Raw genomic sequence first — 245507 nt, forward strand, 5'->3', positions numbered from 1 at the left:
TACATTTTCTTCATGTGCAACAATAAAATCCCATATTATCTTAAAATGGCTGAGTTTACCAACAAGTTTACAAACTTCATTGTTTTTCTGTTAAAGCGTCTACAGAAAACACAAAAGACCTGAAAGATATCATTTTGAAAATATATTTTTTGTTACCATTTGTCTTAGACGTCGAGTGTCTGTAAAATACAAAAGTGTTAAATATATCTGGATGATTAAATGTTGCAGTCTATTTAGACCACACACTATAACTCTAGGCCAACTTAGTAAAAAGACGCCACCTGTTGGAGTCGCTGTAGAACTGCATTGGCAAACCATTTTCATTAGAGATGCACCTATATGAAAATAATGGGCAGATATCGATAACCGATAAATCAAAAATAAAGCTTTATTCTGGTTGTCCTTCCTAGGTTCCAGCTACACATCCAGCAGATTCAAAGATTTCCTCCAATATAGATAAAAATGACCTATTTGGATGTATTTGCTGGAAAATGAGCCAAAATACAAGCTGGAACTATCAGCTTAATTAAAATCAGACTGTTTGAGGAAGAGTGGAAAAGTTTTCATTAATTACTTTTCTTCTGTGTTTTTGTTTGTTTGTTTTTGAATAAACTATTTTAAATCAAGCAAAAACAGACATTCTCTTGTTATTTCATTTTTTTGGATCGTTTATTTCGCAGAAAGCTGTTTAGGGAACAAAATGAGCAGAGAGACCATCAGTCTCACCTCAACATGTCTTCTTAATGCTCATCATCATCATCAGACAAAGAGGATGAGATGACGATGAAAAAGATCGACAACATTAACAAAACAATCAAAGAAGGAAAAGGAAAAAGAAACGACATAAAAAAATACAGGAACAGATTCCAAACAAAGAAATCCAAAAAACGGCTGGGATCAAAGACTGAGACGGAAATATGGAAACACTAAAGGAGACGAGAAACATTCATTGACTTGTGAACAATCAAAACTGACATCTTTGAGATCAGAAGACGTCGCCCCAACAGAAAAAACTAAAACCTAAACTGTTCCTCTCCACGGAGATTAAAGAGTTTCAGGCCAATTCTAAAAACCTTAACTGGAGTTTAACTTGAGATCTTTATTCTGTCGCTCTGTTAGCAGGTTACAGCAGAAGGAAAAATGAGAATTTCTGGATTTTCTCTGGGATTAAAAGGTCTGGAACTCTGTAACGCCTTGGCATCATGGATGGATATGAAGAGGGAGGATAAAATCTGCTCCAACATAACTGGGAATGATGGGAGGCGCAGTGAAGCGACTGGTGATGTGCAGTCTGTGCGGGTCTCATGTTCCCGTTCTCCTGTGATTTTCGGAAAAATCAAAGTCTGACACAGAATCAACATGAAGGTTTTACAGCTCTGAAAGAAACAGGCTGGCAGGAACAGTCATCCATTTGCTTTATTTCACTTGGATTACGTTTTACACAAGTCACTTCATTTTCTCACATTTAAAAATAGGAAAAGCATCAGTTCCTGGGACTCTGTGTGTGTGTGTGTGTGTGCGTGTGTGTGTGTGTGTGTGTGCGTGTTAAAAGACCCAGACAGGCTGCAGAATGTGGAATGGATGCAGTGGTGGAAAACCAGCTCTCCCAGTAACCGAGTCGGACACACAGGAGCTTCGTTATAAAAGGCCTTTTCAGACATCATTAACGGGAACAGCGCAGGACGAGAGTATTCACGCCAGGTTAGCCGCTAAGCTAACAGGTCAGAGGTCAAATCATACGCAAACAGATTAATCCACACCAATACATTAACATTTTGATCCTTTCAAGCCTGTAAACAAACCACTTAAAAATAATCTACTAAACTATGATTTATGCTTTTGTTTTGTAGAGAAGTATTTTCATAAATGATATTAAAGGTCAGAAGATCGCTCAGATTTGGTTTTGTTTTGATCGCAACGCCCATTTGGGTTGGCTGACTGCTATTACACAGGACAGACCGTGACCGCTGATCAAACCTCTGGTATGTAGTCTTTATTAGTCAGTTAATCACATTTTCATGCAGTTATTTATGAGCAGAGTGAAAAAATTAAAATAATCTGTTGGGCAGGTCAAACAGACAGTTCTGTTTGGTGCCAAAAACAAGAATTAATATGTTGTTTTATCTGTTATTTTCCAATATTTTTAATTAATTTTCCTTTCTTCATTACTATTTTTTGTTATTTCTCAAAAGGAAGCCAAGATCTCACATTCACTGATTTCTGATCCCCAGAGGGATCTCACTAGGAATCCTTTTAGGAAACCTGCAGCGTTTCTTGCTATTAAAATCAAAATAAATTAAAAAGGAGTTTAAGTTTTTCTTTCCAAGCTGCTGTTTCTGCTCAAACAGATAGCAGACAGTCAGGGTCATCAGTACGCAGGTTGCAGGTGTTTAAAATGAACAAATTTAGGAGCTACGAACGAATACTGCAGATTTTGATGTGGGAATGTGACCAACATTGCTGCATATTTCATACCTGAAATGGTTTTCATCAGATTTTGATCTGATTTTACATCCTTTAAATAAAAATGTGCTGTTGTTTTTTTTAATGCAAACAGCTTTAGTCGTTTATAAAGGCTGTCAGAATGTCTGAAAAGAGTTCAAACATATTCTATGTCCTTTCACTTCCTATAAAACCTGCAGCTAATGCTCTAAAGGTGGAGAAGCAAAAGCTGTTTGTAAACATCCGACCAGTCTGACAGCGCCCCCAGCAGGTCGGATGATGCGACTCAGACTCATCGCTGGTTTTCCAGTAACTCAAATGGAAGTGTGGCAGTGAGGCGATGAGTGATACAAGCTGATAAAAGGAAACAAGATGAGGTAAAAAAAAAAAAAAAGGAAAAGAAGAGAGGCAACAGATGGAGGATTTAAATTAAAAAAGGGGGAATGTGCAGCGAGAGTTTCTCCCTCCGAACGCCGAGACTCGACAAGTTGGACTGTATGAAGAGCGCTGTTCAGCTCTGAGGATTAAATTACCTGTTAAATGTGTGTGTGTGTGTGTGTGTGTGTGTGTGAGGAGGTGGGGGGTTCTCATGGCTGTTTCCTGCAGGAGAGCAGATCAGGGGTCAGAGGTCAGTGTCTCGGAGGGCGTCACAGTCGGAATGAGGTGAGGTCAAATCCGAGGCAAATACTTCTCAATAAATTCCCTTACAGCCAACATTTCCTAAAAGAGATCAGAGCAGATTAATAATTAGTTAATAAATAATAATCTCAGAGAAGTAAAATCTTCTAACGTTCGTTTCCATCCGATCATCACCAGCAGGGACGACAGATTCTTTTTGTTCTCCGCTTTTCCAGGGTGGAACGATCACAAAACAAACGTCTACAAAGATTTATAAGAACAAGAACTGAAAGCTCAAAATATCTGACTGACATAGAGCTTTATGTTTCATAATCACACCAAAGAGTCGCCTTCCTGATGATGACGACCGGATTACAGATGCACCGATCTGATATCAATATCTGTATCAGTCCTGATATTGAAGAAAATTCTAGATCAGGTATCAGTGACAATGAGTTTGATCCATAAGGGAAGATCTATTCAGTCTATTTCTATGCTTCCTGCTTTATTATTTATTTTACATTATATTTAGAATTCCTGATTTAACTTTCTGAAGCATTTGAGAAAAGTTTTGTTGTTTATTTTCACGTTTGACTAAGTTAGTCAATCTAATGTTTTTGTCACCTTATTATTTATTTTACATTGACTGTTTTCTCCTAATTTAACTGACTGAACAATTGAAAGTTGTTTCTCCATGTTTGACCAAGCTTGTGAAGCTCTTGGTGTATTTCAGTGTGCTGTACTACTGCAGAGTTATCAAATTCATTTGTAATTCAGTAAATTTATGTGTGTGTTTAAAATAAACACAGACATGTGTTCTTCTGTATCGGATCAGCCAATATCAAATCTTAGATATCGGTATCGGAGGTAAATCGGTGCGTCCCCAGACTGCAGTAAGAAGCAGACGTACCTCAGGACAGGAGGAGTGCTGGACGCCTGGGTAGGTTTTAAAGGTGACCATCTGAGGGTTAACTATGTATTTGAGCTTCTCTGCTGTCATGGCGCCGAACTGCGCAGGCACCATCATGTCCATCTCTCCGTGGCACTGCAGGATCGGGATGTTCTTGTTGCCGCTCGACGCCTGTGGGAACAGAAGACCCACAGTGGTTCCACCTGAGCAACAGAACCGGCGCAGAACGTGACGGGGCGGCTCCAGCCGGAGCCACGACGTACCGAAGGGAAACTCTTGTGAAGAGGGAGCCAGCAGCTGAGGGCCACCACGCCGGCCAGCTGGTGCTGGCAGGTCAGAGCGGTGTATAAGGACAAAGCGCCACCCTGAGGTGGGGAGGAGGAACGACAACAAAACGTTTACTACAACTGGTCTGGTTTAAGAACAAACAGAATCAATGTGAGCCGCTATCTGACCTGAGAGAATCCACCGATGATTATACGGTGAGGAGGAATCCCGTTTCTGGCCTCATGTTCAATTATGGCCTTAACTGGAGACAGAAACAAAATCATTCAGTGACGGGAGAAATGAAGGAGTCAAATTTGAACTAGTTAAAATAATACCAGAATAAAGTTGTAATAATACAAGAAAAAAAAATGAGAATAAAGCTGTACTAGAATAAAGTCATAATATTACCTGAAGAAAGTCGTAATAATATAAGTCGTACAAGAATAAAGTAATAATATAAAAATAAAGTCATAATATTACAAGACAAAAAGACATAGGAACATAAAGACATAATGGTCATAAAGCTTCCAAGCTAACGAGTTCAGAGCAGAGCAGCCCTCCGCCACCGCTCCCCCACTGAGCTCCTTCAGACTAGCCAGCAGCAATTAGCAAACACCTGGTGGAGCTGCTGAGCTCATGATAGGAGGTACTTCTCAGTGAGAAATCAGAGGAGCCATGTTGGTATGGCTTCCTGAGGCAGAGTTTTTAGAGACAGAGGCCCAATTTCAAGAAGTTAAATCAGGAAGTCAAATTTCTTTTAAGTCATATTTGATATATACATATATAAAAACTGAAAGTAACATAGTTTCTTAATTGAGGTATGAAAAGGCACTATGTGCCTGAGAAACACATAATACTTTGACTCAAGACCTTGTCTAAATCAATAAACAAGGTTTCTGACCCATTTCTAAAACACCATCTGTCATTTAAGGAAAGCTGCTCATTTCAACAAACTGGATCCATCAACACCACCCTGGACTCTGTGGTGATTCAGCCCATCACGTCATTATTATTATTATTATTATTATGATTGCTGCAGTGTTGTGGTGAGGTAATCCTCTTTCCACTGCTGACAGTTCCCCTTATTAAACTGCTGCAGTCGACCAATCAGAAGCGTGGCAGAAAGCGCCACTTTGCGAGCTATTTCAGGCTGGCTTTAGAGGTGAGGGTGGTTGTTTTGTTTCAAACGGCACGCTGCGTTCAAACTCACTGTTTTCTGCAGCCTTTTTGATTCCGACTTCGTCCTCTGGAGCGTCGGGGCTCAGACCCATGAGGTCGAACCTGCGCACACAAAACCGGAGTCAAGAAAAACAACAACAGATCAATACTCACAATCGCACTATTGTCAAGGGCAACATGGGAGCCTATTGTGGTTTCCAGGGAAACAAAGGCAGCCAGTTCTGAGCTGAGAGGCGGTGGCGTTCATCAGAGCTACTCACCACGCGGGCATCAGGGACCTCATGTTGAGAGTGACGGGGATTTTAGGCCTGTGGGGGGAAAAAGGCGTCAGGGGGGGCAGAACAGCAGTTCAGGTAAGATAAACGGCAGCAGGCTTACGCGTGAGGGCAGATAAACTTGACGTGAGGCAGCCGGATCCCCGTCAGAGAGTCGGCCCAGCCGTGCCTGATGGAAAACAGGAAGCAGATAAAAAATAAATACAACAACAAACAAATCTGGCTCATAAAAAAAGAAAAAGGATTTTTACACTTTTGTAAATTTGTACAGAGTTCTGACTGAGGAAAACACTGAATACATTTTAGACAAATGGACTCAAAGCCACAGTTAGGAGATTAAAATAATCCTCAAAGGACCTTAGATAATATTTAATTAATGTTTTTATATTGTCATATTTTTAATTTCTTTGCAGTATGACTTTGCATTTGTTGCCAATATCATGTTTTATTGTTTTATATTAATACAATTCCACTTCTTAATAGTTTTAGAAAGCTTTTAGTAAAACTCATTAAGGACAAGTGCTGCAAATTATATAATAAGTACCATGATGTACCATGATGCAGGCATGGGACGGCTGTGTTTGTCTCCATCAAATAAACCAAATAAATAAATAAATAAAATAAATGTGCTTTTCTTCCTATTTATAAATTCCAGCTAATTTTAATAATAATAAAAAAGAAGCATTAAAGAGTCACAATAAAAACTAATCGGATATTTTGCAATTTTTGGTTAAAGACCTTGTTTTTTTACTACAATTATTTAAAAAATGCTATCGATTTTTCTCTGAAAAGTCAATAATTATTGCAACAAAGTTGCAAAGCTTCAACAGTGGGGGTGGGCTGCTGTTAACGTCACATTGTTAACATTAATGAAGCAGATATAACCTGGTCAGTGAGTCTGTCTTTAAATGATTAAATCAATCAGCAAAAATTAAAGAGATACATTCAAATTCAGGGTTGCACAGTGGCGCAGTTGGTAGAGCTGTTGCCTTGCAGCAAGAAGGTTCTGGGTTCGATTCCCGGCCCCGGTCTTTCTGCATGGAGTTTGCATGTTCTCCCTGTGCATGGTGGGTTTTCTCCAGGTACTCCGGTTTCCTCCCACAGTCCAAAAACATGACTGTCAGGTTAATTGGTTTGTCTAAATTGTCCCTAGGTGTGTGTGTGTGTGTGTGTGTGTGTGTGTGTGTGTGTGTGTGTGTGTGTGTGTGTGTGTGTGTGTGTGTGTGTGTGCATGGTTGTTTGTCCTGTGTGTCTCTGTGTTGCCCTGCGACAGACTGGTGACCTGTCCAGGGTGACCCCACCTCTCGCCCGGAACGTCAGCTGGAGAGGCACCAGCAACCCTCCCAACCCCACTAAGGGACAAGGGTGTAAAGAAAATGGATGGATGGATGGATGGATGGATTCAAGTTCAAAAATATTAGATTTTTGAATTTGTAACAGCGTTACTCCAAGGTGCTGCCACCCTGAGTGGTTTCACAGCCTTTCTATGCCTGAAGGGACTTAAAATGGCTGAGTGGAAAGAAAATTCATGAGAGAATAAAAACATGTGAAGTGCTCACCCTGTGTCTCCTAATCCATGAAGGAAGATCACCTGCAGCACAGACAGAAAAACATCCTGAATCCCAAACTGTAACCTTTTAAGCTTCCCAGCAGATAAAACCATCAATGCACTGGATTGGACATCGCCTTGTAGCCTGCAGGTGCCATTACTATGCATTGAGTCATGTTCATCAATATCGCCATATTTATAACAATCATAAATCACGAGTAGTCCAGTTTTTGTCGCTTATTAAACTTATCGAAATTATACCACAACAAAGGGAAAATAACATAAAAAAGGGTACAAACAATTCAGAATCAGTCCTTTTCTCTCACTCGCTGCGTCGGCTTTACTACACGACGCGTCGTGGCAACTGAATGACAACAACCCCGCCAGCCGACCGAGCAGAGATAACGTTCAAGCTTAACAGGAACGCCAAGCCTAAAAACACACAAATGTTTCCCCCACACAAAAAAATTAACACAAACCCCCCAAAACGGAACATCTAGTCCGTTACAATGTTATGTTTTGAAACTTGGTGTTTATGTTGCAATTATTGATAAGTGTTTGAATGAACATGAGCAGTGGTTAATCAACTAGTTTAAACACCTGATCTGCTTTTTACCTGTCAGAAGAGAGTAGATGTGTGGGTCGCCTAACCGAAACACACCGAATTCCGCAGAGCGTGTTTATGTTACTGTAACCTGGTTGTAATTCTCTTTTATTATAATTACACAAAATGTCTTCTTTTGGTTATTTGTCTTGTTCCTTATCTTACTGAAACACCTCTGTCATTGTTTTAACCGTGTTATTTTAAGATCGGAAGCCCCTCCCTTTTATTTCTTCTTCTGTGGTATTGTCTTTAAATTGTTTGCGCCCCTTAGCCCCTCCCCTTTTGACATGTTGTCCTGCGGGAGAGGTGTGTGCTTTTCATTTTTCCATCTAAATACATTCAGTTTATTTATAGATCTATTAAGTTAATTTTTATTTTATACTTTTGTTTGGTGTAGGACTTGGAGCGGGCGGCCTATAACACGGTTGTTTTGTCTGCATTTTCGTCAGAAATAAACCGAGAATCATCCGCTTGAAAGAAACTGTGTCACGGTCCATTCACTCAAAAACCAGCACAACGCCGAAAAGGATCCGGTTACACTACGGCTGTCAAAGCTAAGCTAGCATGACTGACCTACTTTCCACTTTGTCCACATTTTTAATTAAAACGTTTTACTGACCAGTGAAATGCGACACTCTTGGCTCTTGAGGTGCTGACAATTAATAGTAAAACATGGCGTCTCTTTTTCAGATTATTTGCGTGATTGTATCATTTTTTCCGATAGTCCTGACTCATAGAATACCAAGGCGCATGCGTGGCGAACGACAGTCACGTGATGCCCAATTCAGTAATAACAATGGAGAAAATATGTCAATGTTTGATTTATCGGAGCTTCTAGCTGCTCCTTGGTATCGGTACTTGCCAGTCCAGCAGAAAAATGCTGAGTCAAGCAGAGTTCAGGAACATTAGGCTGGACTCACCGCCGCAGTCTCCTTCTGTGTCCCGGACACCGTCACAGCCTCGGCTAGCAGCGGCACAGACATGTTGTTGCCACACATACACTGTAGGGGGTGCTGTAAGCAGGAGATGACACAAAGATCAGCAGCCTGCGGGTCAAACACAGGATTTACGTGAAACATCAGGAATCGTCATGATATATCGGCATTAGCATCGATCGCTATTTGACGTTTTCTAATAAGTGAAACTGGTGGGCCAATATTAATAATCAATGTTTCTTTCCATCTTGTGCCGTTTGTGTCTCTGGAGGGGATTGGACATAAGACTTTTAAAGACTAAATGTAATTTTAATGACTAAATGTAATTTAAGGCTTGTATCATGACAGAAATGTACGAACTTTGTCCAGCTAACTGGGGATACATTTGCACTTACCCCATGATAGGCTCCAATCTATCCCCACAGCATGATGATACCACCACCATGTATCAAACAGCTAACCTCTTAGATCTTTATTAATACAAAAGTTCAAATTACAGGACTGCATTTCTTATTTAGATTGAATTTATTTAAAAGGAATCATGTAAAAGGGACTGAATATAAAAAACTTTTTACTTAATACATTATAATTTGATTAATGTTTATTTTTGCATTTGAAACGTGACAAAACAAGGAAGTTTCAGTAGCTATGAAGTGCTTGGAAGTCTGAGCAATCAGGAAGTTTTACAGTAAAAGCTCTAGGACGACATGAGGACAGGAAGGAAGGAAAACAGAAAGGTCAGACGGCGCGCTGCCTCATCAGTAAACAGACGAGGAGACGAAGGAATGTCGCAAACGCCAAGCTTAACGTTCAACCTTTTGCTGTTGAAATTCCATGGCTGCTCTGAAGCAGAACTGGAAACACGTGACTGGATAAATGAGTAATAGATGAGCAATACATGGAGAAAGAAAGAGGAAGTGTTGGGACATAAAAATCAAATGGCTTAGATTCTCAGTTAGCTTCAAATCACTTAATCTGGGGATAAAATGTCTTTAATTCTCAAGACTTAATTCTAGGTGAGTAGAGAAAACGCCTCAAGCAACTTTAGCTGACGAGAACAACATCCATCTATTTGAATATTTTCAGCTGCAGCAAAAATACTAAACTACATCAGCACACTAAAAAAACTATTCAACAAGTCTGTCGCAATAAAGCAATAAATCGGTTAGAACGAGCTCAATAAACTCCACTTTCAAGATTTATATATTTTTAACTGGATGATAAAGTCTCCAGTCTGGTGTTTGGCCTCAACTAACCTTTTTTAAGGACAACTTTGTTTACAGAGACTTCATAATTCATTTTATTTATTTTGGATATTTGAAAGTTCTAGTGTTAAACATTCGTTATAATTTAACATTTATTAATCTTTGAGAATAAGTTCTTGCATTTTTATGCCATTTCCATTATATCACTCAAAACAACATTATCTTTTATTGCAATAACTTCTGGGACAATTTATTAAAAATTGTTATTGCGACAGGCCTAATTATTACAGTATATTAATGTAAATCCAGTTTTTAATACATGTTTTAATACTTTTTAACTTTTGTGTTGACCTACATACTTTATGCTACCATTACATCTAAATTTACCCATTGTGGGAAAATTAACAATATTTTAAACTTAATGTTTAAATATTTTAAGCTGAATTTAATTCAAAAAGTGTGACTTTTTGATAAAATATTTCATTTTAATCTCACCTGACGTAAATCACGCCTACATAATATTAAATCAACCAGTTTTTTAGGCTTGAGATTATTAAAAAAACATCACATTTAAGCTTTGGAGAACAAATCCAGTCCGACTTAAACAGCAGAAAGTTCGGCTCTGCCTCCTAAAGAGGCAGCGTTCTGGTCCGACACTCAGACTGAATAAAAACAAATAGAAGTGAGTGACAGAGGAAAAATGAAATGGCTCTGAAAGTCTGAGGTTGTTAGCGCGAGGCGCGCTGGTCAGCAGATTCATGGCGTCTGTCGTCGCTGTGTGGGATTTCTCTAAGAAACATCGGATCGCTCTGAGCTTCTGGAGGAGGATGCTGGGTAAAAATAGCTTCAGCATCTGCTGGGATTCAGACTCTCAAACCGACCGGATCTGATGGACTTTCTGTTTGCTCCACAAAGTGCTTCATGTTTCAGCTGACATGTTTTTACCATCCTCTCGCTGGAAGGAAAATCTGGTTTTAAATATCATCTAGATTTCATATGAATCCCAGAGATAACTAAAAATAATAATATGTGGATTGATTCATAAACTAGACAGATGTTTTTCATGTTTTCATCCGAGTGTCAATGGCTTTTCTACGCAATTTTTCACTCCAAAATTCCAGATTTTTCCAGACTCATATTACTCAGTCTTTCATATTAATCATTTTAAAATATAAATTACTAAACTTAACTATAAATTTACTGCAGAAATTTCTACAAGACCCAAGTTTTAAATAATAATGACATATTTGGCAAAAATAGAAAAAACTGGAAGGGAGGAAAGAAATAAGCAAAGAATGCAAAAAAGAAAGTAAGGAAAGGAGACAAGAAAAGGAGACAGAAAAACAAATGAGACAAGAAGAACGAAAGGAAAAGAAGGAAAAGGCAAAAAAAGAGCAAAAGACAGATGGAAAGAGTGAAAGAAAGAATGAGAGAAAGAAAGAGCAACAAAAAAAGACAGGAAGAAAGAGTGAAAGAAAGGGTGAAAGAAAATAATTTATGGAAGAAAATGGATATTATTCCATTAATAATTAAGTAAGGAAAGAAAATGGATATTTGGATTTAGGTAATGGAAATGTATTAACACAGATTAACACAAACACAGATAATTTCCATTCTCTTATTTTCTGTTATCATATAAAAATTAACATAAAAAATTCACCGTTTTCTAGACTGAACAGTAACACTGAGTAAAACTATAGCATCGTGCAGAACAACCGGATAAAAACAGACTGTTGTGTTTATTTCTGGGTTAACTTCAGTCGCCGCTTATCGACCAGAGACCATTCCCAACACGCACCAGGAAATCTGTGCAACTCTGAACGAGGAAGAGAGAGAGCTGCACTAAAGCTGGTAGTGAAAGTGCAAAAATATGGAAAATATTCATCTAAATGGAGGAAAATGAGCCAAATTAAGAAGAAAACCAGTTTGGAGAACTGAATCTAAAACACAACAGGAAATTATGTAGAATTACGCATTAGTTGCTCATTCAATATTGTTTTTATTGGTTTTACTTTATCTTCTAAATGTGTTGATTATTTTTCACTGGTCTGATTTAATTCAATAAACGCAGCAGAGATCAGAAAACCACGAGGTCTCTCCTTCCTGCGTGACTTCAATTACACTGAACAGAAAAACACAGCAGAGGTGCTGCAGTCAGACACTGATCCCAGATCAGCAGCAGGATCATCGATATGCGGCACACAGCGACAGGTTCCCCCCCCATCCAGCTGCTGCTACGGGTCGGGGGGCCCCTGCGGCTCCTCCAGCAGCTGCTGGGGCCCCTGGCCTCACCATTAGCGAGTTAAAAGTGATTTTCATCTGATTTGAATGAGTTAGCATCGAAGGAGGAAACGGCTGTCGATGGGTAGCAGAAACAATGAATGGCCGCAGTTCGGCTTTAATTCTCGCTGGAGGTGGAACACAAAGCCCCAACTGCCCCAAAAATCCACTCGGAGCGACTCCCAGCCCCACTGCGGGCTTTAATCCCGCTTTATCCGCCGCACACACACATTGCTAAACCGGGTTAGCAAGAGGAAGATCCGCCACACACATACAATATCGAGTGTATTGTCCTCTGCCGGTGCCTTCTTCCATCCCCCCCTCCGTCCCCAGGACCGGAACCATATTTAATTTTTGACCTCTTTTTTTGACCAGCAGCCCAGAAAACCCCTTAAATGAAATATCTCGTCAGCTTCGTTTAGAACCAGAATAAAGCGTTTAAAAACACACCCGCGGCCCGCTAGCCCGCTCAGATTCACACACTCACCGCTTGCTGTCCCAGTTCACGACGGGGCGGAACTTCCGGTACTCTGCGCACTGTAAGAGGAGGCGGGGCCAGCAGCTGACGTCACACACAAACCACAGCCCACATTTACGTTTTAGGGTTTTAATGGTTTACTTTTTAAAAACTAAAAATCGATTTAAATAAATAAATTGAAACAAGCCAGAAGAAACGGCCCGGTTCAGTACATATTTTGGTCATTTGTCTTTATAAGAAACCAATAAAGAAAAACTAATATATATATATATATATATATATATATATATATATATATATATATATATATATATATATATATATTTTTTTTTTTTTTGTTTTGTCAATTTTTTTAACCACAAAATCGATAAAATAAATACATCTTGGTAATTTGTGTTTTTATTTGACAGTAACTAAAATATTTTGTTTTGTTGCATAATAAAAAAATATTGTATTTTTTCACAACATAGACATAGATGAGCAGGAACAACGAAAAAATATACAAATCTATCAAACTGTATTTTTGATTTATTTTTATGGGCGCTATTCTCAACAGTGACATCACGGAGCGAAGTTTTTTTTTATCTCTTTTGTCCCCAAACGAAGAGAAAAAAAAAAATCAAAATTTTTGGTTCACTTGTTTTTGACAAGTGAACTAAAAATGTTTTTTTGCGTTTAATTTTTTGTGGTCTAAAATAAAACATTTCTTGAACTGAAATATAACAGGATTATTTTATTTTTGTACGCATTTTTTTGCAGATCTAGTGCTTGTAGATCTATCAGGGCTTCACATTGTGAATCTTCACATTTTTGCCAGTTACACCGACCTGACTCACATTTACTGAAGACATAAACTCAGTACAAACGTCCAGCAGGTGGCAGCAGCCACTTCTGGGTGCAAAAAAAAAAAACCCCACAGAAAGGTCAAAGTTATTGTAGCAACTTATTTATTTTTTAAGCATCAGAAAATATGAAAAAAGGCTTCAGATCTTTATCGCCTTTCATGTATTGAAACACTGAATCAAGCAAAGCCGTTCATGATTTAAACCTGCGAATGATGAATCCAGGCCGTCGTCATGGCAACCAAGATGTTCACTTAACAAATAACTGACCCCGTCCTCCTCCCTTCCTCGCTTTATTTAACAGCACAATTCATCACAGAAGATTTTTTTTTTAAAAAAACAACCTTTCATGCATCTGTTGAGCATGTTGCCATGGAAACAATAGAAGTGCGCTGGTTTCCAAGATTACAGCGCTCGCTCCCACTTGTTGAACCCCTCCTCACTGCCCAAACGCAGCGCTGGACTTCCTGTTTGACATTTAGACCTTCAGCAAACGCCGCTAAAACTTCTTTCTCCTCCTCCAGTTCTCAGGAGATGAAGTTGGTCTGTGGGATGATGCTCTCCACTTTGTGATCCGCTGGGTTTGCTGCCGCCTCGTAGTTACAGATGGTCACTTCATGTCTGTGAGTCTTACAGAGAACAGAGCAGAAACACGTTAAATATGGGGTGTCCAAATTGCGGCCCAGGGGCCGTTTACAGCCCTCGGAAAGATTTCTGGCGGCCCTTGATCAGAATTCAAGAAGGCAGTGGATGCCGATACACATTTGAAAACGTTAGGGTGCAAATTTCACTGATGCCAGACCTTTCAAAAAAAAGATTCAAACAATTTGACATCTTACCACAGAAAATGTAAGGTTTTTGTTCTGAATTTAATGTATTTTAATAGCTAAAAAAAGGACAACAAACATCCAGTGACTGTTACTAAAATTTAGACCTGGGCATGGTAAAATTAAAAATGAGTGAGGCACATCCTGATTTTGTTGGTGAAAATGAAGAAAAAAGAAAAATACCCACTTATTTAATTCAAATGTTTAGTTTAGTTTTTCCAATTACAATAAAGAAGAAAAATACAAAGAATTCTGTAGCCCCCAGAATACTTTGGGCACCATGCATTAAATCTGCAAATTCAGCAGAATGATCTAAACTTTCTCCGATCAGAAGATGAGAACAGACAGATTTATGCCTGACAAACCTCTGAATATTCCCCTCTCAGGCCGATGTAGTACACCCGGGTGTTCTCGTCCCCAAAGTTTTTGGAGATGTGGATGGAGAGGTGATGGACGCTGGAGAAACGAGCAATCCTGCAAACGACAAGCGACAGAAGGAAAAGTCAAACGATGGCTTCCAGAAAGGAAAAGTAACTCCTGCCTGATCATTTCACAGCAAAATGTTCATCCCAAACGAAGACAAACAACTTAAAACATTTAATTTTTTAAAAGGCAACATGGACCTAACTGATAAGGATAAACTTAAATTTAGCTAAAATAGTTTAATTTCAGGCTGCAGGTCCTCTGATTTCTAATGTTTCTGCTCAAAGTGTCTGAAAACTGAAGCGTGACGCCTCACTTTGTGGGATACTCCAGCTCAGCCAGCGGGTCTCTGTTGAGTCTGAAGGCTTGGTCCGGTTCCCTGCCGGTGTCATCAAACGACATCTGAGGGATGTTTTTGTATCTGCAGACAACAATCAGACGCAGAATCACAATGCTGCCACCTAGAGGCAAAGGGAAGCAACAGACACACAGACTCACAGTCGTATTTCTGCTGGATGAGAGTCGTCGTTTTCTCCAGAGATGATGATGCCTTTCAGCTTCACGCTGCCGGTGAAACTGAAACAGACGAGATGGCGTCAGTCCGAGGACGCGGACAGACGAGAAGAGAGCACCGAATGAAATTACACCCAGCGGGACTTCAGGATGACGCTAGGGGCTTATATCCAGAACTTTAGCCTTTTCAAGTTTGCTGAGGAACAATATTTACAACTAAATACAGAAAAAAATGCTAAACGGATAAACTGCACACAGAAAGCAGGATAATGATGATTATTGTGAGAGCAGGACTTACGGGATGTTGAACAGTAGCTCTTCATCCACATCACTCTCCACATACTGAAGGAAAACAAAAACATGGTCAGATGCTTCTGTGTTTGGGATCTGCACTGTGAAGATTTTTACAGGCCCATTTTCAAATCCTCAGACTTCAATCCTTTTCTGGGTATTTCCATGGAGTCTCCTCAACAAAAAACCTCCAGAGGCGCAATGGAGGCACCTTAACCAGATACAATCAGACCTCCGACTCTCCCAACACTCAGACCAAAGAAGCTTACAGTATACTTCATGCATAGTAAGCAACCATCCTCCACTGCAAAGAGGAGGGTGTTCTCTGATTGGCCCGATAGAAAAACTACCAGAGGAATCGAAGTGAACGGAAGAAAGTTCAGATTAAACCTTACATGAGATTTGAAGTGAACGGAATAGAGCAGGCAATGGCCAGACTAAGAACTGTTCACGCCTGTCCAGAAATTAATACATTATTTTATTTTTATTAAACTCTTATGTCAGGTCTTAGTTATGCATAGTTTATTCTGTAAAAGGTGCTACTAGTCAAATATTTTGTCGCGGGGTCACAGCCTGACTGCCCCGGGAGGAGGCCCACTCTGCCCCGCACCTTGTCTCGCAGGTTCCGCTGGTCCCACGGCTTGAACACCAGCCGTCCGTCTCCGTCCCTGCTCTCGTTCAGACACTGGAGCCTCTCCAGGTCGATGCGTTGATACAGCCCGAACTCCACGCCTCTCTCTGCTGGCTCATGCTGCCCCTCCGACCCGCAGCTGTGGCTGTGTCCGTGTCCGTGACCGTGGCCGGACATGGTGGACTCAAGTGGCCGAACTTAGTGATTAACCTGCAAACAAAATAATGAAGCTTTCCGAGTAAAACGGGCTGCTTTATAAACGAGGACTCGGTCAGCAAGTTTCGTTTTTCAGCGTGAAGCGAACTAAGTTTAGCTAAAAGTGAGGCGAGGTTAATCCGACAGTTCCGATATGAGCTCTTCAAAATAAAAACAGCAGCTTTTTCGTTGCAGTAATCTAACGGAATAAATAAGATTTTCGAAGAACTATTAACATAGTATTAATTGGAGTCGATGCTCTTATGTTTCTATAGCTTTACTCAAAGCTTAACTCGGTTTTTGTATCTTAATTTGTAACGCTCTCGACATTTTATTTTAAAAAACCAAAAAAAAAAACAGGGTCACAGGGAAATGTCAACCGGTATACTGTCGGAAGCTTTTTAGGAGGAGCCAAAACTGAGCTCTGATTGGCTCCCATCGATTACCACCAAACGCTGCGACTGACGTAAAATGTTTACAAGCGTGTTGCAAAAATAAATAGGTTAAAACCTATAATATAAGAATAGACCCCGCATTGGCCGCTCCGGCGCAGGAAATACGGCGGCCATCTTGGAGCGGTATACCCTCCTACTTTGCTCAATCAAAACAGCAGAAGATGCCTCAGCACTGAGGCATATTGTTGTTCGGATCGATGAACTATTGATGTGAGGGCTCCACAGACAACATTTCACAAGTAAGATTGACATATTATTGTGTATATATTGTCATTAGAATATTACTTTACTGTATTTATGTCCACCGGCGAGATACCAGCTAATATTAGCTACAGTGCTTGGTGTAATACGGGGTTCAGCCCCGCTATGAAGGCTAACTGAGATTCTGTAAATCTAAAACAAATTATTATTCTCTAACATTGACTTAGATTATTTGACACAAGAGCCTACATTAGAAATTCAACAATGTAACATATTAAAACTTAATATAAAACTTATATTACATGTTATAACATTCACCAGCAAAGTTTACACAGGTGGTAAAGACTATTATTTATATGTAATTCTCTCACTCTGTCAAAAGTAAGATACATCCCAAATCTTCCGTTTTTGTTTTGATATGAGGAAGAAGAGGGAGATATCTATAGAGACAGACGGATTCACTGCAGCACGGATGAATCTCACATCGGATTTTAGACTCAATCTCAGCTGCTGAATCTCTGAAGCTAGAACTCGTCGGCTGGAAAACAGATATATATATATCTATATATGTATGGATTACATACATACATACATACATACATACATACATACATACATACATACATACATACATACATACATACATACATACATACATACATACAATATATATTATTCAGTATTAATCATTATTTATTTGTCATTATTAATCATTGTTTATTTGTGTTTGTATATATAAATATGTATTGATCTTACTAAATAAATTATGAACGGCTGTGTGCTTTGTAATAGGCTCAAAATACATCAATATCAGAATATTCCATTCCTATTCTATTGTTATTGCCACTAAGCATATTTAAATATGCTGAACTATGTATTACATAATACAATTGTTTATAAATGTAGCTTTGATAGATGTTTGAATATGGTTTCCAGTAACAAAAAAGCGTGTTATGATCGATTAAATGCGCTGATACGTCATTGTGCTGCTAAACACATAAACTGAGTGGAGTGGTGGACCACTCCAAGATGGCCGCCCTAAATCTCGTCAGCGACAATAGGGGAGAGCGGTCCATGAGGCGTGTATCCTTATATTATGTCTATGGTTAAAACCACACAGAGGTTCATAATTTATTTAATAAATTATTTAGTAATATCAATACATATTTATATAACTATATAAACACAAATAAATAATGATTAATACTGAATAATATATATTGGATACATGTTTATATGTATGTATGTACATGCATACATATATATAGGTATATATAGATGTATATGTTTTCCAGTGACGAGTTCTAGCTTCAGAGATTCAGCAGCTGAGATTGAGTCCAAAATCCGATGTGAAATTCATCCGTGCTGCAGTGAATCCGTCTCTCTTTATAGATTCTCCCTCTTCTTCCTCATATCGTCTTTATGAAACTTTCAAAACAAAAACGGAAGATTTGGGATGTATCTTACTTTTGACAGAGTGAAATAATTACATATAAATACTAGTATTTACCACCTGTGTAAACTTTGCTGGTGAATGTTATAGCACATAATATAAGTTTTACATTGTTTCCTTTCTAATGTAGGCTCTTGTGTCAGATAATCTAAGTCAATGTTAGAGAATAATAATTTGTTTTAGATTTACAGAATCTCAGTTAGCCTTCATAGCGGGGCTGAACCCCGTATTACACCAAGCACTGTAGCTAATATTAGCTGGAATCTCGCCGGTGGACATAAATAGAGTAAAGTAATATTCTAATCACAATATATACACAATAATATGTCCATCTTACTTGTGAAATGTTGTATGTGGAGCCCTCACATCAATGATCCATCGATCCGAACAACAATATCCCAAGTAGGAGGGTATACCGCTCCAAGATGGCCGCCGTATTTCCTGCGCCGGAGCAGCCAATGCGGGGTCTACTCTTATATTATGTCTATGGCATCTACTCTATGCGCCTTATATATGAAAAGTTTTAAAATAGGTCATTCATTGAAGATGCGCCTTATAATCCGGTGCACCTTATAGTGTGGAAAATACGGTACTTTAATTTTATAAAAACAAACTAGACAGTTTCTGAGAAACACAATTTTTCCTGGTAAGGTCTAGTAATGGTTTGGACTGCATGGAACCCTAATCAGACCATAAAAATTGAAAAAATATTGGCAGAATCTCTGAGAAGCCCTAATCTCATTCATCATTAAAGCTGACAGAACAGATCTCTGAAAAGTTTCCTTATTAATATCCATATCCCATATATTTCTACAATCAGACATTTTCATTCAAAAGAAGTTCCACACAGAGAGTTTGTCAGGGCAAAGTCAATTTTAATAAAAATGACCACATAACATTTATTAAAATCTAATAAAATTACAGTTTTCCATCTACTGGAGCCCGTGTTGCAGGGAGGGTACCAGGTCCCATTTCTGAAAATAAATACATCTCATGGTGATGGAGGGTTGAAGCCGCAGACGTCCTATGAACTTCCCTCATTAGAAACAGTTTGTCACAGTGAAGCAGACAGAAACAGACTTCCAGCAGGAGGAGAACAGGACCTGAAGCCACAGCAGAGGTAAAAATAAGACAGCAGGGTGTGTGTTTCTGCTTACAGTTCAGCCCTCCTCCCTATACACACACTGAAACATCACCAGGAATTACAGGATCACATCTGAACGGCTCGGTTTCCCAACGACGGCTCCTCCGGCGGCCAGGAAGTGACCAGCGGGTAGGTTTAGTGTCATTTGGTCAGAAAGGAAAAGAAACGAGAGCTCATTTAATCAAAAGTACCTTGAAAAGAAAAAGTTCACCTTGTTTTCTTTAAAGAGACAAAGCAGGTGTCTGATCCAATTGCCCTTTGTTAGCTTAGCTTAGCACAAAGACTGGAAACAGATGGAAACTGCTAGCCTGACACTTTTAAAATTCATCTTTCTCTTCTGTACGCAACATGACAGATGTTTCTCTGTGTGGCCAGAGGTTCGCTGTTACCCATGTATTTATAATAATGTTTGAATTCACAGTATTATTCTGGTAGATTGATGATCTAGAGCCAGGTTCATCTCAAGATGCTCAACGTTTCTCTCCTGAATGTTAAAATACTTAAAAAACATAAAAAATCCTGCTGATGAGTGAGCAGCAGAGAGCCAGGGAAATAAAGAAAATGCAGGATTTCCTGTCTGCAGGTGTGTTTTCCTAACATACAGCTGTCCAGGTGAATCAGGCAGCTGCAACCTTCATAAGGCTGATTTTTAAATCAAGGTTTTGTGCAGTCAATACTGGAAAGTTCAGCTGCTTCCAAACAGGAAACTGGTTTTCTTTAATGAGCCAATCCTCCAAGGAAACCAGTTTCTTAAACATAAGTTCTTCTAAGACCCTTTATGATCCAGTTCTTGTTCTTCATCTCTGGGAATATCATGAAAAGTGGTTAAAATCCTCAGATGGCAAGATGAAACCAAAGAAGAAGAGTTGGGCCAAGCAGCAGAGGAAGAGCTATTTCAGCAAACGGCTCTCTGGGAACCAGACGGTTTTCCTAAAGCATTTTTACTAATTAATGAAATATGACATAAATCCTGACAGGCTGCTGGTAACAGAGCTCTTTACCAAATCATCTGTCTTCAAATTATGATTAATAATAAGATTTTAAAAAAGGTTAAAACTGAAGTTTAAGATTAAAAAACCCTTAAAACGGGTCATTTTGCTCTTTAAGCATCTCATATCGTTCCAGTTTGTCCTTTTTAAAAAAGATGATTCCAGATATGAGACGGAGCGGAGCGGACCGGACCGGACCGGACCGCTGCAGGACGTTTGGCTCCACAGAGACGACTGGACTCCTGTTCTCCACAACCTCATTCAATTAATACCATCTACCAACAGGACATCGTTTTGGTTCTACCAGCCGCGCCAGCGGGTCCAAACAGAGATCCGGACCACAATTAATTCAAATAGGGAGTTGGGATAAAATAAATGAAATCCTGTTTCTCAGTATTAATCTGCGTAAATCATGATTTTTCTGCAGTGAAGCATGATTTTCTGAAAGTCACCCAGATCAAACCCAAAGAGCTGGTTCCAGCCGATGCTGATTCTGTTCATATCTACAAATCGACGCGTTCTCTGATTCCATGTTTGTTTCTAGTTTTTGTGCTCAGCTCAGAAAAGCAGAGCCATCTAACGTCTACAGTCCCCAAACGGTGAAAACGTTCCAGCGGTTAAAGATGTCCGCCTGTGTCTGTGTGCCGTCGGCGCCGGAGGGAAATACTGAAAAAGCTGCAGAAAGGAAGCCGTGTTTTCAGCAGTACCGTGAAGTTCATGCCGTGTGTGTCTGGAGGAAAAAAGCAGCTAAAATGAAATTAAAACCTTCCTTCGGATTCTGGCAGACTACCGGCGGGAGAATCGGTTCTTGAACGCTTTGATGGTTTTCGCCATCATGGGGGCGATTTCTGCAACAGAAACAAGTTCAGGAGAGTTAAACCCAAACTTAACCACACATAAACATCAACACACCCGATTAAAATCAGAACAAACTCACTTTTGACTTGTGGCTTTTCCCGGCCGGGATGAACAGTTCCTCCTCCTCCTCCTCCTCCTCCTCCAGGTGGCGCTGAAGAGCGAGACGAACTGGCTGGAGAGCTGAAATGTGAAGAAGAGGAGCGGCTGGAGTCACCAGCAAAGTCAGAGGATGCTGGTTTTATTCTGAAAGAGACAAAGAAAAGAGACTTAACTGAGCTGCAGTAGAAACAAAACCGTTGCATTTGCTCTCAATGTGGGACAATTTATCATCCAGCAGTATTGATTATTGTAACAGGACTAATCAGGACCTCGGAGAAAAGGCTCCCCCTGGTGGCCATTCAAATAAGAATTTCCTCTGACTAACATATCGACTTGATGAGAGGAAAACGCTCAAATCTGTCAGAAAATCTGTTAGCCATCAATGTAAAGTGATAAATCTGACGTCTGGTCATTGGAATCTCACTTGATGGGGGAAGCAGCTGCGGTGGAAGCAGATGACGAGCCGCTGGAGGTTCCAAACTTCTCCTGGCGGCGGCGGACGTCCCGCGGCGGCTTGGCCACCGAGTTCACGAACGCCATCTTAACCTGCCGTCCTGGAGGACACAGCGATCGGGATCTCAGTTCCCATCGGGAGCTCAGACATCACAGCGCGACTCGAGTGAAGCCCCGCCTGCCTACCTTTGGGTTTGTTGGCGTGGGCAGAGCTGATGTTCTGGGTGAGCAACCTGAGCCGCTCCTCGCGCTCGTCGTGCAGCCGCAGGTACATCTCCCTCCACGACTCGAACTCCTGGGGAGACTCGCGCTTGAAGTCCCGCCGGCAGTGACGCATCCAGAGCTCGTCTGAGTCCTCAGTGAAGCACTGAGCGAGGAGAGAGGAAAAACTCTCAGCCTCAGGAGGCAGAGCAACGCTGAAACTTTAAGCTTTAAAGAGGTCATTTTTGGCAATAACTAAAAGTTTTTGGGTGTCTGGAGAAGGAGTATTTCAAAAACCTCCGAAATGTAATGTCGCAAATGAGCAGGCACTCCCAGTTACCTAGCAACCCCAGTAGAGTTCTGCCCGTCAACCTAGCAACCAAAGCTGAGCCCCAACACTTGTGGTCAGCTGGTTTTAGCTCTATTTTCACTGTACAACGGCTGATGGAAAAAAAACTACAGTTTTGTTGTTGACTGCACAGTTTTGTAATAAGTACAACATAACGCTTGATTCAAAGACTAAAATTGCTAGTTGTTTTAGTTCTCACTGAACTAAAACAAGTTTTGCCTGATTTAACTTCAACAACAAATGGTGAGTCAACAGAAATGCAGAAAGCATTTGCTGCATTCTTGTTGGTTGTGCAGGAGACTCTACTAACGCTTTTCAAAGATGTATGGTTGTATAATTGCTTATGTGTTTGCAGCCATTTTTACGTGAGTTAGGGGGCGTGGCCAGCAGCAGCTTATTAGGATTTAAAGTGACAGAGGCCCTCAAACAGCTCAAAATACGCAGAACTCACCAAACTAAAGTCTTATTATTATGATTTTGTGCAAACAAAATATTTGATCACCCAGAGATCTGTCCTAAGCTGTTCAAGGAAGCATCATATTTCACCTTTGAGGTTCGAACTAACCTGGTTGCTCTGCTCGATCCGGTACAGCTGCTCAGGAGTGCATCTCTCCAGAACCGGCTCCAGGATCTCGAAGGGGACTCCGCCCACTTCGGCGATGGCTGGCAGGAGAGTTAGAAAGTTATGTCCTCAGGAAAACTAAATAAAAACCTGCAGCAGCCTCTAGTTCAGAACGGTGGGGGCAGAACTCACAGTCGATGTTGTTCTGCAGAACCCGGATGCACTGCTCATACAGGGTCATCATCCTGGGCAGGTAGGACGTCTTCGACCCTGAGTAGACCACCATCTTGGAGTTGAAGCGCTTCCCAGTGAAGCCTGCGTCCTCCTCATCGTTGCACACGGGAACTGGAAGTGAAAGCAGTGAAATCGGACCTGAATCAAAGCCTGAGCGAGAGAAACCCGAAACTACCGCAGGAGTTTCAACATGAGGTTCGGCTGCAACATTAAATCATTACAAACATCCAAACCGATGGAATCAGAACAGAAAGAGGCTGAATGCAGAGAAAAATCTGCAGCTGCTGCAAGCAGCGTTCAAAAGCTCCCCCAGTGAAGTACAAACCTTTCAAATCAAGTTTTCAACTTTTCCAGCACAAACGCTTTATAGATAAAAACTGTACACATAAACTAAAAAAAACTGTAATTTACATTCTGCAGCAGGTGTAAAGTAAACAAAAATATAACTTTTTTTTAAGTTTCTCTCACACACACCCTGTATTCCTGACAGGTCCAATTCCAATAACACTGTTTAACATGTAAAATATCCGCTAAGCTTTATTTCAAACACACAGATCAATAAGTCACCGATCCATTGGAAATATATCCATTATTACTAAACTGAACTAATCCAAACAAATTATGTAAAGTTAAATGACCTTCCTGCTCAAATTAAATGCTTAAACACAAAATACAAAAAAGTAAAAGAAATGTAAAAATAATTTAAAAACAAAAAGTTTCTCACTGTTTCCTGGCAGTTAGCAAATAAAGATCATTTTAATAATTCTCACTGAACTAAAACAAGTTTTGCCTGATTTAACTTCAGACAGAAAAAATATATCTATCTGTCTCTTATAAAAATATTTGATTTACAATCTAAGTAACAATTTTAGTCTTTGAATCAAGCGTTATGTTGTACTTATTACAAAACTGTGCAGTTTGAATATCAAACACTTTCAAGGACTTTAGACGGAAATCAAGCACTTTCCAAACCTTGAAAACACTGAACTGAAATTGAAGCATTTTCAAGGATTTCAATCTCTGTGCAAGTTAGGAAAACATGTTGCTTCAAGTGAGAGAAACTTAAAAAAAAGTTATATTTTGTTTACTTTACACCTGCTGCAGAATGCAAAATACAATAAAACCCAATAATAGTAACGCATTTTGTCATGAAACAGTTTTTTTAGTTTATGTGTACAGTTTTTATCTACAAAGCGTTTGTGCTGGAAAAGTTGAAAACTTGATTTGAAAGGTTTGTACTTTACTGGGGGAGTTTTTGAACGCTGCTTGCAGCAGCTGCAGATTTTTTATTCATACTAGATCAAACTGATTTAAAACATTATTGCATCTAATTACTGAAAATCAAAGTTTATAAAGTTTTGTAGGGTTTTAAGGTTGATTTTTATTGCGATTTTATGTCTGTGAGAAGCGCTTTATAAATAAACTTTACTTACTTACAAACACATCAAAATGACAAAAAATGTGTCTTAGAGTGAAAATATGTTTCATTCATTTTTAATTTTATTAAGATTTATTTAGTTTTCTGTATTGACTCTGATACTTCTACATATATTTTTCTTATTATTCTAAGAAAATGTTGGATTTTACCGAATAACTTTGCCTCTAATTGAAGTTTCTTCTACTTAAAATGTAATTTTTTATATTTCTGGAGTAGTTTTCCAGAATTATTTCCACTTTTGCTGTTTAAAATGAGATTTTTTAGCCTTTTCTCACAGTGAGGTCACAGCTCTGACCTTTGCGCCGCTGAGGGGACAGCGGCGTGTCGATGGAGGGCAGAGGTCTGTAGTTGGGCTGGATCGCTGGGAGCGGGATGTCTGGGAGCGTCGGAAGAGCCTCCACAACCTGAACGGAAAAAGTGAGAACTTCAAAAAAGGCTTAAAAATACAATTTATGTTTTTTTCATACTAGATTCGGTTTCCATTATTAATCTTTTTTTGCTCTCTTTCCTTTTTAAAAAAGAAATTACAGAAAATATTTTCACAAAGTGGCTTTTATTTCAATTATCTCTTCTGTGATTTGTATGATGGAGTATTAGAACCGGGCTTCTAGGATTTTATGAAAACAGTCGTAATTTTAATAGGAAAAAAATAATTTTTTCATAGGAAAAAAAGAATTTGTCAGGATTTGACATTTCCAGCTCAGTTCAATTGTTTTTTGCATGTTTGTTTCAAAGTCCTGCTACTGATGATAATCAGATGTGTCAAAAGTATTTTTATTAAGTATTAAGTCCGAAGTAGAACTTCACAAGATGCTCAACGTTTCTCATTGAATTTTTTATTATTTTTCATGTTGAGTTCTCATAACACTTTTTTCTCCTGATATTACCACTTCATTCTGGCGTAATTACAACTTTAAATTGGTAACATTATGACTTTTAATTGTGTTATTTCAATTCTTTTGACTTACGACAGTGTTTTTGTAATATTATGACTTTAGTGTCTTAAACAGAAGCTTTCATCCGACACGTGACATGAAGATTTCTCACCCGTTTGCGTTTCTCTGGTTTGGGTTCTGAAGACCTGGAGTCGGAGTGACTCCTCTTGGAGCTCTGAGATCCGTTCGCTTTATTCGCTTTAGAGGAAGAGGAGGAAGAGGAGGCCGTCGTTCGGTTCTGACGCGACGACGAACCGGAGGAGGACTGAGATGGTTTGCTGTGAGAAGAGGACGACGGTTGCTGCTTCTTCTTCTTCTTGACAGGAGTCGGCGCGTCGTACGTGAGGAACGACTCGAAGGACATGGTGGGCGCCTCGAAGTCATCGTCGTCTTCCTTGGAAGGGGAGTCCTTCGGTGGTCGAGGTCGACCTGGTGACGGAAAAACGTCAACAACAGCCAACAGTTTCAGAAAGCAAATTAAATAACGAGACAAAATGGAAGCAACGCAGTTTTAAGTTTTCAATTTAAGTCAGAAATAGCATGAATAAACTGAGCTGAGATGGCGGGACGCAATGGCTGCAGGGAACTTTAACGCTGCTTAGCGACACCTAGTGGTTCCGAGCAGAAACTGCACCTGGTTTCATCTGCTTTCCATAATAATTTAACAGAAAAGAGAGAATCATCAGGTAAAACCTGAACAGATATTCAAAATAATCAGGAATTTATTTTTATTTTTCCTTTACTTAAAAGTGATTACATTTATTTGGTTGTTGTTTAAACATATATTTGAACTTTCTGTACTTTACAAGTTAAATTATGTCCAAATTACTTTTCCCTTTGTATTTTTGTCCTTCCTAACTAAGCTGCTACCTTAATTGCCAAAATTTTAAGTAAATAAATAAAATTATAATTTGATTATGAAATAAAGTGCATAACTGCAACATATATTATAATGATTATAATAGTGTAATTATTGTGTTATATTTTATCCTTCAGTTAAATCAGTAAATAGAAATAAACATCAGTGAATCTCAATAAAACACATTTGAAATATATATAATATTATACATGTGTATAAAATATTAGTGCCACAAACTTGTGAAAGCCCACAATAATGACATAAGGATGTGTGGCTCAATAAATTAAAGACTATAACGACAAATGGAACAAAAATAATAAAAATTATTTAAATATTCAAATTTAGACATATATTTAGTCATATTTTCATCTTGTTTTAGGCAGCTTTGGCACTAAATATTGTTATTGTTGTTAATAATAATAATAATAATAATAATAATAATAATAATAATAATAATAATAATAATAATAATAATAATAGGAATTATTATTATTGTTATTTAATAAAACTAATTAACTCAATATGTCTAATAATTTTCATATTTTGGTACCAAATGATTAAAACTAAATAGATAAATGAATGAATGAATGAATTATTAATCACACTGATAGTGAAACATAAACATTGCCGGTTTATCTGTCACCGTAACCGCGGCGACGGCTCAGAGAACCGATGAGTCAGCAGTTCTCAGAAAACGGTTCAGGACTTCCTGTCGGAAAACCTGTTGATCGTCTGGAACAGGAAGTTCTCTGACACAAAGTGTTCCTGGATAATCATCTCTCTCAGGTTAAGCGTGTCGGGTCGGAACCAGCCCATACTCACCGTCCTCTCCTCCTTTCTTCTTCTCCTCCTTCTTGGTGTCGTGCGGCGTCGACTTCCTGCTGTGCTTCTTCTGCGGCGGCGGTGGCGGCGGACTGTTGGTCCTCTCCCGGTCAGCGCTCCGTTTCTTCCCTCCTCCTCCTCGGTCGCTGCCCGCCTGCCACCGCTCTTCGTCTCTGTGGTGATGGTTCTTGCTCGGTTTGCTGTGGCGGATCTCTTTACGGGCAGGAGGAAGAGGAGGAAGAGGAGGAGGGCTCGGCTCCGGCTCGTATTCGTCTGACTCGTAGCCGCCTCGCTGCGGGGGGCTGTACTGCTGCTGCTGAGACGGAGAGGGGGAGTAGTTTGACTGGTACACCATCTCCTCCTCCTCTTCCTCCACGTAGGAGCGCTCTTCCTCAGGAGACGGCTCTCTGTAGGACCTGTGGTGGGACTGGGGAGCTGGTTTGGGGTGACTGTTAGGTCTGAAGAGAAACCACAGAAAAAACGAACCTTAAACGCATCATCATTATTATTATTGATGTTATTATTTAACATCTAAATAATTTCTTTAAAAAAAATTTATTCTCAATATTTTTTATTGAATAATTTAAGTATTTTTGTACCATCTGATTATTAAAAATAAAAAATAAAATTATATATTTAGAAAATTAACTATATATTTTTAATGTATAAAAATAAACAAACATTGTTTTTGTTTATTTTGTATATATATATGTATATGTTTTTCTTTTTTACGAATGCACTGCTGCTATGAATCTTGTACTGTGATGTATAATAAATAAATAGAATAAAAAGACAAGTTATGAAATAAATAAATAATAAAGAGACAGTTTCAGAGAAACAGAGAAAATGAACCTTGAACGCATCACCACCGTGGTTCATATTAACCTGACATGAGAAAGTAAGTGCACCCTCAGGTCCTCTCTGGATTCTCATAATCAGCGTAAATAAAGACGTGCATTATAGATTTTACACATGATAATAACCTCAATCAGTTCCTGAATCGACTTTTCCTTTCACCTGACAGCTAATGATTTCATGCTGTTTGCGTGTTTAGGCACACGTGTGCAGATGCTACCTGTCTGCAGTCTGAGGAACCAGCTTCTTCCACTTGGCTACCAGGCTTTTGGCCAGCTCTCCTACGTCGTCATGTTTCCTGAAGGAGTTCACAGTTTTGCCCACTCCAGTTCTCTGTGGGACGACAGAAATATGGAGATTAGCAGGAAAACACGGCGCTGCGCTGGCGCTACACGTCACCGTTAGCAGCTGGAAGTCGTTTTATAGATTCCAACCCTGCAGGTGAACACGTTTTCCCTGAATAATCCTCCATAGAGAGCAGAACTTACCACCAGTATGTCCACAGTCATCTGCACTTCTCCCAGTCTCTTGAGAGTCTTCAGTAACTGGAAAACAAACAGTTTAAAGTTTAGAGATCTGATCTAATCAGGAGGAGCAGACGAATAAACTGACTCCTAGTCATGCTTGCTTTGAATTTACTTCCAGACAGAAACTTTTGATTTGTTAACTTTTTATTTAAAACCATAGAAACCTGAGAAATGGGTCAACAGTACGGGACAAAATGACGCCTGAACCTTCCCAAAGCTCTTCAATCCCAGAGCAACTTTAAGTGTTGGGATAAGAAATGATTGAATTAGAAATTAGAAAACATTTTCTGGAACATATCTGAGCTAAAAATGTAGGAATGTAAGGGAATTAAGTCATGGAATGAAGGTGATGACACCAAAAACTCAAATATGTTCGGTTTGTGTTGTATGAATGGGAACAAACATAGTTATACAATTATTATTGTGTTTTTTAACTGTAAGTAATAAATTCAGTTAAACTGTGTGAAATTATCTGGGTTTATTGATCATACAGGTCCTTAAACGCCCCTTCTGGTCCCTGAACGCATCTCTGCCGCCTTTGTTTTAACAAAGAGGGGCACAGTCAGCTTCAGCTTAGCTCTGCGGTTCTCGGCCTTCCTCCCGCAGAATGCGGTGTTTAACATGTAGCTGTGGCCCGGCTGCAGGGAACCAGGGCAGGGGGAAACATTCAGGCCTTCAGCCGGAGCTCGGTCTCCTCTGACTCCTCTGACCGGACTGACGGCGGCTAGCTAAGCGGCTAACAGCTTCTCTAACTGGAGCGTTCCGGTATTGGACCGGTTCCGGTTGATTTTGATCAGTTGGTTTTTCATCAGTGTCTCGCAGCGAAGCCACCAGCCACCGAACCAGGCTGACACGGTTCCGTCTGGGTGAAAACTGCAGTTAAATGGGCCAGTATGAACAAGTAGAAGCTCAGTAAATATAGTGACGTTTCTGCGATGCATTCACAGAATGTCGGAAATCTTCACGCTATTGACGGTAGATTTCGTATTGACGTGTAAGAAATACACAATAAGCTCGCTAAATTCTAATATTTAAAAAAAAAAAATTCAAGTTTTAACAACTATTTGAGTACTTGACAATAAAAATGACATGTTAATATAAAAATTAAAACGACATTTAATGCAAATTACAAAATCAAGATATACACATCTGACTTCGGATGGTTTAAGATAAAAAAAAAAAAAAAGACTAAACAGAAAAAAACTGTTTTGCTAATCTATAGTCCAAATAATATAAATAAAATAAATTTAATGAAGATTTGTTTTTATTTAGTACTCAATAAGAAAAATAAGACATTTAATTAACTTATTATTCAAAGAACTCTAAATGTGGATGATTTTATTGTAGTTTGATTGTTTTAGAATTGAATCTGTCTGTATTAAAAATGATTAAATTGTTTTTAATTATAAAGTAAAAGAGGAACGTGAACAGCTTGGGCTGATGAAGCTGAAACCATCATTAATCCTTACAGATGCTTCAGGTTTCATGTGGAAAAACATCCGTTCTGACTGATCAGTGGAGATTTCCTGCCTCATTCGGACAAACCATGACCCTCTCACTGAAACTGCAGGATTTCTCTGGGCGTTGTCACTCAGGAGCTGCTTACATACCGGTTTTGGTCACATGATTCACCTGTTAAACCCCCAACCCTCCAATTAACATCCCTGTGAAACCATAACACAGCCATTACCATGCATCCATCTAGATACCAGTATTTACTGAGACAAATACAGAAATAAATTGTTTAAATATCTCCTGTTCTGTTGTCAACTTGTCTGGAATTTACTCTACATGAAAAATCAGAGTAATCTTTAAAATATTCCTAATATTCCACTGCATTTAAAAGCCTCACAGTAGTAGCCTTCAGTTTTTCCATAAATTATCTAGAATATTCTGTAATTTCCCCAAAAAGGAACCATTTCTGATTAAAACATGTACTAAAAACCATTACATATACCTTTGTGATACTTTTTACAACTATAAACACAACTGTAAACCACGACTGTCAAATTTCATTTAAAGGAATCCTAAAGCCGGAGCCAGACTGCAGTCCGTGAACGCATCATTTAAGAAAACGGTTACGACTCTCGCTAAGCTGCCGTGTCCGAACGTCTGTGACGTTTCTCGGCTTAAGACGGTTCTCGGGACTCGGTGGTTCAGAAACATGGCGCCCGGTTCTCTCGGACCGGGTGAGTGGTTTACCTTTCGGGGCTCCGGGTTGTCCTGTATCCGGGACTGAAGTCGCTCCACTGTTTCCAGCAGCTGATCCGCCATGGCTGCTGCTGGTGGTTCTGCTGCTGTTGCTGCTGGTACCCTGTACCCCGGAAACTGTTTCAGGATCCGGGCTGAGCAGAGCGACACGGCCGGGGAGGAGTTCCGCTGCTTCAACACGCTGCCACTAAACATCCAATAGAAAGAAAAACATCAATAAACATGAAGTAAACGCAGCTTTTCTAAAATAAAACACAAATCTGTGCAGGGGGAAGATGGAGGATCGTTAACTTAGTAGAGCATATGGTATAAAACAGACCAGTTAATACAAAAACACTAAACCAAAACAAAAACCATCTTTAAAATAACTGCAGTTAATTAGTTATTATGATATTTATTAACATATTCATTCATTCATTCATTTATTACATGTGCTGTTACTGTGCTTGTTTTTCAATTTATTGAATATACAATAACATTTATAGTTTTTTTTCTAATAATCTATAGTTATTTTTTCTATTAATATATCTAGCAAAAAAAAGCAAAGTTATGTATTAATTTATTTACTTGTTTAATAATTTAGCCATAAAATTGGCCTTGACCTCTTTTTAAAATCTACACTATATTTTACATGACTCTTTTTTTGGTTCATTTACTTTATTTTTATTATTTTATCCATCATTTATTCATTTATTTATTTTTTGCTTATTAAATGTGCTTTAGTTTTTTAATTTATTCAAAACATTTGAATCCTTTGTGAAGTGACATGAACATTTACAGATTTTTAAAATAATGTAGGATATTTTTATGAAAACAGTAAAGGCTGTTTCAGAAAAGGTACTAATTTATTTACTTATTTATTTACTCATTAAATTTGCTGCGACTTCTGTGAAAGCTATTTTGGATTTTTTTTAATCCCTTTTTTGAGTTAGATTTATATTAATTTATTTTATTTTTTTATTATTTTACTTTTTTATCCATTATTTATTCATTTTTTTGTTTATTAAATGTGCTGTGATTTTTTTTCAAATAATGTTTTAAAAAAGTGACATTTTTTACTCATAAAGTTAAGTTGGAGCTCATTTATTATTAAATATTGACTTTACCAACAAATAGTGACATTTAGAAATAGAGAAGATGTTCATATATTTATAAGGAGATATTATAACGTCTCAACTTTAAAACTTAACTTATTCAGGTTCATTTTTATCGAAAATACAACAGAAACTAAAATCGACTGAAATTCCTCACAAATCTCTAATAATTTCTCCTGGTTGTTTGTAACATAAGCAGAAGGAAAAACTGACCTTGTTTTCATTTTGTGATGAGAAATCTGGCTGATGTTCAGCAGGGAACCGGATCCAGAACCAGAACCTGAAACCCAGCCGGAGGTTCTGGGCGGTGGGACAGCTGGGAAACTCGGGGCTATTTTGGGGCTGAAGGAGAGAGTCTCTATTTGGAGATGGAGGTGGAAAATGTGAGGGAGGTTCTGACGAAGGCGGAACCTGACGTCACATTGTTGGTGGGAGCCTGAAACCCCGAACCACACACACACACCCACACACACACACACACACACACACACACAGCCCTCCTGCGGACGGACTAAAGGACGAGACAAAGCGGAAAACAGCCGAGGAATTAAACACAAAGGAAGGAAACCGAGAGAAAAGAAAGGAACAAGAGAGAGGAAGGAGGAAAAGGTAAAACTTTTAATCTAATCAATTCCTGCTGGGTAATCTGATTTTCTTGGACCCCATTTAAGGTGGTACTGATGAGGATATTTAAAAGTTTTTAGATTCTTTTTCACCCATTTTCAGTTAAATACTCTGTTTGCTGCTCACATGTGACCTGCTGTCATTAAAAGACTGAAACGCAACACAAGAACTAATCAAAACTGAATCTACAGAAACTGTATTTTATTCACTGCTTGTCATAAATAACAAATACCGCCATTTTTGTGAAATAGTAAGTAAATAAATTCTTTATTGTCATTTTATATTTCCTTACATTACACAAAAAAATCAATAAAATCGGTGCTTAGTTCTCTTAGTGCAATAAATAACAGAAACAAAAACTGAAAATAACATGATATTGAAATACCAGCGTTGTTGCAAAAACTGTCCCTGAGTCGATTTGAATATCTAAAAAAATAAAATCATAATTTAGCTAAAAACAGATTTCATCAGTGATTCCTGAAGAGAGGAAATGATGATGCATCTGTGCAGGTTTCACGTTTTTTCACATTTCAGCACAAGACAGTTAAAAGTGTTTTACATCATAAAAACAAACAGTAACCAGGAAACAAGAAACAAACATTTCATATCATCAAATGCCGTCATCATTTCAGAGCGACGCTCGTCTGCAGTTTGGACAAGAAGAGGAATAAAAGCAGCCAAAGAAACTGCTGCATGCAAGAAATATTAAAATATTCATATTTCTGTAGGATGATAAACTGTCCCGGATTTTTTTGCAATTAATAATAATATTGTTATTTTGAGACCATTTTCTAGTAATATAGCAAAAACAATGTAAGAACACATTCATAAAGATCAATAAACTTTAACTTCTAATGAATTTTGTAGCGTTGGAAATGAAAAATAAATAAGCAAAACAGCAGAAACAACAAATAAAATGAATTATTAAGTTTCTGCAAACAAAATTATCCTTCAGAAAAGTTTTAGTTGAGACTAAAGAACCAGACTGAAAACTTTAGTCGTCCAGTTCTTGATAGAAACAGAGAAAAGAGAAAAACGATAAATCAATAAAATTACAATTATTGATCTTATTTAAATTTATTGTGCAATTAATTGATATATTGTGACAGGAATAGTTGTTTCACGCATATTTCTGTAGAGCAGAGGGTGTTTGTGTTAACAAGAGAAATACGACCAGATTACACACACACACACACACACACACACACACACACACACACACACACACACACACACACACACACACACACACACACACACACTATAAATACTCTGATGAGACAAGAAGATATTGAGCTGAACGGACTGAATGACGCATCGCTCTGTTTAGCTGCACAAAGCAGGAAGTCTGTGATCCATGTTTATTATTATTATTATTATTATTATTATTATTATTATTATTATTATTATTATTATTATTATTATTATTATTAATACAGGTAGACTGACCCAGATACACTGAAAAAAGAAAACAGGTGATCCAACTTAAACCAAAAGTTAATTTGTTACCAGGAATCATATTCAGTTTATCCAAATAAATATGTTAAGTTTATAAACAAATGTTAAACAAATGTAATCAAATTAAGTCTGACAAACTTAATTTGATTACATGTAACAAATTAGTTAAACTTTTTTAAGTTGAGGCTCTATTCTCTGTTTTCCAGTGAACCCAGCATAGTCAGCCAGTTTCTGGTCTTCAGGTTAACCATCAGGGCCGATCGTCCCTCCTTCCAGGCTTAGGGTCAGAAAAATGGCAGCTAGTATCTCTGTGGACCCCACACATGCTGGACACAAACAGTTTAGACTGTTTCACCTCCCAGTCTGAAAACGTTGCAGCCTGAAGAATCAGAAACTCTGCTGTTTTTACTCTGTCAATAACCTGCTTTGTTTATGCATTTCATTCCTGTTTCTATGTGTTAAACTCAAGTCTGATTTTTAGTTGTAAACACAAATGATACTAATTATTTTATTTACAATGACACCAAAAAAACAAATTGTTTCCTGTGAATCTAACTTGACTTCCCATCAAGAAAACAGCTCACATAAACTCTGGTTTGTGTTTCCTGAACTCCTGTCAAAAAAAATATATTTCTCAATGTTTGTCAGCAACATGGGAGAAATAACTAATTGATTTCAGATTCAATAACTTAATTCAGATGCAGAATTAGGACATTTATGGAAGCTTAATTATAAAACTTGGTAACAAATGCCTTAACCTCTGACATTTGTTGAAAACAAGACGTAATCATCAGCAAACTGGAGAACATTCATCCAAACTGACAGATTTTTCTTCCTTTGCTGTTATAATTTACAACATTTTGATTTGATTTGGACTGAAACTTCATCCTCAAGCTCTCTTGCAGCATTTATGCGTATATTTATTTGAATAAACTAAATATTTGTGTCTTGGAGTGAATGAGACGTGCAGCTGTAGCTGTAACGAAGTGCTCCAGAGTCTCTGCTGCTGGGTTGTTGCTGCTCTGCTTCAGCCAGGGTGTCTTTACTTTCTGTAGCAGTGAAGCCCCCCCCATCCCCTTCATGTGACACCAGCAACAGCTGCAGGTCCGTCCCACCCGGCCCGGCCCGAGTCCCAGCCAGCTCCGTCCATATCAGGGCCCAGCAGGCCAGAATGTGCTATTTATGGAGGACGGGACAGAGGCGTGAATCATGTTTACATCTGTGGCCGAGTCCGGCTGGCCGACCGGCCGGCCGGCTGCACGCCGTCGTTCCGTTTTACAGGTTTTCAGCCGAGACCATTTCAGTGTTTCAGTTTCAATGTTTGACGGTTTCAGGTTTCGGAGGATCTTGTTACTGCCAACAGAAATCCTGAAAGAGACATAGAAACAGAAAGATTTGCTTTAAACAGTGGCTTGAAAACACTGATCTTATTTTATTTTAGAGCCTAAAAACACACGTTAGTCAAAGTAAATTCTGAAAAACACTCAGAGATTGGATCTTATGTCCTGGTGTGGCTGAAATGTGGTCTGATTTGTTCCTGACGGGAACCTTCATGATGCTGGAAGCCACCAGGACATTTTCTGTTTAGCCGCCATTTTGAAACATGCTGTTGTTCTGTTCAACAACACAAAATAAAAAGTAAGACTGAGGATGAAAAACCCAACAGTTTTAACCATAATGACTGGAATATTCATATTTGATGATGGCACTTGACAAAATGCAATATATGTTACTGGTTTCATGGTTATCTTACTGGTAGCTCTGCCACAGCAAGCAATAAATCAATCGCACGATGAAACAATTGATGGTTTTTCTCTTTTTCTACAAAAACTGGCAGATAAAAGTCTTCAGTCTGATGCTTTGGTCTCAACTAAACCTTTTTACGAAGGGAAATTTTGTTAGCAGAGATTTCATAAGTCATTTTATTTCTTGTTTCTGTTGTTTTGTTCATTTATTATGAATATTTAAAATGTCTTTTGGTTCCAGTGTTAAATTTTATTAGAATTTCAAGTTCATTGATCTTTGAGAATACATTTTATATTACTTTAAAATGGTTGAAAATAACTTCTGGGACAGTTTATGAATGGCTGTGTGACGTGTTCATGATGATTTTACTGCCAACCAACCAAGATTGACTGTTAAACGCAGTTTGTTTTTTTAAGTAAAATATGGTGCTCTGTGATTTGTTTCTGACTTGGTTGGACATCACAGATGGATTAAAATAAAACTGCCTAAAATGAAACGATGCAATCTACAAAGATGATGGTGATGCTGAGGCGGATGGTCAGCCATCAGGGAGGTCTGAGCATCTGCAGCTTTTTCACTGAACATCCGGCATTTCTGCTGTTCCTAAGATCTGTATTCTTTATTGTTTTCCAGAAAGCACAATCAAATAATCCTCTCTGGGTTCTTCACAGAAAAAAAATCCAGGAAATCACACTATTAATGAAATAAATACCGTATTTTCCGGACTACAAGCCGCAACCCCAAAGTTTTTATTTAAAAACCGGTAAACATAACATTTTTGCAATTTATTTTTTTTACAAAAAATAAGCCGCAGGTATCTGCAGCTCCAGGTTTTCCGCAGCGACGCAGCAGCAGCAGAGGGGGGCGGACACCCAACACCTGAGTCATAACAGGTCGACTGAATATCACATTTATTACGGTTGAAAAAGAAAAAGTTGCCAAGTTTAGATTTAACTGAACTGATTACGGTAGTTTCCGAACTGTAACAGTAAACGTGCCGATCCTTCGTGTTGCTATTAGCATGTGCTAAATGAAAATAGGCGCTTCTTTCTTCTTCTTCTTTAGATTTCAATGGCAGCTTGCATCCATTATTGTTGCACTACCGCCATCTACTGGATCCTAATATCTATGCCTCAAATTCTCATAATGATCCCAGTATTATTTAAAAATCCAAAAAATCTTCTTTTTCCCCTCAATGCTATTTAACTGATGAACAACATTCTCAAATTTCAATTCCCTATTAAAACCTAATTCAGTTTTAATGGGCGCTTTCTTCTTTTATTTCCAATTTTAACTTCCAATGATTCACTTCCCCATATAAGTCGTACCAGGATATAAGCCGCATGGTTCAAGGCTTAGGAAAAAAGTAGTGGCTTATAGTCTGGAAAATACGACATATATACACTGCTCAAAAAAATAAAGGGAACACTTAAACAACACAATATAACTCCAAATAAATCAAACTTCTGTGAAATCAAACTGTCCACTTAGGAAGCAACACTGATTGACCCGACGAGGGTCCCCGTTGTCAATCAGTGTTGCTTCCTAAGTGGACAGTTTGATTTCACAGAAGTTTGATTTACTTGGAGTTATATTGTGTTGGTTAAGTGTTCCCTTTATTTTTTTTGAGCAGTGTATATAAAAAAAATCTAAATTCTCTCTGGTATTGTTCAGAGGGCCTGACCAAATGTGGAGGCGGGCCGGATGCGGCCCGCGGGCCTGTAGTTTGGGGACCACTGATTTAGAGCCTTCAGTTCAATCCTGAACAGATAATCTATGTAAAACAGGTTAGAGTCATTTCATAATTCTGCATTAATTCCCCGACCTCCATGAACAACTTCTCTGCTCGCAGATCTTCCCCGGTTGCTCTGTGTGTAGAGAAGCTGTAAAACACAAACTGCAGCCAATCACCTCCTGATGGACACACAGACTGTCCGGCAGCGACGGCTCCAGGAAAGCTGCTAACTGGTTTTCAGCAGCGTTTGCAGATGTTACTGGATCCATGTTCATGTCAAACCAACAAACATGTTTAGTCATGAGTTCATTATGATCAGTCACTTTTGTTTTAGTTTGGTTTTACAAGCCGCACCAAACGACCAGGCTACATGTTTTGATTTTGAGGAGAGTTGTAAAAATGCAAAAATAAAGACATAACAGAGTGGGAATAAAGTCATAGCATTAGCGCAATAAATTAATGATAATATGGAGATAAAGTCATAACAATATGGAGCTAGCGTTCTGATAATACGAGAATAAAGTTGCAATAATGTGGGAATAAAGTCATATTTCAAGAATAAAGTAGTAATAATACAAGAATAAAGCAAAAACATTCTAGAATAATTTTGTAGCAATTTTATGCAAAAAATTAATACAAATTTAAATGAGGATTCCTGAGCAGTTTTACTTGGAATAAGAAATTTTCTAGAAATTTCCTGAGATTCTTTGATGTAAATATCCTGTTTTCCCCTGAATAAATGAATCCATCCTGTGAAAACTGCTTTTCCTTATTCCGCTCAGTTTTACTGAGTTTTTCTCTCCGTGTCTCGTTGCCTCCTCTTCAGGTGCTGTGTGTTGTGTTGAAGCAAAACCACCAAAGAAACCAGGAACAATCCTGACAGCTTGATCAGTTCTGAACCTGAAATCAAACATGGCGCCTAAGAAGAAGGCCGTCCGTCAGAGGAAACCTGCTACAGACGCCATCATGGACCCCAGCTCCCTGCCGGTGAAGGTGGAGAGCCGGGGCGACGGCGTGGTGGTGGTGGAGACGGCGGTGAAGAAGATCGAGCAGATCGCGGCGCTGGACATCGCTCAGCTCAACAGCCTCAACCTGCCGCTGCCGCTGCCCGTCATCAAACCCGGGGAGCGCGGGCTCGGCCTGGGCAGCGAGCTCACGCGGCCTCTCCATGGCAACGCTCTGCTGGACGAGCTCAGCAAGATGCGGCAGGAGAAGTCAGTCTGCGCCGCAGCGTCTGGATCAGAACCAGGCTCTGAGAAAAGATGCTGAAATATTCTGATGCACATTAAAACTCAGTCAGAAAAGCCAGAGAGTTTATTACAGATGTGATTCAGTAACAATCATCCAGATGTGATTCAGTAACAATCATCCAGATGTGATTCAGCTGCTCAGATATAAACCATCAAACGTTACAGCTGCAGGGAAATATAGTTAAACTAAAAATGGATTAATGGATGGATGGATGGATGGATGGATGGATGGATGGATGGATGGATGGATGGATGGATGGATGGATGGATGGATGGATGGATGGATGGATGGATGGATGGATGGATGGACAGATGGATGGATGGATGGATGGATGGATGGATGGATAAGTGGACGGATGGATGTACGGATGGATGGATGGATGGATGGATGGATGGATGGATGGATGGATGGATGGATGGATGGATGGATGGATGGATGGATGGATGGACAGATGGATACATTGTCAGATGGACGGATGGACATTGTTGTCTTCAGGCCGGCTGCTGATTGGCTCCTGCTCCCTGCTTGCTCAGGTTTCTGACCGATCTGGAGTTGGCCTGTAAGACTAAAGCCTTCGACGTCCATAAGCTGGTCATCTCCTCGGTCAGCCAGTACTTCAGGGAGATTCTGGCCAAAGACCCCGGAATGAAGCGCCTGGAGCTCCCCTCCCTGTCACCGCTGGGTCCGTTCACTCATGCCACGTCACGTTTCTTTATAAGGAATTATAAAAGTCATTGATGAAAGTTTTCATGTGTCTGTCTCCAGGTCTCGCCAACGTCATCACCTTTGCCTACATGGGCCGGGTCCACATGTCCCTCTACACCATCGGCTGCACCGTCTCTGCTGCCGCCACCCTGCAGATCCCGCAGCTCCTGAAGATGTGCATGGACTTCCTGCTGGCTGAGCTCAACGTGCAAACCTGCGTCTACATCTGGAACATCGCCACAGCCTACGGACTGCTGCCCGTCTGCGCCGCCGCCCGCCGCTTCGTCCTGGAAAACTTTGTGCAGTTCGCCGAGACGCCGCTGTTCACGCAGCTGACCCTGGAGCAGATCTCCGCCTTCCTGCAGGACGACTCCCTGGTCCTGCCATCAGAGGTCACGGCTTTCCAGGTCAGGGGTCAAACTTTAGATGCTCCACCAGAATAACTCATATCCTCTTCTCAAATCTTTTCCAAGAAGATAACACTCCCAGTATTTACCGATCTTGGCTCATTCCTTCTATTTACAGCCGGGTCCAAAAACAGACCCCAGACCAGCTGCTCACCAGCCAGCACAGACCCACATTTCCAAACCAGACACCCACATGCCCACCGTGACCTGAAATCTCCAAACATAACTCACACTGTATGCTTTTTATTAATATACATGTTCACAACGGAAATAGACGAGCAGCTGAGACTTTAGTATTTATAATCTGGGCAGAACATGAGTCTGTCAGTAAGTTAACAGCTGCTCTGTTCTGTAGATGAACGTCTTCACGAATATCAAAGTCTCAGTCTGATTATGTTATTAGCTTTGCTGATGGATGATTATTATATTCATGGGTTCTGAGCCTCTGAATGGATTTATCACTTTTAGCTGAGTATCATCAGCATAACACATAATAAATAATTTTACAGAGTGGAAGTGAATAGCTACAAAAGAGAAAAGCCCCAAACACTGAGCCCTGTGGTACGCCACAAGGAAGATTTAAATATCTTTACCTGTCAAGCCTCGGCCCATGACCCTTACAGATCATTCACTACCATCAAAGTGCAGCATTAAGATCTAACAGGACAGATGTAAACACACAAGCCCACCATCTGAACTCACTATGCCTCACTTCCGCTGTGCGGTCCGGCAATAGTTGCTGCAGCGGCTAGTTGCTGAGACTCACGGCCCAAACAACTAATGCATATGGCACCATTCAACTGCAGGTACACAGGACAACGGCTCAGTACTGTTAGGGTGCAGCTACTGGAATCACTGAACGAGAATCACTTTATTTGGTCAATGTTTGCTTCGGTTCCACCCAAGTTGAGTGTGGGCGTGGTCAGGAACTACAGGCGCTGAAACGCCGATGATGTACAGTCAGTTTCCCAGAAGCTGTGGGTTGGCCTGTCCAGTTGACTCTGTATGCCTTCTTCTGCCTCAACTGATAAAAAGCTTGGACTTCAAGTTTAACTATGGCTTTGTCAAACTGCAGTTCACCTCCCAACTGCTGCAGCCAATCAATGAATGCAGTCTGCTGTCAGTCAAATCACTTGAGCGCAATACCCAGCGAGGTCCGGTGCTGGCAGGGGAAGAACCAGTTAAAGTTAAGGCTATGAAGAAGAGGCTACAGTGTATCTAAAAGTGCCTGGAGCTCAACCACTCAGTAGAAACGAGGAATTAGTGACTTCATGATGCATTTTTACAGCACACTGAAACTCTTCACTGACTCCTGCAGGTGGCCAACAAGTGGCTGGACTTCGACGCTTCCCGTCAGTCTCACGCTGCTGAGCTTCTGTCCCAAGTCCGTTTCGAGACTATTCCAGCCAGCGAGCTGGTGAGCCAGATCCAGCCGGTTCCCCGGATGATGCTGGACCCCCAGTGTCACCGCCTGCTGGTTGACGCCATGAACTACCATCTGCTGCCGCACCAGCAGAACACCCTGCAGTCCCGACGCACTCAGGTCCGAGGGGCCCAGCAGACTCTGCTCACCATCGGAGGACGTCCGTCACTCACTGAGAGGGCTCTGAGCCGCGAGGTCAGTGTCGACATGGCAACAGTAACACTAATTACCGACGTAACAATTTAAACTGCCTTTTTTAGTAACAAGCTTTTAAGATTGATCTCTTCCTAAAATGCAGGGTGTGACCCAAGTTCTTGTTGACCTTTGACCTTCCCATTCAGGTGCTGTGGAGGGACCCTCGTGAAGGAGGAGCCACCTGGCGCCACCTGACCCAGCTTCCGGCGAAGAGCTTTAACCAGTGCGTGGCCGTCATGGACGGCTTCCTGTACGTGGCCGGAGGAGAGGACCAGAACGACGCTCGCAATCAGGCCAAACATGCCGTCAGCACCCTCAGCAGGTAAACTGGCAGGTCTGAGCAAGAACACAACCCTGGTCCAATCCTCAGCTTGTGGCCTTTTCCTTTCAAGCATTCAGACTTTGCTGTAATCTCTCTTACATGAGCTTGATCAACAGTCCAAGGCTCTGCTCTGTTTTCCTGTTGATTATTTTCTTAATTCTGACCTCTAAACCACATCTGCCAGCTTCTGTAAAAGAATCAGAACTAATTGCTATTTTAGAAGACAATTGTGAAAGAAAATCCAAACGCTGACACCAACAAAGAAATGCCAGTCCAGTTACTTTGGTATTCCTGATATCGCTCTGCTTCAGCACACCTTGCTTTAATATGAGTCAATTAGCAGAGGTCTGCAGAGCTTGACTGCCTGCTACTGAGGCAGTTTGCCAGTTAGTTCAAATGTGGAAGACAAGGGACACATTTGTCCCTTGTCCTCCACAAGGACAAGGAGGACAAGGGACAAAGGTTGCAGGACAAGGTTGCAGGACAACCTTGCAGGACAAGGTTGTCCTGCAACCTTGTCCTGCAAGGTTGTCCTGCAAAGGACAAGGTTGTTGTCCTTTGCAGTGATCAAAGGACAACAACCTTTGATCACTGCAGTTTGACTCAACTGATCTAGAGCAAAGCTCTCAAAGAACAACCTTCAGAAACCCTAAGAGCCGTTGATCAGGCCAAGAAATGGAAATACTGTACTATAACTTTGAGAGCCACAGTTTCTTTCTCCACTTGTTTTGTGAATCAGATAAAGGTCGCTGTCTCTCTTCCAACCCATCAGGTACGACCCTCGCTTCAACACCTGGCTGCACCTGGCCAGCATGCGTCAGCGCCGCACTCACTTCTCCCTGTCCGCAAGCAATGGCCGCCTGTTCGCCATTGGCGGTCGCAATGTTGAGGGTCTTCTGGCCACCACTGAGAGCTACCTGCCGGCCTCCAACACCTGGCAGATGAAAGCCCCCATGGAGGTGCCCCGCTGCTGCCACTCCAGTGCCACTCTGCCCTCCGGAGACATCCTGGTGACCGGCGGCTACATCAGCTGCGCCTACTCCCGGTCAGTGGCCTGCTACAGCATGGAGAGCGACACCTGGACTGAGCAGGCCCCCATGGAGACGCCCCGTGGCTGGCACTGCTCCGCCACCCTTGGAGGGAAGGTTTATGTCGTGGGTGGAAGCCAGCTGGGGCCCGGAGGAGAGCGGGTGGATGTCCTGTCAGTGGAGGTGTTCTCCCCAGAGAGCGGGGCGTGGGGTCGGGTCGCCTCGCTCCCACTGGGCGTGAGCACCGCCGGCCTCTCCCCACTGGGCGACAAGCTGTACCTGCTGGGCGGCTGGAACGAGGCAGAGAAGCGCTACAAGGCGGCTGTGCAGAAGTACGATCCGGCTACCGACAGCTGGTCCAAAGCCGAAGACCTCCCGGAGCCCACCGTGGGAGTGTCCTGCTGCAGCCTGACCCTGCCGCCACGCAATGCGACGCGCCGGCAGCAACACCGCAACACGCCGGGCCACGAAGACCCGCAGCAGGCTGCCAAGAACCGCAGCAGGGAGAGTAGCGTGGCCCCTGCACAGAACGCCAAGGCGTAGCGCGACCCGGAGGGAAACCATGATCATGTCGGAGGACTTTTCTGTCTGCAGACATTTCACACCTGAATAATAGCTTTTCTAAAACCTGCAAAAGGAAGGAAGTTCTAAACTTGAAGCATAAAAAATATTCTCTATGTATCAATATGGGGAGCAGAAAAAACCAGAAGAGTTCCTTCTTTACTTATGATTAAAGCTGAGCTAATTTATCTGTGCTGATTGGCAGAAAACCAGAGGAAGCTGCAGGTGGAGGTTAGTTTAGAGAGAAAGCTGGAAGGGAAAGGAGGAGTGGAGCAGGTGGATGAGCAGGAAGATGGAGCAGATCACTGAGAATGAAGGAGTGAACCTGTTCATTTACTTAATGTGATGTAATGTGGAGTACCAAACATGAAAAGTGATCAAATTAGATCGTCTTAATGAGAGAAATCTAAAACACGCCCTTAATAAAAGCTTAAATTTTTACTGCAACTATGAGTGAACCAGAGACTCCAGTCCTTCGGTCTGTGAAGTAAACTACTGCAAAAACCAAACGCTGATGTAACTTATTTGATCAAATCTCTGGATTGTTTTGGTGGATTTTCACTGAATAAAGACAATCTGGTCCAGGCATTTTGCTTCTTCTGTTTTCTGTATTAAACAGCCGTTTGGAGATCCTGCTCCGCCGACATGAAGGTCAACATCTAAACGGTTTGTGTCCAGGATGTGTGGGGTCTGCAGATGTTACCTGCACGTTTTATGACCCTTGACCTTCACCGCCCAGTAACATCCCACAGAAGACGATGCATATGTTGAATTTAATGCTTTTTCTATTTTAAGACTTAAAATAGAAATAAGTTGTTTAAAAAGTGAGTTTTCAATGCACCTAAACTGTATTCTGGTGCCATATAGTTACTATAATATACTGAAATTAATGTGCAATACATAAAAACTTTTGTGCTTTGAAATGGTTCATAAGCAGAAAATCTATGAAAATTTTAATTATAAGTGATTTTGTATAGATTTTTACTATAAGTTGCTTTTTCTTCAAAGTTTGTGGAACATTTGCAGCTCTGAGGGCAAAAATCAGATTTTTAGAAATTGTAACGTTTATAAACCTTTTAACCTGAACTTTGACATCCGTTATACCCCAATAATCACCACCCTGAAAAAATGCTGCCACCTTGTGGCTGAACACCATATTTTTTAAACTTGCAGCACATTAATTTATTTGCTTCAGAAGTGAAGCTTTAAGTCATTTTAAATGCATTTCCTTAAAAAACAAAGAAAAAGAAACAGGACTTTATGCATCAGTTATAAAAAAAAGTTGATATCTCGGCTGCAGCTTTTATAGATCGGCCATTTTTGTTTTGTGGATCTTGTATAGTTGATCATAAATTAATAAAAATTCCATCAGGATGAACATCATTTCTGCAAATCTTAAAAAAAAAACTTGATTTTAAAAACATGAAACTAAACTGAAATAAACAAAATGTTATTAATATGGAAAAAAGCTTCAGTTTCTCTGTTGCTCCAATCGCTGCATGGGATTACATCACTTCCTCATTAAAAATAATTAAAAAATAATCACACAACACTTTGTGTTTGTTTATTTTTTTTACCATTTTATTATTTAGTTACAAACAAGACAGAGAGGATGAGCTCCTTTACTTGCCGGGGAGAATGATGCCATCATACTGGAAAAAAAGAAACAGAAAACAAAACCGTTTCAGTCAAAAGTGAAAAACTGATGATAAAAAAATCTGATCATTTATTACGTTAAACATTCAAACATGTCCAAAAATATAAATATACCCCATGGGAACCATGAGAAACATTTTATGCCTTCAACCTTTACATCATGTTGGATATTTCCTTACGAAGATTCACATTTTTTAAAGATTTAACTGAAACTTCAGGGAATGTTTTTGGTTTTCTGACGTCTTGAGTTTAAACATTAAGTTAAATAAACTCAAGATTCGCCACAGAGTTGAGCCAAAAACAAAAAACACAGCATGTGAAGATGAAATGAATCCCTGGAAGATTCAAGTAAATTCATACATCAAAGAAACTCAGTTTGACTTTGAGTCACGTTATGGTTCCTAAAAACTTCGGCTAAAAAGACACAGAACCAGCTCATGGTCAAAATATAACAAATGAAGGTTTAACAGTTTTTGCTGCAATATTTGCATTGAATTTCCACAAAAACTTTTAAAAACAGAAATTTGCTGTTGGAGCCGATTTTGTGACATCGAGTTGGATTAAATGTGCTTTTTTAAAATTTTATATCATTTCATATTCCCACAGAAAGAAAGAAAATCCATCTTTTAAAAATGTTATGTTTCTTTAGTTTAAAGATAAAACTGTGCTGTATGTTTTAATGTTTCCTAAAGAAGACATTTTACTACATTTATGTCTTTTAAAAAAAATAAATCATGACATTTGAGAGTCTAAAGTTATTTTTGGATGGAATGAGAGAAAAACGGTTCTTAGCAAAGGTCAGTGGTCTAGTCAAAGTCTAGGATTAAGACAACTATATTTAATCCCATATTTTGTAGCTTTTATCCAACAGGAAGTGGTTTGAACCACTTCCTGTTGACCTCTGAACTCACTTTCTGCTGGAACCAGCGCATGGCCTCCTCTTTGCGGATGCGGTGCTTGGCGCCGATGCGACCCGTTTTCCGCTTCTTGTCTGCGATGCTGAAGCCGGGTCTGCCCAGAACCTGGAGGAGGAGAGAGAGGCGAGTTAGAGCTGCACCGATCCGTATCAATATCTGATCGGTTCTGATGATGAAAGCGATTAGAAATCAGCCGTCAGTGACGACGGTTCACCACATAAACCCGTCAGAAACTAACGCATCAGTTCAGTTAAAGCTAAACTTTTTCAACCTTAATAAATGTGTTTACAAATTAATGTGATGTTGAATCGACTTTGGGTCGTCTGTCCTCCTCTGCTGCATCCAGAGTCACTTATTTACGTACGTTTACAGTTTTATTTTACATGTTTGATCAAACTTGTGAAGCTGTTCTGTACTGATGGTTATCTAACAAATGTGTACGTTAGTAGATTTGCGTTTTTAAAAAAGAAACATTTGAAGTGAATTCAGAAATGTTTTCTGTATCGAATCAGATCTGGGAAGTGAAGAAAGTGGATCGGTGAACCTTTGAGGCTCAACCCGCCGGTGAAGGTTGGATTGTTTCCATAGAAACGATAAATCCTGTAACATGTTCTGCTGTGAGACCAGGCCGTCCGAGCCTCACCACGTAGAAGTCGAGTCCGTAGATGCCGATGCTGGGGTCGTACTTGATGCCCAGGTCGATGTGCTCCTGGATGCCGAAGCCGAAGTTCCCGGTGTCGGAGAAGTTGTTCTTCCTCAACTCGTACTCGCGCACCTGGAGGCAGCAGGGGAGCGGAACGTCACCGTACGGCAAGCAGTCACAGTTTCTATCCGTTACTAAACTTTTCTCTGCAGATTCATGTTGTCATTATTACAATAGGAAGATGTGAAACATCAGAATGTTACCAGAGTAAAGTTATTTCAGGAGAACTACAGCACAAGAAATAAACTTAAAAGAATGTTGAGCATCTTGTGAAGTTAATACTCTTTAATAAAAGTTTTATGGATAATTTTAACACATCACATTATCATCATCAGGACTTTGAACCGATATCAGCTTCTCTCATTATAACAAGTTTTTTCTTGTAATTTTAATTTTCTGCTAGAGTTGTGTTGTTTACCTCACAGAAGGGATGACAAAGAGTAGCCACGTTTTGAAAACATTTATCGTTATTTATCATTAAAAAAAAACAACAACTACAATCAGAAATTAGATCTGCTATGACAAAAAAAATTATGAATAAATCTGATTAATTTTTAAGCCATTTGGCCCAGACTGTGTGAAATGTAACAAAACTAGATGATAGAGAAATGATGGCATCTAAAAAACAAAGTTCCACAACTGATGATCAGGATCTGAATCAGACAAAAACAAAGATTCAAAGTCTAAAGACAAACTTTAGATCAGGAGAGATTTAAACAAACTATCTGTTTAAAACTGTTTCCACGACATTTTCCAAACATATTTACAACAAACAGCTGGTCCATCGTTCCCAAAAAGGCTCAAACGTCATTTAATAGTTTAAACGTGGACAAACTTCAGTCTTTCATATAGAAATATTTAAACTAGACCTGGTCTGGTGTTAAAGATATACCAAGATGGAACCAGTACTACAGTTAGAACCAACCAGATTCTCCCCAACATGTTGCTGCTCACCATCAGCTGGCTGAAAAAAACTAACTATTTTCCCTCATAGTTGAAAAACTTGCATTTTTTATGTTAAATTTGTTTAACAACAGAAAATACAGCACTTTTAATTAGATTTAAAGCTCTGTTATTTTCCATTTAGGAGTTTGGACCCACAGCACCGAACAGAGCCTCACCTTCAGCCCTTTCTCCAGGATCTCCTCTGCTTTGGCCCCACGGACGGTGCAGTGGACAGCAATCTTTTCATTCCTGCGAATGCCGAAGGATCTCACAGTGTAGCGGGCTGCGGAGAGACAAACGGGCCCAGAATCAGAACACGCCTCAGACATTCAGTCCAACCGGCCGTCCGGACCCAAACACTGACCCTTGGAGAAGACGGGAGTCTGTCCGGTCAGCTGCTCCAGCACCTTGGCGGCTCTGGTCAGTCTGTCTCCGCTTTCACCCACGCAGATGTTCAGGCAGAGCTTCCTGATGCGCAGCTCTCTCATGGGGTTCTCCTTCTTCTCACCCTGGTCCTGCAGGGAAAAACACACACAGAGGATCATTTAGCAGCAAAACTCACCTGACAGCTGCTGTCAGGTCTAGTTAAAGCACCTAATTAGGCCAGGCTGCAGTTAACCTGCTAACGAAACCCATTTTAACACCTGGTTAGCTCTGTGGAGCTGGCTGTCAGAAACACACGCCGGCTGGAGAACATGTCCTAACATCTCCCCGGTAGCATTAGCATCAAAACAGATCACAGATCTGTCCGAAATTTAATGATCTCACACCTCAAATATTAACTGAATCCCGTCGAGAAACTACGCGACACGTTTCAACACCTTCAGCAGAATGTTTACCCGAACTACCTTCAGTGAAATAAGCAGTTTTCAGAGGCTAGTCTGTTAGCATGGGTTACCTTAGCTAATTAAACCGACATTTGTGGTGCTTATCTAACAAATACAGCGACAGATACAAAGTTCATCTTTGGGTCCGTGTGTCTGAACAGTGAATAGCCGATAAAACGGCTTTAACACCCCGATGATTGTAGATTTAAACCGTAACTTCGTGTGAGTTCAATGCGACATCACACTCACCGCCATATTGGATAGCTTGGAAAAGGACGACACATTTCCGGCAGGACAGCTTTATAGCCGAGTGTGCGCCCTCAAGTGATCCCCCCGGAATAAAAAGGAGCAAGGAGAGGGTTCCGCTTAAAGAGTAACGTTTAAATCCACACTACTCTCCTTTCTTCTAATTACTTTAAAATTATACTTATATTCTTCTTATATTTATTTAAGAGTACTACAATGCATAATAATAGCTTAATTAGCTTTAATATATTATTTTGTTATTAAATATAGTGATACGTAATGCAAACTATTATTTCTTAATACTAAGAAATATTTATTATTACTAAAGCCCAGTGTAAAAATAATTGCCAGATATAAATATTGCATTTATAGTTGAAGACAAAGTAAATCCATTGAAACGTTAACCCATTAATAGGAGTATAAATGTAATAAATATTATGTATACTTTAAAAAATAAAAACTGTAGTGGCAAATGAAGATTAATGAATGGATGATAATTATATTACGGTTTTTTAATCCTTACAGAAGGTCACAAAGCACTAAAATACAAAGATGACGATGACTTTTTATGCTAAATATATTATGACCAAGAAGAATTTTGCTGCAATCTGAAAAAGATTTCATTTTTATAAAAGGACACTTATCCTTGTTTCCCAAGGAAGCTTCATTTAATAACATGTTATTCTGAATCAAAAATAAACATATTTAAAATATTTTAAATATTTTCTGACACAAACTTTATCATGCATATTAGCCACAAACCTTCTGATTAAAATTTTTGCAGATGATGCAACCACTCTTTGTTCTGACCACGATTGAAAGCAGCTTTAGGAGGTTGTCAGAAATAAATTTATCAACTTAAATGATGAAATTATCCAAAAGCAAATTTATGTTGGTTGTAAATATTGAAGAAAATCATAGAATAACTTACTGATAGTGGATTCATTCATTAATTGGCGTCATGGTTTCTGCACACATGGATATGTGCATGTTTATAAATGCATGTATGCGTATCCATATACAGGATTACCATTTTGACTAAGAAATTGTATGTAAACTTGGAGCTAGCGCTGGCTAAGCCATTCCTTCTTCCTGCTTCCTTTCAAAGAAATGAAAACCACACTGGTCATAATATTATGCCATTATGACCATTACTGGCCATTACTGGCATAATATTATGACCAGTAATGGCAGCCTGACTAGTCAGCAACTCATCCAATCCTCAGGCTTGTCCCGTTTTTCCTGTAACATCAACTTTGAGGAAAACCTTTTCACAAGATGATTCGTCTTATTCACCTCTCGTAATATTATATCTGATTAGTGACTAAAACACACAGAAATTTAAGAAATTGAAATGAACATTTTGAAAAAATATTTTTTTTTTCTGTACTTCTGCCTAATTTCTATTATTTCATCCATGTTTTGGCCTAGTTCAAGGGTGACCAGCTCCAGTCCTCAAGGGTTGCTGCCACTAGCTGCGTTTCCATTAAAAATGTGCTTAAAACTTAGTTTACATTTTGCATTTGTGGTGTTTCCACTAAATAGGAAACACATTTAAAGTCACATGTGAATAAGTTTATTCACACAAGAATTTATTAAAAGGTCATCCCCACTACTTCCTGTTGTCTTCGTCGTTTCTGCCAGTAGTAACATCCTGTTGTTGATCACGTGATTCGTGTGGTCAGAAAAAAAAAAGCATTTCGACTAGTTTTGCGAAATATACAAATTTAAATGCTTAGTTGAGGTGAGGAACCACCTGAACCAAAAACCCATTTCAGTTTTTTGGAATTGACGTGTTTCCATTCAACAAATTCATTTTTGTAATTCCAATTTGCTCAATTTTATGATTAATGGAGATGCAGCTAGTTTTACATGTTTTTTCTGCTTCAGTACAGCTGATTGAAATGCTGAACCTCAGAGCGTCATACAGTTCAGCTGATGAACCGTCATTAGATTCAGGTGTGTTGAACCAGGATAGCGACCCTTGATGACTGACTTTGGACACCAGTGGCCTAGTTAAAAACAGAGGAACTTAAAGCCAAACACCACAGCTACAACAAACACCAGGATGAGCTTCAGCCAATCAGACGAAGTCAGTGGGTGGGATGTTTCAGGAAGTTCTTCTGGGTTCATTTCGGTTCCGACGGTGACGGGTTTCAGAGAAGGAAGAAGAGGCGGAGGCCTCAGCAGCGGCAGACCTTCCTTCATCTGCTCCTCCAGGACTTTGACTAGGAACTCCTGAGCTCTGCGAGGAAACACGGATGTCGCAAAGAGGTTGCTCTCAGGAACGAAGAAGTGAGGGAGCGAGCCTCTGCGGGCGTGGTCCTGTAGCGCAGCCACCAGCTGCAGGAAGCAGGCGGGAAGCTGCTGAGGAGCCCAGGAGGAATCATCATGCCTGACAGGAAATATTCAGAAATAAATAAATCACCTTACAAACATTTCTTCAGATTTCCCTCCAAACAGCTTGTTTACTGTAAATTGGTGTTTATTAATATTTCTTAAGCCTTTCATATAAATCTTTCACCATTCTTGTAAATTTGAATTTAATTTGTTAGGTCTGGTCAATACACATTCATTTCTGTAAATGCTCCAGAATTATCCAAAGGACTATTTTTCATCTGTTCCTGGACAATGAGTAATTTGTCTAGTTAAAAAAAATTAAAATGACTTAATACAATCAGTAAATACAAAACAAAGGAAATTATAAAAAGTATAAGAAAAATCTAAAACTAAATAAAATTAAGACGGTCACAGTGAATTTCTTTGACACATTTTTAAGACAAACTGAAAGTCTTGACTTGGGAGAACTTGAAAAAAAAATGCACACCACACTTTTCAGATTGTTTCATATACATTTGGTGTTATAACCCCCAAAAGCGTAATAATCAATGAGAATGAATGGTTTATCGAGCCGCAGTTTGTCGTTTTAACCCTGGAGTCAGATGTCCGGTCCGCACCTGGTGGACAGAGTGTGCAGGAAGGCCGTCTTGCCGTGGTACGAACACAGGTCCTCCAGCTCTTTGGGGTAGCGCCGCTTCAGACCCTCAATGAGAGACTTCAGCAGCATGAGGCACTGCTTGCTGGAAAATAATGGGGCAGATTAACACAGAAGACCGTAAGACAGAAATACCTACACTTAGACACACAAGTGGAGATTAAACTGAAACCTTAACAGTAGGTTGAATCATTAAAAAAAACTCCAGGCTCAGAATCTGGAGTAACATCATCTGTCTGTGCTGCTGTAATCATTTAAAAACTGCAAAAGAGATTCACTGAGATAAAGTCCTGCTTTGATTGATGAGTTTAAACTTTAAATGATGGCTGTAGTGGACGGCATGGCGGAGATTTGGAGCTCCTAACAGGGCTGGGTTTTCTCACTTTAATGAGAGGAGTCTGTGGGGAAACGTTCACATTTCATCTCATTTCTGAAACACAGAATTTCACTGCATGTTTTCACGTGTTTGTCATTTTAAAAAGCAGGTAAATGAGCAGAAATGTGCCAAAAATGTTAATGCAGTTTAATGCTTTTCGTATGGGATCTTTAAATGTTAAGAGATTTGTATAAAAATAATTTCCCAGAAAGTTGTGGGGCTGAGTTTGAGCCCACCGGCAGCATTTGGTGCCTCTGCTCTCACAGCAGGTCTTCTTGTTGCCGTGAGACGTGATGATTTTCTTCTCAATGTGGGAGAAAGAAATCCTCCAGCTTTCTGAAAAACAGCCAAAAGAAAAGCAGGATGACCAGATGGTGGAGATCAGGAAGCAGATTCATGTCACTTTACACGTTTAACCACCAACATTTTCAGTGAATCCAAATGTTTAGTCCAACACTGTATTTAACAAAGTTTAATAGAAGAATTAATGTGCTGTATTCCTTCTTTTTTAAATAAAAAGTCATTTTTAGACCTTCTTACTAAGATATTAAATTGAAAATACTTTCTTCCTAACACTTTTTATTATGCACTAAAGAATAATTAAATACGTAATTAAAATTCTCATGATAAAAAATGACTAAAGTTCCCTCTGGAGGGCCACATTTGTACCGTTTTTGAGCTGCAGTTGGGGGCCACAAACGGCCTGGTGCCACACTTTGGGAACCCTTGGTTTGATCCAAGCTAATTAAATTATTCTTTTAGTCAGGTTAAAATATGAAACATGAGGCCAGACACATGACCTTGTCCAAAAAGGTCAGGTGAATAAATTGTGTTTCCAGTTGAAACCACCAGGTGGTGCTAAAGCCAAACATCTGAACTTGTACTGACATAAAAAGTCTTCTTCTCACCTTTGGCGTCTTCACTCAGTTTCCGTCCTTTCTGTCTTTTTGGAACAAAGTAAATAGGAAAACTCTTGATTTCCTGCCGGAGCTTCGTTCCCAGCCACTTGTCCACATCTGGGCCGTTTCGCACCGCAGGGGGCCAGCTCTGGACCTCCGAGCAGAAACCGCAGCAAACATTTCAAACTCAGAGAAATTGTTACTCAAGTAACTCCTGACTGAGCAGCACAATCTGGTGTGTTTTAGTGTTGTTTTGAAACAGAATTGAAGTTAAATTCAGGTCTGGACTTTGACTAGGCCATTCTAACCCACAAATCTGCTTCAGTCTAAACTGAATTTAAAAGTGATTCTTGCTCTTTGAATGTTTTAAGACACATTGTCTCTTATTAGGATTTTGTTTGAGAAAGTATAGAAATTTGACACCAAATTATGAGCATTAACTCCTTTAATAAAGGAGTGAAGAGACAATCATCCACACTTTGGAAAGGTTTTACTAGTAAGTGAGCCTGTCTCAGTAATCAATAAATCACCTGATGAATTAAAGTGAACTTTCCGTTCTGAAATGTTTTGAAGGAGTAGATTTATTGATTACCTCCAGAGCCGGAACGACGTCCACAGAAATCAGCTCCTCCCCGCCGCTGTCTCTCCGGCACAGAGACAGAGTGACGGCGGGAGAGTTGGGTTTCTTCCTGTTCAACTCCCACCGGCAGCGATGATCCGGGACTGGACAGGAGAGAAACACAAACCAGAGTCAGAACCTTTCAGAAACGGTCAAACATCCGTCCATTCGACTGTCCAGACCTGAGAATCCATGCAGAGCCTGGACCCGACCAGCAGGCGCGAGGCGGCGCACACTCTGGACACACAACCCTACACACACCAGCTAATGGCGGCAAATATTTATCTTTGTTCTGCTAATATCAAAAAAACACAATCATGGTGTTTCCATTATTTTGTTTCCCAGCCACTTATAGCACAACCAACTAACTGGGTCATCGTCAGCTGGCATAAAAATGCTATAAATATCAAATATAACTTCAAAGAAATTTGATTTTGTAATTTAACGCCTTGAAATTGTGTCCGTTTCTTTAAAAGTTTCTGCTCTCTGAAGCTCCTCCTTCAGGAAATCATCACAACACGACTCCTCCTCACTCAGGCCTTTACTGAGAGGAGCTGCGTCTCGAAGCAAAGCTGCACATTGTCCAGACAAGACAAGACAATCCTCGTCCTCGTACTGCTTCCTGTCATCTTCTTCAACATTTCTGCCAGTAGTAAAAACCTGGTTGTTGATCATGTGACTCGTTTGATGTGGAAAAGGTGTTTTCATGGCAGTTCTCTGAATTAAATCTATTTTAATACGGCTGAACAAACACCACATGCCATAAACTTTTTATAGAAAAAAGAAAATTTTTTCTAAATCGCTGTGTTTCTGTGAAGAAAATTTATTTTCATACTTTCAATTTGCACCATTTTATGGTTAATAGAAACACAGCTACTGGGACGTAAAGTCAGTTTGGAGAACCCAAGCAGGAGGAGAACATGCAAACCCCATGCAGAAGGAAACCAAACAGAAACAACATTCTGACCCAGATCCTCAGACTTCAGCGGTAGAGCAGGGCAGAACCACAGACCTCTGTACGTCTTCAGGAACTTTCGGACGAGCCGGAACATCTCGGTCAGGACTTTACTGGAGGACAGGGTGAGTCTGTCGTCCAGCAGGAAGTCCTTGATGGGGGTTCGTGTGGGCCGGGTCAGGTCGATCCGGTAGAACAGGCCGGCGTCCAGCTTGGTGGTGTTGAAGCGAGAGGGAACCGGAAGCTTCAGCATCATGTCGAACTCATCAGGGATGTCGATCTGAGGGAGAAACAGAGTCCGACTCTGAACGGATTCACTTTCCAAACCTGACAACATCCATCCATCGTCTTTACACCCTTGTCCGCAGTGGGATCAGGAGGTGCTGCTGCCTCTCCAGCTAACGTTCCGGGCGAGAGGCGGGGTCACCTGGACAGGTCACCTGGACAGGTCACCAGTCTGTCGCAGGGCAACACAGAGACACACAACCATGCACACACACACTCACACCTAGGGGCAATTTGGAGAGGCCAATTAACCTGACAGTCATGTTTTTGTGCTGTAGGAGGAAACCGGAGTACCTGGGGAAAACCCACCATGCACAGGGAGAACATGGAGACTCCATGCAGAAAGACCGGGAATCGAACCCAGAACCTTCTTGCTGCAAGGCAACAGCTCTACCAACTGCGCCACTGTGCAGCCCACCTGACAACATCCAGATGATTTTATTCCTCCTATCAGTTATTCTGAAAAAAACACAAAATCCTACCAAGTATTTTAGTGGAAATATTAGAACATAAAACAAAACTAATTGACAAATGACTCTTCAGTGAGACGTAGGAGTCAATAAATCCTTAATGTTGTTGCAAAATTCTTAGTTCATTGGCAGATTATTTCACTCCCAACACGTTTTTACGCTTGTTGTAAGTTCCAGTCGGTGGAACCGGAGCGTCAAACTGCTGCAGGTTCTGGTCCGTTTCCCCCTGACCTCACCTTGACCTTCTCAAAGTAGCTCCCTGTGGTGAGGAAGTCGGCCGACTGGAACAGCGGCTGGTCGCTGCTGTTCTTCAGGAACCTCAGCAGGTTCTCCCTGAAGTCGTTGACCACCTCGGCGGCCCAGGACCGGTCCTTCTGCCGGATCTTCAGCTCCTTGGCCCGCAGCTTGATCCAGTGGGCCAGACGGGGAGGGATGGGAACCGGTTCCTCCACCGACAGGGAGCTTTCCACTGCAGGGCGACGGTGATGAGTGCGATGCCAAATTAAAGACATTGCAGGTAGAAAAAACGGAGTAAATTACTGCCAAAAATCTCAGAATTTTCTAGAAAACAAAAAAACAAGGAAATTTCTGAGTTTGAAAAGTCAAAGTGTTTTTCTAGAACAGGGGTGGGAAACTCCAGGCCTGGAGGGTCTCCTGCAACTTTTAGATGTGTCTCCACTTCAACACACCTGAGTCAAATAATGAGGTCGTTAGCAGGACTCTGGAGAACCTGACAGCACTGAGGATGTGATTAAGCTGTTGGATTCAAGTGTGTTGGACCAGGGAGACGTCCAAGAGCTGCAGGACACCGGCCCTCCAGGACCAGGACCGCCCACCCCTGTCCTAGAAAAATTTTGACCTTTAAAATTCAGAAAATGTCTATTTTTTATTTTAGATTTCTTAGATAAATCTCAAGATCTAGTTTTTTGTCTAAAGTTTACTCCTCATTTCTTTGGTTTCTGTCTACATCGGTCCAAAGTGCCATCTTGGAGCCGGAAAACGATTCCTCAGACCTGGGCTGATCATCCGTTTTACCTGAGTCTTGCTGCTGAACTCTCGGCCTTCGTCTCACAGGAGAGACGACCTCAGACTGATTGTCCTCTGTGTCCATCCTTCAGTCGTCTCAGCCTTAAACTGAATATTCAGAGAGAAAACTCTGCAGAGGAAGCAGAAAACGGGCAGCAGCAGTGAGATAGCGAGCAGCGGCGTTCTGGATCAGCTGCCTGATTGGTTTTTTTTTTTAGACAGACTTATGAAGACACTGTTGCAGTAATCAATGCGACTAAAGATTAACGATCCGGACCTCGCTGTGACGTTAGTCATTTAATCCCTTCAAGTGATAGAAGGCTGACTTTGTAACTGTCTTTATGTGTATTTGAAGGTTCGAACCCAGATTTCAGCTGATCTCTGGTTTCCAGCTGTAATCACTAAAGCTGTGTGTTGACTCTAGAGCTATAACTCTAGATTGTCCCTCTTCAGCTCCCAAGATAATAACTTCAGTTTAGTTTCTGATCAGCTGGAAAAAGTCGTGGCGCCTGCAGACATTGATTTGCTCTCAGCATCTGTTTGGTGCTCGAATGGGTGCAGAGTCACCTGGTGCAGAGTCACCTGGCACATCGTAACGTAGAGCTGCGTATCGATTTTGAGAGTTAGTCTGATTTCTTGCTGTAAACTGAGTGAATGACATCATTCAGATATTGGACATAAGGGGCCCGAGGATCGGACCCTGGGGTCCCCCACATGTGAGTTCTGTCAATGAAAAGTTACCTGTTGACACAGAGAGACCCCAGGTCGTCAGGTCAGACTTCAAACCAGTCTGGACCTGAGCCCGACCCAGCTCTCCATTCCAACAGAATCATTGAACACCAAGACTGCGGTTACCATGGAAACCAGAATGAAATCAGCAGTCCGCCATGTTTTAAATATTAAAAAGCCTGTCTTTAAGTGCCCCGTTTTAGTTGTTTTCTGTTTAATTTATATTTTATTTTCTTTCTGTTACCTCTGCTTGTTTATTTTTTTGTTATCTACTTTGTATCCATGTACTTATGGAATTAATTGCTAGATTTTTGTTTGTATGTGTCTTGTTCTATTTTTGTTTCTTGTCATTTATTAGTTTATGTTTATTCTACAAAGTACTGTCTAAAGTATGACTTGAATGTCTATGTATGATGCTCATTGTTTTGTTAAAAATCAGAAATAAAAAAATAAAAAATTAAAAAATTAAAAAAGCCTGTCTGAATAATAATAATAATAAAGTATTGAGCTTTGATTCAAATATTCTACTTTATTCAGTACTTTATTGCTTAATGCTTAATGTTGTTTTTAATTTAACTACAGATAAACCCCGGCAGTGAAAGGGTTAATGCACGTTTGCAGGAAGGATGGGACAAAATGAGACTTTGAGCTCTTCAGTCCCGGAACAATCCCTGAGTTCAAACATTCAAACATTCCCTGAGTTCAAACATTCAAACATTCCCTGAGTTGGGAGAAGGAAGTGACAAAAGTTTTCCTGAAATACTTTATTAATTTATTTCCTTTCAGACTGGAATGTGGAAATGGATGATGAACAAAACGGATGGGGATGAATATGTTCCTTTATTCCGGATCACATGCCGGGATGTTTTATGACTTTGCTTGTAAATGACCTGCTTTTTAAATAAATCCAATCACAACACGAATATTATTTCTAGATGATTAACTAAACAGCTAAACTACAGAACATCCAGCTATTCCAGTGGAACTTTATTAACCATCGGCTGATTTCCTTAAAAACCATTAAAATCATTTTTTTTTAAAACAAAAAAAAACATTAGTGTTGGATTCAACAGAAATAACGAATGAAAAAAGGCAGCATCTCACCTGGGCCGGGTTCTGCTGTGAAAATGTTGTTACCTGAACCGGACCTGGAACCGAACCGCGTCTCCTGCCCAGCAGAACCTGAGCTCTGTTGTGATTGGTTGGAAGCGCTGACTAGGTTTCACTTTCATCTACTAGGAAGCGTCATAAAGGAAACCATAAACTGTAACTATAGTGTACGGAAGCACTGAAATGCCAAAAATAAAAATCATTCTGGGGAGAATATGCCATCACTTTACTGTAATGTCATTAAAATAAAGATTCTTGTGGACAAGTTATGCCTCAAACTTGTTCCATTCACATTTATTTTAACATCCATTTAGGCTTTTCTTTCACTCTAAACAATGCATAATAATTGGTTACTTTATACAGTTTGCAAAATTCTTGGTTTCTTTCCTGACTTTTCTCAAATTTAGAAAAACCTTTTTGATTCAAATACTGTTTTATTTGATTGTTTTAAACTCAAAATTAAAATAAAATATAGAAATTTAAATTTTTCGTACACATGGGGTGCCATTTGTAAAGTTACACAATCAAAAGTGAACAGTAATAATTTGAGTTATTCAGCCAGAAATAGAGAAAAACGGTTCATTTCTCAAAGTCATATTTTCACCACATTATTAATTTGTTATGGAAGTTGTCATTTCAAATAAAATATTTTCATTAGCAAGCGTGATCTTTAGTTTACAAACTAAATATTTATCTTTGAACTGAATCTATGACTTAAAACAAACTAAATACTTCGCTCTAGTTAGCCAAAACTAAATATTTAAGTATAAACTAAACACAAAACTACATATTTAAATACAAAATATAGTCTTATATTTAAATTAAATATTTAAATCTTTAGCTTACAAATTAAATAATTAGCTCCAAAATAAACAGTTAGCTAAAAATTTAAATATTTTGTTTAAAACTAAATATTTAAACATTTAGTTTTATATTTAAATATAAATCATACATTTAAATATATAATCCAAATAGTACAATAAATGCTTAATTAGCAAACTAAATATTTAACTCTGAACTAAAGCTAGTTGGAAAGCTAAATATTTAGCTTCGAAATAAATATTTAACTCCAAATTAAATAGCTGTCTTGCAAGATTTATTTTATTTTGTAAACTGAGTATTTAGCTTTAAACCAAAGTTACGTTTGCTGGCTAAATATTTAAATATATAAACCGATTTAAGAGAAAAAGCACATAGAAACAGGAGAAGTGTGTTTGATTCTGTGATATTTTTATTGTTTTGGCTTCATCTGAGTTAACACCACAGCTTCCAGTCGAAGGCGGAGAATCTGCCTCCTTTCCTGCGGAAACTTTTGCGATGGGCTTTAATCAGCATAATCCAGTCCTTGAGTAGAGATCTGTGCCTGAGAGAAGAAGACGGCGCCGGGTGGTGAGGACGAGGAGGAGCCGCGGCTTTCTGCTGGACGTCCTGCATGAAGATTCATTTCTTCTTGTCGGCCTTCTGGGCAGACTTGGTGACCTTTCCGCCGGACGGAGCCTTCTTCTCCACCGTCTTGATGACGCCCACGGCCACCGTCTGCCTCATGTCGCGGACGGCGAAGCGACCTGAGAGGGAAAGGAAACGTCACCAGTGATGTGTGGATTGATACTGAGCTTTCGATTCTCAAGTCCAGGGATCAATACTTTCAATATCCAGTCATCTGAGATAATGAATCTTAACAAAAACATGTTAGAAAGTAACACAATTATTTAGATCTTTTCTGAAGGAGACGGGTTGAAGGGAACTACTTTTTCTTCCGCCTGGTGGTGACTGCGTAGGAACGTAACGCCCAAGCAAGACGAGCTGCTGCTGACACACTACACTGCAAAAACACAAAATCTAACCAACTACTGCTGGTCCAGTTTCCAGTGTAAATATCTTAGTACACTTTAAATAAGACAAAACTAACTTACAAATAACTTCTGAACAAGATATAGGAGCTTTTTTTAAAGTAAGTAATTATTTAATATTGGTGAAAAGTATTGGTGGCAGATTATCTAACTTATAACAAGGAAAATAAATTATTGTTATACGTAAAATTATCTGCCAGTGGACCTGTAATATCGGCCGAAAGGTGAAACTATATTTACATAGTGTTGGTAAATATTGGCAACAAAACAGAAATATTAACATCGCATATCGAAATTGGCCCAGACATGTTGGGTTCTTTATGGAACCAAAAGTTGAATTTCTCCACTGGTATCAGATCAGTGTCGCCGATTCCACCTGAATTTTTTTAACATCAGTAAAGTGACTTCACCAGTTTATGTGTCTGGAAACGTAAACAACGCGACCCCTGACTCACCCAGTGGGGGGTACTGGGAGAAGCTCTCGACACACATGGGTTTCCCAGGCACCATGGTGATGATGGCGGCGTCGCCGGACTTCAGGGCCTTGGGGTTGTCCTCCAGCTTCTTGCCGGAGCGACGGTCGATCTTCTCCTTCAGCTCGCTGAACTTGCAGGCGATGTGAGCGGTGTGGCAGTCCAGAACCGGGGCGTAGCCCTGGGCGATCTGGCCCGGGTGGTTCAGGATGATGACCTGCAAGAGGAGCGACTCGTCAGCTAAAGAAACAAACACCGACCTCCTAAATGAGCGAATCACTCAGTGTCAGAGTGATTCCCTCTGTGAGCCAAAAGTCCACCTACAGTTTTATATTATTGTTGTTATTGTTTATTTTCATTTTGGTCTCTAAATATTAAATGAGTGATAATTTGATCAGTTACTCAGTACTTGAGTCGACTTTTTACCAAATAGTTTTTTATTTAACAACCAAGCAGAGTGGCTGCATCTGATCCAGATAGAACAGTGGTGTCAAACTCATTTTTATTTTGGGCCGAATCAAAAATCTGAATGTTCTTAAAGGGCCGGTTGCACCAGAATCTATTGATAAAACCAATAAAACTGTTAAAATATTAATAAATAGCTGTTACTCCTGGATTTCTGATTATTTTAGTGTTTATTTTTGCAATCAAAATGACAGATTTTGTGGTGAATATTAAGAAATATTTGTAATTGTTATTTTTTTTTACAGTATTTACGTTAAATGTGATTCTGTCACTCGCTGTATCAGTAACGGATTCAATGTTTTTGACCAATTTTGAAAAAATTAGCAGTAAAATCAGGACAAAAATGTGGACATTTTTTGATTTTGTGTGATTTTTGCAGATTTATGAAAAACTGGACTGACCTATTGATGTAATTTGGAGTCCAGAGGGCCACATAAAAAGCTACGGCGGGCCAGATTTGGCCCCCGGGCCTTGAGTTTGACACCTGTGAGATAGAAGGTTCTGGTTCTGCTTTGCGTCAGTAAACGGGTTCTGCGGCTCACCTGAGCGGTGAAGTTCTCCGCAGCCTGAGGCGGGTCGTTCTTGCTGTCTCCAGCCACGTTGCCGCGGCGGATCTCCTTGACGGAGACGTTCTTGACGTTGAAGCCGACGTTGTCGCCGGGCAGAGCTTCGGGCAGAGACTCGTGGTGCATCTCCACGGACTTCACCTCAGTGGTCAGGTTGGGGGGGGCGAAGGTGACGACCATGCCGGGCTTCAGGATGCCGGTCTCAACGCGGCCCACGGGAACGGTTCCGATACCTGAGAGAGGAAAGTCACTGGGTGTGAGCTGTGTGCTTCAGGTTAGAAAACCCTCAAAATCTACAAAAATGGCTGAAAATGTTATTTTATCTTGACGTTATGGGCTGTTCATTATGTTTAGAATAATAATGGAACAGGGCGTGAATACTTTCTGACATATTATAGACACATATATACAGTGGTGAATATACTAACTAAAAAGTTAGTTGCACTATATGACCCTAAAGTGCTAATCATAAACATTAGTTTCGCTATCGCTAAGGCATTACACCAACAAGGTGTTTAGCTGAAGTTAAAGTTAGCGAAAGCGCTAAACAAAAACCATTAGCTCTGTTATTAGCGCGTTAGCTGCACCAGTTTTACTCACCGCCGATCTTGTAGACGTCCTGCAGCGGCAGCCGGAGCGGCTTGTCGGTGGGACGGGAAGGTGGCAGGATGGAGTCCAGGGCCTCCAGCAGGGTCACACCTGTAGCTCCGCCCTCTTTACGCTCGATCTTCCAACCTTTGAACCAGCTCATCTACAAGTAGAAAAAAAGGATTTGGTTCACATGATCGCAATGAGAATTAGTCTGATTTTGGACTCTGCGTCTCACCTTGTCGCTGGCCTCCAGCATGTTGTCTCCATGCCAACCAGAGATGGGGACGAAGGCGACGGTGGCGGGGTTGTAGCCGATCTTCTTGATGTAGGCGCTCACTTCCTTGGTGATCTCCTCGAATCTCTTCTGGCTGTAAGGGGGCTCAGTGGAGTCCATCTTGTTGACGCCGACGATGAGCTGCTTCACGCCCAGAGTGTAGGCCAGCAGGGCGTGCTCACGGGTCTGCCCGTTCTTGGAGATACCAGCCTCAAACTCACCGACACCAGCAGCAACGATCAGGACGGCGCAGTCAGCCTGGAAAGTTACAGTCACTCAATATGCCAAACAGCCGAAGCGACAGACAACACAGAACAGACTCCGCATGCATGGACGTGCCATACGGCGGCCATCTTGGACTCAGTGTTATCTGTTTGGCGGCGCAACGAATCATAGCTCGCTGAACACTAAACTGATTTTCACTCCTTTTGTTGCAGCAAACCTTATTCACACAGCAGCTACCATGGCTGCATGAATTGGATTAGTATTTGATTCCGTATATTTAGATATTTTAGTGGGGTTAACAGTGACAGAATAGAAAAATACAAGTAGAATATTCTAATTTGAAGTATGATAATTAATTTTCAAAGACCATTCATTCTCTCAAATATTTATATTGTGTGTTTATAAAGTAATATTTACCTGTATATAATACAAATGTATTGTACCGAAGCATGTGAGCCATCAGAGGTGTCTTACTTTTGATTATATATATATATATAAAATAAAAAAAATCCCTTCTCACCCTCCGCGGGTGGTCTGTTTCATCCTCTGAGCTCGGGTCCTCTACCAGAGGCCTGGGAGCTTCAGGTATCTCCTCCAGTATCTTGCATGTTCCTAGAACTGCACATTTCTGGACTGAGATGTCTGATGTTGTTCCTGGGATCTGTTTAAGCCACTGCTCCAGTTTGGGGGTGACTGTCTGCCCCGAGGGCCCCGATGACCACAGGCACCACTGTGGTCTTCACCTTCCAGGTCTTTTCCAGTTCCTCCCTGAGGCCCTGGTATTTCTCCAATTTCTCATGCTCCTTTTTCCTGATGTTGTAGTCACTTGGTATTGCTACATCCACCACAACGGCTTTCCTCTGTTCTTTATCCACCACCACAATATCCGGTTGGTTCTCCATTACCATCTTGTCTGTCTGGATCTGGAAGTCCCACAGGATCTTAGCTCGGTCGTTTTCCACCACTTTGGGGTGTTTCCCACTTTGATCTCGGGGCTTCCAGTCCATATTCTGCACAGATGTTCCTGTACACTATGCCTGCCACTTGGTTATGTCGTTCCATGTACGCTTTCCCTGCCAGCATCTTGCACCCTGCTATTATGTGCTGGACTGTCTCAGGGGCCTCCTTGCACAACCTTATATATATATATATATATATATATATATATATATATATATATATATTTTTTTTTTTTTTTTTTTTTTTTGTCTGTGAGATAATCTAAATCAAATTTATATAACTAAAATAACTTTTTAAGATTTGCTAAATCCCATCAAAGTTGTGGCTGAACCCCAGTATTACACCAAATAATATAGCTAATATTAGTTAGCATTTAGTTGGTGGAAATAAATACAGTACAGTAATATTACATTCACAAAATATAAACAACAATATGTTCGTTTTATCTGTGAAAAGTTATTCCCTAATCCCTGGTGCCAATAGTCCGTTGATTTAAACTAAAATGTCCAGCAGTGCTGCAGCATCTTCTACTGTTTTGGTTTAGCCAAATAGGCAGGACGACCTCACCAAGATGGCGGCTGTACTTCCTGCACCCGGGCTGTCTACTCTTCAGTATGTCTCAGCATGAAGCCAGTGGGTTTTACCTGGGAGGTACCAGTGATCATGTTCTTGATGAAGTCCCTGTGTCCAGGAGCATCAATGATGGTCACGTAGTACTTGCCGGTCTCAAACTTCCACAGAGCGATGTCGATGGTGATGCCGCGCTCACGCTCGGCCTTCAGTTTGTCCAACACCCAGGCGTACTTGAAGGAGCCTTTTCCCATCTGAGAACAGAACATCCCTTTAATGCAGCGTTTCTCAAACTTTAACCCATTTAACAATGAGAACGGTGATGCTGTTTTGTAAATCAGACGTTTTGAGTTATTTAAAGATTCTGAAAGTATGGATTGTTCTCAAACACCTGGCAATCAACAAACAAAGCAGTTATTTACTGCAAGTGCTGTGTGCATTAGCATTTCTGGGCTCTTAAAAACAGAGAAACATAATAAAAGAAAAATGGACTTGAGTTGTTTTGGCAGAAAGGAAAATCCTCTCCTGCAACGTAAAATATCAAAATAATCCACCCATTTCTATCAACTGTTTTTATCTAACTATCTAACATTTCATATTACTTAAGCCAAAAGTACTTTGTAGTAAAAATACTCCAAGAAGTAAAGATTTTTCCAAAACCTAATGTAAGTAACAGGTCAGCTCCCACCCCTAAAAACTTTAAGTCTCATTTTGAAGTTTAATGCGTTAAATCTTGGGCGCATTTTCATGACGGGCCGTTGTAGATAGACAAAAAAAGGGAATAATACATTTTTGTTCTATAAACGCTCTGATGGTTCAAAAAAAAAAAAAAAACAGTCTGAAAAGTCAAGCATTTACTGGAAAAACTCAGAAATTTTGAGAATAATCTCAGAATTTTTATTTTTTAAACTTTGAAACAAAAAAGTGTGAAAAGTTGAAAATTTGTTAGAAAAAACTTTTTTTTTTTTTTTTTATTAATCTCAGAAAAATTGGAAATTTCAGTTTTAAAAGTCAAAAATTTTCAGCTCTTGGAAAATAAATCTGCTTTTGAATCTCTGAAATTTCCATGTTTTGTCTAAAAACATTTACTGTGTTCATTCTAGCACATTTCTGACTTTTGGAGCTCAGAAACCACCTTTTTTAAAACTAAAAACAATCAGAGATGAATATCAAAATTTCTGGGGTTTTTTCCCCCTAGCAAATTTCTGACATTTTGAGCTCAGAAATGTGCTTGTTTTTTCTAAAAAAAGAGCTTTTAGTGGAAATTTACTGCTCCCTTTTCTTTTCTTACCCACAGTGGCCCTAAAACGTCATCACATATATTTATTTGCAAGTGAACAAAATGCATTTTTCTAATATTAAACGTTCTTGTGAGAATTTAACTTTATATATTTAGCCCATCTTAGTTGCAGTACACATTTCAGACACTAGATGGCAGCCTCCACCACAGAAGGTTGCTCCGCCACAGTGATAAGAATCCGAACAGAACCGAGTGCTGCTGCTGGAACCGACCTCGGCCGCCTCCTTCTCGAACTTCTCGATGGTTCTCTTGTCGATGCCGCCGCATTTGTAGATGAGGTGGCCGGTGGTGGTGGACTTGCCGGAGTCGACGTGGCCGATGACCACGATGTTGATGTGGATCTTTTCCTTTCCCATTTTACTCACCGGCTGCAAATGAACGAGGAGCAGCTTTAACATTTTTCAGACTTTTAAGTTCAAATTTTCCCTAAAAGCAGCGGCCATTTAATAATTCATTCAAAATTAAAACTATTTCAATGACCAGTTACTCATTTTTCAAAGAGTTTTACAAACTTAAAAGGGTTTTGCAGCTGAGCAACATGTATTACGTCATAGAGGACTTTTCTGTAATAAATATTAGCTTTATTAAGACAACTAAAGCAGGCCGTTTTAACATAAATCGCCCTTACCACGCTTATCTTTGAAATTGGTGTATGATTAGACTTTTTCTCTATATATTTTTGATTGGAAAAATACCTGTTTGAAATATCTTATTCTGTCTAGAATAAATTGCAGATTTACAGTCCAAGATATCCACAACATGTCAGGTAAATGTCTACAAAAGGCTTCAAATCTCTTTTATTCTGGCTAGTCATTTCAAAGATATGACACCATAATTCAAGGCCTTTTTTAGATATATAAACTCTTTCAAGTTACACTGCTGGTATTTGTCAAAATGTAAATTTTGAAAACCATTTTAAGCTTTATTTCAGACATCTTGAACATTGTGACTTGTCAGAATGATATTACTGTATTAAGTATTTTGACTGGAAAAAAATAGTGTAGCATTTTGAAATGTGAAGGGCTTTTGAGAAGGTCCCATTTTCAGCTTGGGAATAGTTTTAGTTTCTATGCTTGACAGCCATTGTGAACTGAAAATTACCGTTCAGGACAGTCAAAACAAGTTATGTGAAATGCATTTATCCAGTTGGAACCAATTTTATGTTAAAACGTCATGCCATAACCAGCCATTCTAGGGGGGGAAACGTGCTCGTTCCCGACACCGGAAAGTGACGCACCACGTGCTGTATTAGCGCCGGTCTCCGGCCTCCATGTTGCGCACAGCCCGCCGCCATGTTGTGTAATGTGAACGCGCGCCATTAGGCGTGTTCATGAACATAAAGACATTTCTCCCCTTCAGTCTACATTAAAAACTGATTCAGTCTTTTCTATGCTGATGGAAGAGCTTTAAATTCCCAGAACGAATCAAGTTTTCCTCCAAAACGAAGCACCTCCTAAACCATCCTGTCAAAGTTGATTTAAACTCCCACTTAACTTTAAGCCTCATTTTCACTCCAGCATGCAGTTAAAAACAGACTTTCACCAACCTTAGCCCAGCAACCAAAAGGTCCGAGTTAAAGAAGAGACAAAAAAAGGACCGAACCCGACCAGAGTTGAGCTTTTATACTGAACATGGAGGGAGGGCTGCGCTGCTTCTTGGTTGGTTCCTTCTCCCAAACCAAGGGGTGCCATTGGCTGGAAAGATGACGCGTCTCAGTGGACAGCATGGTCAGGAACAGCTGCACCCCACTTCAGACTTGACCATCCACCCCCAGCTAAAGGATGCCAGACAAGCCAATTGCAATTTTTTCAGAAACATTTATTTATTAGTTACCAGCAGCTTTCTTTCCAATTAATTTGTGGCATTTTTTAACATTGAGATACAGTTCTAAACCATTTCCAACTCAAACTGAACTGAGAAGAGGCACTGTCTTTTGACGTGGGTGACAATGCCAGAGTTCTTTTTTCCTGCGGAAACTTTTACGATGGGTTTTAATCAGCATAAGCCAGTCCTTGAGTAGAGAGCTGTGCCTCGGAGAAGATGACCCAGGGTGGTACGAGGAGATGGGGGAGGGGGCGGCCCGCAGCTGCCGGCACACGTCTTGTTGTTTGATGTCCTGCACGACCATTCATTTCTTCTTCTGGGCCTTCTCTGCAGCCTTGGTTGTCTTTCCGGAGACTTCCTTGGTGTCAACGGCCTTGATGACGCCGACAGCCACAGTCTGCCTCATGTCACGCACGGCGAAACGACCTGGAACGCAGGTTAGGTTGTGTTAGACAATACTGCAATATACCAATACTACATTAGCTGTAGAACCGGACAGAAGTCAGAGGCAGGCTCTTACCAAGGGGAGGGTAGTTGGAGAAGGGCTCCACCACCATGGGCTTCTGGGGGATCAGCTTGACGATGGCGGCGTCACCAGATTTGACGAACTTGGGGTTGTCCTCAAGCTTCTTGCCGGAACGACGGTCGATCTTCTCAATCAGCTCCTTGAACTTGCAGGCAATGTGAGCGGTGTGGCAGTCCAGAACGGGGGCATAACCCTCGTTGATCTGACCTGGGTGGTTCAGGATGATGACCTGTGGACGAGTCCAGAGTTAGAAACCTACAACACCAAAACAGAGTCTTGTTTATGCATCAGATGAGTAGCACCAACCTGAGCATTGAAGCTATCGGCGGCCTTGGGTGGGTCGTTCTTGCTGTCTCCAGCGACGTATCCACGACGGATTTCCTTGACGGAGACGTTCTTGACATTGAAGCCAACATTGTCACCGGGCACGGCTTCAGTTAGAGACTCGTGGTGCATCTCCACGGATTTCACCTCAGTGGTCAGGTTAGGGGGGGCGAAAGTGACAACCATGCCGGGCTTCAGGACACCAGTCTCAACACGACCGACTGGGACAGTTCCAATGCCTGGGATGAAGGGGGGAAGGACATTTAGACCATCGAATGCAGTGAAGTTCAAATTATGCAAAACAAACTTCGTTTAGGGATTCTTACCGCCAATCTTGTAGACGTCCTGCAGGGGCAGACGAAGGGGCTTGTCTGTGGGACGGGAAGGTGGCAGGATGGCATCCAAGGCGTCCAGGAGAGTGACTCCGTTGGCATTGCCTTCCTTGCGCTCAACCTTCCATCCTTTGAACCAGTTCATCTACAATCACCGACACAAAAGAGTTAGTTTTCTTCTTCAGTAACCCCCAAACAACATTCCCATTTGGTTCCGAGGTCTCACCTTGGTGCTGGCCTCCAGCATGTTGTCTCCGTGCCATCCAGAGATGGGGACGAAGGCAACAGCGGCAGGGTTGTAGCCGATCTTCTTGATGTAGGTGCTCACTTCCTTTTGGATTTCCTCAAAACGGGCTTGGCTGTAAGGGGGCTCAGTGGAGTCCATCTTGTTGACACCAACAATGAGCTGCTTCACACCCAGGGTGAAGGCCAGCAGGGCGTGCTCACGGGTCTGCCCGTTCTTGGAGATACCAGCCTCAAACTCACCAACACCAGCAGCAACGATCAGGACGGCGCAGTCAGCCTGGAAATTTGAGAGTCACTTTAGATTCAAACATTCCAAAATTAAACAAGTCAATCTAATATTGTGGGTTCTTACCTGGGAGGTACCAGTGATCATGTTCTTGATGAAGTCCCTGTGTCCAGGAGCATCAATGATGGTCACGTAGTACTTGCCGGTCTCAAACTTCCACAGAGCGATGTCGATGGTGATACCACGCTCACGCTCGGCCTTCAGTTTATCCAACACCCAGGCGTACTTGAAGGAGCCTTTTCCCATCTTACAAAAAAAGAAAAGTTGTGGTTTAACTTCAATTTTTGAGTAAATATTTGTCAGGGAAATTAAAATGCATTTAAAGGATTTAAGAAAACTTAATCCTTTAAAATACAGGTAAATTACTCGACCCATTATGGCATCAATAAGTTATGCGAAGTGTTATTTTTGCCTTGTTTAAATATTTAGGCTATATAAATAAAAACTATCTGAGCTGAATGGTAGCAGACAACTTTTCTAAATTCATCTCCAGGTAATCATTCAATTTGTATACAGTTGACATCTTGTAAATGTTTATGCAAGAGTACTTAACCATACATATACATTTTACTTTAGCTTCATTATTTTTAAGCTCTATTGGTACAGTATTAATTGATTCTGAACTATTTAAATACATTTTTAAACACTTGATAAATTAAAAATTTAAAGGTCATTCAGCTCATCTAACTGAAACCGTTTCACTGTTTATGCATGTAGGTTTTTAAAGAAGGGTTCTGAACTTCCACTAAAAATGCGTTTTTAAATGTTAAATTTGAACTGGAGCACTTTTGTATTTATAAATTCTAAGTTTCAGATCCATAATCTCCAGTTTCCGTTAAATGGTCTGCGGCCTACTCTGGATAAAATGCACAGTCACCACTAGCAGTTGCCGCCGGGAGGCCCCACCCCGCGTGCGCGCACACAGCTACATCTACACCCCTCGTGCCGGGCAGTTGGGCATGCCGACGCCGCCATCTTGGACGTGTCTAAGACGTCCTTAAAAGTTGGATTAAAATAAAATAAAAGCCTCTCTCACCTCAGCGGCTTCCTTCTCGAACTTCTCGATGGTTCTCTTGTCGATTCCTCCGCATTTGTAGATCAGGTGGCCGGTGGAGGTGGACTTGCCGGAGTCGACATGGCCAATGACCACGATGTTGATGTGGAGCTTTTCCTTTCCCATTGTCTTAGTTTCTGTTTAAAAGAAGCAAAAACCACATTAGCCATTTTAGCTTAAAGCGTTTAATACGGAAGCTAAGAGCTAAATGAGCCAACAGAGGCGTCGGTCGAAGCAAAACAGGCTTAAGCCGGTTTTAATCGGTCATTACTCAAGCGTATGTACTGTTATTAAAGTCTTTAAATCGGGTCAACATGAGAAATTTCGCGTTCAAAGCCCGCATTTCTACATTACGTTGATATTTTTCTTTAGCTGACTGCTTTGCTAAAAGGCGGAGGCTGCTAGGCCGCAGCGGGCCCCAGGCCAGCCTGAGACACGTGTTACTGCCTGGGCCACGTCGGATAAAGTTACAAAGACCTCCAAATATCCAGAGTCCATCCTGGTCCAGACACCCACACCTGTTCCTGGGAAACCCGTCCAGTTGTTCCCTGGAGGAGAGCGACCAGATGCCAACGAAGCATCCTCGGATGTGGGGTTTTCTCTGCCTCCTTTGTTCATTTTCTCTACATACTCTCCATTTTTAGCGCATTTTCTAATCCTAAACTATTGAACTCCACAAAAACAAAAATCCTTCCTCTCACATTTAACGCGGTTAAACATTTTCCATACGTTTAACATCCAATTTAAGTGAAAAACTTAACGGGTTACATAACAGTAAACGTAAAGTTCCGATATACTTAAGTTAGGAATAAACCGAAGACGTTTTCTCATTAGCGGGTAAAACACTGCATCGAGGCCTGCGCCGTGATTTCTGGTAAATGAATGAATCAGAGCTTAACTCACCGGTGTTTCTGGGTTTTCACGGCCAAAGCTGCTGCCCCTTAGCCAGGTAACAGAAAGAGGAAGACTGGAGTCGGACTGGGAGGTTTTATACTGCAGGGAGGCGGCCTGGAGGTTCCGTCATCCTCCCTCCGCGCAAAACTCCGCAAATCACGCGCATTCCTGTAAAAAACGTCACCACGCCAGCCGGATGCAGACTAAAACACGCATGGCGGTGTTTCCTCAGCTGGCATAGGAGTTCACACACAAAACAACACATCCACTTTACTCCTGACACGTAAAGATGAAAGTATGCGGTTAAAATATATCCACGCTTTCAGTATAAACAATATAAGCAGCATTTTTTTTATCTATATATTTTTAAATATCTACTAAAAAAAACAAAAAGCTGTAATCAATTTTTAGAAAATGACTAATAACAACCCATATAACTGTCAAATACTGATATGTCAATTTTGCTTGAAAATAGAACATGTTTTATATAAAGTTACACAAAGACGAAAAATGCATGTTTTTTCTTTTTAAAAAAGCATAAAAGTATTGATTTGTGTTTTGGAGGAAGCCCAAAGCTAATGGGGCAATATTTTATAAATTAAGTACAGAAAACATTTGTTTATTAAGTTTATTTTAAAAATAAATTTGTTGTTTTTTTTGTCCTGCAGGGACTCAGAACTGTTGGGAATAATTATCATCATGAGTCAGATATAAAAGTTGACTTGCTTTAAGTGCAACATTTCATATTTAACAGCTTTCAGACTGATTTACACCACACATCCCCCACTGGTATCACCGGGAGGAATGATTGAACCATCAGATTAATTCAGAGGACAGAGATTTGCATTCAAACAGTCTGAGAGGGAACAGAGTGTAAAAAGTGTTATTGTTCTTCAGTAAGAGCCAGCAGATGCATATTCAAGGTCTGATTGAATTAAAAGTGACTCTGCAGGAGGGAAGCTGGGCTGAAACCTGGACTGAACTCATCAGCATGCAAACCAGTTTAACTCTATCACTGCTGCTTTCAGCCCATTGAAGATCAAGTCCAGACAGGCTGCACTTGGGTGCACCAAACCTGTCAGGCTGGAAAGCTGAAAGGAAACGTAAGGAGTGACACCGCTAATCATGAGAACAAAACATTTCCGCCACGTTGAGCAACAGTCTTTTAAAATATAAAAATGCAGCCTGGCCTGATTCAGCAGGTTCTCCTGCTCTGTTCGCAGCAAACTAAAATAAACCTCCTGAACAAAACAGTCCAGCACCCAGAGGGCCAGGAAGGGGTTTCAGGCGGTAGCAGGAGCATCCAACAGTCATTCAGAACAATCTTTGTTCTAACTTTACAGGGTTTTCAGGTTGAAATGTTGTTTTTTACCATTATTGAACTTTGAATACTTGAAACTCATCTTAAAATCAGAATCAGGAAATGTTTCAGATATTCAAACATGTTTTAACATTAACCTGAGTAAAAACAAAAAAGCAGTTTTATTTACAGATGAAAGTTTTCTACGCAAAGAAAGGAATCCTCCACCTCCTGTTAACCGAACACAATAAAAATATTCTTTATTGTCCCATAGGGAGGAAATTCAGGTGTAGCTGTAAAGTAAATTACCTTGAGAAACAATGAGACTTAGTTAAATATATATAAACAGGCTTTAAATGCTGAAAAATGATCAAATGTTAAAGCCATACATGTCATGGATGAGATACAGAGTTACATTCACCGTCCAGCGCTCGGCGTCACTGAGCTCACCTTCTGGATGGAACCAGGTGAGGCAAAGACTGGAGAGTTTAGCTTTTAGCTGCAGCATGTGCATGTAAGCAGATAAACAATACCGTACAGTACAGTAAGTGCAACATTTTGACATAAAATTGGTGAAATTACTGTAAATAATGTAACCTGATGCAAAAGAATCAGGTTTCATGTCAGGATAGTTGTCAAAAATGTGTCCTCAGTTCAACGCTGGTAAAACGTTGTTAAAGGGTTAATAGAGGAGTCAAGTTGTGACGACTTCCTGAAGGCGGAGCTCCAGAAAAAGCAGGAGCTTCTTAAAGAGACAAGCGCGCAATTTCAAGGCGTCAAGTCAAAAAAAAATTTAAGTTATATTTGATCATAGGCGGTCCTATGATGGGGTCTCATGCCTCCCCTCTCAATATGCTGCCCTGGGTGGTTGCCCATGTTGCACATAGCAACTGAAGGTAACATCGATATTTGATTATGCTATAAATGTGTGCCTGGAAAGCACATAATCCTGCCCCTTTAAGGTTGAAAAATTACATCATCAGAAATACAAAGTTGTCAGAAGGAAAATGTCAGAAGTTTGTACCAAACTCTGACTGACACCAATAAAAGCCTGTTGAGGCCCAGCAGGGTGGAGCAGGAATCTGGGAGGGTCAGAGTGGAAACACAGCAGCACTTGACCCGGTTTCCCAGCAGAGCGGAGGAACGTTTTATCAGCTACCATGCAAAGGTCTCCCAGCCTTTGCTCCCATGATACACATGATTCACGCTCTGCTGAGGTCACGTTGGGTCACTGATCAGACCTGAACAGGTGTGAGCAGCATGCTTTATGCAAAAATCATAATTATAAATCAGTAATTATGATGGTCAAATTCTAAAAAATAGTTTAATTTTAAGACAAAAAAGTTTTTATTTTTCACATCAGGTCAAAGTTTTAGACAAATATCTAGATTACAACACTGACAACTGACATTAGATGGATTTTACTGTCTTTTGAGCTTTAAACTACCTTTAAATGTAGGTTTAGTCTCATTTGAAGACATTATAAACTCACCTGTTTATTCTGTCATGAACATAAGAAATTAAACAAATTATTTTCTGTCAATAATTGGTGATAAATTGTTCTCTCAGGGTTCTCCCCCCCCCCCAACCCCCACAGCTCAAAACCATCTCTACAGAAGGAATGTATGGATGTTGAGTATTTCCTCTGATTCCTGCCTGATTCTCTCCAGGTGAGGCGTGACCCCGGTGTGATGGCGGCTTCCCATCATGCCAACCTGCAGCCGTGAAAACTCTGCTGCTGTGAAGGAGGAGAACGCCGAGCGATCAGAGCAGAGACACGGAGGCGTTACGGTGTGAAAAGACGCAGCGGCACATCGGGGATGAGTCATGTTGGACGGTCGTCATGGTAACAGGGAGCTGGATTATCAGACTCATCCATTTTCATTTCAGGCTGCACAGCAAAGTCACAAAATCTCACCAAGAGTTTGTGGTCTAGTTTCCAAAGCAAATATCTCAGTGCTTGAAATAAGACGAATCTAAATTAAAAGTAACTTTTCAGCAAGTATAGCATTTTATTTTAAGTCAATAATTCCTTAGTATTGATGAAAACATACTAGTACTACTACTGTCAGATTATTTCTCTTATAAGAGGTTATTTTTCCCACACTGTAAGTGAAATAATCTGCCAGTGGAATAAGAACGTTTTCATCCATATCAATTAATTATGTACTTAAAATAAGCTGCTACATCTTCTTTTTGTCTTTTTTTCAACTGCTAAGATGTTTGAACTAGAAACTAGACCAAAATGTTTCATGTGTTTTTGCAGTTGTTTTTATTTTATTGTGGTTAAAAAAATGCACAAACTGCAACTTTACTGGATACCTCCTTCAAAATTTGCTGAACAATTTCTACAAATACCTGGTGAATCAACAAACTCTATAGTAACGATTGTTTTGAACAGAAAATGTTTCATTTGAACTTGAGCTTAATCATCACTATCTGCAACAACTCTAAAAATGTTAATTAGTATGAGCTACAACAACATTTAGTTCCCCTTTGGGATCAATAAAGTATTTTTGAATTGAATTTTTAATTCAGATAACTGCAAGAAAATGCAAAGCAAAGTTTTGAAGCAACCAACAAAAACAGGATGTTCTTGTAAACAGCTACTGCTGTTTACCTGAGTGGAGACTGGTTCTGGGTTCTGCCAGCGTTCAGAAACCCCGGCGTCATTCCTGTGCAGAGAGCTGCAGCGTCAGCAGCCTGCATGGTGACATGTGCAGAGCTGCAGGGGGGCAGTCGACGCAAATAATGCACATTAGCAACACACTGCAGGAGCCACTTCTCCTCTTTGCCTCAGATTTAACCTTTTACATGTCAAAGCCATGATCTGGATCGTCCTGTAAACAAGAGGAGTGCCACTGTAAAGCTCGACTGTTCGGAGCGTTAATGCCGGTTCTGGTCGGAATCACCTGGACTGAACTCCAGTTAAATGTTTCTTTTCAGCTGTGAATCAAAATGTGTTGAAAAGTTTCATCAAATAAAACACAAGATTCCTAAACTCCAAGTATTTCCACATTTTACTTGAAAAATCACAGCAAAAGATGATTATGGTGTTTCTTTTTTCTCTACTTTCCTTTCAGAGCCTAATTTTTATTTTTACTATTTAGTTATATTTGACTTTACAAAATTCAGAAAGAAAAAGTGGTTAAATTAGCTTCACGAGATCATCTCTAGTCATCAATGATGCTGAAACAGCCATTTAGATTTTCAGTGAATTCCAGCAGTTCTTCATTTATCAGATCCCAGAAGGTTTAAAAATAGTAAAAGTAAAATAAACACAAAGCAGATGAAAGAAATAACCTCAACTTGAAAAACTTAGGAGTGAAAAAAACAATTTAAAAGACAGTTTGCTTGCTTGACTAACTTCTTGTTCAGGTGTTTGTGATGTTATTTATCTCAACGAAGAGCTCTCAGTCAGTCTGGATAGGTTTGGAAATGTTTCCAGGCTTGGAAAAATAAAATAAAGTGAGGAGAAGAATTGATATTCCCTGATTCATATCATGATTCCACGTTAGATGATGTAAAATAAATGTTTTTAAATAATTGACAGGGAAATTTATTTTTATTTGTAGTTTTTAAGAGTTTTTGAAGACTTTTATAAGTTAAGCTTTTTAGTTTATCTGTGATTTTTTAAAAAAGTTAAATTTATGGATAAAAAAAAACTTTGTCTTAAGAGGGGGTAGAAGTATGGAGCAAAAATATCTCCAGTGACATCACAAAACTTAAATATTGAAATTACTGGAGTTGAATAAAGGTCAGATTTTAAAGCAAATTATTATTACTTTGCTCCAGTTACTACAGAAGAAGAACAAGGATAAAAACACCTGAACAAATCACACGGGAAAATTACAAAACGTGAAGATTAATCTCTTAAACTGGCGATAATTCTCACTACATTTGTGTGAATGTAGCAACATGCTACATTGATTCTTTCTTTTAACGAAATAAACACTGATAAAGTTAAATAAAAGCGTCAGTTAATAAATATTTAATTTTTAACGCAAATTTAGGAGCCAAAATTTAAATGTTTTTGTTAAAAAGCCTCCTTAAAGCATGCTAGGAACCGCTTTGTCTGTAGGACGGCATTTTATGTTGCACCGCTGTGTTCTCGTCAAACGACTGACGTCATCAACATCCGGGTGACCCCGTGAGGCGACTGATGCAAGTTCTAGCGGTGCACTGAAACCACCGAACACCTGGCGGTGACCCACAGGTCAAAGGGCTTTTATTGATCCCACTGCGAGCCCGGTGTCAGTCCAGGAAAATAAAATGATAAAAATTTACGTAAATGGGTTTAAAATTAGGTGTATTTAAAAGGAAATGTCGTAACTAGTAATAAAAAATGAATCTAGATACATTTTGCAAACTCTAAATTTTTCACCTAAGGTTTTAAATAATCTTTTACAAATGTCGTCTGTTGAAGCTGATGAGTTTAAAGGTAATATGTGTTTTCTGGAGGCACTCAAACAAAAATATGACATGTTGCTTTAAGCTGAAAACTCACAAGGTTCAGGTGATTCAATTTGAAGAGATAAGTGATAAGAAGAGATGACTCCTCTATTTTATTTTAAGCTGTATTGTTACTCCTTTAACTCATAAATTCATATATATTAAAATAATCTTCATGCTGAGACGAAGTTCCTTCATTAAGAAACAAAACATCCTGTTCATCCAGAATACTGTTTATTCGAATAAACAGTAAAAAAAAAAAATCTTTTTCTGATGCAAAGTTTTCAAGGTAAAAATTTAGATTAAAATCAAATTTATATTTAAATTATTTGTGTAGTAGTAGATAATTTGGGGTTTATTTTATGTTATTGCACCTTTTTTAAAACTTAAAACATAACAGTGAACTACTTAATCTGTAATACACGTACAATATTGAAGATCTTTAATAAAACTATCAAAATACTACTTATATGATGGAAACTGCCTTAATTTGTAAAATATGTCATTAAGAAATGTATTTCATGCCAAATAATAAAAATTAAAAAAGAAATACAAGGAGCTTCAAATAAGAATTATTGTTGCTATCAATTTGCACAAATAATGACAGAAACTGATGTTTATTGTATTATGCCACCTGGTGGTTGTTTACTGTAACTGCTCCCCTGAAGGACGTCTCTACAAACCGCACGTTTTAATATAAAAACAGGTTAATGTGATCATTTGCCTTCAAACTGTGTGAATTATTAAAATGTTACGACCAGAATTAAACAACTGGATCTGTTTCTGAAACGTAAGAGTATAAATGTCATGTTTAAATATGTACATAAAACATTTCAAAAGAAAAGTCCAGACACATTTTAGAGAATTTCTGCAGATCCTCAGCAATTTTAATCCTTCTTTTAATCCCATCTTTTAAAAAAACTAAATACATTTTACATATTTTTTTCAAATCACCGAAGTACATTTTACACCCATTTATAAACATCAACGTGCAACTTATTTCTCTGCAGCCATTTGCAGAGATTATGATATTTTTATCTTATAAAAACAAAACATTTGGATTTGTAATGTAAAAAACACATTACATTTATCCTGTTATTAAAATGTTGAAGTGAAAAGTGCCTCCAGTTTAAGTGCTGCTGCTGCTCAAACATGAGGCGCCTGGTGAAAGTGCTTCATCTGGTCCCGTCTGAGGAGTTTCACTCAGTTTTAAACGACTCTTTAAAATCCAGTTTTTACTTCACACATTTGGTCAAACTGAAGACTGAAAACTTCGTCTTGTTCTCAGTGACACTGAGACGTTTCTAAGCAGCTTATGTGCAGTTTGGGGTTAAACAACTAAACAAAAATAAAACGTACCAAGACCAAAAGCAATGTAACAAACAGATTGTGGATTAAATTAGAGAAACAACAACATGCTTTAAAAATGAATCACCATTAACTCTTAATAATAAGCAAACAGCATCTAAACAAACTAAATCCTGAACCGTTTTTGAGGTTAATTAAACTTTAAATCTGCAGCCAGTGGAGGATCTTTGCAGCTTCAGTGTGTCTGAAACCAAACCGACAGAAACGGTTCAGCAGCCATTTGACTGACGGTTCAGACGATCCGGTTACTGCCAGATTTCACCACAACTCCACTCAGCATCTGCATTTCCTCACATTAAGATGTTTTATTCTTTTCAGACGTTTTTAAAAATCTTATAAGTGCAACTGGATTTTTATTTGGCAACATGTTTTAACATAATCGTTGCTGTTGTGTCTGTGGAGTCAACAGTGGTAAAAACAGACTGTTACTTCACTGTAAACCTCTAGGAGGCGCTGTGGGACATTACCTCGAATTTTAATAATAATTTAAAATAAATTAAACCGGGATGAGAGAGATATTTTCCTCTGGAAAACAGGAGAAACTAAATAAGATAATAAAAAATTTGATGTGAAACGAGTATTTAAATATACAAAGGTTTTTTTTTTTTTTATCACTTTTTAGCCAATCAGATCTGAAGATAAACTTCTAAAAAATAAAAAACAAACAAAAAAAATAAAAACAATATTTCTGATAATAGCCTTAAAACACTAATCAAACTCAACTGGAACTTTTTTTGAAGGACAGTTTTGTTTACAGAGACTTTATAGTTCAGTTTATTTGTTGTTTCTGGTGTTTTATTTATTTATTTTGGATATTTAACGAGTTCCAGTGTCAAATGTTCATCAGATTTTAAAGCTTATTGATATTTAAGAATGTGTTCCTTCATTATTACCATTATATTACTTAAAAATGGTCTTAAAACAATATCACAATAACTTCTGGAACAATTTATCATCCTGCAAAATTTGGAATGGTTAAATCCATAGTTTGTTTTTCTGTAAAGTCGATGCCTGCAGTTTTACCAAAATGCTACAGATAAATGAAGCCGCTTCCAAATATCCGAGGTTTATCTCTCCAACTCCTCAATGACGCCTGAGATATTAATACATCTCAGGTAATAATAAAATTATTCACGTGTGATTTTAATTGTGTTTCTTACAGAATCAAAACACCAGAATTAAAAAATTTGTGCTTTTTCAACATTAGCAGAATATAAACAAAGTTTTGTGCATATTTGCAATGGAAACACAGCAACTGACTCTGATGCAGAACAGCAACATTAATATCAAATATCATCCCAGATTTTAAATAAGAAACTGGACAACAACAGTTTGAAGAACAATCCAGGAAATCTGACGCCAGACTGAAGCCATGAATCATCTTAAGTTTCACAGTTTATACAATAAACTGGATTAACTCTGATTTATTATAATTTAAAGTATTATTCAGGACCAAATTATTCAAAGCTTTTCCCGATATTGTTGCCCGTAGTTTGAAATCACCTAAAATCCTATTTTCTGTTGAATTTCTGGGGTTTTTCTGGGTTGACTGAAGGACGAAAGTTAGCCGATTTCCACTCTGAGCACAGCAACACGGTTTAACTTGTACTTGCTAAATAGTCTGTTGTGCGTCATGGTCGTGCTGATTCATCCATTTTTACTCCTGAATGATTCACATGTCGAAGCTACGAGGCTTAGCAACCAAAACTCGACTGATACGGAGTGAAAAATCAGCCAAAGTCAAAATACTGAGCAAGACCCCCTCCAATGACCACAGGAAAATCTGAATCACTAGAAGGCAAAAAAGTAAGAAATCAGAGATGAATTAAAGAGTTTTTAAAGCGATGTAAACTTCCAACAAGAAGAAAATGTTGCAAAAGATGTGAAAACTGTACGCTGAGGTCAGTCTGTGGATTAATTGCCCTGAATCCTTCACCAGGTTGAGCTTCGCTGCTTCTCTTTGGTTTTTCTTCAACTTGCCCTCTCCTCTTCCTCCTCTTCACCGTTTTCCTCCTCGACGGCCCACGCCTGGATCTTCCCGTTGCCAAATATCGTGTAGATGACGGCGCCGCCGATGTTGATCCCAGCGGCGACCCAGAACACCTTCCTCCAGCCTGCTATGGTGTGCTGCAGAAAGGTCAGAGGTCAGACTACATGGTATGCCACTGCAGACACCTCTGGAGTTAAAATATGATTAACAACAGTAAAAATGGAGGTTATACAATTATTTTTGCTGTTTTCATGACTCAGAAGCTAAACTTTCAAGAAAAAAAGTCTTATTTTTATGCGGGAGCCTCAATAAACCCAACAGAGGAAAAGAAAACATTAGGAATGAAAAAGTTTAGAGCAGAACAAACGGAAACCAAACCAGTCAGGAAAGAAAAGCTGGAGGTTTTTCAGCATCCTGATTTCTTGGAGACTCACATCTTCTGTAAAGTATCCCGTCACGATCGGCGCCACCACACCCGGGATCGTCCCGAACGTGTTGGTGATTCCCAGGAGGAACCCGGCGTACCTGCCAGGAAACGAAACAATAAATATGTAGATAAAAATCTAAAGTTTTCCTCCTGTGTTGGCTGTGACGCTTTCTGCTGCCATCAAATGATCCAGTTTTCTTCTCACACACAAACCGGATCAGGATTAGGCCTGCAACCAACTATTAATTTACTAATTTAATGTTTTAGCAATTATTCTGATGACTTATCAGTTATTCTACTAATTATTCTGATGATTAATTGATTAGCCTACTGATTATTCTACAGATTATTTCTACCACTTAAGCTGTTTTTATACGACATCAGGTGACACATTCAAAGAACCAGGCTAAAACTGCCTATTAAGGAGTTTTGAGTTCAACATATTCACAAAAAATGTTTTATTTTTTTTGTATCTTAAATACAAAATGTATATATTTTTATACATTTTTGGCTTAGTTTCTGCTCTGACTGTCGTTCTTTTTGTTTTTTAAGTCTGTATACTCCAGTTAACGATGAATCAATTCCTAAAGTAGTTGACGATCATTTTAATAATCGATTAATCACGATTAATCGTTAACTGTTGACTCCATAAAACTGATTCACCTCAGTAAACACCTTGGCTCCAGCCTGTCCCTGTCCTCTGCTGCCGATGCTAGCTACGCTCTGCTAGCTGCTTCTGTTGCACCGTCCTGATGAAGAGGCGGCTCTGCAGATTACTGGACCCTCTAGCTTCTTCCCTGCGGCTAAACCTGCTAACTTCAGCAGTGGGTAACCGTGGCAACACATCTGCTCCTCCTTTGGGCCTTTGGTTTGTGGTTCTTTTGGCCTCCTGAGGGCCAAAAGAACCACAAACCAATAGATGCTTAAACATCTGAGAGCTCAGCTGTAAACAAATGTGTCAATAATTGATCAAATACGCAATTATATAAATAAATGTGATCATTTTTAATTAAAACTCTCTTATTTCCTGTATAACTATATATTATTCATGACAAAATAACTTCAGCTGTGATTGGTTAGCCTGCAGACCAATCACATTTAACTATAACTGTTAGCCCCGCCCACTGACCACAATGGATTAGCCTGAAATGATGGCTCCACACGACATTAAGTATTTTATGCATAACTGCATTTTTTTAATTTATTGTAATAAAATTATCATATTTATTCTTTTAGGAATATTGTGGAAAGCAACATCTCCAGCTCAGACGCTAATCTGTTAGCTCGTGACTCCATGTTTGAGCTGAAGTGGTTGCCATGGCAACGGGCACCCACCGGGGAGCGATGTCGATCTGGTTGACGTAGACTCCGGCGGAGCTGCTCCCTCCTAGGCTGGTGGAGAGCGTGAGGAAGGTGACGGTGAGGACGTGGCTGCATCCGGCGTAGCAGACGGCGATGAGGAAGAGCGCCGGCAGCACCAGGCCTGCAGGGAGACGAGCATCTCCATGGCAACCCAGCAGCTCGACTGTTCAGGCTGAAAGAGTGACCTCACTGACCTGTGAAGGTGAAGATCTTGCGCACGTTGGTGATGCTGAACACCTGCCTCATGATGAGCCAATCAGCAGCCACGCCGGACAGCAGTGAGACCGGAACGCTGCAGAAGTACGGCAGCGCCGACAGGAAGCCGTTCTGACGCCCACAGAGACGCAAGTCACTCAATTATTAGCACAAAACTCAGAAACGGAATGAAATCTTCACAACTCATTATAAGATGAACGTTTTAAATGAAAATCTAATTATATTAGGTTAATTTTAAATGCTACAACACAGTAAATCCAATCTGTAAACCATAGCAAAATGCAGAGCAGAACGCAAAAGGCTAATTTATATTAATGTCACTGATCCTCTCATCAGAAAAAGCAGAAAAAGGAGCATGAACACTTTTAAAACATTTTTAAGATCTTCAATGGAAAATGTCTGGTCCTAATAAACTCAACGTATTTTTCTTTCATTCACTACGTTTATTAGTTTTATTTTGATATCATTCAAGTTGTGCCACAAACATTCAGAAACTTTCGCAGCCGAGCCGTTAAACTTGGCCGAAGACACCAAGGATTTTAGAAGAAAGTTCTCAATTTTTGTTCCTCAGATCAAACTAAAAACATTTTCTAGACCAAAAAAATAGAAAAAGCTAAACCATGGCGGTTCCAGCATGAATGTCGCCCTAAACCAATAAAAAGTTAAAAATAAAAAATCCGTATTTCTGTCTCTCATTTCAGAAAATGAAACTCAAATATTATATAGATTCATCACAAACAGAGTGAAATACTTAAAGAAATATTTAACGCCAAGATTCTTGAATGAATTCTGCCTCATAGTCTTGCCAAGGCTGCAGTTAGCCACATTGCTGGTAGATTTCTTCCTTCCACTCAACTTTCTGAGATACTGAATTGTGGGTTTTCATTCTCTGTGAGCCAGAATTACCAAAATTAAAAGAAATAAACATTTCCTCGTTCTGAAATGAGGGGCAAAACAAACCTTTTTTCACGATATTCATATTTTTTGAGTTTGGTTGAACAGGTAAGTTGTAGTTTTTTAATCTGAGTTTCTGCGACGGAGCAGCAGAAACTCACAGACTGCAGGTCAAAGTGCAGGATGTCGTTCATGTAGGTGGGCAGGGAGGTGAGCAGCGTGTAGAAGGACCAGTTGGAGCACATCTGGGTGACGATGATGGTCCACAGCGGGACGGAAAGCCCCATGGACACAAGAGGCAGCGACCAGCCGTGACCTTTGCCCTGAAGGGAAATGATAACAGACAAATTTAACTTGTATTTGGGAAACTGTGAGAAAAACAACACACAGCAGAAGTGTTTAGCACTGATGAAAAAATGAGTTTTACATGTAAACAATAAGATCTGAGAAGCAAAAAGCAGAAACAGGAACTGTAAAACTCCTCACTTCTCCTTTAAACCACAGGCCGAAAGTTTCTCCAACACTTAGATTGAAAAGCAGATTAGTAATCTATTAGATTAAACAATGGCCCATTCTGCAGACTTTTTATTTAACCTCTTCAGCTTATGTTTTAAACTACAAGATTTAAACAATTAATCTGATTAATTGTGATTAATCGATTACTCAAATAATCGTCAACAAATTTAGTAATCGATTAATCATTAACTGGATTATACAGACTCAAAACAAGTCATTTGCTGAAAGAACAACACACTCAGAGCAGTAAGTAAGCCAAAACTGTTAAACAATATATGTATATTTTGCATTTAAAATGCTTTATTGTTGCATAATAGGCAATAAAATGTTTTTTTATTTAAAAAAAGAACAGAATTGTTTGTCTGTTTGCATCTTTGACTATATTCCTAATTTTGTTTAAAAAGGTTTAACTGGTTGAATGAAAAATCTCCAGAATGTAACATTTTTACTCGATTAATCATCAAAATATTTGATTAGTCGTCAGAATAACAGACAGGTTAATTGATTACTGTACTGGTTAGTTGCAAACCTAATAAGATATTAAAAATCTATAAAAAAAAATACAAATAAACAAATAATCAAATTCATTTAAAAAAAATAAAAAATATACATTTTATTGCCTAAAATGCAATAATATAATTTCTTTAGTGAACATTTGATCATTTGTAGCAAAGGATAAATTATTTTTAGTATTTTTTGACAGTTCTGGCTTAATTACTGCATTGAGTACGATTTTCTTTCAGCACCTGACCTGCTTTTGAATCTGCATACTCCAGTTAACGATTAATCGATTACTTAATTACTTGACGATTAGTTGAACAACTAATTAATCACGATTGTTTCAAACACATACAGCTGAACAAAACAACCAGGATGTCGGTGCTCACCTGAGCTCCAATAGAGTTTATGATGTAATCTCTCTCCTGTTCGCTGATCCGACGGTGAGTTCGAGGGTCGTCGGACACGAGAATGCACCAGAAAATGAACCAGAGGCACCCGGCGCCTCCTGAGAGACGAGGACGGGAAGCGTTAATAAAAAAGGAGCTGAATGGTGGCGATTCCTGTGTGTTTCTGCCACGGACCGCAGAGGTAGAACACAGCGGGCCAGCCCAGTTGTTCACAGATGTAACCGGTGAGCGGCAGCGCCAGGCAGGCGCCGAAGCTTCCCCCAGAACCCGACAGGGAGATCAGGAAGGAGCGCTCGAGGGGCGGCGCCCACCGGGTCCACATCGCCATCATGGCTGGGAACGTCACGCCCTGAAGACAAATGATGAATTGCAAATATGTGTGGCAGTGGTAATGTAAGTTTTTAAATTTAAAAACAACAACAACAAAACACTTCTGTTTTCCAGCACCCACAGCGCATTCAGCGGTAAAATCAGCTGACCAAACGTGTTTGAGTTCTGTTTGCGTTGCTAGGTAACAGGATGGGTTTTGCTGGGGTTGCTAGGTAACGGCGCAGTGCCTTCTGATTTATGAAGTTACACTTTGAAACGGTTCATTTTCCAGACATCTAAAAACTTTAACTCAAAAGACATCTGAGTTAAAGTCTCTGTTTTTAGAAGCCGGAAAAACGCAAATGGAGGTACAAAGACCATGATATGTCCCCTTTAAATCATTGTTAAAGGGCCGGTATTTTGGAAAAAAATCACCTTTTTCAGCTTTATTTCATGTAATAATGAGGTAACAAACCAGATGTTTTTGTCTTGATTCTTTCAAGCCTATTTGAGAAATCCTTTAATCTCCATGGCAACCATTCAGATGCGCAAAACACCTGGGGGGATCTAGCCCCGCCTTTAAGGACACAGTTCCCCCTCGTTAGCAGTTTACGAGCTAACAAGCTTCCACCTCACAAAGCAGCTCCTTCAGAATAGCCAGCAGCAATTAGCAAACATCTGCTGAGCTCATTAAAGGGTTAACAGAGGAGCCATATTGTGATAACTTCCTGGAGGCGGAGTTTCAGCAACAGCAGAAGTTTTTAAAGAAACACATTTTCAAGGTGTTAAATTATGACGTAAACATTTTACTCATATTTGATATTTATAGAGTATAGCAACTGAAGGTACCATAGCTACTTGTGCTATAAAATGGTCCTATGTACCACCGCTCCTTTAAGAGACTAACACAGAACCAGGTGACCTACCTCACCGAAGCCCTCCAGGGCCCGCAGGGCAAACAGCCAGCGTGACCCCCACCCAGCAGCCAGCGGCGTGAGGACGGTGAGGACCGCCGTGCCTAACACGCCCATACCCATGAAGATCTTCCCCCCGTAGTGACCGGCCAGGTAGCCGCCTGGGATCTGAGTGCACAGGTACCCGAAGAAGAAGGCGCCCAGCAGCCAGCCCTGAGTCTTTGAGTCCCAGGGATACTGGGGTGTCTGTAGGGACACAATCAGCCGTCAACAGGGATAGAAACACCAGAGTCCATTCAAACGTCTCTCTAGAGCAGTGCCGACTTGAGAGCAGAGCATTATAAACAAGCCAAGTTGCAAAAATGAACAGTGGGAAAAGGTAGCAGCTCCATATGAGATTGTGACTGACAGCGCCAAGTCCCGCCTCCTGGCTCTGATTGGTTGTTTTTAGTTAGCACTGGGAGAAGGCAGAGGAGCTCGACTTTTTCAGTTTATCTGCCTCGTGCCAAACAAATATGTAAATAAATATATTCTATAAAAGTTACATACTTAATCTTTAAGCCACTTATTCATTGTTATTTTTAAACACAATCGTTTGGTAAGCTAACTGCGACCGTCGCAGTTTGAGCTGACGTCAAAGCAAATACACTGACGCGTACATGCAATACCTCGCGTACCACTAGGGGGAGCCGCAGTTTGAGGAACTCTAGAACTCACCCCGTCCGGATGCTGCAGGGCGCTGCTGCCGTTTTCTGGTCCCGACGGCAGCGGACACGCCGGCTCCGCCGTGGTGTTCCTGGTTCCGGCCGGGTCCGTGACGTTCACCATGGCCACCATGGCGACGCTGAGGTTGACACGGAGACCGTAGACCACGGAGATCCCCAGGAACAGGAGGACGGCGAGGCTGAGACGGGCCGAGCAGCACCGAGGGGGAACTGTGGACGGGAACGGATGTTATAAAAGTCCAAATGACTCCCGTTTGCTTTGTTCACCAGAGTTTTGGTAAAATTAAACCTTTCATCCTCTCTGTTGCAGAATCTGTGAAAATGTCTTTCTGTATAGTTTCTGCTGTGATGTTTGGACCTACCAGCTCTAAGCTAGTTGTGTCTTTAGGCACATTGTCCATCGGCCTAGTTGATGTCCTGAGATGTCCACGTCTCCAAAAATTAGGCTCTTTGTCCATTAGAAAACTGAAACAGGTTTTTTTTTGTGTGTGTCGCTTTCAAAGTAATGGCTTCGAAAATATTCACTTATTTAAATTAATATTAAATTACTAATTTAAATAATAATTTCAATTACTATTTAAATTAGTAATTTAATTTACTAAATATAATAATAAATATATGTATCATTTATATATATAAATATAAAATTTATTATTTTATTATATTAATAAAATAATAAATATAACATTTATTATGAAATATTATTATTTAATAATGTGTTATTATTAAATAATAAAAAATAATACTTATGTTTATACTATCTATACATTTCTTGTAGTTTTTTTTTAATTATTCAGTCATTTATTTTAAATTACTATTTAAATTAGTAATTTAATTTACTAAATATAATAATAAATATATGTATCATTTATATCTATAAATATAAAATTTATTATTTTATTATATTAATAAAATAATAAATATAACATTTATTATGAAATATTGTTATTTAATAATGTGTTATTATTAAATAATAAGAAATAATACTTATGTTTATACTATCTATACATTTCTTGTGAGTTTTTTTATTATTCAGTCATTTATTTGTATATATATTCTATTATCGTTGTTGTTTTATCTGAGCAAATTTCCAGTAAGAAAAAATAAAAAGGAAGATGTTATAATAATAATAATAATAATAATAATAATAATAATAATAATAATAATAATAATAAGCTCCATCTTCAGCTTCTCTTTTGGAGAAAAAAGCTGCTGTTTGCTTTAACACTAACATTAAAATGAAGATGCGACCAACTGACCGGCGTCCTTCCCCAGGAGAACCTCGGTGTCTCCGCTCTCGTCGGTGTTGATGGAGTGGCCATTGGGCAGCGGCATGGCAGGCGTCTGGGCCGGACTGGTTCGGTCGGTGGGTCGCTGTCACTGAGCCATGCTGAGCTGGAAACGAGTCATTAAAACGTCAACAAAGCAGAGAGGAAGCGAGATGAACGCGTGACGGAGTTTCAGCTGATCGGGATTATTGTTGAAACTCTGCAGAAATGTTGGGGCAGTTTGATGATTCACAGTACCACTTCCTGTTTCAGTAATCTGAACTCGTTCTGATAGACAACAAGTGGCATCCAGTGAAGCTCAGCTCACAGTTTAACAGCAGACTGCTGCTTTCAAAACCTGCATTTTCATCAGAAAATATAAAGATCTGCGGACATTTTCTCGGTCATGAAGACAGATGCATCAACCATTGATATGTAAAAAGCTTTTAAGACAAACCTAACTTTAATCCAGTAGCACAACATCACTGAAAAATGCAGAGAAATACAACTTTTAATTTTATTCAGTGGGGGGGGGAATAAAAAAAATAGTAGCTACTGGCAGAACGAGGAGCAAAGAGCATCTTCCATCACACACAAAAACATCTCCAAACATCACTGCATCAAAATATGAGAGCCACCAACAGGCCTGTGACAACAACAAACTGTCCAAAAAATTAGTTATTTTGAGACCATTCTAAATAATATATTAACGACATAATAATGCAAGTTTGTCTTTTCAAAGACTCATAAACTTTCATATTATAAGGAACACTTTACACCACGGGTGTCAAACTCCAGTCCTCTGCTGTCCTGCAGGTTTTAGATGTGCCACAGGTACAAAACGCTGGAATGAAACGGCTTCATTACCTCCTCTGTGTAGTTCAGCTCTCCAGAGTCCTGATAATGACCAAATTATTCTATTCTGGTGGTTCAGCAGAGGCACATCTAAAAGCTGCAGGACACCGGAGGACTGGAGTTTTACACCTGTCCTTTACACGAATGTATTTTTAATAAAATAAACAACAAAAACAGTAAATAAAACAGAAATAAAAGACACGCACAACCAAAAATATAAATAAAATGGATTATGAAGTCTGTAAACAAAACTGCCCTTTTAGATATATATGACCAGCTGATCTTGATTTATTATTCGACTAATTGTTTATTGTGAGAGGCCTGGCCACCAAGTCTCCATAGCAACCATCAGTTGTTATGTAAGACACTTACCACTGGTACTCTTCTGTCACAAACATGTGAAGTTTGCTCAACTCTCCAGGGATTTCACCTGAATCAGACTAAACTTTCCAACAACAAAAACTCCAGGTGAGTCAATGATGAGCACGGTGGAGGTTGGGTGATGCTGTGGGCCTGTTTCACTTTTAAAGCCTCATTATGTGCAACTGCAACATCAACAAAAACAAGCTGTTTTCTGCACATTTTTCAGCTTTTATGCAAAATCTACTGCAAATTAAACAAACATTCTGGGTCAGAACCGCCTTGACAACAGCCTGACATTTAGTTTAGCTTTGCTGTTACAAAGCGCCGCGACTTTGAGGAAGTTCCTAATTGAACTTTGCTGTAATTAGGAACTATTGAAATGTCTTGGAGCGAAACAGGAAGTAGATAAAGTCATGGTAAAGAAAGAAAGTACATCCTCTTTTTTGCTGTTTTTACACATCAGGGGAAAATGATTGGGTGTTTATGAGTTTGTAAAATGGTTCAAATTAAACCTCAAGTGTAAAACAGGTTCCTCACTGTTGTTTATTAAGAAGCAGGAAGGATTTACAGAAGAAGCAGAGAAGTTAAGAAATCCTCACAAAGAGCTTCAGAAAGACCCGGAATTACCTGCGAGAATTTTTATTTATGAAAAACAACATGTGCTTAACTCAACTGTGGACTCTACGAATGCTCACTGCGCAAGTCTCCACTGCTGAAGGAAAAGAAAGTTGGTTTGCTGGAAAACATTTGGACAAATTGTGGAAGAACGTAACAGATTCTTCAGGATGAGCTCTTCATAATTTACTGAAAAAACATTTTGAAAAATACATCCAAAAACCTTGAAAAACTGCTGACCAAGACGGCTTTGAAAGATTAGAAAAAGGTCCAACTTCTTGGAATCAGAGACATCAAACTGCAGCAATTTATATTTTAATCTAAAGAAACTTTTTGTGTAGTTTACTTAATTCACTATCAGATGTTTATGATTATCTATGCCTCTGTAAGCGGAGATAAAACATATATTTATCATTTTTCACATGACTAAAGCAAGTCCCGGCAAGTATGAGACCAATGCATCACGAGGATTCCTGCCAGGAGCAATCAATGAGTTTCTGAACCGAATCATTCTGTCTTTGACATTCAGATGAACTTCATGCGAAAAGGACAAATTAGCAAAAATAAGAGGAAACTGGGAGGACATAGCAAAATAAAGCTCTGACTTGGAAACATTTGGTTATCTGGTCTGTATTTTAAACTCGTGACGCTGTAAAGGGCCCAGAGAAACCCGACATGATGTTTTTAAATATACCAGGATTAAAGGTTCACTTCAGACCCGTCTGTAAAAATCAACCGACTCACTTCAGGTCACCTAAAAAACAACATTTAATTGTCAGTTTTTAGCTTTATTTTTCTATTTTGCTATTTCATCATGAAAAAATCTAACTTACCTAAAATAACCTTATTACTTCTGGTGACATCATAAGAACAACTTTGGCAGCAACAAAATACAAAACCTGAATGCTTCAGAGAAACCTGGTTAAAATATTAAAGTTCATTTCTTTAATATTTACTATTTCATGCCAACCGAATAACAGGATTAGTGTGAGTTTGGTCATGTCGTCAACCTAAACATGCACAAACTAGATTTATTTTAAATAAAAAACTATGTATTTTGTAAAATCACAGCATAAAAAAGCCTAAACTATACCGTATCACCCAACTGTGAGTTTTATCCTCAGTGTTTATGTGTTAGTGAAATGCAAAACTAATGTTAACACGTTAACTTTAAGCTTCTGTTCCTTAAATCAAAAAAACTCACAGAATACTGGGAAATGTTGGCCTAAAATAGATAACTTTAATATACATATTAAAGTAATGCATTTACAGAAAACTAAACTAAAAATTAGACATGAAGGGCGTCAGTTATCATCGCTGTCAGAGACACTAAAAACCGAAACCTGATCTGAGAAGAGTACAGGTAACCGCAGTATACAACTTCACTGTAACTGTATCAGGAAGTAACAACCTGTAACTGTATTTACAAACTTAAATCTTACCTTCTTAATTTTAATCAAGCGAATAAATATAAAGTTTCTCCCGGCAAGACAAAAGCTGAACAAAGCTGCTTGTTTTTCAACAAAGTCACATGAGGAACAACGATTCGGGGAAAACAGATCTACAAACCATCGAGAAGCGCTACGCCTTGTTTGAGACCCGGAAGTGAGTGCGGTAGGAATGATTTATCAATCTGTACGAAGGATTATGACGTTGACGCTTGTGATTGGCTCCTTGTGCTCATCTGTTTAACAGCTAGCGGTGGTTCTACAGATGTGAATAAACACTTTAAATAAATTAAATTACAAAAGCGGTTTTTTGTAGTTTTAATAATGTAGTATTTTGTCATATATTAAAAAAAAAAAAAAACGTCTTCAAATGATTCTTAAACTCTCTTTACAATCGTCACAATTTAAAGTTTTTGCTGCGTTTTAGTTAACTTTTTAAAGTGTATTTCAACACTTGAAAGTCTATAGCAAGCGAAATATAACAAGAAAATATTCGGCTTACATGATTTTTTAATACCCCAATATTTCTGAAAATATTCTAATATTATTGTTTTTTTTTAAATACACCAATCTAAAACACAATTATTATAAATATACTGAATATATTTTTTATTCTGTTTTTAATAGTATATCATGTTCTGTAGTTAGACCTAGAAAGCGTTATAGTATTATAAATGTAATTACCCTACACTGTCTTTTATGAATAAATTACTTAAAAATGCTTCCGTAATTTCAGTAACCCTGACAGCTCTTAGCCACTTTTCTCTTCCAGTTTTAATTTTATTTATATTTTCTATTTATTTATTTTCGAAAAATGTTTTTGTTTTCTGGTGTTGCTATGGCAACAGACCACTTGTTTGTAGGCGGAAGGGTAAGCACCACAGGCTAACGGTTGAGGCTCAGTTTGGAACTGTCTCATATTTGCCACCTTAAACCAAACAGTTTTAGCAGCATTCATGGCTAGCTTCAGGGTGAGTAAATCCCGGGGGTCTTGCTCTGTTTTATCGCTAATACGTATATGTATATATATATATTTTTTTACATTGTTACGTTTGCTGTATGTTTTCATTTTTATGCTAATGTAGCATTAGCTAACTGGTTAGCATCGTGTGTAGCTTGGCCGTGAACGCACCACGAGACCTCCCCTGCTTTATATTCAGCTTTTATGTCAACTTTAAAGCCTCTGGAGCCTCTGTAACCGAGGTTTCCGGGTATTTTAACGTTGAATTACAACAGCTTCTATTGATTTTTTGCTTTAGGCCCCAGAAACGAAGCGAGAACAGTTTCGAAGATACCTGGAGAAATCAGGAGTTCTGGACTCTTTAACCAGCGGTGAGTGGACAGGAAGTTCAGTCACTTGTTAGTTTAACTGCTTCAGTCATGCGCGAAAGTTGCTGCAAGAACACAGATGTTGTGATTTGTAACGTTAAAAATAATAGCATTTTGTTTTAACATTTTTCTCCCACAGCCTTGCCTGTGTTGATATGAATCCGTTTGGGCATAAATGGTTGAAAATGAATCTTTGTTCTAAATTCAATATTTCAAACAAATCTGTGCTATGAATTCATTTACACAGTTAACAAAATATAACGTGAACCTTTAACAAAATAAAACAAAGCGTTACAGTTTATTAAACACCACATTTGTGTAATTGCACAAACTTTCAGCCGTATTTAAATGTTATTACATGAAGGTTTCAGTACTGTGTTGATTTATCAGTTTCTATCTTGCAGTGCTTGTGGCTCTTTATGAAGAACCTGACAAACCAGACAATGCACTTGAGTATCCTTTTTTAAATTAAATAACATATTGTTTAAATGTTGTATTTATATTCTAATATCTCGACTGAGACTTGGTCTTGCTCCTGCCTGAACCGTGATGTTTATTTCTAATCAAACTTTAAGGAAAATATGATTTCCTGCCCAGAAAGTTTGGGGTTGTTGTTTTTATGTTCACTGTAAATCTTCAAAACATTTTGACTGTATTTAGTAACAGATTTGTTTGATTGGATCTTAAATTCTGTAATTTAAAGACATTTTTTTTTTGTTCTCACACAAATTGTGTTTAATTTGGGACACGATGCACCCTTGTCCCTCAGTGGGGTCAGGAGGTGCTGCTGCCTCTCCAGCTAAGGTTGACACCTTAGGGCAACACAGAGACACACAGGACAAACAACCATGCACACACACACTCACACCTAGGGGCAATTTGGAGAGGCCAATTAACCTGACAGTCATGTTTTTGGACTGTGGGAGGAAACCGGAGTACCTGGAGAAAACCCACCATGCACAGGGAGAACATGGAGACTCCATGCAGAAAGACCGGGAATCGAACCCAGAACCTTCTTACTGCAAGGCAACAGCTCTACCAACTGCACCACTGTGCAGCCATGTACCAGACATCTACCCAGCAATTCTAATCTCTCTATAACCCAATAGGGGGCGCTGTCACTCTGATGTTCAGGTTGTTTTAACTGTACTGAGAAATATTTAAGCTTAATTTCCTGTAAAGTTCCTGATTTAAATTAGTATTTAAAGGTCTGCCCTCTTATTTCCCTGTTGAAAAGTAATTTATCTAAATAAATTCAGCATAGCTGTAAGACAGGAGAGGCAGTGTGTCTCCTGTATATCAAGTTTAACTGGATTATTCTGCTAATATCTCTTTGGTTTATTATCACAGCATGCAGTGAGGAGCAAAAGACTGAAATAACATTTTTCTTTTAAGATAAAAAAAAATAAACCTACTTAAAAACATAAAAGTTCAACCAAAGTGTTTGTAGTTCTGTGAAGTACGTATTCAGTGGCTTGGCTGCAATAAACAGAAGTTTAATCAAAGTCAGTTTGTATAAAAAGACAAATGTCTGAAAATATCTGGAATTAATTTCAACCAAATACATAAAAATATCCAACAAATAAAGTTATTTTACATTAAATCACTGCTGGCCATTCATAAAAGTAAATCAGTTTTACTGATTGAATAAAATTTCTATTGATGAATATTTAATTTTTGGAAAATCATACACTCCTTGGGTTTATGTAGTTCAGAGTGACGTCAGCTCTCCCAGGGCGGCCATCTTGTTTTGCAGCTTGTATTTAGTTAAATTCAGGTCAGCTGCCAGAGTGGGAGGGTTGAAATAAAGTTTTTGAATATATATTCTTACAGTTGTAATTTAATTCTAGGAAAAGTAAATTGATTAAAATTGGAAATTGAATTTAATATGAAATAAATCTTTGATTTTTTTTTTTTAAGAAATATCGCCCAGCCTCGTCTGATTCGTCTGATTCCAGTTGCATTTAATTAACAAAAATATTGTTGCTTTGAGACGATTTTCTAGTAATATAATGGTAATGGCGTAATTCTCAAAGATCAATAAACTCTAAATGAACATTTAACTCTGGAACTTCAAAGCATTTTAAATATCTAAAGTAAACAAACAAAACAACAAATAAAATAAATGATGAAGTTTAAAAAATGGTAAGTTGAGACCAAATCACCAGACTGAAGACTTTTGTCATCCAGTTTTTGGTAGAAAAAGAAAAACAACAAAATAATGCAAATGAAATTATTGAGCACATTTTCACTTATCATGCGATGGATTGATTTATTGCAACATGATAATAGGAAAAACAAAATCTTCTTGTGACTCTTGAACTCTTAGTTTTTAACGTGGCTTATATTTCTAGAGAATTTAACTAATGTCAGACAAGTTCAGACAAATCGAATCTTTTACACTCTCAGGTCAGAAAGCTGCAAACTTTATGAGCTCAAATGTCTTTTTGCTCAAGTTTGTTTTTCATTTACACAGCAGCACACAGATAATAAAACATTATCTTTACCGTCTCTGATGATTTGCTGTTGAAACCATTCCCTACCACAAACCTTATTTATGCAGAACTGTTTCAACTTTTTGCACTACAGGGTCAATAAAAGGCATTTCTGATCTATTCTGCAGTTTCAATTGAGTTCAGATGTTTTTTTTAAGAGTCGTAAATCTCCTAAACCTCCTCAGCCTGCTGCGATTTGTAACTGGACCTTAACCAGCACCTCAGCTACATAAAGGTCCACCTGGGGGGGGTGGTGTGTGCAGATCCGACGGACACCGAGGTTCTGCACGCAGAGCTGGCCGATCTACAGCAGAAGTTCAATCTGCTGATGGAGGAGAACAAAGAGCTGAGGAACAAGGTGAGGCGCTCGGCTGTCGGTGTTTCTGTTTGTGTGTCCAGAGCTGAAAGCGTCATAACCTCCCGTTTCTCCTCGTCCTGCAGTTGCTGCAGTATGAGCCGTCGCCTGAAGAGGGAGCTCCACAGCAGCCGGAGGGCGTGGTATAAAAAGAACATTAAAGTTGTCTTTTCTTTGTATAGAATGTATTTGATTATTCGTTATTACAGTGAAGACAGACTGTTGATTTTTGTTAAATAAGAACCAGCTGCTACTCCCGAATAAAACTATTTTCTGCCATGTTTGCATCGTCTCAACTTTTTACATAAAACTAGATTATTTTAGATAACAGCTGTTTCTCTGAGCATTAAGTAGAAAAATAATATTTATTAAAAAAAAAAAAAATCAGACAAGATCTTAGTGTTGGAACCAGAGGCGGTCCTAGAATAAATGACACCCTGGGAAACTTAGCGTTACAGGAAAACCATTTATCCCATGTCATCAGTGGCTATGCTAACTAGCCTTAACATTTGCAGTATGCTTTGCTAACTGCAGTGTAACAGAGAGCAAAGGGGGGAGAAGGAGAGAGTTATGAGCAATATCAAACATAGGGTGACTGACGGCGCTAAGACCCTGTAACAAGACAGGGTCCGCTTCACATCGACTGCAAGAAAGCAACAGAAAACTTGTCCAGAGAAAAACAGACATCTTTTCTGTTTTTTATTTCTGAGCGTTTGAACCAAGTTTGGATAAATTCAGACCAGACCGCTGAACTGAAAGTGTCTGTTTGAATGATGGTGCCTGAAACATCACAGATCAATGAGTTGGTTTTCCATTCCCCTGTGGTCCGTCAGTCTGTGTTCAGCTGAAGTCGATCTGTTGGCCTGAAACTGACCTGGAAATGGTACAAAAAGAAAGTTCTGTGGTTGTGGTCTGAACTTTCCTCTGCCATCAAAACGGTAAACTGTCAGTGATGTGCAGCGATCGATTTTAAAGTGGTTGAGGACTAGTTGTGTTTGTTGAAACCTTCAGTCAAGACTTTACTTTAATCTTGAAAAACTTCTTAGTTAATCATCCACTGTGGTTTCCTGAAGGTCTTCCAGGGATCTCCTTTGGGTTTTGGATCCCTTAGTTTCAATCCCGTTCTGGTACCCAGACATTTTTTAGGCTCAGGGTGTTTTCACATATGTAGTTTGTTTACTTAACTTAAAAGTCTTGTTTGCTGTGTTCACATCGACACAAATGAACCAAACCAAGGTAGGAAACAAACAAGAGGACTAATCTGGTAAAGACCTGACTGAGGAAAGCATCATCCTTCAGTTGATCATTGACAGTATGCCAATGCTTTCATCAAGAGCTATTGGGAATTACCTAGTTGGTACTAAAATCTTGTCTTCTGTCTTTTAAACCTTGATATTTGAGTGATTTCTTTAGACTAAGCTGACAAATTGGAGCAACATCCTCAAAAAACAAGTCTAAGCCCAAACAACCCTTGTGTTTAAGAGTCTTGTTTATAGGTCAGAATTGCAGGCTTTAAAAATATTCCTCTGATGGTGGTCAGAAATCAAATCAACCTCCACAGAAAAACTCTAGAAGACCTTCAGAAATCCTGAAGAACTGTTGATCAAGACTGCTGTTGCATTCAGAAATCTAGGGGTGGATTATTCAGAGAGAAGTAACCTCAACAAACAAAAAGACATTCCTCTGAAACTGACAGAACAAGCAGCCAAAGTCCAAACACAATCCTGGAGAACAATTAAACAAGAACACTTTAAAGATTTTAGGGACTTCTGGAAGAAAAATATAAAGAAAGGACTGGATCAGGACTTTTAGCACATTTAAATTAAGTCCAATTTAAATTTGCAAGTCAGTCGGGGCTCGTCTGCTGCTCCCGCTGCTCGCCGCCGACACTCTTCGGTTCGGTGAAGAAGTGACAGGACTGTTACTCTCCCGGCTGTGTCGAGACACTGAGCTCAGTTCCCCCACAGAGTCTGGGCTCTGGGACCTGCTCGGCCTCTTCGAGTCCGACTTGGAGACAATCCTGGCTCTGGGGCCGGCGCAGCTGCTGCGGAGCTTCATGCTGCTGTTTCCATGGTAGGAATCTCCGCTGTCCGAACAGTTCCCCTCCACCACCGTCGAGCAGTTCCATGGTGGACTGAGCCGCCGTGTCTTCCTTGCTATGCCCGACAACGTGGTGGAGGAGGAGGTGTCTGCCACAGGCAGGGTGGGGTACTCTGAGCTCCCACACTCCAGGTCGTCATGGTGGGGTGAGGAGAGATCCTCTGGTTCGTCTTGTTTGTCCATAGGAGGCGAGCGTGTCTCACTGCTGGTGTTGTTGGAGTTGCTGTTCTGCTCCGTGGGGCTTGGCACTCCCTCCTTGACGTCCTTGTGGCTCTCTGGCTTTGCACCGGGATCCCCTTGAATTGGGACGAAGGCAGAGGAAGCACTGAGGAGGGGGTAGTTGGGTCCATTGCCCTGCTTCTCCAGCAGTAATGTATATCCACTGGGAGCAGTGGGAATCGTACTCTTGCGACCCACTGAAGTTCCAACGCACACCTGATGCACAACAGAGTTCTTTTTGGACTTGCTAACGTAGTAGTCATCCAGGTCGTCCTTGAGGTGAGGATAGTAGTTCAAGATGCCCTTCTTGATTTTCTTAAAGCCCAGATGCATGATCTCCAGTAGGCTGAGGAACAGTGAGATGCAAGCAATAGCTTGCATGAACATCATGAAGACGGTTTTCTCCGTGGGTCTGGAGACGAAGCAGTCCACCACATTGGGGCACGGCTCCCTCTCACACTTATACAGCGTGTTCAGGCGGTGTCCGTAGAGGATGTACTGACCTGTCATGAAGCTGACCTCCACCACTGAGCGAGTGACAATGTGAGCTACATAGGTGCACAGCAGCGAACCCCTCAGGGGGGCTTTGTTCAGCTTCCCCTGCTCCAGCTGCCTCATCTCCTTCTCAATCCTCCTCTTCACCTCCACCATCTCTGCATCCACAGCCTCCAGCTCCCGGCGCAGAGCCACCTTCTTGCAGTGTCGCTCCTTCTCCAGAGCACGCAGCTGGTAAATGGCATGGCCCATGTACACCAGGGAGGGCGAGGACACGAAGATCACCTGGAGCACCCAGAACCGGATCAGGGAGATGGGGAAGGCCTGATCGTAGCAGACGTTACGGCAGCCAGGCTGCTCCGTGTTGCAGATGAAGTCGGACTGTTCGTCGTTCCACACATCCTCAGCAGCCACACCCAGCACCAGCATCCGGAAGATGAATAGGATAGTAAGCCAGATCTTGCCTACCATGGTGGAGTGGATATGGACCTCCTCCAAGATCCCACCAAGGAAGTTCCAGTCTCCCATTGTTTTACATTAGCAGGGCTGGAATTGAAAGAGAAACACGCATTTAGAACTGTTAACACATAAGACTTGAAAAGATGCAGACTGTGAGCGTACATCAATTGCTCATATGGACAAGTTTAAAATATCACAATGTGGACCAGTCAATATGAACTCCACTAAGAGGCACAAATTGAATGATGCCTTTTGTGGACTCGGAGATGAACAGTTGTACATTGCTCAGCTCCTGCCTCTTAAAACTCACATACGTACTGTGTGTACTCTGAGTCGAGCGGACTCTGCTGTCCACATAGAGTTGGGAATTCATAGCCTAGCATGCCAATTGCCCACATTTCTTATGACACATAACTTAATTTCCCACAATCCAATTGGATAGTACAAAGTAGCAGACATGGCGGATGTCTGCCTCAAATACACATGGACCTCTGTGGAGTGAAGTACAGTTTGAAGTAAGGCTCTGTGAAGCTATCAGTCGGTTCCTTTACCTGTACTCGAAAGATGTTGCATCACTGTGAGCTGATTGGTGGCAGGTCAATAAATACTCAAAGATTAGTCTTCTATTGGTGGACCAAGAGAGGATCGATGGGTTGTAACTAATGGATACAGCCAACATGCTCAGCCATCATATGAAAAAGGACGTTTGGTTGGATAACACGGCACCAAACGTGACATTGCTCTCTTGTGAAAATGAAGATGATTACTGTCAACTAACAGCATTATATTTACTGATGCGAACATTTTTGCCAGAAATTAACAGAAATAATTTGAGTTGTTTAGTCTGTCGAAAGAGAAAAATGTTTCACAGTCACAATGTCACCATGTTATTCACTCATTTATAAATGTCAGATTCTAACTAAACATTTAGCTTCAAACTAACCACTTAGTTTCTGTGTAATTTGAAACTACTTATCTTAAAACTAACCAGTGTGCTAAATAATTAGTTCTGTTATACATTTCAAGTAGCAAGGGCCTTCTCAAACCTTTCGGTTCATAGCTAAATATGGAGCTAATATTCAAATTCACTTTCTAATAACTGGAAGTTGACTATCAAAATAAACGCTGTAGTAAACAACGATGAGTTTGAAATTAGCAATGCCAGACCCACCTTTTATTTTGGTAGTCCACTTTCGGTTATTGGCAAGTGAATTTGCATATTAGCTGTACATTTAGGTCAGAGCCAATACTCAGATTAAAACTAAATATTTAGCTCTAATTTTAGCATGCTAATTAGACATTTAGCTTGAAACTGACATTTATTAATGAATAAATAACATTGTGAAAACATGAAGGTTTTATTTCTTGTGACAGACTAAATAGTCGAAATTATTGCTTTCAAGTAGCAAGGGCTGCTTTATTTTGTTTCTAAAGTTGAACATTTCTGAGATTAATCTAAAAATGTCAGACTTTTGCATTTATAAAGAGTAACTTTACAAATGCCACCCAGAGCCGTTCGCTTCCAGCAGTTGGAGAATGTACTTCCGTTTTCAACAAGGTATTTTCGATACGACAGTGTTTCTACATGTAAATTACCACCGATAACTTCACAAAATATTCCTTCTAAAAAGTAATATTAATAATAAAAAATCCTGGGAAATCACAATATGTTCCCAGGACAGAGGGGATATTTAAAAATGATCTCACATTACAGTACAACTTAAAAAAAAATATTACTTATATGAACTTAATAATTTGAATGCATTCATGAACAACGCATTGATAAAACGATAATTGAAACGGATTCCTGTCAGCTCTGGTTATCTGAACTTTAATTAATGGAAAGACCAAAACAATCAATACTGTGGCGTTGCTCTGATTTTATTAGTATTGTGACAAAAACATAGAGCTTTAAACAAACGTAGAACATCAAGTCAAAGATATGCGAAGATCTAATAAGAATCGGCCTACAGAGTAAATAGTTTAATATAAAAGCAGATAGAAAATATCACCAGAAAAGCGTCTCTATAACTTAAACATTTCCAGCACACTTCAATTTTCAAATATGAAAAAATGCATTCAAATCTTTTCAAAAGTGTCAACTCTCACCTGAAACTCACCTCGACATAAAATAGAATTATCCCGCTGCTGCTGTGGGTCGGTGCTGGTTCAGAACCGGACTAAAACGGATCGATCCCTGCCGGCTCTGGTTGTTCAGGACCCAAACGATCGATACCGCGGCCCGGTTCTGCTGCCATTTCCCTCGCAGCTGTATGAACCGACCGCCTGCCGGTCACCAGAGGTGAAAATGTGCAGCCAGCTCCGCCATTTGCTGGCTGAACCCAGAAGACCCCGAACCGGGTTGATTCGTCTGAGATGAGGCGAATGGGTGGAAAAACCAGGACCCGACAGAACCTCCGACCTGGATTATAATCCAGACTCTAACATGGATTAAATTGAGCCCATTATGCAAAATTCACATTTGTTTTGTAATTTGGGTCTTAAAATCAAACAAACAAACAAAAAACACCCAAGCGCTTATTAAAAACACATCTGGCCATTATGCAGCAATAAATATGTTTTATGTCCCACAGATTAAAAATCAAGCAGGAATACCAAAGTTATTGGACCCGGTTCTGGTACCGTTAGTGGCGAGTCGGTACCAAGTCCTGCTAGGAAATAAAAGCACCATCTCCATAAATCCGTCAGCAGAAAGAAGCATGAAGAGCTCAGAAACTTCCTGCCAACTTTTCCCTACCATGCACACTTTTTTCTTCCACTTAACTTTATAATTAACCTTTTCACAATAATAAATTTTCTTTATGTTGGGGGCGGAGGTTGTCTGTAAACTACCGTATATACGACGAAGTATTTGGGCCACAAAGAAAAAAAATAAAATAGCATTTTTATTTAACCTTTATTTCACAAGGAAAATCCAATTTGTATTAAGAATTTATTTAGCAAGAAAATAACGAGAAAAGTAATATCTCGTATTATTAATACTTTACCGTAATATGACTTTTTTCGTATTACTCTGACTTAATTCTTGTAATATTAATTATTGTAGTGATTTTAATTTTTATTTTCTTAGCGTGGCCTTTGTAGCCATTATCAAATTGATCAATAAAAAAAAGATGTCATGGATCTATACGAGTTTTATTTTTAGAAATGAGAAACAAAATGCAACTTTTTCATCATATTCCAACTTGTGGAGATTCTTAAGCAACAGTTTTCTTTGTCGGGTCAAGTCGGTTATTCCGTGATTGTTTAAATCATTTCTAATTGGTCCAATCTCCACTTTTCTGATCAAAATATTTCTGCTTCACTGAGACGCGCCAGTCCAGCTGCAGGCGGGACGTAAAGAAATGTCAGGATTTCATTGGTTCCCGCCGAGGCGACGGGAAGTGACGCAGTACCTGCACGTTCATTCGTCAAGCAGCGGATCAATGAGACGCGTCCGATTTCACACATGGCCGCCTCTCTGCTGTGTTTTTAATTTCATTCCTCCTCCGGCTGCTGCTCCATTAACAGGAAATCGATTATTTTGTTCCAGACACGCGGTTTTCCTCCGAGGGGAGGATTTCACACACTGAGGCCAAACACAGGAGCTCTGGTATTGAATGTCGTCGATTTATTACTGAAAATAAAAGTTTCTTCCTAATAAAGACGCAGACGGGGAGAAAAAGACATGCAGGGACACTGGAGCAAACGAGGCACGACTCAGAACACAAACTAGAAGAAAACAGCATAAAAATAAAAATGTTTAACACTTTGAGCGTCTCGCCACAGAGCAGCAGGGCCTTCGGAAATCAAAAATGGAAAAAACAGGTACATTTCCAACAAAAAGGGCAAAAACATTGTTTTTTTTTAAACAAATCTGAGATGTTTTATTGTAAATGTACTTTTGTCGTTTCCTACCTGCGATGGCCCTGCTGCGCCGTCGAATCTCACATTAAACTGATGACTGAGCGTCAGCTGCATGACGAACAGGATTAAAACACCTGCTGGGTTTAGCAGCAATACTGAATGTTTTAGTTTAGCAAATAAAAGCTGCTGCAGAAAAATCAGAAACCGAGTAGAAACATTTGAACCGCGGCAGGTTTACCTCAAAACGCACCAACCAGTGTTTTGTATTCAACTGGGAGAAAACAAAACAAAAAGACAGAAATATTTTTATAAAACCAAAAGGATCAGCGGCCTGGAAAAACATGGAGCTTCCTACAAACGGCATCACATTCATATGAAAGGAGATCGGCCCGTCAGCGGCCGCCGGACTTCCGGCCGGCCCAGGAGCGGGAGCGGGAACGGGAGCGGGACATGGAGCGGGACTTGGAGTGGGACGGGGCGTGGCGTGGCGGCGGCGGCTCCTCTGTGTAGTGGGAGGCGGCCGCCGGGTTCATGGCCTCCCGCGGAGACCCGGAGCGGGACCGGGACCTCCGTCTGGACTCCTTACGGGGCCGCTGCCGGTACCTGCAGGCAGAGAGAGCAGCCAGCCGGTCCAAATAAATATCATCTGCAGATAAACATCCAATAATGGTGGGAAACCTGCCCTGGTTTATTATTGTTGATCTATTTTTTAATTCTACCCACAAAAACTCTAAAATTTTGAAGTTGACCTCAAATTTTCAGGAACGTGGACAATTCTGAGCTTGAAAAGTCAAATTTGATAAAAAGAAAAAATGACTGTGTATATATAAATGTATATATATTTGAAACTTGTTTCCAGAATAATTTCTGAACTTAAGAAGTCGAGAACTTGCGAGAAAAAAAATTAATCTGAAATATTTAAAACAAAAAAGAATTTTTTTTTAAATTTTTGTTTCTAAAGTTTGGAAATTTGAGATTAATCTAAAAATTTCAGACTTTCTACCAAGTCTACTTTTTTCTGGAATATTTCACAGAAACGTTTCTCAAATTTTTGATTTTTTGAGCTCAGACGTTTTATCAAAAACAGACTAATCTCAATATCTGTATTTTTGGTGGAAATTTATTCCTTTTTAAACATCTAAATTTTTAAATTAAAAAATGTTAAATTATTTGAAAGTCAAAATTTTCAAATAAATTTTGACTTTCAAAATTACAAATTTTTTGACTTTTGAAACTCAAATTTTGATGGTTAATATGAATCTCAAATTCCACGGCGGCGTAACGGGTTTTCATAAAACCGACAGAATCTAACCTGTCGTCTTCGCGGCTCCTGCTTCTTCCTCTTCCGTACATCCGTCCACGAGATCTTAAAAACAAAACAACGTCACTCTTTCACCCCGGAATATTCAGGATTTCTTCCCTGAAGGAGGGAAGAGACACAGTTTAAGGGGAAATATTAATTTTAAATAAACAACTATGTAAATGGACCTGTGGAAGACGGCGGCCTTTAAACGTTTTTGTTATTTTTTTGTGGCAGATGATTCATCTGAAGCTAAAAAACTAACGTCAGTAAAACGTAGATCTGAACAGGCGATTATTGATTAACTGGTTAATAATTAGTAGTTAAATGTACTTAATCGGATGTTTTTTTACAGAACGTTTCTGGTAGAACAGATTTACGAACAAATGACCAAAATGATGAGATTTATGACTTGATTCAAAGTTTAAATTCGTTAAGATTCCTGGGCCTTTAATTCCAGATGATCTGAAACGTAAAATGTTTATTTTTGTGCAGTTTTGGCTTCTTTGCTGCTCTGAATGCTTTCATGCTTCAGTTGGTGTTTAATTGATTACTGATTATTGTGATTAATGGCTCCAGCGCTGCAGTCGTCCTGCCGCGGAACTCGACTCACTCTCTGGGACTCTCGGACCGCCGGCGGCGCCGGTCGTACGACGGGCTGCGGGATCGGTATCTCTCGTAGCTGCGGCTGCGGGATCTCCTGCGCCAGCCGTCCCGGTCGTAGTCGTCGTAGCGAGAAGATCGTCCCGGGGAACGGCGCTCCTTCGACTTCATCTGGTTGGGAGCTGGAGAGGAAAACCAGGAAGCGCAACAAATAAAAAGCGGTTCCCTAAAAGCGGGACAGAAAGGAAAGGCGGACTCTCACTCTTGCGGTCTCCCTGGGCGAACTGGATCTCGATCTGGCGGCCGCAGACCCACTTCCTGTCCAGGCTGTGCAGAGCATCTTCAGCGTCTCTCACATCCTCAAATATGCTGAGCGGTTAAGGTTTCAGTTTGTCGTTTTGGATTGAAAAACAAACGGGAACATTTCCAGATCCCCTGGTTGGTTTGGGAACGTTAGAGTCAGGATATGAAGGCAGCACAGAACATGAACTTTAACTGACCAGGTCAAAAACGATGACACAGATAAAAGGAAGAGGCAAAGTGAGAAAACAAACACTTGATTGGTTGGGTTTGTTTGTTTTGTAGAGATAAAAGATGAAGCAAGCGTTTCAGGATCAGGACAATATAAAAAATAAAACATTTTCAGCAGATTGTTTAGACCAAAATTAAAAAGCATCTAACAGCTGATTTTTGGTGTCAGATTTACGGATTTGTTTTTTTTTTTTTTTTTTTTTTTTTTTGGGAGGATACAAAATAATTCGGACTTGTTACCTTTGGCCATGCTTGACTTTGATCTTGATCTTTACACTCTTTAATCGACTCCCAGAGAGACTTGGATTTCCTGCTTGCTCTTTCCTCTTAAACCTCTTTTCTTTTCCCGCCATTTCCAAGCTTTGTCTTGGTTCCCTTTTCCTCTTCATGCTTTACTTTCTGTTCAACCTTTTCCCTCCCTCTGGGCTCTGTGTCTTTACAGCTACTCTACACGGGTCTTTGTAACTCTGTGGCTGCTTCCACAACCGGATGCTTTTACATTTTCTGAAGCAATAACAGAAAAATATCAATGTTAGATATTCAGTCAGAATATTTAGCAGAAATAAAATCAGAAATACTCCAGAGAGCAGATGTTTCTGTGCAGAGAGAAGTGAGCGGTTAGCGTTGGGAAAGGATATTGAATGTATGCAAATCCTCTTGGCTGTCGTGTATAGAAGTCAAGTGGGATGTAGACATCTACTATCGGCCCATAGCGGCCAAACTCACGCCGCAAATCCTCAGGCCTGAACACCGCAAATACAAGCGTGACTCAGCTGATGGCTCATTCTGCTGCAGCATCATCTACAGAGCAGCTGCTCACTTCAGCGCTAAACTACCTGGACAGGTCAACACATTCACTTCTCTGCAAATTAACGGTTAGGAAGCGTCTAACACAAGTTAAAACAAACGTTTCAACATTTAAAGTAACAGAAAAGCACACTCTGCTGTTTGAGGTCAGACTTTGGTTTGGATGGAGGTGATCAGCTTTTCAAGGACCTTGAAACACCATCAAACTCCCGTTAATGATGTTAAAAACCCCTGAAGCTGCCGTATTGATGGAATTATTAATATTTTATTCTACTGTTTAACCAATAAAAGCGTGTCAATAAGTTTGAAAATATGATTACATGCATTTTCTCACACAAATCACAGTTTACATCACTGCTGTCCCAAAGAGACTAATGTTTTCCAAGAACAGCATCTGTTTTACGCCTGTCAACAAATTCTGCTGGATGATGAAACAGAAATTAATCGATCATAATTTTTAGACCATTTAGTGTAATGATAATGGTCAACACTGATAGTTCACCTTTTCAAAGATCAATAAACTTTATGTTCTAATGAACATTTAACACAGGAGCTAAAAAAAACAAACAAATAAAATGAATTATGAAGTTTATGTAAACAAAACTTCTTCAGAAAAAGGTTTAGTTGAGACCAAAACACCAAACTGGAAACTTTGATCATCCAGTTTCTGGTAGAGAGAGAAAAACAATAAATCATGCAAATGGAAACTATTGAGCTCGTTTTAATTCATCATTAATTTATTGCGACTTGTGTGACTATAACTGCTGTGAATAGTTTTTTACGGTCCATATCGTCTGCTGCGGCTTTCAGACACATCCGGCTCCAACGTCCTTCAGCAAAACAAAAGCTACTCCGTCCCTCCAGGATTTCAACTTCCGTTTGTGTCCGTTTTTAAAATCTCTGATTTCGTGTTGCTATTTTAAAATAATATTTTTTTCCCTGATTGAACCTCGTCTAAAATCTACATATAGAATAAAAAATGGTCGCATGAGGATTCACATGGATCACGGACGATAAGCTGGGCTGAGGCACCAGAGTAGTGGAAGAAATGCCGCCCCCTGCAGGCGGGAGTTAGAATCACTTCAATGTGTGTTTGATCATTTATGCAGAAATTTAGCAATAAAATAAACCGACTATTATGCTTCAACGTGATAAAAAAAATGCAGGGATCTTTTGATTTTGTGTTTTCATAACTGAAAAATTATGTTTTCATGAAAAACTGGAGGGATGGTATATAGCTACAAAACAATAAAATACTGTGAATTCTTCATCACATGAGGCTGCCGTATCATTTCACGTCTCATTAAAAGAACATAAAACATCATCGCCACCACTAGTTCATGGACAGACTGATGACTCTGCCTACTCCTGATGCAATCACTAGCTCCCCCTAGTGTTCATTTTAGACCTGAAAGCTGCTCCGTCCATCCAATCCAAACCCTGCTCACCAAAACCACATCAAATCAGTGAAACCTGACATTCTTGAGGCAAAATTTAAAAAATAAAGACATTTCAAGTTGAATACTGATCAAAACACCTGAATTAATACTCAGGTGTTATGATCAAGTTGATTGATTCAAGTTGAATACTGAGTAGACCAGGTTACGGAACGTTTGATTTTTATTTTAAATTGAATTATTCATGAGTGACTACTGCTAATCAACATGTAGTTTTAATTACAGTACTAATATTTTTCTTACCAAAACATTTCAAAGGTAGTTGCCACATTTATTATTTTTTTAAGAAAATAGTAACTGATGGAGTTTCCACACAAAATCTGCCACCAGCTGCAACACTAAACTGTAGTTTATACAGTTTTAGTGAGTTTAATTTCAAAATCCAGGTAATAGAAATACAGATCACAGAATTAAAAAATGCCATTTTCAGGCATAATGTTCAATTTACTAGTTTAAACCAGAGGTGGGTTTTAACTAGTTACATTTACATGAGTATATATTTTTTTAAAAAACTTTTAGAAGTAGTTTATACATCGTACCTTTGACTGGATTATTATTATTATTATTATTATTATTATAATAGAGTCCACTGAATATAGAATAATAATTAAACCAGAAATTCATCTACATTTTAGGTTAAAGTGAGACCTGTTTCTATTTACTATTGGCTCAAACTGCTGGTTTAGAAAATACAATATATTATCACTTAACATTACCCTAATTTAAAATATAAAACTACTGCTTGCAGTAAAGTACAAGTTTTATATAAATAAATGATTGGAAAGTGCTTTTTCTGCTTAAAATGTGTTCATTTGTAATTATTTGAACAGTTTTGATATTTTTAGCCTTTAAAATAATTTGCACATAAATGTATAACTGGTTGCATGGCGACATTATTTTAAAATATTAATTCAGGTGTTATGATCAGTTTTTACCAAACACCGTTTTACTCCCACTTAAGTCATTTCTTGAATTACAACTTTTTTACTTTCACTTCAGATAAAAAAAAAAATAAAATTATATATTACCCTGAGTTAAGTATAATATTTCGGTCCCTCACTCATTTCTGGTGCAGTACCGGAAGTGCTGCCATTTTTATCGAGTCGTTTAAATACAGTTACAACAGATTCTAAGTTCAGAAACATTCAAACCATTGTTCATCAGCTCATGTTAGCTTGTTAGCTCCATTCCAAATTAAAACTAGTTAAAATAACACAGGGGTGATTTTAAATACAATAAGTCACAATGTAACAGCAGGTAAAATCTGAAAACAAAGCTGCTTTTGTAGGCACGTCCGCTCTAGTTTATTTTTAGTCAGCGAGCACGCGGCTATCTTTAGCTGCTAAGCTAACGTGCAGCTAACTGCCGCTAGCCCGGACCTGAATCAGCTCCTGAAAACTCACCTGGACTCATCAGAGATGTTCCGGACAAACAGAGACGTGTTCGGTGGCCTCATGTATCCGGAAATACACTGAAACACAATCAGCAGAAGGGGGAAAAAAAACTAATCTTATCCTAACCGAAACCAACCGAATGGAATAACTACCAGTAGAGAGACTGCGCAGTTATAGAGCGCCGTTTACTTCTTCTTCTTCTTTTCCCACACAACCAGAATCTCCGCAGCGCCCCCACCGGTGTTTGATTAAATAACCCTAAATTGGTCCTTTGTTGTGAAGAACTGAGAACTAATAACTTTATAAATTGTTATATTGATGCTAAATGTTCCCTGAGGTAAGAGCATGTTATTTTTGGCTTTCATGGTAAGAATACTAATGCAGACCAAAGACTGGCAATCAATCTAATTATTATATTTGGAAAATTTCATATTCACAAATGTAAATTTTTATCATCTTCACCTTTTTTTTTTTTTTTTTTAGTTTTGTTTAAGGAAATCGAACTCTATTATCCACTATTTCCAAAAGTATGAACAAAAAATCTGTAAACACATATGGATGTTGTAGATCTCTGAGTATTTTTAATCTGTCATGTCTGTAATATCTGCTCTCTATTCTGTTTGTTTTTCATACCAATATATTTACTGTTGAAAGCTACACCCCTGGCATACTTTATAATATATTGTGTTCTGTTTCTTTGTTTTTCTTTGTACTTGTAAACAAAAATGTTCAGTAATTTAAAAAAATTTTTATGATGATCCTGCAAATGGCTTGAAATAACTTATCAAGTCTCCCGTTATCCCTCTTTCCCGTATTAGTATTTTCCCATAAATTTTCCGTATTAGATAACTGCCAACTCACAGACCTTAAAGGTCATAAAACTTAATAATTGAGATTAAAATCTCTATTTGTAAGGAAAGGAACAGGAGGAAGCCAACAGAACCAGAACCAGGCTGATTGAAGGCAGCCATTTTACATCAGTTAAAACCCTCAGGAACTGACTGAGAGTATTAACTGGAGCCACACCAACACCAGAGAGTGTTAGTGTACGCTCTGGTGTTGCACCTTTACTGGTCTAATACCAGACCAGTACTGGCTCTCTCCAGATCAGATAAAGTGTTTCTGGTTTGTCCCCTCTGGGCTGCCACCTTATCGTGGTGGAGGGTTTGAGTGTCCCAGAGATCCTCGGAGCCGCCGGAGGCTTCATGTCTCCGGTTCAGACGGTCTGCTGGGGAAACGGCTCCTGTAGGGATCAGACCAAGAGCAGCCCAGAGACCGACTAGAGCTACAGACAGATGTCAGGTTTGCCCAGTGTTTTATCAGCCTGGCGCACCACCAGGCTTTACTTGTCCCCCAACAGACTAAGGGTTGTTTTATTTTAAAGTAGTTGACTGGTAGCATTCACTCCTCCTGACCAGCAGGGGGCAATATTGTGTCTTCCCTTAACTGGAAGAAACAATTAAAAAACACATTTAATATTATGAGGTATGACATAAATAATCCATTCATTGCAAAATGGATAATTTTTTCAATGAATTGTCCCCAAGTCACCTGCTGCAGCATTTATTGCTGAAAAATAGTTAATCTAGAGTTTAGTAAACTGCACAGAACACATTTTTTAAATATTTTATTTTGCAAGATTCCTGATCAAAAATAAAAATCCATGGCTTTAAATGAGATTAATCAGGTTGTTTATGTGCTGATCAGACTCGTTTGCTTCTGCTGATGAAAGTTACAGATCCAGCGGTGATCGTCTGGAGAAAAAAGGAAGCAGAAGAAGAAAAAACACATAACTTTATATAAAAGAGAACAATAAAACTCAGATTTTCACGTTGGCTCCTCACATCGATCATTTCGTCTCCCTGGATTTCTCGGACAGATGTGAACTTTGACGTCTCACAGATCAGCTTCCCATCTTCTTCCCTGACGGTGCACTGCGTCGGAATAAGGCAAAAATAAACACATCCAAAGTTTTCTGCAAACACATTTCGATCAGATCTGATGCATACAGGGAAACTGCAGAAACAAACAAAAAAGGAGTAAATTTCCGCCAGAAAACAACTCAGAAATCTTCTAGGGAAAAACAATTACAATTTCCGAGTGTAAAAAGTGGAAAATTTGCAAAAAAAAACTCTGAAATTTTTTGGCTTTTGGAAATTATAAAGTTTAAAAAGTTGAATATTTTTGAAACTCGGGAATCCTCAAGTTTTTTCTAGAAAATTTCTGAGGTTAATCTAAAATGTTTTTGGGTTTTCTTCTGGAAATCTTTTCACTTTTTAAGCTCAGACGTGTTCTTGTTTCTTCTACAAAATTTCTGAAATCAATCTAAAAATGTTTTTGAGTTTCCTTCTTGCAAATGTTTGACTTTTAAACTCTTCTCTTTCTTTGTCTCCCGTTTTTTCCGTGCTGGCGGAGGTTTGACTCACCTTGACCTTCCTGCCGTCCAGGGCGCAGATTTCCGTCTCCTTCCCGACGCTGAAGCAGTTGACGCGGCTGCAGAACGGAGTCTTCACGGTGCAGGTGAAATCTCTGCCGTTCTGCTCGATCACCAGCTCTGGTTTCACATCTTTACGCATCTTCACCACCATCTCTGGCGCCCCTGAAAGATGCGTTTAAGGACGTGCATGGAAAAAAAAAGGCATTTTAATCGTCTTCTTACCAATGACTTTGAGGAATTCCTCCAGGTTTTCCTCAGAATAAACTTTCCAGGTGCCGCTGAAGTCCATGTCTACTGGTTGCGTTGTGCGTTCAGAGGTTATAGTCAAAGTAACATCAACAGCGGGTTGCCAGGTTGGGGACTTTTGGCTCCCTGCTGTGTGTCAGTAGTGTTTCCTTTGAGAACAGAGCTTTCCAGCAGCCCAACTTGCGTCATTATTGCACTTTTTACCAACGTTTCAAACACCAACATCTGAGTTTGCATGTTCTCCTCTATGGAGGACCAATCCAGCCAAAATTGGCAAAAATAGACATTAATAAATGGCTTATTAGAGTAATTACTGCACAGAATATTACATAAAAAATAATTAAAAAAGTGAATTTTCTAACTTATTTTCAACAGTATTAATTTATTTGCAATATCATTTAATTTTCCATTTTATTTCCTTTTCTATTTCATTTTTTGAGATTCTTCTTTTAATAAGTTTTAATTTGGCATCACATTTTTGAAAATTGTTTCCATTTTCTGTATTTGCTATTGTTTATTTAAATAAAAACCTATATGATTTAATCAGAATAAATCTGTAAATTAATGGACAAAGGAGAAAGCAGGAGAGAAAGTGCAATGATGAAATATTAAAGAAATATATAAATTAAATAAATACAGAATATGGAAAAATGAGAATAAACAATGAAGTAAAACCTAACACTTTCTTTTTCTGTAATTCAGCCATCAATTTGGTGCATAATTTTATTGAAAACTAACCTTTAAGCAAATATTAAACATACTAATCATTATGGCTACATTTGTGCATCAAAATGTTTTTTAATGGTTTGGTGTAATATCCTAATTTTCAATGTCATGTTTGAATTATCTGCAAGTGAAAAATCATCATAATTAACAAAAATAAAGTTTTAAATATTCATTTACATGTTTCACTTGGTAATAAAGTTCCTGTAATAAATGGATGGTTTTTAATTCTTTTCTAAACTTCAACACCATAAACAACAAACTGAGCCAAATTAACGGTGAATTTATTTTATTATAGTTTTTCTTCATGTGATAAATGTCTGAAACACAAAATATAAAAGCTTGTAACACACAAGAGATGCAGGCAGGCATTAAACGCTTTAAAGCTCAGTGAGGAGGAAGTTGATGAAACATCACATCCTGTTTGAATCTCCAAACCGGAGTTTCCTTCAGCAGTCGGGATCCGACAAGTTTGAGTCCCTGAGGCAACACGATGAGTCAGGAGGTGATTAACGGTCACCTTTACAATATTTATCTTTTAATTACATGGAAAAATATGTTGAGGTTTTTGTTCACTTGATATTAAGATAAATGAAATGCAACTGAATAAGGCACAAGCTTGCTGTAAAACGCATAATTAGTCAAACATGATCACTAAAGAATCGGCACAGCAGCCTTTGGTGTCTGCGCTGATGTGGTCAACTTAACTTATGCTGCTTTTATACACAAAATCAGCAGAAATGATAGACAGATACACAAAAGTAACTGATTTACAGTGAAATAAACGGTCTGCTACTCAGGAGGAGCGGGACATAGTTTGGTCCACATCCAGCCACCAGGGGGCGGAAGTGATGTAATCTCACCGTCAGGCAGTGACACGTGCGGTGCAGTTTGGAAAGTTACACTGTCAAAAATGAACAGCGATATTTTGAGCTATTCAACCGTATCAGAAAAAATGGGGGTTCACTTTTCAAAGACTTATTTTCACCATGTCATTCATTAATTCACAAATATCAGATTCAAACAAGTTAGCAAGTTAAATATTTAGTTGGGAGCTAAATAGTTAGCTTGCAGCTAAATATTTGGTTCCAAACTAAATATTTACTAACTAACCCTTAGCTCGCTAATTAAATATCCAGTTTGAAACGTTGACATTTATAAATTAATAACATGGTGAAAATATGACTTTGAAAAATTAATCCACATTTTTTTCATGACAGGCTAAATAATCCAAACTATTGCTGTTAATTTTTGACAGTGTAACTTTACAAACAGTGTCTGGAGTCACTGAAGCGTCCGACAGTCGGTTGGAGCAGCAGGTGTTTAGAGTCAGGACGTCTCCAGGACAAACCAGGACCGGCTATCTGATCCGGAGTGATTGAAGCGCCCCCCTGTGGCCATCCCAGATGCTTCATCTCTGCATTTTGAGTCCTTCGCTTCCCACCTCTGATCTGCGAGTTGACCAAACTGCATCCAGGTCAGGGATTTCTTCTAAGGCTGGATATTTATGGATTATATGCAGTAAATTCCTCCATCCCTCCCTTCTTTCCGTTTTTCCCTCCAGGTGTTTCCTTTTTGCTCTTTTATTAATCGTCTTTATAAAATGAACTGACTGATCGATCAACTTACTTCATTGATAATCTTTCCTCTGTGCTTCGTAATACCCTGAAGAGTCCGTTTGGTGCTGAAAACACTGAAATGCGTCACCTCATATCACACATCAAAAACAACCAGTCCAGAGAGGAAACCTTCATCATGACGGGCGGAAGCTGCTTCCTTCCTCATCCTCATTGGGACCAGGATCGCTGAGGCAGCGAGTCGGTTTCTGCCTCTCTGATTGGCCGTCTGCGTGCCGATTCGACTCGTCCAGCAGGGCGGCGCTGTCGGACGGCCGGGCGTTCTCGTTCTCATTGTAGGTGTAGACTTTGTGCTCTTAAGTAAAAAGTTTAAAACGATTAAAGAAAGCAACAAAATTATTCAATTTAATTTCAAGCATAAAAAAACAATGAAGGTCTGAAAGGTGCATCGTATAACAGCAATTCATATAAAAACATTTAAATCAAACGAAGATAAAAGAAAATAAGAATTACAACAAGATGGGAAAATAAATTAAATCTGCATCAAATTAAAATTTAGTTCCTGGTTGTGATAATTTATCGGATCAGAACCGCAGTTCATGTTTAAATGCTGAAATATTTTAAAGTTTCTCATAGACAAACTCATTTTTTAATTAAAAAAGTATTTCAAAACCAGTTTCAACAGATTTAGATCATGTGATCCAGAGCGCCCTCTAGTGGACAGGCTTTGCAACGACGCCTCTGTTTCCAGAAGAGACTTAAAGTTGAATAATTTGTGTTGAAAGTTTAACTATTTAGTTTCTTAGAGAACATCAACCTGAGTGAGAAACGAAGAAAGACTGTCGGAAAATTCAGGTTCGCAGAGATGGAGACGGGAAAGTTATGAGGAGGGAAAACCTTTTACTGAAAAGAGGCGAAATAAATGTAGTAAAATAACAATAAGCAGTTAAACATTTTTATTTGTTTTGTAAAAAAAAAAACCCAAATTATTCCTTGGGAAATTATATTTGTCAATAAACTTAGATGATTAAGTTTTTAATTAAAGCTTTTCACATGGGGATGCACTGATATGAAAATCTGGGCCGATTACCGATATTTACCAATATTTTATATATTTCACTATTGTTTCTAGAAACCTAGACCTATCGGCCTAGATTAGGTAATGACAAATATCGTTTGTTAATATCGGTCCAGTTTTATTTATCGGACCGATACCGATGTTCGTGCCGATATATCGCGCATCTCTGTTTTTAACTTTTAATGCCTCTTTTCCCTGTGGAGGTTATTAAATGTCAGTAAAAAAAAAAAAAAAGCATTAAAAGCTTTAATGTTTCTGACGGTCTGAAGGTGTCCCGTTTCCATGGAAACCAACCTGGTTCGAACCAAACCTTCCGGACCGACGGCGTTTCCTGGCGCTTCGCCGGGACGGTGAGGTAGTGGCTCATCTGCAGGGGACAGAAAGCGTTACGGGCGGAGGTTCTGATGGACCGGTTCGGTACTGATGAACCGGAACTCACCCGCCGCTCCATCTCGACCCGCTGCCGCCGGAAGCGGACCTCGCTCATGTTGTCCTCAAACGGGTCCATGAAGAAGTCGTGTCTGCTGTAGGAGCGCAGCTGAGACAGAGAGAGAGAGGGAAAAAAAAAGGTGACTTCCTGCTGCAACAGGAAGTGAGAACCTTCATCGTCGTCGTCGTCGCTCTTCCTCACCCTCTGCCGCGTGTTCTGCAGGTTGGCCCGAAGGATCCGGCGGATCTCGGCTTCGCGGGTCTTTGAGATCTTGGGGATCATTCGCTCTGGTGTCGGTTCTTTCTGCTGCTCCGCGTTTCTTTAAGGAACAGAAAGTAATCCTGGATCAGAGCTTCTGCGTTTTTTTGTCATGTTTGTAACGTAGAAGGTTCTCCCCACCCAAAGCTTCTGGGCCCATTCTAACTTTTTAGCTCTTAGCTTTTTTACATGGAGGGTACACCCGGACCAGAGGAGCTTTACAGAAAGTACACCTGGTTCTGTGTTTCTGTTTTTCCTTTAACATAGAAGGTTCTCCTCACCCAAAGTTTGTTGCTTCTGAACCAGAACTCCCATATATTTTGGGACTTTTTAACACAGACGTTTCTCCTCATCCAAAGTTTTTTGGACTTTCCTGTAAAAATAGAAAGTACTCCTGGTCTGGTTCTACTCTAACCCCAGCTGCTCGCTCAGATTGGAGCTAAAATGGGAATTTTTCCTTTCCACCGTCGCCTCATGCTTGTCCGGTATGAGGAATTGCTGACTAAACACTTTTTTACAGCTCTGCACACTAAACTGGTGTAACTGGAATTAAACAAAAAGGCATGAAAAAGATGAACGATAATTCACCAGATGAAATGAATCTAAAGAGAGAGACTGACTGGGCGGCGGCGGCGGCGGCCATGATGGAGGGCAGCTTGGCGGCGCTCCCGCTCTCCACCAGCATCATGGCCTGCTTCATCTCCATTTTGTTGTAGAAGGAGATGAGCTGCGGCTCGCTGGAGCGCTCGCCTGCGATCAGCCACTTCTTCACGTACTTCTTGTTGAAGCGATTCATCCTGAAACAGAAAAATAAAACTCTCCTGAAGCTGAAGCCAGTTTCACAGCTCACTTTGATTTGAAGTGATTCAGGAAACGATGCGTTTAAACTGCCAAAAGCACAAACATGATGTCTTTACCGACGTGGCGTCGCCTTTTTCTGCACTTCCTGCGTCAACAAACCACTTCCTGCGTTTTCCTTTCTCACACAAACCTCAAAGTAAAACCGGCTGCACGCAGTCAGAAATAAAACGTTTCCATATTCAAACACACAAATATCAAATATTAAAATATCTAGATTTTATAAAACTCTGAAAAGTGTGGCGCGCATTTTTATTGCAGCAACATTAATGGAGTGCATTAAACAAAGCTTTTAAAAGGTAAAGCTTTGTCAGATTGGATGAAGAACATCTGTTAAAATCAGTTTTCAAGTTTTGCCATAGATTCCAAGTTGGATTTAGGTCTGGACTTTGACTAGGCCATCGTAAACTATAAATCTGCTTTGATCTAAACCTGTGGCTGCATGTTCGGGTCTTCTAACAAGCTTTGCTCTGTGTTCATCAAGGACTTGGGGAGTTTTCCGGTCCCACAGCATGATGCTGCCAGGCTGAGCAACTGACTTTGGTTTTCAATTCTCAGGAAGTTTGTTAAAACTTAATTTTAATACCTTATTTGTTCATCAGACATTAACACACAGGGTAAAAATTTGAAATGTCCTACTTGTCCTTCCAGTGATGATGTCCATAATGTCCACAGATGTCTTCGATTCCTGTCAGCAGGTGGTCCAGGAACTATCGAAGAGATTTAAATTAAAATCCAGTTATTTACACGTCGATTTGGTTCGTATGAACGGCTGAAAGTCCCACCTGAGTGTGAATCTCCTCGTTTATTGACGGTTTGCTCTCCTTCTTCTTCTTCACTGCCAGCAGCTCCACCAGAGGCCTGATGGTCATCCCCTGAGGACGGGAACCAAAACCAGTTGAATTTACAGACAAGCTGACCTAAAGGTAAAAACATTTGGGTTGTGCTGTGGTGGCGCAGGGGTTCAGCACAACCCCCTAGTCCTGGACGCCGCCGTCGCAGGTTCGATTCCTGGCCTGGCAACATTTGCTGAGCTGTGTGAAGCCGACACCCCACCCACGTAAAAAAAATCCAGCAAATCGTCTGAGTGCTCCGTTTATTAAAAGTTATAATTTTGGCCGATGACATCACCAGCCCTCCATGTTGCTGCATGTCTTCCCCTTCTCTCATTGCCCACTTTCCTGTCAATTAACCATTAAATAAAGGCCACTAGAGCCAATAAAACCTAAAAACAAACGTTTAAATAACAACACCTGCACAAAGACGGTGAAGAAGATGACTGTGATGATGGCGGTGAGGAACATGCCCCTCGTGTCTTTGCTGCCCTCATCCTGGTGTATAAGGTATCCCAGAGAGAAGGCAATTGCACCTCGCAGGCCACCGTAGGCCACGATGAACTGGTCCTTTTTGGTCAGCTTCACAATACGAAATTTATTTATAATGAAGGTGAGGCCAACGACTCCTGAAATACACAGACAGCCAGACAGAATCAGTTTCACAGAAAATAAAAGCAGAAAAATATTTAGTCACTAAAATGTGGAATAGTAGATAATTTGATTTTATTTTCAAAATAACAATATAACTGTTATAAAAAATTTCATTTGGCTAGTTAGTAACATTGTTATTCATATGTAGAAAATGTCTAAAACCAAACAGCTACTAGCTAAACTTAACTAGCTAAATAGCTTATTTAGCTTATTTATACTAAATAATACAGCTATTAATCGTGATTAATCGTTTCAGCCCATTCAATCAGACGACACCAAAATGATTTCTACTTGCTAAAGCCCAGAAAAATGAGAGCTTTATGACTTTCTTCAATGTCTTTAGACTACCAAACCTTTAAGCAAGTTGAAAAAGTCTAGACCGTAACATTGTGTCATTATTTAAACAATCGATTAATCACGATTATTTGATTAATCGTTTCAGCCATCATTGATTGGATCACTGTTTAAACTGACCCAACACTCTCGAAAGGAGGCAGAAGAGGAGGGTGAAGACCACAAAGATCCAGTTCCAGTTGTGAGGGCCTTCCACTGTGGAAACCCCGAGGAAGATGAAGATTAGCGTCTCGCTCACGCTGCTCCACATCTTCAGGAAGTACTTGATGGTGGTGTAGGACTTGTGGGAGATGTTGGCCTCCACATACGGCCGCATGACGACGCCACAGGCAATCAAACTGTTTGAGAGAAAGGAGGTGATGAAGTTCTCAAAAGCTTAACACCGACATGAAAGAATGTTTCAGCCTGAGCGCTGGACCTCTGCTGCGGTATGCGACACCGAGCCGCCAGAAACAACTAAACCTGAACGAGACGGAACATTTCCCTAAAATATGGCTTTGTCTTATTTCTCCACTTACGACATGATCCCGGACAGATGGAAGACCTCTGCAGAGAGGTACGCCATGTAGCTGTAGAGGAAGACGAACAGCGGCTCGATGACGCGGGAGTGCGAGGTGAAGCGGGACGTGAAGGCACCCAGGACTCCGTAGATGACACCCGCCAGGATGCCGCCGAGCGAAACCACGAAGAACGAGACCACGCCGAGGAAGGCGTCGCCAACGGTAACGGTGTCTGCGTGGGAAAACTCCTCAAACAGGTGATACAGAACCTGTAAGGAGGGACATCGAATGGTAGATGCTGCATCAAAATCTGTGCAAAGCTAAAAATATTACATCTGAAAAATCAGAAAATTAGAGGTGAAACGATTAATCACGATTAATCAATTGTAGAAATAATCATCAACTAATTTAGTCATCGATTAATTGTTAACTGAAGAATACAAACTTAAAAAAAGACAATTTACTGAAAGAACAACACTCAGAGCAGTAAATACGCTAAAACTGCCAAAAATATAAAAATGTTTTATTTATGGCAAATAAAACCTTTGACTATGAGTATTTTTAAGTAAATGTAGTTTACCCTAGTTACTTTCAGACTCTGTTAAGCACCTTATTAATCAGTTAATTGAAAAATAAATTAACTCAACAATTAATGCTGAGTCAAGCAGAAAGGCCCGAGCTTTCCACATGTTGAGGTCAAAATGATTTTTTTAATTTCTCACGCTTGTGACAGCAGTGAGGTGTCCATCTTACCACCGTGACCGCATCGTTAAGCAGCGACTCTCCAAACACCAGGATGTACAGCAGCTCGTTGATGTGGATTTCCTCGAACACGGCCAGAACCGCCACCGGGTCCACGGCCGAGATGATGGAGCCGAACAGCAGGCAGGACAGCAGGCTAACATGGGCGGCTGCGGCGGCCTCAATCTGGCACACGGCGAACATCATCCCGCCGATGAAGAAGGCGTTCCACAGCGTCCCCACCACCGCGAAGACCAGGATGGTGCCCATGTTCTCGGTGAAGGCCCGGATGGGCAGGAAGTAGCCGGCGTCGAGGATGATGGGCGGCAGCAGGTAGAGGAAGAAGAGCTTGGTGTCCATGACCGGCGCCTTCTCTTGGATCGCTTTGATAACGCCGCCAACGAGCAGACCGACGAAGATCAGCAGGCAGCTCTCTGGAACGACGTGGGAAATTCTGGGAATGATGTGGAAACCTTTTGGGAGAACAAAAATGGGATTCAGTTCATAAAGAAGCTCGTTAGACTCTAGAAGGCGATGCTTTATAATCTCCAAAAGCTGAAGAAGAAAGTCATAAAAACTGATATTCTGGGTCTTAGCCAGTAGAAATCATTTTGGTAAAGTTTAGTCTGTTTTAGCCAGGCTGAAACGATTAATCATAATAGATTATTCAAATAATCGTGAACAAAATTAGCAATCTATTAATCATTAACTATTACAAACTCAAAAAAAGGATGTTTGCTGAAATAAAAGCAGATTCAGAGCAATTAATCCAAAACTGTAAAAACAAGTAAGCACATTGCATTTAAAAAAACGTGTAAGCATCAGTAGCATCAGTAGCATCAGGATGCATCAGTAGCATCAGGATTCATCAGTAGCATCATTAGCATCAGTAGCATCAGTACCATCAGGATGCATCAGTAGCATCAGTAGCATCAGGATGCATCAGTAGCATCAGGATGCATCAGTAGCATCATTAGCATCAGTAGCATCAGGATGCATCATTAGTATCAGGATTCATCAGTAGCATCAGGATGCATCAGTAGCATCATTAGCATCAAGATGCATCAGTAGCATCATTAGCATCAGAAGCATCATTAGCATCAGTAGCATCAAGATGCATCAGTAGCATCATTAGCATCAGAAGCATCATTAGCATCAAGATGCATCAGTAGCATCATTAGCATCAGTAGCATCAGGATGCATCAGTAGCATCATTAGCATCAAGATGCATCAGTAGCATCATTAGCATCAGAAGCATCATTAGCATCAGTAGCATCAAGATGCATCAGTAGCATCATTAGCATCAGAAGCATCATTAGCATCAAGATGCATCAGTAGCATCATTAGCATCAGTAGCATCAAGATGCATCAGTATCATCAGGATGCATCAGGATTCATCAGTAGCATCAGTAGCATCAGAAGCATCGTTAGCATCAGAAGCATCATTAGCATCAAGATGCATCAGTAGCATCAGTAGCATCATTAGTATCAGGATTCATCAGTAGCATCAGGATGCATCAGTAGCATCATTAGCATCATTAGCATCAGAAGCATCATTAGCATCAAGATGCATCAGTAGCATCATTAGCATCAGTAGCATCAAGATGCATCAGTAGCATCAGTCGCATCAGAAGCATCATTAGCATCAGTAGCATCAGTCGCATCAGTAGCATCATTAGCATCAGTAGTATCAGGATTCATCAGTAGCATCATTAGCATCAGTAGAATCATTAGCATCAGTAGCATCATTAGTATCAGTAGCTGCCTCAGGAAATCACCAAGTGGAAATTACAGACGTGGAGAAAAACCGACAGCGAAAACGACCAAAACAACAACCAGTCTGTCTGATTTAAACGTTCAAACTGCTCAAAACGCCTTTAAATGTTTGATATTTTTTACTCTTTTTTTTTCGTCTACAATTTCTATTTTTTATTTATTTATTGTCACTTAGACATTGAAAAACGCAAAGTCCATTTAATTAATTAAGTTAATTTAAGTTTGAGAGGGACAGCCAGACACAGACAAACTGAGCAGAGCAGCAGAGCCATGTCTGCGTCATCATGCAGAATCAGAAATGCAGCTGAAGGACGCCTCAGGTCTGCGGTCATGTGACGCAGGTCAGCGTAGCGACGTTCCTCCTCGCTCTGCACGCTCAGATGGTTGTTATCGGGCCGCGCGTCAGGACAGGAAGTGGGTCCGACCCACCGAGACAACGGCTGCACCGACAGATAAGCCACGACTGGGCATGCTCAGTAGGAGACTCGGCCTCACTGCATCTCCGCCTGATCAATACGCACACTGCAGAGTACTAAATACATCAGGGGTGTCCACAGTGTGGTCCAGGGGCCATTTGTGGCCCCTGATATGATTTTGTGTGGACTTGACCAGAAGTCAAGAATAGTAAAAATTTGGCCAACAAATTTAAATTCCAAAGCAGAATATTTGGAAAATTTCTGTTTTTTTATGTTTTTGATGCTTAATGACACTGTAAAAACACAAGATCTTACCAAGTATTTATAGTTTTTAGTGCAAATATCTTAGTGCGCTTGAAATGAGGCAGACTATTTCACTAAAAACAATATAATTTATCCTGTTATAAGTGGAATAATCTAGTACTTTTTCATCAATATTACAATGACTGACTTAAAAAAAGATCCTTATAGATTTTGCTGAAAATGTATTTTGACTGTACTAAACTATTTAAACTAGAAACTACTCAAATATTTGGTAAGATTTTGTGTTTTTGCTGCGTATAAAGATTTAGTTAAAAAAAGACAATCGTTGAGCATGTAACAACATGCGCCAAAATTGAGCATGTTGTTAAATATATGTGATTTTTTTTTGTCATAGTACCCCCAAGAATTTAAAACTACTTTCACCCCTGGGTTCATCCCATGTAGAGGCTTGTCCTCCCATGATGGACCTCCAGCATCTTGTCCTCTGGTCCCCATTGCCTGAGACGTTCGCTGAGCACATCGTCTGCTGACGTTTTGTCCTTGATGTATTTATGGATCTTGGATGTTTCATCGTGGACAGTGGCTCTGACACTCTCTAGTCCTCTGCCTCCTTCCTTACGGCTCGTGTTCAGTCTCAGGGTGCTGGATTTGGGGTGGAACCCTCCATGCCTGGTTAGTAGCTTCCGAGTCTTAACATCCGTGGCCTTCATCTCCTCCATTGGCCAGGTAATTATTCCGGCACGGTATCTGATTACAGGTAAGGCGTAGCTGTTTATTATCTTGTTCCTGCCATTGAGCTGGTTTCTCAGAACTTACCTTATTCGTTTCTAGGTATTTGGCTGTGGCTCCTTTGCTTGTGACCTCATCGAGGTTGCCATTTGCTTGTAGTATATATATCCTCTCTCTCTATATATATATATTATATATAAATCACAACCAAATTTCTTATTTCTTATTTATTGACTTTTGTGGCCCACCAGTAGTTTAAATTGATCAGTTTTGGCCACCAGGGCAAAAAGTCTGGACACCCCTGAGAAAGAAGAAGTGAACACATTTTTTGGGTTGCCAGATTTGGGAAAATCCCTCCATTTAATTCATCTACACATCTGGACTGAAATCATTTCGCACTGAAGAAGAAAAACAGGAATATATAAAACCAGATTTTTACCAGTGTCTCCCACTAAGGTATTTTAAGTCTGGCGGGCCACCAGGCTTAAATTTGTTTATTTTAAATATTTTAGGGATGTACACCAGTAACAGTGCTAGCAAAGGTGGATTAAGCTAGGCGTATATTTAATAAAACATCAATAACTTTCAGCAGATACATATATAAAAAGATAATAGCTGGACTACAGAAACACTAGTTTATTTAAAACTGATGTATTTTCTTTGTCTAGGTGGACCGAGCCCCCCACCCCCACCTTCGAGATGCAGCTCCCCCCTCAGCTCCTTCAGACTAGCCAGAAGTAATTAGCAAACAGCTGGTGGAACTGCTGAGCTCATTACAGGAGCTGCTGCTGCTAAAGGGCTAATAAAGGAGCCATGTTGCGATGACTTCCTGAAGGCGGAGTTACAGAAAGAGCAGAAGTTTTTTTAAAGAGACAGAGGCCCAATTTCAAGACGTTAAATTGCAAAGTAAAAATTCTATTTGATATTTCTATAACAACTGAAGGTAATAGCTACTAGATTATGCTCTGAAATGCCACTACATGCCTGGGTAACGCATAAAACTGCCCCGTTAATAAAAAGATGCATTAACTTTTACTTTCACTGTCTAACATTTAGGGCTGCAACTAAAGGTTATTTTACTGATCGATTATTCCATCCAATAAATTGGTTGGTTTTATTCGTTATATAAACCAATGTGGCCCTGTGTGGAACAGCCTGATGACAGTCGCTATTAATCAGACGTGGCCGTATTTGAAGTCGACCAGGCCTGGAGGAAGCAAAGGAGCCCAGACCATCACACCACCAACACCGTGCTCCACCACAATATTCTGGTTCGCCTTACAGAAGATTTCTGGAAGGTTCTGGTTTTGGGGAAACGTGTAATTAAACTGGAACTGGAACTTTCCATAAAACGGTTACAGCCGTTTCACAAATAACAATTTATGGGATATATAACAGACAATATGACGCTTTCTTGAAAACCAGCACCTCCACACCTGCAGCACCTCACTTTGTTGAGCTCAGCCTTGCTGGGCTTCTGGTTCTGGTTCGGGTTCTGCTCCGCATTCCCCAGAACCAGAACCAAACATAGAGAAGCAGCACTCAGCTTCTATGCACCACAAATCTGGAACAAACTTCCAGAAAGCAGCAAAACTACAGAAACACCGAGTTACTTCAGATCAAGGATAACACACCTGATCTTGATTACCAATAACCGGAATATTGATCAATATGTTTGATAAAACTGTCATGTTTGCTGCTGGTTTCACTGCGCGATGTTTTTATGGTGCAAAGCACTTTGGACTGCCTTGTCTATAGAAATAACCTTTGACCTCTACCTACTTTCGCGGTGTAAACAGAAGCTCCTTCCTGATGAAGTGAACTTTGTTTAATTGAATGATTCCGTGACTCACCCAGCTTCATGAGCAGCGCCAGCAGGATCCACAGGGAAATCTCAAACGGCATCCGGACATAATCGTAGTTCAACTCGAGGACGGGGAAAGCCTTCCTGTGTTTCGTGGCGTTGGTTCCATGATCCTGGTCGTGGCCGTCACGCTCCCGGTTCGGTTCTGGCCTGGTGTCGTTGCGTCCTGTGGGGACATCTCTGGTCCAGGAAGAACCGCTGAGGATCAGGAGAATCAGGAGGACCGAGCCGAACCGAACCGAAGCGCGTCCTGGACAGAGCACGGCCATGTTCGGATGGATCCGGTTCCGATCAGCGGCTGGAAGGAGGCGCGCGCCACGTGGAGACGCAGATGTCGCGCAGAAACTCTGCGGTCATGTTAAAACTGCGCACACCTGCAGAGAACGACAGGGAGGCGACCGCAGGAAACAGGTCAGCTGCTCATCACCAGGAACGCGCCTCGGTCACGCGCTCACGCCGCACCTGCGCAGCCTGACCGGACGGGGGCGCAGTTTCCCCAAAGAAACTCCAGCCTGCTCTTCTTTTGTCTGCAACACGGAGCTGAAGCGACACCTGCTGGAGAGGAGTGCTCATGTCTCGCAGCATGAAACCTGAATAGGTGATTTTTTATTTCAGTGAGGGTTCTCCTGATTAATAAAATGTTTTGATAGAAAAGGGTTAAAATCCGATGGACAAATATTCAAAACTAAATTAAAAAAGCAGAAAAATACATTAAGAATTAAGGAAAATAGATAACAGTATGACTATTTTTTGTCATTACATTGCAAACCTCAATTTTCCATTAGCATGAAGTCAAAAAATGCCTTTATTTAAAAAAATATATAAATCGATATGATTCTTTAACCAAATCTTGTTATTTTTGGGGCTCTTTGGGAGGCAGAAGTTGCTGAGTCTGGATCAATTATATTAAAAATGAAAGACAAAGCAAACAGTACAGGAATCTATTTAATATAAGTGTCAAGTGTTTAACAATATGTGGCTGATAAAGTGAGATGACATTGTGCATAAAGTTATTTCTGCAGCTTTTTTGTCATTTATCAACAAATGACTAAAGAGGAAGAAAAAGTGACAAACATTTGTGTTAAATATAAATCAATTAATCCTTTTGCCGAACTACAAAAATAACAATTACTTCATGTAAAAGCTTCTAATTTTCTAATGAAATTAATACTGAATTAAAGGAAAAGCCCTGATCGCGTCTTTAACTCACCGCCTCATCTTACCTGCAGACAAAACTTCACATTTTCCTTTGGACAAACTTTAGTTCTCCTTTTCCAAACACCTGAAACTCCTCAGAATCAAACACAAACCGTCTCCGACATCACCAGACATTCAGTCCCATTTCCAAAGAGCTCCTCCGTGACGTTTCTCACGGCTCGCCGCCATCTGCCTGGCGCTGTACAGAGACACTCCCATCCCCAGGGTGGCCATCGTCATGGCGACAGGCTCCATGATGCTGCTGTACGGCTGGACCCGAACCTCGCCGGACATCTGCCTCTGCAGCAGGGACGGACAGGCAGGAGGAAGATATTTTCCATGGGTCGTTTTCATCAGAGCGAAGAAGAAATGTTAATTTATGAATGTTTTCACACCAGAACGCAACATGAACAGAGACACGCGTTTGTGTTTTTATCAGATTTCTCACCCAGCCGACCTGAGATGAGCCCCACAGCCCTACATGAAATATTAATGCACCAACTTTCCGTCCCGTCATCTTCGGTCCAACGTGTCCATTAAAGATTCATTCCTTCAGGACCGAAGCTCAGTGAGGTTCAGGCCTCAACTCAGCAGATTCAGTTCTGCTTTCCCTGAAAGCTACCAGTAAATGTGATGCACATCTCCACCCTTATCCAGAACATCAGGGCTGTTTGTCCACATGGCTGGTTTTCATGTTGGTTGTTGGCTGAAGGGTTGATTGAGTCGTCAGGGTTTTGGTCAGTAGTTTGATTAATTTAGTTTGATAGTCAGATGGTTGATCAATAGCTTGGTTGTTAAGTTGGTTAACCTGGTTATTAAGTTGGTTAACTTGGTTGCTAAGTTGGTTAACCTGGTTGTTAAGGTGGTTAAACTGGTTGTTACATTGGTTAACATGGTTGTTAAGCTGGTTAACTTGGCTGTTAAGTTGGTTAACCTGGTTGTTACGTTGGTTAACTCAGTTATTAAGTTGGTTAACCTGGTTGCTACATTGGTTAACCTGGTTATTAAGTTGGTTAACTTGGTTATTAAGTTGGTTAACCTGGTTGTTAAGTTGGTTAACCTGACTGTAACGTGGTTGTTAAGTTGGTTAACCTGGTTGTTAAGTTGGTTAACCTGGTTGTTACATTGGTTAACATTGTTGTTAAGCTGGCTGGTTAACTTGGTTGTTAAGTTGGTTAACCTGGTTGTTACATTGGTTAACTTGGTTGTTAAGTTGGTTAACCTGGTTGTTAAATTGGTTAACATTGTTGTTAAGCTGGCTTGTTAACTTGGTTGTTAAGTTGGTTAACCTAGTTGTTACATTGGTTAACTTGGTTGTTAAGTTGGTTAACCTGGTTGTTAAGTTGGTTAACCTGGTTGTTACATTGGTTAACATTGTTGTTAAGTTGGTTAACTTGGTTGTTAAGTTGGTTAACCTGGTTGCTACATTGGTTAACCTGGTTATTAAGTTGGTTAACTTGGTTATTAAGTTGGTTAACCTGGTTGTTAAGTTGGTTAACCTGACTGTAACGTGGTTGTTAAGTTGGTTAACCTGGTTGTTAAGTTGGTTAACCTGGTTGTTACATTGGTTAACATTGTTGTTAAGCTGGCTGGTTAACTTGGTTGTTAAGTTGGTTAACCTGGTTGTTACATTGGTTAACTTGGTTGTTACATTGGTTAACATGGTTGTTAAGCTGGTTAACTTGGCTGTTAAGTTGGTTAACCTGGTTGTTACGTTGGTTAACTCAGTTATTAAGTTGGTTAACCTGGTTGCTACATTGGTTAACCTGGTTATTAAGTTGGTTAACTTGGTTATTAAGTTGGTTAACCTGGTTGTTAAGTTGGTTAACCTGACTGTAACGTGGTTGTTAAGTTGGTTAACCTGGTTGTTAAGTTGGTTAACCTGGTTGTTACATTGGTTAACATTGTTGTTAAGCTGGCTGGTTAACTTGGTTGTTAAGTTGGTTAACCTGGTTGTTACATTGGTTAACTTGGTTGTTAAGTTGGTTAACCTGGTTGTTAAATTGGTTAACATTGTTGTTAAGCTGGCTTGTTAACTTGGTTGTTAAGTTGGTTAACCTAGTTGTTACATTGGTTAACTTGGTTGTTAAGTTGGTTAACCTGGTTGTTAAGTTGGTTAACCTGGTTGTTACATTGGTTAACATTGTTGTTAAGTTGGTTAACTTGGTTGTTAAGTTGGTTAACCTGGTTGTTACATTGGTTAACCTGGTTGTTACATTGGTTAACCTGGTTGTTAAGTTGGTTAACTTGGCTTAGGATTGATTTGGTTTGGTTGGATGTTCGTTTAGGTTGTCAGCTTTGCTTGGGGATAACTTGAGTTGATTGTTGTTAGTTGATACAGTGGTCAGGTTTATGTCAGTAGTTTGGTTAATCAAGTTGGTCATATGTTTGGTTTGTTATTTAGTTGGCTCATAGGGTTGGTTAAGTGGCTGGCCAATCAGATGGCGGATCAGTCGGTTAGCTTGCTCTAGAGCAGGTTTGGTTTGAGGAGGACGCTCGGTCATTTGGCTGATTTGATTGGTTACTTGGTTGGTGAGTTGGTTTGTTTTTCAGTTGGTTAGTTAAGCTTTTGGCTGAGTGAATTAAAGACTTTCGACTATGTGCACCTGTTCAGAGACTATTTAAAGAAACAGTGACATAATGCTTCAATCGCCTCATCTGTACCGAACTCTCACCTGGAGGAGTCGGAAGTATCCTGGAGTCAGCCTTCCCAATCTGAACATCACGCCTGCCGCTGGAGCCGCTGACGAGATTAAAAAACGAGAACTGAGCATCAGTCAGTCTGACAATCAGTCAGATCAGGAGAAATCTTTGCTTTTTAAGCAGGTCTGAGAGAATCACAGCAACTCAGCACCAGATTTTGGTTTTGGATGATTTCTTAAATTACTCTGTACTTTAAAACCAGAAAAATAAACATTATTGAATTAATTGTTGTAATTTTGCTTCAGCCATTAAATATTTAATGGACAAAACAAACATTATGTTAGTAATTTAATAAAGATTAAAATAAAACAACCCCCCTGGACAATCCCATCCTTGGACAAAGGAAACATTTATTAACATAATAATCAGCATCATAACTAGGCCTGTCGCAATAAATCAATAAATTCCATGATAAATTAAAACAAGATAAATAATTTTTATTTTTCTACCAATAACTGGTGATAATTCTTCTGTCTGGTGTTTTAGTCTCAACTGAACCTTTTTTAAGGACAGTTTTGTTTGCAGAGACTTTATAACTCTTTTTAATTTTTGTTTCCGTTGTTTTGTTTGTTTATTTAAAATGTTTTCCAGTTTAATTACAAATTAAAGTTTGTTAAACTTTGAGATTGTATTCTTGCATTATTATGCCATGGAAAATGGTAACAAAACAACATTATCATTTATCGCAATAGCTTGTAGGATAATTTATCTTTCAGAAAAACGTGTTACCATGACAGGCCTAATCATAACCATCAAGTATCTAAAACATGTTTTTAGTTGCTGTTTGTCCCTCAGTCATTCTACAGCATCAGTCCTTCTTCAGGTAAAACAAAATGTTTCTCACAGTTTTCAGGAGCGAGTCGGTCCAGCAGCGATCCGCTTCACGGCCGGATGAGCTGACCAGGCTCCTGCATGTCCCGGATCTTTTGTCTGAAGCTTCGTAAAACGTCACGGATGATTCGGCCGTCCAGACGGTAATGATGGGAGCAGCGAGAGAAAAGTGGCTCTGTGCAGCTTGCTGCACGCTTGAAGGAACATTTGTGTTAATGCACTGCAGTGACTTATGTAACCTGAAAACACTGAGCATGAAACACTGGAAAAGTCTCCCAGTTTAGAGCAAAAAACTCCTTTAGGTTTTTCTTTAATGAGAAGCTGCTGCTGGACAAGTTCAGATTTTATTTTTGTTTTGGATTATTCTGGGGTTCCTCTGCTTTCATTACATAAAGATGTTAAAAAATCGTAACACAGTTCTTACTGTAGGTTATTATTGACAACAGATCTGAAGACAATACTTCAATGTAAAAAAGATTCAGAACAAGATGAAAACACACTTGGTTGAGTCTTTTCCTGCAGCCGTGTGTGCAGTTACCACTGCTGGCCAATAAGAAGATGGTTAGTTGAATAAACCTTCAGGAATCAGCATAACATCCTCAACAATGACAGAAACTCAGGAGGTAAATTCAATCAGCAGTTTGCTCCGTTTGCTGCACATTTCTGCCCTGGATTCACGAAGCAGAAAGCATTAAATACAAGCAAACATAAAAACACCAGAAAATCAAACAATCCCAGAAAGAGCTTCAGTTCCCGACAAGATCAAGACTAGTGGAGTTACAAAATGTTCAGGGAAAGGGTTTTTAAATCAGTATTTTTAAATGCACAATTCAAATTCTTCATTGATTTAATTAACTGTAAAAATGTAATCCAGGTGACTTTTCATCCTCCACCTGATTTGATTATAAATGTTTTTGCAAACTTCCAGACAGAAATCATTGACAGAAAAGATTGATTCAACCCTCGTTAGCATAAATTAGGCTTGAAACTCGTGTTTATCACAGAAGTATCTTGCATGCGTTCGACCAGACTATAAGGAAGTGGCTGTGCAGACTGAGTGACATCACGTCTGTATTTTCTGCTCGTTGTCTTACAGAAGCAGCCACACACAGAAAATGCAAGCGGTTTATTGCAGAAAATGTTTTTCTCTCGGTTTTGATCCTCAGAGAACTGAAGGAGCATTCAGAGCTGCTGGAGAATAAAAGTCTGACGTTGATCCAGGAGTCTTGGTACCGTCAGTTCTGGGCTCTTCTTCAGTCCGTTTGGCTCAGATTACGGTTCTGGCGAGCAACACGTCGACCCCTGAAGGACCCGGTTCCCCGGTGGGCTTCACTGCCATGATGTGGGTGATGAAATTCTGAAACACAAGCAGCATTACTGGTGATGAGAAATCAGACCTAATTCACACAGACCCACGTGTAAAAGTGACCAAATAAAAAGGTTTTTAGATTTTGCAGAAATGTCCTTTTGATCCGACAGACATCATGTCTCAAAACCGTGACGTCATGGGGATGAAATGTTCATTAGTCAACGCACAAATCCTTCTGGTTTCCATGGAGATCCCGTCTTAACACGGCTCTATTGCTTTAGTTAAAGTCAGGGTTACTTTCTGCAGCATTCCTGGAATACGCAGATACTTTCCAGTGACATCCCACAAACTTTTATAAAACTTTGTGGTACTACTTCAGGAACGTACTGGAGATGAGTCACTTGTAATATTGGGGCATTTTGGGGAATCCGGTTGTATTGGCAGGCGACGGATGAGATGCTGCTCTCCTGAAACTCACCATGAACTTTCCCCGACAGTAAAAGTTGCTTTCTTGGAAATTTCAAGCAACATCTCCAGACTATAAAAGTTGCCTTCCTTGAAATCCCAGCAACATTCCCAGACTGAAAAACTTAATTTCCTGGAACTTACCCAGAACTCTGCAGAACATTTCCAGGAAAACAGCCAGAAGGTTCAAGGAAAGTTCCAGGAAAGTTCCAGGAAAGTTCCAGGAAAGTACATTTTTAGGTCATGGAGTGTAGATTTGGGCTGCCCAGTGGCACAGTGGTATAGCTGTTGCGTTGCAGCAAGAAGGTTCTGGGTTCGATTCCCGGCCCCGGTCTTTCTGCATGGAGTCTCCATGTTCTCCCTGTGCATGGTGGGTTTTCTCCAGGTACTCCGGTTTCCTCCCACAGTCCAAAAACATGACTGTCAGGTTAATTGGCCTCTCCAGATTGCCTCTAGGTGTGAGTGTGTGTGCATGGTTGTGTGTCTCTGTGTTGCGCTTCGACAGACTGGCGACCTGTCCAGGTGACCTGTCCAGGGTGACCCCGCCTCTCATTTAGAACATTAGCTGGAGAGGAACCAGCACCTCCTGACCCCACTAGGGATACGGGTGTAAAGAAAATGGATGGATGGAGTGTAGATTTGTCTAACGCCGTCTTGTTGAGTGTTTAGTTTGACAGAAACCAGAGGAAAGCAGAGTGTTGATGTGAGACCTTCGGACGTCGATCACCAGGAGCTTCTTTAGGCTTCAGTTTGGATTTCAGGTGTTTTTTCCTCTGAGCTTTTTCCTCCTGCAGTTAAACCACGAGACGAAGGAAACGGTTAACTATCGTTGAGCCTGACAGTAATTTCAGCTGTTAATTGGAAAAAACCTTCAGGATGTCGTAGTTTGAAGTTCTGGCGACGTATTTCTCCCAGGATTTGGCAGCGATTTCCTCCTGTGTCTGGTGGGTTTTCATCTGAAATAAAAAAAAAACAGAAACTCCTCTGAGTTCATGAAAATAAAGACAGAACAGTAATATTCACATAAACCTCTCTACACGGTCCAGAAGAAGGATTTCCAGATTATAACTGGTTATTTTCATCCAAATAATGAAATATTTCTCACTTTGCACACTTTAAACGTTTATGACTTAATGGAGCTCAGAACAGCATCGACTACGCAGTAAACCCATAATAAACTCCTTTAAAGGTGTAGTTAAAGATTTAAACAGACTATGACAGACTTATTTAAAACACAAAAAGTCAGAAAGATGTTAGAAACAATTGTACCTCAGTTGGAAGGATTCAGGTGTGGAATAGTTGTTGTGAAGAGTTTAAACAGTTTGTAACTCTTTAATTTAAACAGGTGAAGAAAATATTTTGCTAAACATAAAAAGTTTGATTGTTTCCTTTTATGAGTTTCTCTACAGACTCGGCTGAAATTCCTTTATAAGTTTTAGAAAAACGCTGCAGCTGCCTCCGTTTTGACGATGCTTTATAACACAGTGAAGGTTTAATAAGCTGAACTTTCTGTGACAGGGATTTAAATATTGTTTATCATTTCTGTATTGTATTATCTTGTGTTTTTTTCCAGCATTTTTTGATTAGTGTACAGGACGGTGAAAATGTCTGAAAATAAGACAGACTGTAAATGAAAGAAGCGTGGTGAAGGCGGTTTCTGGCGGATTTGACATGAACTCTCAGCACCTCTGCGTAGATGCGGATTTCCTCCTCGATCTCCCGCTGCTTCTCCTCCTCCAGGATGCGGATCTGCTCCTCCTTCACGCTCAGCGCCTTTCCCGTCAACGCCTTAGAAATGGAGTGCAGCGCGTTTTCGTCAGAGGTGACCGGCGTCACGTCGTCCAGACTCAGTTCGCTCCTGATCTCGTTCCAAACCTCGCAGACCTGCGAGGAGAAGCTCAAAACTTTCTCACAGAGGAAACGACTCAACTGGAGACGCTCCGAACATTTTCCTGATTTCGGGTTTCACAGAAACAGTTTCATGATCCATGGCTTTAAGCAGAAAAAAACTTTTATTTGTTACATTTTCTGTAAATTCATCCATATGTGAGTTTAGGACAGGCTTTTTAACGTGACTAAAAGCTCAAAGATGACTTCATAAACTGGCAGATTATTTCACTTATAAAAAGGGAAAAACGTCTTGTCAAAAGTGAAATAACCTGCCAGTTTTTATCAATTTTAAGGATTTTTTTACTCAAAATAAGCTCCTATATGTGCTGAAAAGTTACTATTTCAAGTGTAGTCAGATATCTGCAGTAGAAAGTAGACACAGAAACAGTGTGAGAGCCTTTAATTTGAAAGCTGTTGTCACCTTGAAGTCCAGGTATCTCATGACGATGCCCAGAGTCACATGATCTCCCACCGACAGCCCAGGAAGCTCCTGGAAACCTGGAGCCCAAACATGGAGCAAACATTAACAGAAAGTAGGAACAGACAAAAACTAACGCTCCACTGTAGAAAATGAAATTGTTCTGCATTTCAAAAGCTACAAACAAAAATGTAATATTTGCTTCTCAATACAAAAATGAGCAGGAAACAGTTTTTTGGAGTAGATCTTGTGGGAAAATGAAGAAAGCTCATTGGTTCTTGTTGCTTTTGTTGCGATAGGCAGATTGTTTTTCTGGACAGACGGATTAATTTTTACCAAATACCAAGTTGAATTTTTCTCCCAGAATTCAGTTTGGTAACAGTTTGTCTGAAGGGGCTGACACAACAGTGTCATAAACATAAAGGAGTCTTTATAAAAGTTTGATGTTGTCATGAAGAGTCACTCAGTAAATAATGACACTTTTAATGCAAAGTTGCACTAAAAGTTGAACTTTTAATTTTAGTGGAACTTTGCATTAAAGTGCCATTATTTACTGAATGTCGCTTCGTGTCAACATGAAACATTTCTAAAGGCTCCTTTATGTTTATAACATGTCAGCTTTATGCCGTCCCCTCCAGGCGGAGTGTTGCCTTACTTTCTCTGTTTGGCTCCTGTTTCTCTCTCACCCAGCCTGGCGAGCAGCAGGTAAATCTTCCCTCGCAGGTTCTCCATTGTTTCCAGCACGGCTGCAGACGGCGCGTTGGCCGAAAACGACAGGTTGCTGATCTTGTCCTGGAAACGGGTCAGAAGTGGCTTCTCCGGATCTTTGGGGCAAAAACAAAACATCCAACCTGACAGATAATCTTTGAGACGAATCCGGTTCTCCCAGTGGATTCGTCTCAGTCTGACCTGCAATTCCTCCGTTTTCGTCCCGCAGGACGCCCAGCTCCTCCTCCTCGTCCCTCCAGAGCTGCAGCAGGACGCTGGGGGCCGAGCGGCCGTCGGCGTCCCTCCAGTCCAGGATCAGCGGCCGGGTGTTGGGGTTGTTGAACAGGTCCAGCAGGATGGAGAGGATGACGCTGTGCATGCACCTGGGGCTGAAGCGGAGCAAATCCAGCAGCAGGCCGGCGCCGTCCTTCCATAGAAACTGGTTTTCTGTGATGCAGCAGCCGACGATGCAGGACCTGGAGGGACGAACGGAAACTCTGCCATCGGTTCACTCGGCTCAGCTTTTCTGACAACAGGCTCCAGAATGAGCTTTTCACTGGCAGCAGTACATCTAAACACATTCAGCTGCTTTTCAGAACAAGAATGTTGAATTTAATTAACCTAATTACATAACAAACCTGGTAGTGGCAGTGTCATGCTGTGGGAGTGACACACTGCAAAAACACAAAATCTTACCAAGTATTTTTGGTCCCAGTTTTTATCGCAAATATCTTAGTACACTTGAAATAAGATAAAACCAACAAACACGTAAGTTTTGAGCAAGATGTAAGAGATTGTTCTCAGTCAACAATTCCTGAAAATTGACAAAAAAGTTCAGAACTTCTTATTGATGAAAAAGTTCTAGTTCCTCTAGTTCCTCTTGCAGATTATTTCACTCATAATAAAACAATTTTTACATGTTACCTGGAGAACATCCTCCAAAACTACAGGAACCTCTGCAGCCGAATGTCTGTTTTTCAGACTGTATGTATGTAGTTTTAAAATAAACAGAAGAATTTCCTTATTTTTAAATTTTAAAAAGCCCATTTTTTTCCTTGGGAAACATGCTCTTAGTTAACCCCTTCATGCCCAGTGTGGGCGAACCTCCAGAACTGTAATGGTTTCCTGTTTTGATGCGGTTTGGTTGGACTGACCACACGCAGTCGACGGTGGAGATCAGCAGCTTGTTGTGTCCCAAACCGCTGTAGAAGTTCTCCGAACCTTTCTTCAGGAAACGTACGACCATTTCCACCCCCTCTGACCCAAACAGCTCCTGGAAGACAGCAAAACATCCACGTTTGAACTTATTAACTCTCTACCATACAAGCTAAAGTCATCAGGCAGCAGCTGCTCGTGTTGGACCTACATTAATGGAGTTGGCCATTTTTCAGATTTTATTTTTACACCTGATTTTACCTTTCATTGCTTCTGTTTGTTTAGTTGTCCAAAGGGAATATTCCCTCTTAAAATTATATATGCACAGTACACAAAATTGGACTTTACATTGAAATGTACATAATTGAACTGCTTATTTTTTATGTATGTTGGATGTTAAGTTTCTTTTAAACAAATGTAATCTATTCCATGGGTTTACGCTACACCTTGATAATTACAATAACTTTATTTATGAAGCTCTTAAGCAAAGTGCTGGACAAAAAGACAAAAAACTGAAGTAAAACAGTTTAAAAACAGATAAAATAGCAACAAAAAAAGCAGTAGTAGGTAGAACAGTAAGGCACCAAATTAAAGGGTTTTAACTCGGCTTTAAAAACCTTCACACCTTGTAATGCGCATCTGTCTATCTTGTTTTTTTTTAGATTAAATTCCCATCTTTAGTTTTATGCTCCTTTTCTTTCCGGTTGATGTTTAGCATAGCACATATTAGCTTTTCTTCGTGTTTTGCTTGTATTTGCGTTATGAGTGTAATCTTTTGAGGGAAGAGCTTTTTGCCTTTCTGTGCAGGTCGGTCTCACACAGCGCTGACAGGATCAGCTGGATGTTCGACATCATCTCTATGGTTACCGCATCGCCCTCGTCACAAACGTCTTCCAGCTGGATTATAATCCCTGGGAGGGAGACACGCCTCACTGCTCTAGCCGTTCACGGCGGCCATTTTGCTGCGGTTGAAGGGGGCGTTACCCAGAAGCTGGTGGATGGCTCCCTGGTCGCTGAGGTCCTGCTTGACGGACTGCTCCCCCAGAGACGTGACGGCGCGCAGGACTCTGATGCAGCGCTGCATCTGCAGCTTTCGCCTGTCTCTGGCATCTGAAGCTAAGAGCAGAACAAAAAACATTCAATCTGAAATCTGCAGACGGTAAAAATGACCTGCTACCATTTCCAGGGCCAGATTTATAAGGAACAGTTTTAGTGCCCAATCCATGACTGAAAAAATATTTTGCTAATGCAAAAATACAAAATGCTACCAAGTGGTTTTGTTTAGTTTCAAACATCTTAGCACATTTGAAATGAGACAAAATAACTTAAAAGTAGCTTTTCAGCTAACTGTGGAGCTCGTTTTAAGTAAAAAATTCCTTAATATTAATAAAAAGTTGAAGTTCCAAGACATTTTTCATGATATAAATGAAATATAACACTATCAATGGACCGAGTAGTTTTTCATCATTAGCAATATTGACTTTAAAAAAACCTCATATTTCTTGCTGAAAAGTTATTTGCAAATTGGTTTTATTTTAATTCAAGTGCACTAAGAGCTAGATAAAAAAGATAATATTTTGTGTTTCTGCAGTGTTAATAGTCGTCCTAAACATAACCGGGTAAAAACTGATGTTGGAAGGTTTCATGCGTCCCGTGGCTCCATCGTGGCCCTGGGCTCCTGCCGTAACGCGCAGCGTACCGCAGCACCACTCCAGCAGCAGCAGCAGGTGCGTGTTTCCCTGGCAGCCCATGTAGTCTTGCAGCATGACCGGCGCGATGCTGGCCAGCGTCTCCAGCGCCTGAAGCTGCAGTTCCTCCTGCTGGCTGAGGATGGCGCTCTGAGGGGAAGACGGCTGCTTCTCAGGCGGATCCACGAAACGCAGCAGGCTCACCATGACCAGCTCCTCTCTGAAGAGCTGATGGAAAACAGAAAATTCAGACTCAATTTCCCAGAGTCAACATGTTAGAGGGAGTATGGCAAGCCATTTTAACATAAACTCTGTTTCCTCTGACCATCTGTAAAAACATTAAATATTAGTTTTGTCTACACACAACTACATTCTGACTGTCTATGCTAAAACAGCCTGCCGTAGTGTGACTGACCTGCGTAGCAGCAACGTTTCTGGACAACAAAATCAGCAGATTCAGCAACAGCTTCTTCATCTTCAGGTCTTCTTTGCTCTGGGTGAGTTTCTGCGCTGAAGAGATCTCCACTTGAAATAAAAAGACACTTTTATTCTTCTCAAAAATCACATTTAATTACTTTCTAAGACAAAACTAACTGGGAGGAGAAAATGTCTCACATTCTGGAAGTGTGATGTAGCCCAGCAGCTGTTTGGCAAATAAGCTCTCCTGCAGGTCAGAAAGCGGTTTTCAGCAGGACGCTGGTCTACAGAAGTGATTTATTTAAACCGGTCGTACTCACGATGAGCGGACAGTTTGGATTTTCTGCGATGAGAGTTGTGAACACCAGCAGGTAGTTCCTGAGCTGCATGTCAAAGCCCTGGGATGTGAGCGCCAGGACGGACGAAAACGCTTCCTTCAGAGACCTGGAAGGCATGGACCAAGTCACGCTACGGCAGGCCGTTTAGCATAAAATCTGTTCAGTCTATCTGGAATGGTAATTCAAAAATATCTGCTTCTATGTTTTGACTAGTAGATTTTGACAAAATATGGGACGACTTCATGTAAGTGCGCTGAAGTGCGATTTAATGCTAAAGTGGCCTGCCGTAGAGACGCTGTTTCACGGTGTGAGAGCATGCGACGCCTACACCACGCAGTCGAGGCTGCAGAGCTGAGCCACGGCGTCGTCCCGGCCGCTGCTCTCCAGCAGGACCCAGAGGATCTCCGAGCAGCAGGACAGGAACCGGCCCGGCGGGTCGGCTCCGTTCATGTGCAGACACACGGTCCCCGCTGCTCCTGCGTCCAGCATCGACCTGCAGATCAGGTCTGCAAAACGGTCAGAAAAACTGATGAAGGGATGAATGGCCATGGAGAATCACAGTTTCTAGTCCTGAATCGATTCAAAATGCTCAAAAAACTAATTTAGTCAGCTTCATTTGTTTGTAAAATATTTTGAATAAATCTTTGATGTATGTTTTATTTAAGAAAAATCCAGGCTGACCTCATTAGTCTGGAATGTCTAATGAGGTTAAATTAACCGTAAATTAAGGTTAATTTAAGTTACAGAATTTTATGCACGAACGGATTTTTGTCTAAATTTAAAGTGAAGAAATTTGATACATTATTGGACCTCACAGAATAGTTTAAATAAATTGTTTACACTCTTTTCCTCTCGTCAGTAGGCCTGTTGCAATAATCAATATATCAATTAATCGCATGATAAAGTAAAACAAGCTCAATATTTAACTGTTTTTTAAAAATTATCTTCCAGTTCCAGTGTTAAATGTTCATTAGAATTTAAAGTTTATTCATATCTGAGAACGAGTTCTTGCATTATTATGACATTACCCTGGTACTACTTTAAAATGGTCTCAAAACAACGTTATCGTTTATCGCAATAACTTCTGGGACAATTTATCGTCCGGAATAATTTATCATGGTGAGTCACATAATTTAAACTGAATCTCTAAACCGTTTGGATGAAAACGTTGGTTTCTGAATTAAAACTCGTTTCTGAGCGGATTAGACTCGGAGAGATTTGCGTCTGTTTCTTCCTCCCTGCCTGCAGAGGGCAGTGTTCGTCACCAGAGAAGCTGCAGAGGAACTGCAGGGTTTCCAGCAGCTGCAGCTTGATGAACGACTGGTTCTGCAGCGCGGCAATGGACTCAACCAGCAACTTGGGAAGGTCGCTGTGCTCCACCAGCTGCAGCCGGTAGAAAGGAGAGATGGTCTGGATATCTGAGCAGAGCAACAGGGGAAAATGATAAACATTAGGGCTGAGACAATTAATCAGAATAATAGGGATTAATCGATTATTGAAACGTTAGCTGGAGAGAAATGCTGCCCGAGGAATGCTTGGAGTAAAATGTGAACACAACCTGAGGGCAAAGTTAATCTGTTAAACTGTCAGAGCCTCCAGGTTCATTTTGAAGCTCCCTCCTGCCTCAGCTAACAGCTGCATCAAGTCGCTGGATTTACCTTCAGGCTGATCCTTGGACGCCTCCAAGCTGAAAAACAACTGGACCATTTCCACGACGCGCTCCTGAATGTCAGGGTTCGGGATCTTCATCAGACGACCTGCAGACAGACGCATGAGCCGCTGCTGCTCCTCATCATCACCGCACCGACCGGAGAGACACTTACACTGCAAAAACTCAACAACTGACCAAGTGTTTCAGTCTGTTTTTAGAGTAAATATCTTATTACACTCAAAATAAAACAAAACTAAATTATACGTAGCTTTTCAGCAACATACACAAGCTTATTTTAAGTAAAAAATCTCTTAATATTGGTGAAAAAGTTCTAATTCCATTGGCAGATTATTTTACTTATAACAAAAAAGTAAAATAAAAAAGTTCACTGAAAACAAGAAAAATAACTTTTCAGTGAAATAACCTGCCAATAGAACTGGTAGTTGTGTTTTTATAAGTATTATGGAGTTATTTACTTAAAATATGCTCCCATATATTGGTAAATAATTACCTTTAGGTTAGTTTGGTCACATTTTAAGAATACCAAAGTATTTGTACTACTACACCAAAAAACCTGATAATATTTTGAGTTTTTCAGTGCATCTATTTATGTGTCAATCCATAATATAAAAACTATCATTTTTCATATTTATAGTTTTAATTCATTTGTAATCTTTTTTAATAACATTTTTATTTTTTTTAATCTAACTTGACAAATATTTTTAGAGCTTTTAATTTTTATTTCATTTATTTTACTTTCTGATTGCTTTAATTAAAACATTTAGTTATTCATAAATAAAATATTTTTTCATTTATAAATACATAAATTATATTTGAATACATTTTTATGTATTTAGATTTAATTTTCAGTAATTTAGGTTTATTTTTTATTTTTCCACTGGTACTCTTTCTGGCCGGAAAGCCTCCTCACCATCACCCTAATCTTTAGCTCCCTCCAGAGATTCAGAGTCAGGACTCAGGCCACAACTTTAACATTTGAGTTAGTAAAACTAAAAAATTGCTACTACAGTATATTTTAACACAGTAATGCGTAGCAGTGTGGATCTACAGCATTATTGCTCTTTTCTAGCTTTTTGATTAACTTCAAACGTGGAGAAGCGGCCGGTTTACCGCTCACATAACTAGAAAATGGGTTAAAAACCAGATAAATGTGTAAATCTGTTGAAACAGCGGCGTACGTACCCAAGCAGGAGAGGAAGTTTATGGCGTCCTGAGCGTAGATCAGGTCATCGGACGATTTGCTCTTCAGGAAGGGAATCCTGAGCAGAAAACAGAGACGCTGCTGATGCAGAAACTGATAAAAATTCACATTTCTGAGTTTCCTACCTGCTGATTTTAAGAATTTCGCACAGAAACGGTGCATATTTGGGACGCTCGATCACTTTCTCAGCACAGATGTTGATTATCCTTGCTATATCTGCAAGCTCCCTTAAATGCTGAACATACTTTAAGAAGATTTAACGTGCAGGAAAGAAAAATAAAATGTTGACTTTCCATCACGACACAAGAGGGAAAGCATGATAATCCAGGACGGAGGATACGAAGCCGGACGTGTTCCTCTTCAGGAGCTTCTTCAGGACAAACAGGTGCCTCTCCGTCAGGTTCGTCTGCAGGACAAAACACATGATTAGATGCAGAAACGCAACTTCGCTGAAAGAAAAGTGAAAAATTTAACTGACCGTCAGAGGATCCTCAAGAAGATTAAGAATCCTCACGAGGTCCAGACTTTTAGGAGTAGCCTGTAGAAAAATCAGCAGGGAAAATTTGATCTGAAACATCCCATTGGTTTAAAACTACCAAAGTGTTTTAACTAATAGGAATTATGTGGTTGATTAAAAAAAACTAAATAATAATAATCAATCTTTTAGAGGATAAGCTTTATTTTCTTGTTACATCAAAATACTAATTAATTTCATATTAAAACAATTGGAAATTTTCACATTTTATATTTAAAAAATGTGTTCTCAAACACCACAATTACTGCTATGGTCCTTGTACTGGATTATTTTTAAAATAATTTCTTCAGGGTTTTAGATATTATTTATCTTCCATACAGTTTCTTCCTCTTTTTTTTTTTTTTTAACTCTCTCTATACCATGATACGAGTCTTTCTTTGTGATAATACAAAATGAAGACACTTTACCTCCTGGACGTTTGTAATCTTAGACGACGCACTCAGACTTATCCTGGGAATTCCCGTAAACTCCCGGCTCACAGTTTGTCTCAAATCCATCCCGGGACAGAGGAGCAGCTTCCGCTTATTGCTACAAAACAGTCGGTTACCCGAAACTTTGCTGAAAAACTCGTTTCATTCACCTTTAAAACGCCGTTTATGACGGCTAGGAAACTATTTTCTAATTGAAACAAAACCGGAACGTAATATTTGGTTGTTTCTGACAGTAAATATTAGGTAAAAATAGTAAAAACATTTCGGCACTAATCAGAGTCCAAGAAGTAGGCAACGCACACCGCTGGTTGCTATGGTTACTTTGTTTAAAAGCGACGGAAAGCTGCACGAGGGATGGTGCGTTCAATTTAGCTTAAAAGGTCGAAATTCTTGGATTAAACTTTGGTAAAATCATCATAATAGAACATAAGAAAGACGAAATCAAAACTGGGGAGCTAGAATTTCATCCGCTATCTGGATATCGGTATTCTGTAAAGCTTCGGAATCTAAGAAATTGTACTAATAAGTCATTGTTTGCTCACCTGAAGTTTTATATCGCTTTAGTTTAATTTTACATAGGCCTACAGAATCATATTCTCTTATATACAAATATCTTGAATATTAGAAGTTATTAAAATGTTCTAGAAATAAATTGTGAATGGATTGTACAGGTTGTTTTCAAATGTAATATCGGATTTACGAGGTACTTTAAATGTAACACCAAAAGCAAGCCGAATCAAACCGCCCATTTCCTGGGCTTAACAGGAAGTTGTTTTCTGATGTCAGCTGCGCTTTTCTTACTTCACAACAACAAAAGATAATTTAACTTATTTATTGAACCTTTTTATAAACAAACAGGCAGGTTGAGCCCCGATTTAACAGGAGTTCAGCGGGACGCCATGTTGTCGGACGCAGGTTGGTGTTACAGCTGCTAACTGCTAACATGCTAAAGTGAAAAGCTGCTGTTTGGTTCATTTAAAGAGCTTAAAATGTCCAAAACTCAGCGCCTGCTCGCTGTTAATGACCCCAGTCAGCTTGTGATCGGTTTTAAACTGTTTATAGCCGCATCTTTAATTAAAACACGCTAATCTGTCGCAGTAAAGGCCTGTCTGCTGCTCTGCTCCATTGTTCCTCTCCGACACATTTCGATGTTGTTGTCTGCAGATTACTCGGGGAACGGCTCCGGTGCTCGCAGAGCCAGGAAACGGAGCTCCGGTGAGTCCTCGGGGGACGGACAGACCCTGCGCTCCTCCGGGAGGCAGAGCACGACCCGGGTGAAGCGCAGCAACAACCCTCCACCTGGACAGGTGAGCTGCAGCGGGAGGGCTGTGTTCATGCCGTAAACGTGTCTGCTTCGATGCTAAACTAACTTCCATTTCATTTCGAAAACTACATGTTTAGATACTCATATTGAAAGAAGAAATATTTGTTTTCATAATTACATATTTGTTAAACGTTCTTAAATATTTTTCCAAATTTACCAATTTACTTCAACCGCAGCTGACAAAAACTCAAGTTAGGCCCATTTGTTAAAAAGAAAAACAAAATAAAACAAAAGTAGTCCATCCATCCATTCAAGCCTCTCTGCTATGATGCAGCTTCTCCCCATCAACAAAGCTCATCGTGAATGCTAAAGCTAGTTAGCATTTCTACCCATGAGGGCGGATAGAACAGTTTTTTCTATAATAATAAGTTGTTTCTCCGCCATTGGAACATTTAGCATCTAGTTCATGAGATTGATTGACAGCGCTGAGACCTTCCTCTTGGTTTTGTGCATTTCTTCAAATGGCAATAGCAGCTCAGGGAGGAGGTGGAGGAGATTATTGATATTACACTGTCACACCATGGTGACAGGTTTAACAAAAAAGCATCTTTTTGTAAAGATGACGTACTGCAGCTTTAAATGCCATTTACATTTACTGATCTTTTATTCTCTCCTCTGGATGCCAGAGTAAAAGGAAAGCCACGGAAACAGAGGAGGAAGATGAGCAGGCTGAGAAGAAGTACAGGAAGTGTGAGAAGGCGGGATGCTCGGCCATCTACCCAGTTTGCTTTGCGAGTGCATCAGACAGGTAGTGGAGCTGAAATAAGGTGAGAGGTCAGTCACTCAGATTGTCTCTAACAGAGGCTTTTCTTTCCTTTTAGGTGTGCAAAAAATGGATACACTTCTCGCTGGTACCACCTGTCATGTGGTGAACATTTTTGCAACGAGTGCTTTGATCACTACTATAGAAGGTAAATCTACCTGCAGCACTCACTGGAAGGATATTATGATACAGCAAATTCAGGGCAGCACTACAAACTATAAGTACTTGGTAACATTTTTGTGTTTTTTCAATGTGTCATTAAACATCCAAAACATTTTTTAAAAATCCAAATTTTCTATTTTTGAATTTAAATTTGGACAAAAAATGTTGGCCAAATTTTTACCATTAATGACTTCTGTTGAGGGGCCAAACAAAACATTTCAAGGGCCACAAATGGCCCAAGAGCCACAGTTTGGACAACCCTGGTATAAGTCTTTCTGTGCAGTCACAAGGACGGCTACGAGACGTTTGCTTCCTGGAGGAAGGTGTGGACTAGTAACGGGAAAAGTGAGCCAAGCCTTAAGGCCTTCATGGCCGACCAGCAGCTGCCGTTCTGGGTGAGCAGCTGAACATTTCCTCCTTCACAACAGGTTTTTTTTTTATCTCATCAGTAACGTTGGTGCATTCCCTTCAGGTTCAGTGCACCAAACCAGACTGCAGGAAGTGGCGCCAGCTGACCAAGGAGATCCAGCTCACCGCCTCCCTGGCAGCAGCCTACCGCTGCGGGATGAAGGTCAACAACGTCAAGGTATAGAGGAGCCACAAAAATCAGAGTCCACCCAGTTTTCGCCGTTTGGTCACCATGGAAACATTGTTTCTGCTCGCAGATTGAAGGACCTGATCAGTGTTCCCAACCAGAGGACTTGGTAAGATGCAGAAATGATTTAAAACCAAAATAACAAATCACAAAGCTTTGTAGCTAACAAAGCATCGCTTCCTGACAAATGAGTGTTCCCGGGTGGTTTTTGTCTCCAGAGGGTTGCAGAGGTGAGCGAGAGCTGGTGGCACTCCATGCTGATCCTGCCTCCGCTGCTGAAGGAAAGCCCGGCCGGCGCGTTCCTCTCGGCGTATTATCCTGACTGCGTGGGGATGAGTCCGTCCGGCTCTCCCTGCAACGTCTCCGTGGCCGAGCTGCGGGCAGAGCCGTGCAGAGCCGTGCAGCCGCAGAGTAAGTTCAGGAGATGGGCCGACGTTCTGGATCGGAGCGAAGCATCATCACCTCTCCTCTCCGTCAGTTCCAGGCCTCTGTCCGTACTTCCAGCCCTTCTACCAGCCCAACGAGTGCGGCAAGGCTCTGTGTGTGCGGCCCGACATGATGGAGCTGGACGAGCTGTACGAGTTTCCAGAGTTTTCCCGGGATCCCACCATGTACCTGGCCTTGAGGAACCTCATCCTGGCCTCCTGGCACAAGAACTGCAAGGTGAGCACCAGGTGGCAGAGTGAGGCTGTGCACCTAAAGGGGCAGTATCACATAAAATCAACTTTTTTGATATTCCCATCATGTTATAATGTTATTGCCTCATCAAAAACATTCCTGCAATGTTGCATTGATTCCTTCATGCATGTTTGAGAAATCCTTTAGTCTCTATGGCAACCATTCAGCTATGCAATACACCTGGGTGGACCTAGCTCTGCCTTCATGGCGCAGCTCCTCCCCCACTCAGCTCCTTCAAACTAGCCAGCAGCAGTTAGCAAACGGCTGGTGGATCTGCTCCTTATAGGAGCCGCTGCTCAGAGCAGCACTGGTAAAAATGTTGTTAAAGGGTTAATTAAAATTCAGATTTTTATGACATCAGAAGGTAACATAGTTACTTGATTGTGTTATAAAATGGCACTCTGTGCCTGGAAAGCACACAATACGACCACATGTTCTCCTTCCAGAAAAACTAAACTGTTTACATTCAAATTAATTTTTATCAGTCGTTCTCCAGCCTCCATTACCAAAAATCTGAATTAGAAGCAGGAAATGATCAAATGTATTTTTCCCTGTTTTTTTCTGAAGGAAGTGCTAACGGCTGAGAAGTGTGCTCAGCACATCATCGTTCGTGGTTTGGTGCGCGTGTGCTGCGTTCAGGAGCTGGACCGGGTTCTCCACTTCATGACCAGGAAGGGCCTGATCAACACCGGCGTTCTGGCAGTCAATCAGCCTCTGCTGCCTGAAAGATACCGCTCTGTGAGAATCTCTGCAACTTCCTGTTGAATCTCTGCGTCTTCCTGTTGAATCTCTGCTTTTTCCTGTTGAATCTCTGCGTCTTCCTGTTGAATCTCTGCATCTTCCTGTTGAATCTCTGCGTCTTCCTGTTGAATCTCTGCGTCTTCCTGTTGAATCTCTGCTTCTTCCTGTTGAATCTCTGCGTCTTCCTGTTGAATCTCTGCGTCTTCCTGTTGAATCTCTGCGTCTTCCTGTTGAATCTCTGCGTCTTCCTGTTGAATCTCTGCGTCTTCCTGTTGAATCTCTGCTTTTTCCTGTTGAATCTCTGCGTCTTCCTGTTGAATCTCTGCATCTTCCTGTTGAATCTCTGCGTCTTCCTGTTGAATCTCTGCTTCTTCCTGTTGAATCTCTGCTTCTTTCTGTTGAATCTCTGCATCTTCCTGTTGAATCTCTGCGTCTTCCTGTTGAATCTCTGCTTCTTCCTGTTGAATCTCTGCGTCTTCCTGTTGAATCTCTGCGTCTTCCTGTTGAATCTCTGCATCTTCCTGTTGAATCTCTGCGTCTTCCTGTTGAATCTCTGCATCTTCCTGTTGAATCGCTGCGTCTTCCTGTTGAATCGCTGCTTTTTCCTGTTGAATCTCTGCGTCTTCCTGTTGAATCTCTGCGTCTTCCTGTTGAATCTCTGCGTCTTCCTGTTGAATCTCTGCGTCTTCCTGTTGAATCTCTGCGTCTTCCTGTTGAATCTCTGCGTCTTCCTGTTGAATCTCTGCGTCTTCCTGTTGAATCGCTGCGTCTTCCTGTTGAATCTCTGCGTCTTCCTGTTGAATCTCTGCGTCTTCCTGTTGAATCTCTGCATCTTCCTGTTGAATCTCTGCTTCTTCCTGTTGAATCTCTGCTTCTTCCTGTTGAATCTCTGCTTCTTCCTGTTGAATCTCTGCTTCTTCCTGTTGAATCTCTGCAACTTCCTGTTGAATCTCTGCGTCTTCCTGTTGAATCTCTGCGTCTTCCTGTTGAATCTCTGCGTCTTCCTGTTGAATCTCTGCAACTTCCTGTTGAATCTCTGCAACTTCCTGTTGAATCTCTGCGTCTTCCTGTTGAATCTCTGCGTCTTCCTGTTGAATCTCTGCTTCTTCCTGTTGAATCTCTGCTTCTTCCTGTTGAATCTCTGCCACTTCCTGTTGAATCTCTGCGTCTTCCTGTTGAATCTCTGCGTCTTCCTGTTGAATCTCTGCCACTTCCTGTTGAATCTCTGCTTCTTCCTGTTGAATCTCTGCGTCTTCCTGTTGAATCTCTGCGTCTTCCTGTTGAATCTCTGCGTCTTCCTGTTGAATCTCTGCGTCTTCCTGTTGAATCTCTGCGTCTTCCTGTTGAATCTCTGCCTCTTCCTGTTGAATCTCTGCCTCTTCCTGTTGAATCTCTGCCTCTTCCTGTTGAATCTCTGCGTCTTCCTGTTGAATCTCTGCGTCTTCCTGTTGAATCTCTGCGTCTTCCTGTTGAATCTCTGCGTCTTCCTGTTGAATCTCTGCGTCTTCCTGTTGAATCTCTGCGTCTTCCTGTTGAATCTCTGCAACTTCCTGTTGAATCTCTGCGTCTTCCTGTTGAATCTCTGCAACTTCCTGTTGAATCTCTGCGTCTTCCTGTTGAATCTCTGCGTCTTCCTGTTGAATCTCTGCTTCTTCCTGTTGAATCTCTGCGTCTTCCTGTTGAATCTCTGCGTCTTCCTGTTGAATCTCTGCGTCTTCCTGTTGAATCTCTGCGTCTTCCTGTTGAATCTCTGCTTCTTCCTGTTGAATCTCTGCTTCTTCCTGTTGAATCTCTGCAACTTCCTGTTGAATCTCTGCTTCTTCCTGTTGAATCTCTGCTTCTTCCTGTTGAATCTCTGCTTCTTCCTGTTGAATCTCTGCTTCTTCCTGTTGAATCTCTGCGTCTTCCTGTTGAATCTCTGCGTCTTCCTGTTGAATCTCTGCGTCTTCCTGTTGAATCTCTGCGTCTTCCTGTTGAATCTCTGCGTCTTCCTGTTGAATCTCTGCGTCTTCCTGTTGAATCTCTGCGTCTTCCTGTTGAATCTCTGCGTCTTCCTGTTGAATCTCTGCTTCTTCCTGTTGAATCTCTGCGTCTTCCTGCTGATAAATCCATCATCCGATCTGGGCTCTTCTCCTCGCAGAAGAAGGTGATCGTCATCGGTGCCGGCGCCGCAGGACTGGCTGCGGCCCGGCAGCTGCAGAACTTTGGCACACAGGTAGAGATCCGGAAACCTCTGAGCTTTTTCTGTCCGATCCTAACACTGTGCTCTAGACTGAAACAATTCATCTTGATTAATCAAAATAATTGTCATTAGCTGGATTATAGACTCAAAAAAGTATTTTTGCTGAAAGAGGAACACATTCAGAGCAGAAATTAAGCCAAAACTGTACAAAAAGTGTATTAGTTTTGTATTTAACATTGAATAAATAAAAACCGTTGTAAATGAGCACAACCCAAAACTCTGGTGGTGTAGTTGTAGTTTCATCCTGTTCAAATTTTGATAAAAAAAATAATTTTCCATTAATCATGTTGCTATAAAATAATTAATTGGTTAATCAAAACTATAATCATCAGCTTTGCACTGTCTTAATGTTCAGAGCTGAGCTTTTCACATGTAAAAAGGTTTCAAGGATTTTTTTGGATGAATCTTTTGCTACAAATGATCAAACATTCATTAATGGAATGTTGTTATTGGATTTTAGGCAATAACCTGTTTATTTTCTTATTTCTAATATTGTATAAAAAAAAAGCTTGAATGGAAAATTTGCATAAAGTGCCATATTTTAGATGATGAATTGATTTATCGTCGGAATAATCAATTAATCAATAACTAACATTGGTTATTAGTTGCAGCTAGGGCTGGACAATAAATCAATAAGGATATTTATCAATAAATAATACGTCTGATAGAATATTCATTATATAGAATGATCACTGTACTCCGATCCAGAACCGCACGGCATTCTGGGAAATGTAGGCAGAGGAAAAGCTTTGTAATCACTATTTACAATAACCTTTAAGAATTTGATGTAATATGAGTTACAACAACATTTAATTTTCCTTCAGGATCAATAAAGTATTTTTGAATTTGAATTTTGCTTCTCACCCTCTATTGGCCAGCTGAGCAAAGTTGGTGCCATCAACTCACTCGCTTTTTGGTTACCTAGCAACAACCTGCGCTTACAAACAGTTTCAAGTCCCCCGCCCTCAACTTTGGTTGCTTAGCAACAACCAGTGGAGTAACTGGTGCAGCAGCAGTTTCAAAGTTTCCCCACCGTTCCTCATAACGGCCTGGAGATAAAACTGTGGATGAAACAGGAAAAGATTGGCTGTGTGTCAGATTTACACATAAATCAAATACATTAAACAAAACCCCCAGAAATTATTGATACCGACTGATATGAAATGCTTATTTCGTGACAGGTTTTTCAGCCGCATCATCCAGCCTTATTGTTTTCCCCTGAATGATCAGTTATGGATAAAATAATCGATAGATTAATCGATAACTTCCCGAATGTTCTGGTATCTAGGTGGTTCTGCTCGAGGCCCGGGACAGAATTGGCGGTCGGGTTTGGGACGACGGCTCTCTGGGCGTCACCGTCGGCCGAGGTGCCCAGATCGTCAACGGCTGCGTGAACAACCCCATCGCTCTGATGTGTGAACAGGTTCTGCTCAAACCGCCGGCACATTCAGCTGCTGTAGCCGCTGCCGCCTCTGGGGGGCGCTGACCATGATGATGATGATGGTGACTCTGCTGCAGATGGGCATCAGGATGCACAAGCTGGGCGAGCGCTGCGACCTCTTCCAGGAGGGCGGGCGAGCCGCCGACCCGGCCATCGACAAGCGCATGGACTTCCACTTCAACGCCATCCTGGACGTGGTTTCAGACTGGAGGAACGACAAGTCGCAGAGCCAGGACTCGCCACTAGGAGGTGCTGTAACTTCTCATCCACACAGCGACCAAAATCTGACTTTTTCATCCAAAAATATCAGATCTTTTCCAATTCCATATTTGGAACTAAATTGTATCTGCAGTCTCAGCAGTCATGTTGAGTTTTTTACATCATTTATGTGAGACTTGCGTCATAATTCTGTTTCTTCAGGTGTTTTGTCTTTGAATCTTTATTTTTACAGATTTATCTTTGTGGCGCAGGTTTTGTTGTTAATATCTAGAAAATAGTTCAGAGGAGAAGGCAGGTATCCGATTGTTTTATTGTCTCCACAGAAAAGGTTCAGGAGATAAAGAAGAACTTCCTGCAGGAGTCTGGGATGCAGTTCAGCAATTTGGAGGAGAAAGTTCTTCAGTTTCACCTCAGCAACCTGGAGTTCGCCTGTGGAAGCACGTTAGACCAGGTGAGTTTCTGCGCTGCACACAAAGCAAAAGAGACAATGATATGGGGACATTCCTAGTGTCTTCTTCTTGTTTCTTTGTAGGTATCGGCCCGATTCTGGGACCACAACGAGTTTTTCGCCCAGTTCTCAGGAGATCACACCCTACTAACGAAGGGTTACTCAGTTTTACTCCACAAACTGGCTGAAGGCCTGGACATCCGCACCAACTGTCCGGTACGCCTGGAAGCATAAACCACTAATTCACTAAACAAGTATCTTAGCTCTACTAACTGCAAACTGCTTAACAGGTTAACAAATTAGCAAAAACAAGCACTAGACTGCTAAATATTTAAAAACTTAGTGAAAGCTGAAAACTTAGTAGTTAACACTAAACCACTAAACAGAAAAATGAACAGTTGTTAATGCTAAGCCACTAAACACAGTAAAAACTAGCTGAAGCTAACGCAAAACTGCTAAACACATGAAAAATTAGCAGAAGCTTATCTGCTAAACATAACGAGTAGAACCTAACACTAAACTGCTAAACACTTTAAAAATTACAGAAGCTAAAGCTAAACAGAAATGAATTGGCAGAAGCTAGCACTAAACTGCTAAGCAAATAAAATAGGTAGTGGAAACTAATGCTAAACTTATAAAAATAGTAGTGGAAGCTACTGTGACAATAGCGCTAAGCTGCTGAGCAAATGAAAAATTAGCTGAAGCTAACGCTAACCATTAAGACATCTGTCTCTTAGTCTGCTTCACATCCTCGTCTCCTTCCAGTTGACGACTGGTGTGAGACTCAGTTTATGATTTTGCTACATATTGTTATTTTAAGTTGTATGAATAGAATGACCAAAGTCTAAAACGTATGATGTGACATAAAGTTCATAAAGTCATGAAAGTGGGGAACATTTTATGGTAATAGTTGGACTAAAGGGCTGGAAAGGGACGGCCATCTTGAAAAATGCATCCTGAAATTCCAGTGACTGATGGGAAAAATGAAAAACATCCGACCTGAATTTTTATTCTTGTATTCACACACAGTTACAGCAACATGTTGCTCTATTAGTGTTGAAATGATTAAAGGTCCCAAGTTTTTCCCACTTCCTGCTGAAGTCTTGTTGTTTTTCCAGGTTCAGGCCATAGACTACTCAGCTGACGCTGTTAAAGTGACCTCCTCTAACGGATCCCACTGGACGGCCCAGAAGGTAGCACGCCTGCTGTGAAACCGGATCGTCTCCATGGCAACACGTCAGGTGTGTTTTAATGTCGACTGTGGTCCTCCAGGTCCTCGTTACGGTCCCGCTGACACTGCTTCAGAAGAACGCCATCCGCTTCAACCCGCCACTTCCTGAACGGAAGCTGAAGGCAATCCACAGTCTGGGAGCGGGAATCATAGAAAAGGTAATCAGTGGAAAGATTTCTGTTCGAGTCCGGAGACGTGCAGCAGGTTTCTTCTGTTGTCAAATGTTTTAAATAAAAACAACCTGCGGAAATATAAAAAGTTATTTTTAAATGATGATTTAATTTGTTGATTAAAGTCGATCCCAAATATGACCTTTAGATACGTATATTAATCCAGAGTTTTACAATGTGTAGCCACCAGGGGGTGCTAAAAACGTTGAAGGGGAAAAATGCAAAAACCGGAAAAATTGATCATTTTATTTTTTTTTTAAATCTTAAAATGTTTCTCAATCATTACCTTCAAAGTATAAGTTGAAATAGCTAATTGAAATATAATTTGCCATGCTCATCTTTCTGATTGGCTGGCAGCTAAACGTATTAAGCTACTCCGTTTCTCCAGCTAGCACACCTGGTGGTTTGGATTCATTTTTTCCTCATCGTCTTAATAAATAAAATCATTTAAAAACTCCTTTTGGTATTTTTACTGCATTTAAGTGCAACAAAAAGCAAAAACAAGTCTCTTGTTGCTATGGTGATTCCCCCCTTTTCTGCTCTCTCTCTTAACCACAGCAAGATTTTAAGCCTGATGTGGAAGTGATGAGGATCAGATCAGAACCTCGTTTTCTTTGGGCAGAAAGGTTCAGATTTCAAATATAAAGGCAGTAAATCTGAGTTTGTTTTGTTTGAATCAACAAGTTTCTGAATATTTAATCAGATCAGAACTGGATGAAGACAAATGTTGAGGAAAATCATGAAACAGAAAGTTAATCCAGTGAAAGATAAAGTCCAACTTTCTGTGAGCTGTTCAATATGTAAACGTTGGTTCTGCTGGACCAAACGGGTTTTTTTATTCCCACACTGGTTTTATTCAAATTACCTTATTTAAGTGGGAATTTTTGACATTTTTCTGAATGTTCTTGAAAGTTTATCTGGACCTACAGTTGTAGGAAACCAGAACATTGAGTTTCTCTGAGCTGTCCGTCTTCGTGTTGAGCGTTTTACTTGTGACCCACTGAGTTTGAGGCCAAACATCTGGCAGGTTTTACGGTTTCTAATCTCAGTAAATTATCCTGCAGATTGCTCTTCAGTTTCCGAACCGGTTCTGGGACTCAAAGATCCAAGGAGCGGATTATTTTGGTCACATCCCGCCGTGTCCAGAGAAGAGGGGCATGTTCAGCGTCTTCTATGACCTCGACCCACAGGTTGGCACTTTACTCACTTTACGCCATTAACTGGGTTTTATTGAACAACTTGACTGAATCGACTTATGGAAACCAGTTTTTTAAAGCTAAAAACTTCAGATGATTTCTGGTTTTATCAAGAAATAATCCCTGATTTTACAGAATAATTATTCCTAAAATTCTCAGTTTCTCTCAGGTTTTGCTAAAATTTTTTATCTGACTGCAGTGAGACTGATGTGAGCGCATATATATATGTAAGCAAACGATAATTTGCAGCATTTAAATCTCACAAACATATTCTGGCATCAACTCTGATAAACTCTTGCTCTCCTGTATGGAAACCCAGGATGACCAAAAAACTTGCAACGTTTGTTGCGTCTCTCACAAACAGAGTACGTGTGAAAAATGTATCAAACCAAGGTCATTATAGTTAACTAAAACTAACAAAATAACGAATACTGAAATTGGGAAAACATTTTCGTTAATTGAAATAAATAAAAACGGTAATTAACGGGCAAAAACTATAAGTGCTACATTGTGCTTTTATAAAACTAAAACATACTGGAGTTATAGATATAATATCCTTCATTTTCATGTTTATGTATCAATTTATTAGCCTTTCATACTGATGTGATTTATTTTTTCACACCCAAGCAGTTTATTCAGCTGTTGACAAATTACAGCACTCCATAATCCTCCTAACGCTGGTCTGCAAAATGGCAACAGCAAAAGTTGGATCCATCCATCCATCCATTTTCTTCCGCTTATCCGGGGTCGGGTCGTGGGGGCAGCAGCTTCAGAAGGGAGGCCCAGACTTCCCTCCCAGCCTCTTCCAGCTCCTCCGGGGGAATCCCAAGGCGTTCCCAGGCCAGCCGAGAGACATAGTCCCTCCAGCGTGTCCTGGGTCTTCCCCGAGGCCTCCTCCCGGTGGGACCTGAACTCCTCACCAGGGAGTCCAGGAGGCATCCTGACCAGATGCCCGAGCCACCTCAACTGGCTCCTCTCGACGTGGAGGAGCAGCGGCTCTACTCTGAGTCCCTCCCGGATGACCAAGCTTCTCACCCTATCTCTAAGGGAGAGCCCAGTCACCCTGCGGAGGAAGCCCATTTCGGCCGCTTGTACCCGTGATCTCGTTCTTTCGGTCATGACCCAAAGCTCATGACCATAGATGAGGGTGGGAACGTAGATCGACCGGTAAATCGAGAGCTTCGCTTTTTGGCTCAGCTCTCTCTTCACCACGACGGACCGGTACAGTGCACGCTTCACGGCAGACGCTGCCCCAATCCGCCTGTCGACCTCCCGCTCCCTTCTTCCCTCATTCGTGAACAAGATCCCCAGATACTTAAACTCCTCCACTTGAGGCAGGACGACCCCCCTGACCCGGAGAAGGCACTCTACCCTTTTCCGGCTCAAGACCATGGCCTCGGATTTGGAGGCACTGGGCCTCATCCCGGCCGCTTCACACTCGGCCGCGAACCGCTCCAGTGAGAGCTGCAGATCACGTTCCGATGAAGCCAACAGGACCACATCATCCGCAAAAAGCAGAGATGTGATCCTAAGGCCACCAAAACGGATCCCCTCAACACCTCGGCTGCACCTAGAAATTCTGTCCATAAAAGTAATGAACAGAATCTGTGACAAAGGGCAGCCTTGGCGGAGTCCAACTCTCACCGGAAACGAGCCCAACTTACTGCCGGCAATGCGGACCAGACTCTGACACCGGTCATACAGGGACCTGACAGCCCGTATCAAAGGGCCCGGTACCCCATACTCCCGGAGAACCCCCCACAGGGCCCCCCGAGGGACACGGTCGAACGCCTTCTCCAAGTCCACAAAACACATGTAGACTGGTTGGGTGAACTCCCATGCACCCTCCAGGACCCTGCTGAGGGTGTAGAGCTGGTCCAGTGTTCCACGACCAGGACGAAAACCACACTGCTCTTCCTGAATCTGAGGTTCGACTATCCGACGGACCCTCCTCTCCAGGATCCCTGAATAGACCTTACATGGGAGGCTTAAGAGTGTGATCCCCTTGTAATTGGTGCACACCCTCCGGTCCCCCTTTTTAAACAGGGGGACCACCACCCCAGTCTACCAATCCAGGGGAACTGCCCCCGATGTCCATGCGATATTGCAGTGTCGCGTGAGCCAACACAACCCTGCAACATCCAGAGCCTTAAGGAACTCCGGGCGGTTACAGCTCCATCTCACAGGGGACTCCGCCAGACGTTCCCAGCAGACACTCGCTACACGTTTGGGCCTGCCAGGTCTGACCGGCTTCCTCCCCCAGGACCACTAGGTAGTGGTCAGTGGACAGCTCCGCACCTCTCTTCACCCGAGTGTCCAAGACATACGGCTGCAGATCCGATGAAACGATGACAAAATCGATCATCAAACTGCGGCTTAGGATGTCCTGGTGCCAAGTGCACATATGGACGCCCTTATGCCTGAACATGGTGTTCGTGATCGACAATCCATGACGAGAACAGAAGTCCAACAACAGAACACCACTCGAGTTCAGATCGGGGGGGCCGTTCCTCTCAACCACGCCCCTCCAGGTCTCACTGTCATTGCCCATGTGAGCGTTGAAGTCCATCCATCCATCCATTTTCTTGCACCCTTGTCCCTTAGTGGGGTTGGGATGGAGATGGTGCCCATCTCCAGCTAACGTTTCGGGCGAGAGGCGGGGTCACCCTGGACAGGTCGCCAGTCTGTCGCAGGGCAACACAGAGACACACAGGACAAACAACCATGCACACACACACACCTAGGGGCAATTTGGAGAGGCCAATTAACCTGACAGTCATGTTTTTGGACTGTGGGAGGAAACCGGAGTACCCGGAGAAAACCCACGCATGCACAGGGAGAACATGCAAACTCCATGCAGAAAGACCGGGGCCGGGAATCGAACCCAGAACCTTCTTGCTGCAAGGCAACAGCTCTACCAACTGCGCCACTGTGCAGCCCAGCGTTGAAGTCCCCCAGTAGAACAAGGGAGTCCCCAGGAGAGGCACTCTCCAGTACCCCCTCAAGGACTCCAAAAAGGGTGGGTAATCTGAACTGTTGTTAGGCCCGTAAGCACAAACAACAGTCAGAACCCGTCCCCCCACCCGTAGGCGGAGGGAAGCTACCCTCTCGTTCACCGGGGTAAACCCCAACGTACAGGCGCAGAGATGGGGGGCAACAAGTATGCTCACTCCTGCCCGGCGTCTCTCACTGTGGGCAACTCCAGAGTGGAAGTACGTCCTGCTCCTCTCAAGGAGACTGGTTCCAGAACCAGAGCAATGCTTCGAGGTGAGGCCAACTATTTCTAGCCGGAACCTCTCAGCCTCGCACACTAGCTCTGGTTCCTTCCGCACCAGAGAGGTGACGTTCCACGTCCCAAGAGCCAGCTTCTGCAGCCGAGGATCAGACCGCCAGGGTCCCCTCCCTCGGCTACTGCCCGTTACACACTGCACCCGACCCCTTTGGCCCCTCGGACAGGTGGTGAGCCCATTGGAAGGGGGACCCACGTCTCCTCTTCCGGCCACCAGGCGCTCGCCATTGTGCCCCACCTCAAGGCCTGGCTCCAGAGTGGGGCCCCGGTGACCCGCGTCCAGGCGAAGGAACGCTAGATCCAAGGTTGTTGTGCATCATAAGGGGTCTTCGGGCTGCGCTTTGTCTGGTTCCTCACCTAGGACCTGTCTGCCTTGGGTGACCCTTCCAGGGGCATAAAGCCCCAGACAGCATAGCTCCTAGGATCATTGGACACTCAAACCCCTCCACCACGATAAGGTGGCAGCCCGAGGAGAGCAAAAGTTGGATAAAACCCCAAAGTCAGTTGGTTGTTCTACAATAGTTAATACATTTTTTTTGAAAATCGTATCTTCTGTTGAGTATTGTGATTACACAAAGTATTCCATCTCACTGGGTTTGACCTTTTTGAATTCTGCACCTAAAAATTAACCAAAGTATGAAAAGACTGCAATTAGCTCATAAAAACAAAGTAATATTTAACTAACAACTAATAAAACTTAGCAAACACACTCTAAAAACCAACTGAAGTAGACAAACAAAAAGTCACAAACTAAATGAAACTATAATAAAAAACTAAAAACCATTATAAAACCTGGTGCAAGCAATTTTGTTCATAATTTGAAGTCAAGTCGTTTAACATCAATGAAAAAGAAACGATCACAACCAGCAACTCGGAATACTGCCCCTAGTGGCAGAAATTACAAAACGTCAAGACTGAAGAAAAACGAAAGTATAATTCAGTTTAATTTTGAAGCATAGAAAAATTTTTGCTTTCTGCATTTCGGGTGGTAAGTCAACACTTCCTGAGCTACAATGAGAATACGAGAGCTTGAGACTCTGCAGTTATTTAATCTGTTAAAACTGTTTTTGTGTTTTTGGTGACGACCAGGGGAAACAGGCTGTGCTGATGTCCATCATGTCTGGTGACGCGATTTCTGCCGTCAGGGACCTGGAGGACTCTGAGGTGGTCGACGAGTGCATGAAGGTCCTGCGAGAGCTTTTCACAGAGCAGGTATCGACCTTCGGCAAGCACAGCAGGAGGTCTGGACTTTGACTAGACCATCACAACAGATTAGTTGTGTTGTTTGGGGTCGTTGTCCTGTGATGACCCAGTTTGCACCAAGGCAGATGTCTCTGGAACAATTTGTTCTGCAGAGGAGATCAGCGTCCACTCAGTGGCTGCAAGGTGTAGAATAAGCCCAGATCACCATCCCTCCACCACCGTGCTGCACAGCTGGTCCAGAGGACGTTGTCCCAGTATTCCTGTCCTTCATCCAGGTTCAGCTCTGCTAGGCTCAGTTTGGCGGCCATCTTGTTTCTAGAGAGAAAAGGCTTTCTGATTCAAACCTTTCTAGCAGTTATGCTGGTTCAGAGTCACGACCTTTGACCTGTAGCCTGCTAACTGATTCCTGCAGAGTGTGAGATGGAGCTCTGGGTTTCTGGTCATTTCTCTGAGTTTCATGTTCTGACCTCTGACCTTAGGCTGAATCTGCTGGAAATTCAGCAGATTCCCAGCAGAGTCTGCTGAATTTCTTTTATATTAATCTGTACATTTTTTGATTACTATTTGTTTTTGTCTTGGGAATAATCTTGCTCTCTGGAGAATGATGAACTTCAGATGGTTTGAGGATGACCTTTAACCTCTGCCAGGTTGATGGCCAGCAGCAGCTGTTTCTCTGAAGTCATTGCTGTTTTCTTACCGTCTTTGTGTTTAAACACACGTTTGTTTCAGCGCAGCGACTAAAACTGCTTCTTTTATGGGAATCAGACGGACTTTATCTCCTTTACTGCACCTGGATGTCACTTGTTACCATTTTTTTACAGGAAGTTCCTGATCCGCTGAATTATTTTGTGACACGTTGGAGCAAAGATGTGTGGGCCCAGATGTCATACAGCTTCGTGAAGACAGGGGGCAGCGGAGAGGCTTACGACATCCTGGCAGAAGACGTGCAGGGAAAAGTTTTCTTTGCAGGCGAGGTAATGCTGCTTCCCTCAAAATGTTTGTTTTTACTCTCGTTGGCAGAACTTTATCGATTATAATTTACACTTTTTTATTGATTTTGATCATTTTTATGTATAAATGATGTGAAGCTCTGACTTAAATGCAATAAGAAACCTAAATTATTATGGTGCTAATTAGCAACACCAGGCACTTAAGGAATGAAACAAACTTTTTAATCCTAAATACATTAAATCCCATTGCTGTATAATCCCAACAGCTTCCAGCCTGAAATCAGTTTACCGTTACACCATGCGTCGCCCCTTTGCCCAGTTTTAGCTTAAATTTAAGAGGTCATTTTGACCAAAAGGATGCCTGATAGGTATTTTCCTAGAACCTACATAAAAGAACCACAGACAACGTATATGAATTTTATGACAAAGCTTCTGCAGAAGGAGAAAAAACTCTGTCAGCTCCTCCGAGCTGTTCACAGAGCGTTCTCTAGATCTTTTGGGTAGAGCTTGCCTTTTATTTTCAAACTTCAAAGAGGGAGGATAGGCAAGATAGATAGCAGACAAAAAACAGCAAAGGTCGTAAAACATTTTACCTAAACACAGCAAAGGTCGTAAAACAATTTACCTAAACAAAGCAATCTGATTTACGGCCTGAGCCCGGTTCAAATCTTGGTCAAACTGTTTCACCTGAAGATGAACAGGCAACTGTGACCCCCAGGTCAGTTAATACACACACTAAAGAAGAGAACATTTTAAACTGCTCTAACATTAATATGAACTAAAGTAACAACAAAATGATAATACCAAAAAATCTCTAACAATGCCCAATCATGCATTTTTATACTAGAGTCACCGAAGAAGCTACAATCCAAAGACAACCTGCATAATTGTTATAGGAAAGGAACATCTAAAGATTAATCCCAGAAGCGCAGGAATTTAAACCCGTTTGCCACATTTCTTCTTCTCTTCAGGCCACAAACCGACACTTCCCTCAGACGGTGACCGGAGCCTACCTCAGCGGCGTCAGAGAGGCCAGCAAGATGGCCGCCGTGTGACCGGACCGCCACACCGCTCTCTGAAGCACCAGCACCAACTCGAACCCCGTACTCACTGTGACAGCCGTCTCTGCTGCCGGTTCCGGTTCCGGTCCGGATCTGCAGCTCATGTCCACCAGAGAAATGCTGTTTATTTATGTCATTTGATGCAAACTGCAGCTCTGTGTATATTCATTAGAAACGCAATGAACAATGATACTGAAATGTGGGTGAACTCTCAGGCGACCCATCATCACTGAACAGATTATTCAAAGTTTTCCCAGTTGTAGAAATTTCTGATCTGTAGTTTTTCTAGTCGATGTTTAAATATGAATTGTAGATTTAGTCAGAGTGATTCTTCCGCAGCACTTTTGATTTAAAACGGTAAGTTTCTTACCGAGTGGACCTCAGCATTCAGAATACAACAGACTCTTCTGTTTCTTTCTCAGGGATCTTATCAGGAAGTGCTGACCCTAAAACATCAGACGGTTTTCAATATGTGGGCATAAAAACGACGGAAATCCTTCCTGAAAAGTGACGTTCCTGAGATTTGGAGAAGTTCCTCGCTTTCTCGCGATTAACTGTGACTAACGAGGATTCATGTGACTTCATGTCCTGTTTGTCTTGTTTGTGTAATAAACCGAGCTACAAACTGCCACAAAGATCAGCTCTACTCCTGCTGTAACATTTAAATCATCCTTTCAATTATAAGATGGAAACATACTTGAGTCACTGATTTTAAAACCTTAACTAATCAATACAAAATAGTCGCGTTTTGCCATCAATCTGATAGTAATTAAAGATTGCACATTTGAACACTGAAGGTGTGAAAGTTTCAGTATGATGCTAATTAGCAACATCCGGCATTTAATGAAACAACCTCTTAATAAAATGCAATTCAAAAATACTGAAAAACTATTAGTGTGACTATAAATATATTTTAAATATTTTATTGATGCTAATTTGAAAACAAGACTTTGACATCAAGTCAAAAATGTTTTTTAGTCATTCTAATATTTCAACTATAGCTAAATACTCTACTATGCATTTTTGACAAAAGATGCCTAATTGTGCATCTTTATAATCTCTCTGTGTTCTGAGATCTGCTGTGGAACCTCTGAGGATTATGGTGCAAAGGATATTACAGACAACCTGGAGCAACATTGTTATTAAACTGTGATACAACCATCCAGTCAGAGGCTTCTGTAGCGATGGTGTTGTACTGACTGCTACAGGAGATGCTTCTTAGTCACAGCCATTAGCATCTAAAGCAACTCTTTGAAGATATTTCGGTAATATGAGTTGAAACATTAAATTTCCCTTTAAGATGAGTAAGTATTTTTTTTGAATTGAGTTGAATTTCACAGTTTTAACTTCGATTTTGTTGCTAAGCGACGACGATAGACCGAGCGAGTGACGCGTCATCAACACCCGCCGCCCGCCTTTTTCTGTTGGAGCGAACCGGAAGAAAACAAAGCAGTGATTAACGTAGTATATACTGCGGGAGCTGGCGGGTTTTAACCTTTTCCTCGGGGTTTCATGAGCCCGTAGCCGTGTGTGCTGCTCGGTGGAGAACCGCAGGGAGCGGTGGGGTTTGATAAAAGCGGTAAAACCTGCCGTGATGAAAGTGAGACAGACCGTGAGGATGGACTCCAGCACTGCTAGCAGCATGGTGGCCCACCGATCTGCAGGTAGCCGCTTCTACTCCTTACTACAGCACAAACTGGGAGGAAATCACTCCGCTTAGCTGCTCTCACCAACAAAGCGGTTGCAGATGTGCAGAAAATAATGTTCAGGTCGAGTGAATCCCTTGGTTTCTCATGAGATTCATCCATTCATCCTCCCAGGAACTGATGTGCTGTTTTAGTAAAATCACCGCAACACTGGAGCTGAAACACTCTGCAGACGTGCATTTGAAAATAATAATGTGTTGTTTTATCGAAATGTAATGCAAATTTTGCTGCAATCCAAACCAAACCCAGTGTACATTTAGATTTATAACCGCTTTTATTCTCTCTAAAGAGGACTTGGCCCAGTAATGCTGTGGGTCATGGTGTCGTAGAGTCTCTATTTCTGCTTTAACCTGATTAAATTCTTTGTTTTTTCTAATTATAGACTAGAAACGAGCCCACATGATTAACTGGGATGAATCAGTAAATTATTGCCACATTATATAATCAACTCTTAAATAAGGTTGCACTGATTGCAATTTTCAGGCCGATCACTGATTTTTTAAAAGCCTGACCTTCCGATTTTTAAAAATAAGTGACACTGTGTGGTGTTATAAAGTCACAACTATTGAAGCAGATCCACTGGCTTCATTTGATAACTTTTATGGTTATTATGCCAATATTATATAACAATATTGTCGCTGACTGCATTAACTTCTGGAACAAGATGTCGTCCAGAAATATTTGTTATAATTACAGGCTTAATTAGGATCAATATGGACTTTATTAAAGCAAATTTGATTATGAATTTAATTTGCAACAGTTCTGTCACCTTTTCTGGACAATAAATTTTCCCAGAAGTTCTTAGGATAAATGATAATATAATGGTAATGGCATAATAATGCAAGAACACATTGTCAAAGATCTATAAACTTTATATTCTAATAAAAATTAACACAGGAATACATTATTTATCATGTGATTAACTGATTTATTGATTAATGCGACAAGCTGGCAACAAATGTCTCAATAAATTAAAAAATTGCTAAAAAAATTGATCTATTTCTGTGCATCGTTTTCAAACAAACCATTAGAAAAAGCTAATTTGATGGTACTCTTACTTATTACGATTTACTTTTGAGTACTACAGTTTTATTTTAATAATTGTAATGTGAATTAACGGTAAATTTCCTGTTTTTGTTAACCAATCAGGGAAGGAAAGCTCCAGCTCTGATGAAGAGGAGTTCGTCCCGCTGTCGAAGCTCCTCATGAGGCCGCATAGCGACGACAAGAAGTCATGTGACAACGCCCAAGGCAACGCCAACTCGAGGAAGAGCGGAGGTGACGCAGACAGAACACTATTTAAAGCAGGCAGGGGTGTCCAAAGTGTGGCCCGGGGGCCACATGTGGCTGTTCGAGTGATTTTGTGGGTCCTCCAAATGTGATTAAAGAATGATACAACTTTGTCCTGTACATCTCAGATAGAGACCCAAACTGTTTATTTTTAATCAGGGTAAAATTATTACCAGCTTAGCACAACGTAGAGTATTTGTATTTTTATAAACAATTTTTAATAATGCGTAGAACCACAAATATGTAGAGACTTTTACTGAAAAGTTGCTGTACATAATGTACTAAATTTTAAGCATTTTGAAAGAAAGTGACTCAAATTATTTTCGTACCACAGAATAAATTTGCTCAATAAAGTCCAAAAGTTTGAAAACTAGATGAAATTTATTTTAAGTTTTGGATCTACAGTCAATTACAAAAAAACAGCAAAATGAAACAGCTTTAATTGCATGATTTTATTTAAATTTTTCCATTATTATTATTTTTTACTGTTGAATCTGTCCATATCTGTATTTATTTTTCATATCTATATTTTAGATTTTTGCCCATGTGATAAAAAGTTTGGACACCCCTGCTTTAACGAGAACAGGTTTCAGTTCGGATTTTTTTAACGTTGGATTGTTTTCCAGCTTCGGATAATTCATCAGACGACGAGCCGCCAAAGAAACCAGCAGCGACGGAGAGAAAGGAAACTTCTCCTGCCAGATCTGACGCCTCAGAGGCCAGAAACTCCGGTGACTTCGCCTCGCATCCCGTTTCTGCAGCTCAGCTCCTGGAGGCCGGTGTGAATATTTATGTAACTTTTTTTTCTCCTCAGATTCCAACGCAGCTGACGACTCCGATAACGAGCCTCAGGTGAAAACATCCAAACCTTCAGCCAGAGCAGCGAAGAAGAAACCGGTCGGGAGGAAGAAGAAAGGTGGGATTACGTTCTGTCGGCGCTGCTTCATTTCGGATCGTTGTCCTGATAACAAAGTCCACATGATCATTCCTCCACCACCGTGCCTCACGGATGATTCTTTAGTGCTACTTCTTCTGTCTTTAGCTTCAGATGATTCCTCAGATGACGAGTCTCTACAAGAGAAGAAGAAACCAGCAGCAAAAGACAAAAAGGAAACTTCTCCTCCTCCCAAATCTGACGCCTCAGAGGACAGGAAGTCGGCTGATGACTCCGATAACGAGCCTCCGGTGAAAACACCCAGACCTTCAGCCAGATCAGTGAAGAAGAAACCAGCAGGCAGGAAGAAGAAAGGTGGGATCAGCTCTTCTACTTCTTTGCCCTCTTTCTTCTTCACTTTCATCTTTTTCACTTTCCTGTTGTACACTTTCTTGTTTCTTCTTCGCTTGTTTTTCTCTTCTCTTCTCTTCTTCACTTCTTTTTGTTTCTTCGTCGCTTTTGTTTTCTTCATCTCCAAAGAAAACAGAAGAAGAAAGCTGTGATTTCTGTTTGTTGTTGCTTCTTCATTTCGGATCGTCGTCCTGTGTTTATCAGCTAAAAGGTCCACATGATCATTCCTCCACCACCGTGCCTCATGGATGATTCTTTAGTGCTACTTCTTCTGTCTTTAGCTTCAGATGACTCCTCGGATGACGAGTCGCTACAAGAGAAGAAGAAACCAGCAGCAAAAGACAAAAAGGAAACTTCTCCTCCTCCCAAATCTGACGCCTCAGAGGACAGGAAGTCGGCTGATGACTCTGATAACGAGCCTCCGGTGAAAACATGCAGACCTTCAGCCAGATCAGTGAAGAAGAAACCAGCAGGCAGGAAGAAGAAAGGTGGGATTACTTTTCTACCTTGTTTCAGATCACTGCCATGTTTTTATGAGCTAAAAAAATCCCAAAGCATCATACCTCCACCACCTAACCTCACTAATTTTTCTCTTTAGCTTCAGATGACTCCTCAGACAACGAGTCGCTAAAAGAGAAGAGGAAACCAGCAGGCAGGAAGAAGAAAGGTGAGAAAACTGATAAAGTCAGACGTTTGAAATGTGGTTCACCAGAATAAACTAGAAAAATAAACGGTTATTTTCTGACTCATTTTGCAAGAAGCAGAGGATGTCTGCCATGTTATATCTGCCATGTTTGCTTAAAGGCACAAAGCTACTGCTGCAAACAGTAGAGCGACTTTCTGGAGAAAAACATTTTTATTAAACTCTTTAAGACAAAAAAACAAGAGGAAAACTAAAAAGTAATGGCTTGTGACTGCAAGCTGCTCAGGTGTGTGGCAAGCCATGATTCCTCCACCACCGTGCTTTAGCTACATTCTGTTTGAATCGTTTCTCGTAGCTTCAGACGACTCCGACGACGACGAGCCGCTGACCAAGAAGAAGAAACCAGCAGCGAAAGACAAAAAGGAAACTTCTCCTCCCAAATCTGACCAGTCAGAGGACAGAAACTCTGGTGATCCTTCACACATCCTCATGTTTCTGCAGCTCAGCTCTCTGAGGCCGCTGTCAATATTTATTTTTCTTTTGTTTCCTCAGATTCAAACGCAGATGATGACTCTGACTACGAGCCTCAGGTGAAAACATCCAAACCTTCACCCAGAGCAGTGAAGAAGAAGAAAACCCCAGGGAGGAAGAAGAAACCAGCGGGCAGGAAGAAGAAAGGTGGGATTACTTTCCATCTTCTTCTGTTGCTGCTGCTTCCCATGTTGGCAGCTGTCTGGGACGGTTTCTCTGCAGCGTAATCCTCTTTTATTAGTTTATTTTTACATTTAAATTTTTTTATTTGTTTACTTATTGACATTCATATTGATGCATCTGTTTTGGTTCAATTATTTTCTTACACTCAGTACATACAATATGTTCTGTTTTTTTATTTTAAACATGTCTGAATACAACAGTAGCTTTCATGAACAAACTATTATTTTACATAAAATATAGAACTTTTAATGCATGTAAGCTATTTTTGCTCACTGAATGCATTTCTCTGTGAAAATCTTCCATTTAGCAGAGCTAACATATCACACATTACAGGTTTTGTAGTTTTTCCTCAGTGACACTAGGGCAGTTTTAAAACAAGATCTGGAACGTTTAAACATAAACCTGCAGCTCTAACTACATTAAATCTGACTCTATTAACCTAAAATATGGCAGAACCAACCCAAAATGCTAGGCTAGATGTTAGCTGCTAAGCTAGCGGGAAAGCTAACATGCCAGCGCCGAAAAGCTAACATGTTACAGCGGTTATTTCACTCCCAAAACGTGGCCTACATGGGACTAGTTAGTGTTGTAATACATTTTGCATGATTAAATCTTCATGGGAATCATATATGCTTGATGGACGTTATCAACCCTTAATCAAAGAAGAATATGACGGACTGTTTACTTCTTCATGTTTCCCAACCAACCGTCTCACGACAAGCACTGCCACCCTGTGGTCTAACTAGGTATTACACGTCCATTCAACACTTTCAACTGAACTTTTATTGTTAAATTATCAATAAAACAAAACAAATGTTATTAAATGTTGCATTCATGTTAATGTACATTCAAAGACATGGGTTAGAAATAAAATAAATATACATAAAATATCTGATTAATCAGAAATCTCATGACTCCCTCCATGTTGAAGACTTTGCCTTTAGGCTATTACATCTTTACTTTAATCACTGAGAATACCTCACACAAGAACAGTGCAATTAACAGTGTGCTAATGTGTTTAGATAATTCTTTTTAATCATTGAAAGTTCCTTCAATTTGGTTTTGTTTAAGTTTTCTATCTTCAAATCGTTTCTCGTAGCGTCAGATGATTCCTCGGATGACGAGTGGCTACAAGAGAAGAAGAAACCAGCAGCAAAAGACAAAAAGGAAACTTCTCCTCCTCAAAAATCTGACGCCTCAGAGGACAGGAAGTCGGCTGATGACTCCGATAACGAGCCTCCGGTGAAAACATCCAGACCTTCAGCCAGATCAGCGAAGAAGAAACCAGCAGGCAGGAAGAAGAAAGGTGGGATTACTTTCTTCTTCTGCTGCTGCTGTAAATGTTTATTAGTATAAATTACCTCTGATTGAGGTTTTCCAACCACTTTTTGCTGTTACATTACTTCTGTATTTTTATGTAAAAATATGTGAGACGGTAAAAGAAAAAGTCTATAAAAACACAAAACCAGAAAATAACTAAGAATTAAAGTGAGAAGTTTAACTAGAACCGGTGGAGTTTTGAGTTGTGAAGGTCAGAGTCAGTTTTACGGATGTGAGGAGGAAGAGGAGGAGGATCTTTTCTCCACGGTGCTGATGGGAGGAAGAACAGCGGGAGCGGGCGGTGATGGCAGAACATCAGGCAGACGAGAGGGCAGGTTGTGAACCGCCGTCTATGTAAACGGCAGGATCTCAGACTGACTCCTGAATGTGTCGGTGAAGTTGTTGTGATTGGAGTGATGTGGTGAAACGAGGCCGATTTGGTGAGCAGCGTTTATATATATGAAGCATTTCAGTCCACAAGTGGCCTGGACTTTGACTAGACCAGATCAGCATCTAGGCTTTTCTCTAGGTTCCTGTCTTTCAAATGATTTTTTTTGTTTGTTTTCATTCTTGTTTCTAATTTTAATTAAATTTTTATAGTTTCATTTTCATTTTTTCCAGTTTTAAGTCTCTTTATAGTTTTAGGGGTATTTTTGTTTTTTGATGTGTTTTTTTTTCAGTTTTAAACATTTTTTTCAGTTCAAATACTTAGTTTGTTTTGGTTTTTGTTTCAAATCCTTTTTTTTTTTTTCAGTTTCTCTGAATCTGAATCCTCCAGACGCTTCCAACGACGACGACGAGCCGCTGACCAAGAAGAAGAAACCAGCAGCGAAAGACAAAAAGGAAACTTCTCCTCCCAAATCCGACCAATCAGAGGACAGAAACTCTGGTGATCCTTCACACATCCTGGTGTTTCTGCAGCTCAGCTCTCTGAAGCCGCTGTGAATATTTATGTTTCTTTTGTTTCCTCAGATTCAAACGCAGCTGGCGACTCTGACTACGAGCCTCAGGTGAAAACATCCAAACCTCCAGGCAGATCAGCGAAGAAGAAACCAGCAGGCAGGAAGAAGAAAGGTGGAAGTACTTTCTTCTTCTGCTGCTGCCGCTAATTAGAATAAATTACATCTGATGGACGTTTTCCAATCATTTTTTGCTGCTACATTATGAAACACAGTGATTTCCTGAATTGATCTTTTACGTTTCTGCAGTTAAAACTTTTGCACTTTGTGAAAAGTTTGTGTATATTTACATTTTCACACCGCAAAGTTTTTTTGTACGCACGCACAAAAAACTGGACTTTGACTAGACCAGATCAGCATCCACTGGGATTACGCTTCTATGGAGTCTTTTTTTGTCAAATGTTTTGTTTGTTTGTTTTAAATCTTTCTTGTTGTTGTTTACATTTTTTCAGCTTTAGATGATTTCAGTTTCAAATCTTTTCAGTTTTAATTATTTTTTAAGTTTCAGATGTTTTTTCCAGTTCCAAATCTTTTTTTTGGCAATCTCAGGTTTTTTTTATCACTTTAAAATCTTTAATGTTCAAATCTTTTTGACAGTTTCAAGTCTTTTTTTTCTTTCTTTTACTTTATTTCAGCTCCAAATCTTTTATTTTGGTTTTAATTCTTTTATGTTTTAAATAATTTTTTCAGTTTAAATTCTTTTTAAGATTTTTTTTTTCAGTTTCACAATTTTTTTCCACTTTAAAGTTTTTTTTGTTTCAAATCGTTTTTTTAGTTTTAATTTGTTTCAGTTTTATTTTGTGGTTTTATTTTGACAGCATAGATTCTGATTTTCCTCTGAATCCTCCAGACGCCTCCGACGACGACGAGCCGCTGACCAAGAAGAAGAAACCAGCAGCGAAAGACAAAAAGGAAACTTCTCCTCCCAAGTCCGACCAATCAGAGGACAGAAACTCTGGTGATCCTTCACACATCCTGGTGTTTCTGCAGCTCAGCTCTCTGAAGCCGCTGTGAATATTTATGTTTCTTTTGTTTCCTCAGATTCAAACGCAGATGATGACTCTGACTACGATCATCAGGTGAAAACATCCAAACCTCCAGCCAGGTCAGCGAAGAAGAAACAAACTCCAGGGAGGAAGAAGAAACCAGCGGGCAGGAAGCAGAAAGGTGGGATTACTTTCCATCTTCCTGGTTATTTTCTCATCCTGGTGAATAAAGAGGAGATGAAACGCAGCGGTTGTTTTATTTTCTCCACAGCGCCGTCAGAGCGCGACGAAAGCTCCGACGACGAGCCGTTAAGCAAAGTTGCTCAGGAACTTCCTGCGAAGAGGAAGAGGAAACCCGTCCAGCTGTTCTCTAAATCCTCTCCGGTTGTGAAATCCAAGAGGAACGCCTCCAGGAGGAGCGGTGAGCCCAAATCTGCCTTTCCAAAAATGTTCTCTTCCTAATTTAAACTATCAAATTCAGCTTCAAATCTTTTTCTTTTTCAGTTTCAGATCTTTTTTGTTTCAATATTTTATCTTTTTTCAAATCTTTTTGTCAGCCTCAAATCTCTTTTCCTGTTTTTTTATTTTAAATCTTTTTTTTCTTCAGTTTCAGATCTTTATTTTCAGTTTTAAATATCACTTTAAAAATGCTCCCCTCTCAATTTAAACTAATAAATTCACTTCATTTTAACTTGTTTTGAAGTAAACTACGCCGAGACGTCGAGTGAGCACAGCTCTGATGACGAGCAGCTGCTTGTGACGAAGAAGACGACAAACGACTCATCCAGGAGAGCGACGGCTTCCAAACAAAAATCCCTAAAAGGTGATCCGGTTGCCGGTGCGATTCCCTCTGCGATCAGTTCAGCCGCTAAGCTGCCGGTTTGATTTTTTTTTTTTTTAGATGCTTCGTCTTCCGAAGACGACGGCTCTCCCCGACGGAAACCGAGTCAGGAATCCACGAAGAGCAAGAGGCTGCGAGGAAGACCGACGAAGAAGGCCTCAGGTTCTGCAGCAGCAGATGCAGGCTGATCGCTGCCAATCACTCGTTTAACGTTTGCTGCTTTTTCCTGGCAGGAAACTGGGATGACGACGACAGCTCAGATGACGAAGCTGCGGCGAATCGCTCCAACCAGAGAACAAAGAGCAGAACAAAAGCTTCGACCCGGAAACGGAGGAATCAGAAGCAGAAAACGTGGAAAGGTAAAAACGGAGTTTCACTGTTGCAGCTTTTATTTTACTGACGCTGGAAATTTTCCCAGATTTTAAGACAAAATGTGGCACCAAAGGCTGGAAACGTCCAGCTTCAGTCACCAGTAAGAACGTCATTTAATAAAACACTTTTAGTTTTGTACATGAAGCCTAATAAAAATGGCACAATTTTATGGAGCTAAATTGGAGCCATAATTTTCATTCAAAATCAAATTGGATCTGAAAAAGATTTTGAATCAATTTGATCGATTTTTTTTTGTTTTTGTTTGAAATCTTTTTTTTTTAGCTTCAAATGTTTTTTGCACTTTCAAATCTATTCTTCGGTTTTAAATATTTTGTTTTGTTAATTTTTCTTCCTACTTTTTTTTGTTTTGCATTTTTTCATATGCTTTGTTTTTTTAAGGTTTAAAATATTTTTTTCCACTTGCAAATCATATTTTTAGTTCTTTTCGGTTTTAATCTTTTTTTAATATATTTTTTATTTTCAGTTTTTGTGTTTCCTACGCTTTCTTCATTTTCAAACATTTTTTTAAGGCTTCAACTCTTTTTTTTCCAGTTGTGTTTTTTTTTTTTTTTGCTCAAATTTTTTTTTCACTTTATTTCAGCTTCAGAAACAGTTTCATGTTTTTAATGTTTTATTAAAAATATTTTATTTGTCACTAAAATTGTTCCAGAAAACACGTTTTGAATAAATCTGCACACCATGTGATCAAACTGAGCCACATTTTTCTGACACCACAGTTTAGGTCAGTTAGAAAGCAGCAGGTTGAACTGAATCGTGACTTTTCCTCGTCCTGAGAAAGCACGCGGTGACAGTGGAGAGGGACAGCTGCAGAAGAATCCTCCAGCGGCTCCAGATCAGCATGAGCGGCCACCGGCTGAGGGAAAGAAGGAACCAGGTGTACTTTCTATAGAGGAACAGCAGAGAATAAAGCTAGAAGCTGAAATAACAACCAATAATGCCAAGTAGAGAGTAGCAGGAGAATTTAGCAGGGTTGGAAGCCCACACGGCTACAGAGGTAGCTCAGGTATTTCAGGTAAATAAAGTTTTAGGCCCGAGCACTCGACCATGTGGCACTCCAATGTGTGTAAAGAAAAACCGTTTGTAGCTAACAGACCTGGAGTTTGTAGCTTCCTGGTCATCGTGGTGTTTTTGTTTCAGACGTGCCGAGCAGCATTTCAGACGAGGAGGCTGCGATCCGAACAGCCAAACACACAGAAGTGACCAGAAAGGTGAAAGTCGCTCTGCAGAGGTGTGACGGTGAAGACAAAGAGTCCGCTGCAGCCGCCGCCGCCGCCGCCGCCGCCAAACCCACAACAGGTGAATCTTCACGCCGTTAAACCTGCAGCGAGCTAACGAGGGCGCTAACGGTTTGGTTCTTTTCTCCACAGAAGAAGAAGAGACCGAAGAAAAGTCGACAGCAGAAAAATCCTCTGAGGAGGAATAAGAGACAAAACTTTCCTTTAAAACTAGTTACTCCTGAATTCATCTGTAGGCTTTTATACATTTTGTTTCACGTTTTTAGGTTGGGGATCAACTTTTCCAGGTTCCTGAAATGATTTTTTTTTGTCTTATTTGTGGCTGTTTGCCTGAAGTTCCTCTGGTTTTTAGAAAATGTTTTTAATCGTGTTGTGAGTCGTCGTCCACTCTGCATGCAGGTACACACACCTAGTTTTAGGATTTTCATTTTATATCAGTAGAAAATTAGGTGGAATCCCTCCTTTAGTGTCATAATAAAATTATTTAACCACCTCCTATAAAAAATGTTTCCCAAAATATTTCAAGTTTAGGGAAGGAAATTGGATTTCTAAAGCATTTTTTTATACTTTGAAAGAACTCTGGCAGTGAGAGTTACTGAATTATGTGATGTTTTGGGTGTAAATGGGGTAAAAATGGGTTTTCTCTCCTTTTTGGAGGAGAAATGATGATATTGTTGGAAATTATAACTTTGTTTTTCTTTTTTTTTTCACAATAATCTCCTGAGGTATGCTATAATATTTGTCCCGTTTAAGAAAAATGTTTCATGTTTAAAATATACCTAGTGGTGTGTTCCTTGACGTTCAAATGTGCAGGTTTTATGTATGTTAATATTAAAATTTGCTACATTATTTGAAAATGAGTCTTTATTAATTTTCAATTACAAGAATTTAAAAAATATTTGGAATGATCTTTAGAGATAAATGCTACTGCAGTGTTATGAAAACGAGACGCACTCATTGTTTGATTGGTCTTAATGTTGACTTGAATTGTCTATTTGTGCTTTTATTTATTAAGTCAAATAATTGATGTTCCACTGCTGCCACACATTTACACTAATCACTGGCTTAATTTTGGACGGAGAAAAAAAATCCAGAATTTACTAATTTGCACAAAAAAAAATTGAAATATTTTACAAATTTTTTTTTTGTTGAACTATTAAATCAGTGGTCCCAAACTACGGCCCGCGGGCCGGATCCGGCCCACCTCCACGTTTGGTCCGGCCCCTTGAACAATACCAGATTCAGATTTTTTTTTCATATATTGTATTTTCCGGTTTATATGTGGTATAAACCCCCCGGTTCAACCACCAGGGGGCTCTTTAGCAGGAGGTGTGTCCTGTAAACTATGGGCGCATTGCTGCCATCTGTTGGACTTTTATGTTATTTAATCAGTACAGTTGAACAGTTGTTATGAACAGGTCGATTTTTTTCCGAAGCAATGCCTGTAAGTAGCAACTTATACTTCAAAACGAGCCTATATATGAGGAATTCATATATTAAAGTTACTTTCTCAATATATACTAGTCAGTCCCAGTGACCGTTTCACTAACGGTTTTTGCCCTTGTGCTTTCTGGGTAAAAATCAATCGAGAAACGCGCATCCCTCCTCCGCCCCCCCACCCCCCTCCCGCTGAACAGTCTCAACCTTCAACCCCCCCCCCTCTCCCCCCCCCCATCCTATGTGGCCCTCACAGGAAAAAGTTTGGGGACCCCTGTATTAATTAGATCCTTAAATATCAATAAGGGATCAGAAATTCATTACAATTATTTTTCAGAGAGGAGATATAAAAAAAAGCAAGAATTAAACTATTACGAACATAAGCATGAAATTAAATATTTGAGTGAAATTAGCCTGTAAATATGTGTAAAATATTTGTTTTGGGGGGTCAGTGTCCAGATACTGAGCAGTTAGACGTAATAATGTGGGATGTAGTGACCCCTAGCGGCGCAGCTTGGAATTCACGATTTTTGTCTTTTTAATCCATAAAAAAAAATAAATAAATAAAAAAAATAAATAAATATATATATATATATATATATATATATATATATATATATATATATATATATATATATATATTTAAGGAAAATAAGTAAATTTTATTATTTTTAAGTATTAGGTTTTAACTTTAAAGACATGTAGGGAACTTAAATCGTTGTTTAGTGTAGGATTTAGTTTACTTCATGTTTTCCTCTCCGTGGATTTGAGAAGTGAGGTCTGTTTCCGCTCTGAAACCACGTCCGCATTTCACGCTGCTGGTTTTGGCTTTGTGGTCGAACTGGTCTGGATCGGATATGACGTCAGCGGTTTCGGTTTCGTCCCACTGTCAAGTCGCCCAGGACTGGAGCAATGAAGTAAAGAGAAGTCAAATTTACAGTAAGTTTCAGCTTCTCCAGATGTTTTTAGCTCTCAGTCTGAATGCTAAAGCTGCTAGCCACCAGACTGAATTACACAGGAATAAATAACATCACGGTCTGTTTGTCACGTCTGTGGGAAATTTTTTTATTTCCCATTGTGTCTATAGATATACATAACATTTTTAATTCCTATATTTAAGGTTCTTGTTGGTCGGTTTCTGAGTTTTGGTCCAGAAAGAGCCAAACACACACACAGCTGACAGGAAGTTTCACTTTTGTTGACTCGTTCAAACTGAAGGAAATAAACAAAAGATGTTGGTATAAAAGATGAGAAAAGTCAGAAAACAGAAGCTGAGAGTGAAAAGCAAGTTATTATCTCTGCTTCTGCAGGGATTAATTACCTGGTCACGTGATCACCTCCGTTTGTTCAGGTGTGTGTGTGTGTGTGTGTGTGTGTGTGTGTGTGTGTGTGTGTGTGTGTGTGTGTGTGTGTGTGTGTGTGTGTGTGTGAAGGTTAGGCTTTAAGAAAAACCACAGATATAGAAACTTCTGCACCAAAAGTGGTGGAAATTAAATTAATACGGGGTTCCAAGTGGGACAAAATTCCCAGATCACATCCTGATCCGACTGTTTTCCCTGCAGTTTTTATCAGCAGATTCATTGAAAAGTGATCAGATTTATCTGATCGCTGCCATTAATTTATAGATTTCAGCTCTGAGAAAATGAAAAGTTGTCCTGCAGAACCAGAACAACGTGACGAAGCAGGACCAAAGTTTCTTAATTATCTCCAGGATTGCAGCTGGGAGGGAACCACTCAGTTTATTTTCCCTGAGTTAAACTTTAGATGGGTCTTATGGGGCAGTAACCCAGGGCAACATGCTCTTTTGGGATGGGGCGCCCAGCCAAAAAAAGTTTTTTGTGTATACTCTGCATGTTTGTAAACATTTCACCTCGTATTAATGCATCTTCTGCTACAAATGGTCGAGCATTCACTAAAATGCTGTTACTGCAATAAAATGTTTATTTTATGTTTTTAAAAAAGGAATTTAATTATTTATTTAAATCTTTTTATGTATTTGTATCTTTCAGTAAAAGCCTTATGTGGTTGAAAGAAAAATCAGCAGAATGACATTTTCTTAATCGATTAATCATCAGAATAATTACTAGAGTAGTTATTTAATATTCAGAATAACAAAGCAATATTCGATTAATTGTCAAAATAATCAGTAGAATAATGAATTAATCACAGGGACAATCAGCATAATTAAGCATCAGGATAGTCAGTCATTACGATAATGGATTAATCATCAATAATCAATAGAATAATCAGTCATCAGAATACTCAATAGCATAATCGTTTTATCATTAGAATAATCAATTAATCGGGAGAATAATAAACAAAAAATAATCAAATGCACAAGCGATTAATCTATAGGATAGTCAATCAATCGTCAGGATAATTGATCGTTAAACTAATCGTTAGTTGCAGCCATGAACGTCGTTAAATGTTGTTTTGTTTGTTTCTGTAGATGGATTTCCCGGTGGAGGCCACGGTTCTCATCGACCGGTTCCAGGATGAGCGGGAGGCCCGGCGGCTCCTCCAGTCGTACGGCTTTAAGGTGACGGATCTGGACCGAGGTCGGGTCCGGGTAGCGGGTTTGTTCCATAACCTCGAAGCAGTGAAGGCCCGTTTGGAGCGGCTCACTGAGGCGACGCCGCGCTCCTCCTCGGATCTGCCGTCCGCTTCCTCCGGAGCGATTTCAAAGCACAGCCGGAATAACGCAGATCCAGGTTCCATACAGAGACGTTCTGCCTCTCTGGGGCCCAGAACCTCCTCCGGTCCAAAGCGCCAGGCGCCGGATTATCGGACTCCAGGCGCGGTGATTATGATCGACTCTGATGTCTACATGTACGCCAAGCTGTTCAGGAAGCAGCAGCTGGACGACATCCTGACCCGGCAAGATGTCCAACATGACGTGAAGGCAGAGGAAGAAAACACCATCATCACCCTGCAGGGTCCAGACTCCGGGTCGGTGTCCGGAAACCTGCAGCACCTCCTGGACGGGCTGCGCAGAACCCTCCGGACCCAGGAAGTCCTTCTGTCGGACCTCAGCGCCGACGGAAAACACCTTCTCGGCAGAATCCGAGAAAAGAACAAGTCCTTGAATTCAGTTCTGGTGCTTGAGAAGAACGACAGACTCCACCTGGTCGGCCCGTCCAAAGAGAGTTACGACCTGAAGCAGAGCCTTCAGGGGGGCCCAGTCGACCAATCAGGAGCCAGAGGACGGCCGGCCGATCGGCCCAGGAGAGAGAGGAGCCGATCGGTGCCAACCAGGAGTCAGAGGAGTCCAGCGGCTGGCGGGGAGTTTTCCTCAAGGAGGGGCAGCGGACAGGAAGCGCCAACAGGACGAAGCCTGTCGGAGTCCCGCGCAAAACAGGAAGAAGAAAAACACGGAAGAAAACACAACCATGTCCAGACTGCAGAAGGCCGAAACAGAGGCGGAATAATTCAGACTGTGAAAAAAGCTGTAACAACTGTGTTTAAAAAAAAGAAAAAAAAGGACAAATAATCATTTCTACAAATCGATTAATCAACCTTGCACTGAAATGATCCCAATTCACATTTCAGGATTAATTATGATCTTAAATATCCTGAAACTCGCTGCAATAAGACATTAAATTAATGTAGCTGAGATTAAACTGCAGGAATCAAAGTTTGATCAGTTTTTAAAATAATTTTAGGGATGCAACTAACTATTATTTTAGTAATCGATTATTCTAACGATTAATCGGATAAACAAAATGCACAAACTTTTTATCTTTTTCATACAACATAAGAAATTCATTAAAAGATGCAAATAAACAACTAATGAAATTCTTTTTTCAGAACCAGGTGAAGCTAAAACTACTTTAGTTCTGGGTGAAAGGAGAAGGTTTTTCATCTTAAATGCAAAATTTATACAAGTTTTTTGTTTAGTTTTGGCTTCATTTCTGCTCTGACTCTGTTGTTGTTTCAGAAAAAGTCCTTTTTAACTCTAGTTAATGTTTAATGAATTGCTAAATTAGTTTATCATAATTTAAGTATTTGATTAATTATGATTAATCGTGATTAACCGATTAATCGTTTCAGCCCTAAATGATTTTTTCTAAAACTTATTTAGAATTTCTTGAATCTATTTTAAATCAAAAGCACAAATCCAACAACAGCCCAGGATAAAGGAGAGTTTTAACGAAACGAAGGAATTTATTCGCATAAAGTTTGAAGATCTTTGTCATTTCTGTTGTTTCGTAGCGGAATATTTGCACTAACCTGGTTTAAAACACTGAGACTGTAAAACACTGATGGAAGGAGCTGCTGTGAAATAAAACAGATTTCCTCTGATTGCCTCTGACGTCGTTAATGTTGCTGCAACACCTGAGTGTGACTCGGTGACGTGGACGGAGCGCCAGGCGGGGAAGCGGGAAGAGGAAGCGACCCAGAGGAAGTTTGAATGGAGGATCTGAAAGGCAGCTGAGGTTACACAACGGCCGCTCGTTTCACTGAAAGCACGTCTGGTTCCAGAGGAGCGCCGCGAATCGCCGGGAACGAGATGGACGCTGCGGAGACGGTAGGTGTCCTTCAGTCTGTCAGAACCGTTCAGGTTCGGTTCGTCTGAGTCAGCAGAACTCGGGGCGGTTCAGAAGTCAGACAAACTGAACCGCTTCAGTTTGTCTGATTCACAGCAAGTCTGACTAATCTGAGCCAAAAGTTCAGCCTGCATCACGCAGAAGAGACATTTTCATCTTTTTATAATCGTTTTATTACGTTTTTACCATATTTGCAACATTTCACGGGTCATTTCTGGGTTGTTTATTATTGTCATTAAGGTCTTGCCATAAACAGTTATTGTCACTAGTGTCTTCCCATATTTCTTCATTCCTTTGTGTTTAGTTTCTTTTAGGCTTTTCCATTTTTTTCTTTTTAATTCTCTAAGTTTACCTCCATCTGTTTCCTGGCTGCACAGCGAGCGAATCCGACCCAAATCCGATTTTATGTTACCGATATCCGATGTTTTCACAGCATCCCGAACGACCCAGTTCTGATTGGATCCAGCCCAGTTTTCAGTTTGGATTATTTTAGGTGAAAATAAATTCGATATTTGAAGCGTCTGAATGGTTCAGCTGTTAGCTGTTCGGTCTTCTTTCTTAATCCTAATCCACACATAACCGGAGATTTGGGAAAACTGATCTATTTTTTTTGTGGTCTAGCCATTCATTCACACCGAAAATGTGGTTTAATTTCACTAAAAATGATTGTTTATATATATATATAAATGCTGAACAAAGTGAAGATTTCAGTGCTTAATTTTCAGTCACAGGTTATTCTTTGGTTAAAAATTGCTTAATTTGCTGAAACATTCCTGGAAAAGACAGACTACCCTCTTGAAACTTTCTGAATATTTTCCTGAAAAATACAAGTTAAACTTTTCAAAACTTCCAGAATATTTGGTTTATCGCTTAAACAGTATTTTTATTGACGTAATCCATTTAACTCAAACCAATATTACCTGATTAATCCTAGATTTCCGATGCTTTCTATAATAAAACATACTTTAATAATGTTTTTGTATAATTTTGTAAATACTTCAACATGCATGTCCTCTTGTACCCACCAGAGGGCGCTGCAGTCTAACTTTCCTCCTGTTAAAAAGTGTTTCTGACACATTTTAGTTCATATTTGGAGCTGAAGGGTCCGCGGTGCCTCCCCAGTAGATAAATATTCTCCTCCCAGGATCATCTGACGGTCAAACTGTCAGATTTTTGCCCGAATCCGGTTTAATCTGAAGTTCTCCTCTTTAAAAGCTCGACCCTGGAAAAACCCAGATCTGAGTCACTCGCAGCATCGCTCCTGTCTGGGCTTGAAGAGATGGGAACGAACTGCAGAGACACGTTGGACCTGCAAAGACTCGGCCGAGACGTAGAGGAGATAAACTGGAGCTCAGACTCATAATCACTTCATCTGTGAAGGGATGAACTTCATCCTCTCGATGTTTTTATCAGGTTTCCTCCGTTGCCAAATAACCGAAGGCTTGGGACCAGAGAAAAACTGAAACTGGAAATCTTGTTTTATTTCTTTAAGTTTTAATTTTCCAATAAAATCCACTTTAGAAAATGAAAACATGATTTGTTTGTAGATCATGTTGGTTTCAGACAGAAACCACCGGGGAGAATCGCCAGGCTCACAATGGAAAGGCAGCTAGCAGCTCTGCAGACCCCACACATGCTGGACATGCTGTGCTCAAAGTTTCTTATTTAGTTTCTTGAGTGAAGCTAAATAAGGATATTCATCCTAACTTTTTGTTAAAAAGTATTAATTAATTCTTAAAATATTAAATCTGACTGACCCAAATTAATATTTTTTATAAATTTAATTTGGAAACAAAAAAAGAAATAAAGAAAAGAAGCTGACTGAGTCAAGTCGTACAAATTAAACGTGATTCCAATAAATGCTTGAAATCAGTAGAAATTAACTTATTGTATTATTTTATAATAACTTTGGTCTTGAGCTAAAACAGAAACGTTTCTAATGGTTTAATGTGAGAATAAATGCTGGCGGGTTGAATTTTTCGTGGTTTGACTCGAACTCTGACCTACCAGTTCTTGTAAAGAATGAACCTGCCTAGATTAACATTTCCTTTCTGGTCATGAGAAACCGTATCTGTGGCATCAGAACCTGCCCAGCCCGGTTCTGCTCTGACTCACACACTTCTGGAGCAAAAATTCAACGTATTTATACTCAAAAGTAAAAAGTGGCCGTCCAATAAATCACTCAAATAAGAGTAAAAACGTATTTGGTAAAAAGTGCAGAGTACCTGATCAAAATAAAAATCACACAATCAGTAAAAGCAAAGAGGAAATGTTGTTATTTTAAGGATGAAAAATACAATTATTCATATAAGTAACAAATAAAAAAAAACATGAAAATGTTTCCAAATCAGTTTTTTTCCATATAAAACTTAAAGAAAAGCTGGTGTGTGTCTGTGTTTGGTGAATTTTTGGTTAAAACATGTTTGGTTTCCATTCAGTGGGTAGAAAATTCAGAAATTTTACACAAGTCAGAGTAGAGATACTTGATAATAAAAGTACAGCAAAGTAAAAAATACTCCTCAAAGTACATTTGTTCAGAAGGTAAATGTGGTTAGTTGGGTTTAATCTCTGGTTTCTCTGGATGAAACTCATCGGTTTGAGTTTGTGGGAGTTTGAGTGAAGGTTTGACAGGAAGCGAGTCGGAGGAGGATGAGAGAGTTTGTAGCCAGACTGCAGCTCTCGCTGCGTTGCTGCCTGACAGCGTGACGTGTTGCAGCCTGCAGGCCGCAGCCGCGCAGCGTTCAGACAGTCTGACGCCACGCCTACAGCCGCCCCAGCCGGGACCCACAAGTCAAACTCACTTCTCTTTCTGCTTCCTCGAAGCAGCTCTCTTGCTGCCTCTCCCTGAGTTTCCCCCTCTCTCTCTCTCTCTCTGTGTGTGTGTGTGTGTTTCTCCTGGTGTGTTTGAGGAGCGCAGGCCGGGATGGCGGAGCTGGAGGGGCTGGAGTTTGGGAAGTCGGACTTCGTGCTGCTGGATGAGGTGACGATGGAGCAGTTCATGGAGAACCTGAAGCTGAGGTGAGGACGTCAGGTGTCAGCGGTGACTCCTGACTCTGAAATTAAAATGATTTCTCTATTTTTAAGGTAAAATGATCAAACCTGCTGGTCTTACGGACACAGCTGGAGGCCTGAGAGTCATTTCTGGGTTTTTGTCAGAGTCTGAGTGACGTCTGCTTCTTGTTTCCCGCTCCGTTTGTCAATCTTCACCTCTCAGCTGAAGCCTCTGAATGGATATTGTTAGCGTACCTGGAAACCTTCATTTGGTTACTTTACCCACTTTAAACAGGCTATGAAATTATAGTTTGATGAAAATTTTCACTTATTTTGTTTTAATTCATTCTTTTGCCAAATTAATAACATCCAATAATACCTAAACTCTAAATTTACCCCTCTGTTAGCTTCAGAGGAGCCATTTTAAACCATAAAGTTTGTTATTTTTGTAACAAAATAATAATAAAGCAGATATTCTAGACCAAATTAAGAAGACGTTATTTATCTGTAAAACAATTGGCACTAAAACGTGAAAAAGCATCAACCGGGATGCTTACAGGTATCTGTCAGAGGGCCACAAATGGCCCCCGGGCCGCAGTTTGGACACCCCTGTTCTTTACTAGTGCCGCTCGAGGTGGCAGCATCATGTTTTTTGGTTAAACTCTTCAGCTGGATGGATTTTTGCTCCCATTTCCAACCAGTTGCTGTGATGCGTAACCATGGCAACAAGTTATTGTTTTCACAGCCGGGAGCTGCTGATTAGCATCTCAAAAACTTGAGTAGCGACTAAACTACGACTTTGAGCAGTTGAAAATGAGGCTGAATGGATGCAGACAGGAAGTTGACAGCTTCTCTTCCATCCGTCACAACAGGAAACAGGAAGTCTTTGGGAAACAAAATGGATGAGCCTCAAAAATTCACCCAGGCAGAGTTTTACCTGCATTACGTCAGTCAAAGGAACTGCAGGATCTTATCCTCTCCTCTAACATCTCTGCCCAACTTTTTAACCAAACAGCCAGACGGATTTAAAGAGGAGTGGCAAAAGCAAACAGCGTGGATTAGCAGAGCTAGCTAACAGCTGATGTCGACATCCAGGACCTGTTACTGTGGGATATCGTCTCCGCTGCACACACACTGAGCTGCTAGCACACTGAGCTGCTAGCACACTGAGCTGCTAGCATGTGATGGTCATTAGACTTTTATACTGCAGCTGTCTTCAGTCAGATGCCTCTTTAGAGCCGCTGCAAGACTGACTGCTGCTGGAATCCTCCCTTTAACCCAGCAGTGTCTGTTCTGAAGAGGCGGCCGGGTTCTCCTGGGTTCTGCCGGGTAGTTCTGGTCAGGATGAGCGGCAAAATGAACAAACTGGGAAAAACAGTCAGGATTTTCCAGTGTTTTCTGTTCATGGTGCAGTTTTATCACTGAACAGAAGAAGAGTGGAGGAAAATAATCAGAGTTTGAAACCGACTTTTACTCTGTGTTGGAATCTGGGAGATTTTGGTTATTTTGTCATTATATTTTTCCAGATTTCTTTCATTTTCAGAATGATTTTGGTTCTGGTTTCTGCATTGGTCGGTTCTCCATGGTGTTCTTCCTTCCTCAGGGTTATTCCCCTGTTTGTTGACCAGATGATCTGTGAAGTATTGATGTTTAGTTCAAATGTAGCTTTACAACTGGGACTTAACACTTTGTGCCATTACTTTGCCCTGTTACGTTCACCCCTAACATGTTATTTACTGACCTGTTGGTCGTTTATAAGACAGACCAACACAACCTTGCTTTATTTTCCAAGTGGAAAAATAATAACATGTAGTTTTAAAACACAGTTTTCAAGTGTTTCTCTGATTCCCCTAAATAAAATTCACCCAAAACTATAAAAACTCAAAATCTTAACAAGTATTTTTACACTCAAAATAAGACAAAACTAACTTTCATGTAGCTTTTCAGCAACATTTAGGTTTAGGAGCTTGTTTTAAGTAAATAATTCCTTCATATCTATAAAAAGTATTTGCTCCATTTGCAGTTTATTTCACTTACTGCATGGGAAAAAAACTTGTGGAAAATATGTAAAAAAAATAATTTTAAAACTTTAAAATATATCAGCAATATTAGAGGCAACTCAAAGCAAGTATTTCATAAGAAAAAAAACTGTTATATCTGCTTAAAAATATCACAGCATGACAGATAAATCTAAAATATCGCAGTTTGGTTCAACTATTTAAAAAAAAATGTATTTCTCAGCATGAAAACATGATGATTTATTTCATCATCAGTTCACTGGAACAATGTTCAGATACCGGAAGCTTTAATAATCACACCGTTTGTCAGAAATGCATCAGTACTTCCTCAAATTTCTCGCAGATATTTTGGCTTTTTGAATGAATTTAGCTAATTAAGCTCCGTTTCAGCCTGCAGAGTTAGCAGAGCAGCAGAAAAGTCAGATATTGTGCCATTGGTGGTTTATTCGTAGTTTGTTCCTCACAGCTCAACAAACCCACAGTGAGCTGTGACTCTCTTCACACCGTGGCTTTCGTTTCCTGTCACTGGTGTACAAATACTTGTGTCACTTCCTGTCATCTTTGCATGACATCAAGGTGTGTGATGTTCTCTAGAGCGTGGGCGGTGGGACCGAAGCCACGGAGAAAATGAATGTTTGAGGGAAACCAGCAGGTGTGTCGCTGTTCATGAGGAGAGATGGTTTTTTCTCACTGTCTGAAGTTAAATCAGGCCAAACTTTTCTTGTTTGGGGTTAGTTAAAATGGCTATGCTAGCATAGATCAATGCTAGGATAGCCAATATATTTAGCATTCTGATCCACACCCCGGTCCAGCAGATGGCGGTAATGCACATCTAAACGTTGTTTACAAACCGCCAGAAAAAAAGAAGAAGCAGCAGCATTTATGGTTCTTATTTATGGCAGGCCAGGCCTGCCATAAATAAGGCTACACCGTATATGGCGGATAAACGGTTTTCCTGTTAGCACGTTTAGCAGCGAGTACGCGAGGATGATGGGTGGGTAGCGGTTCATTCCTTCAGGCGGTAATCTCAGGGAGGAGATCCATATTTTCTCAGATTATCTGTCTCATAATAGACTGTTACGACATGGTGATGGTTTCAACACACACACACACACACATATATATATATATATATATATATATATCAGTTGATTAATAATTGAACTCCAAAATGTACCTAAAACATATTTTTTATTTTAAATAATTTGAATCAGGTAAAGCTAAAACTGTAACGAGACTTTTTGGGTAGAACAGATTTACCGACAGATTTTTTTTTTTTTATCTTAAATGAAAAATGTTTGTACTTTTTGTACTGTTTTGGCTGAATTTGAGTCTAAACCTCAGTTAACTTAATTTAACGGCTTAATTAGTTCATGACTGTCAGAGGTGGCAAAGTGCCCAAACTTTTACTCAGGTAAGAGTAGAGATACTTTATAATAAAATTACTGAAATTAAAGGAAAAAGTACATTGTAGTTAAATATACTCCTAAAAGTAAATTGTTTTAAAAAAAACGTACTCAAGTAACTAACTAGTTACTACTCAACTTTGATGCTTAATCTCATTTATTGATTTATTTTATTCATTTTTTAAAATGTATTTCACCCATTTATTTACTTATTTAATTTTGGCTGAAATGGCTCTCCATAATCAGAAGGTTCTGAAGCCATGACATCATCAGCTGGGCTTCCCGCCGTCATTTAAAGAGACAGTAACCGTGTTTTGGTCTGCGGCGGCTCAGGTTCGAGAAGGGCCGGATCTACACCTACATCGGGGAAGTGGTAGTGTCCGTCAACCCGTACAGACAGATGGACATCTACGGCAAAGACGCCATCGACGCGTACCGCGGCAGGGAGCTGTACGAAAACCCGCCGCACCTGTACGCCGTGTCCGACGCCGCCTACAAGGCCATGAAGAGGCGGGCCAAAGACACCTGCATCGTCATCTCAGGTATTCCTGCAAACCCGCTGCACGCACGTCAACGTTTCCAGCCCCGAATTACATCTCTAAAGCGAAAAAAAATGTCATATTTTAACATTTTAATATAGGAAACTAGAGTTGGGAATTTATCGTATCTTTTTAGGGTGTTTATTTATTTATTTATTTTAGTTTAGTTTCACCTAAAAATGATCTAATCTTGGGCAATTGTTGACAAATTAGGCAAAATTTACGTTTCAAAATCTGATTTCTTTTTACAAGACAAAAAAATAAATTTTTTTGCACTGCGGGTCGACATCACCAATTTGAAAAAAAAAATTATAGGCCACATTTTTTCCATTTAAAAACTCAATATTTTCATACAGCAAAGTAGAAAAGAACAATTTATTGTAGGTTGTTTAGTAGGAGAACCTTCAATAACTAACAAAGTGTAAATCAGAAAGTTAGAAACTTTCTGTTTTTCATTTTGTTAGTTTAGAAAACGTTTTAAGTCTCAGCAACAAAAAAAAGTGACTCATTTCTCATCAAATCTTTCCCGTTTTTAGCTAAGTTTAATGATTAGGTGTCCAAGTCTGTTGAGTTAAAAGTTACTGGATGTTTGCAGCCGTATTTAATATGATATTAAAATAAAAGTAACCCTAACCTCCATACCGACATGTTGCACCAGATGCTTCGTCATTTCCAGGCTTCCCTGTGTTTGAATCACTGAGTATTATTACCATAATTCATAATCAGCTTACATCATTCTCTTTTTGCTATAATTTATTTTAAACTTGACGGAGTAGCGGACTGAAGGAACTGAATCCTTGTTTCTGGCCCTTGATGACTGATTTTCGGTTGGGCTGGTTTTAGTGTTTCTGTTTTTAAGACGCTGTTCGTTTTAACATGTCTATAAATATTTAGCTGACCTGAAACTCAGAGGTATAATAAACATGTTGCAGGTTTCCGCTGTAACACTTCACTGCAGAGTTTCATGTGTTTTCTGCAGCAAAATGAAACTTAATTTCACATTTTCACATATGGACAATAATGTTAGAGGTTATCAGGGAATAAAAAGGGAATAATTTGTAAGAAAAACATGATGGTTCATTGTTCAAAATCATATTTTCATTGTGTTATTCATTCATTTTTACATGCTGCAGTTTCAAACTAAACGTTTAGTGAGCGAGCTAAATATTTAGCTTTACAGACGGCTAAATAACTTGTTAAAAGCCAAGTATTTATTTTGAAATTGTGACATTTATAACTGTGAACCATAGTGAAAATATACATTTTAAAAAATGACCCCAGTTTTTCTCTTAGACTAAATAACCAAAGTTATTGCTGTTAAATAAATGAAGTTTTTATTTTATTGAAGATGATTCAGATTTTTGCTCCCTGAGTCACAGTGTGGGTGTGAATGATGTGTTTTAGGTGAGAGCGGAGCAGGAAAGACAGAAGCCAGTAAATACATCATGCAGTACATCGCAGCCATCACAAACCCCAGCCAGAGGGCAGAGGTCGAGAGGTCAGCCTGAGAACCAATCCATGTATTCTGATTGCTCTCATTGGCTGAATTTCTCTCCTAATTTTCCTGAATGTCTCCTGCTTTGTGGCGCCTCAGCGTGAAGAACGTTCTGCTGAAGTCCAACTGCGTTCTGGAGGCCTTCGGGAACGCCAAGACGAACCGCAACGACAACTCCAGCCGCTTCGGGAAGTACATGGACATCAACTTTAACTTCAACGGCGACCCGACCGGAGGACACATCAACAACTACCTGCTGGAGAAGGTCATTATTTTAGATATTTCAAATCTCTTCAGCTCCAGGGTGAAATGGACGTCACAATTTAAAGTTTGTTGATCTTTGAGAATTTGTTCTTGTGCATTTACTGTTATATTACTTGAAAATGATCTCAAAACAACATTATTATCATTTATTGCAATAACTTCTGAGACTATTTCTCATGCAGTAAAGCTTGTTACTGTAACAGGCTTATTTGTGTCGCCCATTTCAAACAATATAGATCTGAAGTATTGTAAGATTTATTTCTCGCAGTTTTGGTGATTCGGCTCACAGAAACATTCAATGGTCTCATATTCATAGAAAGTTGGGTGGAAGGAAAAAGGTGCTTAATTTTGCATAAAATTATCTAACAAAATGATTGCGTCGTTCCGGTACGTTTTCTCCAACTTGTTCATGATATTCTAATGTTTCATCCGTACTTGTGTAGATTTGCAGAGGTGATAATGTGTGAAAGAACAGCCATTAATAAACGTGTGAGTGACATCATCAGGCTGGTGCTGGGTGTTAATTAGCTCATCTGAGGGTAAAAAAAGAAGCTGCTGCAGCTGAAAGGACGAAAAAACCCGAGAGCAGCTGTGAATGTTGCTGTTTTACTGTGAGAAAGCAGAAATAAAAGCCGTCATCTCTCCAGAACCAGGAGGTCCAGCTTCAGGGACCAACAGGGAATTATCTCCTGCTACATCATTTATAGCCAGTCCGGAAAATCACAACTTAGATTTTTGTTTTTCAGGGAAAATCTTTGATTTTATAAACTTGAAAATTAGTTACCTACTTTTCAGAAAGCTGCTTTGACTGTTTGGAGTTTTTCCTTTTGTCCTTCTTTGCTTAAAGATGGAATTGACTCTAATATTTAATGTTTTTTAAATTATTTTTGTTACTTTAATAAAACATAAAAAAACACAAAAGTCTTCTTTGATGTAATAATAGAAAAACGTAGAAAAATTATGATTTTCAAAAGCAAAACCTATACATGAGTAGGCATGTCATGATGACATGACATAATATATATTTATAATGTATTATAAATATATTATAACCATGTTATGATGTTTATAAGACTTACAGGAAAGCTCAAAAACGTTCCTAATATTTGGTTAAGCCTCACATTTTAGTTACTCTAAGTGGCAGTTAGCTGGTCTCATTGGAGTTAGCCAGCATGGTGGTGGCAGCATCATGAGGCTTTTTCTGCCGTTTGTGCTGGTAACCTGGAAAAACTGAATGGCGGCCATCTTTGTTTTCCTGTTTCCAGTCCAGGGTGGTGCAGCAGCAGGAGGGCGAGAGGAACTTCCACTCTTTCTACCAGGTAAACTTTGTGATTTAAATTCCTCTGCCTGAGCAGAGATTATTTCCTGCTACGTTTTGGACCACAGCGGAAAAATGAATCTGCGTTTCTGCAGCTGCTGCGCGGAGGCTGCGAGGAAACCCTGAAGTCGCTTCACCTGGAGAATGACGGCGCACTTTACACGTACACCAGAGAGGGCGCTGCAGCTGCTGTGAGTTTATCTGATGGCAGAAAACTATGGGATGCTGTTTGTAAGATTACACAGTGAAAACCTAACAGCAAGCTAAATATTTAACTCTGACCTAGCTGGGTTTTGCTAGTTAGCTAGCGCTGAATAGTTAGCTTGCTATCTAAATATTTAGTTTGACACTGGCATTTATTAACTACTATAAAAATGAATCCTATAATGAGGCTATATAACTCAAATTATTGCTGTTAATTTGTCACTGTGTAATTTTACAAATGGCACCCCATAGTAAACACCACTAAACAAGCATCCCAGGTACCTTTTTGACCTTTGACCTTTGTTTTCTGTTGCAGACTTCCAACAACGATCGCTCGAGCCACAAAGCGGTGATGAGCGCCCTGGAAGTGATCGGCTTCTCTAAAGAAGAGATTACCTCCATCTACCAGATCCTCGCTGCCATTTTACTTTTGGTTTGTGGAAATAAAAAAGTGTTTTTTTGTTTTGTTTTTTGTCTTTTTTGTTTAATTTATTGGTAAATGTTGTTTTTTTTTTCTTTTTAAGAAATGGCAAATCGCCGGAACAGAGATGCTGATTTCACTGAGTAAATGTTATTTTAAAAACATAAAAGGTTATTCAGCAGTTCAGGAAGTGATTCTTTGGCACAGACCTTTCACTCGTCGTTTCAGTTTTATAATTATTGAGTTTTTCTAACTCTGTTGCTAATTTTACATAATTAACCACAGTAGAGCTCTGATCAGAAAGCAAATAGTTTAAAATCAGTATCTGTTACTGATACAGAATAAACATTGTGGAGAAACTGATTAGAGGAAGTAGAACTGCTTCAAAATAAGAGCATGAATTTTAACTACAAAATTGTTTGACAGAATATGATTGCATAGTTTTTTGTTTCTTATAATTATTATTATTTAGAAATAATAGTCATGACCGCATGACTATTATTTGTTACCTGTAGGTGGCGGTAATGCACGTCTTAAGTTTCTTGCCAACCGCCAAAAGAAAAAAAAAAAAGATCAGCAGAAGAAGAAAGTTTAACTACTGGAAGAATTATTAACGGTAGAAAACAAAAAATTTCAACAAAAATGTCAAACTTCATTCAACTGAACGTTTACAAAACAGGAAAGTTAATTGGCGCTTTGGAATTTATCCGGAAAGATGAATTTAGTGGAAGCTAAGTGTGCTAAACGTTAGCATAGTTAGCAAAAACGCTGCTAGCGCATCAGTGTGCCCTGTACTGCGCTTATCAACGCATATTAAGTGTTTGAACCACTAACATTGGCAGCTATAAGTGTTTTTGGACGGAGTCTGAACTATTTGTGGGTTTTAGATATTTGTTGCCAGAGTTGGGTAGTAACTACTTACATTTATTTGACTAACTTCTTTGAAAAAACATACTTTTAGAAGAATTGGGGGAAAAAACAGATTTTTCTTTTGCCTGATTTAATTTTTTGTTGCTAATATGAATTTTTTTAAAAATCATTTTCGTCCCTAAAATATTTAATTTCTTCACTTTATAGTTTGGTTGATCTGATGATGTAATTTTTAAATATTAAATGATTGATAATTTGATCAGGTACTCGGTTACTGATCAAATTACCTGAACAGACTTTTTACCAAATACTTTATTACTCTTGTAATTTATTGGATGGCTACTTTTTATTTTTGCTTGAAGTATTTCTGCTCTGACTTCAGTAAGGTTTTTTGGGTTCTCTCTTCTCTTGTTTCTGTGTTTCCATATGAAAATGTTCTGTTGCTTCCTGTAACTTCCTGTTTTCAGGGTAACGTGGAGTTTGGGAGCGAAGGCGAAAGCGTTCAGATCCTGGGTCAGGATACGGTGAACCACATCTCGGAGCTGACCGCCACAGATCCGGAATCCGTTGCCAAGAGCCTGCTTTTCCGAACCGTGGCAACCGGCGGCGGCGAGGTCATCGAGAAAGGTCACACGGAGAAGGACGCCTGCTTCGGCCGGGACGCCTTCGCCAAGGTGAAGCTGTCACGATTAGGAAAGGAGAGGAAGAAATGCTGCAGGTGATAACATTGAGATCGACTTCATTTTGATTCTTCAGGCACTTTATGAAAGGCTTTTCGGCTGGATCGTGAGCCGCATCAACAACATCATCGAGGTGAAAAACTACAACCCAGTGCTTCACGGGAAAAACACAGTCATAGGTGTGCTGGACATCTACGGCTTTGAGATCTTTGACAACAACAGGTTTGTGTCCGTTGGTGTTTTTAAAACTCAGAAACGATTCGTTTTGTGTTTGTTTTTTTTTAAACGTTTTTGTTCCTGTGCTGTTTGGCCAGCTTCGAGCAGTTCTGCATCAACTACTGCAACGAGAAGCTGCAGCAGCTTTTCATCGAGCTGATCCTCCAGCAGGAACAGGAGGAATACCAGAGGGAAGGAATCACCTGGCAGCATGTGAGGAAAACACACACACATACACACACACACACACATCAACTGACAGGTAGCTTTTCAACCAGATTTAGGGACTTGATTTACGTAAATAATTGATTAATATTGATAAAAAACAACTAATTCCACTGGCAGATTATTTCACTAATAAAAAGGGGAAAATGTCTCGCAATAAACAACATAATCTACCAATAGAACTAGTATTTTTTTTATCAATATTGACAAATTATTCAGTTGTTTTTAGTGCTTTTATCTTGCAGAAAAGTTACTTCTAGGAAAAATTTTTTTTCAAGTGTAACACGATGTTTGAATGAGAAACTAGACAAAAATACTTGGTAAGATTGAATGTTTTTGCAGTGCAGGAACAAAATATCTGTTTGGTCCTGTTCTGAAAAGAAATCAAGCGTGTCCAAATAAAAATATTAGATTTTTATTTTGTGTTTTCTTGCTCAATAATTAAAGGTGTGTTTAACTGCCAGAGCTTGGAAACAAGTTTAAAGGACTCAAAAGGCCCAGAATGTAATTTTTTTTAATATTAAAATTATAAAACCTATTTTATTTTTCATGTTTTCTTGCTCAACAATTACAGAAATGTTTTAATGCCAGTGGAATCTCACTATAATTAGAAAATTTCTCGTTAAAACGTGAAACAAAACATGTTAATAAATAAAGTTTCTGGTTTTAAAGCTGCAGATCATGACTCGTTGAAAAGGCTTAAATGAACTCGCTGTGTCACCGTTTTACTCTTATTACCTTTCTTATTTACAAAAGAAGATTTAGGTTTTAGTGAGACATAAATCCCAAATGTTTTCTCGCTTAAATTAGATTCAGCAGAAAACTAAATTTCTGGATCATTCAGTTTGTTTTCTGAAATCACCTGTTAGCTTGTTAAAGCCGCCTGTCAGTCTGATGCAGTTTAATCTGCAGATGAGTAAAACATGTTCACAGCAACTCAGCCTAATCCTCCATCTTTGTTTTTACTTCATTTCCAGATCGATTACTTCAACAACCAGATCATCGTTGACCTGGTGGAGCAGCAGCACAAAGGAATCCTGTCCATCCTGGACGAAGCTTGTCTCACCGTGGGAAAAGTGACGGACACGGTCTGCCTGGACAGCATGGACACCAAGCTGGCTCAGCATCCTCACTACACGTCCCGCAAGGTGGGACTGTTTCCTGCTCAGCAGCCTCACCACCAGAGAACCGTTAAAGGTTTTAAATCAGACGATTTACAGACATTCTGGACGGGACTAGTTTGAAAAAACAAAAGACTTTTGAAAGGAAACAGATGTGACCTTATCGGCTTGACTCAACAGGAAGTGATGTAGAAACGTCCTCTGACTGACAGCAACTCTGGGGAACAATCCTATCGCTAAAGTGCATTAGCTAAATGCTACTTTATATGCAAATAATGCACATTATTAGCAGAAATGAGGCATAATGAAAGAAATAATGCAAGTTTTATGACTTCAATTGTATAATACTTACCATTTAGTTCTTAATAAATGGTAAGTAAAACACAGCATTCATGGTAAACTGCTTTAATTAGAGTTATTAAATGATGGCTGTATTGTAATGCTGGTTAATTTTGAATTAATAGATTAAAACAAAGGAGTTGCAGTTTAAGCTTCAGCCAGCAGAGGGCGGTAGCGCCTTTCTCTGACATTCTTCCTATGAGAGCATGAAAAACACTCAAACTCTGGGATGTGGAAATGACTCCATGAATCAGGATGAAGTGAGACAGGAACTAAATTTTACCTTCTCCTGTTTTCTTCTTTGGGTTTCCAGCTCAGCCCCACGGATAAAACCATGGACTTCCAGAAACATTTCCGCATCCGCCACTACGCTGGAGACGTCACGTGAGTCGCTCGCATCTCCATCCAGATGAAAACATGACAGGAACACAGAGTCCCTTTAGAGGGGACATACTACGCAAAACTCATGTTTTTAAAGTTTTATTCTTCCTTTTGGGTCTCAACTGCTTCTAAACAGATTCCATGCGCTTAAAAAAACATCTTTTTGGGCAATAGGTTCATGACTTTTGGTGTCTGGAAAATGAGTTATTTCAAAAACCTGCCAGTAAGTCACATTTGGCTGGAACGGCGGCGTTACCCAGTTTGTTTTTTTTGTGTTGGAGTTCTTGTTAAATTACAACTTTATTCCCATAATTATAAAGAAAAACTTAGCCTTGTCCTGAACTCAGAGTCCAAATAAAAAGGACAAGATGGCCGCCCTGAGCACGCCGACGTCACTCTGAGCTACAGAAACCAAAGGAGCGCATTGGTGGAAAAAAATCCAGATTTTTCCAAAAATGTAATCAAAAATTGGATGAATGTGATTTTTCACTCAGATCTGTGGGTAACAATGTTATTACATCAGTTCAGCTGAATATTTCCCTGATATTTTGCTGCCCTGATTTAAAGCTAAACGCTGTCATTTCCAGGAATGTCTAAACAATATTTAATCGATATGTCAGCTGTTCTGGTTGAACATTTTAAATTAATCATTGCCTCATCTTGAAAACATTAGGAAGCTAATATGTAACGTTCTGCTAAGATATGAACAATAAGCTGCGTTCTCTTTGTAGTCGGAGCACAAGAGGAGCTACTGATGTTTACAGATTAGATATGAAAGTTGCATGTATATATTTTACTCTGAGTTATGATTCAGGGATTGAAACTGCTTGTTCTTCATCGCTGCTGCTCCTCTTCCTCCTGGCCAGCAGTCTCCCTGCATGGCTTTGCTTTCTGAAGAGCTCACGTGTACTGCCCTAAATCGAGCAAGGGGAAGGACATTAATATGTCAAGGGAGCACGAGGAAGAGGAGGAGGAGGAGGAGGAGGAGGGATGGAGCTGATAAGACAGTTTAGTCTGAGAGGCAGCAGCAGTAATCACCGCTTGCAGTCTGGTGGGGGTTCTTTAAATCTGGGAAATCCAAATAAGTCCCAGAAACAGATGCTGCTTTGTTTATGTTTACCACAAGACGCTGAGCTGGAAACGTAAAAGTAGCTAAATAAGTTCATGCTAAATTGATACAAAGGGCTGAACTGTTTTTGTGCCAGGATGAGGCTGGATCCATCCCAGATATTTATTTACATTTATTTTATGATTCAACAATAAAAATGTCCCAAAATCTGAAGCTCATTTTGCTGTTTTTCAGCTTTGGCTGCATCGTCTCTGCAGACCCTGACAGTTTAACACATCCAGCCTTAGATCATCGTGTTTGAAAGCAGCACAGATTATATTTAACTAACAATTTTTTCTTCTTCTTGGAAACATAAATTGACTGTTTTTTTGCATCTGAGCATTAGGTAGTCTAACCCTTGTGACTGCAGACCCAGGAGATGCAATTCTGAGTTTAATTAAATGCTAAATGTGTCACACAATGTGTGGAAAGAAACGGGGACAGCGCGTTCGTGTCTGAACGGGATCCAAACGGTTCCAGGAAATTAGTTTTCAAAACAACCAAATAAATTTACATTTAGAACGAATCTCTAAATTTAATTTAAGTTAAACATTTTCAAAGCTGACAAAGACAGTAAAGCGCTAATCTCAAACATTAGCTTCGCTAACTTTAAAGCGCTACAACAACGTGGTATTTAGCTAAAGCTACAGCGCTAACTTCAACCATGTCAGACTGGACATGGCCGAGGCCGGCTGACGGCCCAAAAAAATTAAAATAGAGAAATGTAAGTGTGCTAAACATTTTCAAACTTGGCAAAAACGCTAAAGCGCTGATCTCAAGTATCAGTTATGCTACTGCGCTACGGTGTTATCGCGACCGGCGATGCTATTATGGCCGGCAGCGTTATCGCGGCTGACGGTGTTATTATGGCTGGCGATGTTATCGCAGCTGGCGGCGTTATGGCCGGCGATGCTATTATGGCCGGCAGCGTTATCGCGGCTGGCGGCGTTATTATCGCGGCTCCTTGTCAACACGGCCTCGACGGCGCACATGAGGGAGTTCAGCGTGATGACAGACGGCTCCGCGTCGCCGTCAGCCGGCCTCGGCCGTCTCTGGGCCGCGTCGGGTCCTCTCCAGCTGAGCTGTCACCTTTCGGCATCGCTCCCTGTCTCATCCCATCCCGTCCCAGTCGATCCTCGCTGCAGCTAAATATACCCGCGTCCTCGCCACCCGCTGCCCCTCCCCTCCTCTGTCACCAAACGCCATCATCAAAAGCTTTGACCTACTTTACTCTCCTGCTCTTCCTCTGTTTCTGCGCCCCTCACCTGGCTCGCCTCCTCTTCCTTTTCCCCTGTATGCAGAGCGTTGAGCAGAGATGACACACCTCTCCCGCTCCCTCTCTGCAGCCTCCATCCTCTGATTCATCCTGTTTTTTCTGGAGGCTTCACCTTGTCTCCTCCCTGTTGTTGTTGTTGTTCTGCCTTTTCCTCCCAGGTGGCTCTAAACGTTCCTGAGCAGAAAGGAAACATCTGCAGAGAGCGTGCAGACGACCTGAGGAAGACCAATAAGCCAAATTAATTTAGCATTCCTGAAGCTGTAAATCAATTAATAGCACAATAAATTTAAATTAATCATTTTCATTTGCCTGATTTATCATTTTTCTCCTTCTACCAAAACCTGGATGATAAAAGTCTTCAGTCTCAATTAACTATTTTTTAAGGATAATTTTATTTACAGAGTCTTAATAATTCATTTTATTTGTTGATCCTGTTGTTTTGTTTAGTGTTGAATGTTTATTAGAATTTAAACCAGTTTATTGATCTGAGAAAGTTTTCTTGCTTTATTACTGTTATATTACAACAATGTTATAGTTGTATCCATGCAGGCCTTTCTGCTTGGACGCATCTTCAGTTATTAGTCGACTTTATTCATTTTGATTAATTACAAAGATTTTGTTTATTTTGTTTTGGGTTTTTCGCCCAATTAAAATACAGATGGAAGATATAAAACAAAACAAAGCAGTCGAGTTTATTTCAGCAGCAAGGCATTTCAAAATGCTTTCTATCGTGAAAACAACACAACGATTATGAAACCAGTGACGTATGTTGGTCAATTTTCCATTTGTCGTGGTTTAGAGTCGGCTCTACCCAGGTGGGATTTTATTAGTCATTTAAAGGAACTCGGTGTTTCGGCTGTTCTGCAGTTTTCTGGAAGTTTGTTCCAGATGTGTGTTGCTCGAAGATGAATGCTGCTACTCCGTGTTGGGCTCTGGATGGCTCAGACATCCGTTTGTCCATCCCTTCATTCCCGTCCGCCCGTCCTTTTGACCCGGTTTCCATCGAAAAGAGATTTTATTTTAAAATGAGAGTGAAATAAAAACCGGTTCTTGTTTCCAGTTTAGCCAGATTTATTCAACCTGCTGGACTTTTCTTCTATTTCTCAGCAGATTTACTTTGACCTTTCAACTTTCTAACTGCGTTTACAGGGAAACTCGTCTTTTCTATGTTTTTATAAATAAATTGAATCCGGAGGAAACACGTTAAGGGTTACAGAGGATCTGGGGACGAAGAGGAAATGTCCCGTTTGATGGAGTTTCAGTGGAAGATCTTCCTGTATTTTGTTGGTTGTTGTTGTGATTATATTTCTGATCTCTTTTCTTTCACAGCAGATTGAATGAATGAATTCTGGTTCTCTAATCTCCTGAACTTGTTGCAGTTTTTCTGTCTCATTTCTTTCTTTCTGTGTTGCAGATATTCTGTTGAGGGTTTCCTGGACAAAAACAAGGACCTCCTCTTCCAAGATTTCAAGCGTCTCATGTACAACAGGTACATCAAAAGTACTCAGGGTCACAAAAATACCATCTTCTAACAATGAAATCACAAAAAAATTGTTTTTTTTTCTTACCTGCTCAGGAATAATCTAAGCACAAACTGTTTTAATTAAAGAAATAATCAGATTTTTTTTGTAGGAATTGGATTGCAGAGCCAAAAATTAAAATGTTTTTGCATATTTTCTTAGTTAAATAAACAAACATCCAGTTTGCTTATGACTGAAAAACATATTTCATCTGTTCTCTGCAATAAAAATAGCATCTGGGTCAGAAAACACTTCCAAAAGCAGGTTTGGCTCCATCACTTTAGTGCCAGGATGTCCAAAGTGTGGCCCGGGGGCCATTTGTGGCCCTCTGGATGATTCTACTTGGCCCAACAATCCAAGAATGCAGCGAATCTGCAACTGTTTTGAAGTTTATACAGATGAATAAAATGTTATAGAACATTTAATTAGGTACAAGACGAAGTGCTTTTTTTAATTTTATTGTCATGGTAACTGGGATCAGTTACCATGACAACAGGAGGAAACCATAAAGTTTGTAACAGTGAAGTAAATTTTGATTTAAAACTTGTAGTTTTGTGGTTGTGAGGCTGCAGAGCATCAGCCGAGGGTCAACAAACGGCCCCTGCGCCCCACTTTGGACTCCGCTGCTCTGGCCAGCCCAGTAACTGGGTTAGCTGAATTTTCTCTCTCTCTCTCTGACAGTTCGAATCCGGTCCTGAAGGAAATGTGGCCAGATGGTCAGCTGAGCATCACAGAGGTCACCAAGCGACCTTTGACCGCTGCGACGCTTTTCAAAACCTCCATCGTGGCTTTGGTTGATAAGTTGGCCTGCAAGGTCAGTCTGAGAGCGAAGGCGGCGCAGAAAGAGGCGCGAGAGAAAAGCCTTTCTGTAAAGATGGAATATTTGGGTCTCATGTTATTACAACTTTATTCTCTTACGACTTTTTTCTTGCTGTTTTATTACTTTATTCTTATAATTGTTAAAGTTTTGTTTAGTTTTTTCGCCTGGCTCTGATACTCTGACATACAGAAATTTATATTGTAGAAATTTTGAATTCCTGTTGAATGTTTGCTTTGCTGATTCAGTCATAAGTTTTCATGAAGCGGAGCTGGGAATGTGTTTAACATTCCCTGAACATAGATCTGCAGCAGCTAGACGTCAAAACTCCTCCTGGTGTTTGACAGGAACCTTTTTCTGACTTGTTTCCTCCCGGCTGAGGGGAGGGGGAAGCGCGTTGCACAGAGCGGGGCGCTCGCCTCTCCTGGCTGAACCCGTCTGACGGCCTGAAGTCTGACACTTCCCTGCTGTTATTCTGGGCCGCGCTGCTGTCGGGCTGCTGCAGCATCTGCTGCAGCATCTTCCTCCATGTTTCTGAGCTGAAAAATAAAGGAAACTCCACCTTTATTTTTGATCCAGGTCAGGTTGGGGGAGCGCGTTGCTCTAGACGTTCCTCATTCCTCTGTCGGATCGTTTCCTCCGCTTTGGTCGATCTCTTTATTTTCGTCTAGTGAGTGTTGTGCAGTTTGACGCTCTGCTAATTGAGCTGCATGTGAGACGAGGCTCAGCTGCAGCATCCGATGCAGATCAGTGAACTCAGCCTGAGCCTCGGTGCATCTTCAGTTTATTCATGGTCAACAGCAGGGATGAGTGCAGAGAGAAAGTCCAGCTGGAGGCTCTGACAGGTGAAGAATCGGGCAGCACTGGATGATGGTTGCAGCTCTGTCCATATGTAAGAATAAAAACATGTTTCATGTTCACAAAAGTGCTGCACAATTCAATTAGATAAAGCAAGGTAGCAATAATTAGAACAATACGGTTTAAACAAGATACAGATGTTCTCCATAACTGTCATTATGAAAGAAACTGTTTGAATCAAATCCCGAAGAATAAAAATGAGTCATATTGACCTGATATGATGTCAGTCAAACTATATTATTACTTATTTTGTAGTATGGAATGTAATAATAATAATAATAATCAATTTAATTTATAACGCACTTTTCATTAACAAAAATCTCAAAGTGCTACACAGTGCAGCTAAAAACAAATAAAATCAACAATCGAAAGGAGATAGTCATTTCAAAGCGGAGTAGGCTTGTCTAAAAAGAAAAGTTTTCAGGCCGGTTTTAAATACCTGATCACCCATAGTCCTTAGTGCTGATCGAGGAAGGTGGAGAAGGTTACAGGCTTGGGATCGGAAGGATCTAGAAGTTGAATGTGAAGTAAGAAGGTCTTTCAAATAATCCGGTGAGGTTCCATATAGACAGCGATGAGTGATAAGTGCAATTTTATACTGAATCCTATAAGTTACAGGAAGCAAGTGAAGGAATGTTGGAAAAGGCTTGATTAAGTGATTTTATTGTTAAAGAGAACAATAGTCAACAAGTTTCAGCGTGACATCCTGTCCTGAGCACAAGCACTTAAAAAAAACACCCTCTGTTTTTGGCAATAATTAATGTTTTTATTGGCTGGAAAATGAGCCGTTTCAGAAACCTGAGCTGTTGAGTCACATTCGACGGGCACTGTTCGGTTACCTAGCAACCCCAGTGGAGTTCCACCCGTTACCTAGAAACCCCAGTGGAGTTCCACCCGTTACCTAGCAACCCCAGTGGAGTTCCACCCGTTACCTAGCAACCCCAGTGGAGTTCTGCAGTGGAGTTCTGCTTGTTACCTAGCAACCCCAGTGGAGTTCTGCTTGTTACCTAGCAACCCCAGTGGTGTTCCGCCCGTTACCTAGCAACCCCAGTGGAGTTCCACCGTTACCTAGCATCCCCAGTGGAGTTCTGCAGTGGAGTTCTGCTTGTTACCTAGCAACCCCAGTGGAGTTCTGCTTGTTACCTAGCAACCCCAGTGGTGTTCCGCCCGTTACCTAGCAACCCCAGTGGTGTTCCGCCCGTTACCTAGCAACCCCAGTGGAGTTCTGCTTGCTACCTAGCAACCCCAGTGGTGTTCCGCCCGTTACCTAGCAACCCCAGTGGAGTTCTGCTTGCTACCTAGCAACCCCAGTGGAGTTCTGCTTGCTACCTAGCAACCCCAGTGGAGCTCCAGTACATTTGGTCAGGTGGTTTCACCGCTGCGTGGGCTGCACAATGACTGCTGGAGTTTTGTTGTTGACTTTCCACCCAGAAACCTCTCCCTGAATTCTTGCTGGTTGTGCAGGAGGCTCCACTTCTGCTTTTCAAAGTTGTACGGTTGCATAATTGCAGCAGCTTGTTTGGATTTAAAGTGACGGAGGCAGAACTGAGCAGACTAAAATCTGATTGTCTCGGGATGATTTTGTGCGAAACGGTAGTGAGCATGTTTTGGATAGGCCGTAGTGGACTCATCCTAACCGGTTCAGGGAAGCGTCACAGGTCACCCGTAGAGTCGCTAACAGTTTGTGTTTCGCTTCTAAGGAGCCGTACTACGTGCGATGCATAAAACCCAACGAGATGAAGTCTCCGGTGCTGTTCGACGACGCGCGCTGCCAGCACCAGGTGGCGTACCTGGGTCTGCTGGAGAACGTGATGGTCCGCCGGGCCGGCTTCGCCTACAGGCAGCAGTACCCTCGCTTCCTGCAGCGGTAAGGCGGCTGCAGCGCTGCGTGAGATCGGACCGTCGGCTCCTCCTTCCTCTGGGAGGAAGCTTTAACTTTTAAAAGACGGCTCTGGATGACCTCAGGCTTTAGATGGTAGCAACACTTTTTCCTTTTTTACTATATTTTAATTTGCAGTTCTGTCAGACTGTGAAAATGTTAAATGTTTTTTTATGTTGGTCACAACTAGGGCTGGATAATAAGTCAATAACTATATATATATATGTATATATATAGTTGTGTTGTATAGTCCTTGTTTTGTATTTATATATATATATATATGTATATATATATATAAATACAAAACAAGGACTATACAACACAATTGTCATTAAAACTAATCCTTCACATGGATGGAAAAACTCGACAGATGCTTATTATTCAAAATGTTTGCAGATCTGATGTGTTATGAACAGATTCTTTGTTTTTTAAATTATCCAGTTTTACCCAAAATAACGAGTTTATCTGTGTTTCGGCTCATAAATGATAAATAAATGGATATGTTGTATTAATGCTGAGTTTTGCACATGTTCAGGTATAAAATGACGTGCGAGTACACCTGGCCGAACCACCTGATGGCCACGGACCGGGAGGCGGTGGAGGCCATCATCACGCAGCACGGTTTCCAGGGCGACGTGGCGTACGGCCAGACGAAGCTGTTCGTCCGGACGCCGCGGACGCTCTTCACCCTGGAGCAGGAGAGAGCCACCCTGGTCCCCATCCTGGTGCTCTTCCTGCAGAAGGTCCTGCATCTTCATGAAGCTTCAGATCGAAACCTTTCCTGTTCCACAATGTTCTGATCTGACGGCCTAATCATGTGATTCAGAGCTAATTTACTCCAATTACAGGCGTTTCCCATCACTCTGTCTCATTAATATTTGCTTCTGCCACTTTGAATCCTAATTCCCTGAAACAATAATTGGGAAAATGAATAAGATCCAGATCAGTTACCTCCATCTCCGCCCTGATCCAAAGGAAGGAAAACATTTCCATCGGTGAATCTTTTTATTCCCTCGCCCCTCAGGTTTGGCGAGGCGCTCTCGCTCGCCTGCGCTGCAGGCGGATGCGCGCCATCTACGCCATCATGGGATGCTACAAGCGCTACAAGGTCAAGGCCCACTTCTGGGAGGTGGAGCGCCGGTTCGCGAGCGTGCGGACGATGCCGGACTACGGGAAGAGCGTGGAGTGGCCGGCGCCGCCCGCAGCTCTAGCCCAGTTTCACAGCATCACAACCATGTTGCACCGCAGGTGAGAGACGACGGCTGCAAACCGGACAAAGGCTGAAAGCTGAACCACATTTAAATCCACAGCTGGTGAATATATGACAGTCTGAAGGTCAGGAACCCAGAATGTAGCAAGCTAAACATTCAGCTTCAAATGAAATACTCAGCCAGAAATATGCATATTTAGTTTTAAGCCAATTTAAAACGATTTAGTTTTCAAGCCAGCTGGCGTGTTTCAGGGTTTTGTGTCGCTGGTTTGGACTCTGGCTGGTCGTTGTTTCCAGGTGGTGGGCGCGGCAGATCGTGAAGAACATCCCTCCATCTGACATGTTGGAGGTTCGAGCCAAAGTGGCGGCGCTGACGTCTCTGAGCGGGGAGAGGAAGGACTGGGGCGTCGGCCGAGCCTGGGAGAGAGACTACCTGTCAAACGTGAGAGCGTTTTACTCAGCTAAACACTTTAACCCGATAACTTCTGTTGATTAATTACATAGATTTTATGGTGTTATACATTTTATTTCAGTTAATTGCATTTTTTGTTTTTTTGCACACCTGGAAGGCTGGAACCTTTATATTGTGTTTCTGGTACGACCGTAAATCTGATGCACAGGCGACTTGAGATGGTTTCAACACTTTTTTCCCTCTATTTAAACACACAGGCAGAAATTAAACAAGATAAAACATAAAATACAACGAATAAAGATTCACTAATTAAGGCATATTGATGAACTAAAAGCACATTTTAATCCACTGATTGGAGAAAAACAGTGTTGCTCCTCATCACTTTGCTCCATGTGGGTTTGGCCTGAAACATTTTCAGAGTAAAAACATTTTCAGAGTAGAAACAGGAAAAATCCGCTGAGTTTGCTTCCCGCTGCAGGCAGAACTTCCCCTCGTCTCGGTAAACAAGCCCTGAATGACCAGCAGTGTAAAGGATCACAGAAACGGTCTGTTGTTGTGGATGTATGCGCCGCATGTGACGCGCCTCGGGCCGGCCCTGCTCCCTCTGATGGGTCCCGCCGTTTCCTGGTTAGCTGTTTGTTGGTGGCTGTGAATCGGGCCGCAGGCCGCTGCAGCGTGACCAGGGCCTGAGCTCCTCCGCTCGGACGGCCCGTGACTCGCCTGCGGGGCTTCATGTGACGCCGCCGTTCCCCAGTGACCCACTCTGATCCCGAATCATGACCTGAACGCGTCTGAAGACGGATGAAAACAAAACATCAGAGCTGATGATTTATCATCTACCTGCTAACTGCAGGCCTGCTGCACCGATTGCCGTTTCTGGCTGATCGCAAATTACCGATCTTTAAAAAGCCAATACCCATTTTTTAGTCTGAAATGTTGTTAAATAAATCAAGAACGTTTCTGAGTTGGTAACAGTGGGGCGACTGTTGCTGACTGCAGACCAAACCTCCCACTGCAGAGCGGAAGAGGCTGATAAAACCGGTGAATAAAATCGGCTTCACATGATCTCCTGAAATTAAGAGAACCGGCGGCGAAAAATCGATTCACTTCTAAGTTACAAACTTGAGCCGATGGAAACAGTGGATCGGTGCGTTCCTGATGGTTACTTCACGGTGGTCTAAAATGCCTGGAAAACATGAAGCTGTCCGTTAAAACACATAAAGTTGCATCTAGAATGAATCGGTTCATTTTACAGAACCTAGAGTGTAAATTTTCTAACCTTTTGGATAAATTTGGACCAGAATGGAAAAAGGTAAATAAAGTTTGGACAGTTACTTTTTGATTTCCATCCGTCCAACTGTCTGTCTTTAGTTTTTGCATTGTTTATTTTTAAAGCTTGATAATTATAAGACTCATTTAAGATTAAGGACTTCTGACACTTATGCACATTTAAATGCAAAACACCCCAAGATCCTCTGACTTGAAATAAAATCTGAAGTTTCTTCTGCTCTCTCTGACCTCGTGACACCAGCCAGCTCTGATCTGCTGGTATTAATGCCATAAAAGGCTTCAGGGTCTGGGAAAGGTCAGACCTGACGCTGCTGCAGCGGCTGCAGCTGCTGCAGCTGCTGCTGCTGCAGCCGACATGCTAACGCAGCCGTTTGGTCTCTGCAGGCGCGGGACAGTCCTCACACCAGCGCCGCCTTCATCAGAGTCTCCAAAGAGCTGAAGAACAAAGACGGCTACGGCCAGGTCGTCTTCTCCGCCTTCTGCAGGAAGGTACGGCTCCCGTTGGGGTCAAAGGTCACATCACTGCTTCCACAAATCTGTGGCTAACTGCTAAAGATCAAAACGTAAACATGTACTAAAACTACTGATGCAGTAAAACTGGATTTAAAGCTTCAGGCGGTTTTTATCTTTGTTTTAGCGATTAGCATTAAATTAGAACATTAAATGCTCAGTTATTTCAGTCTAGTCTCTTGGTGTTTTCACCAGAAACTAGACTGAAATACTTGGTAAAAATGTGATATTTCTGCAGTGAATGCTTATTAATTTAGATCTTGAAACGACGGCGAGCTGCACGAGAAGCTCAGAAGTGTTTCTTCTGTTCTATGCAGATGAACAGGTTCAACAAAAGCACAGACCGAGCGCTGCTCGTCACGGACAAGTTCGTCTACAAATTGGAGCCGAAGAAGCAGTACAAGGTTCTGAAAAGGCTTCCTCTGGACTCGGTGAGTGAGCTCAGACAAACGGCGCCGCGTTAGCGGACTCTCCTCTGAATAAATGATCTCGCCAGTGTTTCATCTCCAAGGACGAAGGCGTCGTTACTCTGTGTTTTGGTTTTTAATCATTAAATCTCATTAAAAATCGGTTACAGCGCCTCGCAAAAATGTTCATACTGGAATTCAAAGCAGGGAATTAAATCTGTTAAACTCTGAATGGTGATTATTTCTGTGCTGCATCAAGTTGTTTCCCTGCAGAAGGAAACTTTAAGGGGTGTGAAAACTCTTCATGGTGCTTTATGATCCTCTTGAATCGTTTTTACGTCCAGAGAGCAAAAATAAAACCCTCTCCGGGCCACAGCTGCAGACCCAGATCCAGACGGGAACCGATGTGGGTCAGACTCTGTTTCCTGTGCAACCAAACCACCTGCAACACCAGCCCAGTAACAACCAGAACACCCAAACTGACAAACCCAGGTCCTCATCATTAAACTGATCATTGATCTATGGAGAGTTTCTGAGCGGTTCTTTTGGACCTGATGTGGCTCAGGTTGAGTTTAAAGTTTTCAGAAACTGGTTCAGTTTCTGGCCTGATCTGAGAAACTGGACCAGAAGCCTCGCAGGACTTCTGGTTCTGAAAGGAAAGGCCAGTTTATTCCATCTGAAAATGGCTTCAGATGTGAAACTTTTACATTAGATTCTCCCTTTTATTTTGCTTTCTAACATTTTAGCCTCATTGCTTTATATTTGCTTTTAGTGCAACACCTTCAATTATAAAAAGTAAACAAACTATTTACATTTTTGTTTAGGAAGCGCCCTACACATTTAGACAAGATCAAATATAAACTCATTTTTACACATTGTTCTTTATTTAAAGAAAAGAAAAACAATTATATATAAATTACATAAATATATACACATCCTTACAGAAAGAAAAGCACTTTAAAAAATAATAAATAAACCAGAAAAATTTATTTCGTAACGTACCATCAGTCAAACATGCAGCCATCAGAAGCAGTAAACATTTTCACATTAAAGACCATTTTTTGTTTGTTTTCCACACTTTTGTTAGTAACAATAAACACAATTTGCCTACAGTCAGACGTTTTTTAAACCCTGAAAGGAAAACTTGAATATCAGAGCTAATAATTTAATCTCCGTTATTGAACACAAGCTGTAAGTTTGGTTTGACTTTAATATCAGAAAACTGAGGGAATATTTGTAGCTTAGGCTTAAATCTGAAGGTTTTCTCTGGTTCTGTGATTATGAAGGTTTGCATCACGGCTAATGCTAACTCCACTACGGGCTAACGCCTAGCGCCTGCATCGGCTTAATGAGTCAACACAGCTGCTTGAGCCGCAGGGCCAAAAACCGTCATTATGCTGCAGCAGAGCAGCTAAACATAGCAGCCGCTCCGCACTCAGCAGAGGCTGGGCAGCAACAAACGCAGAGCCTGGACAGAAACCGTCTGAGGTTCTGGTCCCTGAACCCGGACAGAAACCGTCTGAGGTTCTGGTTCCTGAACCTGGACAGAAACATTCTCTGGGTTCTGGTTCCTGAACCTGGACAGAAACCGTCTCTGGGTTCAGGTTCTGGTTCCTGTACCCGGACAGAAATCGTCTCTGAGTTCAGGTTCTGTTTCCTGAACCCGGGTTCAGGTTCTGGTTCCTGAACCTGGACAGAAATCGTCTCAGGTTCTGGTTCCTGAACCTGGACAGAAATCGTCTCAGGTTCTGGTTCCTGAACCCGGACAGAAACCGTCTCAGGTTCTGGTTCCTGAACCTGGACAGAAATCGTCTCAGGTTCTGGTTCCTGAACCCGGACAGAAATCGTCTCAGGTTCTGGTTCCTGAACCTGGACAGAAATCGTCTCAGGTTCTGGTTCCTGAACCTGGACAGAAATCGTCTCAGGTTCTGGTTCCTGAACCCGGACAGAAATCGTCTCAGGTTCTGGTTCCTGAACCCGGACAGAAATCGTCTCAGGTTCTGGTTCCTGAACCAGGACAGAAACCGTCTCTGGGTTCTGGTTCTGTTTCCTGAACGTTTGATTAAAGAAAGTCGTCGTATTCAGTTTATTTCTCAGCAGCAACTCAGTCTGGAAGTAAATCATCAAGACTCATGTTGAACTTTTCATCCTGTGGCTGTAGAAAACAGCCCCAGAGCATCACCCCTCCACCACCGTGCTTCAGTTGATATTATAGTAATAATAAAAACTATATAAGATATTTTGTGTTTAGTACAAATTTGGCGGCCATCTTGTTTCTAGAGAGAAGAGACTTTTTCCTTCACCCTACCGAGCATCCATGCTGGTTGGGTCTTGACCTTTAACCTTTAGCCTGAGGCCTGTAGGGTCAGATGACGTTGTGCTGAATCTGCTGGGAAGGTTGACCAATAACATTTCATTGTTTTACATTTTTGTTTTTAATTTCTTTAAAAAAAATTTTTACATTTCTTCTAATTATACTTTATTTTCTTCAGAAGTTTTAAAATGTTTGGTTTTTAATTTGTTTTCAGATGACCTTTGACCCTTCCCACGTAGCACCAGTCGCCGTTGTCTTCCCAACCTCACCTGGATAATAAAAAGTCCAGTTTTCACCGGTGTTCTCGCTCTGCTGGTGATCGGTTCAAAAAGGGCTTTAAAAATCATACAAACTCAAAACTCGCATAAATGTTTGTGGAGAATTTGGACCTGAAATGTGAGATTTATTGCCTGATATTTGAAGCTGAGCTTCAGATGGGAGAGGAAATGGGTTAGAAAGCGCTGAATAAGCGCCGAGGGAACGGGTCGGCCTCGACGCCTCGGGGACATCAGCTCATTGTTGTCCTGTCTGGATTAACCTGAGTGATCTGTAAGAGGATTATAATCCACTCCGTCTCGTTCTCTAGCAGCTCCCACTTTCTCTCCCCCTTCAGTAAATCGGCGCGTTTTTCTAACTGGGTCACAGAGTCTCACTGCGCCGCCACACCTGAGCCGCCAGCCAAATCTGGACCCCACTTCGCCTTGAAACGATGCCCAAAGCGCGGTTCGGGGGCCGCATGTGGGCCGTCCTCCACAATGTTGGCAGTGATGGAGCTAAATAATCCAACCTTTCATATCATAACATTTGTTTTTCAGATTTAATGGAGGAAAGCCACGTTAAGCGCTCTTTATCCAGTAATTATTGCTCCAACTGTCGATGTGATTAAACCAGCAGCAGCTTTTTATTGTGACAATCTGCTCACATTTCTCAATCTAAGTTCTCTTGTTTTTGCTAAATTAAACAGTGGCTGAGAGAAACTGGCCTCTAAAAGAGTCAGGAAAGTTTCCTGGACACTCGGATAAACTTGAAGGACACGTTTATACCTGGAATGCCTGTAGGGGGCGCTGTATGTCAGCTACTATTCAGTTCCTCCAGGGTTTTGTTTTGTTTGCACTTAAGGAATGTTTTCAATGAATTTTGCGATATTGTCACTTTACCAATTGAACGGTAAATATTTATCACGGACTATAACTTGACATCAAGTCAGACTGAGGCAACAGAGTAGAAGTAGGAAATACTGCCACCTGCAGGAGGGAGTTAACATCACGGTCACTCAGTGTTTTTGACCGTTTCTTCCAGAAAATTTCCACTAACCTCGTGAAAAATTCAGTGAATCTGTTGATTTTGTGTGAATTTCATGGAAAAACTGCAACAGATGGAGACAAAAAGCTGTTTTTCATGCCTGCTAAGAAAAAATATGTTTGTTTCACAGTTTTTCTGAACCTGCTGCAGCCGTCAGTCAATGTGTTTGTTTTGTTTCTGGCAGTTTACAGGACTGAGCGTGACCAGCGGGGCTGACCAGATGGTGGCGCTGCACACGTCCTCCCAGGACGACGTCCTGCTGTGCCTGCAGCAAGGCGAGCTTTGCCCCAACCAGGACCGAGTGGGAGAACTGGTCGGAGCGCTGGCGGATCACTTCAGTCGGTCAGTAGCAGCTCATTCTGCTTCTCTTCGCTCACTAGCTTCGCCTGAAAATGCGTCTCGCTGCTGTTTTTAGAGAAAATGGCCTTTAGCTTCCTGTAACTTTGACCTCAGCTTCCCCCAAACCATCTGATTCTCCCAGACTCTGCGTCACTTCAGGTTGAAGCTCAGCGGTCAGAGGAACTTTGCTGTGTACAAAAACGAGGTGATTAGTTTTGTCTTCAGGAGACGGAAATATTGCAGAAAGATGCTTTTTATTGCATGTACATGTGCAGCGCCTCAGGACTCGCCACTGAGCAAACACGATCAGAACCTGCTGCCCTTCATGGTGGATTTGCGCCATTACATAATTGTTGCTTTTTGCTCTGTGAATCAGATACTGGAACATGAACAGAAACAAATCTGCAAACACAACAGCATTATTACATAAACGCTGTTTATCACCTCCATGTGTGAGTCCTGCTCAGAATAACAGCAGAGTAACAACTCAGCCGCTCTGACATTCAACACATTCGTCATAAATCCGAGTCACTCGTCTCCGCCGGACCTGGACGGCGTGGGTTTTCACGCCGCGCAGACGGATTCGCCGCGTTGTCGTAAGTGTTGCCTGCTGAGGCGCCGTCCAGCCTGCAGCCCCCCTGCAGCATTAATCCTCCACGTCCTGCAAGTGACGCACCGAGGAGACGGAACATCATGTTAGGTGGGCATTTTAATTTTGATTCCCCAGAAATGATTCAATCCTTCTGGGCAGCAGGACGTTTCAAATGCGTTTTACCTGAGAGGCGACCTATAAGGCTTCCTTGAACAGGTTAGGATAGATCTATGAGTGATGCAAAACTTATTCATTTAATTTCTTTGCAAAAAAAAACCCAAAACATTCTTAGATAATGAGATTTTAGTTTGGTGAATTCAGAATGAGCTGTTTTTGGGTCTCTGTCTCTTTTAAGTCCAATTAAGCTGCTGCTGGCCACGCCCACAACTCAGCATTTACACTCGCACATGAAAATGGCTGCAAACGGATGCACAGTTATACAACCATACATCTTTGAAAAGCATTAGTAGAGCCTCGGTCACAACCAACAGCTATGCAGCGAGTAGTTTCTGGACGATAAGTCTTTTCCAGCAGCCATTGTACAGCACACGCAGCAGTAAAACCAGCTGACCAAATGAAATGGAGCGCCACTTGGGTTGCTAGGTAACGGGCGGAGTTCTGCTTGGGTTGCTAGGTAACGGGTGGAGTTCTGCTTGGGTTGCTAGGTAACGCTGCAGTGTGACTTAACAGCTGAGATTTTGAAATTTCTCGTTTTCTAAACATTAATTTATTGCCAAAATTTATTTTCTTTTAATCTTTGGATTATTTTTAGACCAGTTGAGACCCAAATGGACCCACATTTATGCAAAATTTACATTTTGCATCATAATTGTCCTTTAAATGTCGCTGTGGCTGCAGGTGAAAGGCTGCTCGGTCAGACGACTCACTTCACTGCATCATCTAAAGTCCCTGAGTCAACGTAGCCGAGTCGAGACGCCGTTTGGCTTTTTGAGTGTTTTATTTGTGGGGTTTGGGGGCTGTGAGGACCGGTGGCAGCTGCAGCGGGCGTCTCAGGGGGGGGGAGTCGACCTTCAGGGACTCGTTGCAGCTCGTCATTGTGCCACCATCTGCGGTGAGTGCAGGGGTCGTGACCTCTGTGGGAGACACACGCGGGACGGAGTTGAAGCTGGAGGGGATGCTGAGCTAAAAGAGAGCATGAGCATGTGGGAGAGGACGAAGGAGGAGAATGATGATGATGATGATGAAGCACAGAAAACCTCCGCTGCGTTTCCGTCTGTCGGGAAATCAGACTCTGCGTCACTTCAGGTTGAAGCTCAGCGGTCAGAGGAACTTTGCTGTGTACAAAAACAACAATTTAAAAAGTTTTTCCATCTGTACTGGATATTGAACACATTTAATCTTCCTATTGTAAAAGAACGAAACACTAAATTACTTTTTACTGGGGCTGGGAATTTAACTTGCTTAAACATGTTGATGGAGTTTCACGTCCAGTTCTAACTCAGATGGCCGCGGCTCCAAACTGCGGCTGATTCTGTGAGGCCGACTCGCTTCACGGAGCCGCCCAGGCTCGGTTCTGCAGAACTGTGTCAGCGTTGGCTCCGGAGGTGAAACTTCAAAGCTGCTGCTGTCTGGTTGGACGCCAGTTTGTCGCCTCGCTCGTCGTCGTCTGGCTGCGTTCTGGTCCGGCTCCTGAATCGGAGCGGGCCGCGCCGCGTGTCTGGCTGTCCGTCGGTATGCCGGGGGTGTTGTGTGTTTTCGGCGGGGGGCGGACCATCTGCTGGGACAGCTGGAGGGTCTGCTGGAAGCAGGATTTAGGGTTTGATCGGCTCGGCCCTCCAAGGCTGAGCAGCTTTCTTTATTCTACGGCCAATTTGGGAACTCGGCTAATGAAGCCTTTCCTTTAAATTAATATTCACAGCTTTAGCTCGTACGGCTGCACAGAAAGTATTATCTATTAGGTTTTTTCTTTTCTGTATTTTTTTAGTTTTATTTTTGGGATATTTTTTAAATAATATATGCTGGTTTCAAAGCTGCAGAATGAAACTTTTATTAAACATATTTGTTACAAGAGAAAATCTGTGAAAAGTTTGATTTCCTCCCTGAGCTGCTACTGGCATCTGAGGAAATGCACCAAAAACAACCAATCAGAGCCAGGAGGAGGGGCTGAGCGCTGTCAGTCATCCTTATGTACTCGCTGCTGAATACGCCAATGGCAGAGAAACAACAGGAAAACCATTTATCTGCTGTTGTCGGGGGCTTTTCCAACTAGCTTAGCATTCATGACAGGCTATGCTAGCTGCTGCATAGCAGAAAACAAGCAGGGTGGGAGATGGGGATGAGCAGCACCACACGGAGGATGATCGACAGCACTGAAACCCTTCTCATTTCCAGGGGACCTTTAAAGAAGCACAGTCGATCACAAGCTAGTTGCTAATCAATCAAAATCCAAAATTAGCTTCGTTTTCACTACAAATGAGCACAAAACATCTCTAATGTTGAAAAAACACAATTTCACAAGAAACTAAATAAAAAATCACACAGGAATGTTTGTGCACTCGATAATTCATTAAGAAATAAGGTGGCGACAGATGTAAACAGCTATGAGATTATATAAATAGTTCATCTATGGTGCTGCTCATTTATCAGCTAAACATTAGCGTCTTATTCAGGCGTTGGGGCGTCAAGCCCCGCCCACTGGGAGCTACTACCTACTCTCTCTTTGGGGAGATTGTAGTCGGCCATTTTCCAGAAGAGCGATGGATTCAACTCGTAGGGATGACTCAGCGTTTTATAAACCGATGCTGAGAAAACTAACAAACCATCATCCAGAACCGGCTGACCTCTTCGTCGTCTCTGCCAGTAGTAACATCACGTCAGTCATGATTCAAAAAAAACTTTTCATTTCAGTTTTAAGAAATACACCAATTTGATGCGGATGAAAACCTTTTTTTTTTAATCAAAGAACATGTTTGTTGTTTTTTAAATCAGCACGTTTTTTAATTAATTAGGTTTATTTGACGGACAGACATTAAAATACACAAACTAAGGTGCCACTGAGCTTTTTGCTCTCCAGCAGGGAGATGAATGCATGAATGTCTTCAAAGGAAATCTTTTATTTCCTGAGAAAACCCCAGTGTCTGGAACAGAGCCCTGAGGAGCTCCTAGATCCTCCAGATTCATCCAGCTCTTAAAGAAAATCCAGAAAGCAGCTGTTGGGCTTTAAAACACCAGAAAGAGACGTAATTTATGAGCAGCAGCGTAAATGATGACCTCCTTCTCCTCCCTTCCTCTCCGGCGGGTTCTGCGCCTCGACATCAGCGGTTTAGTTTATAAAAATGGAGAGACCTGGTTCTGCGCTGCATTAATAGCAGCCTTCTGGGTCAGCCCTCCCTCCCCCGTGATTTGATTAACCCCAAAGCAGATGAGAGGAGCATTGAAGTGGAGAAGTTGGTGACTTTGAGGTTTGATCTCGACAGTTTGATGGACAGAAAAAGCTGTGGGAAAATCAGCTCCTCTTACTTCTAAATTAATTTTTAGGTCATGCAAAGCGTCATCCTGGTCCTGAAACAGCCGCGCGCGTCCCTCGGCGTCTGTCCTCGATGTTTTCGTCTCGCTGTCGGTGTTTCCTCCTCACTGCCGTCGCCCAGGTTGCTCCTGAGTTTGATCTCACATCAGAGTTCAGGCTCTAGTTTCAGTCATGATCAAACTCAGCTTAATGCATGTAGTTCATGTGAAATAAGACCCTCATCTGTTACCAGGTGATTATTTGATCACAAACCAGGTGGATTTCGATTCGAAAGCTCCTCTGAAGTATTTGGAGTTACTTTATCGTCTGATTCTTGGGATCAAAGTTGGATATTTGACCATCTTCTTCTGTTTAGACTGGATAAAGTTTCTGCACTTTGCTGAAAAACAACATTCAGAGCCGTAATTAATGTTGATTACTAAAATAATTGTTAGTTGCGGCATAAAACCAGGTATTGGAAAACTTGAAAATGTTACATAGTTAATGTCGTGTAACACATTAACATAACTGCCAGTATCGGAGATAAATACAGATTTCTGTGGATTTATGGACGAAGGAAGAGCTCCGTCTCGTTTTGGAGTTTTTCCCTGGAAAGCCGCGGTTTCTCCCGTTAATCCATGGCGTCCAGCTCCTCTGCCGCCTGACCGACTTCCTGCTGCGTTTCAGTGAATAATTCAGCGTCACTTGTGACCAAATGTCTCTTTCATGATATCAAGACTCAGTTTTCTCTCTTACATCGTGACATTTAGGTCAGTTTGAGCTCAGATTAGCGACTCACTACATGCTGGTTTTTGGTTATTTATCCCAGCGGTGACTTGCTGTAAATCGCCTTGTTCCCGTTATCACACTGCCCCACTGTGGGCCTCCCTGCTGCCCCTGTGTCCTGCTCTAAACAAATACATGACAAATAATTGTCATGATTTGGTGGTTGGGAGGTGGACGCGGCAGGACCCAGGATGATGAATATTTAATGATAAAGATGGATCAAACAGTCCAGGTCAGGCAGCACGGCAGAAACGTTAGCTCACCGCTAAAACCGGTAGCAACTGAAAAACAAATCTGAGCAAACCAGGACTTGACAGTTCAACGGCAACGACTCACAACAACGGACAATGAACGTACCACAGACGAGGACCCGACAAGAGACAAAGACAGCAGGTGGGTTTAAACACACAGGGAGGGTAATCAGGAAAACTAGACACAGCTGGGATCAATCAACAGGGAGGACAGGACATCACAGAGACGATCAGACCGTCACAATAATTACTGTAAGAGGTTGTAGTCATGGTGGCAGGGACATAAAGTCGTGCTGTCAGTAACTCAAACGGAGCTTTTAGGTTTACAAAGTTAATGGTAATATTGAGAGGTTAAAATCAGAGTCTGACTGGATGAGTCAGAGCCGCCGCGCCGCGCTGCGACTGAAGTCACATTTTCTGAGTCATTTTTCTCAGAATGATTCTCCGAAGTGAGACAGGAAGTGGCGCCTGCTGGGGCCGATGAGGCGGCTCCTGATGATGGCGGTGGACGACCTGCGGGGCAGTCCGCTGCCCAAGCGCCTGGACGCCGCGTGGTCGATGCCGCCCGCCGCCGCGTGGCCCGGGATGCGGCTGTTGCCCTGGAGACGGCCTCCAGGAAGCCAGACATGGCGCTGGTTAGGATGCAGGTGGAATATGGATCAAACGCTGGAGAGAAAATATGTTTGTTTTTACTCTTTTCAATATTTTGGCAAAAAATAAACAGAAAGTGGAAAAACCATAAAAATCTAAATATATTCTCTTTTCTGCCAAATATTCTCCCAGGTTTTATTTTGTAGGAGAATCCTGTTTGTTGGGCTCCTGCAGCGAAAACAATCAACACAACTTTTTAAATAATGAACCAGTTTATTAACTATTTTTATTTAATTTATATTTATTGTTTTTAGTTTTTCATTTTCAGTTTTTAATTTGTTTTCTTTAAATAATATACAGAGTAAGATGCATATAGAAGGAAGTGATCTTGTTCCAGCCTCCTTTTCAAGCAGATTGAATGTTTGAAATAAAGTCAAACAAACTGCAGGTTTTATTTCTGGTGATTCTGGTTCACAGCTGATTAAACAAATCAAAGTCTTGTTTCTCAGAAAAAGAAAAGATCTTAATTCTTGTAGAAACTCATCATCAGACAGTTTCTGCTTGCTTCTGTTGCTGCACCGGTGCGGCGTAGCACGGAGCAGGAAGGAGACGACCCTGAAGCGTTTCAGGCGCCGCCGCGGTTCCTCTGCCTGAACGCAGCCGTTGTTTCCTCTGTGAGCGTGGAAACTGTTTGAGCCCAGCGGCGCCTGCTGGGTTTCACGGATCAGACCAGAACCAACCACAAAATCATGATTTCTGTTCACTTAGGTAAAAAAAAAAAAGCTTATTTGATTTTATGGTACCAGTTTACAATAAGTTCATAGACGTGTCACTAATTCATCTCTAAGCACTTTATAAATCATTAATAACTGTTTATTATGCATGAATTAAGGGTGAGATGGAAACTATGTGCTAAAAAATCAGATTTACAACTGGTGACTGCTGACAAGTTGGTCTGAACAGATTTGGGAAGAAACTGGTAGATTTTGTCTCCTTCACACCCTTAAGGCATAATAAACATTTATAAATGATTATAAAGTGCTTAGAGATGAATTAATAACTTATCAATAAACTATTTATTAGCTGTCCATAAGGAGAGCGTTTTAGTAAAGTGCATTTTAAAAACTGGAAAGTATAGAACCAAGCTGGTTATTTTCATTGAAAGACAGACAGACGGGTTATAAAATACAAAATGTAAAACTGAGTCAATGTTTTAAAATAAAACCCGTTTAAATGATGATGGAGCTGTTTTGATAGCTAGACGTCCTGGTTTCCCAGCTGTGCCTGAATGCAGCGTTAGTTGATCCGACGCTACAGGCAGGCGGATCTGGACAGAGTTGAATCCATCTGGGAACCTAAACTCTCCCAAACTGCTTTCTGTTGGTGTTTATTAAGCAAACCTGGAGGAAAAATGGCTGCCGATCCGTCGGTCCTCTCCAAACACCATGAACTTCTTTCCATCATTCAGGTCAGCCGTTCTGCAGATCTACTGCTGAACATGAATTAAAATCAAAGGTGTGATGGTCTAGTCAAAGTTCAGGTTGAAATGTGGCTGAAGGCGTCATCTTTGTTTAAATTAAGCCATTTAGGAGCTTCTAAACATCAGAGGGTGTACTTACTTTTCTTAACATCATCCCTTGTTGCTTTGGCTTCGTCTTTGTCTAAATAGCTTGTAACACCAGATCAGCTGCATCCTGACGGAAAACCTCTGGAACTGTAACGGGGTGTACTTACTTTTTTCATGACTGTATTTTGGGTTTGGTGGACTCTCCGCTGAAGAGTAAGTGAGACCTAAAAGCTGCTAACTTTTCCTGCTAAGTGACCTAATGGTTAAATGAAAAGCTGCAACCCGCTGGTCAGGTTGGAGCAGCAGAACGACCGCAGGCTGGACAAAACTTCTGCTTTCCGTCAAAACTCATCAACAAACATCCAGAACCAATGAGACGCACAAACCGCAGAGCAGGTTCTTCTCATTTCTTTTCTCCAGAGGAGATATGTTGGTCAGGAGGACTGACTACCAGCCCGAAGAAACGCAGAAGTAGAACGTTGATGGAAGTGATAATGGCCGCCGTTGTCGATGGAGTCCGATGTGGAGTCGGAACCAACAGGACTGGGATGTGATGTGTTCACTGACACAGACATAATTATAACTTCAGCCGTTGTCTACATCCAGATTTACCATATTTGGCTTCTTCTGGTGCAGAATTATGACACAAGTCAAACATTAGCAACAAAAATGTCAAAAAACAATCAGATACGATTTAGTTCCACATTTGGAAGTGGCACCAATCTGATTTTATTCTTTTCTTGGTGGAAGGATTGGGATTGGGCCGTTCAGACTACAGAGGAACAGTGAATATGGGTCACATTATGATCTGGGTCCCATCCTGCTGCTTGTGAATGTATTACGAGTCAAGATTAAGACCAGAGAGCGATCAGACCAAAGCTTTTAGGGCTGAGACCAGTTCCAGCGCGTGATGCAAATATTGGGTAACGTTAGCTTGGTGCACTAGCTAACGGTGGCAAACAGCTGACAGGAAACAGAGAATACTTCCCTAAAACATTGTGTATACCCTACACTGGTGTCTTAATATTTATTGATAATATTGACTAAACTTGTTTGTGTGAGGGCGGGGTAAAGAATTTTGTTAGCGAGACAATTTGCTAACATTAGCTAGCTAGCTAGCTTTGCTAACATTTAGCGTGTTTTATTCTGGCAGCTTAATGATATTTCCACAGTTGAGGTCTTGACTGGCCTTGAATATTTGAAAGAAACTGATTTGGAAACATTTTCTTTTGCCCAATTTTGTTGTTTTTTGTTATTTACATGAATTATTGTAATTTGTTCCTTAAAATTTGAACATTTCCACATAACTTTACATTTTGTTCAGTCTGATGATGAAATTTTTAAATATTAAATGATTGATCATGTGATCGGTTACTCTGTACTTGAGCAGACTTTTTACTTGAGTAATTTCTTGGACGGATACGTTAAACTTTTACTTGAGTTCGGTCTTTGGGTTTTCTCCTCTCCTCTGATCTCGGTGGATGAATTATCTGCTGACTCTGCGGCTTCAGGGCTGTTTTGTGTCTGAGGTCGATAACCGGGCCGTAACGACCCACTGGGTCACAGGCCAGTGGTTCTCATGCAGTCACTATAAACCTTTGCAACCATCCCAGTGTGGAATAACCACCAGTTCTAGCAGAGATTCTCTCCAGCGTGAGATGCTCCACTCTGCCTGACTTCTCGCCTCGTGGTGTCGGTCGGGTTTGATGTTTCCTCCAGGAGTTGCTGCTTTGACCCAGTTCTGTCTGCAGCTTCACCTGCTCCAGTGATCTGGTTGTCGGAGCATCGACTCCCGCTGCGCTCGCAGGAACACACACCGTCTGAAATCAGAGAAGAAGACAGACGCAACCGTTTGAACATGAAAAGTGACGAAGAATAAACCTGATAACCCAACCCGCTTCGAAGTCAGGAGTCCAGGATTTACAGGGAACTCAACTCTGGAGAGAAACAAAACATTTTCAAATAATAAACTAGGGCAGCTTTATTACGATACCCCTCAATAAAATCTGGTTCCATAAATGAAATGTCTCCTAATCAGTACCAGGCTTTAACCTGAGGCTGGACAAACAAATCGCTTACAAGATATATTACAATAGATCAATATCTATAGATGACCTGTTTTAATAAATCAATAATCACATAATAAAACGAGCTCAATCATTTCCATTGATGATTTATCGTTTTTCTCCTATTTTTTTTTATCTTCCTACCAAAAACTGGAGGATAAAAGTCTTTATTTGGTGGTTTTGTCTCAACTAAACCTTTTTCTGATGGGATGGTGAATCAAACCGATGGTTATGGTTTCGGTTGAAGCTAAACCAATGAAGAATGGTCTAGTCAAAGTCTGAACCTCAATATAACTGAAAAGTAACCTGCGGTGCCTGGATGCATCCTGACTGAACTTCAGCTGCTGGAGTGAGGGAACGATGAGGAAACGACCCAAAAGACCAACCAGGAAATAACTTTGACTTTGTTTCTGTCACATAAAATAAACTCCTTTAAAGTTCTCGATCTGCAGCTACTGCCAGACGATGATCTGCAAACATAAAATCAGCCACTTCAAGCTTGATGCGCTCTTCAACAATTCACTTCAACCAATCAGGAAGCACCAATTGGATCATCTGAATTTTAATTGAAGGTTTCAGGCGGAGGGTTTGAACTGCCGTCATCAGTTATTCCTCAACACAGAAGTTGAATAAAACTCATATTTGCCAACAATCTGTCTCTTGTTCTGGTAAATATGACGAGTTGCTGTCCAACATGTGATGGCATAATTATCATGAAACCACAGGAAACGTTTGGTTTCTGCTTCTCAGGATGGTTAAATCTGATTTTCTCTGCGTGACGTTTATCCATTGTGCGACACTGAAGACTCTCCTGTGGTTCTGCAATCCGTTGATGCAGAGAACCAGTCGCTCTGAGCTGCTTTTGTGTGTATTCATGTATGACAGAGCTTCTGCGTATCTAAGAACCACTTCAAACTGGATTGAAACCACTTCACGCTCTCTACCTTCGAAGATCGATGCAAGTTCGAAACGTCTGACCACAGTAGAGCATCTGCACCACATCTGGAAGACATTTAAATGAATTAATGTTGCTGAAAACTCCAATATGTCTATAGACTGATTACTGGATACTCATTTATTTGTGGATTTTTCTGTGAAATGTTTGCTTATTCGTACGTTTTTTTTTGGCAGATGGTTCAGTGAACAGTCGCTGTGTCTGAGCAAACTCAGATCAAATGTGGCGTTCCTCAAGGAACCACATTCAGCTCACTTTTATTTGGTAACTTTATTCACACAGCAGGTTCTGATGGTCAACTCCCACTTTTATTTTTTGCTTGGTTGTTCATGCTACTACTAATTTAGACCCAAAGCGACTCTCATTCGCATCAGACGACGATAGATCTAGCAGAGCCGTGTCTGCGGCAGTGGAGAGCGCCACTGTCGTCCCTGGATGGATTTAAAGCTGCAGAGCGTGGCGTCATGGCCACCAGACGGTCAGCAGACGAAGGAAGCTGGTTAACAGAAAGATGACAGCAGCTTCTGACCCGGTTCTGTTTGGCTGTGGAGTCGGACCAGGAGTGGTGGGGTTGGGATGTGATGCGTTCACTGACTGCTTTCATCACTTCGTTATTATCATTATCAACCATTTAGATTTACTGTCTGGCCTCTTCTGCTGCAGAATTATGACGCATTTCTCACATCGACGTAAAACGTCTAAACGTTCAGACTGAAGACACTTTGAAAACAATTGAATACAATTTAATTCCACATATGGACGAGGCACAGAATGATGTTTTTTCTGTTGAAAAGATGGAATTGGGCCATGCTGGGATGAGGTCAGATATGGGAACTTTTTGTTTTGGTCTCAGCAACCAGCACAGCCAGATCCTGGGTGCAGTTCAGAGCAAGGCAGCCATCTCCCAGCTAGCTGCTCTTCTCTGCCGTCCTGCGAGTTTGTACCCTGATCTGTGTTGTAGAAACCAATCGTCAGAAAACGCTGAAGATGGAACGAACCAAAAAGCCAATTGTGGTCCAAACCTCGGTCTGGTTTTTGGTTGAAATGAACTCTGGTTCGGTTTGAATGCATACGTGAACGCCAAGCGGACCGGAGACCGCTTCAAAACCAGGAAGTGGACAGGGCAGAGCATTCTGGGTAAGCGCAACCAAAGCTAACATGTTAGCCTAGCGCTAGCAGCAGAAATGTCTCCTGGTCTTTAGCCAAAGACTAAAGAGAAATCCTCCAACCGCTAAAATCTGATGCCTCCATCTTGTTTCCATTTGGTGAAGAAGGAAGTTGCTCTCAGTGTCTTTAGAGGTTTTTGTGTTGTTTCCTTCAATGGTTCTTGGTGCAGCGCCCCCACAGGCCAGGAGGGGAACAGAGAAAGAACCACAGCAGCTCAAAATGTACAAAATGTTGAAGTTTTATCCCAATCAAACCAAGTTTATGAGACCATCATGAGGGAAAACAGCCTTAGGAATGGAGCTGGGCCTGATTGGGGATTGTTGGGGTAACAATAAACTTACAATACTTGTGGTATCTTAAAGTCGTGTCTTATTGGACGAATTAAAGACTTTGAATTATTCTGTTTCTAATTAATTTAAATTGAAACTATGAATTCAGCACCTTTAAAAATGACATTTCTCAGAAGGAGGTTCACAAAATATTAGGATTTCTTCAGAAAAATATTACCTGACACCAACTACTGCAGTTTCTTGTTGCAGCCGAGGCTGTTTTTGAATAAACTCCCCAGAATTTGCAGGCAGTATAATGGATGAAACGAAGCCAGAATCCTCTCACATGTTCTCCTGTGACGCACTCACCTGGTGAAGCTGGATGCCAAACCCGTTGCATAACATCTATAATTATGTAATCTGCAGAAATCTAATTCATCTTCCAAACGTTGGACTTTAATTCCAACTTCCAGAGAGGAGTCGGGTCCAATCGGTCCGTCCGGGGGAGAGGGAGACGAAAAACACTTTGATTTGACTCATCAGCCGCCTGCTGCCATGTTCGCCAAGTTGGCTTAAAAACCCGAACCAGCAGCGGATCGGTTACTTTCTCAGAAACACTCAGGTGGCCACGAATAGCAGCTCAGCTTCTGGTCAGAATCTGACAGGAAAATAACGTTTCAATCAGTTCATGGAGAAATTTAGTGTTTAGTGGGAGAAGTTGATAAGTTTGGATCGTCTTCAGAGACACCAACAACATGAGAGAATGTCCTGAATCCATAAAGAGTTTATAAGGAAAGCAGTCAGCTGTCATCTAACACGCCGTCGTACTGAAGCCGTTTTCTGTCGCACACAGTTTTTGATCAGTGGTTTTGTGTTTTAAGTGACTCTGATGTGAATCTGCAGTTTCCTGATTAACAGACGGATTGTTGTGTTTTTTTTCTCCCAGCATCAGAAAAGCTCTGCTTCCCGTGAAGGTCTGCCGCTCGGCGCTGCAGCTGCACATGCGAGGGAAACCCAAGAACGTGACGGTGGAAACCAAACCGGGTCAGAACGTGGCGGACTTCAAGAAGAGCAAAGACGGTTTCATCCTCCTGGTTCCTGAGAAATGAGATCTGAGATCCAAACCGGGACTTTTTAAAACCCGGTTTGTTTCAGGGTGGAAACATTCAAAGGACTCAAGTCTGCTGCAAAACTGAGACTTTCTGCTTTTTTTTATAGATTTTTTTATCTTATACTCAAGAATTATAATAAAATGTATCCATCCAGGTGTGTTTGACCTGAAACAACCATGGAGAATAAATTATTCCAGTTCTACCTGATGTCTGATGCTCTGCGGAGGAAACTGGACGTTTATTCCCTTCATTCTGTTTAATTTGCTCTCGTTTTGTTTGGGACGTTTGAGCCCCTGCTGGAGAAACTCGCCCCTTAATAAACTGAACTTACCGACTCATTAGAAGCCAAACCAGCTGTAGACGACCTGCTGAGGCGATTATCCCAGAATGTTCTGGAGATAAAACCGTTTGCAAAAGTAAGTCGGTGCGTCCGAATGCAGCGTGTGCTGCATGAAACCGGCTCCTGAGATTCGTTTATCTGTTGAGCAGCATTCACACGGCAGGAAGTTCAACACAATAAGACATAAATTACTCACAGAAATACATTTTCTGTGAGTAATTTGGAAAAAAAGTATCCCGAAATGTGTGAATCCACTTCTAGGCGGGGTTTTACTGCATAAATAAAGATATCAAGTTGTGTGTCATCAGCAGAGAAACATGTTGGCTGTTCAATTCTGACAGAAGAGCATTAAAGCTACGTTCACCCAGCAGGCTAATGCGACCCACATCCGATGTTTTCACGGCAGTCGGCCTGAATCCGACCTGTTTACCCTCCCAAAAATCCAATCTGAGTCACTTTTGTACGAGGATATAAATCGTATCGGATCGTTTTCAAAGCGTCTTCATCCTGAACGATCATGTCAAGTTTTATCCAAAGTGATAAACGGAAAAAATTCAGTCACAATAAAGTCTGATTTCTGTTCGGTTTAATTAGTCGTATGAACGACCACAAAAAATACAATAAATCAGAAAAGACCTCTTTGAATGTAGCTATAGTTTAGTGAATAAAAGTGGACCGTTGGTGGTTCCCTGAGGAACTCCACCTGTGATTTTAGTTCACTGAGCACATAGAAGCAGTTTACCAGAACCTGACAGGCCCTCAGATTTAGCTAATTATCACAGCCAACATTTGGCAGATGAACAGAACATCTGTTTTTAAATACTCTGTAATCTAGAATCTGTTTTGGGTTGAAACTGCAGCTGAGCAGCAGCAATTCACGGATTTTATTTCATTTTTACCGTTTTTTATTCCCCTGATTGCGACGGTGGATCCAGATAAAACCAGGATTGTGTTTAAAGTACTGCAGAACCAAACCGAGGCCGGTGTTAGTCTGCTGCTCTCCCAGTTTCCAGTCTGATGAATCACTGGCTTTGTTTCCGTCGTGTCGCAGCGCAGATTACAGCCTATATGTTGCTTTTATTTCACTCTAATCCTTAAATCGGAGCCATAAAGCTCAGATTTATCAGTCATGAAGTGTGAGAGCAGCTTCTCCATTTGAGACATTTTAATTATTGCACTTATCTGATCAAAGGGAGATATTTTAACAAAAGCACAATCTTATTTAAGATGGTTATTTTGATCTTTTTCTCCTCTTTCTTCCCGCCTGCAGTCAGAGCCGTCTCCCAGTCAGCTTTGCAGCAGTTCACTGCAGGTCTCATCACAGGACTGGGGGGGAAGTTTCCGGCTTGTTAGGACCGTTTAAATGAAAATAAAGAGTCAATTTCCATCTAAGAATCTCGGAATTTTTCTAGAAAATACTGGGACATTTACAAATTTAAAAGTAGAAAATATTCTAGATTAATCTCGGAAGTTTACTGGATAAAATATTCTGATATTTCTGAGTTTAAAATGTCAAAAATATCCCTGAAATTTTTCAGAACTCTCCTAAAACAAAAAGGAAATTTTGGAATTTGAGAAAACTTTTGAAAATGAGAAAAATTCCAAATCAAGAAATTGTGACTTTTGAAATTGAAATTTCCAAGATGTTTACTGGAAAATTTCTGAGATTAATCTAAACATTTCTGAGGTTTTTCTAGCAAATTTTCAACTTTTTTAACTGAAATTTTCAAGATTTTATTTTTTTTTTTTTAATTTTGAGATTAGGGGCAATTTATTTTCTAGAAAATGTTTAACTTTTCAAATTCAGAAATGTCTGTTTTTTTCTAGGAAATTTTCTAAGATTAATCTCAAAATTTCAGAAACGTTTTGTTGGAAATTTCCTCCTTTTTTCTGTCTACAGTGGCCCGTTTGCTCAACTTCGCTTGTGCACAAACAGGATTCCTCTGAGTCTAATCTAATTTATCAGGACTGAAGATTGTTGATGCAATCACTTAATGTTCTGAGCAATTCCATTACACAAAAACTGGCACCTGGTCTGCCTCACTTTAGAGATTAGCCGCCCTGCAGCGAGGATTTGGTAACGAGTTGGAGAGGATTTACCCGGGAATGTAATGTTTCCCAGAGCTCTTGTGGGTTTTTTTTCCTCCCTAAATCCTCTCAGCGTGGAGCAGGGCAGGTTTGGTGAGACCCGCAGGTTTCCAGCATCCTTCCGTCATCAGGTCACATGCTGGAGATTACAGTAACATGAGGAAGAGATTGCTTTTTCCTCTGACTCGCTCCAGCAGCAGGAATGCTTATTAATCAGGAAAACCAAAGCCGCCATGTTGGACCTGCTGCATGGAAACACCCAGGAGTCATCAGGAATGAGACTTCTTTAACCTGGAAAATAAACACAACCTGCAAAACGAGACAAATACCAGGAGAATAAATCTGGAGCTCTGAATCATGCAGTTCAAATATATTATGATAAGCTTTGTAGTTGAGAAATCTCCAGTTGCGTTTCCATTAACCATCATTGAGCAATTTGACATTTTAAAAATAAATTAACTTGAAGGAAACACGCCTGTAGTGTTTATAACGTTTTGCCGCTAGGATGAGTTTATTTGGTAGAACTGCAAAGGAAACGCTTTATTTGCATCAGGAGTCACATAATAAACAACCGACAGGAAGTAGTTGGAGGATGACGTCGCTGTGTATTTTACAATGATTTATAACGTTTACAAACTTATTCGTGTGTGATTTTATTTTAATTGTGTTTATTATTTAATGAAAGCAATGCAACTGCTAAATGTTTTTTGACATTAGCGGAATATTGGAAAAGTTTGAGGAAAAGATTTCCTCAATCTTGTCTCAGTCTCGGACTTTGAGGAGTCTTGAGTCAGTAAAGAAAACTGTGGAAATATCACGAAATTGCCAGAATATTCTCCAATTTGTTTAAACTTTCATTGGATGTAAAGTGAACCGTTTCCAAAGAAAGTGAGCAGTGATTATTTGGGAGACGTGGAGATTTTGCTTTCAGAGATGGCGGTGGCTACGTCACACCTCACGTAATGTTAGCAAAGTTAGCGAGCTAACGTAGCAATCTAAATTATATTCCTCGCCCTCATGAAAAGAAATTTAGCCAATATTAGCGGTACACTTTAAATTGGCAAGCTATGTATGTGCTGAATCAGTTTTTTCCGTTTCTTGTGGCTGTTTGCCACCGTCTGCTAGCTCACCCAGCTAGCATAGCCTAATGTTAGCATGGGGATCTGGACTGGATCTGACCAGAACGCTCTGTCTGGTCTTTACGAGTTACATCAATAAATGTCACAGTCTCAAACCAAATGTCTAATTAGTGAGCAAAATATTAAAAAATAAATATTTAGTTGGCAACCTAGATATTAAGTTTGAAGCTAAATATTTAGCTCCAAATAAAATATTGACTTTGAAACATTTATAAATGAGTGAATTAAATGAACTCCAGTTTTCCCTCTTTTAATATGTTAAATAAGCCAAGTTATTGCTGTTACTGGGTAATTTAACAAACGGACCCATAGTTCTGGTCCAGATCATCCTAAGCAAGAACTAGTTCAGCCAGGTTAAAAAGAACTGATTCATTTCAATAGGAACTGGATACGGCACTGTTCAGATTTCTATCTAGAAAAAACAAACAGTTGATAACCATAAATTATATTCCTCTTTTTCACTGGTCTATCACATGCGTCATAGACCATCACACGCTGTCCGAACGTGTGATGCTTTACATGATGAAATACAGTGGTGGAGAAAGTACTCAAAAATTGTACTTAAGTACAGTAACAAAGTACTTGTACTTCCTACTTCCCACCAGGGCCGTGCAGAGGCCACTACAGGGGCAGGTGCTCAACAACAAATAAAGGCCCATCTAACCTCATTCTAGGACAGAATATTAACAGCCTCTCAGCTTTCAGAGTTTAATAAACAACGATAAATTACAAAATTGTGAGATATACAATCAAAGCTAACGAACATCTCCATATAGAGCATAACACTATGCCTATGTAAGATATTTTATTAGCCATTTCTTTCTGCAGGTCTATTTTGTTATAGGAAAGTTTTGCAATATTCAAACCCACAATTTAGCAAGATATGCAAATCAGAGCTGGACCAGCAGACATATTTAGTCTTTACAGAATTACACTATTAAAAATATAAACAAGGGCACAATGCAACCTTTTAGTGACTGTAATATATAAAAGATCTGCCTGTTTGCTGCAGTGGAGATGAAGACGGTCCATTCAGGAAAGCAGAGCTGCAGCAAACTTTAACTGGACTGCAGAAAAAATAAACAAATATTGAATTGTTAATGTCACCATGAGAAAAGCTACTGAGTTTTGCTTAAAAAACTTTATAAAAAATTTAAATCACACATTTTTGACTCATGATATTAACTTTCTTTTTTGCAAAACAAACTTATTTGCGCTTGTCAGAAATCTTTTCTTGCTATTCTAAGTTTTTGTTTGTGACTCAAAGTTTTGCTTGTGATTCTCACATGACGTCTTGATCAGGGCTTAAAATCACAACAAAAGATTTATGATGTGTGTAAATAAAAGCTTATGTTTTATGAGTTATTTAATTTAAAAAAAATCTTTTAAACAAAACTTTTTTTTAAAGGAATTATTACAATTCCAAAAGTTTTGATTACAATTTTATTTTACTTAACTGAGGTTAGTTTTTTGTTTCCATTGAATGACTGGGAAACAAATTTAACTTCATACTCTGTGAACCAGAAACTAAACTTAAAATCTGGATTGAGTTTTTTTTCCCCCCCTCATTAATGTCACTTTTATTACATTCATTATATCTATCATGGTAATTCAAGGTGAGTTATTTTTAATTCTAAATGAACATCCTTGTTGGACTTTTATTTAAGTGTTATTCTCCTTCAAGATACATTTACCTAACGCTGGAATAAATGAAATGTACATTATGCAGCAAAGAAAATTAGAAGATCGAACATATATCCATAATGGAGATTATCGGTTTTGGACGGGCGATGTGCCCTTATTGCATAAGCAATACTAAAAAATGACTGATATCATTAACAATACAGGGAAGAAGCTTTTAGTTATCTAGCTTTGCTAGCAAAGTCGTTAGCTAGCTGCTAGCTAATAGCACAACAACAACAGCCTAATGTCTGTATGATAGAAATACTCAATCGATAGATAAGAACAGTTTTTCCTCACCTGGCTGTCTCCTCCCACTCAGTAGTTCTTCAGAGAAAGGCAGACGCAGAGGCCTGTCAGTGTCTGTTGTATTTCATTACCTCTCTGCTTAAACCGCGACTCCGAGCTGAAGCAGAAACGATACTTCAACGTTTTCCGTCATCTGACAAGCAGCAAGTCTACTCCACTTTATTCACCAAAAACGTTTTTTATAATTCACCAAAAACTGTTTTATAATCTGGAACGTTCGCTACGTTTAGCTCCAGTTAGCCGCCTTATCTCACTGCGCGAGAGGCAACTGCATCATGCGTCACGGGCAAAAGGTCAAAGGTAACAAGGTGACCGGCTTATTATGTTGTACAAAAAAACCCAACAAAAAACTAATAATTTTAGCACGTTATTATGTGTCAGAAGAGGACTTAGAAAATAATAATACCAATAAATAAAAAATTGACCAAAAGGGCACTTGGGGGCACGGAGCAAAAGGGGCAGGTGCTCAAGCCCCCCCAGCCCCCTCCCTCTGCACGTGCCTGCTTCCCACCACTGATGAAATCTGAAAAAGTGTGAAGGGTGTGAAAACTTTCATGCAGCATTTTAAGCACAGAGTGACTATCTGGTGCTTTCCTGATGTTTACACCCAACTTAAAACCCAGAAATCTTGAAGGAGGTGAGCAGGAAAGACAAACAGCTGCTTTTACATTTCAGCTCAACACTTTATTAAATAACCAACATAGTAAACAACAATGTCATGAACAAAGGAAACAAAAACATGACAAAATTAAACAGTTTTCTTCAAGTTTTTCCCATCAGCAGTGTTTTTACTTTCACAGAGACACACCTGGCTCCAGGCGGAGGCTGGACGCTCCTCCATCAGTCGCCCTGCACAGAGCAGGTCTTGTCACGGAGCTGTTGCATCAGAGACGGAGCTGCGCCGCGACCGTCGCCGCCGCACAACGGCCGGCTTTGTGTCACCGGCAGCTGCGCTTTGATGAGAGACGCTACTGATGGTCTCCGTCTCTCTGAGGAGGAGAGATTCCTGCAGCTACGCAGGAGGACGAACCTCCAATTTGGCAAAGAGACACGAGAAACTGAGCTGAGAGGAATTCACAAGCCAAACTCAAGTAAACGACATTCCTGTGTCTCTAATATTTCTATAAAAACCAGAATGACAGTTTTTTTTTCACTCAGCAGTCACATAGTTTGGGATTTTAACACCTTCAGCATAATGTTTCCTTTGCAGCGGAAATAAAAATTGCTGTTAAAATGCAAAATAAAGCAGCTCAGACCTCTTTTCACCTTTAATGGGACATTAATCCTGCAAATTATGACTAAAATAAATGATGTAAGATGTAAAAACTCTGCAACCGATTGGTTTATAACATTGTAACAAATTTGTTTGTGAAGGGCTAACGTCTCATTAAAATACGACGACGTATTAGGGTCAAAGTAGATAAAAATAAATAAATTAATAAATATATATATGTGTGTGTGTCTGCCAAAACAATCTGACATTTTTTAGAAAAAAACCCTGGAAATTTCTAAGTTTGAAAGGCTGAAAATTTGCTGGTTAAAGACTCAGAAATTTTCTAGAAACAAGGACATTTCTGAATTTGAAAATTTGTTAGAAATTCTTTTTGAAATTTTGAGATTAGCCTCAGAAACCTTTGAGAAAACAAGAGTTTTTCAGAGTTTTACATTTGCAAAAAAAAAATCTCAGAAACTTTGAGATTAATCCCAGCAAATTTCTAAAATGTAATGTTGAACTTCCCAAATTTTGGGGGGAAAAATTCTGAGATTAATCTCAGAATTTCTGAGGTTTTCACAGAAATTTTGCCCTTCTTTGTTTCTATGTACAATGGCCCTAACAGGCCGCCATACTAAAGGCAAGAAAAGGTCTGAAAATAATTTACTATGACCTGTTTTTCTTCATGTAGAAATAAAACATCACATTTAAAAAACCAATTCAGCGAAAAGCAGAAAGTAAAAAAGCTCTAAACTAGCCAGCAGGCAGGCGTTCACTCTACCACAGGAGCACTATCGCTTTATTCTTATTCGCTCCCAACGCCTCTGCTCTCCATATTTACACCGTCGCTCCAAGGTGGGCCATTAAAACTTCACACTGATCTACAGCAGCAGCAATAACACAACTCACAGAGCTGTGGAGACGCCGACATTAGCAGGAATTATCACCAAACACTGCAAAAACACTCAATCTAACCACGGAGTCTTGTCTAGTTTCAAGTTCAAATATCGCATCAGGAATGAGAGTTTTTTATTTAAAAGAGGAAAAATTACTTTTAATAAGTGAAATAATCTGCACTTCCGTCAGTCTGAAAAGGACGGCGGCGTCTAAGGGTCATTATAGATACAAAATTTAGCAAATAAAAAAATGAGGATGAGGTTTCTGATAACTAACCAAAATTTTTTTAGATAGCAGGAAATCTTTAGATTTATTTCAGAAATTTCTAAGAAAAAGAAGAAAATTTTTGGGGTTGAAAAGTCTAGAATTTGATAGAAAAAACTCAGAAATTTTGAGATTATTCTCATAAATCTTTGAGAAAAAAATACTGCAGAAAATTCTGAGTTTCAAAAATCAAAAACTTTTGAGAAAAATCTCAGAATTGTTTAGAAAAAAACGTGAAAACTTTCTGAACTTGAAAAGTAAAAAGATTTTACATTGTGGAGCTCAGAAAGTTTCCAAAAGTTGAACATTTTTTAATTTTCAAGCTCAAAATCTTTTCAGGTTTTTTTTCTTGAAAATATTTACATTAACTTCAGGAGTTTTTTCTAGCAAATTTATGACTTATAGAACTGAGAAATTTATGTTTTTTCTAATTTTTTTAGGTTTTTGGTGGATATTAACTCCTCTTTTCTTTTCTAATACACTGTTGTATAAAATTTACTTGTAAGTTAGTTTTGTCTTATTTCAAGTGTGCTACGATATTTGCAGTAGAAACTAGATTAAGTACTTTATAATATTGTGTTTTTGCAGTGTACCCATCTCAGTTAGAGTCCAGAACTCGTTGATTCCCATCAGGAAAGCTGATTTATTTCACATTGTCTCTTTGTTGTTTCCAAACCGGAGCGTGACTCCGGTCCGGCTCCGGGTTCTCCTGGTCAAAATGTCAAGTTTAACCCGGAAACACGAGGATCCAATCGCCACAGCGGCGGCGGCGGCCGTTCCGCCTCTGTTTGCAGTCGGGATTAGAGAGCTTTGATTGGATGAGGGGGAATTAGCGCTCCAGCTGACATGAGAGCTAAGTGGATCCAGAACCGCAGCGCCACACCTGAGCTGGCTGTGAGGAAGAGGAGGAGAGACGGGCCTGCCCTTCCTCCTCGTCCTGACAATGGCTGCCGGGTGCAGAGTGTCAAATCTAATCAAATAACCCAGCGTGTGTGTGTGTGTGTGTGTGTGTGTGTGTGTTCGTGTGTGTGTGTGGAGGCAAGACACTGGTCTCCTTGTCAAAGCCGGAGATGAAGGGAAAAAACAACATGGAGCAGAAAATGGCTGCAGCAGAAAAAACTCCTCAAACTGGGAGCCAGTTCAGGTCCCAGTTAGCAGCTTAAACAACCAGTTTAGAACCTACTTTCTGATTTTCCTCGTCAGATTGATGGTGGGATTATGACGGGATTACAGCAGAGCGGTTGGACTTCATTGTCTCTGCGTTTACATTGACTTTATAATTACACAGTTTGACATTTTAAAATAAATTTGCTTAATGGAAACAAGACAGTTTCAGAAGAAATTGGTTTTTCGATTAAGAAGTTTTGCCACCAGGACGAGGCATTTCATTTTGGTCGCATCGAAATTATTTACTGTTTTTCACAAAACTGCAATGGAAACAATTTTTCATCCAAACCACAAAGACGCCGACAGGAAGTGGTTGGAGGAAGACGGTGTTTTTAATGATTTATTGATTTTTAATTTCATTTCTTGTTTAATGGAAACGCCACACCGCGGTTTTTTCTACGTTAGCCAAACATCGGCTAAGATTTGCTACATTTATAATAGACATTCAGCTGCTGTTCCGTTAATGTAAAAAAATATTTATATATTATTTCGACTTCCTTTTCTCGTGTTATTACGACCATTCTCAGAATTTCAACTTCACTTGTATTTTTGCCACTTTATTCTCATTATTTTAAATTTATTGTTGTATGATCGACTTTCTTATCATATTTAAAAAAAATACCTTGTCTCAATACTCAAACTTCATAGTTTTTATTTTTGATGCAGAAAAGTTGAAGGCCGATTTTAGGAAACCATGAGATCAGGGTGTCCAAAGTGTGGCCCGGGGGCCATTTGGGCCCCTAGAAATGGTTTTGCTTGGCCGGTGACCACAACTCAAGAATGAAATAAATTTGGCCAACAAAATTAAAAATAATTGAATCAAAATTTTGCAATTGTGTATTTTCCTTTTACAGCTGGAAGCACTTTTTTATGTTCTGGATCTCTAATTTTGTATTTTAAAAACTGGCTTAATGTCAAGCAGGTAAAACAAAAACTACATTTTTGTGTTTTTAATTTAATATATTTTTAGCCAGCTTATAGGATTTAAGTTTTTACAGCCTGCAGCAGATGATGCATCTCTGCGTTTGGTGGAGGAACATCTGGACCAGAATAATGGCTTCATTGTTTCTTCTACGTTAGAAAATCTAATTTTCCCGACCAAATGAAACCAAACAGGAAAGTTCTGACGTAAAAATCCAAATTTACGAGCTTTGTGTTCAGTTTTCACTCCTGTTTATAGTTTTTATGTGTCTAAACTTGCAGGATGAAACTAAACCGTCCAGCACCGAAGAAAACCCAGAACGCTGCATGTTTGTGGCTCTGGCCGAACAGAACCAGTTTGGTTTCTCAGGAGACGGGAGTTAAACGAGGGATGAGACAGAAATCTGCAGATTTTCCTCTGAAAGGTCAGGAAAATGGGCCGAACTGTAAACCAGAACCGAGCTCATCTGTCATCCCTGCATGGACGCTCTGTGGAAGCTGTCAGCACCTCTGGATCAGAACGACACGCAACTGGCTCGGCTCGGTTCGGTCCAGATTTCCCACTGAGGCTCCGCAGGGATGCTGGGAGGGGCTGCAGTAATCTGGTAATCTTATTACCACGACTCGGTGTGTGTGTGTGTGTGTGCGTGTGTGTGGAGTAAACAGCTGATGATCCTGGCTGCCTTCTACTCCAACAATGCCGACACGGATCGGCAGCGCCGCTCTGACTCCGCCCACCACAGAACCTCCAGCTGCTCCCGTCCGTCCATTTTCCCAAACCAGAACCTTTTCTCTAAGTCGACCCGTTAAAGCCGCTCAGTCACCATTAGGTGTTTAAAGGTGACCTATTATCCTAACCTGCTTTTTGCACAAATTATTCTTATTTAATGGGATTTCAGTTCTGGCTGATTTGAGCTGTTTTAGGGTCTCTGTCACTTTAAATCCTAATAAGCTGCTGCTGGCCACGCCCCCCCCAGCTCATCGTTTTACACTCACATGTAAATATGGCAACAAACAGATGTGCAGATACAACCCTACATCTTTGAAAAGCAGAAGTGGAGCGTCCTGTACAACAAGAATGCAGCAAGTGGCTTCTGGATGGTACACTGCCGAAACACAAAATTTTACCAAGTATTTATTGTCTAGTTTCTTGTGCAAATGTGTTAGTATGCTTAAAGTAAGACAAAACTAACTTTCAAAGAAGATGGAGAATCATGTTTTAAGTCAATAATTCCTTGATAGTGATGAAAGTTCTAATCCACTGGCAGATACTTTAAAACATTTTTCTAGTGGAACTAGTACTTTTTACTTAAAATTAAGAAATTACTTACTTAAAACAAACTAAGACATCTTGCTTAAAAGTTGCTTGTGAGTTAGTTTGACCTTATTTCAAGCAATATTTGCAAAATTGGACCAAAATTACCAGGTAAGATTTTGTGTTTTTGCAGTGCAAGTCGAGAAGGAAACATTTATATTTTCCAGCAGCCATTGTACAGTGCATAAAGCGGTAAATCACCAGACCAAACGCACTGGAGCTCAGCCTGGGTTGCTAGGTAACAGGTGGAATTCCACAGGGGTTGCTAGGTAATGTGCTGGGCTTTGCAGGGGTTGCTAAGTAACAGGACGGCGCCTGTTGATTTGTGACTTTACATTCTGGAGGTTTTTGAAACGGCTCATTTTCCAGACACCAAAAAACTGCAACTTGTTGTTTGCTGTTTTTAGAAGCAGTTGAGACCCAAATGCAGGCTCCAAGACGTGAAAAATGTGAATCTTGGATAATAGTTCCGCTTGGCGATGCAGAGAAGCAGCCGGGACGTTGGGGGACGGAGCGTTTTAGGTGAAGCCTCCTCTCACCGGTCCAGAACCCGGCTGTAATCCTGAGGCCCGCAGCCGCCTTCGCTCTTCAGTTCGGCGAAGATCTGCGTGAAAAAGTGCGGGTCGGCGTTGATTCGCAGCATCTTTGAGCTGGTGGCGTCAATGATGGCGAGGCAGCGGTCCCAGAAGGCCTCCTTCCCCGCCTCCACCAGGAAGGGCTTGAGCGGGTACGAGATCTCGTTGCCCATGTAGGAGTAGGACAGGTAGAGGCAGGTGAGCAGGATGGCTTGCAGCTCGTGCTCCGACGCCACCAAGTCGCCGTCCACCACGTCCCGGCACAGCATGTAGACGAACACCACGTTGGCGGGCGTGACGAAGGCCTGGTCCTGCCAGCCCTGCAGCAGCAGCGAGCGGTCGACGGCGCGCAGCCACAGCACCGGGTCGGCTGGGGACAGGTGCTTCAGCCGGTAGCAGCGGCAGCACAGGAACTCCCCCAGACAGCGCAGCAGCTCGCTGGTGGACGCCTGGACGATGACGCGCTTTGGGGAGGCCGCCCCCTGGGGGACCTTCTTCACCGAGGACAGCTGCTGCGGCTTGCCGTAGCCATATCCGTGGCCCAGGCCCAGTCCGTAGCCCAGACCCAGTCCGGCCGGGCCCTCGTAGCTGGAGAGGTTGGCGCAGGACAGGGACTTCTTCACGTTCTCCCGGTTCAGGTGCAGCACCTGGTCCCGCTGGTAGATGTTGTTGTTGTTCAGGGGCTCGGTCAGGACGCCGGCGGCCCCGGGCCCCTTCTTCGGGTTCCCCTTCTTCTTGGTGGAGGCGACCAGCCGCTTCCAGGTCAGCGCCGGCAGGAAGATGGACTGGCCTCTCCTTAGGCCGCGCTCCTTTTGGCTGTTCAAGGAGCGGCTGCTGAGGCTCGGGTAGTGGCTGAGCGAGCCCGGGTGGTTGTCATAGTAACCGGGTTTGCGAGCGCTCGGCGACAGAGACAGCACGGTGCCCATGGTGGGTCGGAGCGCCACAGGTCAGACCACCTAACTGCGGTTTGTCTCTCAGAGTCCAATGGACATCACAAAGTGAAGAAGACAAGAGCTGATGGAGGCAGAGAAGAAGAAATCATTAGAAATCTGAGCAAAATCCGTTTTTATCCTGGTTTAGGAAGTTTTCACACTAAATAGTTCCTTAGACTCGGTTCGAATTGGGAAAACTGCAACAATTGTTCCATTTTCAGCTGCTGCAGTTCAAACCAACCAAACCCTTTGAGCAGCCTGTTCCCCTCCTGGCCTGTGGGGGCGCTGCACCAAGAACCACTGAAGGAAACGACACAAAAGCCTCTGAACACACTGAGAGCAACTTCCTGCTTCACCAAATGGAAACAAAAATGGAGGCGTTAGATTTTAGTCTTTGGAAGATTTCTGTCTTGTCTTTGTAAAAGGGAGTCATTTCTCCCACTGGCACTAAACTAGCAAGTTTAGTTTGGTTGTATTTACCCAGAATTCCCTGCTCTGTAGGCCACTTCCTGCTTTTGGAGCGGTGTCTGGTCGACTTGGCGTTCAAACAGTTGGAAAACTGGATTTAATGGAGGAAAACTGAACAAACCAAGAGAATGTTTGGGCATTCTGGGTAATTGCAACCAAAACAAACGTGCTAGCCTAGCGCTAGCTGGAGAAATATCTCGTTGAAATCCTCCAACCGCTAAAATCTGACGCCTCCAATTTTGTTTCTATTTGGTGAAACAGGAAGTTGCCCTCAGTGTCTCCTTCAGAGGTTTTTGTGTCGTTTCCTTCAGTGGTTCTTGGTGCAGCGCCCCCACAGGCCAGGAGGGGAACATGTTGCTCAAAGGGTTAGAGCAACCTGGTTGGTTTGACACAAAGTGGAACAAATGTTGCAGTATTGGACCCGAATCTGATCGAGTCTAGACATTAAAGTGGCAAAACAACTTTAATCTGCACAGATCAGATTCTTCTCTGACTGAGGCGGTTCTGTTTGGTCCAGAGACACAGAAACTCTCAGCTCACCTGTGTCTGTGGAGGTTGAAGGTTCCGGTCCGGTTCCTGCCGCACTCAGCTGAGCTGAAATAGAGAAACTGATTGCGCTCTGCAGGCGGTGACGGGACGGCGCACAGTGTGTGCAATCACAGGATAGCTGCGGCTTTTCCGCAGAGACTGTTCAGCGGTTGCGGCGCTGCTGTCATCCCCCGCTGCCCTTCACTGGCAGCCGGCAGCGGCTGGCGGCTGCAGTCGGCTCGGGTGCATCATCACAAACCGAACTGGAAACTTTCACCGAGTCCTTTCAAAGCATTCCATCTTCTCTGTGAGCCACAGAAAAGTCCCCCCAGAACTCCCTTCGGTTCCGGTCCGGCTCTGTCCAGCAGCAGCAGCAGCAGCGGCGGTCCGCTCTGCAGGAGCTCCAGAGGCTGAATGAGCGGAGCTGAGAGCCGCTTCGGTCCGAGGTCTGAGCGCGCAGAGCGGGCGGCGAGTGGCGCGTCACCCTCCCCCGCCTCCTTCAGCAGGAGGAGCTTCAACACGCACACACACACACACACACACACACACACACACACACACACACACACACACACACACACACACACACACACACACACACACACACACAAGGTTGGTACATTGCAAGGTTGTTTCAGGATGTACTGTTTGAGGGGACAGTGAAGAAAAAATTTCAAATAAAGGGTGTTATTGCAAAAAATTATGTAGTACTTTTAAAGTATTTTATTATAAAAAAAAATGCTCCAAACATATTATATAGAATGTAATTATTTCTTTTTTTCAATTTAATATTTCAATAAAAAAAATTTGTTGTTCAGATGATTAGAAATAAATTTTTATCAAACTGAATAATTATAATCTACAGAGCTGTAGAAAACTCAGCAACTCTGGTAGAGAATTGGAGGATTTGGAGAAATTTACATGTTTTTTTCTAGAACATTTCTGCGATTATTCTAAAAATGTATTTTTTTTCTTGCAAATGTTCAAACTTAGAAATTTCCTGGTTTTGTCTAGAAAATGTCTCTTTTTGGCTGAAATGTTTTTTTCTGTGTACTATGTCTTTAATACGCCTTTGTATGTAAAGGCAGCCCTTAGTCCGAGTCCAGCGGTTTATTTAAGAGACGAGTTAACCTAACAGATGTTTGGAGGAAGCTGCAGTTCCCAGAGAACATCCTGACATGTAAACAGACTCACAGAAATATTAAATATTAAGACAAATGACCTCAGAAAGAGCCGACAGAGTTTAGATCAGACTAATAATCTAAATGTTGCGTCTGAAATGCAAAACACGGAGCAGCGGATGAAAGTATGATTAAATGATGACGAGGTTTCCTGCAGGTCAGCTGGACTAAGCCTCCCTCACCTGGTCTCAGGTCAGCTCCAGTTATGCAACCGAGTCCCTCCGAGTTGTGGGTCACGCAGCCGGCCGCCTGCCGGGGATAAAAGGATCAGACAAGGTAGGAGAGACAATAAATTTATCAATTAACTGATCGGTTTCTCCTCAAGCAGATGCTCATTATTGACTCCAGCACTTTCAGTCTTTATGCTCAGTAAAGACATTTCTGGGTAAAAGCAGGAGATCCGGTAGTTTACTGACCTGTAGGATGTGGACACAACGTCAGGGTGGAAAGACGGCAGCAATGGCCTCAGAGTCGCTACTGCTGCTGCCAGTCAACAGGGTCAAAGGTCATCTCCAAACCATCTGAAGTCCATCAGTTTCTAGTGAGGAAGATCATTTAAAAGATTTAAAACTAATAATTTAAAAATTTAAAGAAAAGAAAATACAATAAAAATTCAAAGATAATGGACAAAAAATAATGTTTAATATGTTAATTATTTGCAAGATAATTTAAGAGATAAAAAAAGTTAAAAAAATACAATAAATATATACGTAAAAAATTACATAATTTAAAAATGGGATAAAAATATTTAAAAAATGTGTTGTAGCCAAAATATATAAAAAAAGAAAATAAAAGACAATGCAATTCAGAAATAAAATAAAAAAGATAAATCACAAAATCTGAAATAAACAAACTGAATAAAATAAAAGATTAAAGCATTAAATAAATTCATGGAGATTATTCCCAAAATAATTTAATATCAGAAAAATCTAAATGAAAAAAGTAACAATTTGAAAATAAAACATTAATGATAAAAAAAATATATATATATATTTCTGGGATGTTTTTTGAGGAGTTTGACCATAAAGCACAGCAGCATGATGGGAGACAGACACACTGTGGAGCACGGCGGTGGAGGGATCATCGGATAGGATCATTCTGTGCACAGCAGCAGATCTACAACACAAACAAAGGGCTACAGTGGTCTAGTCAAACTCAGCCTGAGTGGAGCAGAAAATGAAAGTTTTGGTGCTGAAAGCAGCCTCAGATGTTTTCACATCAGTAAGTATCTAGAATGTTTCAGAAGATAAACTTCCTTCCAGGAATACCAGAGAGAAGAAACGTCCGGAAATGGGAAACTCCCGGGAGCCGTGATGTGCCGAGGAGATAAGAGAACGGTGCAGAGACACAGAGCAGGCAGGAAATAATGTGAAAATGCAGTTAAATTCAAAATTATTGATCATTTTTAGACGACGATAAACAAAATGTTTACGTGAACAGAGGATAATTCAGCCATGTTGTAAGGAAATCCCTGCCGGTTGCCAATTCTGGTCCAACTCGGCCTTTAATCCCTGATCTGCTCCTCAGATGAACTTCATTCTTTTTCCACTTCTCTTCAGTCCAAAAATAAACAACATCCTTATAATTAGAGTGCAGGGTTTCCATTTAAAGGTGTGAGATGTAAGCCTGCTGGAGCATTAGGTTAGTAGATAACTGGTTCGTAGCTGCAGGATTAGAGCAGAAATGGGTTTTATACACACTGTGCAGCACAACAAGTGGCGGCTTGGCAGGTATATGAACCTGCCAACGTACCTATATATGAACGTACCTATACAGTAGGAATAGACATCTACAAAACTCAGTGTGGAACTAAATAAATGTGCTTTCACACGTGAATGTTTATATAGGAACTCGAGTTCATAGGAAGAGTGCAGCAGTGTAATATGGCCACCAGGCTCCAACACAATTAAAAGTCATAATACTACGAGAATAAACTTGTATGACAATAAGTCGCAAATATCACCACAATAAATTTGTAATAATACAAGCAAAACATATAACATATACTCTAATAGTACCAGGGTTAAGTCATAAAAATATGAGAAAACAAGAATAAACTCATATTACACAAAAAACGCCAAAAAGATTACAAAAAGTCACAATATGATCTTTTTATCTTTTAACACTAAACTTTTCATGTTCTTATCAACATCCCCCTTGTTGGAGACGAGGAAGAAGTGGTACCCAACCATGTTTGGGGAATCGTGTTTAGGCGCAGTAGCAATCAGAAGCGATGAGGGGCGCTATCAGTACACAAACAGTAACACATGTTGACAGAAAACTTGTGATCCAACCCAATGGCTGAAACATCACCAGAACCTTTGAAATGACTTAAAGTCATTTGAAGCTAATTTTTTTATGGGGACCGGCCCTTTCTGTCCCCATGAGGTGACTGAACAAATCAATGTTCCCATGACACTATGATTATCAGAACACACACACACACACACACACACACACACACACACACACACACACACACACACACACACACACACACACACACAAATGCCTCTGTCCTCATTTTCTCTAACAGCTGCAGGACTTTGAGAATCTCCTGCACAGCTGACCCGGATACGCTGACAGCTATGAAAAGAGCTGTTGTTGACCACCGCTGACCCCCTGTTTTCCCCTACACACACACACACACACACGCACGCACACACACACACGCTTGCACGTGCTCAGCATCACTCTACAACACGAGCACCGACCTGTGGCGTCGTCTTAATCCCGGTTATGACATTTCACTTTCTAAATCCAGAGATTAAAGGTGGATGGATCTCATCCTGAAACGTTCCCCTTCAGCAGAACGTCAGAGGGAGATTTAAAAAAACAAACAACTTGTTTACTGATTTCTCTCTGGGTCAGACTCGGGATGTTTTCATTTTATCTGACCTACTTTTGTGATTTAGCTGTGATTTCCCCATCATCCTCCAGAAATGATCAATAAAACAATTTCTTTGATTTGTTTTTGACAAATGAGGCTCAGCTTGATCTTTTCTTTCTAGCTGATCAGCACTGAAGCGAAACTTTAAATGATTTTCTGTCTCTTCTACAGCAGTCCTTCTTTAAAATCTGCACTTCATAAGATGAAGCTGTTCTGGTCCAACCCTCCAGGTTCTGGTCCAACCAACCCTGCTCCAGTTTGTTTGGACACCAACAAAGTGGATAAACAAAGATGGCGGACACCCGCCACACCTTTGTCAGTTGGCCACTGAATCAACGTTGTTTCTGTTTAGCTAAGCAGAAACAAAACAAGTTATCTTTGGAGTCAGCCCATAGCTTCAGCTATTACAGCTAGGAACTAGAAATCAGGTCCGAAATCTGGGTTTGAACCTGCAGAGCCACATAAAGACAGTTACAAAGTCAGTCTTCTTTCGCCTGAAAAACATTTCCAGGGTTAAAGGACTAATGTTGAATCAAGATTAGAGAAATCCACCCGAGCTGCAGAAACACTGAGTTCCTCTAAAGTCCCTTTACCTCGTTACATCTTCCTTTGATTAATAACAGTTAGATAATTAATTATGGACTTGAGTTACATTTTTCATCACCTTCCTTTATTATGCCAGAGCAGTGGGCTTTTCATGTTTTCATTATGTAAAGCATTTTGAATCCTTGCTAAGATGTTCCCCAGATTCCTGTCTTTCTGTAGCTTGCTCTTCTTGCCTCAATTTAAGGTTGTCTTCATTTTTGCATGTTTTCACAAACAGAACAGGAATTATCTAAATCTGAAACTTTAGATGATTAAAAGTCATTGCGGAGTATTAAAAAAGAAAGAAAAATAAAGCTATTTTTTTGCAACTGAAAGGCAGCTCTTATTTTTGGTTTGAACGTTGTACCACCCCGTGACAGAGACCTGCCCTGGGGAAAGAGCCGTACCAGAACCAGCTCTTTCATTTAATAACTGCCATAGGAAATCATTTCTTACTCTGCTGGGAATAACGTGTCGTGTAATTCAACAATAAATATTTTATCCAACCAGATGAGGTGAGGATCTTGACTGTACAGGATGGAGTCACTATGAAAACATTTAACATCCCGTTCATTAGCTAATTATGCACATTTTTGGATTTTTGGGCAAAAAGAGAACTTGTTTGTAGAAATAAAGAATCCAGAGATGCTCCAGGTTACATTTTAAACCAGGACTTGACCTTTACAGTGAATGAAACCATGACAGGGAAAAGTCTGCATCACCTCTAATTTTATAGCAGCAACTTTCCCTTTGGTCCCTGCAGGTTTATCAATCTTTATTCTGTGTTTCTTGTAAAAAGTGTGTTTACTGCAACAAATTAATTAATTACATGATACAATTACTTGTAACAAGCTCAATAAGTTGCATTTGCATGATTTATTGTTTTTCTCTTTATAGTAACATCTTCAGTCTGCTGCTTTGAAGGGTAACTGTTTACAGAGACTTCATAATTTATTTGTTTTGGATATTTAAAATGTTCAAGTGTTAAATATTCAGTAGAATTTAAAGCTTATTGATCTTTAAGAATGTATTCTTGTCTTATTATGCCATCACCATTATATTACCTGAAAATGGTCTTAAAGCAACAACATTACCTTTCATTAAAACAACTTCTGGGACAATTTATCATCCAGCAAAGTTTGTTATCAAGACGGGTCCAGACTGCTGCTGTAAATTGTGTTTTTTGTCTGCAGGAGGGTGGAATAAGTAAGGAGGACAGGGAGACATTGTCAGGCAGACAAAGAGGAACGGGGCTTCAGAACGAGGACGCAGACGGTCGGCGAGGGTCGATAATCTGGGCTGCGTTTGCTGCCGGACCCAGACCGGCTCACCTGATGACACATCTGTCGCTCAGACTCGCCCAGACGCAGTAATCCCTCCCAGAGGCCTGCAGACCACACAGAGAGGAGAAGGCCACGTGGGGATTACTCTGAGGTTCACAGCTCCTCTCTGGATCCTCCGGTTATTTAACACATCACAAACATGCACAAAAATCTCAACTTTCTCCTCATTTCTTTTGACTAATAAATATATTATCTGGATCTCAGTCTGACTAAAGCAGACTCTGGATTTCTCCTAAAAGCAGCAGGAATGAGGTGATGCTGCCCTCTGCTGGACACGTCAAGTTATTAGAGGGGAAATTCCTTCTGCATCAGTGCTGCTGCTGCTGCTGCTTCTGCTGCTTCTGCTGTTGCTGCTGCTGCTGCTGCTGTTGCTGTTGCTGCTGCTGTTGCTGTTGCTGCTGCTGTTGCTGCTGCTGCTGCTGTTGCTGCTGCTGTTGCTGCTGCTGCTGCTGTTGCTGCTGCTGCTGCTGCTGTTGCTGCTTCTGCTGCTGCTGCTGCTGTTGCTGCTTCTGCTGCTAACTTCAACCATGTGAAGACAGCGATGTTCATAATTAAATACTTCAGAGCAGTGGCGTATCCAGACTTTTAAAGTTGGGGGGGCCAGCACTACCTCTTGGGGGGGCAAACATTTTAATGTTAGTACATATATATATATATATATATACGCTGCTCAAAAAAATAAAGGGAACACTCAAATAACACATCCTAGATCTGAATGAATGAAATATTCTCATTGAATACTTTGTTCTGTACAAAGTTGAATGTGCTGACAACAAAATCACACAAAATCATCAATGTAAATCAAATTTATTAACCAATGGAGGCCTGGATTTGGAGCCACACACAAAATTAAAGTGAAAAAACACACTACAGGCTGATCCAGCTTTAATGTAATGTCCTTAAAACAAGTCAAAATGAGGCTTGGGAGGTCATACAGGCCTCCACGTGCCTGTATGACCTCCCTACAACGCCTGGGCATGCTCCTGATGAGGTGGCGGATGGTCTCCTGAGGGATCTCCTCCCAGACCTGGACTAAAGCATCCGCCAACTCCTGGACAGTCTGTGGTGCAACGTGACGTTGGTAGATGGAGCGAGACATGATGTCCCAGATGTGCTCAATCGGATTCAGGTCTGGGGAACGGGCAGGCCAGTCCATAGCTTCAATGGCTTCATCTTGCAGGAACTGCTGACACACTCCAGCCACATGAGGTCTAGCATTGTCCTGCATTAGGAGGAACCCAGGGCCAACCGCACCAGCATATGGTCTCACAAGGGGTCTGAGGATCTCATCTCGGTACCTATTGGCAGTCAGGCTACCTCTGGTGAGCACATGGAGGGCTGTGCGGCCCTCCAAAGAAATGCCACCCCACACCATTACTGACCCACTGCCAAACCGGTCAAGCTGAAGGATGTTGCAGGCAGCAGACCGCTCTCCACGGCGTCTCCAGACTCTATCACGTCTGTCACATGTGCTCAGTGTGAACCTGCTTTCATCTGTGATGCGCACAAGGCGCCAGTGGCGAATTTGCCAATCCTGGTGTTCTCTGGCAAATGCCAAGCGTCCTGCACGGTGTTGGGCTGTGAGCACAACCCCCATCTGTGGACGTCGGGCCCTCATACCATCCTCATGGAGTCGGTTTCTAACCGTTTGTGCAGACACATGCACATTTGTGGCCTGCTGGAGGTCATTTTGCAGGGCTCTGGCAGTGCTCCTCCTGTTCCTTCTTGCACAAAGGCGGAGGTAGCGGTCCTGCTGCTGGGTTGTTGCCCTCCTACGGCCTCCTCCACGTCTCCTGGTGTACTGGCCTGTCTCCTGGTAGCGCCTCCAGCCTCTGGACACTACGCTGACAGACACAGCAAACCTTCTTGCCACAGCTCGCATTGATGTGCCATCCTGGATGAGCTGCACTACCTGAGCCACTTGTGTGGGTTGTAGAGTCCGTCTCATGCTACCACGAGTGTGAAAGCACCACCAACATTCAAAACTGACCAAAACATCAGCCAGACAGCATAGGTACTGAGAAGTGGTCTGTGGTCCCCACCTGCAGAACCACTCCTTTATTGAGTGTGTCTTGCTAATTGCCAATAATTTCCATCTGTTGTCTATTCCATTTGCACAACAGCAGAAGAAATTGATTGTCAATCAGTGTTGCTTCCTAAGTGGACAGTTTGATTTCACAGAAGTTTGATTTACTTGGAGTTTATTGTGTTGTTTAAGTGTTCCCTTTATTTTGAGCAGTACTTGTTCGGATGAAGGCAAATTTTGCATGTCATTCGGAAGGTGCCAGAGTCTGGAGGAAGACTGGGAGAAGGAAATGCCAGGCAGAAGTCAGTGTCAGTACCCACAGTCAGTGATGATCTGGGAGCCATGTCAGCTGCTGGTGTTGGTCCACTGTTTTTATCAAGGGAGGTCAATGCAGCAGCTATCAGAGGTTTGGAGCACTTCATGCTTCCATCTGCTGAAAAGCTTTATGGAGACGAAGATTTCCTTTTTCAGCACAACCTGGCACCTGCTCACAGTGCCAAAACCACTGGTATACTGATCATGGTGTTACTGTGCTCAACTGGCCTGCCAACTCTCCTGAGAAAGAGAAAGTTGAGAGACCAAGACCCAAAACTCTGGATGAGCTTAAGGCCATCGAAGCATCCTGGGCTCCATAACACCTCAGCAGAGCCACAGGCTGATGGCCTCCATGCCACATTGAAGGCTGCAAGGATTCCTGACCAAGTATTGATGCATAACTGTACATAATTATTTGAAGTTTGATTTTTTGGTATTAAAACACTTTTCTTTTATTGGTCGGATGAATATGCTAATTTTTTTGAGACAGGGATTTTGAGTTTTCATGAGCTGTTTGAAAAATCAATTCAGTATTAAAAATAAGACCTGAATATTTCAGTTGATGTGCAATGATCTAAAATATATGACAGTTTAGTTTTTATTACATTATGAAAAAAGAACTTTATCACAAATGCTATTTTTTTAGAAGGACCTGTATTATAGAGATAAGAGAGAGAGAGATGATCACATTTCTCCAATGAAACGTTAATATCTCTATCTATCTAAAACGCGTCTTCTCCTCATGTCTTGATCGTAGAAAGAGTTTAACTTCTCAGGATGTGGTGGAGCAGCGGGTGTTTGGCATAACTGTCAAGTTTTGGACTTGTGGCTTCAGGTAATGTCGCTACTTAGCGGAAGGTGAAACTAGCGTAGATGAGGAGGGTTTAATATAATCATGCATTTTACATGACGGGTGGCAACCGCAGTCTATACTATAAACATCTGATTAAGATTAGAGCCCAAATACGTTCTATTTCCAAAACAGAAAGGCTGTTAAACGGATGTTTGACGTCTTTTGAAAAGGGTTTATAAGACTCTCTGAAGAGGATCACAGCGCAGGCATTAACAATCGATCTGCACACGGATCATTCTCCTTCCTGTTTATTGACCAATAGAGAGCTGGACGTAGAAGACAGCCCACCTCATTAACATAACGATGCTAATGAGGAAACAATACAGAAATAAATACAGAAAACAATACAGAAAACAATTCAGAAATAAATACAGAAATAAATACAGAAAATAATACAGAAATAAATACAGAAATAAATACAGAAATAAATACAGAAAACGGAAAGAGAGAAGCAATAAAATCAAAACAAAGTATATATTTATTCTTTTATTTATATTTCTTTTTTATGTTGATTCTTTTATTTATTATTATGTTGGATATATCTGTATTTTTTATTTATATATTTTTATTTTATTATTATTATGTCAGTTTTTAGTCCTCCATATGTATAAAACTGAGAGCCACTCAAGTAAAAATTGGCACAAAAAAGTGGGTATGCACTGTATGCAATGCATAAGGGCGCTGAACAAGAGGTATTGCCAGAATTAATAATAAAATAATAAGGACTTTGTGGTATTCTCATTTAGTGAAGTAATTAAAGTAGTTGTGCTACCACTCCTACGCCACTAGAGGCAGTAGCAGGCCCAAAAAGGTGCATCTAAGGAGCAGATTTAAAAGTACACAGAACGCTATGGAACTTGTTAAAAACTGTGAACTGTGTTGAAGTAAATAAGACACAAGTTCAAATGCATGCTGAGAGTGAAACTCCTTAAAGATGAAGCTATATCCCAGATTTCAAAAGAAAATAAAAACGGTGGGTAACTATGGCAACCAGTGACAGTTTAATAGCCCGCCTACTCTTTCTGCAGTCAGGTGGCGCACGCATCCGTCGTGTTAATAAAAAAACTCTGTCAGAGAAGCCCACTCTGGATATCAAACACAACTGTGACGTCACAATGTGACATCACAATACAACTCCAAAGGCAGAATTCTGACATCACCAGGGTTTATATAAGCTCGTCACATCCATCTACCTTCATCGCGACCTCTTAGCAGCCGTTGTCGATAGTCTTTCGTGAGAAGTTACTTAGCAGTACATAGTAGGATTTTCAACTTTGAAATTACTGAATTTCTAGAGAAGTCATCTATCTTAGAACCACAAGCAACAGTTAAAATGGAGTCCAACCAGCGTACATCTGAAGAAGTTGCATCCGACAACATCGTCGAGAGAAAAGTACAGCCACCCAAGCCACCCAAGCGCAAGAAGAAGATGCCATTTGCAGTCTGGTGGGCACTGCATGGATCTGAAGAGCTGAAGATGTCAACTGAAAACATGGAACATCAGGACTCTTCATTGGTGGCTGATAATGGATCGAGCGCCAAAGCAGTGCAAAAGGTGGATCAAAAAGGGGATGGACAACCACCTCAGAGAGAATCCGACGAGAGCAACCAGGTAGCATTTAACACCTGTTCAGAGGAAGGCATCCCCACTGAGCAAGTGATTTCTGCTGAAAATATCAAAAAGCAGAAGGATTCACTGGCCATCGCTGGAGAGCAGGAGAAACTCGACACAACAGAGAAAGAACAGCTCGCTAAGTCTGAGGAACAGCCACCAAAGACGAGGCGTAACAAGAAGAAAATGATTCCCTTTCACGTCTGGTTGGAGAAACAGGCCGCCGCTGAACTAAGAGCTTCAAGTGAAAGTATTGGAACGGACGACGATTCCTCTACAGTTACCGAACAGGAATCGATCTCCGAGACACCAGAGAAGGAAGAGTCCTCTAAGTCCAGCACTGAAAACGTTATCAATCAGGACTCTTCTCTCCCTGAAGAAGGTGATCAGGAGGATTCCCTTAAGACGGAGACTTGCAAAGAGGCACTTGTTAGTTTTACATCAGATTCGGTGATCGAAAAGAAATCCGTCGCAAAAACACAGAAGAAAGTCGACCAGAAAGGGGAAAAACGGTCAAAGACTAGGCGCAACAAGAAGACCCCATTATTGTGGAAATCTTTCCCTGAGACTGATGCTTGCATCGATCTTGCATTTTTTTGTGAAAACAGTGACATCAATGGACCTTTGTTTGAAAATCAAAGTCAACAGGCAGGTTTGCCCACAAGCGAAAAAAAGTCATTGTGGAAAATGCTCCCAAAGTCTGAAACTTGCATAGATGTAAGTTTTTTTGCTCAGACTATTGAGACTGAAAATGTTTCAATGCCGACTGAAGAACGTGATGAGGTAGCATCAATGGAAAAGGAAGGTTCCACTAAGAACACTGTGATTCCTGCAACAGAGCCGGTCAGCAAAGAGGCACTTGTTAGTTTTACATCAGAGTCGGTGACCGAAAAGAAATCTGTCGCAGAAACACTGAAGAAAGACGACCTGAAAGGGGAAAAACGGTCAAAGACTAGGCGCAACAAGAAGACACCACTATTGTGGAAAACTTTCCCCGAGACTGATGCTTGCATCGATCTTGCATTTTTTTGTGAAAACAGTGATATCAACGGTCTTCTGTCTAAAAATCAAAGTCAACAGGCAGGTTTTCCCACAAGCGAAAAAAAGTCATTGTGGAAAATGCTCCCAAATTCTGAAACTTGCATAGATGTGAGTTTTTTTGCTCAAAATATTGAGACCGAAAATGTTTCAGTGCCGATTGAAGAACGTGATGAGGTAGCATCCACGGAAAAGGAAAGTTCTACTAACACTGTGATTCCTGCAACAGAGCCCGTGACCGAAAAGGAATCCGTCGCAGAAACACTGAAGAAAGTCGACCAGAGAGGGAAAAGACGGTCAAAGACTAAGCGTAACAAGACGAAAATGATACCCTTTCACATTTGGTTGGAAAAACAGGCCGCCACTGAACAAAGAACTTCAGGTGAAAGTATTGGAACGGAAGACGATTCCTCTACAGTTACTCAACAGGAATCGATCTCGGAGACACCAGAGACACCAGAGAAGGAAGAGTCCTCTAAGTCCATTACTGAAAACGTTATCAATGAGGACTCTTCTCCGGCTGAAGAAGAAGGTGATCAGGAGGATTCCCTTAAGACTGAGATTTGCAAAGAGGAACTTGTTAGTTTTACCTCAGAGTCGGTGATCGAAAAGGAATCCGTCGCAGAAACACTGAAGAAAGTCGACCAGAGAGGGAAAAAACGGTCAAAGACTAAGCGTAACAAGACGAAAATGATACCCTTTCACATTTGGTTGGAAAAACAGGCCGCCACTGAACAAAGAACTTCAAGTGAAAGTATTGGAACGGAAGACGATTCCTCTACAGTTACCGAACAGAAATCGATCTCCGAGACACCAGAGACACCAGAGAAGGAAGAGTCCTCTAAGTCCATTACTGAAAACGTTATCAATGAGGACTCTTCTCCGGCTGAAGAAGAAGGTGATCAGGAGGATTCCCTTAAGACTAAGATTTGCAAAGAGGAACTTGTTAGTTTTACCTCAGAGTCGGTGATCGAAAAGGAATCGGTCGCAGAAA

At 40.7% G+C, this 245507-nt stretch overlaps 20 protein-coding genes across 38 annotated transcripts; 6 read left to right on the top strand and 14 right to left on the bottom strand.

The window, feature by feature from the left end:
• Window positions 1–1398: 1398 nt before the first annotated feature.
• Window positions 1399–12844, bottom strand: lypla2 (lysophospholipase 2). Of its 5 annotated transcripts, none has more exons than XM_081612361.1 (10): window positions 12752–12844; window positions 8765–8857; window positions 7251–7282; window positions 5795–5860; window positions 5677–5724; window positions 5448–5518; window positions 4426–4499; window positions 4234–4335; window positions 3971–4141; window positions 1399–3162 (listed from the first exon to the last, which is right to left on the bottom strand). In XM_081612361.1, the coding sequence occupies exons 2-10, from the start codon at window positions 8840–8842 to the stop codon at window positions 3112–3114; spliced, it is 693 nt and encodes a 230-aa protein (XP_081468487.1). In that variant the 5' UTR covers window positions 8843–8857; window positions 12752–12844; the 3' UTR covers window positions 1399–3111. The 5 variants fall into 5 exon arrangements, with proteins under 5 accessions (XP_081468487.1, XP_081468486.1, XP_081468488.1 ...); XM_081612360.1 differs by having other exon boundaries at window positions 8765–8890; XM_081612362.1 differs by lacking the exon at window positions 12752–12844 and adding an exon at window positions 12715–12735.
• An 828-nt stretch (window positions 12845–13672) lies between these two features.
• On the bottom strand, window positions 13673–16728 carry pithd1 (PITH (C-terminal proteasome-interacting domain of thioredoxin-like) domain containing 1). The gene is made up of 6 exons (XM_008422884.3): window positions 16249–16728; window positions 15646–15689; window positions 15333–15410; window positions 15151–15255; window positions 14777–14885; window positions 13673–14213 (listed from the first exon to the last, which is right to left on the bottom strand). The coding sequence occupies exons 1-6, from the start codon at window positions 16444–16446 to the stop codon at window positions 14112–14114; spliced, it is 636 nt and encodes a 211-aa protein (XP_008421106.1). The 5' UTR covers window positions 16447–16728; the 3' UTR covers window positions 13673–14111.
• A 2699-nt stretch (window positions 16729–19427) lies between these two features.
• eloa (elongin A) lies at window positions 19428–32442 on the bottom strand. 2 transcript variants are annotated; one of them, XM_008422885.3, is made up of 13 exons: window positions 32417–32442; window positions 31101–31296; window positions 28860–28916; window positions 28592–28704; window positions 27517–27974; window positions 25948–26264; window positions 25196–25304; window positions 23421–23573; window positions 23232–23329; window positions 22303–22483; window positions 22088–22217; window positions 21644–21807; window positions 19428–21554 (listed from the first exon to the last, which is right to left on the bottom strand). In XM_008422885.3, exons 1-13 carry the CDS (start codon window positions 32425–32427, stop codon window positions 21493–21495), a joined length of 2049 nt encoding a protein of 682 aa, XP_008421107.1. In that variant the 5' UTR covers window positions 32428–32442; the 3' UTR covers window positions 19428–21492. The 2 variants fall into 2 exon arrangements, with proteins under 2 accessions (XP_008421107.1, XP_017163087.1); XM_017307598.2 differs by lacking the exons at window positions 31101–31296; window positions 32417–32442 and adding an exon at window positions 29390–29827.
• Window positions 32443–32645: 203 nt separating this feature from the next.
• Window positions 32646–44246, top strand: klhl43 (kelch-like family member 43). The gene is made up of 7 exons (XM_008422886.3): window positions 32646–32812; window positions 38593–38980; window positions 39551–39699; window positions 39783–40129; window positions 41448–41747; window positions 41894–42069; window positions 42842–44246. The coding sequence occupies exons 2-7, from the start codon at window positions 38679–38681 to the stop codon at window positions 43638–43640; spliced, it is 2073 nt and encodes a 690-aa protein (XP_008421108.2). The 5' UTR covers window positions 32646–32812; window positions 38593–38678; the 3' UTR covers window positions 43641–44246.
• Window positions 44247–45217: 971 nt separating this feature from the next.
• rpl11 (ribosomal protein L11) lies at window positions 45218–49053 on the bottom strand. The gene is made up of 6 exons (XM_008422888.3): window positions 48956–49053; window positions 48244–48394; window positions 48056–48162; window positions 46875–47006; window positions 46226–46336; window positions 45218–45310 (listed from the first exon to the last, which is right to left on the bottom strand). Exons 1-6 carry the CDS (start codon window positions 48959–48961, stop codon window positions 45281–45283), a joined length of 537 nt encoding a protein of 178 aa, XP_008421110.1. The 5' UTR covers window positions 48962–49053; the 3' UTR covers window positions 45218–45280.
• A 379-nt stretch (window positions 49054–49432) lies between these two features.
• Window positions 49433–58583, bottom strand: LOC103472993 (cyclic GMP-AMP synthase). Its single transcript, XM_008422890.3, has 9 exons — window positions 58411–58583; window positions 56587–56707; window positions 55788–56020; window positions 54854–55076; window positions 53815–53945; window positions 53232–53376; window positions 52560–52659; window positions 51910–52032; window positions 49433–51347 (listed from the first exon to the last, which is right to left on the bottom strand). The coding sequence occupies exons 2-9, from the start codon at window positions 56660–56662 to the stop codon at window positions 50969–50971; spliced, it is 1410 nt and encodes a 469-aa protein (XP_008421112.2). The 5' UTR covers window positions 56663–56707; window positions 58411–58583; the 3' UTR covers window positions 49433–50968.
• A 1042-nt stretch (window positions 58584–59625) lies between these two features.
• eef1a1l2 (eukaryotic translation elongation factor 1 alpha 1, like 2) lies at window positions 59626–67343 on the bottom strand. Its single transcript, XM_081612150.1, has 8 exons — window positions 67237–67343; window positions 65903–66058; window positions 64465–64644; window positions 62597–62893; window positions 62371–62521; window positions 61747–62003; window positions 60722–60956; window positions 59626–59981 (listed from the first exon to the last, which is right to left on the bottom strand). The coding sequence occupies exons 2-8, from the start codon at window positions 66044–66046 to the stop codon at window positions 59857–59859; spliced, it is 1389 nt and encodes a 462-aa protein (XP_081468276.1). The 5' UTR covers window positions 66047–66058; window positions 67237–67343; the 3' UTR covers window positions 59626–59856.
• A 144-nt stretch (window positions 67344–67487) lies between these two features.
• Window positions 67488–71318, bottom strand: LOC103472994 (elongation factor 1-alpha). The gene is made up of 8 exons (XM_008422891.2): window positions 71186–71318; window positions 70265–70419; window positions 69295–69474; window positions 68923–69219; window positions 68691–68841; window positions 68347–68603; window positions 68035–68269; window positions 67488–67940 (listed from the first exon to the last, which is right to left on the bottom strand). Exons 2-8 carry the CDS (start codon window positions 70406–70408, stop codon window positions 67819–67821), a joined length of 1386 nt encoding a protein of 461 aa, XP_008421113.1. The 5' UTR covers window positions 70409–70419; window positions 71186–71318; the 3' UTR covers window positions 67488–67818.
• Window positions 71319–77783: 6465 nt separating this feature from the next.
• LOC103472996 (sialin) lies at window positions 77784–91274 on the bottom strand. 3 transcript variants are annotated; one of them, XM_008422893.3, is made up of 11 exons: window positions 91101–91265; window positions 87817–87952; window positions 86550–86767; window positions 85845–86078; window positions 84784–84958; window positions 84589–84707; window positions 83347–83508; window positions 82270–82402; window positions 82049–82196; window positions 80721–80811; window positions 77784–80423 (listed from the first exon to the last, which is right to left on the bottom strand). In XM_008422893.3, exons 2-11 carry the CDS (start codon window positions 87890–87892, stop codon window positions 80268–80270), a joined length of 1512 nt encoding a protein of 503 aa, XP_008421115.1. In that variant the 5' UTR covers window positions 87893–87952; window positions 91101–91265; the 3' UTR covers window positions 77784–80267. The 3 variants fall into 3 exon arrangements, 2 of the variants coding, with proteins under 2 accessions (XP_008421115.1, XP_008421117.1); XR_001777039.2 differs by lacking the exon at window positions 77784–80423 and adding an exon at window positions 81377–81602 and having other exon boundaries at window positions 80723–80811; window positions 91101–91274; XM_008422895.2 differs by lacking the exon at window positions 91101–91265 and having other exon boundaries at window positions 87790–87928.
• A 652-nt stretch (window positions 91275–91926) lies between these two features.
• mycbp (MYC binding protein) lies at window positions 91927–95564 on the top strand. Its single transcript, XM_008422897.3, has 5 exons — window positions 91927–92077; window positions 92366–92438; window positions 92840–92888; window positions 95156–95288; window positions 95372–95564. The coding sequence occupies exons 1-5, from the start codon at window positions 92063–92065 to the stop codon at window positions 95432–95434; spliced, it is 333 nt and encodes a 110-aa protein (XP_008421119.1). The 5' UTR covers window positions 91927–92062; the 3' UTR covers window positions 95435–95564.
• A 58-nt stretch (window positions 95565–95622) lies between these two features.
• gja9b (gap junction protein alpha 9b) lies at window positions 95623–102069 on the bottom strand. The gene is made up of 2 exons (XM_081612420.1): window positions 100679–102069; window positions 95623–98645 (listed from the first exon to the last, which is right to left on the bottom strand). The coding sequence occupies exon 2, from the start codon at window positions 98625–98627 to the stop codon at window positions 97119–97121; it is 1509 nt and encodes a 502-aa protein (XP_081468546.1). The 5' UTR covers window positions 98628–98645; window positions 100679–102069; the 3' UTR covers window positions 95623–97118.
• A 98-nt stretch (window positions 102070–102167) lies between these two features.
• On the bottom strand, window positions 102168–108724 carry srsf10b (serine and arginine rich splicing factor 10b). 3 transcript variants are annotated; one of them, XM_008422902.3, is made up of 6 exons: window positions 108527–108723; window positions 105100–105363; window positions 104591–104697; window positions 104339–104510; window positions 103738–103791; window positions 102168–103028 (listed from the first exon to the last, which is right to left on the bottom strand). In XM_008422902.3, the coding sequence occupies exons 2-6, from the start codon at window positions 105246–105248 to the stop codon at window positions 102818–102820; spliced, it is 693 nt and encodes a 230-aa protein (XP_008421124.1). In that variant the 5' UTR covers window positions 105249–105363; window positions 108527–108723; the 3' UTR covers window positions 102168–102817. The 3 variants fall into 3 exon arrangements, with proteins under 3 accessions (XP_008421124.1, XP_081468547.1, XP_081468548.1); XM_081612421.1 differs by lacking the exon at window positions 105100–105363 and adding an exon at window positions 105496–105602 and having other exon boundaries at window positions 104591–104692; window positions 108527–108722; XM_081612422.1 differs by lacking the exons at window positions 103738–103791; window positions 105100–105363 and adding an exon at window positions 105496–105602 and having other exon boundaries at window positions 104591–104692; window positions 108527–108724.
• A 1405-nt stretch (window positions 108725–110129) lies between these two features.
• On the bottom strand, window positions 110130–112100 carry fabp10b (fatty acid binding protein 10b, liver basic). The gene is made up of 4 exons (XM_008422904.3): window positions 111177–112100; window positions 110944–111116; window positions 110362–110451; window positions 110130–110271 (listed from the first exon to the last, which is right to left on the bottom strand). The coding sequence occupies exons 1-4, from the start codon at window positions 111241–111243 to the stop codon at window positions 110221–110223; spliced, it is 381 nt and encodes a 126-aa protein (XP_008421126.1). The 5' UTR covers window positions 111244–112100; the 3' UTR covers window positions 110130–110220.
• A 95-nt stretch (window positions 112101–112195) lies between these two features.
• slc9a1b (solute carrier family 9 member A1b) lies at window positions 112196–124694 on the bottom strand. The gene is made up of 12 exons (XM_008422905.3): window positions 124245–124694; window positions 119219–119679; window positions 118484–118734; window positions 118086–118303; window positions 117378–117586; window positions 116910–116999; window positions 116764–116834; window positions 115887–116063; window positions 115210–115327; window positions 115018–115116; window positions 114873–114945; window positions 112196–113855 (listed from the first exon to the last, which is right to left on the bottom strand). Exons 1-12 carry the CDS (start codon window positions 124522–124524, stop codon window positions 113677–113679), a joined length of 2226 nt encoding a protein of 741 aa, XP_008421127.2. The 5' UTR covers window positions 124525–124694; the 3' UTR covers window positions 112196–113676.
• A 5403-nt stretch (window positions 124695–130097) lies between these two features.
• On the bottom strand, window positions 130098–141949 carry cfap69 (cilia and flagella associated protein 69). Its single transcript, XM_008422907.3, has 22 exons — window positions 141190–141949; window positions 140726–140785; window positions 140588–140653; window positions 140373–140482; window positions 140229–140305; window positions 139033–139131; window positions 138640–138792; window positions 137703–137880; window positions 137357–137480; window positions 137235–137283; window positions 137035–137144; window positions 136631–136847; window positions 135916–136047; window positions 135727–135842; window positions 134931–135049; window positions 133978–134252; window positions 133755–133892; window positions 133072–133148; window positions 132447–132644; window positions 131630–131716; window positions 131471–131548; window positions 130098–130343 (listed from the first exon to the last, which is right to left on the bottom strand). The coding sequence occupies exons 1-22, from the start codon at window positions 141277–141279 to the stop codon at window positions 130254–130256; spliced, it is 2643 nt and encodes an 880-aa protein (XP_008421129.2). The 5' UTR covers window positions 141280–141949; the 3' UTR covers window positions 130098–130253.
• A 12-nt stretch (window positions 141950–141961) lies between these two features.
• On the top strand, window positions 141962–159561 carry kdm1b (lysine demethylase 1B). The gene is made up of 21 exons (XM_081612113.1): window positions 141962–142128; window positions 142378–142520; window positions 143164–143285; window positions 143359–143448; window positions 143746–143857; window positions 143935–144048; window positions 144128–144166; window positions 144276–144468; window positions 144536–144720; window positions 145303–145473; window positions 147617–147691; window positions 149007–149141; window positions 149237–149408; window positions 149702–149829; window positions 149911–150042; window positions 150945–151019; window positions 151099–151215; window positions 152292–152417; window positions 156802–156924; window positions 157737–157889; window positions 158837–159561. The coding sequence occupies exons 1-21, from the start codon at window positions 142113–142115 to the stop codon at window positions 158918–158920; spliced, it is 2505 nt and encodes an 834-aa protein (XP_081468239.1). The 5' UTR covers window positions 141962–142112; the 3' UTR covers window positions 158921–159561.
• Window positions 159562–160289: 728 nt separating this feature from the next.
• Window positions 160290–171155, top strand: LOC103473005 (uncharacterized). 7 transcript variants are annotated; one of them, XM_081612107.1, is made up of 20 exons: window positions 160290–160590; window positions 161782–161910; window positions 162549–162653; window positions 162737–162838; window positions 162965–163171; window positions 163489–163695; window positions 163806–163874; window positions 164206–164319; window positions 164403–164528; window positions 165664–165870; window positions 166663–166773; window positions 166857–166958; window positions 167694–167801; window positions 167885–168010; window positions 168101–168250; window positions 168533–168652; window positions 168731–168832; window positions 168904–169029; window positions 170201–170359; window positions 170431–171155. In XM_081612107.1, the coding sequence occupies exons 1-20, from the start codon at window positions 160521–160523 to the stop codon at window positions 170484–170486; spliced, it is 2496 nt and encodes an 831-aa protein (XP_081468233.1). In that variant the 5' UTR covers window positions 160290–160520; the 3' UTR covers window positions 170487–171155. The 7 variants fall into 7 exon arrangements, with proteins under 7 accessions (XP_081468233.1, XP_081468236.1, XP_081468232.1 ...); XM_081612106.1 differs by having other exon boundaries at window positions 160293–160590; window positions 164212–164319; window positions 166639–166773; XM_081612105.1 differs by having other exon boundaries at window positions 160302–160590; window positions 166639–166773.
• A 1239-nt stretch (window positions 171156–172394) lies between these two features.
• On the top strand, window positions 172395–176037 carry rbm43 (RNA binding motif protein 43). The gene is made up of 2 exons (XM_008422918.2): window positions 172395–172674; window positions 174185–176037. The coding sequence occupies exon 2, from the start codon at window positions 174185–174187 to the stop codon at window positions 175223–175225; it is 1041 nt and encodes a 346-aa protein (XP_008421140.1). The 5' UTR covers window positions 172395–172674; the 3' UTR covers window positions 175226–176037.
• Window positions 176038–176108: 71 nt separating this feature from the next.
• Window positions 176109–219041, top strand: myo1g (myosin IG). 4 transcript variants are annotated; one of them, XM_081612405.1, is made up of 23 exons: window positions 176109–176263; window positions 179200–179300; window positions 183031–183239; window positions 184641–184734; window positions 184831–184996; window positions 186261–186314; window positions 186409–186504; window positions 186834–186950; window positions 188276–188482; window positions 188565–188710; window positions 188803–188917; window positions 189907–190077; window positions 190703–190773; window positions 194569–194643; window positions 195356–195488; window positions 198050–198216; window positions 198764–198971; window positions 199253–199476; window positions 199736–199880; window positions 201525–201629; window positions 201968–202081; window positions 205858–206015; window positions 218669–219041. In XM_081612405.1, exons 1-23 carry the CDS (start codon window positions 176246–176248, stop codon window positions 218829–218831), a joined length of 3057 nt encoding a protein of 1018 aa, XP_081468531.1. In that variant the 5' UTR covers window positions 176109–176245; the 3' UTR covers window positions 218832–219041. The 4 variants fall into 4 exon arrangements, with proteins under 4 accessions (XP_081468531.1, XP_081468532.1, XP_081468533.1 ...); XM_081612406.1 differs by having other exon boundaries at window positions 176137–176263; window positions 178914–179300; XM_081612407.1 differs by lacking the exons at window positions 176109–176263; window positions 179200–179300 and adding an exon at window positions 181838–181943.
• Window positions 219042–225052: 6011 nt separating this feature from the next.
• Window positions 225053–233149, bottom strand: LOC103473007 (cyclin-dependent kinase 5 activator 1). Its single transcript, XM_008422919.3, has 2 exons — window positions 232683–233149; window positions 225053–231756 (listed from the first exon to the last, which is right to left on the bottom strand). The coding sequence occupies exon 2, from the start codon at window positions 231666–231668 to the stop codon at window positions 230703–230705; it is 966 nt and encodes a 321-aa protein (XP_008421141.1). The 5' UTR covers window positions 231669–231756; window positions 232683–233149; the 3' UTR covers window positions 225053–230702.
• Between the last annotated feature and the right edge of the window lie 12358 nt (window positions 233150–245507).

Source organism: Poecilia reticulata, chromosome 11 (assembly GCF_904066995.2).
Source record: "Poecilia reticulata chromosome 11, P_reticulata-male-v2, whole genome shotgun sequence".
NCBI classification, from domain to species: Eukaryota; Metazoa; Chordata; class Actinopteri; order Cyprinodontiformes; family Poeciliidae; genus Poecilia; species Poecilia reticulata.

Coding starts and splice junctions, on each gene's coding strand:
- LOC103472993 (XM_008422890.3), bottom strand. CDS start 56,662: ATGGACACAGAGGACAATCAGTCTGAGGTCGTCTCTCCTGTGAGACGA. Junction 56,021..56,586: donor AGTTCAGCAGCAAGACTCAG/GTAAAACGGATG, acceptor GTCGCCCTGCAG/TGGAAAGCTCCCTGTCGGTG. Junction 52,660..53,231: donor ACTGAGTGAAGACGCCAAAG/GTGAGAAGAAGA, acceptor GCTGTTTTTCAG/AAAGCTGGAGGATTTCTTTC.
- kdm1b (XM_081612113.1), top strand. Junction 143,286..143,358: donor TTTGCGAGTGCATCAGACAG/GTAGTGGAGCTG, acceptor CTTTCCTTTTAG/GTGTGCAAAAAATGGATACA. Junction 143,449..143,745: donor TTTGATCACTACTATAGAAG/GTAAATCTACCT, acceptor CTTTCTGTGCAG/TCACAAGGACGGCTACGAGA.
- mycbp (XM_008422897.3), top strand. Junction 92,439..92,839: donor TCTGGACTCTTTAACCAGCG/GTGAGTGGACAG, acceptor TCTATCTTGCAG/TGCTTGTGGCTCTTTATGAA. Junction 95,289..95,371: donor ACAAAGAGCTGAGGAACAAG/GTGAGGCGCTCG, acceptor CTCGTCCTGCAG/TTGCTGCAGTATGAGCCGTC.
- myo1g (XM_081612405.1), top strand. Junction 183,240..184,640: donor CACCTGCATCGTCATCTCAG/GTATTCCTGCAA, acceptor GATGTGTTTTAG/GTGAGAGCGGAGCAGGAAAG. Junction 199,477..199,735: donor ACAACCATGTTGCACCGCAG/GTGAGAGACGAC, acceptor CGTTGTTTCCAG/GTGGTGGGCGCGGCAGATCG.
- lypla2 (XM_017307488.2), bottom strand. CDS start 8,923: ATGTTTCACGTAAATCCTGTGTTTGACCCGCAGGCTGCTGATCTTTGT. Junction 7,283..8,764: donor CACAGAAGGAGACTGCGGCG/GTGAGTCCAGCC, acceptor TCTGTGCTGCAG/GTGATCTTCCTTCATGGATT. Junction 5,725..5,794: donor AAGTTTATCTGCCCTCACGC/GTAAGCCTGCTG, acceptor TTCCCCCCACAG/GCCTAAAATCCCCGTCACTC.
- rbm43 (XM_008422918.2), top strand. CDS start 174,185: ATGGATTTCCCGGTGGAGGCCACGGTTCTCATCGACCGGTTCCAGGAT.
- LOC103473005 (XM_081612105.1), top strand. CDS start 160,521: ATGAAAGTGAGACAGACCGTGAGGATGGACTCCAGCACTGCTAGCAGC. Junction 163,696..163,805: donor AGCAGGCAGGAAGAAGAAAG/GTGGGATTACTT, acceptor TTTTCTCTTTAG/CTTCAGATGACTCCTCAGAC. Junction 170,360..170,430: donor CGCCGCCAAACCCACAACAG/GTGAATCTTCAC, acceptor TTTTCTCCACAG/AAGAAGAAGAGACCGAAGAA.
- cfap69 (XM_008422907.3), bottom strand. CDS start 141,279: ATGGATTTGAGACAAACTGTGAGCCGGGAGTTTACGGGAATTCCCAGG. Junction 140,654..140,725: donor TTCTTGAGGATCCTCTGACG/GTCAGTTAAATT, acceptor TTTGTCCTGCAG/ACGAACCTGACGGAGAGGCA. Junction 133,893..133,977: donor CGAAAACGGAGGAATTGCAG/GTCAGACTGAGA, acceptor TTTGCCCCAAAG/ATCCGGAGAAGCCACTTCTG.
- eef1a1l2 (XM_081612150.1), bottom strand. CDS start 66,046: ATGGGAAAGGAAAAGATCCACATCAACATCGTGGTCATCGGCCACGTC. Junction 62,894..64,464: donor TGATCACTGGTACCTCCCAG/GTAAAACCCACT, acceptor GTAACTTTCCAG/GCTGACTGCGCCGTCCTGAT. Junction 62,004..62,370: donor GGACGTCTACAAGATCGGCG/GTGAGTAAAACT, acceptor TTCCTCTCTCAG/GTATCGGAACCGTTCCCGTG.
- LOC103472996 (XM_008422893.3), bottom strand. CDS start 87,892: ATGCCGCTGCCCAATGGCCACTCCATCAACACCGACGAGAGCGGAGAC. Junction 84,708..84,783: donor CGCTGTGTTCTACCTCTGCG/GTCCGTGGCAGA, acceptor CTCGTCTCTCAG/GAGGCGCCGGGTGCCTCTGG. Junction 80,812..82,048: donor CAGATCGACATCGCTCCCCG/GTGGGTGCCCGT, acceptor GTTTCCTGGCAG/GTACGCCGGGTTCCTCCTGG.
- srsf10b (XM_081612421.1), bottom strand. CDS start 108,579: ATGAGGCCACCGAACACGTCTCTGTTTGTCCGGAACATCTCTGATGAG. Junction 104,511..104,590: donor CGCCCAGGGAGACCGCAAGA/GTGAGAGTCCGC, acceptor TTTCCTCTCCAG/CTCCCAACCAGATGAAGTCG. Junction 103,792..104,338: donor CGGTCCGAGAGTCCCAGAGA/GTGAGTCGAGTT, acceptor TTTGTTTTTAAG/ATCTCGTGGACGGATGTACG.
- LOC103472994 (XM_008422891.2), bottom strand. CDS start 70,408: ATGGGAAAGGAAAAGCTCCACATCAACATCGTGGTCATTGGCCATGTC. Junction 69,475..70,264: donor TCGAGAAGGAAGCCGCTGAG/GTGAGAGAGGCT, acceptor TTTTTTTGTAAG/ATGGGAAAAGGCTCCTTCAA. Junction 68,270..68,346: donor CCGATAGCTTCAATGCTCAG/GTTGGTGCTACT, acceptor ACTCGTCCACAG/GTCATCATCCTGAACCACCC.
- pithd1 (XM_008422884.3), bottom strand. CDS start 16,446: ATGTCCGGCCACGGTCACGGACACGGACACAGCCACAGCTGCGGGTCG. Junction 15,411..15,645: donor GAGCTACTGTTCAACATCCC/GTAAGTCCTGCT, acceptor CGTCTGTTTCAG/TTTCACCGGCAGCGTGAAGC. Junction 15,256..15,332: donor CATCCAGCAGAAATACGACT/GTGAGTCTGTGT, acceptor TGTTGTCTGCAG/ATACAAAAACATCCCTCAGA.
- LOC103473007 (XM_008422919.3), bottom strand. CDS start 231,668: ATGGGCACCGTGCTGTCTCTGTCGCCGAGCGCTCGCAAACCCGGTTAC.
- gja9b (XM_081612420.1), bottom strand. CDS start 98,627: ATGGGAGACTGGAACTTCCTTGGTGGGATCTTGGAGGAGGTCCATATC.
- slc9a1b (XM_008422905.3), bottom strand. CDS start 124,524: ATGGCCGTGCTCTGTCCAGGACGCGCTTCGGTTCGGTTCGGCTCGGTC. Junction 117,587..118,085: donor CCTCCTTTCGAGAGTGTTGG/GTCAGTTTAAAC, acceptor TGTGTATTTCAG/GAGTCGTTGGCCTCACCTTC. Junction 114,946..115,017: donor GGGTCGAGATGGAGCGGCGG/GTGAGTTCCGGT, acceptor TGTCCCCTGCAG/ATGAGCCACTACCTCACCGT.
- rpl11 (XM_008422888.3), bottom strand. Junction 46,337..46,874: donor ACGGACTCGACTTCTACGTG/GTGAGGCTCGGA, acceptor CTCCTCCTCCAG/GTTCTGGGCAGACCCGGCTT. Junction 45,311..46,225: donor TGCGCTGGTTCCAGCAGAAA/GTGAGTTCAGAG, acceptor CTTTTTTTCCAG/TATGATGGCATCATTCTCCC.
- klhl43 (XM_008422886.3), top strand. CDS start 38,679: ATGGCGCCTAAGAAGAAGGCCGTCCGTCAGAGGAAACCTGCTACAGAC. Junction 38,981..39,550: donor AGCAAGATGCGGCAGGAGAA/GTCAGTCTGCGC, acceptor CTGCTTGCTCAG/GTTTCTGACCGATCTGGAGT. Junction 42,070..42,841: donor GCCGTCAGCACCCTCAGCAG/GTAAACTGGCAG, acceptor CCAACCCATCAG/GTACGACCCTCGCTTCAACA.
- eloa (XM_008422885.3), bottom strand. Junction 26,265..27,516: donor GAAGAAAGGAGGAGAGGACG/GTGAGTATGGGC, acceptor TTCCGTCACCAG/GTCGACCTCGACCACCGAAG. Junction 22,484..23,231: donor GGATCGAGCAGAGCAACCAG/GTTAGTTCGAAC, acceptor CTCCTCGCTCAG/TGCTTCACTGAGGACTCAGA.
- fabp10b (XM_008422904.3), bottom strand. CDS start 111,243: ATGGACTTCAGCGGCACCTGGAAAGTTTATTCTGAGGAAAACCTGGAG. Junction 110,452..110,943: donor TGGACGGCAGGAAGGTCAAG/GTGAGTCAAACC, acceptor ATTCCGACGCAG/TGCACCGTCAGGGAAGAAGA. Junction 110,272..110,361: donor AGGGAGACGAAATGATCGAT/GTGAGGAGCCAA, acceptor TTTTTTCTCCAG/ACGATCACCGCTGGATCTGT.